The 288,358-nt window shown below is 39.0% G+C and overlaps 4 protein-coding genes across 5 annotated transcripts; 1 reads left to right on the forward strand and 3 right to left on the reverse strand.

The window, feature by feature from the left end:
• Positions 1-13,116: 13,116 nt before the first annotated feature.
• Positions 13,117-223,710, reverse strand: LOC149192623 (exonuclease V, chloroplastic-like). 2 transcript variants are annotated; one of them, XM_089404656.1, is made up of 7 exons: positions 223,378-223,710; positions 191,479-191,583; positions 143,864-143,985; positions 90,373-90,522; positions 44,043-44,196; positions 13,888-13,970; positions 13,117-13,744 (listed from the first exon to the last, which is right to left on the reverse strand). In XM_089404656.1, exons 1-7 carry the CDS (start codon positions 223,645-223,647, stop codon positions 13,531-13,533), a joined length of 1,098 nt encoding a protein of 365 aa, XP_089260782.1. In that variant the 5' UTR covers positions 223,648-223,710; the 3' UTR covers positions 13,117-13,530. The 2 variants fall into 2 exon arrangements, with proteins under 2 accessions (XP_089260782.1, XP_089260783.1); XM_089404657.1 differs by lacking the exon at positions 90,373-90,522.
• On the reverse strand, positions 56,922-58,730 carry LOC149192624 (uncharacterized). The gene is made up of 2 exons (XM_089406172.1): positions 57,231-58,730; positions 56,922-57,107 (listed from the first exon to the last, which is right to left on the reverse strand). The coding sequence occupies exon 1, from the start codon at positions 58,728-58,730 to the stop codon at positions 57,465-57,467; it is 1,266 nt and encodes a 421-aa protein (XP_089262298.1). The 3' UTR covers positions 56,922-57,107; positions 57,231-57,464.
• On the reverse strand, positions 111,377-112,454 carry LOC149192625 (uncharacterized). The gene is made up of 2 exons (XM_089406424.1): positions 112,317-112,454; positions 111,377-112,192 (listed from the first exon to the last, which is right to left on the reverse strand). The coding sequence occupies exons 1-2, from the start codon at positions 112,442-112,444 to the stop codon at positions 111,685-111,687; spliced, it is 636 nt and encodes a 211-aa protein (XP_089262550.1). The 5' UTR covers positions 112,445-112,454; the 3' UTR covers positions 111,377-111,684.
• LOC149192626 (uncharacterized) lies at positions 208,784-209,885 on the forward strand. Its single transcript, XM_089404658.1, has 2 exons — positions 208,784-208,921; positions 209,046-209,885. The coding sequence occupies exons 1-2, from the start codon at positions 208,794-208,796 to the stop codon at positions 209,539-209,541; spliced, it is 624 nt and encodes a 207-aa protein (XP_089260784.1). The 5' UTR covers positions 208,784-208,793; the 3' UTR covers positions 209,542-209,885.
• Positions 223,711-288,358: the final 64,648 nt, after the last annotated feature.

Below are 288,358 nucleotides of genomic sequence, written 5' to 3' on the forward strand. Positions count from 1 at the left end.
GGGACTTTGAGTCCAAAGAAGGGACTGCATTACTTGGGTGGTGGGGTTGATGGGTGATATGAGCATGTTGGTGTTGCTAGGTTTGTTACCTTGACCTGTTTATGTGTGGTACTAGTAGGTACCCAGGTTGGGTCAAGTTGTTGTCTTGTGGAGTTGAAGCCCCAGCTCATGGGGGAGCCGCTACTGAGAAGGAATGAGAAGCATGGTTTATGGTTGGAAGGAACATTTGATGTTTGCACATAGTCAATAAATTTTACTCGATAAGTGTTAATTTTAATATTCATTTCAATTTCACTGTAATTAGAATTGTGTATTTTTTCTTATGTTTTTTATTTACTTTTTCTGATGAATATGCATAGCAAATTAATGATGCAATTATGTGATTATAATTCCTATGTGTGAGCTTATTGCATTGTGGAACACATTTAGTTGTGCATATCATATGTACAATAAATAAAATAAAAAGAAAATTTTCAAAAATTCGATGTACAAGGGTAACAAGAGCATGGTATGCCCCAACAAGTGGTTAGGGGGATGTTACAAATGGTATCAGATTCCAGGCTAAAATACTCAGGCCATATGGATCCAACTTCACTACATAGGAAAATCACCTATTGATGGAAAATTGTTTGGTCAAATTCAATGGGAATGGATATGGAAAGTTTCCCAAATTTGGAATGAAAACCACCAAAATGTCGTAGATATACATGTTAATTTTATTATTAAAGACTCAAAATTTGCAATGTGATGGGTAAGTTTTAGTATCAAAGTTTATAATTTCATGCAATGGAAATTATGGGAAAGTAACTCTTATTGATGGAAAGAGAATAAAAAAAAATTAAAAAATTAAAAATTTCCATATTGTGATGTCAACAATGAGGTGGCATTAACAGGTGTCAATGCCAAGTGGTGGTTGAGTTGCCAGGTGGCAGACAATTGGCATGACTAAACTCCATGGGAAGTTGTTGAGATGTTTAACCCCTTTGCACCTTGAAATCTGATATCAATATGAGTTGTTGATCTTATTGGATGTCGGACATTAGATCCATTTAGGGTGCAACTTCATGTTATCCTCTACGCCTGTTCGAACTTGATATGTGATTTAGACTATTGATGGGAAATGATTGTGGTTGACATATCCATTAGGGGCGAAACTTCATGTTATCATTCCTGCATGTAGGAACCTGATGTGAAATATGGATTTTTGATGGGAAATTATCGTGGCTATCAGATCCATCAAGGGTGCAATTTTGATTTTATCCTCCATGCATGTTGGGAATTGATGTGTTATCTAGACCATTGATGGGAACTTATCGGGGCCATAATATTTATGAGGGGTGTAACTCATAATTTTCCTCTATGCATGTTGGAACGTGATATGGATCTAAGTTGTTGGATTGGGGTAATCTTGGTTGTTGGGTCCATTAGGAGAGCAACTCAACATAAACTATCACAAATGTTATAACCCAATATGGGATGTGAGACATTGATCTACTCTAATATTAATCATAATATCTATGAGTGTGCAAGTCACACACTATGGAAAAAAAGTAGAGAATGGACGCAACCAATAAAGGAATGCCACATGGAAGGGTGGAAAATGAAATGGGACCCTTCCATCTGGGATGGATTTATCAAAGGTGCCATGTGAATTGTGGGGCCTAGTTGGGGACATAAATGAAAAAAGAGTGGTTTCATGTTTGCCAATTTTTTATGGAGAGGCATGCAAATTTAGTTCATGTCCAATGAGAACTAAAGACTATATATACACAAGAAGATGTTTTCCAATGGAGGGAGAGCACACAAAGAATTTCCACACAACCAAAATGGTTGCAAAGCAAAGTTGTAGATAGTTACAATTGGTCCAAGGTTTAAAATAACCAAAAAATTAGTAAATTTTTAGAAAATTTTGTTGATTTTTCGAGTTATCCACTTGCAAGGAACTTTTAGGGCCCTAAACGACATTTTCATGGAGTGAAAAAACACAAGTGCCTATATTATTGGTGCATGGATTGTCTACAACTAAAATAAAAGAGTTTAGAGATAACTTTCTCACAACATAATACAATTGTAAAATGGAGCCAATATGTAGAAGTTATGACTAAAATAGTGTAAGGGAAAAATAAAGTACGAAATCACTTTGAGGAGGTATACCTTTGCAACCAGAGCTCAACTTTGGGTGTCAAAGTAGTCAATAGAAATAACTTAGACAACATAACACAACCATGGAGGTGGATTTCAAAATTTAGGGGCACTAATGTTCAGTAAATTACTAGAAGTTTTTTGTAGTAGAACAAGGGAAACTGGGTAAAATTGACCAAAACTTTCACAGACCATAACTTTTAGCTTAGAACTAGGATTTGGGCAAACTTTTAAGAAATCAGGAGGTTGATGAATTAGGGTAGATTTATCATCTTTGATAATTGCTTGTGAATGTTGTTGGATTCTTATTAATATTAATTATATTCTTCTTCGTCAAACAATTGTCAAATATACAAAACATGAAGATCACAAGAAACAAAGAAAACAAAATATAGGCTCCCAGCCAGGGAAAAACCCCGCCAAGGGGAAAACCTAGAAAAATTCTCTTCTTATAAAATTAGATCAAAGTGATATGTCCAAAATCCATGACGATAGAAAGACTTCAACCCTCTAGATGCAAAGGCAAACCCTCCTTGTGCATAACAAACTCATCAAAATTAAGAGACCAACAACATATACAAAATTAGGAACAAATCTTCAACAAAAGATGTATCAAGGCGGAAATTTCACAAATTAGAGCTCAACAAGAAACCCTTATTTCATACTTTAGCCCTCTTTTCTTTGTTATCCTACTCTGCAATATTTTAGAACATATCATGTGAATTGTATGTGTCCAAATGAGCTCAATTAACCCTATATTTAAACTATTCAGAGGGCTTTGAATAGACATGTTTTCTGGGGTAGGGTCGACTTGATAGGAAAGGCCAACTTAGCATCTAGAGGCAATTTTGTCCAAAATTACATACTTGAAAAACCTTTTTCCAGGCTATAAATAAGTCTTTGACTTTGACCAATACAAATAATAATGAGCATGAAGAACATGCTTCAGTAAAATAATAATTTCTGACTTGAGAATGAAACCCATGCTTGAAAAAATAAAATTCTTTCTTTTTATATAAAATACACAATGATACAATTATGAAGACCAAACCTAGTTACACTTTTCAATACAAACAAATAGTCAATAGAAAGTTATTGAATTTTGGTTTGAATAGGAAATTTCTTACAAATTTAAAAGAAGTTTGTTATTGGCCTACAAGATAGAACTAGCATGAGGACCAGAAGGATGGTTGACTCTCAGCGGTCCTGCAACCATGAAGAAGAAGTTAGAGGTGTGAATATTAGTATGGGTAATGTTGAAATGGAGTAAAATGGGCATGGAATGGATAGGGCAAAGAATAGAGACTTGGAAAAGACCATCAAGGGTATCGAAATGGAGGTGCTTAGCTACAAGGCTAATAATGAAAGACTAATAAGGGAACAACAAAAAATTAACTCTTAGATTTGATAGAGCATGAATAATTTACATATGACAATGGACCAGAGATTCGATTCTAGGTAGCTAGAGGAACATGATTCACAAGTTAGGAGGAAGGATGTTGGAGATTCAAGGCATTTTAGGAGTGATGTTAGAAAACAATATCACTCATCAAAGAATTCAACAAAGAGGGTCTGTGTTTCCTCAAAATCAGGGAGTATTCCAAGCATTTCGCTAGTGAGGCAACAAAGAAGAAACCCTAACTTGGATAATTTGTAAGGAGAGTTCAGGAAGATTAAGCCTTCTACATTTAATGGTGAGCATAAGAAGGGAGAGGAGGTTGAATCTTGGTTGTCAAAGATGAGAAAATACTTTACTCATCCAATTTAGAGGCACAAATTGCAATCTGCTTCTTGAAAGGAAACACAAATATGTGGTGGGAACAACTTAGAGAAGTAAAACATTTGGATGAAAAGAAGATTTCAGGGAGGAAATTTAGAAGGTACTTATAAAAAAAAATATTTGTTAAAATATTACTATGAAAGGAAAATGCCAGTGTTTTTTGAACTCGAGTTAGGAAATATGACAATGGAAGAGTATGGTCAAAAATTCATTGAATTGTTGAGGTATGTTGGCATTATAAAAGATAAAAAAAAAAAAATGCAAAGATTTGTGAGTGAGTTTCCACCATTTTACAGTGATAGAATTAAATTTGATGAACCAAGGAATTTGGATGAAGCTATGAGGAAAGAAGAGCACCTTTATGAGTAGGTAAAAGACAAACCGACCTTCCAAAAAAACTAGGTTGATAAGAAAAGAGCGAAGGTCAAGCAAAGGAACAAGGGATTTAAACCTTAATTTTCTAAGAACAATTATCAAGGAAATCAACAAACTTAGCCAAACCACAATGAATCAAAGGGGGCTCATTCATTAGTTAAGAGATCAATATTTCAATCCATCAGATGTTGGGGTCGTGGAGGAGAACACGTGCACAAGGAATGCCCTCACAAAGGAGACAAAATGAGGACTTTACATCACACTCAAGGAGTTGATACAGTGGAGGACATGGGTAGAAGCAAGCCCAGAATCCATGCAACATTGGTCAATGGTTAGGAAGTTCATCAGACACAAGATTGAAGTTGAAGATAAGATAAATACCTAGTCCATTTCCATTTTAATAGATTCTAGAGCTAGTCATATTTATTTTGATCCTAAACTTCTTGAAAGGTTTAAATTAAAGAAAACCAAGCATGGTAGGACTTGGTTAGTTTAGTTAGCTATAGGAGCTAAAAGAAGAATAATTGAACTTTTAAAATAATATCAAATAAGTATAAATGAATTGTGCACAATTGCAAGTTTAAACATCATATCATTGGGTTCATATGATTGCCTAATTGGTATGGATTGGTTGGAAAAGCATCATGCAATAGTAGAATGTTATAATAAAGCATTTACTTTCCTTGGTGAAGATGGCTATCAAAGATGAGTGCAGGGAACTCCAAAGCCAATTTATGCCAGATAAATATCAACCATGCAATCGAAAAAAAAAAAATAGAAATAGGTCCCAAATGGATATAGCTCCAAAAGTGCCTCCAAAACCAAGATGTCATCACCAAAGTGTTGAAGAAAGTGTAACTAGGTTCAGTATTTACAAATGTAATTTTGATCTTTGTACTTGTCAAGAAAAAGAAATATTATTTTTTTAAATTATAAGAATGAGTTTCTTGCTCATTCCATAGGTCTAGGAAAGTCAAAGAGTTAAAGAGTCAAAGACATGTGTAAAGAGCTCTTCTTGAGCATATAAGTAATGTATAAAAGTCTATAAAATGGTGTCTAACACACTCCAGTAATGAAAAGCACAATCCTCTTCACGTCATCCAGCAAATGAATTAAATAGAAGTCATGTCAGTGTGCAAAAGGAGAAACAGCGGTTCATTTGGTCAAGTCGGCTTAATATGGAGACATAACCACTATATATACCCAGCTAGGGTCACTGCAAAAGAGCAAAAAAAAAAACTTGCATTTCTCTGAGATAATTCGGTTGGGTACAATTCTGCAATCCACATTACAAGAGGGCACAAATTTGGACTTCTCTGCAACTTCGGGTGAGGACAGAGACTTGCATTCTCTGTGACTTTTGAATGGTTACAGGATGGGTACAGGGCTGATATCCTTGCAGTTTGGATGGAAAAAAAGTGAGACAATTTTGGATGAATGCCACAGAGATACAGTCTCAGGTGCAATAAAGAAGGTCTCGGGTCTCTGTCTCAGCATATAGTCATGATCTAGGTATACCTTATGAATAGTCCTCACAGTGACACACAATGTCTCGGCATACATATTGTCTCAACATAATACTCTATCAACATACTTAACATAGTCATGTTCTTGGCATAATAGTCTTGATCATAATCTTATCGAAGACTAGATCATGATGAAGATCTCAGAGCATTACATGAACCAAGGTCATGATGAAGAACGGTATGATGACCTCATTGATATGGTGAAGATCTCTATGAAGATGCAGCAGTGATGTTCTCAGTGATGGCAGCAGTAATGAAGATCTCAGCAGTGCAGTGATGATGATCTTAGCATTGACAAAGAAGAGGAATGGTGTCTTGGTCTTGGAGTGGCTCAATAAGTCAAGGGTCATGATCTTGGTATTCATCAATTAGAATCTCTATAAGAAGAATTTTGTGCGGATTTTCCTCTCCAAGAGGGAGAGGTTTTGGCCCTGGCAGAAGGACAACATTTTGTGTTATTGTCTCTTTGTTATGGTAGCTATTTGATGAATTAAAGAAGACACACTAACTTTAGAGAATATGCTAATAAGCTAAATGTTAAATATCTCACAAATAGTTATCATGCTAAGAAGTATCTCATTAACTCCATGCCCTATATTCTTCAACATGGTATCGGAGCTATGGTTACATTCAAAGGAAGGGTAGAAAAGAGACATTTCAAGGATCAAGTTTCTAGCAGTGCATCAAAGCAAGCTGAAGGACATCAAGATTTGCATTAAAGAAACAAACTCTGATCTTGATCAAACCCTAGCAATCTACAACAGCAGTTTACATCAACAAGGGTTTTTGTCTATGCAATCAAGGAGACAGTGTACAACAACAAGAACTTGTGTCTCCATAGTCATCATCAAAAGGCCACGAAGACCCTCATCAAGATGTCTACAAAACAAGATAGCTCGAAGGATTTCAAAACAAAGATCACATCATCTTGGAGAAAGCTGAAACCCTAACAGCAATCCTGATCTACAAAAGAAGGCAAAGCATATTGAAGAAGAAAAAGCATTGTCATCATCTTCAAGGTTATAAAAGCAAGGATCATTTCCTTGCCCTAGAAGAAAATCATCGAAGGAAAACAGCAGAGCATCCTCATCAAAAGGAGCAACCTTTTCCATTGGAGAAAGGCTTTCCATCAAAGAGAAGATCATCCAAGAGGAAAACTCCAATACATCTTCTCCAACAAGCATCAAAGTGATCAAGTAGAAGAGTTCATCTTCACTTGTCAAGTAAGTATCTTTCATTTTTATAATCAAGTTTGGTTAATTGACTTCATGATTGCAAGGAGATCTATGGGTTGGATAGGTCATCAAAAGTCCTTGCATGAAATTAAGAGGATTTTCATAATCCTGATAGATAAAAGAAGTCAGTGAACATATCAAGAAAAAGGTCTCCTTTGAATTCATGGGAAGGAACTCTTAAGGTCCTCTCATCCCTATGTAGCAAGAAAGAAGACATAAAAGAGATATATGAAATGCAGTGAAGAAGGTCATATCACTTAGACCTAGTTGAAGGTATCAAAGAATGAAGGAATATCTTCATGAGATCTCAATTGAGAGATCTAGGAAAGATGATAAGAAGACAATCATCATTGTTCTAATTGATAAGCAAGGAAACAAATGTTCATAAACAAGAAGGTTACCTCATTCAACAAATTGTGAACTCTATGCTAAATAGAGAAAGACAATTTGAAGGCAAAAATGTTGAAGGTTAAAGGACTCAAACATTTGCAGAAAGGAAAGGAAATTTTGATCCTCAAGCAAGACAAAACAGTGTTATGGAAAGATTGTGAAAAGAAAGCTCATATCGCCAAAAAGATGGAGGAAGCTGAAGAAAAGGGTCAAGGAAAGAGGGAGCAACAAATCTCCATCATGATTAGATGACCTCCCTCACAAAAGGGGCCATATCATAAGCTCCTAAATCTCTAGATATGACCATATATTAAGATGCATTGTGGCATCATGGAAACATTAGAAACATGAGCTCATGACAACACCTTGGGAATCATGAAGGACTAAATCCATGGCAGTTAAACATGAAGGATATAACTCTTGGGAACCTCATTGTACATTGAAGGAAAGGAAGGAGTCATCCAGGACAGGTCTCATCATACATCAAGTCAAAAAGGAAAAATTTACCAGATGGGGATATGCAAGATCCTCAAGATTCTCTAATGGAATCCTTATCAAAGGATTCACTAATCTAGAGAGGAAGCAAGTGTTTCATCAAGAACTCCAACTTATGGAATTCATGGATGATGTTATGACGACATAAGAAAAGAAGCAGATCAAGGGGTTGAAGACACTTCAATCAAGGAAGTTGTTGGAAGAAGCCTAGATGACTTAATGGTAAAATGAGGTATGTATGCTTATGTTTAAATTTTATAATGTCATGTCGTATGGTTGCAGGTAATATGGATCATTACTTCTATCTTAAGAAGCATGATCAAGGGAAAAGGATCTCCTCCTCTGAAAGGATGCAGAAAGGCATAAGTCACACTAGATGAAATCAACATAATATGTCCTCATATGAAGCATGAGGTGGTTGACTACGATTACAGAACTTTGATTAAAAACCCCTAAGAATGTAATGTGTGAGGAAGGAAGAAATCGCAAAATATGCAACCATGATGAAGGCAATCAACATCCAAAGACCAAGAAGACTTGACTAAGAAATCTCTCGAAAAGATATGAAGACTCTAATGAAAGTCTAGAAAAGATAGAGACCCTTGACAATGCATATCTTTGGGAAATGTGTCAACAAGTATGCAAGATGTTGATACCTACTAAAAAGATGTCATGATAAAAAGCCATCTCGAAAGGTACGATTTGATTTAATGCTATGTTTTGATTTCTTGAATAATATATGGGTGAAGTTCATGTAGGGCTACTAGAACAAGATTTGTAAGTACAAGTACAACCAACATTCATGCAATGGATGGAAACTCCTGAAAGAAGCATGAAGAGAAAGAAGTAGCCATATGAAGAAGGTTCCATATATGTACCAAGAAGGCCACTTTCCATGAAGAAAGGAATGACATGACAGAATAAGAAAGAAAGTGATCGATGGTCGTTGCCCTACAAGGAAGAAGCTTAACTGAATTTCATGACATCAAGGAAAGAAGTTGATCAAGTAACTGAAGGACCCACGAAAAAGAAGTTGCTGATGAAAGGAGAATCCCTAATTAAGAGGGAGCTTGGATTGAGTCACCCCTGATTAAAAAGGAGTGATAGATGTGTTTTTCCATTTCATGTGTCATGCACTAGACCAGGACTAACAGCCGTAAGTTTTAGTGAAGGCCATGAATGGAACTGTAGACACAAGAGGGACACAACATTCTTGTCTTCACCTGTGAAGAAAGAATGGAGGATTGGGTAATCATCTGGCACCTGATGCTCTTTGATGATGTGTAGGGCATCCAAGACAAGAGTAGGAAAGAGGATTGATGTTCTTTAAGGGTTGGGAACCCAAGATAAGAATAGTCCTAGAAGGTCATACTTAGTGAACACTTGAGAGGGTATGTACCTTGAGAGACAATGATGAAGGTGTCTATAGTCATTGGTCTCACCAACATTGTGCTCTGATCTAATGAGAGATAGAGTTGTCAATCAAGGCCTTGATGTGGAAACAATGTTGGTTACTACGATGCTATACAAATGGGTTACCAATCTGAATCTTCTTATGAGAAAGTCTTCAGATTGAGAATGACCAAGTACCATTATAAATACCTCCCTAGTTAAGAGGGAGTGTTGAAGAATGTGTAACTAGGTTCGGTATTTACAAATGTATTTTTGATCTTTATACTTATCAAGAAAAATAAATATTATTTTTGTAGATTATAAGAATGAGTTTCTTGCTCATTCCATAGGTCTAGGAAAGTCAAAGAGTCAAATACGTGTAAAGAGCTCTTCTTGAGCATATTTGTAATGTATACAAGTCTATCAAATGGTGTCTAACAACCCTCCAATAATGACAAGCACAATCCACTTCACGTCGGCCAGCAAATGGATTAAATAGAAGTCATGTCAACTTGCAAAAGGAGACACAACGGTTCACTTGGTCAAGTTGGCTTAATATGGAGACATAACCACTATATATACCCAGTTAGGGTCACCGCAAAAGAGCAGTGCAATGATGATGATCTCAGCGATGACAAGGAAGAGAATTGGTGTCTTGGTCTTGGAGTGGCTCAGTAAGTCAAGGGTCATGGTCTTGGTATTCGTCAATTAGAATCTCTATAAGAAGAATTTTGTGTGGGTTTTCCTCTCCAAGTGGAAGAGGTTTTGGCCCTGGCAGAAAGCCAACATTTTGTGTTCTTGCCTCTTTGCTATGGTAGCTATTTGATGAATTAAAGAAGACACACTAACATTAAAGAATATGCTAATAAGCTAAATGTTAAATATCTCACAAATAGTTATCATGCTAAGAAGAATATCATTAACTCCATGCCCTAGATTCTTCAACACAATGTTCCCTATGTCACCTTTCTAAGGTCAATAGGAGTGACAAGGCACCATCATGCTCAAGTGTTAGGGTCTACAAGTGATGTGTAAACCCTCCCATGTCATTTGAAGGATAAGCAATCCTCAACTGAGCTCCAAAACAAGCAATGCCCATTAAACAGAGTCAAGACCAACTTGTGGGCATCTAAGGTCCATTTGAGCACATCATTAATAAATCCAACACCAAACCATCAGTGGCAGAGCATTTCAACATTTGAGGGTACTCATCAGACTCAAGTACCATGTGGAATCATCTCACAGCCCAGCATTCATCTTTAGAAAGGCAATGATGCATCATCAAGGTTAGAATTGCTCTCTAGATAGGGTGCAACTACCTCTTGCAGTGTTGTTAAATGGGATGAAGATCAACTCTTAAGGGGCCTCTACTGATGTAATAACACCACATGACAAAACCCTCTCAAGATCAAGTGAAATCAATAATCTTTAGGGACAATAATCATAAATGCCTCATAGTGGACCATACATAATGTTAGAGGCATAAGAATACTTCACACAAAACTCACTTTCAAATGTCTAACTAGATCAACACATGTATACAAATTACCTCACATATATTAGCGATAGTTGGGTTAACAACACTATTAGGTGTTTCCAACCCCCAAGGGGAGTGACATGTCCTAGGTTAGCCAATTAATCTATAGGTTATGTGATAATAATGGTTGTGAAGTGGGAAAGACTTCAGGGCAAATTCCATAACCATGTGACCGACTAAGGGGGGTCCAACATCTTGAGTGTATAGATGCAAAGGAGGGAGCAATCGTGGAAGCATGAGTTATCCCTTTCCTCATACTACCTTTTCCACCACTCTGGTGTGTGTTTTACTTTTTATGTTAAGTCTTTATTGGGTGCATAGCTTAGGAGCCCAAGTTTGCCTTTGAGATTTTCCATTACCCCTTTAATGATCAAGTAGTTTATCATTCATCAGGGCTAGGACATACAAGAGTTCATTTCTTTAGATAAAGCATTAAATGTTTGAGGAACTAGGCGATGGCTAATGAGGGGTAGGGTTCATGCTAGATTTTTTCCCACCTACTAAATAAGTGTTCTAACCGTCTTTTGCATTTTTCATTTTTCTTTCATTGTGTCTTTCTATGTTTTTATCTTTCTTTTAGTTGCATCAACCTCTAGGGCTAAGTTTTTGGGCTTGGAGTCAAAAATGCAAATGATTCGTGCCAATGCCAATGAAGAATGACCACCTGCCCGAAGAATGGGGATGAAAAACAAGGAGAGATGGAAAATGGTAAGTATGGATTGTTGTGGAGACACTACATCAATGAATACTTCCCAAGCATTTTCCTTCCTAAAACCCTAAGGCCTCAGAAGAGGTCCCACTAAACTACTATCAAAGACTAACCTCCCAGGTGAAGGGAACAAGAATACAATCAAGATTACTCAATTGTCCACTTTTGCCCCCATGACCCATATAAATATGCCCATAACATTAGGTGAAAGCACATGATTGCAAAAATGGTTGAAGTATTTGCCGATGGATGACCAACCTCCTTTCAAGAAGCAATGTAGAATGGGAGAGAAATTTGACTAGAGTAGGAAGTGGAGGATCCTAACATAATGTTATGTGTTGATCATATAAAGTTGTTGGTTGGCTAAGTATCAAAGAGTACAAAACTTTTCTCCTATAGGTTAACAACTTAGAGGTAGGTAACAAGGACATTGAAGTAAACATGTTTTTTGTTAGTACAAAAAATTAACTATTTTTTTAAGGTGAGTTAATGTAAAAATAATTTTTGTTAATATAAAATATACTATTTTCTTTGAATCACACACACATGCAATGGTTCACTGTCATGCTTTGTGAAACCTCTCCACCTTATGGTTGTTATCTATAATAGTAAGCTTTCTTGTGATGTCATATCTATGTAATGGGATTTTGTTGGACACAAATATACTTATCAAAATGTGTTTTATATTTCATTAATGAATTAATTAGAAAATAGAAAACACAAACAAAAAAACATTTTGCAATCATATCATTAAAGTAGAGCTTGGGTGTGCATATTCCCTTCCAAAAAGGAAAAAAAAAAAGGTTTGTATATTAACTTTGAGATATCTAAAGTGGCAGGTAATAGATAGTTATGGGACTATTTCGTTTATATGGTGAATTTTTCATTGGAGTTAGGCTATTTTTTTTCAAGAAATTTGTTATGGAAGGGGGAGCATTTTATTTTTTGATGGTGGAAATAGAATCCATGGGGCACCCAAAATTTTGAAGCTTGACAGATGTAACTTAGATTTCCAAAAATTTCTACCAAATTTCATCAAAATCATGCCAAATTTTTCATTCTTTTCCAAACAAAACACCACCACCTTAAACTACTCTTTACAAAATATTCTACTTAATCTATTTATACATTGATATAGATTTATTATAATAAAAATTACATAAATTTAAACTAAAACACTGAATATAATAATTAATATATATATTTGCATGCAAGTGCATGATGTGATGGTCGGGCGGGTTGGTTTGCACGCCCCCGGCCGGTTTCGATTCCTGCGGAGCTGCGCGTATGCTGCAGCGTATGTTGATCCATGGAGACCCTGGTGATGGCGATTGAGCTTCGATGTGACGGCTGTCAGTGCTCTGACACGCATATGTACCAATATATATGTGTAATAAAAGAGGGCCCATAATGCTTCTAAAGGGAACTAGCCCCTCCCATTTCAAAAATAATATATATATATATATATATATATAAAATCACAAAAGGAAAAACTATAAAAGCATAATAAAAATCCTTAATTTCAGTTTAGGGTATAAGTTCTAGCTTGCCTCCTTGATTTCCACATTTACTCAAAAATATAACGCGGCTGCGATGTAGTTTGCTTGCTGATTCACTAAATTACAATTTGTCATGTCTTTCCAGTGAAATGTAAAGTAAGATTCCCCACTGAGCCTTAACCAAAGGGTTAAATAATACGAAGTCATGAACCCCCGCCTCTTCATAATCTTCGTTATAAAATTCACGGGACAAATATGTGTTAAATGAGAAAAATCATATAACAAAATATAAATTACATCCGTTTCCTCCCACCTGTACTATGATTCCTGTTTTTATCACGAAGCACATAAATAGATAAATAAATTGTATGGTACAAAAGCCCTCAATATGTGACTTCCAGTTACATAACCTTGTGACTTGGCATTTGACAAGTGGTTACTAAACAGCCATTATTTCTCTTCCTGAGAGAGAAGTTTAACCCTTGGACATACAGCTGAAAATGAACAACATTGGCATTTCCAGCTTTCATCCTCGGGTACAAAATCTGCTGCTCTTTTGCCTAGCCAGTATTGCAAGTGCCAACGAAGTCGATTCTCCATCCAACTTTTGTCGAAAGAAAATTCCTCCTCTCCTAGAAGGGACCTGTCCGCTTGCAACTCATACCTACGAGAAGGCAACAACACATGAATAACCTACATAAAACCCAAACCTCAAGCAGAAAATTGATACAAATATGCTTACCAGCAACAATGTTCCCACTTCATGAATGTAAAACTACAGTTACAGAAACTATGGGTTTTGCTTACCTGATCAAAAGTGGCGTATGCGCTAAAGGGAGTGATTTACATGTACTTTTATAGAGTTTGATTAAGTCATTTAGTGATTGTACCTGTTGCAGATAAAAATAAAATTATACTGGCGAATAGTACCATCAATTGTAAAGTGAATAGAAGAGCATATAATAATGAGAAAGGTATGGAGATTGATCAAGTCATTTAGTAATTGCACCTGTTGGAAAATAACAATAAAACTCTACTGATTAATATGGTAGACAGCTTTCTTTATAAAAAAAATCATTGGCATGTCTGATGGCAGATATGGTTTGTAATTTTGTTTTATTATATAAAGAATTATATATATATAAAATAAAAACCATATAAAGAATAAAAAATGAAATATTTTGATGCATTTTAAATTTTAATAATGGCCATACAAATGAAAAGAAACCTTCAGGCAGTTAGTCTAATGTACTCGGTTATAATTAGTATTACATGAGTGAACAAACACTTTTAAGACCTCAATTTTTGAGGAATACACAAGACAAGCATATACTTTATGAAATAGAGACATTTTACCGTTTTAAGTTGTATAGATAAAATAATATCTTTTTATGTAGTTAAATAATAGAAAATTATTTCGATAGGAGTGTATGTATATGTATATATATATAAAGTAATTTTCGATCGGAGTGTGGGTCAGTTGTATGAGTTACATATGATTGTGGATATGATTAATGTGATAGATTAGAAGTGGAGAGTGGTAGTACTCCATCCCTCACATATTGGCAACGCGTATAAATCATATTAATGGTGACGGGGAAGGTGGCAAGGCCATTTGTGTTCTGGAGTTTTCTGAAGGTATCCTCTCATCGTTATTCTACAATCTATAGGATCGGCGAGAGGTGAAGGTATCGTGTGGGTTGGGAGATCGTGGTATGCAAGCGACAGAGTTCCAAGCAGCCCGCCTCCCACAAGCAGAAGGCTTCCTCCCCTCGCCAGTCTTCCTTTGCGGATATGTATCTTTTGCAGGTTTCTCCGTTACACTTCCCCCTTTTTGCTCAGTTTCTATGCTTTTTCACTGGCGAAGTGTGCTCATAGTGATGCCTGGAGCTAGTTGGAAGCTATCCCTGAACGTTGGAAGGAAACAATGGATTTCTATGAGGGATTGTTTGTTCCTCGCTTTGTTGTTTCTATTTATTTCGACATCTTGCTTTCACGCATGGGGCTATATTTGAGGGTTCCTGTTTGGTATTTAATTATTCTTGCATGTTGGGTTGCCTGTGTCTACTATGTTTATAGTATACTGGTTTTGATGATTCATATGTCTTGGGTTTTCCTGGATATGGTTCTCCCATGTCTATCTTATTATCTTAGTTTCTCTCGACCTAGGGAGACTCAGGTGGTAGTCTTATACCTCCTAAGCCATACCCATCACACTTTTCCTGATAATTGGTGGGTAGTCAGCTACAGTATTCACTGCAATCTGTATGTACGCCATGATATCCTTAAAGGTCTATCTGTTTCGAGAGGGTCCTGGGATCCTAAGCCAGTCATCTGTTGTGTGACCGCAAATATAATGTCTTGTCCCAACGTTAGCCATTCTCGTGATTCTATGTTTTTCAATACTATGGCTCGCCCTTCCTTTATCAAAAGCTCTCCAGCTAGTGGGGGTCGTGGGGGTCATGGATGCAGCAGAAAGCAAGGGTCGAGGCGTGGCGATAGCCAGCCCCAACCTCGCCTAGCGAGAAGTCGATGCCACAAAAACACCACCCGCCTCATTCATCAGCCCACGCATTCCAAAGTGGTACTCCATCAAAGGTATGCCAGCTGATTTCAGGTTGGGAAGCTAAGTCGAACCATTGGGCAGCCGAAACAAATGTGGATTTGGGTGATTGGCAGGATTTGGTGCTCGACCTGGGCCACTCTAGAGGCAAGTCCTCCCAATATAAACAAACAATCTAACTCTATTGGTTAATGAAGAACATTGTAGCCAAATCTCTGGCTAATCCTCCAGCTGACTCTTCCAAGACAGATTATGGATTTGTTGATATCCAAAAGGAATTTCAATTGATTCATTTTCAACTCCAACAACTGAATGGACACCTTAGTCTCATTGAGCACCATATTATGTGCATCCCTCAGTAAGATCTTCCTGGATCAAGCATGAAGGATCCAGCCCCAGTGGATTCCTCTGATGATTAGTAGCATGGTTCACTTAATTTTGGCTTTCTTTTTGTCATATGAAGTATCTACAAATTATAGTTTCTGACTTTAGTTATTTGGTATATAGAAGCAATGTCATATGGTTCGGGTTCGACAATGATTATGTTCGTTTGAGTTCGAATTTTATAATGAGGTTCGCCATTAGGTTCGTATATATATATATATATATATATATACGAACCTAATGGCGAACCTCATTATAAAATTCGAACTCAAACCGAACATAATATATATATATAACGAATTATAGGATAAAATAGTAAGAAATCAACATCATTAAACATCAAAAATGTTATCACGGACATGGAAACTATAAAGATAAATTACAAAGTTGTGACATGAGGTTATGAGTTTTGATCTATGCACTTGGTCAATGGCTATGAGGTTCGATGAGGTTCGCCGAACCTCAAAAATTTTTTAAGTTTTGCCAAAATTCGAACCTCAAGGTTAAAGTTCGACAAACCTTGTGACATAGTATAGAAGGTTGCATGATATTCAGACATACGTAGCTCTGCTTGACAGTCTTAAATTTTTTTGTTTTTGGATGGCATATAATGCACTTACGTGGCCAACAAACTTGGTTTCCTTCTGGGTACGTTGAAGCCACCTAACTATTTGAATTATGTTTGTAACCTGCCCTTTTTTGAAGAAAATGAATGAAAGAGGTCCTTCCAAGCTTTAAAAAAAATACTCTTTTGTTTGTTTATATTATTAAAAAATTATCTTAATTTAAATTTATGCAAATTGTAGATTTAAGCATCTGTATAGTCATTTGACTATTAAAATAATGAAGGTGTATATATTTGACTATTAAAATAATGGAGGTGTATATATTTTATCCCTCTAAATTTGAACTTATAATTACTTAAAAAAAATACACATGTTATTAACCATTAAACCCATTCAAACTATACATATTTTTAACTATAATCAATTATAAATTATAATATTATTTTCAAACACATAACTTAAACATTCAACACTGCACATTCCAGTGCAGTTGTCGAGCTCAATTATATGTTTGCTAATAAATGTTGGCCGCCATAGGTTAACACTATGAACTGCCACCTTGAGGTAAAAAGGGGAAACTTCTGGCAATACAAAAATAAATAATCACAATCGTACTAGCCCAAAAAAATTTGTAGTTTTAAATACATCAATGTTAAGATAATGAGATAATGTTGAGTGAAACAAGAGCAACTCCCATTTAAGCAATTGCTATGGTGCGGTTCATAAGATATCTAAAAAGAATTGAGCAAATAAGAGTAGGTAGATGGCCTAATGTTATCTTCAATGAAGGCATGAGTGAAAGAAAGAAAACATGGATGAAACAAAACTACACATGGATGCAAAAATGGAATATCTACCTCAATGTCTGTCCCACAAATAGCAAGGAGCTAAAGGATTTTGTTATGGAGAAGTTTCGTAAAAATTTATGGGGAAAAGAGTTGGATAGAAAGAAGAAATATTACATTGAGAAATACAACTCTACATGTGATCTACAACAAAAAGAATTCATTGGAGCTCGCATTTTGTGGAGGGCAGAGGTTCTTATTGCTCAATTAAGGACCAACTCACATCAACTTCAGTGTGAAACATGACCATGACGGTAGAAAAGACCTAAATAAGCTTGGGAAGAATGGGTGTGTACATTTTGTATATTTGGGGCTGTGGAATTGGAAAAACATTTCATTTTGGAATGTGATGCATTCAAAGACACCAAAGAAAGTTATGAGAACATGTTAGCATCAGTTTCTTGGCATTGTCTTTTTAGCGAGGGGATTGTTGGAAGGTTGAGCCAGCTCATCATCAATTTGAATCGGAAAAGGATTGACTTGCAAAAAGCTAAAAACAGGTAACTAATGGTCTCATAGACTATTTTTAGTCTAGTGGACCTTAAAATATCATTTCATTTTCAATAAAATTATCGGACTAGTTGATTTAAAGGTAATATAAATTGATATTGTCAACCTGCATTCAAGAATAACAGTGAAAAATAGTTGTCTTCACTACTAGTTTGACAACTGAATTATGATAAAAATTTTCACCTCTTAGTAATAATAAAAAAATTAAATAAATAAATAAACTAATATTAATATTTTGAATAACACTTATATCTTTTGAAATAGCATCTTTAAAATTCATAGAGGAAAAGTCATATATTCCATACGAATATTTCGATTAACGTATTTCCTCGACTAATATTTCAGGAAGACCCATCTCCCGTAAAACTAAAAATAATCCTATTGGATTAACTTTCAGTAAATATCTATTTCTAGATCTAAATTATAGATATATAGTTGAAATTTAAGATTCTAATAAATCTTTTGACTTTTTTATTTCAGTTAAAATTAATTAAAAATTTACTCGATAAGGGACGAATATTTATATTTCAATAAATTAATTAATTAATTAAAAATTAAAATAGTTAGATTCTGATTTTATTTTATTTTTTACAAAATTAATAAAAGTAGTTTTCTAAGTTTCTGTTTATATTTCAGTGATTTTCTTTTTTTAAACTAAAACTTTGTATGGTTATATAAATTAGATAGTTGATAAAAATTATAGGCATCAAAACGCTTTTTTTAACAATGAGAAAATTTATCATAACTCAATTATCAAATTAGTAGTGAAGACAGTCATTACTTCCACTCCTACCAGATGCCTCTAAGTCTTGGGAAGTTAACCTGTTTCCTTAATTCCTAGGAAGACAAGCTCTTAGCCAAGCAACAACAGTTTTAGGACATACTCCAGCCTAAATAGACATCAAAACACTTGCCTCATAATATATCTCACATTACATATATATATAACTTTATTATTATTATTATTATTATTATTATTATTATTATTATTATTATTATTATTATTACATATAAAAAATTTAATATATGACTTTAAAATATATACATTTAAAAAGACATATAACAAGATTCTTAATTATGGAAATTCACTCCACTTTATTATTAAAATTTTTAATCTATAAGCAAAGTTTGTTACAATACTATGAACCAATACCATGTTCTATTAATACCACATGCTTAAAAAACCATATCTCATTTATATGACATTTTTTAATTAATCAGTTTAATTAAAAGAAAAAAAAAACATATTTACTTTAGAGAAAAATATCAACCTACTAAAAATATTTTAGAATATTTAATGGAAATTAAACTCTACCATCTCACTAATAATTATTGATCATTAAATTAATTTTGAAAACTATGTTACAAAATAAATATGCTTCTTAAAATTTGAGTTTATTTTAAAATGTGTGTCACTCTGGTTATCAAATTTGATAACGAAATACATCATATTTTTTTAATTATAGGTTTTTTTTTAATTTCGTTGTCAAGGCAAACATGAATCAAGTGAACTAATTTGCAGATGGAAGGTTTCCCACACAGCTGAAGTTTGACTAATAAATGAAAGGTTGATTTACTAAAAGTAACGTTAATGAGACACTCAAAACAGTAATAAATGATAGTTTAGATATGGTCAAGAATAATTATCATTGAAGTAAATGAGAAAAAAAAAAAAAAAAAAAAAAAAAAAACCATAGTAAATGATAGTTGTGATGAGACCACATATGTTCAGAAAAGGCACCATCATGTTTACATGTCTATTGGGCTCAAGGATAGCTCAACCCAACATCGCGGTGGTATTATCTTATAGTTGCAACTGGCATGCGGGCTGGGTGGCACAGCGGAAATAGAATACATGCCATCTTATTTCGCTGGGTTATCGTTTTCTTCACTCTTTGTATTACTTAAATTATGGTGAATCGATCGCGTGTTAAAGTAATTTTGGTGAATTATGGTGAATTGATAATGTGTTAAAGTAATTTGGGCAGAGTTTTAGGCAAAATTTTGTTTGTTAGTATAGAATGCATATTATTTTATTACTTTTAAATCAGATATAAAATGGATATTATTTTTTTTTATAATACTGTTTTATATATATATATATATTTTAATGGGGAATTAGTAATTTGTAGTAATTTGAATTAGATTTAGGATTAAAAAATTATTAGAGTACTTTGCGCAAGGTGTAAGATTAAAATTTGTGTGTCTTTATAACACTGAAAATATATCTAGTTAAATATACCAATAATCAAGTTTTATCACAAAAAGTCAACATTTCTCTTTACGAAAAAAGATCCTAAAGGGACAGGAAAACAAACTTATAACTCAGTAATTATCTAGAAATCTCTCGTCTACTAATCAAGTTTTATCACAAAGAGCCAACATTTTCTTTTACAAAAATAGATCTTGAATGGACAGAAAAACAAACCATTTTCCTAACCATTCAAGTTACAACCTTCTCTTCCCTATTGAATTTTATTTATAATGAAATAATTAAATTGCTATCCTACATTGCAATTAAACCACCCTGACTCTCTTTTTCATTTTATCTATGTGTGTCGTGGAGAAACCATAATTTACTCTGTCTCTGTCCTTATTTATGTTTCAAATCTGTCCTTATTTATGTTTCAAATCTGACAAACAAGTCCTTAATAATGGTATTAGACCTAGGATTGTAGTTTTCCATGCTAAATGAACCTTGTGTTGCCTTTAATTTGTAGTTAGCAAGTTCCAGATGTAAGGGCAAAGAAGGTGGTAAAATGGTGCAAATTGTTTCTGATTGCTGTCAGCACATCTTTATCTAGTGATTCTTTTATTTAAGTGCTTACACGTTCTATTACCATTTCCTTTTGAGATCTTGTTACACTTCTCCAACCACAGTTTTGTTGAACCCTAACTATATGTAAATTTGTCCAAAGCATATGATATAAACAGCGAATGTTGGTGCCCCGATTGATCTATGTATCGGTGATCTTAGCTTTTGGTTCTGGCTCTCTTGTTCCAGGAAAGACCCATTGAAGGTTGAAAACAATGGTCGATCATTGGGGTGCTTTTTTTTTAATATTAAGAAAAAAGCATCAAAATTTTAGTACTAGAAATAGAATAAGAAAACACCCCTCCATTTTAGAAGGCATACGCCTTTGTAACAGTGTGGATTCTCTCCGCATCTTAGCCATAGAGATGTTTTTATTAAAGTGAAACATACATTTGTCTCGTTACTCTTTACATGTGTTAAGTTGACAACACACTCACTCAACTGAACATAACTATTCAAATGGATGTTAGATGTAATTTCAAACATCCTTTCTACAGCCAACCATCCAGTATCTCCACAAATGGGCACATCTCTGCACTCCAAAGACGTCAAGCACCTCACCTCCTCCAACCACCTGAATAGGAGGCATGCCAAGACTTTGAAAACCATTTCTTTAAATATGTTTTGATCCCAACACATCTAGTAGTTATTAAAATAGGTAGATAGCTTCGGCAATAGTGTCATCAACGAAGTACGGTTCTTCATCGGCATTGCTTCAACTCTTTTTAAACAGTTATGCAGTCCCTTTTTACAGTCCCAAGGAATGTGTCCATGTTTGCCACAGTAGCCGTGTTTGCCTTTCCCTACACTAAAACATGATTCACAAAGATTCCCCCACTTGGAATACTTTGAAAGAGGATTATCAGTGTTTCACGGCGACGCGTCCTAGGGTGGGGCAGGCAGTTCACACTTCCCAGGGACAGTAGGAAATGTTTTTCCAAGTCTCCCTTTCTGGGAGATGCCGGGAGAAACAAGGGAAATATTTTCCCAATGTGTGGATGTGTTCTCTAAAAGTAAGCCCCCTCAAAAGGGTTGGGCATCTTCTCTTAATTTTGGTTGAAAACCGTGATTTATGAGTGGAAAAGCTTAATATTCAACCCTAAGGTCTTACTAATGCTATGTAATTAATGGTAACTTTAAATTCTTAAAGTAAAAGGGATAAAGGAATCATTCCAATCTCATTGGATTTCATATGGAGAAAGTAGAATTTTAGATCTCATTCAAAATCCAGCAGACTTAACAGTTAATCATAAATTCCAAGATTGGGGGGATTGCAATGTTTCCATTAGATTTTGTCATGTACGAGTTTATGGAATTATTATTTAATCAAGAGCACCAAGCCCTATGTACCTTGCACTGACTGTTTGACTTGTCACTCTTTACTATTTTTTAATTTTAGTTATATCAATTTACTATTCTAGTCTTCATATTTCAATATCTACTATAGTTTATTTTGCTTAGTACTAATTAGATTCTAGAATGATTAATTTTAATTTTAAATCAATTTAGAATTTAAAATGATAAATGATGAATTTAATTTTTAAATTTCAATTAGTTTTGAAATTTATAATTAAATTTTATAAAATTCATTAAAGTTTTTGAAAAAATTAAATATTAAACTAAATATTTTGAAAATCAAAAATAATTTTTTAATTTTTTAAATTTAAATTTATATTTTTTGATTGGTTCATTTACATGAAATGACTAATTTCATGGTGTTTAAAATTGAATTGTCAGAAAATAAAAACAATAACAATTATTTAATAATAAAAAATTAAAAATTAAAAAATTAAAAAAAAAAGATAATCTTATATACAACCAAACCAAACCAAACCAAGTGTCATAACATTTAATAAGGAGCACACCATTTTTAGTAGTAACATTTATGCTTAGTAATTTATTTTTACATCTCATTTTTTTAAAATTTATTTTTACTATATATCTTACTCCTAAAAATGTGCAAGACAATAAATATAGACATTCATATTAAATTATATTATTTTTAATTTAACAGTTTTTAGTTTTTTAATTAATAATTGGATAATGAATTTAATATCAAATAAATAACCACATATTTTTTAGTTACAATATTCATTTAAATTAATTAATTTGCATAAATTATTTTGATTTCTTTTTAAATATAATTTATTTATTTAGACAATGTTTAATTTATTTATTTTTTATGTTTTTTATATAAAAAATATTGATGTTGCATTTCAAAATTTATATATTTTTAATTTTTAATACAATTTTGTACATAATAATAATTTAATTTTAAGAGAGATAAATATGATATTATATGTAAGTCTATTTTAAATTGTAATTTATGATTACTATGTAGCATACTTTATATATACATAGTTTTGGAGGTTTTTAACTCTATAAATGTTTAAATTAATCTAAATTAGCTATCAATTACTTGGTTTTGAAGTTTTTTAACTCTAACCGTTTAAATTAAATCTAAAAGAAGTAGGTACTAAGTAGCATAATAATAAAGCCCACGGGGCTTTGGATTGACGGTGAATGGGTGCACTGTTAAGGCACTCCTTGTGATAGGTCTGTTAGCTCTGCTATGTTCTTCAGCAGTTGATGGGTAAAATTAGGTGTTGGGCAGTGCTGGTTTGGTTGTACGAGGTTGCCAGCAGTCTTTCATGCTTTCTCCTTCATTTTTCCTTTTCTCCTTATAACTCCCACACCCTCGTTTCCTCCTTCTTAAGTTCCCCTACATCCCTTTAAACACCTCTATCCTTATTCCATTTTTCCCCTTTAAACTCCCAGGCATATTTTGTTTTAATTCTATAAACCCCGAAAACCTTTAAACCTCGCATTAACCTTTGTTTTCACTTTAACCCTAGCTCTAACGTTTTAATCATATAACCTGCACATATATAAAATTATTATAACCCGCGCCCATCACCTATCATATCAACCCTGAGCACGTGCTGTAATTCATGACCGTCCGATCATCCCGCTTCATCATCCGACGATAGACGCTTCCCTCACTCCGTCAACCTGCGCATGCGATAAGTCCCGAGGAAAGCGATTTCGCGCCTGTCAAATCAGACACGCAACACTCGCTGACTCGTATCGCACCCTCCCTGTACGTTTACCGCCATTGCTCATAAGCAATGCGGGGAAACCGCTTCTCGCCACCGTACCCGGTTCCTCGCCCGTTAACAGTTGATCACCTCTGTCGTCCGTCAGCCGTCCGATCGTCCATCCCACGATCGGACGGCCCTTGATCCTCCTTTTCACCTACCCGCCCGATAGTTTCTCAGATGAAATCTCCACTGTTAACTCCCTTGATCCGACAGCCCAAACTCTTTCATTCGCATATGTCTTCCAATGGCCTGCACAGTCCGATCTCGATCGTCCATGTAATCCATCCAACAGCCAGCGTTCTTTCTTGGCTCCTGTTCGTTTCCAATGTATTTTTCAGTGTTTGCGGCCTGTTTTGCCCGCGCGAAGAAGCAAGAGATGATCTGGTTTTCAGTGCATAAATTCCTCAACTACCACAGTTAAAGAACAACACGGTCAAGGACGAGAAAGTACTGCCTCGAGCAGTTGAATTCATTCAGCAGTTATGGACATTTATTCATGAAACATTCCACCTGTTCAAGGAGTACACCAAAGTACCAGTAAATGTCATTTTGTCCATTAAAACATTCATATTGTAGCAGAAGACCCATATCTAACTGTAAATGTGGTTGGTGGTCAATTATGACACCTCCACGCATAGCCTTGCAAAGCAATTTTGTATCCAACCTCCATATATACCCAGAAAAACGATGTAATGAGGTTGATGAGTGTTATTCTGTTGTAAGCTTCAACTTTTGGAGACTGTAACTACTGTGTAACCTGCATCGTCTGGTCCTCATTTCCAGCTAATACAAGCTTCTTTTGTTGTTAATTGCTCACTTTCCACTTCTTCTTCTTTGTTCCAGACTGTGCCTGTTGTGCATTTGTTCATGTGCTGTTAATGTTTAGCATTAGAGGGGCTGTCATCCCACCTCTGTGTTAGGATTTAGCATGTATCATTGAATTTGTATGCAGGTTTATGTTTGTTTAATGCCAGAGAGCTGTCATCCTCTCTGTGTATTAGAAAACAGATTTACAGACCTTTAAACTAGTTGCAGCTGGCCATCACAGGGTTCTGTGCATATGCTGGTGTGATTAGTCTTCTCCATCATCACATTTGCTTTAAAACTGTGAGTAATTGGTGGTCTAAAGCCTTGTAGTCTAGGGGTGTTCACCCATGTCTGGGGCTAAATATAGTAGAAGTGGTTATCTGGCTTGAATATGCAACATTTCTTTCATTCATCCACCATTTATCCAACTTTTTGTTAAGTTTGTAATGTTCCCGAGCATCTCTGATATACAACCTAGGAGAGTTTCTTGGGGTGATAACAAGGTCACTGGTTCAAATTCCCTGTGGGTACCTACCAAAAAAAAATGTAGCATAATAATAATAATAATAATAATTTAATTTTAAAAGATATAAATATGATATTATATGTAAGGCTATTTTAAATTGGGGTTTATGATTACTATGTAGCATACTTTATATATTCATAGTTTTCGAGGTTTTTAACTCTATAAATATTTAAATTAATTAAATTAGCTATCAATTATTTTTTACATAAGACACAGGTATTAAGCAACAACGCATATTACACTTGTTTCTCATAATTTATAATCAAAAACTATATTTTATTAAATTTTAATGCAAAAATTATATTTTATTACCTCTATATTTATTATTTCTCATAAATTTATAATCAAAAACTATATTCTATTATGTGTATATTTACAAGTTTTAGATATTATTTTTTATAATCTAAATTTTATTCAAAATTTTAGATCAAATATGTACTTTAGACGGCATTTAATATTGTTAATTTCAAACTATCATGTTGAGATTTATATTTATCTTTATTACATTTATGACATCAATATAGATTAAATTCAAATTCCAAAAAAAAAAAAAAATCAAGTTTCTTACTATATACTTATTTTTATTACTTAATTCTATATCATATACTAACTCTTTTATATTAAAAAATAAATAAATAAAATTTACACCCAAAAACATTTAATGCTTCCTACTTGATAAATCCAAATTAAAAATAAATTTAAACTAATTTTTTAAAATTATATATATATATATATATATATATATATATATATATTTCTTATTTTCATTACAAACTTATAATTATAAATTGTAATGTCTTTTCCTAAATTATTTTGGAACAGGATTAATCTCTACATTTTGAGGCCAATTTTGGAGGTGATGGAGCCCATTCGATTTTATTAGGAAGCTAGACTTAGTAGAAATTATTTCGGTGTGGTTAAATTATACATGGGGGCCAACGACACTAGGAGAATACGCATTCCCTAGTTCTATTTGCATGGAGGTTGAGTAAGGGACCCACGATGGAGGGAAAAAGGTGGGAAAAGTGCAGCACGAAATCTATATAAGGAAGGCAACCCTCCTCATTTCATTATCTTTTGACATATTGAACTCAATCTTAGTTGCTCGAGTTGCTTAGCCGAATTACTGTGTTGTTTAGCACATGAATGTCTCCAAGCGAAGATCTCAACCCTTGCTTCGGTGGACTTCGAATGCCAGCCCTAGGAAGGAATTCTTCTTCATCTCAGTTCATAGCAGCAACAAAGAGACGAGTTACAGAAGTTGTAGTCGAGTTCCAGCAGCAGGGGAAGTAACAGCAAAGAGGTCGAGTTACAGTCGCAGGGAAAGGAGTAGCAGGAGGGCCAAATTACAGCAACAGGAAATTAGTAGCAAGGAGGCTAAGTTCCAGCAACAGGGAGAGTAGCAGCAGCGCAGAACAGGGAGAGTAACAACAGCGCAGGCACTGTGCAGCAATTGGAGTGAAATTTGTTGGGGCAACATTATCCCGAGAATTTGGAGATGGGGAGCTGGGAGATCATTTGGAGGAGGATTGTTGGAGTTGGGAGTGCATAGATTGACAAGCCCAGTCACATCAACAGAATTCGTATTTGGAGGAGAGCCAATTTTTGAAAGTTGGAACCAAGGGAAACCCTTTTGTTGAAGAATGAAGGGCACTGGTGTTTGTTAGTATTCTTCACTGTTTTGTAACAATTTGTGATGCACTTTTACAATTATCTTAGCATAATCTTATTATTATTATTATTATAGTGTGTATTTCATCAAACTACTATCAAAATCAAAAAGACAAGAACACAAATGTTGGCTCTCTGTCAGGGCCAAAACCTCTCTCTTAGAGAGGAAAACCCTTCGGTAAGTTTCTCTTATTGAAGCTTCTTATTGACTAATGCCAAACCCTAGACCCCTGACTAGAATGTCCTCCAAGCACAAGTTAAGCCCTTCCTGTTTTCTGCACTATGTTCCTCGGCACATGGACTTCCTTCTTTCGGCACTTTGCTCCCTAGCACTTCGTCCTTTTTCTTCGTTGCTTTGTCTAGAGATAGACCTTGGTTATGTTAGCTTCTTGATGAGATATTCTTCTTCCTTTCTTCGAGATGTTATTTCACTTAAGGAGATGAGATTTTTCTTGAGATAGGTATGCAAACTTGATGTGACTGAACAACAGCCCTAGTTTTGCCACGTATGGTAGGAACCCTAGAGAATTAGGGTCCTTGTCCTTCGCTAGAGAGATAGGCTCCTTCGCTAGGCTTGGGAGTCCTTGTAGACTTGATTTCTCACCCAAACAACGATATTTCATGGACTGTTCTCTAGCTATTGTTATGTCACAGACTTATGTTCCTCTTCTTCGCACGTGTGACTGTTTCTAGCCCTAGAAACAGTCCACTTCACTTCGGCCTTCTTCCTCCGTCCTTCACTTGTCTTGGAGACCCTTTAGACTAGGCTTTTCCCTCACTTTCTCTGCTACTTTTCTTTTTCGATTTCAGAGATTGATAGAGGACGTTGAGGGGGAGCGGGCAACCTCTATATATAGAGGATTGTCCCTCCTTTAGGACGACATTAGGCCAACATCATGTCTTTAGGCCGACTTGACTCTTTTTTCATCATTTTCATCGTTTAGCTTCCTTTTGGAGGACGTTGCTACATGGAGAGGACTTGCACTTGTCTTGGAGGTATTCCTTTGATCTTATACAATATTATACATAGTGTAACATGCCCTCTAAGGGTCTTACATAAATACATTGACACTTTGACTTCCTAGAAGCACTTAAACATGTGCTTGACCTACTTCAATGAGCAAGAAACTCATTGACAAATAATATAAAATTATTCTCTTTTCTTGAATAAATACAAATATCAAAATTACATTTTGTGAAAAATTTTGGATCTAACAAACCAGAAATCTTACTGCAAAAAACTAATTTACATTACCTACTTGTATTCTTCATTTAACAAGTTATTTCATAAATGTTCAGAAAATATTAATGTAAATACATTGCAGCCTACACCACTATACAGATCAAGTACTAAAAAATAAATGAAACAACCATGCAAAGGACACACTTATTTTTGGACTAAATGTCTCCGGAAAAACCCAATGCGGGAAAACCTATGCAACAGCGCTAAGGGTTTTCTATTATTAAGCAGAAGTTCTGAATACAAATGTTGGTTGCCCTCCCGGCAAACCAGTGATAGAGAAATACAATGGCGAAGAACCTAAGTGAGTTTTACCTCACTTCACCCGACAGAATCTGGCTAATCCGGCAGCAAAACTGGTTGGCCCCAGCTACAACTTCGCTGCCCCTTCGCAGTAACTATGTGGGCCTACGTGGAGCTCTTTGAGGCTCTGTGTCAGCACTTCTGCCCACTGCATCAATTTTCCCAGCTGTTCCGGGAGTTTCTGACAACTCCCTGGCTTTCTACATGGAAAGTAGCTCTTCCTCTGCGCTAGCCCTCCTGGCTCTGCGTCAAGGCTGCGTGGGCCCAAACTGGCCCAGCGTCAGCTCTCCCGGCTACTGTGCTACCTCCAAAAATTTATCTCCACCTCTCTGTTAGTATTCCCGAACTATCACTGCCCTTTAGTTGTAAGATCTCCCAAATCAATTTCCCTCCTGAGAACTCACCTCAGAAAATCGATTTCCTCATTCTCTCTGTGTGTGTTCTCCAACTAACCCCAAACCTTCCTTTATACTTTTCTTGTTGAGAAATCAACAATCGTGATCTAATCTCTAATCAACAGCGACGATTAAATTAGACTTGATCCTCGTCTCTTAGAAGCTTCTCACCCATATTTTCATTAATACCCATTAATATTTTAATTTTCCTAAGTTTAGAATTAGGAAGCCCATTAAAAATATTAATTATTTTAATCAGTGTTGTTAAAATCGCGATAAAATCGCGATTTTATCGTAAAAGCGCGATTTTTTCATTTAGCCGATTCAAATCGCGATTTTTATACATAAAAATCGCCACTTTTTTTATAACGATTTTTATCGAAAAAATCGCGATTTTTTATGTTAAAATCGCCAGAGGCGCGGGCAGTGGGCGTTTTATATAGAAAATCGATTTTTCTTTTATTTCATTCAGCAGTCCGCGCGGAGGAGGAGGAGAAGAAGTGAGGGAGAGGGTTGCCGTCGGATTTGGGAGCGAATCCAAGCAATTTTAGGAGGAATCCAAGCCAAGATCACCAATTTGTCCATAAACCAGGTATGTAGATTAATTTTTTTTTGTTTTGGTTCTATAAAAACTTTGTTTTTCATTGTTTTTAAAGAATTTTTGGAAATTTTTCATTGATTTGGGATGGGTTATTTGTTATGACTATGAGAACCAATTTTTTATTTTTATTTTCTCATTTTCTTTAAACATTGTTTATTTTTTTTTATTTTTCATTGTTTTTTGGCATTTGATTGGGTAACTTGGGTTTAGAAATTGGGATTTTGGAAATAATTAGCTTGTAATTTTGCAAATGCTAAATTGTAATTTGTATTTACTATTATCATTTATGTAATCCTAAATTCCTATTTCCTAATCCTTATTTTTCCATAGGTTTGCAAATTCAAAATTCAAAAACAAACATGCCAAGGAAATTGGATCCTTTCTGGGAATATGGTGACCCTAAAACTCCGAATGATAGACAAAACTTGTATTGCAAGTTGTGTGGAAAGGAAATATTCGGGGGGGTGTACAGGTTGAAGTTCCACCTTGCACAAATCCCTGGACGTGATGTGGGGCCCTGTCTAAAGACAAATGCTGAAATTATCCAAAAAGCCATGAGAGCATTGGGAGAATTAGAGCACACTAGAGACGCCAAAGAAGAACTCAAAAGGCAACTAAAAAGGTCAGCTGAAGGAAGTGGGCCAAGTGGCACAGGTTCTACTGCAGCGTCAGTCAATCCGGTAGCTGCATCATCATATTTTGTTCCTCGAACCACACCTGGTTCACAACCAAATATTGGTTCAATGCTAAAAAGAACTGAAAAAGAAAAAGCTGACAAGTTGATGACAAAATTTCTCCTCTGGAGTGATATTCCTTTCAGCATTATAAGGAATAATCCATTTTTCCAACCTACTGTTGATGCTATTGCCAGTGTTGGCCCGGGGTACAAACTCCCTTCTCTTCATGATTTCAGAGGCCGGCTTCTTCAAGATGAAAAGCGTGACTGCACCCAAAGATTGGAGGATTTTAGGGCATCATGGGCACAAACAGGATGCACTGTTATGTCAGATGGTTGGACTGACCAAAAGGGGAGAACCCTTATAAACTTCTTGGTTAGTTGTCCCTTGGGGACTATGTTTATCAAATCTGTTGATGCAACTCATCAAATCAAAGATGCAAGAACTTTATGTGATTTGCTGGATGTGTTTATTTTGGAGGTGGGTGCAGAAAATGTTGTCCAAGTCATAACGGACAATGCTGCAAATTATGTTGCTGCTGGTAGAATGCTTATGGACAGGCATCCTGCTTTATTTTGGACACCTTGTGCTGCCCATTGTATTGATTTGATGTTAGAGGACATTGGGAAAATTCCCTTTGTCAAAGAGGTTGTTGACTCATCAAAAAGCATCACAAAATTTATTTACAATCACACATCTGTGCTTAGCTTGATGAGAAAATGCACCAACAACAAAGAGTTGGTGCGCCCCGCCATTACACGGTTTGCGACGAGTTTCATATCTCTTCAATCCCTCTTGAATTCTATGTGGGATTTGAAGAGAATGTTTCTTTCAGAGGAGTGGCGTGCTTCGTCAATGAGCCGCAAACCAGAAGGAGAGGCCGTCTGCAGAGTAGTTTCATACCAGGAGGACTTCTGGGCGGGAGTGCAGGAGGTGTGCGCTGTTACAGAACCTTTGGTAAAGGTTCTTCGGTTGGTTGATGGTGAGAAGCCCGCAATGGGCTATTTGTATGAAGCCATGGATAGGGCCAAAGAAGCCATTCGGTCCTACTATGATGACAAGGGAGATGATGGGTTCCAGAGACAACTCCTTCTATGGAACGTCATTGATGAGCGATGGAACAACACACTCCATCGTCCCATTCATGCTGCTGGGCTTTTCCTGAACCCTGCATTTTCTTATGCATGTGGGTTTAATTTTGATGTTGAGGTCATGGAAGGATTATTAACCTGTGTCCAGAAGATGGTGAGATCTTCAGAAGAACGTATGGAGATCTCTAGACAAATTGAGCAATATAAGTTGTCAGGTGGCTTATTTGGCTTTGAGATGGCTGTCATTGATAGGACGGTTAAAATGCCAGGTATTTTTTAGTTTGTAGTATGTACTTTGTTTCAAATTTCATTGTTTCTTCAAATTCCATTTTTTTCTTATGTTTATTTAAAATTTTATTTGTAATTTTGTTGTAGACGCATGGTGGAAGATGTATGGTGGCAGAGTACCCCTTTTGCAAAATCTTGCCATACGCATCCTTAGCCAAACATGCAGCTCCTCGGGATGTGAGCGCAATTGGAGTGTATTTGAAAAAATACACAACAAGAAGCGCAATAGGTTAACACTTAAACATTTAAAATATTGCAAATTTCCAAATAAATTTTTGAATTCATTAAAGTTTTAAACAATATTTTTTTTATAATATTAATTATTAATTTATTATTTCATGAACTTTGTACAGGTTGGAGTCCCATAGACTTAATGACATGGTCTATGTCTACTACAATCTTCGATTGTGGGTGAAACAACTAGAGAAGACACCTGATACGGAAGCCATCTCATTGGATGGGATTGACACCACTGCTGAATGGAGGGTTGAGACCGAGAGGCCTCTCATGGATCCCACTGAGGATTGGTTAGTGCAGGATGAGGGGGAGGAGGAGGAGCAGGAGCAGGAGCAGGAGCAGGAGGAGGAGGAGTTGGAGGAGCAGGAAGAGGAGGTGACACCGCCTACCAGGGCTACCCGGGCTACCACTACCACCAGTAGAGGACGTGGTCTCCGTCCACCTCAGCCTCCTGTAGCTGCTACTACTAGTTCTTCAGCTTCTAGAGCACGTCAGACTCCACTGCCATTTCCACCACCACAGGCACCAGCTTCTACATCTAGAGGGAAAGAGAAAGTTGTGCCATTTTCTCGCAAGAGGGGCAGAGGAAATCAATAGGATTAGACTTTCATTTTATTGTATATGACATTATGACATGATGAGATACATTATCATATTTTTTGTTGATATTTTGAGGCTGAGTTGGACTTGGGACTCAGGACTTACTATTCAGGACATGATTCAATGTTATGTGTGATTTTAGCGCTAGAAATGATATTAAACATCTTATATATTAGTTTTTTTATCATATTTATGTGTCAATGTATTTATTTTATGTTGTAGATGGTTTAGATATTAAAAAAATTGAAAAAAATTGAAAAAAAATGAATATTTTTGTGCCAAACGATTTTTTCCCGCTTTTTTCCGATTTTTTCCCGATTTTAACGATTTTTTCCGCTTTTTTCCCGGCGCCGATTAAATCCCGATCGCGATGTGTGCAACACTGATTTTAATAAAATACAATCTGGGTGGAATTTCACCAAACGATTTCTGGGTCTTGGAGAATTCATGTGTTCTAGCCCCTCCACAAAATTTCAGAGCTAGAGCACATCCGATACTATGCAAAAATCAACACATTTATGAAGACCGAACCTAGTTTCACTTTAGAGAAAAATTCTTCGGCGAAAATCACATGGAATACCATTTGTCGACGCTTTTCGAACCAACTAGTGTGGTTCATCGTCAGGACAAGTTGGTTCGAAACGCGTCGACAAATGGTATTCCATGTGATTTTCGCCGAAGAATTTTTCTCTAACTTGATATGGATCACAGAAGCCTGAACTCTATTACTAGTTACACTTTCTTCAACACTCCCTCTTAACTGGGAGGTATTCATAAATCATTACAGGGTGTTTGGCTATTTTTCAATCTTGAAGAATTCACATAAGAGAAACCAGATTGGCAATCCATCTGTTATAGCATCATAGTGACCAACATTGTTTTCATAGCAAAGCCTTGACTGACAGCTCTATCTCTCAATAGATCAGAGCACAATGTTGGTGAGACCAATGACTTATAGACACCTTATTCATTGTCTCTCAAGGTACATACCCACACGGGTGTTCACTGAGTATGACCTTCTAAGACTATTCTTATCTTGAGTTCCTAGCCCAAAGAATATCGATCCTCTTGCCTACTCTTGTCTTGGATGCCCTACACATTCTCAAAGAGTATCAAATGCCAAATGATTACCCAATCCTCCCATTCTTTCTTCCCAAGTGAAGACAAGAATGGTGTGTCTATCACTTCCTCTCAATTGAGGAAGACATGCCCAAGTATCTTCTGACAAGGTACTTGTCCAAGTTCCTTTGTAATTGGGAACTTGCTATAACTCCCTCTTAGCTACGGACTTGTCCATTCATCAACAACTTCTTCTTCATGGGTCCTCCAGTTGCTTGATCTCCTTCCTTCCTTTGATGTCATGAAGTCTTTGGTCGAACTTCTTCCTGGTAGGGCACCATCCATCGATCACTTTCCTTCCTGGTTTGTCATGTCATTGCTTCCTTCGTGGAAAGTGGCCTTCTTGTCATATATCAAGTTCTCTTGTCATCTAGTTATTCCTTGTCATTTTGTCTATGCTTCGGACTACTCTTCACATGGATGCTTCTTTATACTTGTTTGTTCCCATGCTTTGATCTAGTAGCCCTTCATGACTTCATCTTGATATTGATTCAACATTAAATGGTGCTTTTGCTAGATGGCTTCTTCATCATGACATCTTCGTAGAGTAGAATCAGTTATTTGCACCTTTCATATCTCCAAGGCCTTCACAGGTGTCAAGGGTCCTTTGATCTTTCTCTTCCTTTGTCAGAGTTGTCATGCCTTCTTCCGGGAGATGTCTTCAAAGTATCTTCTTAGATAGTGATTCTTGATGATCATGGTGTTCTTCACATGCTTGATCCCTTTCTTCACTTGCTTCTTCTTGGATAGATTGGCCAACCACCTTATGCTCCTTGTGAGAGCACTTCTTCATTGCTTGCTTCTAGGACTAGTCAACGTTCCTTCTTTACTTGCTTCTTAGTCAGCGATTTTATACTCCTTATGTGAGTATTTCTTTTGTTGACCTTCATTGCATTGTAGTACAGGCCTTCGAGCATGTCATTGGTGAAAGAGATTCTTTCATACTCGATCATGTCATAGAACTATTCCCATGACTCAATAATATACATATAATAACATGACTAAACTTGATGCATACATACCTCATCTTGATTCTCCTTTGATCATCTTAGCTTCATTTGGTTTTCCTTGATATGACCCTTCTTGCTCCATCTTAGTTTGCCTGCATATCATCCTTTTCTTGAATCCCATGAATGGGGTTCCCAATGAGACATCTGCTTTTGCTTATGAATCTTCTTTTGAAGATTCCATCATAGGATCTTGAAGACCCTTACCCTGCAAATGTTTCTTTCCTTTTGATGATGGAGGTCTTCTAAGATTCTTAATCATGATCAATTTTCTTTCATTGTGGATGAGGTCCTATTCTAGGTATGCTCCTTCTACATGAATATCTTGAGCTATATCTACCATGCTCCTATATTCTAGAAGATATTTCTAACCATGCATTTTGTTCTATTATAAATGCTCCTTCTACATGAATATTTTGAACTCTATGTACATCATGCTTCTAGATTCTAGAAGATGTTTCTAGCCATTCCATTTATTCTATTCCTACATGCTTTTATCCTACTCAAAGCCTTGAAAGAAGACCTCAAGTAAAGAAGTAGACTTAGTCATAGTAGAGATCTGGAGGATCTTCCTTCTTTTGATTCTTGTCTTCTTCTTTCATTTCTTGGATCAAATAAGCTTCTTCCCTTTTTCTTTTGTTGTTGTTTAGGACAATTCCTTTTGTAGTGTCCATATTCTTGGCATCCATAGCATTGGATTTTGGACATATCTTTGTTGTTTGTTCTTCATGGACCAAATTTGCCAAATTTTCCCTTTCTCTTGGCCATGGTAGCAAATGCTTGCTCCTTTGATCCCACATCCTCTTTTGCTTTGAGTCTTGTTTCCTCTATCTTGCATAGAGACCACATTTCACTTAGTGGGGTGGCTTCCTTCTTTGCATATATGCTTGATGTGAAGTTGCCCCAATCCTCAGGTAGAGCATTGAGTACTACAGTTGTCATTTCTTTGTCAGACATGACTTCCCCTAGCTCTTGAAGTTGATCCCTCATCTCAGAGATCTTCATGAAGTAGGGAGCTATTCCTTCCTTTGATATCTTCATTTTGTACAATTCATTTCGTAGAGATATCACTTCTCCAGCTGTGCTTACCGAGAATAGCTCTACTAGTTTATCATAGATTTCTTTTGATGTTTCAAGTTTGGAGACATAAGGAATGAGAGTCTTTGATGGATTCTATTAGAATCCTTTGAGATCTTGTCTTATCCTTATTATACTTGACTAAGGCTTGAGTTTGTTCCTTAGCAAGAATAGTAACATTCCCTTTGATGTGTTCCCGGAGTTCATTCTCCTTGAGAGATAAATCAGTCATCTTCTTCCATGCAAGAAAGTTATTGGTACCTACCAATTTGTTGCATTCCTTGCAAAAAGACATTGATGTATATTCAGAAGGGGACATATACTTGATAGATTTTGAAATGTAGTAGACTTGCTTTCTCCTTGAAGACTTGATGGCTTGCCTTCCTTAGATCTTAATGTTCTCCAAGTTGCTTTCTCCAAGTGAACTTGCTTGATGATGAGATTTGCTTGATGACTTGTAGCTTGATGTAGGTCCTTCTTTGATCTTCTCTTCTTGTAGGTGCCTTTGTGTAAGGCTCTTCTTCTTGCTTTGTAGTCTTTCTTGATGAAAGATAAATGGTAGACCTTCTTGTCCTTGACGTGATAGAGACTTGTTGGCTAGATGCTTCAACTTTTGAGGATGTTCTTCCTTAATGAGTGTTCTTGAGATGCCCTTTCTTTGATGTGTAACCTTAGCTCTGATACCATGTTGAAGAATGAAGGGCACTAGTGTTTGTTAGGATTCTTCACTGCTTGATAACAATTTGTGATGCACTTTTACAATTATCTTAGCATGATCTTCTTCTTATTATTATAGTGTGTGTTTCATCAAACTACTATCAAAATCAAAAAGACAAGAACACAAATGTTGGCTCTCTGCCAAGGCCAAAACCTCTCTCTTAGAGAGGAAAACCCTTCGGTAAGTTTCTCTTATTGAAGCTTCTTATTGACTAATGCCAAACCCTAGACCCCTGACTAGGATGTCCTCCAAGCACAAGTTAAGTCCTTCCTCTTTTCTACACTATGTTTCCCAACACATAGACTTCCTTCTTCACTTTGCTCCCCAGCACTTCGTCCTTTTTCTTCGTTGCTTTGTCTAGAGATAGACCTTGGTTATGTTAGCTTCTTGATGAGATATTCTTCTTCCTTTCTTCGAGATGTTCTTTCACTTAAGGAGACGAGATTCTTCTTGAGATAGGTCTGCAAACTTGATGTGACTGAACAACAGCCCTAGTTTTGCCACATATGGTAGGAACCCTAGAGAATTAGGGTCCTTTTCCTTCGCTAGAGAGATAGGCTCCTTCGCTAGGCTTGGGAGTCCTTGTAGACTTGATTTCTCACCCAAACAATGATATTTCAGGGACTGTTCTCTAGTTGTTGTTATGCCACAGACTTACCCTCCTCTTCTTCACACGTGTGACTGTTTCTAGCCCTAGAAATAATCCTCCTCACTTCGGCCTTCTTCCTCCTTCCTTCGCTTGTCTTAGAGACCCTTTAGTCTAGGTTTTTACCTCACTTTCTCGGCTACTTTTCTTTTATGATTCCAAAGATTGATAAAGGATGTTGCGGGGGAGTGGAAAGCCTCTATATATAGAGGATTGTCCCTCCTTTGGGCCGACATTAGGCCAACATCATGTCTTTAGGCCAACTTGACTGTTTTCTCATCATTTTCATCATTTAGCTTCCTTTTGGAGGACGTTGTTGTATGGAGAGGACTTGCACTTGTCTTGGAGGTATTCCTTTGACCTTATACAACCTTATACATAGTGTAACATGCCCTCTAAGGGTCTTACATAAATACATTGACACTTTGACTTCCTAGAAGCACTTAAACATGTGCATGACCTACTTCAATAAGCAAGAAACTCATTGACAAATAATATAAAATTATTTTCTCTTTTCTTGAATAAATACAAATGTCAAAATTACATTTATGAAGACCAAACCTAGTTAAACTTTCTTCAACACCTTTCTAGATTTTTCTGGGTTTTTGGCAAGGAGTACGCTCCTAGTTTTATAGAATTTTCTGGCAGATCTGAGGGGTCAAACAGGGGTCCCAACTCAGCCAGCAGCTAGAGGAGCTAGGGGGAATTTGGGCCACAATTCTGAGGTCAAAATTTGGCCAATCCCTTCGTGGGTTATTCTGGGTTTCTTGTGTAGAGGCTAGGATTAATTTCCCAGAATTTTTTGAGCAACGGGGAAGGCTCTAACAACAGATCATTTCAAGCAACAACATATTCTAGGCAGTAACCACGTAGCTCTTGGGCCAGATTACCAACAAATTTGAGGAGGGTGTTCCATTGTTCATTTTGGACTTTTTCTAGTTTGCCTAGAGCAAGCGCAGGTGCACACATTCCAGTACCTTGTTGTACACCTCTTCCCATTTAATAAAATGAGTAGACAACGCAGTTTGGTTGCCAATTTTGTGCTCGGATGGTCTGATTTAATTTTATGGTGGTGTTTTTATTGTTCGCTTTGCATAGCACTATTTTTTCTAGTTTGGAACATTACAGTGGTATCAAAGCATGATCTTGGCCCAGCTGTGGGAAATTAGCCAAAAGATCATGGAAGCTTTGGGTATGAGTGCACAATGACGGATGAAACCGGAGACAAACCAATGGCTCAAGGGAAATCCAGTATGCAGAAATTCTGGGGTAGAATTGATTGGGACAATAAGAGGTTGGCCCAGTTGAGGAGGGTGACAGACCAAACCTATCCTCATCCTTCCAACAGAGACGTTAGAGGTGAGCAAGCCATGCGGGTGCAGCGATCTACATCATGTGGGGAAAGCTGATCAGATCAGCACACTAGATCTCCTGAAAAGGAGCAGGCAGGACAGAGACGGTTAGAGGATGAGACCAGGGAGCGCTTTTACTGATGGAGATCTGGCTTTAGATATCAGGAGCCTGAGGAGGAGGTTGAGCATGATGCTGAGAGCCCACAGAATGGTGAGGAGCACATTGATATACCCGGTGTGATGCAAGGGTCACCTTTATTAGAGACCTCTTTGATAGCCCCAATTGACACCTTGGTGGAGACGATAGGGCCTGCACACATAGAGCCATCTATTGAGGGGGTGCCACCCATGGGCGAGATGCCAACAATTGTTGAGGTATCTGGAGTTGTGACCGAGTTTACAGGTGATAGATGCCAATGGCAGTTCCACCAGTGTCAGGCCGACCTTCTAGCATTACAAAGGAAGGTCGCGTTAGTGTGTGATGCTATTCTACAGCAAAACGAAGAGCTAGAGGGCATGAGAGAGATTTTTGTCAAGTCCACGGCCAAATTGACTCACGTTGGGGAGCAGTTGGATTCCCTACTAGTGCAACTAGAGTGCACGTTGGGGCATTAGAGCAACCCTCTTTTAGCATACATAGACGAGGTTGGAAGCACTGTTAGGTTACCTTGGCCCATTGGATAGAGAGAGACAAAGCTACATAGTTAGATTTCATGTATTGACCAGGATAGCGAGATGAGACGACCTGAGTTGCACAGGGTGCAACACCCGCATGTTGGGGTTGTTCTATGTGCAAGAGTTCGTGCATTCGATCCCTCTCTTGGGGTTGGATGGCGAGAGATTCTGAGTTGGTACCCTGTGGAGTGGGCTATGGAGATGGTGGTGGACCTGGGTGTAGCTCAGTAGGAGCTTCCAGGCACTTGGGATACCAGCAACGCAAACTGGCATTGGGTTCTCGGTGGGACTACCTATCATTTCCCATGTATGCCGGTTGACTACAACCTGGATGGTATAGTTGACCTAGCAGTTGAGCATGCACATTCGCTAGGGGAGTCTTGGTCAGCACCAATGGCCAACCAGTTTATGGACAGACTCTTTTGGTTGTCTTGGTATGGCATTTGTACACAGCATCACTAGGTGATCAGCGTACTCTGGCAGGAGTTTGTCGAAGAAGCTGGCATTGGCAGGCCACCAGACGGTGCCTTGTATGGAGCTAGGGATTCTTCGCATTTGTGTGGGACACAGAGGAGTAGAGCAGTGGTGGCATCGTTGCTGACACCTAGGGAGATTCACTTCTTGGGTCCCTTAGAGACGACTTGGAGGGGAGGTCCCCTCATCGGAGAGCATGGTGATGTGACAGTAGAGGTGATGATACGGTTTGGATGCGGACCAACGCATATGGACACAGCTTTAGGCCATCTCATTCAAGGATGGGTAGGAGCATCAAGCGTGGAGCAGTGGTCTGCAGATGGGCATGGAAACGCATGGGGGTGTGTCATAGTATGTTGGACTGCGTTGTGGAGTGGGAGTGCCTCACATTGCATTGAGTACATGCGAGGAGTGACAAGTACAAGGACACAGGCGGGACACAGGATGGTGCAAGATGGCATAGCCGTAGTCGAGGGTATCCAGCGATGTATAGGGGTAGGTCACGGTGTACAGTGGCATGTCCAGAAGTACTAGGATGATCAGTGGTATGCAGGGGTGTATATTGCTACACAACGAGGTCTTAGAGTGTTGCCTCCAGGGAGACCCTCAGATGGAAACACCGAGTATACCTTTGGGCGTAGTTCAGCCAGGATCGACGGGGACATAGATGAGTGATACTTGATGGTATCCGCGGGGACTCACACACCTGACCCTCTTCTACATCCCTCACGGGCACAATCGATTTTGCTGTCAACTTTCTACACTCTGGGCATGAGCAGTGAGGGACGAGGAGCTCACCCGAGATATTTGGGTGACACTTAGCACACTAGGGGGGAGACTTTTCAGCAGTGGCATTGGGTTGGTGCGTCAATTGACAACCACAAGTTGGGGGATGAGCTGATCATTTGTAGGGGTGGCATATCGTTCATCACCGAGCCTACGTCTAGGGAGCTAATCACGAGGGAGACATGTGTCACTCTTTTCTCAGGGCATGTCGAGACCATGCATGAGTAGAGGATATCGGGTACAGCTGAAGTAGTTTTCCAGTATGTGTCCGGGCTACAGACCTTATATTGGCACATTATCGAGAGGGCAGATGGAAAACCTAGGGGAAATGGTTGGCAGGGATAGGAGGGATCCACACACCCTGAGTCGATTACGAGTATCAGATACCCATCTTTTGGTTGCATTCAGGGGGTATCTATTTGGCACACGTGGCTTCCAGCAATCATCGGTACTACACAGTGGCAGGCACAGGGCAAATTAGCATGCATCAAATTAGCCCACGATATATGGAGCCTATATATTGATCACATGCAGGGACTAGAGATGAGGCATGGATGGATTCCTGTAGTTGTCAGAGCTATGTTGCAGCAGGTCCAACTAGGGGATGCAAGGATTTAGTTGATTGATAGATCACTCTATCTCGTGATGGTTGGAGTCATGGCAGAGAGTGGTCTAGTTCACTCTGGGATTGGCACATGGGGGTACACAGTGGCCTTCATCGGATGGCAAGGCAGGCTTTCTTTGTGGTTGCACCGGTTCGGAGTTAGATTTAGATGGGTAGACTTTGGCATCATGGAGATGTCAGGGCAGGATGTGTCTCGCCTCTATCAGTATTCCACCATCGAGTTCTAGGAGAGGAGGATACTGTCTGCGCACAATGGGAAGTATGTCATACTTATAGTAGCGCAGCATCAACATGGTGACATCTCAATAACCTTTAGGGATGCACTAGTTACAACATGGGGATATCATACAGATCTTCCATTGGGCTTTAGCGAGTCACTGATGGAGCAAGGGACTTCTAGTACCTGTACCGAGTAGGATAGTGAGTGGAGCGAGGGGAGCTTCATGTTGCACAGGATAGCCTAGGATCCAGGTATTGAAGGATTCTTTCATATTAGGACAGTGTCGAGGTTAGGGACGATTCAGTGGCACAGCTGGGACCCTGACACATTTTGCAGTGATAGTGAGGAGTAGCAATTAGAGAGGATGCTTGTTCAGGCATTGCTTGAGGAGAAGCGATTTTTGGTGCATTGGAGGAGCTTGCCAGATGAGGATGGTACTTGGGAGGGTGAGCACATACTTGAGCATCCAGCACTGAAGTTGCTTGGGGACAAACAACATTTGGGAGGGGAGCACTATAATGTCCCTTCCTAAATTATTTTGGAACAGGATTAATCTCTACATTTTGAGGCCAATTTTGGAGGTGATGGGGCCCATTCGATTTTATTAGGAAGCTAGACTTAGTAGAAGTTATTTCGGTGTGGTTAAGTTATACGTGGGGGCCACCCACACTAGGATAATACGCATTCCCTAGTTCTATTTGCATGGAGGGGAAATCGATGGTTGAGTGAGGGACCCACGATGAAGGGAAAATGGAGGGAAAAGTGCTCCACAAAATCTATATAAGAAAGGCAGCGCTCCTCATTTCATCATCTTTTGACATATTGAACTCAATCTTAGTTTCTCGAGCTGCTTAGCCGGGTTACTGTGTTGTTTATCACACGAGTGTCTCAGAGCGAAGATCTCAACCCTTGCTTCGTTGGACTTCGAGTGCCAACCGTAGGAAGGATTTCTTCTTCATCTAATTTCGTAGCAGCAGCAGAGAGACGAGTTATAGCAACTGTAGTCCAGTTCCAGCAGCAGGGGAAGTAACAACAAGGATGCTGAGTTATAGCCACAGAGAAAGGAGCAGCAGGAGGGTCGAGTTACAGCAATAGGAAATTAGCAGCAAGGAGGTTGAGTTCTAGCAGCGTAGAGCAGGGAGAGTAACAGCAGCATAGAGCAAGGAGAGTAACAGCAGCGAGGGACTGCGCAGCCATTGGAGTGAGATTTGTTAAGGCAACATTATCCTAGGAATTTGGAGCTAGGGAGCTGGGAGATCATTTGGAGGGCCATTTGAAGAGGATGGCTAAAGCTAGGAGTGCATAGATAGACAGGACCAGTCACAGCGACAAAATTCGTATTTGGAGGGCCAAGCTGTGAAGGGCCAATTTTTTAAGTTTGGAACCAAGGGAAACCCTTTCTGGGTTTTTTTGGGTTTTTGGCAAGGAGTACGCTCCTAATTTTATAGAATTTTCTAGGCAGATCTGTGGGGTCAAACAAGGGTCCCAACTCAGCCAGTAGCTAGAGGAGCTAGGGGGAATTTGGGCCAAAATTCCGAGGTCAACATTTGGTCAATCCCTTCATTGGTTATTCTGTGTTTCTTGCATAGAGGTTGGGATTAATTTCCCAAAATTTTTTGAGCAACAAGGAAGGCTCTAACAGCAGATCATTTCAGGCAGCAACACCTTCCGGGTAGTGACCGTGCATCTCTTGGGCCAGATTACCAGCAGATTTGAGGAGGGTGTTCTATTGTTCATTTTGGGCTTTTTCTAGCTTGCCTAGAGCAAGCCCAGGTGCACACATTCCAGCACCTTGTTGTACACCTCTTCCCATTTAATAAAATTAGTAGACAGCGCAATTTGGTTGCCAATTTGGTGGTTTGATGGTCTGATTTAATTTTATGGTGTTGTTTTTATTGTTCGCTTTGCATAGCACTATTTTTTCTAGTTTGGAACATTACATAAATAAATATTTATTAGTTTTATGTAATAATTAATAATCATTTTTATTACTAATTTAAAAATATATGTATATATAAATTTAAAGTTATTTTTTAATATAATTTATCTTCATAATTTTCTAATATAATACTATATATTACTAACCTCGGAAAAACCTCTCCTAAATTATAAAATACCATACAACCAAGTGTTTTAATTTCTACGTAATATAGTTACGCAGATCATATTCTAGAATTCTGATGGCACGTGCCTTATAATTTCATATAATTTTGAAAAGAATGCTCAAGTTCACGTAACTTCTACAAGTATGGTAACCATATGCGCATGGTTTCAAGATTAGAACTGCTACATTTCCTGCTATTACCTCCATACAATGTTAGAACCAATCACAATAAGCTTTGTGTCATCTCCACACCGACCACTGCGATATATAGTAATGCTAAGAGTATTGTGTCACACAATACCTTCAAGAGATATGAATTGTCTTGATCTTGGGGGTTGTTTAATATTCAGTAATATTCATAGAAAAAACTCATGCTAAGGAGATTTACCTTACATATGAATTGTTTTGATCTTGGAGATGGTTTAATATTCAGTACCCTTCATAGAAAAAAACTCATGCTAAGGATATTTACCTTGCATACAATTTGGGATGCAAGATCTTTCATTTTGGGTACTTACGCTTATCTAAGAGCACTAAAATTAAAATGCATGCATAACACGAATTATCTAACAGCCATCCACATTACTGAAATTCTAAATCATGAAGATGCTTATGCTGGATGCTTCAGAATATCCTGGTAAGAGAAATGGAGCTAATGACTATTTCATGCTTGCATCCAGGCTGCAAGATAATCTTACTTGAGAATCAATCGTGCGAGAAGATTTTGTGTTTTGAATATTCACACGTTATTGCACAATAGATTTCAAGAAGATAAATAATAGTAGCCCTCTTTACTCAACACCTATGCACATAGAGTACATGCTTTGATGGCATTCACAACAGCATACATTAGTATTTTATATAATTTGACCAGTACCTCCCTTTTCTTGCACAGTTCAACAGTACTTAAAATAATTTGTTTGAGTGCAAAATGCATACCTTCTTCCCAATCCCAGAATCAACTATGTGTTTCCTTATATCCTTAGATAAGGACCGTTGTGGACGCAACCCAAAATATTCAAAGAAGGAACTCGATGGAAATTCACTTGTTACAATTTTGTCCCAAAGAGACTTGTAGCACATTAACTGAAGCCTGCACAAATAACAATAACAAACTTTAGAATAATCCAAAGTTAAACCACGCCTTTGTCTGGCTGACAATGAACTCAACTATCCTGAAAGAAGTCAGACCAAGCAATTTTCTACAGAAAATAAACCTGCAGGAAGTGTGATGATCAAAATCAATTGTTTTTCCATGACTATTTTTAAATCATATTCAGATAAGTTTTTGCAACGATATAGAAAATTAAAAACCTGTATTTTGTCCACAGGACGACTGCTTTTGCTAATCACGAGTTTCCAATTGGGTAACATTTCAAAAAAGTTCTATATATTATGTCACAGCTGCTACAAAAGGGTCTGAAGGCAGTGTAGGAAACACAAGCAACTCGAGTTTAAGATGAGTGAACTCCCAAACATAAAAAGGAGACATGAATTAAAAATGGCTAAAAGGGAACACCCACTTCACCCCACCTACACCCACCTCCCATCCTTGCTGCACCAGATCATCTATCAAGAAAGAAAACTCACGCCAAGAGATGTAGAGAGACCATCAGCTATTCCTAAAATGAACTGCTGTGCTTAGCATACATCCTCAATACAGCAGGCACCCTATAAATGTTTCAATGTTAGAATTCATTCTAGATTCGTTGTTCTGCAGCATTTTTCCAATGCCCAGTATGAAAGAAAATGAAGATTAAGATTGTGCTTGTCAGCTATAAATCAGAAATCTCAAGAAACACTTGTCTCTATTTATCATGATAGAGCCACAGGATTATGAACTTCCGCAAGAACCATAGAAAACCTTAATAGTTTGTTTCCATATGCTAGCTTAGCACCTATCATTTCCAACCCAACACAGATGATATGACGAATGCCCAGCATGCAGTGAAGCTAACACCACACTCAAGCTAGTAACTCCCAACATTAATGATCATCCACAAATTGAAAAAAAAAATCTATTGGAGGAGCAAATGAGCTCCAATATCTAGCATTAATGTTAGCATGTTGTCACATGAATGTTAATAATGTTATGCTAGGTTGAGATGTGGCATTGCTGTGTTAATAACCCAGGTTCAAAACTTCAAACCTGATTGGAATAGGACCCTGGATTAGAAGTTGGCTAAGTTTGACGAGACTGTTAGAATTTTGGGTAGCTTGGAAGGTATTTCTGAGAAGGATACCCACCAAAAGTGGTTGGTTGAGCAATTTAACCAAAAGTGGGGTTTTGGACCCAAGGCAGTGGGTTTAGGACCAAAAGAAAATAATTATTTATTCTAATGGGTTGAGAGGCTAAAACCCTAAGTCTAGAGGTTTCCTAAATGACCCAAAGGAAAAGGATAAATAGAGGAGAGCTGAGGAGAGGCTCATTGTGTGCAAGAGAGATGTGACCTCTCTTGTGCAAGTTGTGCCCTAGTGGAGGGCCGAGTTCTGCTCTTGGAAGAAGACTGCAGCAAGGTTATCGTCTATTCTATGAGGCCAAGTCAAATGGTTAGAGCAGCAAGGTAGCCAAGATCTTGGAGGGCTGAAGAGCAAGATCAAATTTTGTTTAGGGCATGATCAAGGCTAATGAAGAAGATCCATCCATGTTGTTACAGCCTTTGAAGGAGGCCGAGTGCCTCAGCCAGTGTGAACAGAAATGCTAAGGAAGGATCGAGGGCAAACTAGAGGGTTTCCATGAATGTGAATAGTACTAAACTATAGCAACTCATCTTGTGATAGCATAAGCCAAGAGGGAAGCCGCAGATATGGAGTGGAAGTGTATCAGAAGGAGGCCGAAATTATTTCTCCAAAGTCTGATCTACTGGAAGGTGCAAAAATGGTTGACATTAGGAGTTCTTGAGGCTGCCGAGTTCTGCCTGAGGTCCTGGGCAAGGAGAAACAACGTTGCTGGTTCAGATCTATGTCGTGTGTGGGGGTCGAAGCCCTAGACTTCTGTGGAGGCAGGCTGAAAGGCCTCAGAATACAAGACAGAGAAGGGTAGCAGCTGTTTGAAGCTAGGCCACAGGTAGGAAAGAGGGATGAGAGCTATGTTGCACGAAACTTCAAAGAACCTAGCGTTTCGGGCCATACCCGTACCCGAAACTCTATAACTTGACCGAAACTCGACCATCATGTAATCATCTATTAGAGTTAATGTAGCCTTTTAAATTGTCATCTATGGGTTTTATTCCCCTTTTCCTTGCAAGATAATGTGTTATTCACCTATTTATTTATATATATATATTTTATATATACATATGTGATGTTTCAGCCGGCGTTTCCATTTTTGGGAGGTGACGTTTCTAAACATACCCGTTTCGGAAACTCCGAAACGTTTCGGTGTTTCGTGCAACTTAGGCTGAGAGGCCTCTAGGATCTATAGAAGAGGGTCGAGGCGCTACAGGCCTAAGAAGAGGCGTATGACTATATGGGCTACTGTTCTGAAGAATTTGAGTTGTTGAGTGTGGTATTTGAAGTCTATTCAAGAAAGGACCCTTGAACAACAAGGGTAAAAGGCTAATGTATAGTGAGTTAAAAGGTTGATTCTCTGTGAGTGCTGAAGTGGATTTGAGGCTAATCATACAGTGAACTTAATGGAGAAAGATCTCTAAGTGATCTTAATTGAGAAAGATATCTATGAGTAGCCGATGTTTTGAGGTTGATTATGAAGTATATTTTAAGGAGCAAATAATTTGTGAGCAACTAGTGGACAAAGGAGTATAAGGAGGTATTTCTCTATGGTCAAAGGAGGCAAAGGACCTGCCAGGTGTCAAGACAAAGTGAGCTAAAAGGGTTGGAGGCTAGCTATAGCAAGTAAATTAAGTTATGTTCTTGTATTTTTGGGCCGAATGCAGATCTGAAGATGCAAATCGCAAGCCCTAGTTTTGTAAACTATGTATACTAGTTGTACTAGTGATTGAGGGCCATGATCCCTGTTACAGGAGCCCCATGATTCTTTTATTGATGAACTAATAAAATAATCAAGCTTTGGGCTCAAATCTTTGTGTACTTAATTGATTTCACTGCTGAATATTTCCGCTATGCAAAGTGCTTGTAAGTTGAGGGTTCCTAGTGTGTTTATGTGCATGATTAGCCTCAGACCAAATATAGGGCCTATGGAAAATTCAGCATGGTATCAGAGCTAATTTGAAGAGCACGCGAATCAGAGTGTGTGCAGGAAGCAGAGTGAGCCACTGGAGGTTCTATAGACTCAGAGGGAGTCTAGCTTCAAAGGGAGACTGTGAAGGATTGTCAATTGCCCTATGGAAGTTTAAATCTTCAGGTTCTAACAAGGTAGAGGAGTTTTCATCCCAAGCAAGGACAGTCATGGACCATGTGAGAACATTCATGGTGGTGCAAGGAAAAGTCATTTTGCATGTGAGGACATTCATGGACCATGCAAGAGAAAGCTAGGCCTAGTACATAGATGACGTGGCACATGCGAGGACAGATATTGCTACGCAAGGAACGTCGTGACTCTATTGAAACTAAGGCAACGTTGGGAAGAATTTCCAAAGGGAAACCGTTTTGCCCCAAAGAAAGTTTTCATGGAATAAAAGAAAAATATTATTAAAGGAAAACTCAATTATGGCCCAAATCAATCATGGTCTTGGAAAATATTTAACAATTATTATTTGAATTATGTTTTACAAGTCGACTATCCATATTAAGTCGGCCTTGTCTATTGGAGGGAAAATCATTTTTTGAAATTCAAATTTTCTTCAAGTCGGCTCTTCAAATGATTGTGACCCTTCACACTTGAAAACTTCTATATATACCCTATTGAATTGATCTTCAATTGGCAATTGGGATGGCTCATATGGTCTAAGATTTTCGGATGATCTTAGGTGGCACAGGTCTTCGCATTCTAGCTATAAGTCTTCTATTTTTCTCTTGGCATGGCACAAGATTCTTGACAAAGTCTTACAGTAATGTTCTCGCTCTCGCTCTATGTAATAGATATGGTTTCGCTCCTATGATTGGATATGGTCTCTGTAATAAATATGGTCTCGCTCTTTGATTGGATGGATATAATCTTGCTCTCTAATTGGATATGGCTTCACACTCCTCAATATGTTCTCACTCTGCCTCAATATGCTCTTGCTTTGCCTCAGTATGCTCTCACTCTTCATATGATCTCGCTCATTGTATTGGCATTCGATTTCACTATTGTCTCATGATCAGATCTTTGCATGATATGACTATAACAACATATGATCTCACTCTGTAATGCTCACACATCTCTGTGAGTATGGATTTCTTTGTAATCTTGTTGGCATCGATACACAGCGTTAAGTATGGCATCATCCTCATAGGAATTATCATCATGTGTATCGCTTTGTGCATCACTCTTTGTGTCATGTTTTGGATCGTATCTTCAGTAGGTTCTACAGTGGCATAAGTATGGTACTCTACAGTAGTGTCAGTATTATTGTAGCTCAACTATGATGATACATTATCTTCTACAGTGACGAGGTATTCATCTCCTTTGGTATTTCACAATAGTTCTTGCTAGTTAATCTATATAGCAGTGTCTTCAATAGCAAGACAAAGTCTTGAATAAAAACCATAATTTATAGGACATTGGGATGACTCCAACTGTGAACCTTGAATTTGACAGTAACCTTGCAGTTTTAGTACGATGTATCATGATGACAGCATGTCGCAGTTATGATAGTACCCTTTTTCTCATCTATGATAATATTTCTTGAGATAGCGATATGGCAACGACTCTCCGGAAGTCAGTTCATATAATCAAAGTTGTGAACTGACTTAAGTAGGGTCCTATGTGTCCCAATGTGTTTTCGATGCTTCTCATTATAGATGTACTTTGTATCTCAGTTGAACAATTGATGAATATCTAATAGAAGAAGAAGAGTTGAATTATGGGTTTTCCCCCTTATGGGGTTTTGCCCTGGTCTCCGACTAAATCATGGTGTCTTTATTTGTGCATGCTTTTATTTCGTTGTTCCTTTACGTTTCGTTGTAATAATGATGTAATTGTTCTTTCTATATAATTGTTAATGTTGTTTAGATGTTATGGAGTGAATGTAATATGCAAATAATGAAATGCAATTATTTAAAGCAAAGAACAATCAAGCCCTAAGAATATTAACAGACTCATGCGAGGAAAAACATGGGCATGCAAGGAAGGTCATGGAGTTGGAAGCATGAAGGAAATACCTTCCTCACTAAGAGGGAGTGTTAGAATTTTGGGTAGCTCAGAAGATCTTTTCGAGAAGGAAACCCACCAAAAGTGGTTGGTTGGGATCAATGTTGCACGAAGCCCCCCCCCCCAAGGTTCCAAGCCCCGAAGCGCGTCCCGTACGAAAGCGCCTAGGAAGCTTGGCCGGAAGCGCGCTTCCGATATTCGGAAGCGCCGCTTCCGAATTTTTTGTCGCTTCCTGGAAATTCGAAAGCATGGTACAGAAGCGCTGAAGCACGCTTCGTATGGCGCTTCGGAGGAGGAAGCGTACGCTTCCCGTACGCTTCCGGAAAAGCGTTTAGAAAATCGTTTTTTTTTCAATTTTTTTTTAACTTTAGGTGAGTTTGCTTGTTGGGGGTGGGTCCACCTTGGGTTAGGGTGACGAATGAAGGCAAAAAAAAATATAAATATAGCAGATGCTCCCTCATGGTAATGTTAAATTCTTAAAGTAAAAGTGACATTCTCCTTTATTTTTCATTTTCATCCTTTTACTTAAATTTTTAACATTACCATGAAATGACTCAGGATGTTTGAGAGTGGTTCCAGCCTCATTGGACTTCATATGGAGAAAATAGAATTTCGTATCCTATTCAAAATTCAGCAGACTTAACAGTTTTTAGGAATTCAGGATCAATGGGATTGTGGCATTTCATTAGATTATATCAAGTATGAAGGTATGCGATTAACATTTAATCAAGAGCACCAAGCCCTATATGTACCCTAGTGTTGGTGGTGTTAATTGTTGAACTCCTTTGTCACGCGGCACGCCCTTAGCAAAAAACCCTTAGCAAAAAATTACCTTTCAATCAAGTCAAAATCATCGATCAATCAAGTCTTGAATTAGATAGTTTGATCAAAATTGGGCAATGCTGACTAATATCCCTAGACAATCGAGGTAGAGGCAAAGGCTAAACAAGAGGAGAAGAATCTAGATTCTAGATGGTTGATGCATCTAAATGGTTGATGCTCGAATAATTAATCATTAATGTACAATGGATGTTATATCTATCTTGATTTATGCAACAATATGCATGTTTTCATGTCTTCTACAATTAATTTGCTATTTGGGATGTTTGTTTTGAGTATAAATGCAAAATATATTAAAAATATATATATATATATAGTAGACGCTTCCGCGGACGCTTCGCTTCCTAGATTTTTGGAAAATGACGCTTCCGCGTCCCCGTTTCCAAAAAACGCTTCCGCTTCGCCCCCGCTTCGTGCAACATTGGTTGGGATATTTACCCAATAGTGGGGTTTTGGACCCAACGCAATGGTTTTAGGACCAAAAGAAAACAATTATTTATTCTAATGGGTTGAGAGGCTAAAACCCCAAGTCTATAGGTTTCCTAAATGACCCAAAGGAAAAAGGATAAATAGAGGAGAGCCAAGGAGAGGTTCATTATGTGCAAGAGATATGTGACCTCTCTTGTGCAAGGTGTGCCCTAGTGGAGGGTTGAGTTATGCTCATGGAGGTCAAGATTTGCTCTTGGAAGAAGACTGCAACAAGGTTACCATATGTTCTATGAGGTCGATTCAAAGGGTTAGAGAAGCAGCAAGGTAACCGATATCTTGGAGGGATGAAGAGCAAGGCTGAGTTTTGTTTAGGGTTTGATCAAGACCAATGAAGAAGATTTGTTCATGCTGTTAGTAGTTACATCCTTTGAAGGAGGTCAAGTGCCTCAACCAGTTTGACCAGAAATGTTGAGGATCGAGGGCAAACTAGAGGGTTTCCATGAATCTGAACAATGCTAAATTATAGCAATTCATCTTGTGAGAGCATAAGCCAAGAGGGAAGTCACAGATTTGAAGTGGAAATGTATCATCCCCAAAGAAGGAGGCCAAAATTATTTCTCCAAACTTTGATCTGCTAGAAGGTGCAAAAATAGTTGACGTTAAGGGTTCTTGACACTGTTGAGTTCTGTTTGAGGTCTTGGTCAAGGAGAAACAACGTTGTTGGTTCAGATCTATGTCTTGTGTGGGGACATAAGCCCTAGACTTCTGACGAGGCAGGTCGAAAGGTCTCAGATGACAAGACAGAGAAGGGTCATAGTTTTTTGAAGCTACGCCACAAGCAGGAAAGAGGGTCAAGAGGCCTCTAGGACCTATAGAAGAGGGTTGAGGCACTATAGGCCTAAGAAGAGGCCAGTCTTACTGTCTGAAGAATTTGAGTTGTTGAGTGTGGTATTTGAAGTTTGTTCAAGGAAGGACACTTGAACAGCAAGGGTAAAAGGTTAATGTACAATGAGTTAAAAGGTTGATTCTCTATGAGTGCTAAAGTGGATTTGAGGCTAATTATGCAGTGTATTTGAAGGAGAAAATACTCTGTGAGCACATGCTCTTTTTGAGAACATGCCCCATTGAATATTAAAATGCTAGCCACCTGCTCTCTTTGAGCATTAGTTGATCATCTAACATTATTGTGAGGGTTTTGAAGGTGATTTTAGCAATCTAAAATTTTCCTTCAGCATTTGCAGCTCAAAGATTGATAAAATCCATCGCCTTGGGATTTGTGAAAGGTTGATTCTAAAACTTCTAATCCCAAGCTGCATTTCTAAAGCATTTTAATTGATTATTACTAATCTTTGGAAGCTTTTTTCAACTATCTTAACAATTTCCACAAACTTCATCTTGATTGAGGCACTTCCACTTTTCAACAGTGTTCCACAGGGACACGTCCCCCAGGGTCGAGTGCACGCACCCGGGATGGGGGGACGTCTGGAGTTGCATTTCCTCATGCACCCCTTTTGGGGAGTCTTAGGGAGACGCAGGGGGTGTGTTTGCCTAATGTGGGGGACATGAATCCCCAAAAGGGGTGCTTCTAGGTGTCCCCCCTCAAAAGGGGTGCTTCTGGGCATCCCCTTTACGGGACACGACTCCCCAAAGGGGGTGCTTCTGGGCGCCCCCCCCTCAAAGGGAGTGCTTCTGGGTGTCCGCTTTTGAGGGTTGATGCATCCCCCCTCAAATTTGTCTAATAACACTTAATGTAGAGGACCAATCATTGAGATTGACTCCTTGATGTTGACTTTTTTCAGTCTTCATTGTCCATTTTTACTTTTAAATTTGTGTGACACTAGATATTGATGACCTCAGACCAATTATTGACTCCTCACCCTTAACTATTTTTGAGTTTGAGACTTTGAGTTATATCAATTTTGAATTCAGTAATTTACTATTTTAGTGTTCAACTTCAATATCTAGTATATAGTAATATACTAGTCTATTTTTCTTTTAAATTTTAATTTAGATTCTAGAATGATGAATTCAATTTTTAAAACAATGTAGATTATAGAATTATGAATGATATGGATCAATGTATTTGAACATTTCATTATTGAATCTCATGGTATGAATGAATGATGACTATATCATATGAATGTTGTATGTATCAAAATGAAGGATGAGGATGGATCAATGTATGTCATTATTTAATTCAATTATGAATTTAAATTTTATGTGTGGATCAATGTATTTACTATTACTATTAGTCTATTTATGCTTTCATTACTGAATATGAACTTGAATTTTATATATATATACCCTGACGCCCCCCCCGCACCCCTGAAATTTCCCTAAAAATTGAGGGTACTCCCATACGTCCCCCTTGTGTGCCTCCCGCACCGGACTCTTGGTGGAACATAGCTTTTCAACCCTTGGGGATTGGACCCTAAATCTGAGTAACAATTTCCAAATTTGAATAACAATCTAAATGCTCAGTCAATTGGAATGCTAGTAGACTCATTTTGTTCCTCTTTCATTGTACTAACTTTTCCAATCAATATCCATAGGTTTCTAGATCATTTTTGGGCTTGTAAAAGCCCCCAAAGTGGGTTTTTTCTTGTTGGTTTCTGCAAATTTCCACAAAATTGCAGATTTACAGTTGTATAACAGCAAGGTATATCATCATTTCTAGCCCCAAACCAAAGGTAATCTTCAAGGATTTCATTTCCAACATTGCTAAGGGTCTTCATACTCAATTTTTGTACTTTTCTCAAGGTTATTCCTTTCCCAACTTGAGTATTGTCTTTGCTGGTCTACGTTTCCTGCAGTAGAATATTTTATCAGATCAAATTTATTATCTCTTTAACTCCTAAGCTTCACCTTTTTAATGTGTATAGGCTCTAGCCATTCTAAGGCCTTCGTGAAACTATGTTGATTAGCGCTACCTGTTGAAATTCCAATGCAAGAGAGAACTAGTTATGATAATTACTTGTGAAGATGTTTAGTGTTCTTTTTAGATTTTCTTCATTATTCATCAAGCAATTGCCATTCAAATACAAGAAAAAATAAGGATCATAGTGGACAAGAGACAGGAGACACCAAAGCTTAGGCTAGAGGCCAGGGAAAAACCCACAAGGGGAAAACCCATCAATCCTTTCCTTATAGATTCTTCATCAACAAGAGAAATTCAAGTCAAATTAACCAGTGATCCAATAGCCAAGTCAACCCTCCAAACTATGACATGTTTTGTCCACAAAATAGTTAATCAATCTGCCATGTCTGTCATTTAGATGCCTCATCCCATGGGGATATGTAGCTCATATTTCACAGAAGTTATACCCTTTTTGTAGCTTGTATTATACAAAGAGTTTAGCCTTCCTGTAGCTCTCATGATAAACAGAGATTGACCTTCCTGTAGCTCGCATAATACTCAAAGGTTGGCCTACCTATAGCTCGCATGACAAATAGAGATAATGTACTACTAGAAACTCGTATCATCACAGAGATAATGTACTGCTAGAAACTGTGAAAATTCCACAACCAGAATCCTATTGCAGCAACTGGAAATTATTCTCCTAATTGTTATTTTAGATTAACAATTTATTTACTGTTTCCTACAGCAAATACTGAATTACTCACACTGCAACCTACACAAATAAAATTGTGGAAGAAGAAACGTTGAAAGAAATGCTAGCACACACACAAAATAACACAATTATTTTTGGACCAATGTCCCCAAAAAAACCCAACTTGGGAAAACCAGTGCAGCGGTGAGGGTTTTATTTTATTATGCAGTAGTGAAATCTGAGTACATCTATGGATCCCCAACTGGAAATCCAAACAATAAGAAAATCTAGGCAAAATACTGAAGGGAATTACCCTTCTCTCACAAGCAATCTTTGGCTTGGCTCTCTCTATCAAAAACTCGGCCTCCTGGAGCTCTGTGTCAGCCTCTGCGTAGCTGACTGGACGGCTTGCTTCGGATTGGGCTCTGATGAAGTCATTCTGCCTTTGGATGCTGAGGAAACTACCTGGACTTCTTCCTGACCTCTGGAACTAAGAATGATTTCTTCTCTCCAAATCGAACTGCTTGGATGAAGCAACTACGCAATCCCTCAGCACTGCCTCTCTAGACTAACTCAACCCTCTTGCTGCTACCTCTTTGGATCTGCAAAATATTTCCTTAGGTTCACTATCCCTACCCCTCACTCACTGCATCGATCTCACTGGCTCTCTCTCCAGCAGTTGACTGCTGCTACTCAAGAAATCGATATGTTCATAAAATCGAACCTCTCAAGTGTCTTCTCCAAGTACCCATCGACTTCTTCTTATAATCCTCTGTTGGGACGCCAACGGCCAAGATTAAATCTTAATCGATGGCTAGGATTAACTTGAAGTCGATCTGTGTGAGTTTCTAGATCATTCACATCTTGACTTAATTAATTCTGATTAATTAACTATATTCCCTAAGTTTGGACTTAGGAAATCTTTAAAAACTGGCTAATAATCTAATTAAGTCATTTCTAGGCGGAATTTCCATAAATGATTTCTGGGTTTTGGAGATCTCCTGTATTCTAGCCTCTCTACCAAATTTCATTGCTAGAACACATCTGATACTACAAAAACTAACACTCCCTCTTAGCGAGGAATGTGTCCTAGTGCTCTACTGCCCAACCTGTAGTAGCACCCTGTCTCTGCATCATCCCCTATCACGCAGTTGATGTCTGGCAGTTGTTGCCCACCAACCACTATGCAACTCTGATATGTGTTGCATCTGTGTTGCTACTGAACTATTGCCAACACTACATCTGCACTACAACTCCCTCTCATTTGTTGTGGCTGCAACTGCAACTGAGAAGCATCCTAAATACGGAATCAATTGTGATCAGTATGATGCATCTGTCACCCGAATCTCTGACTATTTGTTAAAATTGGCAACTAAGGCCAAACTCCATGTGGGTCACCTTATTTATGGCAGCTGATATTTTTCCTAGATTCCTCTTGTCGAGAGGTGTAGGATTGATCTGAAGATCATCCGATTCCGACAAGTATTTATGGAGATATGAATTTATTTGTATTTACTTGACAAATTGTCAAGGTCGGCCAGCAGCTAAATGTGTGGCACACATGCCCAACAAATCATATAAGTACAAATGAGGTTGATTCATTATCAACTCATCTCATCTCAACTCATCTTCTCTCTCATCATCTTATTGGGCTAGCAAGAAGGACGAATTAGGGAAGCTTCTCTCACATGTGCAAGAAGAAGGACGAAATAGGGCAGCGTTGACTGAATTAGGGCAACATTTAGGGCATCGTTGACTTTCTGGGTAGCGTTGACATTGCTAGGGCTGCGTTGACCATATGTTGGGCTGTTTTATGAAGCGTTGACCAAGGGAAGACCTGCGCTGACTTTTTAGGGGCTGCGTTGCCTTGAAGGTTGACCAGTGTTGACTAGTTAGGGCTGACCGCAGATTGTTGAACTTTTGATTGTTGTTTTGACTGATTATTGTGGACTGTTTTGGGTTGTTGAAGATTGTTGTTGAAGACCAAGTTCTTCAAGTTAACTAGAAGTCAATCCAGGGTTGTTTTGACCAAGTTTGACTTTGCTGATTTAGGTTTTGTTGCTGCTGTTATAAAATTACAGAATTTTGAATTGTACTATTTCTCAATGTTGTTAAAAGCGCGATCGGGATTTAATCGGCGCCGGGAAAAAAGCGGAAAAAATTGTTAAAATCGGGAAAAAATCGGAAAAAATCGGGAAAAAATCGTTTGGCACAAAAATATTCATTTTTTTTCATTTTTTTTAATATCTAAACCATCTACAACATAAAATAAATACATTGACACATAAATATGATAAAAAAACTAATATATAAGATGTTTAATATCATTTCTAGCGCTAAAATCACACATAACATTGAATCATGTCCTGAATAGTAAGTCCTGAGTCCCAACTCAGCCTCAAAATATCAACAAAAAATATGATAATGTATCTCATCATGTCATAATGTCATATACAATAAAATGAAAGTCTAAGACTCTAATCCTATTGATTTCCTTTGCCCCTCTTGCGAGAAAATGTCACTGCTTTCCCTTTCCCCCTAGATGAAGATGCTGGTGCCTGTGGTGGTGGAAATGGCAGTGGAGTCTGACGTGCTCTAGAAGCTGAAGAAGTAGCTGTAGAAGTAGCAGCTACTGTAGGTAGACAGAGACCACGTCCTCTAGTGGTAGCCCGGGTAGGCGGTGTCACCTCCTCCTCCTGCTCCTCCAACTCCTCCTCCTCCTGCTCCTGCTCCTGCTCCTGCTCCTCCTCCTCCTCCTCCTCCCCCTCCTCCTCCTCCCCCTCATCCTGCACTAACCAATCCTCAGTGGGATCCATGAGAGGCCTCTCGGTCTCAACCCTCCATTCAGCAGTGGTGTCAATCTCATCCAATGAGATGGCATCCATATCAGGTGTCTTGTCTAGTTGCCTCACCCACAATCGAAGATTGTAGTAGACATAGACCATGTCATTAAGTCTACGGGACTCCAACCTGTACAAAGTTCATGAAATAATAATTAATAATTAATATTATAAAAAAAATATTGTTTAATGAATTCAAAAATTTATTTGGAAATTTGCAATATTTTAAATGTTTAAGTGTTAAGTTGTTAACCTATTGCGCTTCTTGTTGTGTATTTTTTCAAATACACTCCAATTGCGCTCACATCCCGAGGAGCTGCATGTTTGGCTGAGGATACGTATGGCAAGCTTTTGCAAAAGGGGTACTCTGCCACCATACATCTTCCACCATGCGGCTACAACAAAATTACAAATAAACATAAGAAAAAAATGGAATTTGAAGAGACAATGAAATTTGAAACAAAGTTACAAAGTACAAAGTTACAAACTAAAAAATACCTGGCATTTTGACCGTCCTATCAAAGATAGCCATATCAAAGCCAAATGTGCCACCTGACATCTTATACGTCTCAATTTGTTTAGAGATCTCCATACGTTGTTCTGGAGTTCTCACCATCTTCTGGACACAGGTTAATAATCCATCCATGATCTCAGCATCAAAATCAAACCCACATGCATAAGAAAATGTAGGGTTCAGGAAAAGCCCAGCAGCATGAATGGGACGATGGAGTGTGTTGTTCCATCGCTCATCAATGACGTTCCATAGAAGGAGTTGTCTCTGGAACCCATCATCTCCCTTGTCATCATAGTAGGACCGAATGGCTTCTTTGGCCCTGTCCATGGCTTCATACAAATAGCCCATTGCGGGCTTCTCACCATCTACCAACCGAAGAACCTTTACCAAAGGTTCAGTGACAGCGCACACCTCCTGCACTCCCGCCCAGAAGTCTTCTTGGTATGAAACAAGTCTGCAGACGGCCTCTCCTTCTGGTTTGCGGCTCATTGGCGAAGAACGCCACTCCTCTGAAACAAACATTCTCTTCAAATCCCACATAGATTTCAAGAGGGATTGAAGAGATATGAAACTCGTCGCAAACCGTGTAATGGCGGGGCGCACCAACTCTTTGTTGTTGGTGCATTTTCTCATCAAGCTAAGCACAGATGTGTGATTGTAAATAAATTTTGTGATGCTTTTTGATGAGTCAACAGTCTCTTTGACAAAGGGAATTTTCCCTATGTCCTCTAACATCAAATCAATACAATGGGCAGCACAAGGTGTCCAAAATAAAGTAGGATGCCTGTCCATAAGCATTCTACCAGCAGCAACATAATTTGCAGCGTTGTCCGTTATGACTTGGACAACATTTTCTGCACCCACCTCCAAAATAAACACATCCAGCAAATCACATAAATTTTTTGCATCTTTGATTTGATGAGTTGCATCAATAGATTTGATAAACATAGTCCCCCTGGGACAACTAACCAAGAAGTTTATAAGGGTTCTCCCCTTTTGGTCAGTCCAACCATCTGACATAACAGTGCATCCTGTTTGTGCCCAGGATTCCCTAAAATCCTCCAATCTTTGGGTGCAGTCACGCTTTTCATCTTGAAGAAGCCGGCCTCTGAAATCATGAAGAGAAGGGATTTTGTACCCCGAGCCAACACTGGCAATAGCATCAACAGTAGGTTGGAAAAATGGATTATTCCTTACAATGTTGAAAGGAATATCACTCCAGAGGAGAAATTTTGTCATCAACTTGTCAGCTTGTTCTTTTTCAGTTCTTTTCATCATTGAACCAATAGTTGGTTGTGCACCAGATGTGGTTCGAGGAACAAAAAATGATGATGCAGCTACCGGATTGACTGACGCTGCAGTAGAACCAGTGCCACTTGGCCCACTTCCTTCAGCTGACCTTTTTAGTTGCCTTTTGAGTTCTTCTTTGGCCTCTTTAGAGTGCTCTAATTCTCCCAATGCTCTCATGGCTTTTCGGATAATTTCAGCATTTGTATTAGGACAGGGCACCACATCACGTCCAGGGATTTTTGCAAGGTGGAACTTCAACCTGTACACCCCCCCGAATATCTCCTTTCCACACAACTTGCAATACAAGTTTTGTCTATCATTCGGAGTTTTAGGGTCACCATATTCCCAGAAAGGATCCAATTTCCTTGGCATGTTTGTTTTTGAATTTTGAATTTGCAAACCTATGGAAAAATAAGGATTAGGAAATAAGAATTTAGGATTACATAATACAAATTACAATTTAGCATTTACAAAATTACAAGTTAATTATTTCCAAAATCCCAATTTCCAAACCCAAGTTACCCAACCAAATGCCAATGGCAAATGCCAAAAAACAATGAAAATTCAAAAAAAATAAACAATGTTTAAAAAAAATGAGAAAATAAAAATAAAAAATTGGTTCTCATAGTCATAACAAATAACCCATCCCAAATCAATGAAAAATTTCCAAAAATTCTTTAAAAACAATGAAAAACAAAGTTTTTATAGAAGCAAAACAAAAAAAAATTAATCTACATACCTGGTTTATGGACAAATTGGTGATCTTGGTTTGGATTCCTCCTAAAAACGCTTGGATTCGCTCCCAAATCCGACGGCAACCCTTCAGCTCCTCTCCCTCACTTCTTCTCCTCCTCCTCCGCGCGGACTGCTCAATGAAATAAAAAAAAAATCGAATTTCCATATAAAACGCCCGCTGCCCCCGTGCCCTGCGATTTTTTCGCTAAAAATCGCGATTTTTTCGAAAAAATCGCGATTTTTTGAAAAACTCGCGATTAAAAAAAATGGCCGATTTTTATGGATAAAAATCGCGATAAAATCGGTTTTGCGAAAAAATCGCGATTTTCCGATAAAATCGCGATTTTATCGCGATTTTAACAACACTACTATTTCTCTCTGCTGAACTATTGAAGATTAAAGAAGAATTGATCAAAGGGTTTCCCCACATTGGGGTTTGTCCCTGGCTAGCCACCACATCTTGTGTCTCTTGTCTTGGCTTGTTTTTTGTCGATCGTTTAATGTTCTATCTGCACTTTACTTTATGTTTATGTGATTGCTAAACAGTGGCTAATAAAAATATTTGAAGTAAACTGCTTTAAGCATAGAACATACCATAATTTAACATGGTATTAGAGCTGAGGTGAAGATAAAGCCCAAGCAAGAGCAAGAGCTAGAGCAATCACCGAAGGTTGTTGAAGCAATCTTAAAGAAGTCATGGGGTCCTCAGCACACTTCCCCGCTGAAGACAAACTCCGTGAGAAGTCTGACTATCACGGATGGAAGATGTCTCTCAATCTGAAATTAGAAGAACAGTAGTGTTGGACCATGTGAGAGGCAGAATTGTTGAGCCTCCATCAAATGCATCCGTTGTTGCAAAGAACAAGTGGACCAAGGGAGAAGTCAAAGCAAAGAAGATCATCCGGGACTCTATCGACAAGTCCCAGGTGGCCTATGTTTCCAAGTTGACCACCTCCAAGGAAATCTACGATAGACTGGTGAGTTTATTCAAAGTTAATGATGCAAATCAAGTTTTGTTCCTTAGAAATAAGTTGAAGGAAATTAAGAAGGGCAAAGATGAGAGTATGCAAACATATTTCTTAAGGATCACTGAGATCAAGAATGATCTCCTATCTATTGGGGAAGTAGTTCCTGACAGGGAAATGACTATCACAACTCTCAGAGGCTTGCCACCTAAATGGTATTTATTCAGGACTACTCTTCTGAACAATAATGTAATTCCTGGATTTGAGGAATTGATGGCAAGATGCGTTCAAGAAGAAACAAGGATGGAAGAGCAAGAAATACCCGCAATTAAAGGCAATCCCTCTACCTTTTCTTCTCATGCTAAAAGAAGAAACCATTCCGAGGCTAAATCCAAAGGAAAGGCCGGACCGAAAGGTGGAAGAAAAGGATGATGTTACAAGTGCAACAAAATGGGCCACTATGCGAGGGAGTGCCCTAATAAAAGGGGCTCACACCATGACGATGACCAAAATCACTCTCAAGTCAATCAAAGGAATGGTTGGTCCAATGGCAAAGGTAAAAGGAATGTTGGAAATCAAGGAAGAGGTCAACCCTTCAAGAAGGCAAGAAACTCCAGGTATAAATCTAACGTTGTTAACAATAAGCAAGATGAATATTATTTACTAGCGACCCTCTCTACTATTGCTCCCCCGGACTCACTAGGAAATTGGCTTATTGATAGTGGTGCCTCAAGGCACTTCACTGGTTACAAAGAAGCTCTCTCTAATCTGATAGAGAAGGAGACCAACCTGGAAATTGTTCTTGGGGACAACTCAAAATATCCCGTGAAAGGCATAGGGAATGTCACTCTTCAATTGAATCAGGGAAATACAATTCATTTACAAGAAGTCCTATATGTACCTGATCTCAAAAAGAACCTAGTGTCCATTTCGGCAATGGAAGACAAAGGCTACAAGGTGGCCTTCATCGATGGCAAGGTACATGTATGGAAAAAGAACTTTAAAGATGCTTTCACTCTTGGGTTTCGAGTTGATTCATTATATCAGGTTGGAGGAAGTCCGTTGGGTGTCATGTCTTGTGACACATCTCTTCAGTCCGAACCAGGGCGTCGGACGTTTGCTCACCTTCATTATAAAGCTCTACCCGATGTGAGAAAAATGGTGATTGGGATGCCCAAGTTCAAATTAGAGCGAGAAGGTGTATGTCCGGGATGTGCCGAAGGAAAGCTCAAAAGGGGACCATTCCCCTCAAGCCAAAGCAAGACCTCTGATATATTGCAATTGGTTCACTCAAACATATCTATTATCTGGTATGATGCCTGTGAACTCCTTGGGAGGATATTTATATTACCTCACTTTTACAGATGATTATTCTCGCAAGACTTGGATATACTTCTTGAAAAATTAGGATGAAGTGTTCTCCTGGTTTCGTCACTTTAAAGCCTTGATCGACAATCGAACCGAAAAGAAGATCAAGATCTTAAGGACTGATAATGGGACTTAGTATGAATCCAATGAGTTCCATGAATTTTGCAAAGAGGTTGGCATTAAGAGGGAGACTACAACACCATATACTCCTGAGCAAAATGGTGTGGCGGAAAGGAAGAATTGTACGATTGTGGAAGTCGTTTGTGCTATGCTCCATGATCAAAGACTTCCGAAGTTTCTATGGGCAGAAGTTGCGAATATCACCGTATATGTGCAAAACCGATGCCTTCATCAAGCATTAGGTTCCAAGACTCCCGAAGAGATATTCACTGGTAAGAAACATGACGTATCTCATTTTAGAATTTTTGGAAGTCCTGAATATTTTCATGTGCCGAAAGAGAAAAGGAATAAATTGGGTGCCTCTAGAAAGAAAGGAAGCTTCGTGGGCTATAGTGAAAATACCAAGGGCTATAGAATCTATGTGGCTGGTCAAAGGGAAGTCGAGATTAGCCATGATGTCACCTTTGACGAAGATATGGCTCTTAGCAAAGTTGACAATCTTCCTACTCTAAGGGAATCTAAAGAAGTCGACACCAGGAAACAGGAGGAAAAGGAAGATGACGATGCCCGATGTGGAATAACCTATGTAGTATGGATCCTATTGATCCCCCTCCGCAAGAGCCTTCCTCTTCTAGGAAGAAGCCTTCATGGCTTAGGGGGACACTTGATGATGTTGAAGGACACATTGCACCCAAAGGGACTTTCTAGGAAAGTAAGAAGCCAGCCAGGTATCAGGGATACTTGACCATCATGAGCACAATCATCCAAAATGAGCCTTCATCATTTGCAGAAGTTGTCAAGCATCAAGTCTAGAAGGATGCTATGACTGAGGAATATGAATCCATCATGAAAAACGATGTTTGGGATGTGGTCCCCAGACCCCAGGACAAAGTCGTTGTCACTTCAAAATGGCTTTACAAGATAAAGCATGGAGCTGATGGAAGCATTGAAAAGTATAAGACTATGACGAGATATTTGCCCCTGTTGCCGATACACCACCATCCGCTCGATCATAGCCCTTGCTGCTTCGCAAGGATGGAACATACATCAGATGGATGTCAAGACTTCATTCTTGCATGGTTCGATCAAAGAGGAAATCTATGTGGAACAACCCGAAGGATTTGAAATTCACGACCAGGAATCTCACGTGTGCAGGTTGAAAAAAGACCTCTATGGGCTGAAGCAAGCACCCCGAGCATGGTATAAGAGGATTGATAGCTACTTGATGAAGCTGGGATTCACTAGGAGTGAAGCCGACCCTAATCTTTACTTTAAGGTTGAAGATGACAAACCTCTCATACTGGTGTTGTACGTTGAAAACTTCTTTCTGACAGGTGCAGACCCTCTCATTCTCAAATGTAAGAGGGAGTTGGCTTCCGAGTTCGAGATGAAGGACCTAGGACTGATGCACTATTTCCTAGGACTAGAAGTCTAGCAGAAACCAGGGGAGATTTCCCTATCTCAAGGAAACTATGTGGTGAAGATATTGGAGAGATTCGGTATGGTGGACTGCAAGCCCGTGACTACCTCGATGGAGCTTGACTTCAAGAAGTTAAGCAGTAGTGCTGTCGGACCTGTTTTACAAAATGTTACCGAGTATCGTCAACTCATCAGAGCATTGATGTTCTTAGTGAACTCCCCTCCGGATATATGTTTTGCAGTCAACACATTGAGTCAACATATGGTTGAGCCTCACCACACACATTGGATTGGTTGCCAAGAATCTGTTGAGATATCTTCGTGGCACAATCACTGATGGGTTGAGATACACTGCTAGAAATGTGAGACTACATGGATATACCGACGTTGATTAGGCAGGCAATGTGGTGGACAGAAAGAGAACTTTTGGGTGTTGTTTCTCTTTGGGATCTGCCTCGATATCCTGGATGAGCAGGAAGCAGAAGTCGGTAGCTTTGAGCACCGCCGAGGCAGAGCACATTACTACTAGTATGGCCTCTTGTGAGGCGGTCTGGTTGCGGAAGCTCTTCAGTGAGCTGTTTGGATTTACATTGGATACTACCGTGATCCTGTGTGACAACCAGAGCGGGATTCGTTTATCAGAGAATCTCGTATTTCATGATCGCTCCAAGCATATCGATAGCAGGTACCACTATATTCGAGATATGGTGCAGCGGGGAGCGATAAGGCTCCAACATATCGGTATAGATGAACAGGTCACCGACATTTTGACAAAGCCCCTGGGAAAGGTCAAATTCTTGACTTTCCGAGAACGACTTCGTGTCGTTGAGAGACCCTCTTATGAGGGTCGTGTATGATGCATACATTGAGCTCTGGGAGCTCCAAGGGAGCGCGGGGTGCTTCTTGGAGTGACATGTGACCACATAGCGACTCACCCTCCCCTGGTGGTCTGCTAAGTACAGGGTGAAAGGTTCAACCTTCCCCAGTGACACCCCGTGGCGACTGTGGGACAGGGTGATTAGTTCTCCTGTGGGTAGGATGATTAGTTCTCACGTGGCGACTGTTGAACAAGATGATTCGTTCTCTTGTGGACAGGATGATTAGTTCTCTTATCAAGGCATCCTACCCATGCATTCTGGGACTCATGGGAAGTACCTCTCATCTGATCAATGAGTAGGGAAATGGGGTTAGGGACCATTAGTAGTACTATCGATGGACGCATCGTTGTATCTACCATACTCCCTATGCTAGGATGAACTCCATTGATCTGGGCTCAATGATATTGATCTGGGATCATTGAGAGTGGTATGACACACTCTGAGACTGACTTCGGGTTAGTGGAGGAAGGTATGATACATCCTCGATCATTTCTTCTTCTTCATAGTTCAGTAGAGCAGAGCAAAGCCAAGCAGTGCAAGGCAGTGCATTTGATGGCAAGGATAGGACCAACGGTCAGACGGATTAGCAGATGGAGTTCTCCCTAGTTGAGAGGGAGTGTTAAAATTGGAAACTAGGGCCAAACTCCATGTGGGTCACCTTATTTATGGCAGCTGATATTTTTCCTAGATTCCTCTTGTCGAGAGGTGTAGGATTGATCTAAAGATCATCCGATTCCGACAAGTATTTATGGAGATATGAATTTATTTGTATTTACTTGACAAATTGTCAAGGTCGGCCAGCAGCTAAATGTGTGGCACACATGCCCAGCAAATCATATAAGTACAAGTGAGGTTGATTCATTATCAACTCATCTCATCTCAGCTCATCTTCTCTCTCATCATCTTATTGGGCAAGCAAGAAGGACGAATTAGGGCAGCGTTGACTGAATTAGGGCAGCATTTAAGGCATCGTTGACTTTCTGGGCAACGTTGACATTTCTAGCGCTGTGTTGACCAAATGCTAGGCTGTTTTATGGAGCGTTGACCAAGGGAAGACCTGCACTGTCTTTTTAGGGGCTGCGTTGACTGGTTAGGGTTGACCGCAGATTGCTGAACTTTTCACTATTGTTTTGACTGATTATTGTGGATTGTTTTGGGCTGTGGAAGATAGTTGTTGAAGACCGAGTTCTTCAAGTTGACTAGAAGTCAATCTAGGGTTGTTTTGACCAAGTTTGACTTTGTTGATTTAGGGTTTGCCGTTGTTGTTATAAAATTACAGAATTCTAAATTGTACTATTTCTTTCTGCTGAACTATTGAAGATTAAAGAAGAATTGATCAAAGGGTTCCCCACATTGGGGTTTGTCCCTGGCTAGCCGCCACATCTTGTGTCTCTTGTCTTGGCTTGTTTTTTGTCAATCGTTTAATGTTCTATCTGCACTTTATTTTATGTTTATGTGATTGCTAAACAATGGCTAATAAAAAGATTTGAAGTAAACTTCTCTAAGCATAGAACATACCATAATTTAACACTACTGCTAGTATCTGCACTATCACTGAAGAATTTGCGTTGTTGCTTACTCTACATTGTGCCAACTGCACTGCTGCCAACTCTGCACTGCGCTCCCTGCTACTAGTCTCTACAACTGTCACTCGACCTTTGACTGCATCTACTGCCACTGATCCACCCTGCTACTGAATACTGTGGGCCCCCGTAACAAGGTATTGAGCCATGAGGTGGACCTCCTCAAGGATCGTGCCCTTTTGTAGCACTTTGGGTCTACAACACTAAGTCACCCCACCTCACTCCTGGAGGTATATCATCAAACATGGCGAAGTCTTCCTCCAGCATGGAGGAAATCCTATCGATCTCTGTCGAAGTTACTTGTTGGTCCTACCTCTCCTCCTTGTCCTTCTTCCTAAGAGGACATTGGGTACTGTAGTGACCAAGCTCACCACATCTGAAGCACTTGACCTTCGATGGGTCCTTCTTCCTCTACTCCCCGTCCCTGACAGGGACCCTTCGATGCGAGGGCCACATTCTCCTCCTCCTTCACCTGTTTTTGTCCGCTCCTGCTGCCATTGATGGAGCTCTTTAAAAGAGCTCACCTCAACTCTTCCTGCTACAAATCAGCCCACATCCTGTCCCAACTTCGCAAGGTATCTCTGCCCAAAATACTTTGGACGAATATCTGCCACTCCTCAGAGACATTGTTTAGTGCCAACCGCTCTGTGGGTTGAGGCGTTGCACCAACAACTGACAATTGGTCTCGAACCTCCTAAATCCTGGTAAGGAAGGGGACTATGCCTTCCCCGTTCTACATCGTGATGCATCTCAGCTTCTCTTCTAAGTACATCTTCCGTTGCTCGGAAGTGCCCCGGTACAGCGTGGAGAGAGTCTCCCACATCTCTTTGGTAGTGCCTTTGCAAGCTATGTGTGAAACAATGTGATCCCAAACTCCATCTAGGATCAACCTCTTCGCCCACACCATCTCCTTTCTATACTCCTTCAACGGATCTGCATCTTGGGGCATTGCTACCACTGCATCAATATATGGCTTCAAACCATATTCATCCAAAAGGAAGGATATCCTTGCCTTCCAGATGACATAGTTGGAAGCACCATCCAACCTATCGTGATCACGAAGTCCAGCGGTGGCCATCTCAACAAAATTTCGAAAATCTCCTCTTCCCTTCTACTCAGTTTTTGCTAGGCTATTCGCACTCCCTTCTAGAGTGAGAAGCTCTGCTCATAACGACTATTGATCTACAAGGGAAATCGAATTTCTTGAGACTAGAAGTTCCCTGAGGAAAATTTTCCCTCAGTGTGTGTTCTTCTTCCACCCGACGCTAACTCTGCTCTAGCAAACTGCTGCAAAACTTCTGCGTCCAGCTAGAGATCTGCTCTACGAAAATATTGGGTTACTCTCTCTGCCTCTAGAATCCCTCGATCTGGAGAGATCGAATTTCTCTGTCCCTCACTCAGAAAAATCAAATCTCCTCAAGAAACTCGACCTCTCAACAAAGTCACTGTGTTGCCTCTAGGGTTTCGACCTGCTACCCACACTGAACAGCGAAACTGCGCTCTGATACCATGTGAAAATTCCACAATCGGAATCCTATTGCAGCAACTGAAAATTATTCTCGTGATTGTTATTTTAGATTAACAATTTATTTATTGTTTCCTACAAATACTAAATAACTCACACTGCAACCTACACAAATAAAATTGCAGAAGAATAAACCTTGGAAGAAATGCTAGCACACACACATAAAAGAACACAATTATTTTTGGACCAATGTCCTCGGAAAAACCCAACTTGAGAAAAATGGTGCCGCGGTGAGGGTTTTATTTTATTATGCAGCAGTGAAATATGAGTACATTTATGGATGCCCAACTAGCAATCAAAACAGCAAGAAAATTTGGGCAAAATACTGAAGGGAATTACCCTTCTCCGACAAGCAATCTTTGGCTTGGCTTTCTCTATCAAAAACTTGGCCTCCTAGAGCTCCGCGTAGCTGGCTAGACAGCTTGCTTCAGACTAGGCTTTGATGAAGTCGTTCGGCCTTTGGATGTTGAGGAAATTGCCTCTCTGACCCTATGGGACTTCTTCCTGGCCGCTGGAACTGAGAACGATTTTCTTCTCTCCAAATCAAACAGCCTAGCTGAAGCAACTACGCAGTCCCTCAGCACTGCCTCTCTGGGATAACTCAGCCCTCTTGCTACTGCTTCTCCGGATCTAGAAAATCTTTCCTCCATATCACTGTCCCTTCCCCTCACTCACTGCTTCGATCTCACTGGCTCTCTCTCCTACAACTGATTGCTGCTACTCAGGAAATCAATCTGCTCATGAAATCGAACCTCTCAAGTGTCTTCTCCAAGTGCCCATCGACTTCTTCTTATAATCCTCTGTTGGGACTCCAACGGCCAAGATTAAATCTTAATCAATGGCTAGGATTAGCTTGAAGTCGATATGTGTGAGTTTCTAGATCATTCACACCTTGAATTAATTAATTATGATTAATCAACCATATTCCCTAAGTTTAGACTTAGGAAATATTTAAAAACTGGCTAATAATCTAATTAAGTCATTTCTAGGCAGAATTTCCATAAATGACCTCTGGGTTTTGAAGATCTCCTGAATTCCAGCCTCTCTATCAAATTTTGTGGCTAGAACACATCCGATGCTACAAAAACTAACAGAAGCTAGTATCATCATAGAGATATTGTTACTTTTGTAGCTCGCATTTTTTAGGAATCGTGGCCTTCTTGTAGATCGTCCTTTTTACATAAACATAGTGTCTTATCAAGCTCATATACTATAGAAAGGTATGACTTAGATATCTAAAGTTCTTCTTCACATATATGCATTAATTACTTGCCAATTGAAGGAGTACATATGTCAATATATAGTTGTCCCTTCATATGAAAGGACACGTCCTTTGGGCAGGCTGAATTGTCTTCCTAGAAGGCTGACTTGGCAACTCGAAGAGACAAATGACACTTACAAAAATTCGAATTTTCTTCTTTTACAAGGGTTACGAATAACATGCCCTTTAATATTTTCTTTTGACCAAAACAAAGCATGAAGAACATGCTTGACAATAAAAATAATAAAAATAATTTTTCTTCTTTTTGGTTTTACATGAAATACATATTGATACAAGTACAATGACAATTATGAAGATTGAACCTAGTTACAAATTTCAACACAACCTCTTAACTAGGGTGGTATTCATAAAGACTTATCAAGATATTCTCAAGTTGAGAACTTCTATAAGAAAGGATCCGGATTGATAAGCATCAATGATGATAGCATCATCATAACCAGCATTGTCAAACTACCAAGGCCTTGACAAGTACACTCTATCTCTCCACTAGATCAAAGCACAATGTCGGGATGTATTAATTTGGACAGCACTGCCTCTCAAGGCACATAGCCCACCTAGGTGTTCCCAAGGTATGTCCTCACAGGACCATTTCCTAATCCCAATGAAAAGTTACCATTCTTTACCAAGTCCATTTACTTGACTCTTATGGCTGTTAGTCTTGGTCACAGCGAAAGACTCAAGAATGTTAGCCAAGATGCTTATCCAATCCACCATTCTCCCTACCCATGTTCATGCACTAGACTTACAGCGGTTCGCCCTGGTCACAGTACATGACACATGGAGACGATGTCCATCCTCACTCCCTCTCAACCAGGTAAGAGATCCTCACTCCCTCTCATCCAAGGAGGAAATAACTACAAGCCCAAGCTTGTGTCGGAACTACTCATACTTCCCTTACATCAGTTACATGTTCATCCATGGAGATCTTGTTTGTAGCTTCTTGGCTCCTATCTGCACCATACTCTCGAATCATCAAGCGCTTCCATCTTCTATGAAAAGCCAAGTTCTTGACAATCTTTGTAGAGAATCACGATGGAATCCAACACATCGTCAAATAGTCCATCAAACATTTTATAGAGCCAAACAATTTCATAGCTAATTGGACCAACTACCACATCTTATGCCTCTACAATGCAACAGAATTCTACTTCAGGCTCTTCCAGGAAACCATAACAGATCCTAACCATCAGTAGTATCTCTACTCATCATTAGCACTACCAACCCAAACGATGTATCCTCAAGTCTCAAGTTGTAGTGTAAGATCCTACATGTCAACTTTTGCTTCCAACTCGGTCAGAAGTCAATATTTCTTCATGAGTTTTTCCTTATCAAAATTTGAGGTCTTCTTTATTTATGAAGCTTCCTCAAAATCTGGAGTAACTCTTCTAACTGAGGCAATCATCTTAACTTGAACCTCTCCTTCTTACTGAGAGAACCTTCAAACTGCTCTTTCTTTCTGCAATCACATTCTTCCATCTTCGTGCTTTGCTATGTTCTTTCTATTCTTTCATCTGCTTTCAAGTCTTGGGCAGTTCTTACAATCGATCTGCAAACTTTATTAGAAGTCATAAAGAACAAATATAATTGAGCAAGGTACAAATATAATAGCAACAATAGAAAACATGGAAAGGAGATGTAGAGTACTTATCTTTTGAGAAAAGTCAGCTCCCTCTTAATCTTAGTCCTTTTGTTATTTTCACCATCCTTGTCCCCATATCAGCAAGATGTCATATCTGTCATTTCCAAGATATAAATCTTCTTTTTCCAGCAGAAACAATTAGTTAGGGTTTTTGTCCCTAGAGTTTTCTAATTCAAACCTTTGCTAGAGTTTACAACCGCTAGCAGCTTCAATATTCAGAATCTTCAAAACCTTCCAACTTTTAGATTTGCAAGTCTTACAAGTGTATCAATGTGTTAGTTGCAAACCCTAGAAATATTATTGGCAAGCCTTCCATACATGAGATTTCATTCTTGACCACAAAAACCTTGTCTTCATATGTAAGGAAAGAATCCATTTACTAACATAACGATCTCTAATATATCTATACAGACTTCTTTTATAATACGACACTATCTTTCAAGAGAGCATAAGATTGTTAGCTTACTCTACAAGTTATTCCTAGATTCTTCATAACCTAGTAGACTTAGCAATCTAAGCAATATAATTGACATACGTCATTGATTGCAAGACAACTTTTGAAATGAACAAAAATTATATGTACCTCTTCAACCTTACCTATCCATCCTTGCAAAGATCCGGTCCTTTTCCTTCAGTTGACATGTTTTATCTCTCTTCAACAAAGATACCTCAGACCTTCAATCTTTGAACTAGGATGCTAACAATGGATATTTCTTTGGGCTGCTTACAACGTTCTTTGCACATACATCGTTTATAATGGAGGTTTTAGTCTTTCCATAATCTTCAGATCACTTATCACAGTTCTTTCACAGAGTTCACAAAATTATAGAGATAGTCCTCACAGTTTCAGTTCCTTTCACTATATACCACTAACAAGGTGATCTTCCAAAGAGCCAAAACAAAAAAGTCACAGATATGTTCTCCACTGTAACGAGGTCAACTTCAGAGGTCAACTTGTATCCTTAGATCACTGTAACGAAGTCAACCTGTATCCTTAGATTTTTATAACAAACAAACTTCTGTCCTTTGCATATATCATATGGAGTAACGTCCCACAAACCAATGTGTTTCAGAGTTCGCATATAATCACAGACATTGTCACAAAAATGTATAAGAGACGGAAACATATATTGTTGCAGAATTTGCATAATAGAGCCACAGAACTTTTCTCACGCTGCTACAGAATGGGATATTGGATTCTTCCTCAGAGAAATTCATTATATGTATTCTTGGACTTGACTACTCAGAAAATTTTGGATGCCTTGTATAGTTCGGATCTTGGACAAGTGGTTATGTTATTTGGTGTCATCATTGATGCCTTCATAGCGATAACTTCCATGCTCAATCTAGTTATTTTTCCACAAATTTGGATGTCATACATGGTCTTCTTCTGATCTGTCACAATTTGAATGTCACTTGAACAGAGATGAGGCACGATGTGGTACAGAATTCGGATTTCTTTGAATCATAGTCCCTTTTATATGGAGATAAAACATTGTCTCTATGCTTTCGCACTTTTTGTTATGTCTCAGGAATTTCACAGAGATATCGCTTCAGATTTCACTTTTAGACTTAGTACCTTTATGTCTCAAACCTTTACTTCTGATTTTCCTCCCAAATTTCCTTGAGCAAGTAGCCTCAGATGTATGTGCGTTGATAAGCTTCAAATATAGTCTTCTTATAAGCTAATAAATGCTTCTTACAAGGTTCTTACAAGGAGAGGTTGATCCACTCACCATACCACAAGAAACAAGACTGGAATGTACCCTTCCTTGAGCTCGTATTTCAACCAATGAATAGATCTTGGACTGATATAAAGGTTTCGGACCTCCTTGACTGATATGAAATGATCATATGTCAAACTGATGTAGAATTGATTAACGCCATTAGTGCACTGAATGTTAACTGAAAGTGCTTTTATCGTGAGAACTGCTTGGAAAGGAATGAATTGACGACAGAATTAAAACATAAGCAAGATGTAATCATAAGTGAAAACAGCAAAAACACAACGATACCAGACAGCAAGATTGATTACGGAGTTCGTCCCTGATGGAATACATCTCCGGGTCCGCTTTCAAGATGGGCGACCGCTTTATTAAGATTGAATCCGAGGAGGTCGATTACACAACAAATTAACAAGACTGGTTGTGCACGCAGGCACTTCTGGTCATTGTCACAAGAAAGCTCTCTGAAATAGCTTTCTAATGCCTGTCACGGTTCCCAATTCCAAATCTCGATGCTCCTGTTACACTGAAAACAAAAGCAGTATAGACTCTATATCCTCCAGAATCTGCACATAAAACTCAAAAACCACTCATCCCCCTTCAACGAGTCCAACTCCGGTTTTATAAGGTTTTAGATGCATCCTAACTCCTTATGCCCAAGATTGGCATGAACTGTCTGAAATTTGGGTTCATATCCCTCGATCTTGTCATGAAATGACACCTTAGGTATTGGTTACATGGTCATTCAATTAACATAGCACCAAACTTTAATTACAAACCCACTTTAGACTTTGGATAAGTGAAAAACCCGTTAGTCGTTAGCTAACCGGGCGGAGAAGTGGACGGCCAACATGTGATTGCCGCGGTCTAACCGCAAGCTGCCACCTCTGTGGTCATCATCCCGGCGATCTCGGCTTACAGTTTGCGACGTGCCATGTGACAGCACATCTCCCTGGCGGTTTTGGTAACAGTTAACCCTGACCGCAACTGTCAACCCAAACGGCGGCGATGACATCCCTGACTACGGTCTTCTGCCTTGTTCACGTGACTTTCTCCGCACGGTTTCGCTCCAAGGTTAAGTCCTCGCGGTTCCGACATGGCTAACTGGTGCGGGCACTGTTTTATGTAACCTCTGCCGGGTGAACCTTGTTCACATAGCACACGGTTAACTCTGCAGTTAGGGACTAATATATGGGTTTTGTATTGTTTTAATGGTTTGTTATGTATTGTAAAGACCCGAGGGTCAACACTTAGGAGTTGCATTAGGTTCTAGGTTAATGTAACATGGCCCGAATGGTTTGTAGATTAGGTTTTAATGCATTTTTAATGTTTGGATTAGGTTCTAGGTTAAGGTTTAGGGTTTGTATTTGATTTGTACCATAGCTTTTTAGCGCTAGGACTTAGGTTTAGATTTTAGTCTTTACATCAAAAAAACCCATTTACAACCAATTGTCACAAAGTGACATTCAAGCCCACATGACGATAATCATGGACCAAAATTGACAAGCAAACCCTAGCGGAGCTAACGACGAACATGAGTCGACAACCAAATCCTGGCGAAACTGACGACAATCACATGTCGATAACCAAATCCTGGTGGAACTGACGACAATCACATGTCGACGACCAGATAAAAAACCATATCATTTGAACACCATGAAAACCATTGACATCACCGAACAACCTGAACCATACCAACACCAGATACTGAATGTTGATGACGAATATGAACCTGTGTAACAAATCTAACAAGATCCTCCAGGATCAATCCTCTCCACTTGAAAGCTTTTGGACCACAAAAGTTTGATTTAAACAAATAGTCGATGAGGGTAGAGCTCCCTCACTCTCCACCTTGTCTAGAAGATGTACCAATACATTCGATCAATCACCTGAAAGTGATGACCTTGATGATGTTGATCATGGCACATTTTGAATCGGTGACCTGTTCCATCCATCTGCAGTATGTACAACTTGCAAAGATGGTCAATCAACCTATTATGAACATGACAATTGACTTCTTTCCACGAAATACCATGAATTAGTGATTCATAAACATCTTTGAAAATAGTCTCTACAAGATATTGTTCAATACTATTGACATGTATTAACAATCTATATTGCAGAATGACAGAGACAATTAAAGACATTTTTGTCATCAAACCAGCTACTTGATTTGATATACTTCCTGATTCCTGATTATTAAGTGAACTTGCTACAATAAACCCATCAAACTGTAATGTGAAGAATGATGCAACTTAGTTGGATTTTGAAAGTATTGAAATGTCGAATGATTTGTTTGAATCATTGTTTCTTCATTCATTAAATGATGTTTCCATTGATTAGCACTTTCCCCTGATGCATAAGTTTCCCTTAGATGTATTGGATACTTTGACACTGCTTTAGAAAAGGCTTTGATATGAAAACAAATGGGCTTCCTCTCCACTTGAAAAGAGGCTTCCAAACTGTTTGAAACATGAAATGGTGACACAATACAAGAGAAATGTAACACTAACTTTCCCCAATACTGACCTGCATCCCTGTAACTTATAACTTCCAAACTTGGACTGAATTGATTCATTCTAACATTAGGAAGAGGAGCTTTAGGCATCAATTGTAATTCATGTTGTATTCCCTGCTTATGAGTAAGATGTTTGGTTTCTTTAAATAGAACTGGAAAAGTTTCTACCTCTTTGATCAAACTATCTTTAAGCTGAGACTCATAACTTGAACAAACATCATGTCGATTCTTATGTTGTTCCTTTACACACATGATTACAAATCTCTTATTTGAACTTATTAATCGCTTCATCTGATTAGCAACAACTAAATTCAAGTGATTTTTACTTTGATGTGCCCTGACAATAAATTCAACCCCATCTTTCTTAAGGTGATATTTATGCTCTCTTCTATAAAATACTACATCACGATCATAAAGATAAGGACTTCCTAAGACAACTCCACATATGTCTACTGGAACCACATCTAATTCCACTTCATCAATGTAATTAGCTGTAATGGCAAATCTTAATCGACACTGTTTTGTGACTTTTATCTGAGTTGATTTATTTAGCCATCCTAATGGGTAAGGTCTTGGATGATTTCGTGTCTCCAAACCCAAGTTCTTAACTAAATATTCAAATATTAAATTGGCCTGTGATCCACTGTCAAACATTGTATCTATCTTTGTGTGCTTAGAAGTTATCCTTATGTTAAATAATTCAACTCTTTTATCCTCATTTGAAGGATTTATGTTTGATGAAGATGCAATAGTATTCGAACTTGAACCAGTGTCAAAAGTTTTACCTGTCGAAACTATGGTAGTTATCCTCCTTTCATCACCTGAATCGGAACCTAGATCTTGCTGGACTGTTGCAATTGCCTTCTTTTCATCCTTCTCTTTAAGGAACTTTTTGGGCTTAAGTTCGGGATGAAGTTTCCAACACCTAGATTCATCATGATCGATTCTCTGGCAATGAGAACAAGTAGGTCTTTCCTTCTGAGCTATCGCTAATTTCTTTCTCTTCGAATTGTTCTTCCCCTTACTGTCATTGGAATCCTTGATTTCCAACTCTTTGGATGATTGTGGTGAAAACTTGAATGGTCTACCACCTGATTCAATATGTATGGCTTGAACACACACTTCATCAAAATCATCAAGATTAAAAATCAATAATGTATGCTACAAATATGAATGTAAATTGTCGATGTATTTTAATAAAGTTTCACGTGTATCCAATGAAATACCAAGCGTCAATGCTTTCTTTCTGAACTCCTAAGTAAACTCCTGAACACTCTACCCTTTACCTTGCCTCAAACGCTGCCAATCAATAACAGCTTGCTACATGTATCCTAAAGGATAGAATTGTTTCCTAAGAGCTTTTAAAAACTTAGACCATGAAGAGATGACTTTACCTTTCCGCCTTAAATCTATCTCAGTTTTACTTTCCCACCAAATTAAAGTTGTTCCCCCCATTCTAAGTGTAGCTAACTGAATTTTTATTTTATCGTCAGAAATGCTCTGAATACGACAATACACTTCTAACTGCTTAATCCAGTTATCTAGCTTTTCAGGATAAATTTCGCTATCATAAAAACTCAAATTTTACATCAAGTTTCAAAAGAGATGTTTTCTTAGGTTTCTTTTATGTTTCAGATTCTACACTGAAAGAAGAAGACACTGCATCTCTCGCCTTCTTATCTTCGTAAAGTTCTCCCAACATCTACTGCATAGTCAAGAGTGCTTGCTGAAACTGTTCCTCGCTCATCTTAGTTTCAGGATTTTCACCTACATTAGATCCTATCATGGTCAACTTATGAGCGACTCTTCGCTTTCCAATCTCTGGATCAATCTCCTCGAGGATTCCTTCTCCACATTGCGACTTTGACCTGGTTAACATTCACTGACAAATTCTACAAATGCAACCTGCTCTGATACCAAATTATATGATCTGAAATGATCATATGTCAAACTGATGTAGAATTGATTAAAGCCATTAGTGAACTGAAAGTGCTTTTATCGTGAGAATTGCTTGGAAAGGAATGAACTGACGACTAGAATTAAAACATAAGCAAGATGTAATCAGAAGTGAAAACAGCAAAAACACACTGATACCAGACAGCAAGAATGATTACAAAGTTCGTCCCTGATGGACTACGTCTCTGGGTCCGCTTTCAAGATGGGCGACCACTTTATTAGGATTGAATCCGAGGAGGTCAATTACACAACAAATTAACCAGACTGATTGTGCACACAGGCACTTCTGGTCACTAGTCACAAGAAAGCTCTCTGAAATAGCTTTCCAACGCCTGTCATGGTTCCCAATTCCGACTCCTGATGCTCCTGTTACACTGAAAACAAAAACAGTCTATATCCTCCAGAATCTGCACATAAAACTCAAACACCACTCATCCCCCTTCAACGAGTCCAACTCTAGTTTTATAACGTTTTAGATGCATCCTAACTCCTTATGCCCAAGATTGGCATGAACTAGCTAAAATTTGGGTTCATATCCCTCAATCTTGTCATGAAATGACACCTTAGGTATTGGTTACATGGTCATTCAATTAACATAGCACCAAACTTTAATTACAAACCCACTTTAGACTTTGGATAAGTGAAAACCCGTTAGCCATTAACTAACCGGGCGGAGAAGTGGATGGCCAGCATGTGACTACCGCAGTCTAACCGCAGGCTGCCATCTCCGCGGTCATTATCCCGGCGGTCTTGACTTACGATTTGCGACGTGCCATGTTACAGCACATCTCCTCGGCGGTTTTGGCAACAGTTAACCCTAACCGCAACTGCAATGTTCCACCAAGGTTCCGGGACGAGGGGGCGAGGGAGCAAGGATATGCGGGAGCGGCCTATGCAAAAGCTCCCCACCAATTTTTAGGAAACGTGGAGGGACATCAGGGTCTTAAAAACTTATAAATATAAAATATAATTTATAAATTGAGTCCACTATGACAATTGGGTTTGAAATGAAAAGCTGCAAAGCATGATCATTGATATGAATATCATTATTTAATATCATATAAATTTAAAATTCTAATTTATAATCATATATTATGATTAAAGTTTAAACCATATTGATGTTCCACTTCCTACTATGAACATTGAATACTAAACAGTGAATATTGACATAAAATTATAAAAGTCAAATCTGATACATCAAGAGTCAAAATTTTATAGAGTCAAAATAACATAAGAACATCAACATATCGAAAGATAAACGAGAATAATTTTGCTCAAGCCTCAAGGTAATGCCCCGCTAGTCTCTGCATCCAGCTGCTGCATGAATAAATCAGGATCAACCATATTACCATCTGAATCTGAATCACTAGCATTCTCAAACATGCTAAGTGGCACACCAACCAACCCCATCTGTCTCTCATCAAGTCTCCTCCATATCTACCTGTGCGTCATCCTCTGGATCAACATCCCATTGTGTTGTTGGTCCTTTCAAATACTCAGGTGTCTTCCTATGCTCAAGACATAGGGCACTGTGCACAGCAACTAACTTCTCTGCGCTTTTAGAGGTAAGCTTGTTCCTCTTTATAGAGTGGATGAAGCTATATGTGAACCAATTCCTCTCTGCTACAGAGGAACTAGGAATGTCTTGCAAATGGAGTGAGGGGCCATGGTGAATAATGAATTAAATTTATAAAAAAACGAATTGAAACCCTAAAGTATTAAAACTTATGTTAAATTATAATTATAAACAAAAGTTTATTTTAAAAAATCGGGCCCTTGATCCCCCACGTCCACCCTCATCCCCCCACGTCCCCCCTCGACCCCCCCTCGACCCCCCACGACCCCTCACAACCCCCTTTCGGAAACGACCCCTCAACACAAGGAAACGTCCCCCTGGCACGTCCCCCTACGTACCCTGTTTTTTGGGAGCGTGGGGAAACGACCCCTTCTCATCCCCAAGTCCCCGGAGCGCGGGGGAGCTAGGAAACTAGACCCCTAGGGGGGGGGAAGGGAGTCCCCGTGGAAAACTACGCAATTGTCAACCCAAACGGTGGCGATGACACCCCTGACTGTGGTCTTCTGCCTTGTTCACATGACTTTCTCCACTCGGTTTAGCTCCAAGATTAAGTCCTCGCGGTTCCGACGCGGCTAACTGCTACAGGAACTGTTTTATGTAACCTCCGCCCGGTGAACCTTGTTCACATAGGACGCAGTTCCTAACGCGGTTAACTCTGCAATTAGGGACTAATATATGGATTTTGTATTGTTTTAATGGTTTGTTATGTATTGTAAACACCCGAGGGTCAACACTTAAGAGTTGCATTAGTTTATAGGTTAATGTAACATGGCCCGAATGGTTTGTAGATTAGGTTTTAATGCATTTTTAATGTTTGGATTAGGTTCTAGGTTAAGGTTTAGGGTTTTCATTTGATTTGTACCATATCTTTTTTAGGGCTAGGACTTAGGTTTAGATTTTAGTCTTTACATCAAAAAAAACCCATTTACAACCAATTGTCACAAAGTGAAATTCAAGCCCACATGACGATAATCATGGACCAAAATTGACAAGCAAACCCTGGCGGAGCTAACGACGAACATGAGTCGACAACCAAATCCTGGCGGAACTGACAACAATCACATGTCGATAACCAAATCCTGCGAGACGGACGACAAATCCATGTCGACGACCAGGTACAAAACCATATCCTTTGAACACCATGAAAACCATTGACATCACTGGACAACCTGAACCATACCAACACCAGACACTAAATGCTGACGACGAAACTAAACCTATGTAACAGATCTAACAAGATCCTCCTGGATCATTGACATACCTTGGACAAATGCTACAAATCCCGGACCACTGTCTCAATCTCAGATATAGACCACAGACTCGGATCTATGCAACAGACTGTCACCCAGTGTTCCACGGGGACACATCCCCCAAAATCGGGTGCACGCACCCAGGACGGGGGGACATCTGGGGGTGCGTTTCCCCATGCACCCCTTTTGGGGAGTCTTGGGGAGACGTACAGAGGTGTGTTTCCCTAATGTGGGGGACGTGACTCCCCAAAAGGGGTGCTTCTAGGCATCCCCCCTCAAAAGGGGTGCTTCTGGGCGCCCCCCCTCAAAGGGAGTGCTTTTGGGCATCCCCTTTTAAGGGTCGATGCATCCCCCCTCGAATTTTTATAACACATAATGTAGACAACCAATCATTGAGATTGACTCTTTGATGTTGATTTTTTTCAGTCTTCATTGTCCACTTTTACGTTTTAGTTTTAAATTTGTGTGACACTAGATATTGATGACCTCAAACCAATTATTGACTCCTCAATCTTAACTATTTTTGAGTTTGAGACTTTGAGTTATATCAATTTTGAATTTAGTAATTTACTATTTTAGTGTTCAAACTTCAATATCTAGTATATAGTAATATACTAGTCTGTTTTTCTTTTAAATTTCAATTTAGATTCTAAAATGATGAATGATGAATTTAATTTTTAAAACAATGCAGTTTATAGAATGATGAATGATATGGATCAATGTATTTGAATATTTCATTATTGAATTTTATTGTTGAATCTCATGGTATGAAGGAATGATGAGTATGTCATATGAATGATATATGTATCAAAATGAATGATAAGGATGGATCAATGTATGTCATTATTTAATTCAATTATGAATTTAAATTTTATGTGTGGATCAATGTATTTACTATTACTATTAGTCTATTTATGCTTTCATTATTGAATATGAACTTGAATTATATATATATATACCCTGATGCCCCCCTGCACCCCTAAAATTTCCCTAAAAATTGAGGGTACTCCCACACATCCCCCCTGTGTGTCTCCCCACACCAAAGTATTGGTGGAACATAGCTCTCACCATAGAGCTCAGATATGTACCTCAGAATATGGTCAAATCACCACAGAAATTTGGATATGTGCTACAGACTTCGGTCAATGCCACAAAACCTCGTTCAAGTCACCAAAGGATTTGGACTTATCCCTCAGACCTAGATCAAGCCACAAAAAATTTGAATTGATGCCACATATCTTCAGACCAAGTTCTTGGATCACTATTACAGGTGTCAAAAGATGAAGTAGACTTCAGCGAGAGAGAGAGAGAGAAAGCTTTCTTGCTTCTTAGATCTTCCTTAGCTCTAATACCATGTTGATTTTCCAATGCAAGAGAGAAATTCTAGTCGTGATAATTACTTAAGAAGATGTTTAGTGTTCTTTTTAGTTTATCTTCATTATTCATTAAGCAATTACCATTCAAATACAAGAAAAAATAAGGATCATAATGCATAAGAGAAAGGAGACACCAGATATAAGGCCAGAGGCCAGGGCAAAACCCACAAGGGGAAAACCTGTCAATCCTTTCCTTATGGATTCTTTATCAACAAGAGAAATCAAAGTCAAACTAACTGGTGATCTAATTGCCAAGTCATCCCTCCAATCTCTGTCATGTTTTGTCCACAAAATAGTTAATCAATCAGCCATATGTCTGTCATTTAGATGCCTCATCCCATAGGGATATGTAGCTCATATTTCACAAAAGTTATACCTTTTTTGCAGCTCGTATTATACACAGAGTTTAGCCTTCATGTAGCTCGAATTATAAACAGAGATTGACCTTCTTGTAGCTCACATAATACTCAGGGATTGGCTTACCTATAGCTCGCATGACAAACAGAGATAATGTATTGTCATGTCCCTTCCCAAATATAATTGTAACAGGTTTTGGTCTCCCCACAATTTTGCATAAATTTTGGTGAATAAAGGAACCCATGCATTTTTTACTTAGGGACTTAGGAGAAAGAGAGGCTAAATTAGATTGTTAGTGGAAGGTGGGGGCCACCCACGTGGGAAAACGCACTTGGGCACTTGGGCAATTTGAATTTCCTTGGAGGGGAATCAAATGGCTTGGAGAGGGGCCCACATGGGGAAAGGAAGGCCCACGAAGATATAAGGAGGAGGAGCTCCCCAACTCAAGGCATCATTTGCACATCGAACTCATTTGTGTTGCTCAAGCTACTTAGCCGAGTTACCAGGTTGTTTAGCATAGAGTTTTCCAGGCGAGAGACTCAAACTTTCTTTGGGGGACTTCGAGTGCCACCCTAGGAAGGCATTTCATACTACCATGGAGGAGAATTGGAGGAGATTTGTAGCCACATCACTCAGCCTTCGATTTAGCAGTGTGTATTCCTAGAGCACACAGGAGGGGAACACGCAAAGATGATTTTTGGGGGTTCATCTAGGCAGCACTTACCGAGAAATTTTGGGAGTTGGAGTCATAGCAGAGGATCATCCTTTGGGAGGAGTTTTGGACCAAGAGATTGTTGCATTTGGGCATCTCAACTTACAACCATTGAGGACTATGCAGAGAACCATTCCTGGGCTCACGTGGGAGTTGAGAGAAGGAGCTACCGAGTTGGAGTTAGCCGGGAGGAGAGAGGAAAGCCATAGGGGACAGCATCTCAGCATTTGGGGGTGATTTGGAGAGCCTTTTCATCCATTTCTAGTCAAGTCGTGATTCCCAGCGTGAGGAGGAGGATGTGGTACTTGGGGGTCGATTTTCGGGGGTCTGAACGAGGCCAAACCTTTTCTGGGTTTTGGTGGGTTTTTGTTGAGCTGGGAGCTGAAGTTGCAGCACTTTCTGAGCATAGGAAGTGGAGTTTCCAGCATATCCTTTCCAGCAGGCAGCGCAGTTCTGAGCAACACAGATCATCTTTAGAGCAGCAGTTGTGCAGCACTAGGGCCATCATTTGCTCACCTAGGTGTTGTCACACTTGTCTCTTGAGACAAGCCCAGGTGCACCATTCCATCACTATTGTACTTGCTCCATAAAGAATTAATAAAATGGCTCAAATGATCTTTATTTGCAGTGCTTTTATGGGTGTTTGTTGATCATGTCACATTGTTGGATGTTGGTTTGTTTATTTGCTTTGTATATCACTAAATTTCCTAGTTAGGAACATTACATGTACTGCTGGAAACTCGTATCATCACAGAGATATGGTTACTTCTGTAGCTCGTATTCTTTAGGAATCATGGTCTTCTTGTAGCTCGTCCTTCTTACAAGAACATAGTGTCTTGTCAAACTCGTGTACCATAGAAAGGTATGCCTCAAATATGTGAAGTTCTTCTTCACAGATGTGCACCGAATTACTTGCCAATTGAAGGAGTACATATGCCAATATATAGTTGTCCCTTCATATGAAAGGACACATCCTTTGGGCAGGCCGACTTGTCTTCCTAGAGGGTCGACTTGGCAACTTGGAGAGACAAATGACACTTACAAAATTCAAATTTTCTTATTTTACCAGGGTCACAAACAACATACCCTTTTATATTTTCTTTTGACCAAAACAAAGCATGAAGAACATGCTTGACAATAAAAATAATAATAATATTTTTTCTTCTTTTCGTTCTTACATGAAATACATATTGATACAAGTACAATGACAATTACGAAGACCGAACCTATTTACAAATTTCAACAATACCCCCATGGCATTCGAGAAGAAGCAAAAGTGAAAGGAGAGTGCACCGAGGTGACAATGGGTGCATGTTATGAATAAAATATATATAAAATAATACAAATAATGTACATAACAATAATAATGATTAATGATTAATTAACTAAGAATTAGTAGTGAAGAGGCATGTCTCTAAAGATATGACCATTTGTGAAGAGGTACCTATCTAGGGTATATAAGCAGGCCCTCACCCTCATTGCAGTCATCTCATATCAATTCTTTTATATAATATTCAATATACAATTACTTGTCCTACAATGGACGTCTTTGTCTTCGAAGTATTCCGAAGATTATTGATGCATATACGAACCTTGTTCGTTACATTGGTATCAGAGCATTATTCTGAGTATACGAACATTGTTCGTTACATTGGGTATCAGAGCATACCGCTGAAGTATACGAACTTTGTTCGTTACATTGATATCAGAGCATTCCTCTAAGTATATGAACTGTGTTCGTTACATTGGTATCAGAGTTGTTCGGTTCTCTGGCTTCTCAACCGCTGCACAGAGTCATGTTCTTCGATTCAGGGCTTTGACTGTCAAATTCATCAACATTGTTGCCATGGAAGCGTTTCGCTACAAGAATTTGGAGTTTCTCCATTTTGCTATCAAGCCATTGGCCATTCAATTAAAATAAATATATATATATAAAGATAAAAGAAGAAGAGATTCTTGAAAAAATATATATATATATATATATATAGAAAAAAGAAATCCAAAAAAAAAATTATTAAAAAAAATCATTCAAAAAAATAGAGAAATTAAAAAGTAAAAAAAACAAAACAAAACAAAAAATTTTAAAAAAGGAAAAAAGTGAACGAAGGGTTATATATAAAAAAAAATTAAAAATGAATATAATATAAAAAAAGAGACTGAAAAAAATAAAATTAAAAATAAATATTATATAAAAAAAGAGTGAAAGATCAAAAATAACAAAATAAAAGTTCTCTTTAAGGAAAAAAAAATTAAATTAAATTACATGAAAAGAAAAACAAAATCGAAAAAAAAACAATTGTTAGGTCGACAGCCTTTGCCAACGCTAAGTAATCTCGCCAACTCCTTTCCGTTGACCACCAATTAGTCTTCGTTCCCCTGTTCGTTGACCACTGATTCAGCCACCATCTCCTTGTCTGTTGATCACCAATTCATATGCCATTTTGACTATTTTACCACTGTATTCTGCTATTGTTGATGTACGAAGGCACTGCAATTGAATTAAATTTAAAATTTGTTACTGTAACAAGTTTTCACTGTGCTGTTAAAAAAAAATCACTGCAATCCCGTGACTCTACAAATCGGTGTGGTCCATATTTTCTGTAATTCGCTACAATTTTGTGACTCTACAAATTTGTGTAGTCCATATTTTCAATCTTCCATACAAATCGGTGCAATTGGTGACATCCATACAAATCATGTCCTTCAGTACAATTGCAACCCTTGGGAGAAAATTGTAGCTACAAAAATAAATTACGAATATAAGGTAATATATATTAAAACGACCATTGGAAAACATTGTTAAGTGAGGGTCGAATTTAAGGAGTAAACTTAGTTTAAATATATTACAAATAAAGTAAACTATACCCTAATTCCCTCGTTTAAAAAATAATAATAATATTTTATTGATTGAAAAGTAATATTTTAATGTGCCATTAAAAATTATTATTCCCTGGTGGATAGATAATAAAAGGTATATTATTTGGTGTTTAATATATATATATATATATATATATATATACTCAAAAAAGTGATATTAGAAAAAGACCTATAAAGTAAAAATATATGAAATCTTTCCCCGATGGGGGTGACGAACATCGAGACCCGCTAGACACGTGTGCAATGAATGGGTACATACGGCGGATGGGAAGGAGGACAGATAACTTGTCCTCCCATCCCATTACGTATGGTGTAAGATGAGTTTAACACTGCTACATGTGAAGTCTCATTCATTCTCTTCCGGAATGTGTGCTAGTAAGGTAAGCGGGTTTATGGCGATCGTCGAGGTTTTAGAATGCTATATTGCTTTGGTAGTATGGTGTTTGGAAGTTTGTGGTTTGAGAAATGTTAGTCTGTCCAGTTTCTTTGGCCCTCGAGTAGTCTGGGAGTGGTGAGGAAAACGTCGTCGTCGCTTCCTCCACCGTGAACGGTCAGCAAAAGCGTTAAGTCCTTCTCCCATTGCCCAGTTCCTCGCTTTTGTCAGTGGTTTAAGGGAATTTTGCATGGTAATTTGGTCAGCCATAGTGCCCATTCTTGCATTGCGTGCTAGCTTTCTCCCTGTGTGTTCTCTGTGTTTGGGAGGGTGTCTGAGTCTCTTGTCCGTTGGATATTGTTTGGGTCTTCCTCTTTCTGTGGTCTTACCCTGGAATCCTAAGACCCACCACTGGGTGAGCAGCAATTGGGCTCAGTGGTGGAAGGGCGGTCTGGAGGCGATTGTTATGACTAGTAAGTGGCTTGGGTTCCTTTCTCGGGTGTCTGTGCTCTGGTGTGAAGTCCTTTTGTCTGCGTCTTTGTTCCCAGGTGCTTCCTTTGGCAGAGGAGAAGAAGAGGTATCAGTCTAGCTAGCGCGTCTCTTATTTGTGGGTTTGCTTGCAACCCTCTTGGCTTGTGTGTGGTGGTTGTCAATTCTGAGGAATAAGAGTCTGCTAGATAATTCGGGCCTGGCTTTTGGCCCAATGTGGTTCAAGGTTTGTCGGGAGGTGCAGCAGATCGTTGTTGGTCCTGTCTTGGAGGTGTTTCGTTGGGCACTCGCCATGCGACCTATGCCGCATAATTCTCGCTCCCAACCCAAGCGAAGGGGAGCTTCAACCAATCAAGGAGGATGCAGCAACGAGTCGAAGGTAGCACTAGAGGGTCGGGTTATTGAGCATCCAAAGTGGGGTGGTCGTGCTGTTAGAGGTGTGACCAGAGTGGCGTCGGGAGCCCATGGTGGCAGAGGTGGTGCGAGCAAAGTGCGGGGTGGATGTGCCGCTAGTGGTGGTAAGAAAAGTAGTGTGGCGCATAGGGGTGGAGTAGGTTTGCAGGATTAGAATCATTGGCAGGGGCGCGCAAGAGTTGTTGGCCGGCAGATTCGCTCCGATGCCTGTCGTGACTTGCTCCAGACTGTTCTAGATCGCCTGGAAGTTTATGATAGGGCCAAAAAGGAAGAACACGAGATTGTCATTGCCACGCTAAATCAACTGCATTACTTTCAATGCCATGTCAGAGAAAGGATTGTGGTGGTTTGGCATGGACAAAATCTGTTAACTGAAAAGGTTGAGAAGTTGGAAACGTGGATGGCTCACTTTGAGCAACATGCTCAATGTACATATCATCCCCCTCCCCCTCCAGGGACTAGGCCAAACAACCCAGCATCAATTACTTCTGATTATTGAGCATGGTCATAGGTGTTCTTTTGGTTTTGTTTGTCTTTTGGTGTTTTTGGCCTGTCAAGCTTTGGACTGTTCCTTTAGTTTTGCTATTGTTTCTTTGTCATATGGTGATAGCTTTAGTCAACAAACCCGGTCGGGGTGAGACTACTTGCATTTTGATATCTATGTACTTTCCTTTTGATGAATGAATAGAACCTCGATTTACAACAAATATATATATATATATATATATATATAAAATCTTATAAAGGATAAAATATAAATAAAAAAATATGAATAGAGAGAGTATTCGGAGGAGTCTATATATATCCTCCAAAGATATTAAAAATTTACTCATGTAAATAATATAAAAGAGTTTGAAATATAAGTTATTAATAATAATAAAAAATCGACAAGTCAATTTTTGCATAAAAATATGGAATCTAATTTGGAAATAAAGGAAGTAAGTTATCCATAAACTTCATATAACTGTGCTTCAATGCTATTTAAAGTAAAAGGGACTCTTGAAGGAAAAGATGTTACTATCTCTATCTCGCCCGCTGAAAATAAAAATTATATAAAGCCTAAAATCGCAAACCAATTAGTGATTCCTGAGTCAAATATAATCGAAAAATTAGACTTCTTGGACAAAAAACAATACAAAATAACTGATTTACAGTTAAACATTGGGGATTATACATTTATGTCGCAATTCTCTGTTCAATCCCTATGGAATGATGAAGGTGACATTATTCTGGGATCACCCTGGATGGAAACACTAAGATCTTTTATCCTAAATACAAAAAAGAATTTTTTGACATTTTCCTACAAAGAGAAAAAAATAACATTACAAGACATTACATTGAAGCCAGATTCAATGACGCCAAAAGACATACAAGATATCTCAAAAGTAATTCTTAAAGAAAATCAAAAAGCAATACAAAATATGAAAATGGAAGTTGACAAAGTCATCGCTGACAAGAATGAAGAAGTTTTTCGGCTTAAGGACCACAACAAGAAATTATTGATGCAAATTAAGAAGCTTAAAAGTGACAAGAAGTCGCTAAAAGACAAGTTAAAACAACATACTCAAGAAGAAGTACCGAAGTCTCCAATCGTAGCAGTCCAAGTTGAAAATAAGGGAACGAATACCAATCCAGTTAATATCACAAATCAAGAAGAGGATAAACCAACTGAAGTGAAGATGTACTCAGAAGTTGCAGTTCAAACATCAAAGATTTCAAGTGAAGATTCTATAACTACATTAGTGCCTAAAGTAAATCAAGAAATTACCACACACATGTTAAAGGAAGGTCAAACAGGAAGAACTCCTTATCTACATCCAAATCACAAGAATAGACACATCAATCAATCTACAAATCTATATCATTCAGAACATAAACAACAAATTTATGTTCCGAAGAATACTAAAGTTTGCACCATCTAGCGCTATGAAAACAATTCATCACAAGTTTCCATTAATCGCAAGATCCTACAAAAGACTGATTTAGTATGGTCAGATCTCTTCTCAATTTGACAATTTTATTTATCACTCCAAGGATCTTATAGTCTCGTGTCGACGAAAATGACGACTCGAAGAATACCGAAAAATGCAAATAGTTTACAAGACAAAGGAACAAATGACACGCCTTGTCAGCGATAAGCTTTGAGGACAAAGCTTTTTGAAGAGGAAGGCAATGTTATGAATAAAATATATATAAAATAATATAAATAATGTACATAACAATAATAAAGATTAATGATTAATTAACTAATAATTAGTAGTGAAGAGGCATGTCTCTAAGGACACGACCATTTGTGAAGAGGTACCTGCCTAGGGTATATAAGTAGGGCCTCACCCTCATTATAATCATCTTATATCAATTCTTTTATATAATATTCAATATACAATTACTTGTCCTACAATGGATGCCTTTGCCTTCAAAGTATTTTGAAAATTATTGTTGTGTATACGAACCTTGTTCGTTACATTGGTATCAGAGCATTCCTCTGAGTATACGAACTTTGTCCGTTACAGTGCATCTCTTGTGTGCTTACAATTTGGCACCTTGGCCAGACCTTGCCAAGCCTGCTAATTTGAGTGGTAATAGGTACCATCTTGTCTAACAGCTAAATCATTTGTTTGATTCGTTTGCTACTTGTATTTTATGAATCAATTATTATTGGGAATTACTACAAGGTCCAAAAAGCATGGATGAAGGGAGTTAGCAAATTTGTGCTTTATAAGATTATTACAGTGAAAAAAAGAAAAACTTTGGGATTAGCATTCTTTGTAAAAGTTAAAAACATACAAAAATGATAAACTCATAAAATCTCAAAATGGCATCAATTCTTTATCCATTTCTGCTACAATTCCATCTGCACTCCCTTAATTTTCTATATTTTTCCAATTCTATTCTTCCCTTCTTTCTATTTTGTCATGCAATGTCAAATGTTTGTGTGCTTCAAATTTTTTGTTGTTGTATGTGATTTTCCAGCCAAACTGCATAGTTGTACATTTAAAGTGATTTCATACAAGCGAATGGTTGCAACTGTTGATGTGGGGTAGCATCAGATGTGCTCTAGCCATGAAAATGGGTGGAGAGGCTAAAGCACATGAGATCTCCAAGACCCATAAATGGTTTGGGCAGATTCTAACCGGTTTGGGAGATATTAAAATAACTAATATTTTTAGTGGAGTTCCTAAGTCTAAACTGAGGAAAAATAAAATATTAATGGGTATTAATATAAAATTGGCTTAGAAGGTTCCAAAAGTCATGGATCAAGCCAAATCTAATCTTAGTCGTTGATTAGAGATTTAATCTCGGTCGTTGAAGGACCAACAGGAAAAGTATAAGAGGAGGCTTGAGGGTTAGTTGGAGAACAAACCAAAGTGATCAATCATTCACTTTGCTAGAGCGGGGTTGCTAAGCAAAAGTGAATCAGTGATCAGCAGCAAGGGGCGGTGAGTACGGGACAGAGAGGCAAAGACAGTATTGAGAGACCAGTGCAGAAGCAAAGGCAGCGAGAGCAGCAGCCAGTTCAAGCCACGCAGAGCCCAGCAGAGACAGCGCAGAGCCCAGAGGGACTGCGTCATCCACACAAAGGCTGTTGGAGTGACACAAAGGGTCCCAAAGGCTGCGCAGTGCCTCAGAGGGTGACGCAGAGGGTCCTGGGCTAACGCAGGTTAGCAGGAGGCTGATGCAGAGGCCAGAAGGGCCAGCGCTGAGCTTCAGAGTCGCCGGAGAGGGTTTTGTGGGACAAGTTTTCTGAATAACTGTTTCCAGATATAGAGGTATTGTTGCGGTGTATTTTTTCTCTGTCGGGTGAGTCGGTTAGGCACCCAGTTGTACTCAAGGAAATACTACATAATAATAAACCCTCATAATAGCTGCACCAGTTTTCCCGCATTGGGTTTTTTCCAGGGACATTTGCCCAAAAATAACGGTGTCACTTGTGTGTTTGTTGTCTTTCAACTGATGATCTGTAGATGTTGTGACTGTATTGTGTTTATTTCGGTATTTAAATGTTTTAAATAACTTGTTCAGAATTTACAAGTAGAATAAATAAACCAGCAGAATGCAGATTAATTTTCCAACGGATAGACTTAGAAAATTCAACAGCAACCACTTAGTTTTAGGGCGTTCCAACTAAAACACCATGTTTACCTCTCAATAAAATGTGACATTTTCTGGGCATGAGAGTGGTTAAGTCTGCAAAATTACTTTATTGCAATATTCCTGTCCAAAGCAAGCCTTCAGCAAAATAAACATCAAATCAGGTGAATCACACAACTCAATTAAGATAATATGGATGGACTAGTGATTTCCAGACAAACTTCATACAGATGCAAGTATAATATTGCAAGTTGCAGCTGAGAATTAGGTCCCAGCACTTACTATTTTCAGTAGAAATCAAGGATTTCTATCTTAGGAAGCTATCTTGGAGATGAGTGAAAACAAAAAGGAAATGAATATTACCTTGCATTTCTTTTTTGAGGTTCAGAAGGAGGTGCAGCTCGAGCACGAGTTTTTGTGTCTACCAAAAGTGGTTGTTTCATTCCGCTTTGTTCAGACATGCGAACCTCATCAATAATCCCAATCAGCCACACACCTTCAACTAGCCCCACCCTGTCAAGACAATACCTTCAATTTGCTTCAACCATGACATACAATCAACTTCTAAATATGTCCTATTTAAAATCACTTTATCCATTTTCCAAGCATATTTCCCACCAGTTCAATTGTGTTTCCAATGTAGTCAAAATGATCATGCAAGTATTTCAAATCAAGCCCGGTAGTAAGTAAGACACTATTAACTTCACACTGTCACAGCAATCAATATTTTCACCTCACAATGTGAGGCAACAACATTTTGCTCTACAGATATCCTTGGAGATAACATGAAAGCAATGTTGCCATGTCGAGATATAAGGATAACATCAAATGAAGTATTTACAGTTGCAATATGCTAGTACCAAAAAAGGAAGATTGAAAAAGTTAATCAAGCAATGTAATTCGTAACCTTAATAAACAACAAAAAACAATCCATCTAATCATGTTGAAAATGATAATTTCTGGAAAAGATGTGTATTCCTATTACATCACAACGGGACTACTGTCTAGAAGATATATCCAGACTCATCAAATCAAAAGTTCTTCAAATCATCTGATTGAAAACACACCAAACCAATGAGACCTGATAAAAATATACTGATGCTATAAGTAACTAGCATATGTTTGTTTCCCACGTATGGGAGAACAAAGCATGGACCCCACTATAACATGAATGTTTATCACCATAGAGAGTTGAACACTTATAGCCCAATCTAATAAGATTCATCAAGTTATTCGTTTCCATTAGGAAAAAAATGGATTATGTAACCATGATTCAATCTCCTGATTGCTCATTGCAAACTGATTTTTACATATTAATGTCTGCCATACAAAATATTTGCACTCTGGCAAAATTCAGCTGTATCATGCTACCAGGTGAGCTCATGCAGTGGATTGAGATTAGTCCCATGCCTGCCGATGTGCCATTGTGTATTGAGGGTGTCACCTCTTCACTGGATCTAGGGTTTGTCTCTGCAGCTATCAAGTCGGCATTGGTATTTGTGGGTGAGGGCTTGAAGTTGGAAGAAGTAAGACCATCCCTTTGAAGGAGCCAGAGCATCTAGCTGTCGATTCAGCATCAGAAGTTGTGAATGATGTTTTGAAGTTGGAGGGTAGTAAGACTATCCCTTTGGAGAAGCCAGAGCAGCCTCTAGTAGAGCCCCAGCGTGAGGGGAAGGATATCTCCTCCCAACCTTCAATTAATAATGGTCACAAGTCTTCAATAGATGTTAGTTGCACCAAATTCCCTATGGTAAGTGGAATAGATTGTTACTTAATGTACTAAGGCTCATCTCTATTAAATAAGGCCATAGTAGGGCGTGAAATCAATAAATGTGAGTGATCTCATTTAAGGTTCACTACTTAGTGGCTGAGGCCTCATTAATGGAGATCCAATCGATGGTTAGGGTTTTGGTCAATTCAAAACAGTATATTGTAGTAGAAGGCATGTAATTGGTTGGTTGTCACATGAATATTATTGTATTTAGAGCTCTGTTCATGTTTGAGGTTGCCCCTTGGAGAGGAAAGTCAACATTGCATCCAATTTTGAATATCACTAAAGGTTTGCTTATTGCTGTTATTTTCCAATTTTGGTTCTGTTTGTTAGCTTTCGGCAGCTATATTTATATCTGTCTCGCTCTGTTTATTTGCTTTCTGCAACCATATACCATTTATTTTCCACTGAATATTTTGTTTCAGCTAACAACCAACACCACACCAAACCCTCTAAGGATTTTAATTTCTTCCTTGTTGATAACGAGTATTGTGAGGGGCACATGTATTTCGAGACTAGGGGGTGATTCTCTTCTTCTACATCAGATAACTGGCAAGGCTTTAAAACATTGGTAACTGTTGAAATAGGAGGCCAAGGGGCTTTTCCAGAAATTTTAATGGAGATTGAGTTTGAAGTGTGTTTTCCTTTTGATTATCTCAAATGCCACAACTCACTATGTGTTACAGTTTGAAGGCTGGAATATTGCTAGTAGTCTTGCCTACATGCAATCTTGTAGGGCAACTTCAACTCAGATGAATCGTGATCATGGCCAGGCTCATTATCCACTTTGGCTTGAATTCCCAACCCTACCTGCCAATTTGTGCTCTTTTGTTGATTTGTTTTCCTGTAGGTCTGGCAAGATTTTTATTCCTAATGGATGTCAGAATTCATTTCAAGCAGGAGCAAGAGTGTGTGGGGGTCAAACTACAACAAACACTTCCACCCTTTATATATGTTTGTCCTATGGATGGAGTTAGAAAGCAGAAGGTTTGGTATCTTAATTCTTTGAATGCTTGGTTTGCTTATCAAACTCCAAATCACTTGATCAAAGACTGTCCTTACCATAAGCCCAAGCTAGGCAAGATTGAGAGCGAGGTTGGTGCTATTGTTCCTGTTTCTTCTCAAGTAGCAAGGTTTAGTGGTACTTTCATGGCTTCCAGTTATGTGGGATGGAGTTGGTGGCCCTTCAATTGTCGCTAATTCAAACTTTTGTTCAAGGGGTCTATCATTTGTGGGAGAATTGTGGCAGCCTCCATCTATTGGTCCAATTTCAGGTTTGGTAAAAGTCCCTGGCTTAGGTGTATGGGGACCCTTCGATAGTGGGGCAAAAGTGAGAGGTTCTTCTTCTAGTGGTTCAAAAACAGGTTCAATGAATGCTTGTAGCTTCCCAGGAAAGTAGCTACAGATCAATGGTTATTCCTGTTGAAAATTGGCAGCTATGGTCAGAATTTCATCAACAAAAGCATGGAGAAAATTCAGTTATTCTAACTTGACCAAGTCAGCCTCAAAGAGGACAAGTTGGCCCCACAGTGGAAAATGGTCCTCTTAAGACTCATATAAATAGAGCATTCATTGACCCTCATTTGGCATTGAACACATCACACAATCTGATCTGAAAATCGCAGAGCAAGTTCACACATGCGAAAGAGCAAGAAGGAGACTATTTTCTGTCTGCGTTGAATAGCCTTTCTCTCTCTTTTGACTTGCATTGACCTGGGCACTTTGACTCTGATTTGACTGAGCTGCTTGGACTGTTTTGGGAGGCCAAATATTCCAGGAACATTTGACTCTTGACCACAGGTTTGACTGTGGCATTTGACCAACAATTGCAGGATTGTTTTGACCAAGTTTTGACTGTTGAAGGAGGCCAAAATTGCAGATTGCTTTGACTTGGGTTGACAGGAGTTCTGTCTTCAATTCTGGCTTGCTGACCTGCGTTGACCACAGGGTTTGACTGTGACAGCTGACCAAGAGTTGCAGGAAGTTGACCGAACTTCCACAGGCCCCATGACCCTTGGAGGACTCCCCATGTCTTGGGAGACATTCGTTACAAGCATTAGTCGCAAAAAAGAGCTCCCTTCATTTGATGAGCTTTTGGACAATTGCACTCAAGAAGAATCCAGGCTCATTTCTAGAGGAAGAACTTGTTGAGAAACCGAAGGGCTAGCAATTAGGGTTGATTTCTCTTTATTTGATAATTGTTTGTGCATATTTTGTTGGCTTCTTATTCTTTATTATGTTCTTCTTTATCAAACAATTATCAAAACATAAAACATGATCACAAGAGACAAAGAACACAAAGATACAAGCTCCAAGCCAAGGAAAAACCCCACAAGGTGGAAAACCCAACCAACTTCTCTTCTTATAGAATCAGATCAAAGTGAGAAATCCAAGACCCAAGAATTCAAGCTCCAAGATTCCAAGTCAAGCCCTCCAAATTCTTAGTCACAGTGAACTTGCTTTTATCTCAGAACATCTGCTATAGAGAACTCACAATTATCTCAAACATCTGCCACAGAGAACTCTGCATTTTATCTCAAACATCATAGAGAACTTCGCATTTTATCAGGCATCTGTCACAGAGAATTTTGCATCTTATCTAATCCAGAAACTCACATTTCTTCTCATATATATAACCTTCAGGAACTCGCAAGTCTCCATGATGATGTAGCCTCAGAACATCGCAAGTCTTCACTTCAAAACTCATTACAGAAAAGCACCGAATTGCTTTCCATTTGATGGGGGATGTAAGCCAATATACAGTTGTTCTCATGTGCAAAAAGACACATCTTTTGAGTGAGCCGACTTGTCATCTAGAAAGGCCGACTTGGCTTCTTGAGGTGAATTGACCCAAATTACATTTTTGAAAAATTCTCTTTCCTTTTTCTTTACAAGAAGTCCAAATAGGACTTTGACTCTTTGACTCAATAATTCCTGAAGCATGAAGAACATGCTTAATTAATAACAATAAAATCTTCTTTTTCTTCTTTCTTCTTTTTAAATAAAATATATAATGATACAAGTACAATGATAATTATGAAGACTGAACCTAGTTACACAACAGGATACAAGGATACTCTCAAACTGAAATATTCTCATACTAAGAGTTCAGATTGATAAGCGTCATCAAGCATCAACATCATAACCAGCATTATCAATTACAAAATAGCGAGGTCTTGACTGACAAGCTCTAACTCTCCAGTGTTGGAAAATGTAACTATGATCGGTCTTCAGTAATGTAATTGAGTCATCATGTAATGTACTTGTCAAAAGAATAAAGAAAAGAATTATTATTATTATTATTGTGAGTTATTAAAGCATGGGTTTCATGCTTGGGTCACCATGTTTTAGGTCAAAGTCCCCATTGAGGACTTCTAGGATTTATTCTAAGTTTGTAGAGTCATTGTACATTTAAAGAGACCCTTCTTGGGCTTTTGAATCATGTAAAAAGGTTAAGTATTGAGTCAAATATGAATTATGTAACCTCCACACCATGTCGGCCTAGAAGAAGATCAAGTCAACCTAAGGACCCTATTCGACCCCACATGAATCCTATAAAAAGAAGCTCATCGAATTCATTTGGAGCATCATTCTCACACACAAGTTCGATCTCTCTTGTAGCTGGGAAGAAGTGCGAAGTCTATTGTCGGGAAGTCGAACTGAATGCGAGTTTGGGGGAGTCTAAGGAGAAAGGAAAAATCGAAATTTTGGTGCCTCTCTCTCTGTTTCATGGTCTAGATTGGGAGATCGAAGTCTCCTAAGTTTCGTTGTTGCCAAAAGCCATCTGTTGCCGGAAGTTGTTGCCTAATCGAAGTTGCTGGAAGGGGTTGAAGATCTGGGAGGCTGACTTGGTGTGGAGGGAAAGTATGTTGTTGGTCTAGGGTGAAGAGTCTCAAAGAATACTATTGAAAGGAAGAATTATCTTGACTGGGATTTCCCCTCGAGGGGGGTTTTGCCCCGGCATGTGCCTATATCTTGTGTCTCTTGTTTTGTGATCTTCATATACACATAATATGGTAACTGCTGAATGAAAGATAAGATAATAAAGAAGTAAAATAAGCCAATACACTCACAAGTAATTATGAAGAAAGGAGAATCAAACCCTAATATAATTACTTTGATTTTCCAACATCCACTAGATTAGAGCACAATGTTGGGAGGCATACATTTGGACACCATCACCACCGCCTCGCAAGGCACATACCCCATCCTGATGTTCACCAAGTATGTCTTGGATTCCCAACCCTCAAAGAATATTTATCCTCTTCGAGTACTCTTATCTTGGATACCCTGCCCTGTCCTCAAAGAGTATCGGCCCTCAAGACTACTCCTATCTTGGATTCCCAATCCTCAAGGAGTATTGGTCCCAGATGCTTATCTAATCCTCCATTCTCCCTACCAATTCCTTCACTAGACTTACGGCTATTAGTCCTGGCCTAGTGCATGACACATGGAGAATATGGTGTCCTCCATCACTCCCTCTCAACCAGGGAGGAGATCCTTACTCCCTCTCAAACAGGGAAACATAACCACAAGCCTCAGCTTGTCTCATTTATCAGCTACTTATTCTTCTGTGGAGATCTTAGTAGTAGCTTGCAGGGCTTCTCGGCTCCTAACAACATCACATCATATCGAACTTTGACCTTCCTGGATCTTGACAATCTTCATGCAACTTTGTCATCAAATGGTTTATCTATCATCTTCAAGGAGCCAAACTTCCTCACAATTGCTAGCACATGCCTTCTATCCTTCATAACAAAGTTTTTCCTCATATTCTTCAATAAGTCATATCAACTTTCCAAATATCAATTCTGCCCTCACGCTCTTCCAATCCATCATTAGTGTTGTCTGCACAATCCATGTGTTCCTTGATCAAACCAAGCAGTTGTAGGTACACCAAAAAAATATCTCAACCATTATATTTCCATCTTCTGCATATACTTCTGCAATACGTCTTTCCAAGGAGCCAAAACATATCTCAAGCAAAAACATCATTAGAGTTGCCAAATCAAATGTCAAATTATGTTGCTTGCTCTTTTTGAGGTCAACATTCATGTTCTTTCTTCATGTTGCAACAGGGTTCTACTTCATGTTCTTCAGCTTTCTATCATCAATCAATGTGTTCCTGGAACAAACCAATCCGTTGTTGGTATAACAACATCAGAACTCTTCAACTTCTTATACTCTAATCGACTTCTTTGATCCAAGTTTCAAACTGCTCCTTTCTACTTCATCTTCATGTTTTGTCGCATTCTTCTACTTCTTTCTTGTGCTAGCCACGTTTTAGATAAATTTTGTCTTAACCTGCAACCTTTATTAGAAAATCATGAAAGAACAAAAACGACAAAGCATAAGATAATAAATAAGGAGATATAAATTACTTATCTTTTGAGAAGGATTAGCTCCCTCTTAATCTTGGATCCGTTCACCAACCTTGTTTTCACATTAAACATCAAGAGTTAGATCTATTTTTAACAATGGACAAAATTAGTTTTGCTCCTAGGGTTCTTCTTGATCCAAATTATGCTAGGGTTCACTAACCCTAAATGCCAAAAGTCTTCAAGACCTCACAAACTGCAAGGTCTACAAACCTTAGATTCTTAAGGTTTTCAAGGTCTGATACGCAACAGGATCAGCTGGAAATCCCTAGAGACATTATTTCATTTCTTGAACTCAAGACCTAGCCTTCAACTAAATACTTGGAGTACTACCATGTCAACAATCTCTTATATGTCACTGTCTCTAATCTATATCTATGCAGACCCTTCTGCTATCTAACAAATTATCATCATCATGACCCAGCCAATGAAATGCACATAAAAATAGTACATACTTTTACAATCTTACCTTACCTATTCTATTAAAAAGATATGGTCTTTTGTCTTATCTTTAGTTGTCAAGTGTCAACGATCAAAGTTGCTTCAATTCCTTCATCCACAAAATTATCGTTGAGCTGCTTGACTCGTCTTGGTTCCATTAGTTAACATGTGTTGACTTCATTCAAGAGTGTTTCTCATATTTGTAACACAGAGATGAGCTTTATCAAACTTCAGATATAATTCTTCCATAGTTCACAAAGTCTCGGTCTATTTGTGCCTCAGAGATCTACTCCAAGTACTTCAGATTCTAGTGATAATCTGGGTTTCTTTCTCAGAGTTTTGTTTCCTTCTAAATAGCATGGCTTCATGGTGAAATTCATCCTTCTTAAATGTATGAAAATAAGTCTCATGGTTGTTGCACATACTTATCATAATTGTCATAGAGGTGTTGTCATCGTTGAAAATCATGAGAACACTTCACAATCCATCATTGTCATATACTATAGTTGTACATCATAGGTATGAGGACATTCTATCATACATCCATATTACTGTCATCTATAGGGTGTCACTCCCATACATAGTTACTGCCATAACACAGGTCATTATTATCATTTCAATGGTCATAGCCATACAACTTCCATAGATCGTATTCCTCACTACACAAAAATAATGATAATATAAGATCACAAATTAGGGTTGATAACTTTGCATGTCTTCTCATAAGTTCACTCCCATATTAGGTCACAGTCATATGTGGGTTATTGTCATGTCAAGGTTATTGTCAATTACTGTCACAAATGTGTTTTCATATATATATTAGTCATATGAATACCACTGCCAAGTCATTGTTGTCATCATCAATACTGTCATCTAGAGTATTTTCTCAGATATATAAATCATAGTCTCATTGTCATTATCTCATTATCATACAAATATATGTAAACATTACTATTAGGTAACTGGGTCACTGTCAAGTCTCCAAGTCACTGTCATCGTGGCACATAGATATGTGATCCTCTAAGACATGTGAGCCGCGTGAATAAAATGTGAGCCATAGCAGAGAAAGCGTGCAACTGGATTGCGTACCATAGAAAACGCTAGGCATACCAAATGTGAGCCACCATAGAGATGTAATACGAGTTACAAAGAAATAAATACGAGCCCAAAGAGAACTAATATAAGTCACAGTGAAGTAACACAAGCCATAGTAAGGTGTGCGAGCCACTCAACAGAAATACGAGTCGCTCAACAGTGTTGGAAAACGCAATATCGCAACTATTTTATTTAGATTTTCCTTAACCTTTATAATTGCTTGTGAAGTTCTTTATCTTCTTGTGTTTTCTTTATTAGTTATTCTTCATCAAACAATTATCAAGAAAAAAATAGTAAAGAGAGTAGACACAAAAATTAGGCTCCAAGCCAAGGCAAAACCCCTCCAAGGGGAAAACCCAGAAAATATCTTCTCTTCTTATAGAATCTGCTTCAAATGAGATGACAAAGACCCAAACCCTAGACCAAGTCGTCCTCCAAGTACAAAGTCAGCCCTCCAAGAAGCCCTTCCAATAAGATCAGATTAACAAGGCTCAATCCTGCATCAATCAGCTTCCAACTACAACTTTGATCCCCAGCTTCGACCCTACAACTTCGATCTTGATGCCGCTACAGAAACCCTAAGAAAGTTCTTCAAGAGACCCTCCTTTGAGCAAGACAATGTCTTCTAAGGTCAATGAGGTCAAATCATAATATTTGCCCTTCCAGCAACTCAATCCTGCAACTTGATCTCCTGCAATTTCGACATTCCTTAAAGTTGCAAAAACCCTAATTCTTCACATGTGTGAGAGAGATAGAGCCCAAAAACAACTTTCTTGCTTTTTCTTGGATTCTCCTTGCCTTCTAGACCTTCAATCTTCCTTTCTTCTTGCTTCCCAGCTTCAAATTGAACTTATTCTTGAGAGATTGAACTTATGTGTGTGAGTATGTCAAATGAGGTCAAAGTTGCCTATATTTATAGCCTTTCCAAGGGGTAGAATTCCCTCCTTTAGGCCGACTTGTAGCTGCCAGGGCCAACTTGTACTTTAGAGGTTTCCAGGACTTTCTAGACTCAAAATAAATTCTTTTACAAGGTACATCTTGCCCGAAGAGTCTTATAATCACTATGTTGACTCTCTTGACTCATGACAATAGATCTTATGTCTTAACAAACCCTAAAAGCATGAAGAACATGCTTTTACCTAGAAGACCATCAATAAGAAGCATGAAACCCATGCTTTAAAATAATAATTTCCCTTTCTTCTTTTGTTTGTTACATAAGATATAAATATTGAAATCAGCACAACAACAATTACAAAGACCAAAACTAGTTACATTTCCAACACTCCCTCTTAACTAGGGAGGTATTCATAATTGTACAACGAGTACAACATCATTCTCAAACTGAAGCATTCTCATAAGAAGAGTCGGATGGATAAGCCAACTGTAAGCATCAACATTATAATCAGCAATGTCTTTGAGGCCTAACTAGACGATCTCAACTTCATTCGAAAGCATTATGTGTAGGAAAATGTAACTAGGTTCAGTTTTCATTAAATGTATTTGAGTCATCTTGTAATGTACTTGTCAAAAGAATAAAGAAAATAATTTTTATTATTATTATTATGACTTATTAAAGCATGGGTTTCATGCTTGGGTCATCATGTTTTAGGTCAAAGTCCCCATTGAGGACTTTTAGGATTTATTCTGAGTTAATAGAGTCATTGTACTTTTAAAGAGACCCTTCTTGGGCTTTTGAATCATGTAAAAAGGTTAAGTATTGAGTCAAATATGAATTATGTTGCCTCCACACCAAGTCGGCCTTAAGATGATCAAGTCGGCCTCAAAGAGGGCTATTCGACCTCACCAAAGGACTATAAATGAAGCAGTTTGAATTCCATTTGAAGCACTCACTCAACAAGCTAGTTCAATATCTCTTGAAGCTGGAAAAAGTGTGAAATAGAGGAACGAAGAAAAGGAAGTGCGAGTTTGATCTAGGAGAAAGGTGGAAGATCAAATTTTCGGTGCATCTATCTCTCTCTCTCGTGCCCTGGTTTAGAAGATCAAAGTTCTCTTTTTGATGTCGTAGCCAGTTGCCGCATGTTGTTGCTGCCAGATCAAAGTATCGGTCGAAGTTGTTGGTGTTGGGTGTTACTGCCACAGGAAGTTGTATTGGGTCAAGATCGAAGTTTCTATGTGAAGATTGAAGTCTTTCAGTGAAGATCGAAGTCTTCAAAGCAAGGTCGAAGTTGATGGGTTGAAGAAAGTGTTGTCACTGTTGTTGCTGCTGTTGCTACCAAGTGAAGTAGGATCATCTGCAAGAGAATAAGAAAGCTGACTTGGTGTGGAGAAAAGTTTGTGTCAAGGTCTAGATTCTTGGAATATCTCCGGAAAACTATTGAAGGAAGAATTACTGATTGGGTTTTCCCCTAGAGAAGGGTTTTGCCCTAGCTGTGAGCCTATATCTAGTGTCCATTGTGTTATGTGCTATTGCTTTGGTAATTGCTTGATGAACTAAAAGAAGAAGATATAAAGAAACCTAATAAGAAGTCAAGAACATTGTTGTAGCTCATTTTTGCCAGCTAGAAAGAACAAAATCCCTTTTAAATAAAGCCATGAAATGTTTGAAGTAAAAAGACACATAATTGCCCCAAAAGAGAAGTATGAAGCATGTGATTTGAATGTCATTACACTAGGGACAAAATTTATGAATTTATGGCCACATTAGCTATTGCTCTGCAGTATTACATACATCTCAGATTAAGCAATGATCCTGGATGGTGGAATATAAAGGTGATACTTTCAGATTCATATGTTGTTGGGATAGAGAGTTCTATACCCAAAAACCATATCAGTTCCTCACTGTTTGGACTTTGCGAGAATACTTAGACTATGACTTGAGGATACCAAATCCTCCATTTCAGATAGACTTTGAATGGCTTGTTGATGATTTTATCTTTATTTGTTTCTTCGTTAGCAATGATTTCCTACCACACATGTCTACATTGGAAATCCGCGAGGGGGCAATTAACTTGTTGATGGTTGTGTACAAGAAAGAGTTCAAGGCAATGGGTGGTTATTTGACATATTCAGGAGAGGCAATTTGGAAGCAAGTGGAGCATTTTATTCAAGCTATTGGGTCCTATGAGGATAAAATATTTCAAAAGTGGGCTCGCCTACATCAACACCAAATGGAGAGAGTCAAGCACGAGAAGGCTCAAACAAGGAATGGCGATAATATGGATCCCAAAATCAATTATGAATTCTTAGTTCCAATGATGCCTTATCACAAGGCACGTTTAGCTTATGGTCCTCAATTATCACCATATTAGGTGGAGCAATCAAATAGTGGTAAGTTGGCTGCTCGGACTACCCGTCGGGTAAATCACCGGGTTAATGCAACTACGCTAACACAGGTTAGTGAACAGCACAACAGTGTTGCTGCAACCATTGTTAGAGCTTAAAAGAAGGTTGATGCAGAATCAAAAGAGAGTCTACAAAACTTCTAGAAAGTATTTCATTCTGGTTTTGTTGATGACATTCCAAATTTTTCCATGATTAATAATGAGCCAGCATTATCATATTGATAAAAAACTAGCAGGAGTCCTCAAGTGTCGAATTTTAAATGCATTTCCTGAGCAAACAGAGAAAAATTTCAAAAATACGCAATCTAGTTTTTTTGCAGAATATCCCCAATTGACTTCCACGCAGACAATTTCCAAAAATTGGGATTGTTTTAAGAGACTTCACTAATTCTTTAAAGGCCAGTTTTTCCATAACCACCCCGCAAAACTGGGAATGACTCATTTATGTTGAAATTCGATTTGTATAATGACAATAATGGCATTAGGGGCACCTCCTTCTCAAGTGCAGGTAATAGCAGCGAGGTTCTTGGAATAATTCTAGTGGAGGATATCAAAAAAAATGAGGTTTTTAATACATATGGTACCTTAAGTAATGCTACTTTGCTACACAATGCACTCAAATGCATCAATCTCTCATATTGCCACAAAGTAAAAGAGATGCAGTGTTAGATAGTGATCCATGCAGTGAATGTAAGTGAGTGAATGTCAACAACAAATCTTTTTAGCTATTATGGATTTGGGAGATGCACAACAACATAACGTATATGTAAGGTTCATGGCGCTCATGGAAATTGGACCTCTTATGCTTGATGGACTGGTAAAATATCAAGCAATTCAACTGGGTGTTAAAAGCATTACTAAATCGGCGTTGGAGATAATTGAGCAGAGCTTGCAGGAGTAAAGTAGGCCAGAGAAAGAAAATGAATCATAGCATGCAAAGATAAAGGGGTTCGACTTCTCATCAAGAGGCGTTGACGATGGTTGGGGAAGACTCCTCAGAAGGACTAAAAACTTCAAATGCATTCGAATAGGAATTGTTTTTATATACTACTTACAAGTGTAAAACACAATCCACGGTTCATGGCATTCCAGCGTAGATCCAAGGGGATCCCGAGAGGTCAAAGTATGCGAATGATAAGATGAGGAGTGTTCTCGGAAGTGACTTAGTCAAAACCACTCATCAAATAATTGACGATCCAAAATCTTTGCGGCATCACCTCTCATCATTTCCGGAAACCACTAAAGGTGGTCCCGTAGGCGATTTAATCATTTCTAGAAACCATGTGATTTTTAATGGGGCTCCGCACATATTTTGTCTTAATTTAAAAGCCCAATATTTTAATATTTGTATTGTAAATTTTTAAGGGTCAAAGTTTTGTTTTAAAAACAGATTATATTTAATATTATATATATAATAAAATATATATAATATTAAAATGATATTTTTTTCAAAAACCTTTTCTTTTATAGCAAGAAATAGTGCCCGAAACTATTTCAAAAAGACAGTTAGTCAATTAGGCTGGGAGGGGAATAAAAGTTGAAAATCAAGATATTGTAAAGGAATTTTGGACCTCAGAAGCAAACACAATATTGTACTTTCACTTTTCATGTGTTGATGAATAAAGTTTTCACAGTGATTCCAAAATTTGTTGGGTATGATAAGTCTTTCCTGTTTCATCTTATGTTAATTTTTCTTCTTAGAAAAGAGTAATGAAGTTGTTGGGCTTTGATTTTACAGTGTTGTGAGTTTGAGTTTCTATAAATTAAAGTTAAAAACCCTTAATGATGTGCTCCTCTTTTCTAAATTTCATTACATGCTAATCATATTTCTTCTAAAGTTGAAGATAAAATATTTTGTGCAAGGCAGCCTATTATCTAAAACTTTCCACCATCACTTCTTTCTTCTCTTTCTTCATTTGCATTCAACATCAGAAGGCCACTTTGGAAACATTGTTCACATATGGAAAGTTAAAAGGTTTTAATCAAATTTCTAGGGTTTTATGAAATGATGGGACAATCAATTAATCCTTTTACAGTTCAAAATAAATGTCTTGGGCATTGATCTCCTTTCAGCCAGAAATTGTCTCCGAAGGTACAACAAACATCACAAGTAATTATCAAGTATAAGAAAATCCTTCTACCTTTCTGATTTTCGAACATTATGCTGGGAGGCTTTACATGAGATACCGCACTACCTCTAAGGCACATTCCCTATTCAGATGTTCACCAGGTATGTCCTTTTAGGACTATTCTTATCTTGGATTTTCAATCCTCAATTCTCAAAGAATATCGGTCATCTTCGACCACTTTTATCTTGGATACATGTCTTATCCTCAAAGAGTGTCGGTACCTTTCCTTTCTTGGATGATCTATCCTCAAGGAAACCACAGATGCTTATCCAATCCTCCACCATTCTCTCTCCATGGCCTTCACTTAGACTGACACATGAAGAAGAAAATGCACATGTGATGTTTTATCATCACTCCCCCTCAACCACAGAGGATATCCCCATTCCCTCTTGATTAGGGAATAGATCCTTGCTCCTCTTCAAGGAGACTCGTTTACTCCCTCTCAAATCTGGAGGAAATCTCGGGCTTCTTTTCAATTTGAGAAGTCATAGCCACAAGCTCTCTAGCTTGTTTCATAAGAGTATCAACCACCTGTTCTTTATGGAGATAGCTGCATGGCTCCCTCTTTCCTTCGTATCTCATTATGTTGAGCTTTCTTCTTTTCTAGGTATCTTGGAGCCATCTTCTTCCTTCAATCTTGTTACAGGGTTCATGTCATCAATCTTGTACATCACTTTCATCTTTTCATCATCAATGAAGGCATTATATTGAGCCTTACCAAACTTCAAGCTAATCATAGCTTCCTCATGAAAGTGATCTCCTTTGTATGAGCTTGAACTTCAGGTTATCTTCTCGCACTGCTACCTTTTAATCCCAAGATGAAAACATCTTGACTTCATAATTACCAAAATCATATGTTGAGCTTGCCTCAACATTCATCATATATTCCTGCAATATCCTTCCAGGTAGCAAAACAATATGTTAACCAGATAACCAATAACAAAAATATTAGACTTACCTCATCATGATGGCTTTCTCATCAAAACATCAACATCCTCATGGTCCATCTCCACAAGAATCTTCCTTCATGCATCAGAGTGCCCAAGGATCGAACTTGATTACCAAGTTATAATTTTCTTTCAGACACTATACTAGATGTTGATCACTATTCTATATAATCTAGGGAGAAAGTCTTGATCTTTTATTCATTCTAGAGTAAGTCAAATCCTTTTAAGCATCATATAACCATAAGGAAGATTTACTAGGCATATTTCATGACCAAATTCTTTTACAAGATTCTTGTACATATGAATCCTATCCAAGAGAAGAGTTACCTCAAATATGCATTCCTATGCTTTCATACAATGATCTAGTTATTAGACCTTAAATGAGGCTGCATCTTATACTTAAAGAGAAATAGTTCTCTTTGCATAAAAGATTGCAACCTAACCAACTACATTCCTTCATCCTTCAGGAGTATTGTTTCCATACTATATGGAATATATACTAACCTTGTCATAATGCTTCTCCCAAGAACCTTCCAAAATGATGGTTCTTGTTGGATCTTGATGATCTAACTTAGCAAAATGACTACCTCTAACATGATGTTAGATAATGCTTGGATGAACAATATGCAAAATGTTCCCAAACTTCTCACTCTTGAAAGACTACATGATTCCTACTCAAGCAACTTAAAGTAGACACTACTGTCACATGCTTCTATTTATGGTGCCATGCATTTTCAAAAACAAGACTCTTCTAGAGTAAATAACAATGCATGTTATTCTAAATGAAGGAAACACAAACTTCATAAATAACTTGGCAAAGAGGATGCCTTTTTCAATAGTAAAGATCTTTAATATCTTCTCTCTTCGGCATCTTCTCAGGTTCTCCCTTTTCTTCAGCTATGTGAGTTTCATTTCTTTCCTTTCTTTTGTTGTTTGACTTGATTGGACAATCCCTTTTAAAGTGTCCATATTCATTGCATCCAAAGGATTGAACCTTGGACATATCTTGCTTCTTCTTGGACTCTCCAAACTTTCCCTTCTTCAGCTTCTTAGTTCAAGCAATGAAGGCTTGAGATTGTTCATGTCATTCAGTGTCATCCTTTGCCTTGATCTCGGTCTCTTCCAAGATGCATTGAGCCCACAACTCATTAAAAGGAGTTGTATCTTTCTTAGAGTAGATGCTAGTTGCAAAACTGGTCCATTTTGGTGGCAAAGCATTTAGTACACGGATGGTTATTTTCAAGTCATAAATTGTCTCCCCAAGCCCATGCAATTGATCTCTTATTTGCGAAATCTTCATCAGATAGGAGGCCATGTCTTCATCCTTTGATTTCCTTATTCTATATAGTTGGTTTCTCAAGGAAATCTTTTGACCTGATGTACTTATAGAGTACAACTTTACTAGCTTATCATACATATCCTTAGAAGTCATCAAATCAGCAACAAAGGAAACAAGATGAACCTTGATAGATTCGGCAATAATCCTTTGTGGCCTTACTTCTCCCTTCTTGTACTTTGCCAATTGTTGAGTCTTTTCTTTGTTAGGTCCAGCAACTTCCCCAACAACTTATTCCATTACTTCATGTTCTGTAAGTGCCACGTCAATCATTTTCTTCCATGCTAGCCAACGAGCTTATTGCTTTCCTTGCAGAAAGGACCCATATGACCTATAGATTCAGACATAGAGTAACAAAATAATAGTTACTTGTCAACCAAGAGTCTTCTCTTCTTTGATGATGTCTCCAACTATCTTAATGCTTTCAAGATCTTCAAAGAGACTTCAATGATGTCTCAGAAGAATGTCTTCTACGATACCTTTAGCAAAAGCTTCTCGATGCTTCTTCTTCTTCAAGATGATGCACTAGAGAATATTCAAGTGAGAGCTTGAACCTTCTTGAGATGATGAGGTCATCTTCTTCTTTCATTGTGTCCTTTTTGCAAATGATTCACCTTGACAAGCAAACCCTTCTTTGTGTCCTTCCAATTGCCTCCTTGTTAAAATTTGGCAGCTCAGGGATGAATTTCTCGTAGAAGAAATCATATCTAGTTACTTGTCAACCAAGAGTCTTCTCTTCTTTGATGATGTCTCCAACTATCTTAATGCTTTCAAGATCTTCAAAGAGACTTCAATGATGTCCCAAAAGAATGTCTTCTAGGATACCTTTCGCAAAAGCTTCTCGATGCTTCTTCTTCTTCTTCAAGATGATGCACTAGAGAATATTCAAATGAGAGCTTGAACCTTCTTGAGATGATGAGGTCTTCTTCTTTTTCATTGTGTCCTTTTTACAAATGATTCACCTTGACAAGCAAACCCTTCTTTGTGTCCTTCCAGTTGCCTCCTTGTTAAAATTTGGCAGCTCAGGGATGAATTTCTTGTAGAAGAAATCATATCTTTCAGTTTTGTTTGAACCGCCTATATTACAATTTCATTTCTGACAATTCTAATATGATTTTCTAAAAATAGCAAGTCACATCTCAATTTGGAAGTGAATTTCCAAAAATAGAAAATCATGTCTAAATGATCAAGGATGATCTCGACATATGAATCCACTTTAAAATCAAATCAATCATGATTATAAAAGTCAAGAATTAATGTTTTATCCTTATTAGTATTATTATTATTATTATACTATTATCTATAAAATAGTCTGAAGTCATTCACCTTTAATGGATTAATAAAAGCGAACTCTCAATAGTTTCATGGAATAAGTCAATTAAATTGAGAATCTCTTACTTGAAAATCGACCCTCTCTCTTGGAATAAAATAGTAACTCCACAGTTAAGAGAATGTAACTCTCCCTCACTAATTCGATGTATGGCAAAAGTGTAACTCCTCCTCATTAAATGCACTTGTAACTCCCTCACTCAATTCGATTTGTAACTCTCACTAAATATTCTCTCATGTCTAAGTGTAAATCTCTCTCTCCCTAATTCAAATTGTAACTCGTCAAGACAAGCGTACCTATCTCTCTATTCTTGGGATGAGTTACACTTCTCCTCAAGTAACTTCTCCCTCATGGAATTCGATTCTCCTATTGTTGGCTCAAGGCATGAATTCATTTTGTAACTCCTCTCCATTCTCATCCATTTAAGCAAGGCAAGAGAGAGTTGCGAGTAGCATGTTCATTGTGAAGAAGGAGATCAAGTGTTAAGTGTGTGTAAGAGAAGTATGAGAGCAAGTGAAGAGCAAGAGCAAGGGAAGAGCTGGAACAAGTGTGAAGGACAAGATCTGATTAAGAGAAGGAGGAGATCTTCAAGCAAAGAGCAAGAGCACTTTAGCTGCAAGTTGATCAGACATTGGTGACTTTATCATACTCTCTCTCTCTTTGTACCCTACTAAACAATTGAAAAAAGCTAATAGAAGAAGAATCATTTGTGTTTTCCCCCTTGAGAGGTTTTGCTTTGGTCATTGGACGTAAATCTCAGTACCTCATATTTATGCTTGGTTGTCTTCATATGATCCTTAAGTTTATGTTCTATCTACAATTGTTGATCTGAAAAGTTTTGAAGAATAAATTTGCATTCTAAGTAATTGTAACAACACAGTACATTCAGTTTTCTGCAAAGTACATTCACCTTTCTGCAAAGTACATTTAGTTTTTTGCATAGAACTTTCAAGTTTCTACAAAGAATTTTTAAGTGTTTGCATAGAGCTTTCAGATTTTTAACACTTCCCTTGTTCACCTTAGCTCTGATACCATGTTGGAAAATGCAATATGGCAACTATTATATTCAGATTTTCCTTAACCTTAATAATTGTTTGTGAACTTATTTATCTTCTTGTGTTTTCTTTATTAGTTCTTATTCATCAAACAATTATCAAGAACAAAATAATAAAGACAGTGAACAAAGAAATTAGGCTCCAAGCCAGGGAAAAACACCTCCAAAGGGAAAACCCAGAAAATCTCCTCTTCTTATAGAATATGCTTCAAATGAGACAACAAAGAACCAAACCCTAGACCAAGTCCTCCACCAAGTACGAAGTCAACCCTCCAAAAAGCCCTTCCAATAGGATCATATTAACAAGGCTCAATCCTGCATCAGCGAGCGTTCGGCTACAACTTCTATCCCCAACTTCGACCCTGCAACTTTGATCCTAATGTTGCTGCAAAAACCCTAAGACAGTTCTTCAAGAGATCCCCCTTTGAGCAAGACAATGTCTTCCAAGGTCAATGAGGTCAAATCAGAATATCTATTCTTCCAGCAACTCGATCCTGCAACTTGATCTCCTGCAATTCAGACCGCAATTGCGGCCTTCCTTGAAGTTGCAGAAACCTTAATCTTCACACGTGTGAGAGAGATAGAGCTCAAAAACAATTTTCTTTCTTCTTCTTGGATTCTCCTTGCCTTCTAGACCTTCGCTCTTCCTTTCTTCTTGCTTCCCAGCTTCAAATCGAACTTCTTCTTGAGAGATCGAACTTATGTGTGTGAGTGTGTCAAATGAGGTTGAAGTTGCTTGTATTTATAGCCTTTCCAAAGGGTCGAATTCCCTCTTTAGGCTAACTTGTAGCTACCAAGGCCAACTTGTACTTTGGAGGTTTCCAGGACTTTCTAGACTCAAAATAAATTCTTTTACAAGGTACATCTTGCTCGAAAGGGTCTTATAATCACAATGTTGACTCTCTTGATTCATGACAATAGATCATATGTCTTAACGAACCCTAGGAGCATGAAAAACATGCTTTTACCTAGAAGACCATCAATAAGAAGCATGAAACCCATGCTTTAAAGTAATAATTTATCTTTCTTCTTTTGTTTGTTACATAAGATATACATATTGAAATGAGTACAATAACAATTAGGAAGACCGAAACTAGTTACATTTCCAACAAACAGAAATGCGAGCCACTGTACTTAGACGCGAGCTACAGATAAGAGTAATGCAAGCCACTGTAGAAAGGATGCGAGCCTCAAGGAATATACAAGCCACTGTAGAAAGCACACAAGCTACTCGGAAAGGATGTGAGCCTCAGGAATATACGAGCTACTCAAAAATTAGAATGTGAGCCAGAGCAAAAATGCGAGCTAATAGATAATATAAGTTTCAGACCTCGAATCTTAGACATGATAATTGCTACAACGAAGATGAGTCTTCTTCAAAAATGCCAACAAAATGTGATCTTCAAACTGCCATCCATTAACCTTAGCTCTGATACCATGTTGAGAAACCAAAGAGCTGGCAATTAGGATTGATTTCTCTTTATTTGATAATTGCTTGTGAATATTTTGTTGGCTTCTTATTCCTTATTATGTTCTTCATCAAACATTTATCAAAACATAAAACATGAAGATCACAAGAGACAAAGAACACAAAGATATAGGCTCCAAGCCAAGGCAAAACCCCACAAGGGGGGAAACCCAACCAACTTCTCTTCTTATTGAATCAGATCAAAGTGAGAAATCCAATACCCAAGAATTCAACCTCCAAGATGCCAAGTCAAGCCCTCCAAATTCTTAGTCACAATAAACTTGCTTTTATCTCAAAACATTTGTTATCTTAGAACATCTACTATAGATAACTCACAATTATCTGAGACATCTGCCACAGAGAACATCACATCATCACTCAACAAGTTCGATATGATCTGAAAATCACAGCAAGACTTCACATGTGCGAACGAAGAGGGAGAATTATGTTCTAACCAGCATTGACTTTCTATTTTGGACTACGTTGACCAGCATTGAATTTCTTTGACTTGGGTTATTATTCTATTGTTTGACTGAACAGTTTTGGAGGCCGAATATTCTGTGGCATCTTTGACTATGGTTAACCGCAATATCATCTTTGTTTCTGGTCCATTGACTAGGGTTTGGCCACAGGTCAACCCTGTGATTTTCTCTCTCCTTTGATTGTGAATTTCTATTGTTGGTTTGGCTGAATTTTGGTTGAGGAAGGAAGGTCGAATATTCTCTATGTTGACTGAATCTTTGGCACTATTTTCTAGGCGTTGACCACAGGGTTGACTGAGATTTGACTGCAAGTTTGACTAAGGTATTTGACCGAGAGTTGCAGGAGGTTGACCAAACTTCCACAGGTCGAAATTTCGCCCTCTATTGCAGGATGTTATCTTTGACCAAAGTTGACTTTTCTCTCTCTCATTGGATTGGTTTTGACTTCGTTGACTTAGATAGTCAAACCTTTGACTTTGATAGTCAAACCTTTGACTTTGATTGCTTTATGGATGTACTATTGGAGTATGTATCTCGTGTTGGACATTGATTGACTAAGAAGAAGAAATCGCGATCGGGATTTAATCGGCGCCGGGAAAAAAGCGGAAAAAATCGTTAAAATCGGGAAAAAATCGGAAAAAAGCGGGAAAAAATCGTTTGGCACAAAAATATTCATTTTTTTTCAATTTTTTTCAATTTTTTTAATATCTAAACCATCTACAACATAAAATAAATACATTGACACATAAATATGATAAAAAAACTAATATATAAGATGTTTAATATCATTTCTAGCGCTAAAATCACACATAACATTGAATCATGTCCTGAATAGTAAGTCCTGAGTCCCAAGTCCAACTCAGCCTCAAAATATCAACAAAAAATATGATAATGTATCTCATCATGTCATAATGTCATATACAATAAAATGAAAGTCTAATCCTATTGATTTCCTCTGCCCCTCTTGCGAGAAAATGGCACAACTTTCTCTTTCCCTCTAGATGTAGAAGCTGGTGCCTGTGGTGGTGGAAATGGCAGTGGAGTCTGACGTGCTCTAGAAGCTGAAGAACTAGTAGTAGCAGCTACAGGAGGCTGAGGTGGACGGAGACCACGTCCTCTACTGGTGGTAGTGGTAGCCCGGGTAGCCCTGGTAGGCGGTGTCACCTCCTCCTCCTGCTCCTCCAACTCCTCCTCCTCCTGCTCCTGCTCCTGCTCCTGCTCCTCCTCCTCCTCCTCCTCCTCCTCCCCCTCCTCCTCCCCCTCATCCTGCACTAACCAATCCTCAGTGGGATCCATGAGAGGCCTCTCGGTCTCAACCCTCCATTCAGCAGTGGTGTCAATCCCATCCAATGAGATGGCTTCCGTATCAGGTGTCTTCTCTAGTTGTTTCACCCACAATCGAAGATTGTAGTAGACATAGACCATGTCATTAAGTCTATGGGACTCCAACCTGTACAAAGTTCATGAAATAATAAATTAATAATTAATATTATAAAAAAAATATTGTTTAAAACTTTAATGAATTCAAAAATTTATTTGGAAATTTGCAATATTTTAAATGTTTAAGTGTTAACCTATTGCGCTTCTTGTTGTGTATTTTTTCAAATACACTCCAATTGCGCTCACATCCCGAGGAGCTGCATGTTTGGCTGAGGATGCGTATGGCAAGATTTTGCAAAAGGGGTACTCTGCCACCATACATCTTCCACCATGCGTCTACAACAAAATTACAAATAAAATTTTAAATAAACATAAGAAAAAAATGGAATTTGAAGAAACAATGAAATTTGAAACAAAGTACATACTACAAACTAAAAAATACCTGGCATTTTAACCGTCCTATCAATGACAGCCATCTCAAAGCCAAATAAGCCACCTGACAACTTATATTGCTCAATTTGTCTAGAGATCTCCATACGTTCTTCTGAAGATCTCACCATCTTCTGGACACAGGTTAATAATCCTTCCATGACCTCAACATCAAAATTAAACCCACATGCATAAGAAAATGCAGGGTTCAGGAAAAGCCCAGCAGCATGAATGGGACGATGGAGTGTGTTGTTCCATCGCTCATCAATGACGTTCCATAGAAGGAGTTGTCTCTGGAACCCATCATCTCCCTTGTCATCATAGTAGGACCGAATGGCTTCTTTGGCCCTATCCATGGCTTCATACAAATAGCCCATTGCGGGCTTCTCACCATCAACCAACCGAAGAACCTTTACCAAAGGTTCTGTAACAGCGCACACCTCCTGCACTCCCGCCCAGAAGTCCTCCTGGTATGAAACTACTCTGCAGACGGCCTCTCCTTCTGGTTTGCGGCTCATTGACGAAGCACGCCACTCCTCTGAAAGAAACATTCTCTTCAAATCCCACATAGAATTCAAGAGGGATTGAAGAGATATGAAACTCGTCGCAAACCGTGTAATGGCGGGGCGCACCAACTCTTTGTTGTTGGTGCATTTTCTCATCAAGCTAAGCACAGATGTGTGATTGTAAATAAATTTTGTGATGCTTTTTGATGAGTCAACAACCTCTTTGACAAAGGGAATTTTCCCAATGTCCTCTAACATCAAATCAATACAATGGGCAGCACAAGGTGTCCAAAATAAAGCAGGATGCCTGTCCATAAGCATTCTACCAGCAGCAACATAATTTGCAGCATTGTCCGTTATGACTTGGACAACATTTTCTGCACCCACCTCCAAAATAAACACATCCAGCAAATCACATAAAGTTCTTGCATCTTTGATTTGATGAGTTGCATCAACAGATTTGATAAACATAGTCCCCAAGGGACAACTAACCAAGAAGTTTATAAGGGTTCTCCCCTTTTGGTCAGTCCAACCATCTGACATAACAGTGCATCCTGTTTGTGCCCATGATGCCCTAAAATCCTCCAATCTTTGGGTGCAGTCACGCTTTTCATCTTGAAGAAGCCGGCCTCTGAAATCATGAAGAGAAGGGAGTTTGTACCCCGGGCCAACACTGGCAATAGCATCAACAGTAGGTTGGAAAAATGGATTATTCCTTATAATGCTGAAAGGAATATCACTCCAGAGGAGAAATTTTGTCATCAACTTGTCAGCTTTTTCTTTTTCAGTTCTTTTTAGCATTGAACCAATAGTTGGTTGTGAACCAGGTGTGGTTCGAGGAACAAAATATGATGATGCAGCTACCGGATTGACTGACGCTGCAGTAGAACCTGTGCCACTTGGCCCACTTCCTTCAGCTGACCTTTTTAGTTGCCTTTTGAGTTCTTCTTTGGCGTCTCTAGTGTGCTCTAATTCTCCCAATGCTCTCATGGCTTTTTGGATAATTTCAGCATTTGTCTTTAGACAGGGCCCCACATCACGTCCAGGGATTTGTGCAAGGTGGAACTTCAACCTGTACACCCCCCCGAATATTTCCTTTCCACACAACTTGCAATACAAGTTTTGTCTATCATTCGGAGTTTTAGGGTCACCATATTCCCAGAAAGGATCCAATTTCCTTGGCATGTTTGTTTTTGAATTTTGAATTTGCAAACCTATGGAAAAATAAGGATTAGGAAATAGGAATTTAGGATTACATAAATGATAATAGTAAATACAAATTACAATTTAGCATTTGCAAAATTACAAGCTAATTATTTCCAAAATCCCAATTTCTAAACCCAAGTTACCCAACCAAATGCCAAAAAACAATGAAAAATCAAAAAAAATAAACAATGTTTAAAGAAAATGAGAAAATAAAAATAAAAAATTGGTTCTCATAGTCATAACAAATAACCCATCCCAAATCAATGAAAAATTTCCAAAAATTCTTTAAAAACAATGAAAAACAAAGTTTTTATAGAACCAAAACAAAAAAAAATTAATCTACATACCTGGTTTATGGACAAATTGGTGATCTTGGCTTGGATTCCTCCTAAAATCGCTTGGATTCGCTCCCAAATCCGACGGCAACCCTCTCCCTCACTTCTTCTCCTCCTCCTCCGCGCGGACTGCTGAATGAAATAAAAGAAAAATCGATTTTCTATATAAAACGCCCGCTGCCCGCGCCTCTGGCGATTTTAACATAAAAAATCGCGATTTTTTCGATAAAAATCGTTATAAAAAAAGTAGCGATTTTTATGTATAAAAATCGCGATTTGAATCGGCTAAATGAAAAAATCGCGCTTTTACGATAAAATCGCGATTTTATCGCGATTTTAACAACACTGAGAAGAATTGATTATGGGTTTTCCCCCTTGTGGGGTTTGGCCCTAGTCTTTGACCAAAAAATCTTTGTGTCTCATTGTGCTTGGCTATCTTCTATTGTGCATTATTATTTGTTGTTCTATCTATAATTGCTTAGCTGTTGTTGGGGTGAATTAAAATTGCATGAAAGTATTTTTTTAAGTGATTATAACAACATAGAACATTGTGAAAAATTAACATGGTATGAGAGTTGAGGTAAAGATTAGCCTTTGGAGACCAGAGAACACCCCTTTGAGACACTCTTCTTGCTGATTGATGATCAACTCTCTTGGAAAAGATGACTACCTCCTACTTCAAGATTGAAGAGAAATTGAATGATGCCTCCAACTTTGCAGCATGGAGGGCTAGATTGGATCTTACACTTGAAGAGAATGATGTGATTGAGTATGTGCAAGGCCAAGTAGTTGAACCTCCTGAGAATGCCAATGCCAATGTGAAATCCAAGTACAAGAAGGGTGAGATCTGTTGAGAAATCTAGGTGTAGCTAGATTAGGTGATTTCTCTTATTTTGATAACTACTTGTGATAACTTTTTACTTATTTTGATTAGTTTCTTCTTCAACTTGATTATTATTGTGTTATTATCATCAAACAGCTACCAAACAATAAAGAACAATGAGACAAGAGGACACAAGATATAGGCTATCAGCCAGGGCCAAAACCTCTCCTCTGAAGAAAAAACCCGCAAGAACTCTTCTCTTCTTATAGAACTTAAATTGACGAATTCCAAGACCCATGACCCTTGACCAAGACTCCTCCAAGACCAAGTCAACCTTCCTTCTTGATTTGCATAGCTTACAACAACAAACTTTGACCTTCCAACAACTTCTTTAGCAACTTCAACCCCCAGCAACAAATTTTGCAACTTCAACCCAGTGGATTCACAGCTTCGACCTTGATGCAGCATTTACAACTTCGACCTTGCAGCGTCACAGCTTCGACCTAGAAGAAACTTCACAGCTTCGACCTTGCAACTTCACAGCTTCTACCTAGAAGCAGCTTCAACCTTGCAACTTTGATGAAGCTTCACAACTTTGATGCAGCTTCATAGCCTCAATGCAACTTTAGTTAGAAACCCTAACAAGAGAGAGAGAGAGAGGCCCAAAACTTTGATCTTCTTCTTCTTTTTCTTCATCATCCTTTTCCAGCTTCTATCTTGAGGAGATCAAACTTGCTTGAGAGTTTGTCCAAATCAGGTCGAGTTCCTTATATATAGGCTTTTGAGGGGTACGAATTGCTTTGTCTAGGTCGACTTGTCCATTCATGTAGGCCGACTTGATATTTGTTCCATGACGAGGTCTTGGAGGGTCTTTTGACTCTACTAAATTTTCTTTACAATATGTAACATGCCCAAATGGGTCCTTAACACATGACAATGACTCAATTGACTTTATGATAAACCTAGAAGCACTTAATGGGTGCTTGACCTAAAAATAAATTTCCCTTCAACATGAAATCAATGCCTCAAGAATAACAATAATAAATTTATTTTTCCCTTTTCATTAAACACATAAAATCATGATTACATATGTCATTATGAAGACTGAACCTAGTTACATATTTCAACACTCCCTCTTAACTAAGGAGGTATTCATAATCCATACAAGGTACTTGGACATTCTCAATCTGAAGAATTCTCATAAGAAGAGTCAAATTGGTAACCTATCTGTTTAGCATCTTATCGACCAACATTGTCACATAGCAAGGCCTTGACTAACAACTCTATCTCTCCACAAGATCAAAGCACAATGCTGGCGAGACCAATGATTGATAGACACCATCATCATCGTCTCTCAAGGCACATACCCCACCTGGGTGTTCAGAGGGTATATCCTCCCAATACTATTTTTATCTTGGATTACCAGTCTTTAAAGAATATCAGTTCTCTACGACTACTCTTATCTTAGATGCCCTACCTCATCCTCAAAGAGTACCGGATGCCAAATGTTTATCCAATCCTCCATTCTTTCTTCCAAAGTGAACACAAGAACGATGTGTCTATCTCTCCTCATGGCCTTCACTAAGACTTACGGTTGTTAGTCCTGGTCTAGTGCATGACACATGAAGTAGAGAACCATATCTATCACTCTCTCTTAACCAGGGATAACCAACCCATTCCTATAAAAGAAATGTACCCAAGCTCCCTCTTAACCAGGGTCTTGTCTAAGCTCCCTCTTAACTAGGGACTTGTTTTCAGCAGCTCACTTGTTCTTCGGTGGAGATCATGGTACCTTCAGCTACTTGAAGAGCTCCTCCTTTCGATGTCATGAATTTCATCTTTACAATTATGGAGCCTTCATCTTTTGGGACTTCTTCATAGGGCATCGACCATCCATCACTTTCCTTCATGAACTATGTCAGTCATGTCATACTTTTCTTCATCGGAAAGTGGTCTTCTAATCCACATCTGGCTCTTCTTCATACAGCTACCTCTTCCAAGTCATGTTTCCTTTAGGATCTTTCATCCAACCACATGAGTGCTAGTTGTAGGTGACATCTACAACTCCCTTTTTGTAGCTTTGTATCAAACCATCCAGATGTTGTTCAAAAATCAAAAATGAACATCAAATCAAAGTTACCTTTTGTGATGGTCATTCATCATGACATCTGCTTGTAGCAACATCAACATCCTGCATACATACTGACACAACTCCAAGATATTCAATGTCAAGGGTCTCCATTCTTTCCAGACTTTATCAAAGTCTTCATACCTTTTCCATGGAGATGTCATGGTCAATTCTCCTAGTCATCGGATGTTGATTTCCTTTTCTACATGCTCATAGTTGCATCTTTCACGATCTCTTCTTTCTTTCTTCACATGTTGTTCCCCAAGAACATTCATCCATAGTTCCTTCATCTTTGTCAACCACCTCATATTCCATATGAGGACATATTATGTTGGATTCATCTAGTCAATATGTGAACCATGCCCTCATGCATCTTTCCAAAGGAAGAGATCCCTTTTCTTTGATCATGCTTATGAGATAGAACATTTACCCATGCTACCATATGATGACATGACTCAATTAAATACATGCATACATACCTCTTTCCTTCTTTTGGTCATCTAAGCTTCCTTTAGAAACTTCCTTTCCTTGATTGAGAGTACTTCAACCATTTTTACATGTTGCATTTCTTTGTCATCACACCATCATTCTTCCAAACAATGAATCCCATACAAGATGGAATTCTCAGCGAGGCACTTGCTCCTTCGAAGAGGTGAATCTTCAAATGAAGATTCGAACAGAGGATCTTGATTATCCTCATCCTGCAAATGCTTCTTCCTAATGATGTATGATGAGCTCTACACTAGATGACTTTCTTCTAACCATAAGCATAAGTATGCTTTCAATGAGGTTACCAAGAGATACTTCCTTCTATGATGACTGCTACAACCATGTAGACTTCTACTTCAGTTATCTTTCAAGCTTTTATGAGGACGTATCGAGCTCCAGCTTTTATCGTATGCTTCTAATATGATGCCATCTTCTACTAAGATGCATCTCGTCATAATGCTTCTCATCTTAACTGCCATGGTGGAGGTCTTTTCACCTTTTACTTCTTGCTATGTATTGGAGAAACCCTAATAGTGAAGATCTATCCCTTTAGATTTCTTCTCATCAAGTTTTTCCACTTCTTCAGTGATATGAGCCTCATTTCTTTCTTTTCTCTTGTTGTCCTTCTTGAACTTTGGACAATCTATCTTGTAGTGCCCATATTTTTGATAGCCATAGCATTGGATCTTTGCCATATTCTTCTTCCTTTTCTGAGGACCAAACTTCCCAAACTTTCCTTTACTCTTAGCCATGGCAGTGAATTCTTGAACTTGTTCGCTTGATCCCACGTCACTTTTTGCTTTCAACCTGGTTTCTTCAATCTTACATAATGACCAAAGTCCATTGAATGGGCTAGCTTCCTTCTTTCCATACATGCTAGATGTAAAGTTGCCCATTTCTCAGGTAGTGCATTGAGCACTATGGTGGTCATTTCTTTATCGGACATTATTTCTCCCAACTCTTCTAGTTGGTCTCTTATTTCTGATACCCTCATAAAGTATGAGGCTATTCCATCTTCCTTTGATATCTTCATCTTGTAGAATTATTGCCTTAATGATATCACTTCTCCAGCAATACTTACGTAGAACAATTCTACTAGCTTCTCGTATATTTCTTTTGATGTCTCCAACTTTGATACATATGGTATGAGGAGATCTTTGATGGACTCTATAACGATCCCTTAAGCCCTTACTTCCCCTTTCATGTACTTCGCTAGAACTTAAGCTTCTTCCTTTGGAGGTTTAGTGATTGAACCCTTAACATGATCAATGACTTCGTTTTCTATGAGGATCAAATATGTCCTCTTCTTCCATGCAAAAAAGTTTGATGACCCAACCAATTTATTGCTTTCCTTGCAAAATAAAATCATTTTGATAGCAAATTCAGTCATAAATATAAAGGTACTTACTTGCAAAATGAAGATGCTCCTTCATGACAATATCTTCAACTTGATGCCTTCTTGATTTTGATGATGATGTTGATAATAGAAGATGTCTTCTTGATGAAGATGTCTTCCTTCAAAAGTGATCCTTCAAAGAGAGGGAGATCACCTTGATTCCTTTATGACAATGACAACACCTCCTCTTGCTTCCCTTGAATGTAGAGACTTCGAGATGCTTCAAAGTGTATTCCTTCTAAGTAGGCTCCTTAAGATCTTCTTTAATGATGATGTGACTTCCCAACAATGCTTCAAGTGAGAAACCCTTCTTTTAATAAGCTAGGGTTTTGAGGTCTTACTTGCTTGTACTCAGTCCTTGTGAATGTCTTCTTGATGGTACGATGTCAATCTTTTTATCTTTCTTGATACTCCTTTTTATAGTCCTTCTAGTGCTTCAGCCTTTGAGTGTCCTTTTAGCTACTTTTCCTTGTCTTGTCACATTAGCTCTGATACCATGTTGAGAAATCTAGGGGCAGCTAGATTAGGTGATTCTCTTACTTTGATAACTGCTTGTGATATCTTTTTTACTTATCTTGATTAGTTTCTTCTTCAACTTTATTATTATTGTGTTCTTATCATCAAACAACTACCAAACATTAAAGAACAATGAGACAAGAGGACACAAGATATAGGCTATCAACCAGGGCCAAAACCTCTCCTCTTGAGAGGAAAACCCGCAAGAACTCCTCTTCTTATAGAACTTCAATTGATGAATTCCAAGACCTATGACCCTTGACTAAGGCTCCTCCAAGACTAAGTCAACCTTCCTTCTTGATTTGCACAACTTACAGCAATAAACTTCGACTTTCCAGCAACTTCAACCCCCAACAACAAATTCTACAACTTCGACCCATTAGATTCACAGCTTCGACTTTGATGTAGCTTTTACAGCTTCAACCAAGAAGCAGCTTCACAATGTCAACCTTGCAGCTTCAGAGCTTTGACTTAGAAGCAACTTTAGAGCTTCAACCTTGCAACTTCAGTAACTATAGAAACCCTAACAAAAGAGAGACAGAGAGAGGCCCAAAACTTTGATCTTGTTCTTCTTCTTCTTCATCCTTTTCCAGCTTCTATCTTGAGGAGATCGAACTTGCTTGAGAGTGTGTCCAAATGAGGTCGAGTTCCTTCTTATATATAGGCTTTTGAGGGGTACGAATTGCTTTCTTTAGGCCGACTTGTCCCTTCATGTAGGCCGACTTGATCTTTGCGCCATGACGAGGTCTTGGAGGGTCTTTTGACTCTACTTTGACTCAAATAAAATTTCTTTATAATATGTAACATGCCCAAATGGGTCTTTAATACATGACAATGACTCAATTGACTTTATGACAAACCTAGAAGCACTCAATGGGTGTTTGACCTAAAAATAAATTTCCCTTGAGCATGAAACCCGTGCCTCAAGAATAACAATAATAAATTTATTTTTCTCTTTTCATTAAAAACAAAAAATCATGATTACATATGTCATTATGAAGACCGAATCTAGTTACATATTTCAACAAGATCAAGGCCAAGAAGCTCATCATTGACTCTCTTAGAGACCATCTCATCACCTATGTGTCTAAGCTGAAGAAGTCAAAAAAGATGTATGACAAATTGATTGGGATGTATGAGGTCAACAATCTCGGACAAGTGATTTCCTTGAAGAGTCGACTTCGTAACATCAAGGTGTCTAAGTCTAAATCTATAACAACCTATTTCAAGAGAATCTCTCAAATAAGAGATCAACTTCTTTCCATTGGAGAAGTCATACCTGATAGAGATCTTATGCAGATGACCCTTGGAGGACTCCCCATGTCTTGAGAGACATTCATTACAAGCATTAGCTACAGAAAAGAGCTCCCTTCATTTGATGAGCTTTTGGGAAATTGCTCTCAAGAAGAATCCAGGCTCATTTCCAGAGGAAGAATTCAGAGACAAGAAGAGGCAGAACCTATAGCCTTTGCAGCCAATGTCAAGAAAGGAAAAGGGAAAGGAAGACCTTCCAAATGGAAATCAAAGAAGCTAGCTCCAGCATTAAACAACAATAGAAGGGACTTGTCTAAAGTCCAATGCTACAGGTGTGACAGATTTGGCCACATTGCTTAGAGGCCCAACACCAACAACAATAATGGAAACAACAACTTCAACAATAGGAAGAGGAAGAGGTCTTGCTGCCCATGCAAGTGTTGAAGAGACTCAATGTCCTCAAAAGAGATCCAAGAACACAAGGTATGCAGATAATGTTGCTAATACTTAATCTGAATATTATCTTGTTGTTGCTCTTTCTAGCTCATCTTCAAATAGCATTGATAGCTGGTTGGTGGATAGTGGGGCATCTAGACACTTTATTGGGTATTGTGAAGTCCTCTCAAATTTGGTTGAGAGGGAGTCTAATTTGAAAATTATACTTGGGGATAATTCTACTCATCCTGTCAAAGGGTCTAGCTCTGTTTCTTTTCATTTGGATTTTGGTGAAACCATTCATCTACATGATGTGTTGTATGTCCCATGCTTGAAGAAGAACCTTGTCTCCATTTCTACAATGGAAGACAAAGGGTTTAGAGTTGCATTCATTAATGGAAAGGTCCTTGCTTGGCCAAGGAGATCTAACTTGAGGGAAGCCTTCACACTTGGTGTCAAAAATGAAGGCCTATACAGAGTTTGTGGATGACCAATTCAAGCATTGGTCCATGATACCATTAATCAGTGTGAGCTTTGGCACCAGAGGTTTGCTCACCTTCATGACAAGGCTTTGCCTAACATAAGTAGGATGGTTTCTGGGATTCCTAGGATTCAGGTTGATCATGAAGATGTATGTCAAGGATGTGCCAATGGAAAGAATATCAAGGGACCAATCCCTTCTAGTAGCAGCAGATCTAAAGAGATTCTTCAACTCATTCATTATGATCTTTGTGGGCCCATGTCAATGACATCTCTTGTGGGATACTTGTACTATGTGATCCTTGTTGATGACTTCTCCCATAAAACTTGGATCTTCTACTTAAAGAACAAGGATCAGGCTTTCAGCATGTTCAAGGACTTCAAAGCTCTAGTGGAAAATCAAACTGGAAAGAAGATCAAGATCCTAAGGACAGATAATGGAGGAGAATTCACTTCAAATGACTTCAAAGAATTTTGCAAAGATGTCAGGATTATGAGGGAGGTAACTGTTCCATAAAACCTTCAACAAAATGGAGCTGCTAAGAGGAAGAACAAGACCATCTTGGAAGCAGCCAAAGCCATGATTCATGATCAAAATCTTCCCATGTTTCTGTGGGGAGAAGTAACAAATACAGTTGTATATGTCCAAAATAGGAGTTCCCATCAAGCCTTGGGAGACAAGACTCCTGAAGAAGTATTTACAGGTGTGAAACCAAAAGTTCGACATTTGAGATTCTTTGTCTGCCTTGTCTACTTTCATGTACCAAAGGAGAAGAGATCAAAGTTGGAAGCTTCAGAAAAGAAAGGTATATTTGTTGGTTATTGTGAAAATTCTAAAGCTTATAGCATATATGTGATAGGCTAGACGAACATTCTGTTCAGCCATGATGTTACCTTTGATGATGATGTTTTCCTTGCAAAAGAAAGGGACTCTCTAGTCCCTGCTAACACTGAGAGAAGAGATGATACTATGGATATAGATGTAGAACCATCCATGCCCAAGTTTGACCTTCTAGATGAGCCTATGGCACCTTTGGATCGTTTAGATCCTCCTCCTTGTGATTCTCCCGCGAGGAAGAGTACTTTATGATTTCGTGATACATTACAGGATGCAAAGAGACACTTAGCCCCTAGAGGCACCTTTAGAGAGAGCAAGCAGCATCGTAGATATCAGGGATATGTTGCATAGATGAGTGATATCATACAATCTAAACCTTTGTAATGTCCCCATTTTCAGTTTCCTCTATAATGCAGCCAAGATGATTTTTCATGGTACATGATGGCCAAGTCACAGGAACAGGATTACGTCATCAGTAGTCCTGAAGGGGTTTTGAGGAGTTTTTATGGGATACAACGACATTTGCTTCGCATATTCATCATCATGAGCAGTGTCCCACAACTTGTTTTTGGTTCAGTTGCTTTCTTATAATTCCCATAAAACGGGGTTATTATTGAGCATAACTTAATCAATCATGCTTAAAGTGGCATTCCGGGGGGGAATATTTGACAGAACTCCTTAGTGTAATAGCTTGTTGGAACAGGTATGAGAAGATCTACAGGATGGGATGCCAGGAAGTGAGTTCTAGTGGCCAAAGAGAGTATGGTGGGCGATTTACCATTTTCCCAGATTAAAAATGAATTTAATTAGCCACTTAATTAAAAGGGGAAAAGATTAATTAAAGGGAAAAGGCCAAAAGTGACAAAAATAAATTAAAAAGTCACTTAAGATGAAGTCAAAGGGGAGATTCTAGAATAATACTATAATAAAATACTTCTAGAAGATTGGAGATCTATCTATTCGGCCTTTAAAGGGAGGACAAGGAGATCATTTAGGGACACCTTGGTTTGATTGATCAGTGTTGTAGTGAGGATTGGAGAACAGAGTTCCCAGCTTCAATTAAGCCCCAGGACGAAAACCCTCGGGTTTACTATTGTGTGTTGGATGAAACCCAGCACCCTTGAGGAGATTACACCCAGGAATTTCACAAAGTTTTAGCAATATTGGAGTGAGGATCATTCAGATCCTCAATTGGTGCTCCATTTCTTTTTATTCTCTCTTTCAACTATTTATGTTGTAACAACATATATTACATAAATAAAATTGAGTTCCAGTATTTGTTTTGTTACTATCTTGATTGGCATGGTTTCTGATTTTGATTATTCTTGCAATTTGTGAGAAATTTTGTTGTTGAAAATTTGCAAAATTAAAATTAGCAGAACATTTTATAATATCCCAAAATTGTTAGAAATTTATCTGTTTGGGATACTACAATGGTATCAGAGTTGGTTTTCTTGCTAGCCTGAGTATTTGGTTATTATCAGAAAGCAACAGAACCAAAAACAAGTTGTGGGGAACTGCTTATGATGATGAATATGCCAAGCGAACTTTGTCAGATCCCATAAAAGTTCCTCAAAACCCTTCCGGGACTCCTAATGACGTAATCTTGCTCCTGTGACCTGGCTATCACATACCATGAAAATCCATCTTGGATGTATTATAGAGGAAATTGAAAATGGGGTCATTAAAGCCTTGCAACTATAAAGAAGTCGTGAAGGAACAGGTTTGGAGAGATGCCATGGTCGAAGAATATCAATCTATCATACAAAATGATGTATGGGAGGTTGTTTTGAGACCTGGCGGGAAATCTGTTGTGACTTCGAAGTGGATATACAAAATCAAACATGTTGTCGATGGTAGTGTTACCACTCAGACCAGCAAGGGACCTAAAAGGGGTTCCTAAGAGGGCAACTGTTAGGTTAAGGGCAATGGTGGAGGCTTATCCAACTGTCACCATAGCTAAATCTCCCTTTTCTTTACGGACTTTGACCAATAGGAGGAATCCCAGTAGTGTAGGGATCACTTGTAAAGTATATGTCAATGGATAGGTGAAAAGTGACCTTGGAAACCCTTTCCCAAGGATGGAGTGAAGAATGGAACTTGCTTGCTCTTTAAGCAAGGGACTTGGTCCTCCAGGGGTAAGGGGTGAGGATTGGAGGGTTGAGGGAGAAGGAATAGGCTTATAGACAAGGTTCTCAATCCCTATAATCCTTGGGAAACTTGGATTCCCAAATGGTCCTTGACAAATAATCTTTATTGAGAAGTGGGACCACACAGGGCCAAGTGGACCCAGCCCAGGCTCGGGGATGGAATGCAGCAACCAATGATGTTCCTATCCTAGACAAGGTGAAGGGAAAGGACCAAACAAGAATATTTACTTCAAAAGGTTGAATTGATCATGTTGAGGTCTAGCCTTGGGGATGCCTAGGCAAAATTTGATCCTAGAGCTAGGGCTTGGGATTCCCGGAGATTCCACCGTTAGAATTACCTCAAATTTGGAGGAGAGGGAGGGGACCCACCAGCACAGTAGCCTGTAGGAGATTGTATTTTTTCCTTGGGTCAATTCCCAAGAAATTAATGCCCTAGGTGACCTTTGAGGGCTAGACCTGGGAAAAAGTGGTAAGATGTGAAAAAGGTGAAAAGGGTGAACTTGGGGATGTGGATTCAAGGATGATGATGGGTAAGAACTTGGTTTCTTGATCAAGGAGGCCCAGAAAGTCAGCTTCATCCAATGTTGAGAGAAAGAAAAGAAAAGTGACCTTCAAGCATTTATACTGCAAAGCAAAAGCTGCAAACTTATCAAGACAAATAATCTCTAGGACATTCCATTCATATAACAGTGGCCTATACATTAACTTAGATAAAACATGCTTAATTCCACATTTCAATTATGCAGCAACTAGCCCTAGTTTTAGCAGTATGCAGCAACAAGAATAACAACGTTAAAATTTACTTACAACATTATAGAGTATATCCAACCAGCATTTCATTTGCAAGACAAATCTCCAAGACAAGAAAAATAGCCCAAATCCATACATCAAAATTCATCCATCTCCAAAAATATCCTCCAAGGAAAAAATGTGAAGTTCTCTATGATTAGAGAGATCCCCAAATCATGTGATGATCCAAATGAGTGCGTCTAACATCAATATATAGCCTCCTAAGGAGTTTGAATTAGCCTCTGGGCCTACATTAGCCCCTAATGATAAAATAATGTGCAAATAAAACCCCTATTGGTGACAAGCCCACCAAACTAGCTCACAAGCGGAAAAATAAGCCTCACAAGGGCCAAATAATAATATGTACATGTCATGGGGCCCTCCAAAGGCCTAATAATGTCTTGAAGTACCATACTAAGAAATAAATTCCGCGGAATATGATGGACAAGAGGGTGGCCCCTTGTTCTCCAAGTAGTAGACCTGTGGTGCTCGCAATGGGACTGAGGACACATAAATGACCCCATGGGTCTCCATATGAATCGAAGATGCATGCAAATCTTCTACAAGGGTCCAAGTGGTGGAATGAATATTGCCATGGCATCGCACAAGTCCTGGGACACCTACCAAGAGTGTGGGCCTCCTGTAGGAGCCTGCTGGGCATAATGTACCAAGCATATCACCATCATCCCAAAAGTGGATCGCTAGTAGTCTATGAGCATCGATGAAAATCTGTGGAGTGTTGCCTGATGTTGTGGAGGCCAATGGCTCTCTATGCACACCCTATATGTGCCGATGTAGACCTCCGGGGGTTGGGATCCCGTACAGGGAGACCAAGCCCAAATGGAAACCACCTGTAATCCTGCATAGGATCTAATGTGTCCCCTAGGCTTCCAGTACAACTAGTCTTTAAACTAATCTCGTAAAAGAGTTTACAAACCATGGATAACAAAGTGGGCACTTCATAATGGCATGCCCTTCTGTAGTGGGCTTTGGCATGTGCTAGTGTCTCCAAGCTCCAAAGGGGGTTAACCAAGTACCTTATTAGGTGGTTTCAACCCTTAAAGGGGATAGTATGTCCAAGGTACATCCCTCTAATGGGGGTGGTAAGTGATAAATAAGTGGAATGGAGTAGGGAATGAGAGGGGCAATCTTGGGCCACATATTGGGGCATAGGGGTAGCTAGATAAGGGAAAGCCCACACTTGGGTATGTAATGTGTAGGAGGGAGCAATCATGGTACATGAGGTGCCCTGACCTTGATTTTCCACCCTTCTTTATATGCCTTTTTCCTTTATGAATTTTCTTTAATTAACTGCTCGGGGCTCAAAGGACAAGAGCATGATGTGTAAGATATAGTAGTGATTACCCCCTTTTAGGTAGGGCGATTCATTGCCCTCCAAGGGTTGGGACAATCATGGGTTCCTGAATGATAAAGGAGGCTCATCTAGGGCCTATGGAAGTAGGGTGATGACCATGGATTGGGGCAACGTTCATGCAATGGATTTTGCCCACATGCTAATTATTTTGTCCCAACCATCTTTTGCATTTTGTGGTACAATTTCCTGTTAAATGTGGCTAATTATACTTTTTTCTTTTTCTTTTAGCTACTTCAACCTCCGGGGCATCATTCCAGGCTTGACCCAAGGTGGTGGCAAGGGGATAGGGAGGCTGGCCCTATGTGGACCCATAATGGAAATGTGGACCCAGGAGGGAGAAAAGATGAATGGGGTATAATGAGTGGAAAGAGAGTAATATATGCAGATAAAGGAGCGGGACCATGCACCAAAAGTCGGGGTTTCCCAAGTAGTACCACCCTAGAACCAATTGGTCAATAAAGGAGATCCCATGGCACTAAGGTCCAAGGGTAACATCCCAAAGAGATCAAGGGGAAGAGAGCACAAATTAAACCCACCCTTTCCGCCAAATCCCCTCATCAATCCATACCCAGAAGTATCCATGATAAGTAAACCCAATAATCAATTACCAAATGACAAGACATACCTTTAGATTCGAGAGGCCCACCTTCAAACATACGATCCATACAGGTGGGTGAGGGACCACATGGTTGGCTCAGGTGGCACAGAAATGGCACAACGAGCTAGTAGGAGGCTGCAAGGGGCTGCTGGCTGAGGTTCATCGTGGAGAAAAATTTCTTCTGAGGATATCACCCACGAAGTAGTGGGTAACAGGTAGCATTAAGAAGTTCAAAGCGAGAATCATGGCTAGAGGATTCTCTCAAAAAATAGGGAGAAGATTATGATGAGATATTTGCGCTTGTTGCCAGATATACTACCATCCCGTATATTATTGCTCATGTTGTTAATCAAGGTTGGAGTCTTCATCAGATGGATGTGAAGACAGCCTTTCTTTATGGCATCCTCAAGGAAGAAGTGTATTTGGAGCAACGACAAGGCTTTGAGGAACATGACAAGGAAACCCGTATTTGTAGACTGAAGAAAGCCCTCTATGGATTGAAGCAAGCCCACAGAGCTTGGTATGCTCGGATCGATGGGTATCTGAGGAAGCTTGGATACAACAAAAGCAAATTTGAACCTCTACTTCAAGTTTGTCCAAGGTATGCCTCTGATTTTGGTTTTATATGTTGATGATTTGTTCATGACAAGAGAAGAGCCTTTGATCATCTAGTGTAAGAGGGAGGTTGCCTCTGAATTTGAGATGAAAGATCCTGGGTTGATAAACTATTTCCTAGGCTTAGAGTTGTGGCAGAGCCCTAGAGAGATTTTTCCTTATCTAAGGAAAATATGTTGTCAAACTCTTGGAGAGATTTGGGATGGTGGATTGCAAATCCATGGCCACACCGATGGAGGAAAACTTCAAGAAGTTATGTGGTGAAGTTGCGGGACCAGATCTAGCAGATCCTTCTATGTATCGATAGTTGATTGGGGCTCTGATGTTTCTGGTCAACACAAGACCAGATATATGTTTTGCTATTAACACCTTGAGCCAGTTCATGGTGGAACCTTTGCATGCTCACTGGGTGGCTGCAAAACATGTGTTGAGATATCTACATGGGACGATCAATTATGGATTGAGATATGCTCTGGTGATGAGTTGAGACTGCATGGATATACAGATGCAGATTGAGTTGGGAGTGTTACCAATAGGAAGAGCACATCAAGGTGCTGCTTTGGTTTTGGATCTGCCATTATTTCCTCGATGATCAGGAAGCAAAAAATTGTCGCTCTTAGTATAGCCGAGGCAGAGTATATTGCAACTAGTATGGCTAGTTGTGAGGTAGTGTGGTTGTGAAAGATCTTTGCAGAGCTATTTGATCATGTGCCAGATACAACCGTGATATATTGTGACAATCAAAGCGGGATCAAACTTTCATAGAATCCAGTATTCCATGATAGGTCAAAGCACATCAAGATCAAGTACCACTATATCAGAGATATGGTACAGAGAGGAGCAATGAGGATCCAACACATCTCAATAGATGAGAAGGGTGCAGACATTCTCACCAAGCCTTTGTCAAAAGCGAAGTTCTTATTCTTCAGAGAGCGGCTTGGAGTGCAAGAGAATGTATCCCTCCCAGAGAGGGAGCACTGCTAATCGAGAACACTTAGCATATGATCTTTCCCCAATCTTTTGACTATCCATGGACTTAGTGAGGGGGGAATGAGCAGCGAGGCTCCTAGGAGTGAGGGTACTCCTTGAAGCCATGGACTTGCCTGAGTACATGCCCCAGTATGCATCCTACCTGCCAATCACCTTCGTTTCATTATTAACCAAAGGTCGTATTGAAATGGTTAAGCTTGTCGGGATTGCCACCCATCTAGCCAGTGGATGAGGAGACTTAGGTGTGTGTGATCTTTACCAAGGGTGGACGCGTCTGCCATGGACTTGGTTGTGGTAAATTGATCTCCCTAAGTATTGGATGCAGGGGTTCTACCACTTGATCACTAAGGATCAAGTTGGGTGAGGATCAAGTAGTGAACATAGGGTGTGTATGATCTTTACCAAGGTTATTTATAACTTCCATGGGCTTGGTTGTGGTAATTCGAAATCCCCTATTGGCAGTGTGGATCATTCTTCTTCTTTGGATCGAGTCATCATTGTTCAGCTGAGATCAGATGAGATGGGACGAGATGACCTTCTCTTATGATGAGACATGTACATCCAAGATGAGACTTGTGATGCAGCTGGAAATTCAGCTAAGAGGAAGTCTTAAAAATGCGTAGCATCAATCAGAATTTCAATGGGAAAATGATAAGAAAATTCAATTTTTGTGGGTTTGACCAAGTTGGCCCCACAAGAGAAATTCCACCTCCTAAGTCTAATATAAATAGAACTGTCATGCCAGGGTAACTCCAGAATGAGCGGGAGAGAAACTGATATTATTATTCATTAGCTAACTCATATTTATATACATAAATACAACGGATCAGTTCATCTTCCTGATGACTGTCCAATTCACCCATCCGTTTCGGATTAGGTGTCAACATTCCCCCCCTTAATCTGAAGGGATGTTGGTGAGTCCAAGCATCGTTCTGAATCTTTCAAGCTTTTCTCTTCCAAGCGCTTTGGTGAAGATGTCTGCAATTTGCTCGTTTGTGGAACAATGACGGAGTTGGATTGTTTTGGCCTCAACATGATGTCGGATCAGATGATATTTAGTATTGATGTGCTTAGTACGATCATGGAACTTTGGGTTCTTGGCCAACTTTATTGCAGATGTGTTATCAATCATGAGTGGAGTTGATTGTATTTGTTTTACCTGCAAATCTTCAAGAATTTTCCTAAGCCACACAATTTCTTTCGTTGCTTCAGCTGCTGCCACATATTCTACTTCTGTTGTGGAATCTGCTGGTACTGATTGTTTGCGTGATCTCCAGGAGACAGCTCCTGATCCAAGACTCATAGCATATCCTGAAGTAGATACCCCAGTTTCTTTGTCTCCATCGAAGTCTGAATCAGAGTATCCAATCAAGTTGAAGTCGTCCACCTGTGTATACTTGATTCCAAGGTCTTGAGTTCCCTTCAAGTACCTTAGAACTCTTTTTGCAGCAGACCAATGTCCCTCACAAGGCTTTTGCATAAACCTGGAGAGGATTCCAACAGCAAATGAAATGTCTGGTCTGGTAGTAGTGAGGTAGATGAGACTTCCTACAAGCTGTCTATACTTTGTTGCATCCTCAAATTCCTTTCCTTCAATAGATGTGAGCTTCAAGTTTTGTTCCATTGGAGTACAAAGGGGATTGCACTCTGTCATGCCAAATCTGTTTAACAAATCTCCAATGTATTTCTTTTGAGAAAGAAATATGGACTTTGGATGTTGGGTTACTTCAATGCCAAGATAGTAATGAACATAGCCCAAATCAGTCATTTCAAAAAATTTTCCTAATTCTTTCTTTATGGATGCAATATAGCTTTCATTGTTCCCTGTCATTAAAAGATCATCTACATATACCACAAGATATACAACTGTTTTGCCAACTTTCTTGATAAATAAAGTTGCATCATCAAGATCAAAATGATTGAAGTTGAGTTTTAGAAGATGCTCAGTTAGTTTTTCATACCAGGCTCGTGGTGCTTGTTTGAGGCCATACAAGGACTTCACAAGTTTGCATACTTTGTGTTCATGTCCTTTCATAGCAAATCCTTCAGGCTGGGACATAAAAACATTCTCTTTTAGATCTCCATTCAAGAATGCAGTTTTTACATCCATTTGATGGACTTTCCAACCGTTCTGAGCAGCTAGTGCAAAGAGTGTCCGGATGGTGGCCCATTTTGCTGTGGGGCAAAAGTTTCCTCATAATCGACCCCTTCCTTTTGTGCAAAACCTTTTGCCACAAGCCTAGCTTTGTGCTTGTCAAGTGAGCCATCAGCTTTGTACTTGTTCTTGTAGACCCACTTGCAGCCAATTGGTTTGGTTCCAAATGGAGGATCAACCAACTTCCAAGTGCCATTCTTTATGAGGGCATCATACTCCTTCTGCATCGCTTCTTTCCATTCATCATGAGAAGCAGCTTCTTTGAAGGAAGTTGGTTCAAAATCTGTAGACAAGTTCAATTCACAATCATAAGTAACATCCATATCAACAGGTGAATTAGAGTTATCTACATCACCTCCATCTTGTCGGTTTGTATTTCTGGTTCCTGTTTTTCCAATTTCATCAGGATGAACACTTTCAAGTGTCTTTGTCAGCCATTTTGGGGGACCTTTCTGAGATGGTCCAGGCTGCTCTGTTGATTGAGTTGGGTCTGAATCAAGATTGAGTCTCCCAATTCTATCAATTACATCACTTAAAGCATCATCCGTTGTTGGAGTGTCATGTAGGGGAGATTGTTCTTCAGAAGAAGATTCCACATGTTGATCTAGTATAGGAATCCCCCCTTCAAGATGTGGAATCTGATTATCAAACTCTTGAAATGATTTCGGTTTTGTGAATTTATCCAAGCGATCAAGTTGCCGCTCAACAACACTGTCAGATTTGGATGATTCAAGAAAAATGACATCTCTAGATAAAACAAACTTTTTATTTACTTCATCATAGAGGCGGTATGCTTTAGATGTGTTTGAATACCCCAGGAAGATACACTTACAACTTCTAGCACCAAGTTTGTTTCTATGTACCTTTGGTATTAAAGCATAACAGGTGGAACCAAAAATCCTGAGATGTTTTACCGAAGGAACATGTCCATACCATAATTCATAAGGAGTCTTGTTTCTTATAGCACTAGATGGACATCTATTCTTTATATATGCAGCACATAGAACAGCATCAGCCCAAAACATTGTCTTTACATTTTTGAAGAAAAGCATGGATCGTACCATATTCAAAATTGTTTTGTTCATTCTTTCAGCTACACCATTCTGTTGAGGATTATAAGGCACAGTTGTTTGATGTTTAATCCCATGTTGGCGAAGATAGTGTTCAAATTCATTTGATGTATATTCTTTTCCATTATCAGTGCGAATAGACCCAATATGAGATTGTGCATCATTTTCAATCCACTTATGAAAATTCTTGAATGTTTGAAAAGCATCAGATTTGTTCTTCAATAAATAAACCCAACACATTCTGGTGTAATCATCAATAAATGTCATGATATACTTATTTCCATTTGCAGAAGAAACAGGCATTGGACCACATAAATCTGAATGAATGAGTTCAAGTTTCCTATGTGCTCTTGAATGTGAATCATGAAAAGACTGTTTGCTATGCTTTCCTAGAATGCAAGCATCACATTGCTTATGTTTTCTAGGAATTGTAGGCAAACCAGCAACACCATTTTTCTTCAACAAGCGGAGACTATCATAGTTTAAATGTCCAAATCTAGCATGCCATAATAAACTTGATGGAAGTGTACTTTCTTCATGATGAGAAATATATGAGAAATGTTGTGCATGAGCAGAAGTTCCTTGCAGTTTAAGAAGTCTTTCTTCTTCTATACCCCTCATGACAAGTGAGTGGTCAGATGCCTTTCTTACCTCAAGCTTGCCATCAAACATGTGAATGGAGTGACCTTGCTGGCGGATGTGGACCAGGGACAGCAAGTTTCTCTTGAGCTGTGGGAGATATAGAACATGATCCAGAAGAAAGTCTGGAAGACCAGGCAGTTTAAGCCTGATTTTGCCAAGCCCTGATGGCTTGATTTTTGACTGATCTGCAAAGTATACTGCTCCATCAACATTATCAGTGAAATCTTCAAAAAAATCTTTCCTATGAGTCATATGACAGGTTGCTCCTGAATCAAGCAACCAGTCATTTTTCGAAGAAGTAAGTGAAGCATTAAACAGATCTTCATTTACTCCAATGTTACATTGTGCCTCAATATAGTGAGCGGATTCAGGTGCTTTACCTTTGTCTGTGTCATCAGTTTTACCTTTCTGTTGATTTCTTCTCTGCTCAATCTTTTCCCATGGTAGCTTGCATGTAGAAGCATCATGAGATCCATTTCGTTTGCAGCGAATGCAATGTAAGTCTGCCTTTTCTGCTTGAGAATGTCTGCCCCCCCTGCCTCTGAAATATCTTTCTCTTTCTCTTGAATGCATACTGTAACAAAAATTATTTTTGCTGATAGAAAAATAATTTTGCTGATAAAAAGAACTTCTACTGATGTACAGTGAAACTATACTCAAAAGGGCATTCTCAAAAATTTCAAATCTCTTCCAATATGTACCTCAATACTTCAAGCTGCAACATATTTTCTCCAAATTTATTTCTTCAAATCCCTCCAATGTTTGATATAAAAAACATCCAGTATTTCAAATATTAAGTACTAAATATCACTTCAACAACCTTTTAAATGTAATAAATGCCCATAAAATATTACTTCAACCCTTTAAATGTACTGCAGGACAGATTAACAAAATATGTAGGAGCTTGATGTCAATGTTTAGACAACCAATTTTTAGAAATGGGTAAACCACTCTGGAGGAACCGCACCACAGTCGATACCTCAATGATTACCCAAGAGCACGGGCTTTATCAGCAAAAAGAGCACGGTTTATCACGCCAGGAGCACGGTTTATCAGCAAAAAGAGAGCACGGTTTATCACTCAAGCGACGCAATACATTAACAAGGCAATCATTAACAAGGCATATACATACGATTTCATACCAAACTTAGTTTCTGCCCCTTTACAAAGTGGCCCGGAGCCCCGCTGATGAAGTGAAAAGCACCGGAACGTCGAAACTTGATGACAGCATTCCCATCGTTATAACTTATAGCTTACTAAATAGCATTCTCGGTCTCCGCTCCAGTAAGCACAAACCAGCCCACGGGATTCGAAAACGCTTGATCAGCTACCGAAGAGGCGTGGAACGAGAGACATGCTTACTGTGAATATCGACTCAGAACACAACTGATACTCCTCTCGACTCAGAACACAACTGAACACAACTTATACTACTCTCGGGAGAAATGCAAATGCTATAACTTCGACAAACGCAGGAAATTTTCCACCGTGGATATATATCACAAAATACCATACCATTCAAACACATGTAGCAGTTCAAATGCACCAGGTCACGATACCAGAAACGCATCAACGCTTCAGGCTTTAGAGGAACGCATCAACGCTTCAGGCTTCAGAGGTGCGATGGGGAAATATTTGATACCATGTGCATATCTATAACAGAACCGAGGTGAAGATTTGTGAATGCCTGCCTCACAAATTGAATATACTTTCTGTCGTATCGTGCAAGCCACAATGAAAGACAAGCGTGAATTGCATACAACAGTCATCAATGACCGGATCACCCTTTTTCTTAGCGAAGTTTACATTAGACTGAAAAAAATACTCTTTCCAAACATTAGCAGACAGGAATGAGCAAAGGAGGCAGAGGAGCGACGTTCGAATTGCAATTACGAGTTTGCAGTCAATGGCACATCTTGGGGCAGGAGCCGAGGCTCACGTCCGTTTCAAGCAGTATGAATACAGAGCCAATTCCAGTTTAGTTCTAACTACAGACTCTAAACCCAGAAATACGCATGAGCGCACAGGAGAACCGGAGTCTCTTTGGCGTAAAATTGATCCTAGGAACAACGCACATTCAGTATCAATTCAAAATCAGAAACGCATCAATGCTTATGCGCATTCATTATCAATGACTCATGATCTGAGAGGGCGCAGTCTCTAGCAGTCAGAGAGCGCAGGGCATTCAATATCAATTCAAAATCAGAAACGCATCAACGCTTATAGTGCAGTCAGGGAATCGCTCAGGATGTCAGAGCAGAGCAGCGCTCAGGTATGAGCAGCTCTCAGAACAGCAGGAGTTACAACTATTTCTGGGACCTGTGCTCTGATACCATGTCAGGCCAGGGTAACTCCAGAATGAGCGGGAGAGAAACTGATATTATTATTCATTAGCTAACTCATATTTATATACATAAATACAACGGATCAGTTCATCTTCCTGATGACTGTCTAGTTCACCCATCCGTTTCGGATTAGGTGTCAACAAGAACCATTGTTGACTTCATTTGGAGCATCACATCATCACTCAACAAGTTCGATCTAATCTGAAAATATGTGTGGAGGAGGAGAGAGAATTATGTTCTTACTAGTGTTATTTTTCTGTTTTGGACTATGTTGACCAGTGTTGACTTTCTTTGACTTGGGTTATTCTTCTATTGTTTAACCGAACTATTTTGGAGGCCAACTACTTTGTGGCATCTTTGACTGTGGTTGATCACATTATCATCTTTGTTTCTGGTCCGTTGACTAGGGTTTGACAGCAAGTCAAACCTATGATTTTCTCTCCTTTCACTAAGACGTTTTGTTGTTGGTTTGACCGAATTTTGGTTGAGGAAAGAAGGTCGAATATTCTCTATGTTGATTGAATCTTTGGCACTATTTTCTGGGCATTGACCGCAAGGTTGACTGAGATTTGACCACAAGTTTGACTAAGGTATTTGACCGAGAGTTGTAGGAGGTTGACCGAACTTCCACAGGCCAAAATTTGGCCCTCTGTTGCAGGTTGTTATCTTTGACCAGAGTTGACTTTTCTCTCTCATTGGATTGGTTTTGACTTGGTTGACTTGGATATTCAAAGCTTTGACTTTGACTAGTTTATGGATGTACTATTGGACTACATATCTCATGTTGAATATTGATTCACTAAGAAGAATAAGAATCAATTTTGGGTTTTCCCCCTTGTGGGGTTTTGCCCTGGTCTTTGACCAAAAATATGTCTCAATTTCCTAGTTAAGTCTTCTTGGTCTTTTGGATGTTGATCACCTTCATCAAGGTTGCTTATCTCACGATCTCTTCCTTCTCCACACATTCCATTCCCAGGTGCTTTCAATCAGAGTTTCTTAATTGTAGTCATATTATGTTGATTTCATCTTAGTGTGTCTTATGCCTTCCTGCATCCTTTCAGAGGAGGAGATCATGTTTCTCTTGATCATGCTTCTTAAGCTAGAAGTAATGATCCATGTTACCTGCAACCATACGACATGACATTATAAATTTAAACACAAGCATACATACCTTATTTCATCTTTAGGTCATCTAGGCTTCCTTCAGCAGCTTCCTTGATTGAAGTGTCTTCAACCTCTTGATCTGCTTCTCCTCTTATGTCACCATAACATCATTCACGAATTCCACAAGTTGGAGTTTCAGATGAAACACTTGCTTCCTCTCTAGATTAGTGAACCCTCTGATGAGGATTCCATTAGAGAATCTTGAGGATCTTGTATGTCCCCATCTGGTAGATGTTTCCTTTCTGACTTGATGTATGATGAGCCTTGTCCTGGATGACTTCTTTCTTTCCTTCCATGTCCAATGAGGTTCCCAAGAGCTATATCCTTCATGTTTGACTGCCATGGATTTTGTCCTTCATGATTCCCATGGTGATGTCACGAGTTCTTGTTTCTAATGCTTTCATGATGCCATGATGCATCTTATTATCTTGGTCATATCTATAACACAAGATTTAGGAGCTTATGATAGGACCCTTTTGTGAGGGATACCATCTTACTCATAGTAGATATTTGTTACTCCTGCTTTCCTTGGCCCTTTTTCTTCAGCGTCCTCCATCTTTCCGGTGATATGAGCTTCTTTCCATAATCTTTATATAGCATTGAATCTTAGCTATACTATTTTGTCTTGCTTGAGGACCAAACTTGCCTTTCCTTTTTGCACATGTTTGAGTTCTTTTATGCTTCAATACTTTTTCCATCTACTTATCTTTCTCTATTTAGCATAGAGACCATAAGTTATCGAATGAGGTAACTTTATTATCCCATGGATATTTGTTACCTTGATTGTTAGTGCATTATGAATCAATGATGGTTATCTTCCTTCCTAGATCTTGTAGATGGGACCTTATGAAGATATCCTACATCCTTTGATACCCTTTACTTTCATGTAGATCAGATTTCATGTGACCTTCTTCATTGCACCTTCAGAGAATGAGTTTATCATATGCATTTCTTTGATGTCTCCAATATTGCTATATGAGGGGATCTTTCATAAGTATCCCTTTCCATGAATTCAGAGGAGACCTTTTGATATGTTCAATGACTTCAGCTACTTAGAGGACTATGTCTATCCTCCTTCTTTATGCAAGGAATCTTGATGACCCAACCGATTTATAGATCTCCTTGCAAACACGAAGTCATTTAACCAAATTTGATTATAGAATAAAAAGATACTTACTTGACATGTGAAGATGAAATATTCACCTTAATTGCTTTGATGATGGTTGAAGAAAATGTATTAGTACTTCTTCTTGGATGACCTTATTTTAGGGCAAGAAGATGATCCTTGCCTGATTTATAACCTTGAAGATAATAGCAATACCTTCTTGCCTTTAATATGTTTTGCCTTCTTTTGGTAGTCTCAATCAGGACTGTTGTTAGGGTTTCAACCTGTTCCAAGATGATGTGATCTTTGATTGTGAGGTCCTTTGCTTTGTAGACATCTTGATGAGGGTCTTGGTGGCCTTTTGATGATGACTATGGATATAAAAGCTTCTTGATGTTGTAGATTGTCTCCTTGATTATATAGACAAAAACCCTTGCTTTTGTAGACTGCTTGTTGTAGACTAATCCTTCAATCTTGACAAAGCCCTTCAACTTGCTTTGATGCCCTTCTCGAACGTGATCCTTGAGTGTCTCTTTTTGCTGCCCTTCCTTTGACTTCAACACCTTAGCTCTAATACCATGTTGAAGAATCTTGAGCAATTAGAGTTAATGAGATTCTTCTAGCATGATAACTACTTGCGAGGTATTTTAATTTTTCTTCTTAGCACAATCTTCACTTGTTCTTATTAGAGTGTCTTCTTATATTCATCAAATAGTTACCACAAACAAAGAGACAAGAACACAAGATGTTTGGCTTTCTGCCAAGGCCAAAACCTCTCCCTCTTGGAGAGGAAAACCCGCACAAAATTCTTCTTATAGAGATTCCAATTGACGAATACCAAGACCATGACCCTTGACCTATGATGCCATTCCAAGACCAAGACACCAATCCTCTTCTTCGTCACTGCTGAGATCATCATCACTATTGCTTCATCATTGTTCCATCTTCACTTAGATCATTGTTGCATTCTCACTAAGATCATCTCTATTGCACCACCATTACTATTACATCATTGTTGCACCTTGTTGCATCGAGATCTTCATTAGAACACCACCGAGACCATGGTTGCAACTGGGATCATGACTGTGTCTAGAAGGTATGTCGAGACTGTATGATCACAGAGATTCTCTTCATCATGAATACATCAAGACTGTGAGACAGTGATCATTGTGACTGTGTTTATAATATATATGTCGAGACAGAGTGTTACTGAGATCCTTCTTCTAACATGAGACTATGACTGTGTCTTCTCCTGCACTGTGATCTTCACCGAAAATGTGACCATGTTCTCCTTGCACCAAGATCTGCCACAACTATGCCACTGTAATTATCCACGAAGTTTCAGAGACATCTGAAATGTGTCCTCCTGTAATGCGGATTGCAGACTTGTACCCATCCGAAAATCACCCTGTGACAGACCTCCAAAAATCTCAGACAAATCCGAGTTCTTCACTTTTGTTTTGCGGATACCCTAGCTGGGTATTTATAGTAGTTATGTCTCCATAATAAGCCGACTTGAACCAGCAAAGAGATGTGTCATTTATGCAAGCTGACATGATTGTATTTTAATTCATTTGCAGGTCGACGTGATGAAGAGGATTGTGCTTGTCATTTGGAGGGCTTCTTCCAAGTATAACATGACTTTATAAATATTACAATGACTCTTATTCATTATGACAAATCCTAAAGACATCAAGAAGAAGTCTTTGACCTATGAATAACACTTCTTGCTCATGAAACCCATGATGCAAGGAATACAATAAATATATTTTGTTCTCTTTATTACATTATTTACATCAGTCATAATTACATGTCATTATGAAGACCGGACCTAGTTACACTTTCTTCAACACGGTTAGAGTTTTAAAGGAAGTGTTCTGGGTTGGAAATTCATCGGCCATCAATGTTGATAATGTCGAGGAGGCTACTGCGAGGGCTCTGGAAGAAGACGAGGATGTTGTTGTTGTTGCTGCTGCGAGGGTTCAAGAAGAAGAGATTGAAACGGAGGAACTAGACAAGTCTGTGGGCGAGCCTGCAGGTGATGATGCTGAGACTGGCAGTAGCTGATTGTGTTTGTTTTAATCTCCATTTATGCAATATCGTTGTATAGAATATGCAGGAGTTTTTTGGAGAATATATAGCTATAGTTTTCCCAATAGAATATATGTAAATAATAGGGGTAGCAAGAAGGTCCATACTCAATGTAAGGAGAGGGAAGATGCAGATAAAACAAGTCTGAATTTTGTAAGTGTCTTGGCCCATTTCCAATCATTATAATGAAATGTTATCCGTTCCTTTAAAAAAAAAGGAATTGACTTTTCTTTTGAAGTCAAAAACCCATGTAGGATTATAATAATTTTTTGAAACCCTCCATAAGATATGTTAACCATAACCTTTGACAAAAACCCTTCTTCCTTAATTTGAATGATATGTTGACCAATGACAGAGTGACACATCATCTCACCTTTGGGGTTTGTGCCCACAATTTGGGTCCTTTATCTTCAATCAAGCGTAACTTACAAACCATGAAGGCTCACGTGATGAGCCACATACCACCGGAAATAGCTCGATGAGGAGAATCTAATGATAATGATCTTGAGGTCAATTTCACTGCTCTTCATCTTCAAAAACCACAACGAATGTGGGGCTACTAGGGTTTCCAGGCATCCTTCAATTGGAGCTTCCAACTTATGTAATCCAGACAAATATTAAGAGCATTCATTAATGGATGTTGACATCAATAACAACACCATTCAATAGAATGTTGCCCCAGAGGTTGATGCAGTTAAAAAAAAAGAATGCAAGCATATCATGGCCACATACAAAAGGAAATAATACGACAAGATGCAAAAGATGGCTGGGGCAATATATTAACACGTGGGAAAAATCCAAACATGAGTTCTACCCCTTATCATTATGGCCATCACCTTGGTTCCTAGGACCCCCATGAGCACCCTTTGCATCATCAAGGAACCCGTGCATGTCCTGACCCCTGGTGGGCAATGAACTGCCCTGCCTTAAGGGGGAATTCACTGCTTATATCATACACAACATGCTCTCATCCCCTAGAGCCGCAAGCAGTATAATAAAAGAGAAATAAAAATAAATAAATAAAGGCAAAAGGCAAATGATGAAGGGTGGAAAAACAAAGGTCACGGTAACTCATGTACCACAATTGTTCCCTCCTACATCTATACACTCAAATATGTGGACATCCCTCATCATTACATCCCTTGAGCCCATGGAATTTGGCCTTGAGACCCCTATGACCCAATCCACCTCTTCATTATCCGCATGACACTTGCCACCTACCTAGGGAGGTAACACCATTACATGCTCAAAGCCCCGAAGTTGGAAAGGAAACCCATTAAGAAGTCTCATTTGTGCCCTTGACTAACAAGCTTGGTTCACTTAGATGCACTAATGAATTATTGTTCCTGAAGGTGAGGAGACGCATTGGATCTTATGCGTAATTGGCAAGTAGTTTCATCATGGGTTGGGCAACTTAACTGGAGCTCAAGCCCACCAGAGGATCATATTAACGCTTGTAAGGGATGCATTGAGAGCCATGGGACCCTGTCATGTGATAGAGCATTATCTCATCTTGTGGGTACCCTCAAAACCTTCAGCAGCTTGTTCATTGCCCCATATTAGATGCGAGATGATGCACTTGGACCAACAATACCCCCAATCGGCTTAGCAATATATACAGGGTTTGGCAGCTGATCCAAGGCCCAGAGGAGGTTCGTCTCACCCTTGAGACATGGGACAGAAAGCACCACCTTTAATGCCCTCATTTGGAACAGTCTACAGGTTTATCTTTCACCAGGAGACCCATGAGACTAGTACTTGTGCCCCAGAGCCACTTTGGAGCACCACATGACAATTGATCTGGAGATCAAGGGGCCACCCCCTTGTTTACCATTCATGGAGCCCTCTCTTACATCATGGCACCTTGAGAACTCAATGAGGCCCTCCTACAACACGCTTTCATCATTTCGGCTCACTTTGGATGGCTTCTTTATCACTTTATTAGCTACTTGGTGAGCTTGTCACCAAGGACTTGTTATTTGCACATTATTTTATTATTGTTGGGGCCATTAGGCTAAATTGAATTAGGAGAGACTCATAACAATAGAGATGAGTCTCATTTGTGAGAAATCATCATCATCACTTGGATTCTTCTCTTGTAAAAGAACTCACAATTTTTCTTTATAGACTATTAGAGATTCTTAGATCCATTTTTACATTTGGAGCTGAAATTTTTTATCTTCTTTGGAGCTATTTCATGATTTGTGGATGGATATATCATATTTCCATCTTGTAAGTGCTTGTTGTTGAATATTTTCTTGTAGTTATGTCTAATGTATGGAATTGTTGCAACTAGGTTAATGATATTGTGCTCTAATTGTTGAAAATTATTTTTGGAAAGGTTCTTGGTTGGCAATTGCATATGTTACTCGTTGTGTGGCAAATGATAAATGTTCCTAGTGGATGAAATTTTGTCTTTCTTCCATAAAACTCCATAAATCTTGAGTGGGTAAATGTTAAAGTTTGGTTGCTAGGGCATCAATCTTTAGCCTCCTTAAGGACGGTTTTGGCCAATTTTAAATCATCTAAGACTCCATAGCCCAAAGGACTAGGCACTAGTCCAAGAAGTTTGGTGATCAATTCTTCTCTTCTCTATATTTTCTCCTCCTAAAATTCGGTCCCCTAAAAGTAGGGCAAAAATCTAGGGTTTGCAATGAAATTTTAGGGAGGTGATTTTTTCGAGAATCCAAGAGTCCACACATCAAGCTTAGGGTCTAGTCTTAGGGTCTAGGCTCCAAGTTTGGTGAGCATCCATCTGAGTTTCATCCATAAAATCTCTTGCCCTAGGTGCCACTCCAAGAGGGAAAACCTAGGTCTTTCTCTCTCACCTTGGGGACTTTTTTGAGGGTTGTATGAGCTTATTAATCATTGGAATAAATCCTACGAAGCTCTTTCTCCTCCCTTGCCTTGATCTAGCGAGTACCTTGGAAGAATTTCTTCCCAGGCTTATTCATAAAACCCTAGGTCTAGCACAAGCCTTCCTCAGGTCTTTCAAAGAGAGTGAAGAGTCTTTTAGAAGCGTTAAATCATCACATAGAACTCCTTTGATAGGTCCTACTTCATCCCCTAAAGTCTCAAACCCTAGGTCTTGATCTTCTCTCCCCAAGGTCTTTCTTGGAGAGCGTGTTAGCTTCTTTGAAGCATTGAGCCTTTATTGTGTCTCTCCTTGAATAGGCATTGCAAAATCACTTAGTCCCTAGTTATTGACGTATCCATTCCAAGTTATTTCCTACCTACCAGGACTCATCCCATCGATGAAAGTCCGTAAAAAGCAGGGGACACTGACTGAGGTGACAGTGAGTCACTATCCCATTGTTGTCACTTACTCTAGTAGTTGTCCCTTAGGTTTCCCCTGTGTAGCCATACCCAAGAGAAGGATATTTCATACAAGCTAATAGCCACCAACTAAAAATGTTATGGTCATCAAAATAAAGTGGATTTCAGAATATCAACCATCAAAAAATGTACACTGGCTATTATTTTTATTATTTACCATGTGACTGGCTATATATTGCTAGCTTCATTGCATATTGTCCTGTCTTAGCTAACTTGGCAACTTGTGAACCTCCTGTAAAAGTATATAAATTACTTTTTGCATTGCAGGAATAAGAAAGTGGACGAGAAATAAGCATATCCCAAACAATCAGCCAGGTTTTGGCTGTCTTGATGACATGCATCTTCCCAGCTGAACAAACTTCAAAAAATTCTTTTGAACTAAACCTGCAATGGTTTTGCAGGAAAATAAATCATTGATAACAGAAGTGAACTAGAATTTTGAAGGAGCAAGAACAAATAAATTACAGCGAAGCCAACATACACTGGAAGCTCACGTGTCATCCCATCAAATAATAATTGATTCACCCCAACAATGAAATTCACCAGTCGAACAGCCCAGGAATCTTCCTTTGAACGAATATCAAGCTCAACACGTACTAGTACCTGCATTTCAGTGATCCATCTGTTAATACAATTCTCTCTCTTTTTATCCTCTTAGATAATTTTGTTGATGATGAAATTAACATGAAAAATTCAGACAATGAATACTGGGGATTTTATCAGACAATCAGAAACATAGGAGGAAGAAAACCATTGGGATTCATTAGAAGAACCTACCTTAAGTATGTTCTACAGCCAAAATTCCATCACTGGATACAAAAATGTTTAAGATAAGGAAACATGGACTGCCACATTAGTTGTGAAGGTAATCCCAACACCTGAAAAAAAACATGCAGCAACAACAGCCATTCTTTTCATGGGTGTGAACTTATGGCATTCATCGAGTGTACAAGCCATTTCATCTCTTAGAAACAAAAATTTGGAGGCTGCTTCTGGTAAATGTGCAACAAAAGGAACAACATAGTGGTCAAAGCAGCTCCTGGAACAAAACTGACAGAAGAATAACTAAATTCTATAACACACCATTAAATCTTGATGCCATTCAGACACTTGATAGTTTCCATGGCTTGGACCCAGATTACTGGCCAAAGAGCAGTTCACTGATGCTTCTACCAAAGAATGAAACAGTGGCAGGGAAAAGGCCAAATTTAAAAACTGTGAAGTTCGTAATAGAGATAATCCAAAGTCTCATACACTAGTTAAGATTTAAAAAATCATTAGACATGTGAGGTCAAAACAAAAAGAGGAGAGAGGAGCTTCTTAGGCAGCTATTGGAGCAGCATTAAGGAGTTGGTTTGTTGGAGCAACTTTGAGGAGGCAGTTTGTGCCTAGAGGTATTTTTTTCACTTCTAAAAAACTGTTTTTGCTTATTTATATTTTTTTGCAAATCTGGAAATTGAAAAGAGTGTTTTTTGTGAAAAAATAAACATTGAAGCAATGCTATTTTTTTGTTTTCATTTTCAGTTTTTTCCTTTCATTTCCAAGTCAAAAAATGGCACCTAAAGTGAAAGATGCTGCTTGGGCATATGCTGAAATGGTTGATAGTCAAATACATTGCAAATTTTGCCATAGAAAAATTAAGGATGGTCATGGGGGCATTAATAGGCTGAAACAACACTTTGCAAGGATTAGAGGCCAAATTACTCCATGTGAATCACCACAAATTGGGGAGATTAGGAAGGAGTTGATAAATAGCTTTGAGAAGTTTAAAGAAGAAAAGGCTAGGCAAAAAGAAATAAAGGCTGAAATTGGGAGGAAGAGGAGTATACAAAAAATGATGGCTACCAACCCCCATTTTGATTTTGAGGGTTCTTCTTCTATCCCTTGTACTAATGCATCCAACTCCTTCCGATATGTTCCTCCCTCTTTGGAGTCTATTCAAGAAAAGGGCAAGGGTAAAATGAAAAAGAAGGGTGATATGAATATCAAAAGTTATTTCACTGTCACACCCTCCTCTCCATCAGATGCACATGGTCTTGAAGCTAGTAGAACTTTGCAGCCCACTTTAGATGACCATTGGAAGAAAGAAATGAGGGAGACTGCTTGCGATTACATATGTAGATGGTGGGATGATGTTGATATCCCCTTCAATGCTTCCCGTTCACCATATTATGAGCCTATGTTTGATGCCATATTTGCTACTAGAAAAGGCTTCAAAGGCCCTACTATGCATGAGATAAGGGGGTATCGTTTGCAGAAAGAAATTTCCTCCATTGATAAGTATTTGAAAGATTTCAAAGACTCATGGGCAAGAACAGGATGTACCATCATGTCAGATGGCTGGACTGATCAAAGGAAACGTACCATCATAAACTTTCTTATCTTCTGCCCACAGGGAACCATGTTTCTAAAATCAGTTGATGCATCTAAAAGGGTTAAAGATGGAAAATTGTTGTTTCAGCTATTGGATCAGGTTGTTGAGGAGGTGGGGGTGGCTAATGTTGTTCAAGTCATCACAGAGAATGCCTCTAACTATGTTCTTGCTAGTAAATTGTTAGAGGAAAAACACAAAACCATATTTTGGACCCCATGTGTTGCACATTGCATAGACCTCATGCTTGAGGATATTGGCAAATTAAATTGGGTCAAAAACACTATAGATCATGCCAAAAGCATAACAAAATTTATCTACAATCATTCATGGATTTTGAGCCTTATGAGGAGACACACAGGGGGCAGATATATTATTAGGTCTGCCATCACTAGGTTTGCTACTCATTTTTTGACATTGCAATCTATGCTTTCACAACATAAAAACTTGCAAAAGATATTTTCCAGTGATGAATGGAATCAAAGCCAGTGGTCTCTCAAACAGGAAGGCAAAGAATTGAAAAAGAAAGTTAATGAAGAAATATTTTGGAGAAAGGCAGCAGAGATTGTGAAGGTTGCTGAGCCACTGGTTAAGGTGTTGCAGTTGGTGGATGGGGAAATATTGGCTATGGGCTTCATTTATGAGGCTATGGATCAAGCAAAGGAGCAAATAAAGAGGGCATACAAGGATAAAGTGGCTAAGTATGGGCCCATTTGGGCAATCATTGATGAAATATGGAACAATCAACTCCATCGCCCTATACATGCAGCTGGGTATTTTTTGAACCCACGGTATCATTATAAAGCTCAGGCGGTAGGAGCTTTGAGTGGGGAGGTTAGAGATGGATTGATTGACTGCATTGATCACATGATCCCATTGGAGTGTGATCAATACACTGATAGATCACAACCTTCAGCAGAGCCACAGGTGCCTTTGGGAAGAACCTAGCAAAGATTGCAACAGAAGCAGATGAGCCAGGTAAACAAAAATTTCAATTTTCAAATTCTTAATATCTATTTTGTTAAATTGTTTATAATTTGAAAGTTGGATATAATTTGTTGAGCTAACTCATTACACTACTATGTTTTTTGTAGCACAATGGTGGGAGGCTTTTGGTAGCCATTGTCCTCAATAGCAGAAGATTGCAATTCGTATTTTAAGTCAAACTTACAATGCTACTGGGTGTGAGCGCAATTGATCTGTCTTTGAGAGGATTCACACGAAGAAGAGAAATCATTTGGATCAAAAACGGTTAAATGATCTAGTCTATGTCCAATACAACCTCCGGCTCAAACACAACCAATTGTTGAACAAAAGACCTGATTCAGATCCCATTGTGTTGGAAGACATTGATCCAACATCAGATTAGGTAGTGGAGAGTCACCCAGCAGAGTTTGATTCTGATGAGGATCTTGATTTGGATTTACAAGTGGAGGCATCACTCAAACATAATGTTCAGTTGAATGCAGATCCATTTTTCCCAGCCTCAGGACCGGCCCCAAGTTCTCCAGTGGCAGGCGCTTCCTCTGCTCAGCCACGACAGAAGCGCATATCTCGTCTATCTCAGCTTGCAGCTGTTGCACAGCCTGCTAGTGCTACCACTTCCACAGTTGCAGTTGGAGATGATGATGAGGAGGAGCTATGGGTTTCCCTGTCTAACTTTGATTCAGAGGTTGAGCCAGATAATGTTGGCTACTCTAGCAGTAGCCAGTAGTACTAGTCAATGGTGACTAGTGGTATTTCACAATTTAATTTTGTTGTAGAGGCCATTTCTAGCCTCCTTGGTTATGTGTTTTTGTTTTGATCTGTATATCATCATCATGTATTGGACAGTCCACTGGGTGCCATTTTTTATATAATGGATATATTCATGAGCCTACTTTGATCATATGTTGTCTTCTATCTATATTCTAAAGCTTTGTGTTTGGAAACATGAATGAAAATCTTTAAAATTATGTTTGGAACCGAGTCATTGAAATCAAACCAGCCGAATCGATACCGAGTCGGAGTTGGAGTCAAAGTCGACCCTCGGCTGAGTCGATACTGAGTCGGAGTTGGAGTCAAAGTTGACCCTCGGCCGAATCGGAGTCGGAGTCGGAGTTTTAAAACACTGCTCAAGATTCAAGAGATCTCTGTTGTAGTGTGAAACCTCCTTAACAAAACCTATCAAGATCAAGTAAGATCAACTTCATTAGGGGCATGAAACCATTAAAGCATCATAGTGAACCATATCTAATGTTAGGGGCATAGAAATACATCACATAAAACTCACCTCCAAATGTTTAACTAGATCAAGATTTGAAACAGGTTACCTCACTTATGTTAGGGATGATTAGGTCAACAACCGTATTAGGTGCTTCCAACCCCAGCAAGAGTGACATGTCTTAGGTCAACCCATCAATCCATAGGTGTGTGTGATAATGGTGGTCATGGAGTGGGAGAGACTTCAAGGCAAGTGCCACACCCATGCGAACAGGTAATGGGGTCCAACATCTTGAATGTAATGAAGTAAGGAGGGAGCAATCATGGTGGCATGAGTTACCCTTTTGTTTGGAATGCTTTTCCACCCATCTACTACAGCTTTTAATTCGATGATTTGTCTTTATTTGGTACATATCTTAGGAGCCCAACCTTGCTCTATGCTTTTCAAATGCCCCTTTAAGATGTAGTAGTTTCTCGTTCATTGAGGTTGGGACATTCAAGGGTTCCTTTCTTGTTACCCTTTTGTTTGGAATGCTTTTCCACCCATCTACTGCAGCTTTTAATTCGATGATTTGTCTTTATTTGGTACATATCTTAGGAGCCCAACCTTGCTCTATGATTTTCAAATGCCCCTTTAAGATGTAGTAGTTTTTCGTTCATTGAGGTTGGGACATTCAAGGGTTCCTTTCTTTAGATGAAGCATTGAATGCCTAAGGAACTACGTGATGACTAATGAGGGGGGTGGAGCTCATGCTAGGTTTTTGCCCATGCGTTAAATATTTTCCCTGCCATATTTTACATTTTACATTTTCTTTCATTGTCGATTTATATGTTTTTAACTTTCTTTCAGTTGCATCAACCTCTAGGGCCATGTTTCCAAGCCCTAACTCAAGGATGTGGATATGGGGTGCCAATCCCAATGACCAATGACTACAAACGAAAGAATGGAGATGGATAATCGAGAGAAATGGAAAGTGGTAAGTATGGACTACCTTGGACACACTATATCAATCAAAGCCTCCCTGTAGTGCCCTTCTTAAACCCTAGGGCCTCAAAGGAGGTCCCGTCTGAATAGAATCAAAGACTAACCTCCCGAGCAAAGTGTGAGAACAAGAATACAAACGTGGTTGGTCAATCATCCATTTTTCCCTATGATTCATATCAATATGCCCATAACATTAAATGAAAACACATGATTGCCAAAATGGTTAGAGTACCTATAGAGATATGACCCACCTTCCTTCAAGAAGGGTGTCAAATGGAAGACAAATCTGACCGGAGCAATGGGTGGAGAACTCTAGCATAATGTTATGTGTTGATCATCATAGGGTTGTTGGCTAGCTACCGGTCAAATGAGGAGAATTTTATTCTCCTATGTGTTACCCCCTTTTGGTGGGTAACATTGCCTACTACTAGTGGATCCACATCCAAATCAATCCACCCCAATTCATCTGCATCAAATTTTGCCAAGTGAGTCTTCTCTAGCCATTCTAAGGTTGGATCAATATCATCCAGCATAATGGGATCTACATCAAGTCTTTGTTTAATAATTGGTGAGGTTGTCTACACAATGACGAGATCATTTACACATTTTTGTGCCCAACGGTTTATGTTCTTCATGTGAATCCGCTTAAAGACAAACCAATTGCACGCACACCCAAAAGCACTACAAGTCTAATTCATGGCTCAAATTGCAAACTTTTGCAACTGACAACATTGACTACCAAATGACTCCCACCAATTTGCTACAAAGACAAAATTAGCTCAACAAATTACATTTTGAATTTGTCCAAAAGCTTAAGTATAAAAAAATTTAAACTAAACTTAATAAAATTTTGCAATTCCTTACCTCGTTGGTCCACATCTCTCGCAATCTATGCTAGGTTTTTTCCAGAGGTACATGTGGCTCTACAGAATGCATTGATCTATCGATGTATCTCTAGTTGTTCACTCTCATGAGGGACCATGTGCTCTAGGCACTCATATAATCCATTTTTAACCCCCCTCCACCCCCCCCCAGATTGATCTTGTACTAACTAAGCTCTGTAATGATAACTTGGGATCAGGAAATAAACATGTATAGGGTGATGGAGTTGATTGTTCCATCTATTAGTAATGATCTCCCACAAAGGCCCATACATGGCTACTCTATTCTTGTATGTTGCATTTATCTGCTCCTTTGCCTGATCCATAGCCTCATAACTGTAACCCATGGCAAACTTTTCCCATCCACCAACCGCACCTTAACAAGGGGCTTGGTAATTTTCATAGCCTCCGTTGCTTTTTTTCCCAAATTGTATTCTTAAAAACTTCATTTCTTGTGTCTTTTCCATCTTGTTTATGGCCCATTGATATTTATTCCATTCATCATCTTTTGTAAGTTCCACGCATGGAAAAGTAGAGATTGCAACATAATGAAGTGAGTAGCAAATCTCATGACAACAGGTAAAACAAGTCCCCTATTCCCAATGTTTTTCCTCATTAGCTTCAATACCCATGAGTGGTTGTAGATGTATTTTGTAATGCTCTTTTCATGCTCTACAGTTTTCTTGATCCAATCCCATTTGCCTATATTTTCAAGCATGAAGTCTATGCAATGTATAGCATATGGGATCTAGAAATGGTTTTATATTTGCTCTCTAAAATCTTAGTAGCAGGAACATGGTTAAATGCATTATTTGTGATTATCCGAATAACATTTCCCACCCCCACCTCCATAACAATCACATCCAAAATCTTAAATAACATGTTTGAATTTTTCACCTTATCAAATGCATCAACCGATTTCAAAAACTTGATTCCCAATAGGAAAGATGTTAGTTTTTTGTAGCATCGGATGGTGTTCTACTCTCGAGACTTTGTAGAGAAGCTAAAACACGGGAGTTCTCCAAAACACAAAAATCGTTTCTAGATAATTATCACCTTTCTCAATTAATTACTATTAATTAACCATTTTTCCTAAGTTAGACTTGGGAAATTTTTAATTATGGTCAATTCATTTAATTGAGCTATCTCTAGGTGGAATTTCTAGAATTGGATAACTTCTATGTTTTAGCCTCTCTACAAACTCTCAAGACTAGAACATCATTTGATGCTACAAAAAACTAACAGTCCCTCTTAGCGAAGGTGTTCTTTCCAACTAGTGTTGTGCAACTATCACAACACCTTCCAACCACGTTGTTGATGTCTGACAACTGTAGCTGCCTACCATTGTCCACCAACTACTGCGCTAACTTTGATTCATCTGCCAAAGCAGTCCGTGCAAGTTATCCAGAATGCAGATTTGGGCAGCAGATCGACTTCCAGTTGTCAGGGACAGGTGTCGGAGGAAGTATGAGTTATCCAGTGCGAGTTGCAAAGCGAAGATGGGTCCCAACCAGGGACTAGGCTTGAAAGGAGATAGTGGGGCACCAGATCCGGGAGGAGGAGAAGTATGAAAATTCCAGTATGCTAGATGGGTAGGATCCAGTGCAGAAGCAGCAAGGAGATCAGTTAGATCAGTTCCAATTACATCAGGATCATCACCTTTGCTATAGGGGCCCACAATATCATAGTAGCAAGATCAGTGTAAGTTGATGCAGTCGGATTCTAGAGTGACAGTTGCAGACGAGTTGCAGTCAGAAACTGAGGAGCACAGAGCAGTGTTGATAACAAAGCAGGAGGCTCAAAAGCAGAGTCAACAGCAACGCAAATTTCTCAATGGACCGTGCAGAGGCTGTTAATCTAGTTGTCATTGATGTCAATATTTTGAAGAAGACAAGGACATGAATTATGAAGATAATTAACAAAGGAATCATCCATGAAGAAGAAGCCCATCTATGAGAGAATGTTGTTGCCCTATATTTCTGCACTCATAAAGACCAGTCACATTAAAAAAAATATTTTTCACCTCCTTAAAAGAAGAATCTCACCGTGAGACCTTCACCAGCTTGAAGAACATATTTTTACCTTTCTATTGAGCTATTACATGGCCTAAATCTCCTAACAGTTTAGGAGAAATTGAATTTACAAGTTAAAAATTAAACTCTGCTCATTAAGCTGACCTCACTAACTTATACATGTCGGTTTGTCTCAAGAGACACGTCTGTTCAGAACCTTGGGCAGAATAGCCTATTAATATAGGTTCGAACCTCCTCCAGATAGACAGAATTTAAGCGAAGATATATAGAGACAGAACGAAGCAATACAGTGTAATGGTTCACAACTCGTGACCCTGAACACAAAGACGAGGTGGTGACAGTTCAGGCTTTTGGAGCAAGGACGTTTGTTTTCTTGTTTTGGACAATCTTGGATCACAAGAACCATAATATCACAGCAATGCTCTCTACTCGTAATGCAATAATGATCCTAAACATGCAATAATCATTTCGGTGGAACGCGGACTTTCAATCTTTGTGAAACGTAGTCATACTTTCTGAAGGGTTTCATACAACATTTTCGGTGTAACACAAAACTTCGATTTTTGTGAAACGTAGTCATATTCTCTGTGGGTTTCATACAACATTTTCTGTGGAACACAGACTTTCGATCTTTGTGGAATGCAGTCATAATTTTTGGGTTACGTACAATGATTTATATGGAACATACAACACAACCATATCCTTTTGTAGACTACATACAACGATTTCTGTGGAGCAGATACATACAGCACAGCCATATTTCTTTGTGGGTTACGTACAACAATTTTTTTGTGGATACCAACTCAGTCATATTATCACTGTTCAAATATTTGGAGATACGTGGAGTTGAGTTCGAAACAAAGGCAATTGAAGACACCTGTTGAAGCAGCATTGAAACATTGCAAGATGATAAGGAATGTCCACTGAAGATGGTGTAAAACATTCAAACCTAATGACTTGGTGCAGTGTGGTGCTAACTCTTCTTGGGAAGTGTGAAGATAGATCAATGGTATAGTTTAGTGTTTGGAGCAATGCAGAATTGAAGATGGTGCAGAATAGTGCAGATTGGTGAAATGAAGTATTTGATCAAATAAGTCCAGTGAAGCAGCAGAGAAGGATTGGTGTCCTTGGGGTAGGTGCCCCTAAACTCAAGGTTGGAGCCTTGGTGAAGATAGGGTCGAAGCCCTAGAGGTCGAAGCCTCATTAAGTCCAAGTTGGTGCTTGGCAATCATTGTACACCTTCATTTGTAAAAAGATCATTTGTCCTTCTTATTTCAATAATAAAATTATTCATTTCTCTGATTTTAAATTGTGTAGAATCTAACTGGTTAACAATTGAAAAGAAATACTGATTCACCCCCCTCTCAGTATTTCCAACAATTGGTATCAGAGCCAGCTTCTTCATAGTCAACCTAATAGGTGGAAGAAGGATTCTTAGTCACAATGAAAAATCAAGAAGTGTCAGGAAGGCTTCCTTTGTTCGATAGCACAAATTTTGGTTTTTGGAAAAAAAGAATGTCCTGCTACTTAATGTCCCTTGCACCTGAAGTTTGGCATTCAGTTTTGAATGGATACACTGCTCCTTCCACTCTTCCAACTGACCAAGATGAAAGGAAATCTTATGTTGCAAATGCCAAAGCCTTAAATTCCATCACCAGTGGAATCATTGATTCTTAATTCACAAAAGTCATGAATTGTGGCTCGGCCAAAGAAGAATGGGATAAATTGGTTAGCTTATACGATGGGGACTCCAAAGTTAAGAAGGCAAAGCTTCAAACTCATAGAAGGCAATTCGAAAGTCTGAAAATGGATGATGAAGAAGATATTGCATCATACTTCCTCCGAGTAGCTGAAGTAGTCAACTCTCTTAAAGGATTGGAAGAAAAGATTGAAGAAAGCACTGTTGTTCAAAAGGTCTTAAGATCTCTCCTAGACAGATTTGACTCCAAAGTAAGTGTTATAGAAGAAATGAAGGACCTAGATACTCTCAAGATGGATGAACTTCATGGAATCCTCATTGCTTATGAGATGAGAAAAGGAATCCCAAGTTCCAAAGATGCAGCATTCAAGGCCTCAAAATCAAAAAAGGGGAAAGGATGGAATACCAACAGTGATGACTCCGATGTTGAATCCGAATTGGCGCAATTTGTACGAAGACTAAAGAAAGGATCCAAGCTAAAAGGTAAGTACCCTCTTATTTGTTTCAAATGTGGAAGAATAGGTCATTATGTTGCAAAATGTCCTCATAAGTATGATAGTGATGATGAGGAGGATTCTAAAAGGATGGTATACAAAAAGAAAGGGTTTAATAAGAAGAATTTCTTCTTTAAGCAAGATGAGTCTGATGAAGATGAATTTGTAGTCATCAAAAAGAAATCAATTAATCATTTCCCTCATCACAAAGGAGGAAATGATGAATCAGATGAAGAAAATGACTATGCTGGAAGCCAAGAAGTATTATTCATGGCATTCACAAATGATGATGATTCAAGACTAGAAGAAAATGTAGATGAATTGTTAATAAGTGCCATTGAAGAAAATGAGAAATTACGAAATAAAATCATTTCTCTCAAGGTAGAAAAGGAGGAAGAAAAAAGAAGGGAAGACCTCTTGAAAAATAAGCTAAAAGAAAAGGAAAAAATCTGTGAAAATCGTGAAGCTAAAATAGTATCTCTAAGGAAGGAATTGGAGCAAGTCAAAAAGAGTTGGGAAAGCTCTCAAACACTTGACAATATCCTTAATGCTCAAAAACCTCAAAATGACAAATTTGGGATTGGTTTTAAAGGAGAATCATCAAGTACTAAGGATAATGCAAGAAGTTATGCCGACATACTTTCCAGCAATCCAAAAGAAGAAAAATCATCTCATCAAAGGCCCATCTCAAATCCAAAGAATGAAGAAAGAGTAACTCCAAGGAAGAATGTTGATTCAAATCATGGCTATTACAACAGGTACCAAACTATCTTTTTTGGGCATTGTTATTATTGTAAAAATTTTGGTCATCAAGCTAAACATTGCATGGCTCGTAAGAATGAAGCACCAAGATTGAAGGATCAAACAAACAAACCATGTGGTCTCAAAGGGAAAGGACAAATCAAGACCTACAACTCTTTTGATCCTTTGGCCAAATTTGATCCAATTTGCTCATTATGTAATGATAATGGACATAGTGAACAAAATTGCCCCCTCAAAAGAAGAGAAGCAAAAGATGAAAATCCCAATATGGATAAATGTGGCCTAGCTCTATGTGCTCACAGTGATGAAAATCATTGGTTTGTGGATAGTGGGTGCTCCAAACATATGACAGGTGACAAAAGGAAGTTTGTCTCATTGAACAAAAAGGAAGGAAATGTATCCTTTGGAAGTGGATCTGCCAAAATTGTTGGAAAAGGAACCATTACCCTTATTAATGGAAAAGGAAAGGCTCAAAATGCTTTGCTGGTAGACAAGCTCAAACACAATCTCTTGAGTGTTAGCCAAATCTGTGATCAAGGACATAATGTTGTCTTTAGCACTAAAGATTGTGAAATAAGGAACTCTTCCTCAAGAGAACTTGTGACAAAAGGAGTTAGAACATTAGATAACATCTACATTCCGAAGAAAATTCAAGAAGATAAATGTTATCTAAGTCAAACAGATGAAAGTTGGTTGTGGCACAAGTGACTGGGGCATACAAGTTTTGATAACTTGATCAATATTAGCAAAATTAATGCAGTAAGGGACATTCCAAAGATGTTCAAACCAAATCAAGTTGTATGTGGCCCATGTCAACATGGAAAGCAAACTAGAACCAGCGACAAGACTAAGGAGTTCTCAACATCAAAACCTCTGGAGATCATTCATGCAAATTTATGTGGGCCAACTAGAATTCTAGCAATCCAAGGAGAAAGGTACTTTGCTTTATTTGTTGATGACTATACTAGAATGATGTGGGTATATTTCATAAAATATAAATCCGAAGCATTTGAATGTTTTAAGAATCTTAAAGCTCTTGTAGAAAATGAAAAGGATTCTAAGATTAAATGTCTTAGAACGAATAGAGGGGGAGAATTCACATCAAAAGAATTTGATGAATTTTGTAAAGTACATGGAATCAAAAGAGAACTCTCCGCTACTAGAACACCCAAGCAAAATGGGGTAGTTGAAAGAAGAAACCGAACTGTTCAAGAAATGGCAAGAACAATGTTACTAGCAACTGACTTGCAGCGAAAATTTTGGAGGGAAGCAGTTGGGACAGTAGTTTATACCTTGAATCAAACTCAACTAAGACCAAATAATGAGAAGACTCCTTATGAATTATGGAAAGGAAGACATGTTTCAGTAAAATACTTCAAGATTTTTGGAAGCAAATGCTTCATAAATATCAATGATGACTCACCAGGAAAATTTGATTCTCGGGTTGATGAAGGAATATTTCTTGGATATTCTACTAGAAGCAAAGCTTACAAATGTTACAATAATCGACTACGGAAAATAGTGGAAATCATTGATGTGAAGATTGATGAAGCCCTTCCAGAAAAGGAAATTGAAGATCATGAAGTTGACCCCCTCATTGAAGAAAGCGAAGAAGAACCTAAAAAAGAGGAAAAAGATCAAGAAAAACAAAAGGAAAAAGAACCATCTCAAACTCCTTCAAAAGTGAAATTCCTCCAAAAACATCAACCGGAAGAGCAGATTATTGGCAATGTAGATGAGGGGATACAAACCCAAAGAAGGATGACAAGTACACCAAGGAAAAATGATGTTGCTCTCCTATCTATGATAGAACCAGAAACTTTTACTCAAGCAAGTAAGGATCCTCATTGGGTGGAAGCCATGGAAGAAGAAATGTCTCAAATCGAGAAGAATGAGACATGGGAGCTGGTACCTCGTCCAAAGGATAAAAATATAATTGGAACCAAGTGGGTGTTCAAAAACAAAATGAATGAAGATGGACAAATCATCAGAAATAAGGCAAGGCTTGTCTGTAAAGGTTATTCACAAATTGAAGGAATCGACTTTAAAGAAACCTTTACACCGGTAGCTCATATGGAAGCTATATGGATGTTCTTGGCATTTGCTTGCTCAAAAGGATTCAAAGTCTATCAAATGGACGTAAAATCAGCATTTCTTAATGGGGAGCTCAAGGAAGAAGTCTACATGGAGCAACCAGAAGGGTTTGATCTAGCAGAAGGAAAAGACTTTGTATGTAAGTTGAAAAAGGCATTATACGAGTTGAAACAAGCCCCTAGAGCGTGGTACGCAAGATTGGATCATTATCTACAACAACAAAGCTTCAAAAACGGGGTGGCAAGAAGTAATCTCTACATGAAGATGGATGAGGATAAGTTACTAGTCACTCTTGTCTATGTTGATGATCTGATTTTTGCTAGCAATAATGATGACATGAGCAAGGAGTTTGCTAAAAATATGTCAAAAGAGTTCGAAATTTCGATGATTGGCAAGTTATCTTACTTCCTTGGACTACAAGTATCTCAAACCACAGCAAGGATGTTCATATCTCAAGCAAAATATCTTAAAGACATGCTTAAAAGATATGGGATGGAAGACTGTGCACCCATGAGCACACCTATGACCACAGATTGCAAATTAAGCAAAGACGATGACTCTCCTCTGGTGGATGCAACTCATTACAGGTCAATAATTGGTGCCCTTCTATACTTAACCGCTACTAGGCCAGATATTATGCATGCAGTAGGAATGGTGGCAAGATTTCAGTCAGCTCCTAAACAATCCCATCTTGCAGCTGTGAAGAGAATTCTAAGATACTTACAAGGAACCCCTGATTTTGGTCTTTGGTACCCTAAGAGCTCAACTCTTACTATGACTGCATACACCGATGCTGATTGGGCCGGAAGTATCGATGATTGAAAAAGTACTAGTGGAAATGCATTCTTCATGGGAGATTGTCTAGTATCTTGGCTCAGCAAAAAACAATCATCCATATCACTCTCTACAGCTGAAGCCGAGTATATAGCTGCTGCAAATTGTTGTACTCAAATATTATGGATGAAGGAAGCTCTGAAGGATGTCAACATAGATACCGACCAACCAATCACCATCTATTGTGATAACACAAGTGCTATCAGTCTCAGTAAAAATCCAGTGATGCACTCAAAGACCAAACATATACCAATCAAATATCATTTTCTCTGTGAACAAGTGGCTGAACAAAACATCAAGTTGGAGTATATCAATATTAAGGAGAAAATTGCAAATATTTTCACCAAACCTCTTCCTCGAGAAGCATTTGAACATCTTCGCCAAAATATGGGGGTTATTGCTCTAGCATCACACTAAGTTGATTCTTAAGATGCCGCATGACAGGGGGAGCAGTTCGATAGGGGGAGTCCTTGTGCACTCCTTTGCCATTGATGTCAAAGGGGGAGAGAAGAAAAATATTGCCATCCAATGACAAAGGGGGAGATTGTTAATCTAGTTGTCATTGATGTCAATATTTTGAAGAAGACAAGGACATGAATTGTGAAGATAATTAACAAAGGAATCATCCATGAAGAAGAAGCCCATCTATGAGAGAATGTTGTTGTGCTATATTTCTGCACTCATAAAGAACAGTCACATTAAAAAAATATTTTTCACCTCCTTACAAGAAGAATCTCACCATGAGACATTCACCAGCTTGAAGAACATATTTTTACCTTTCTATTGAGCTATTACATGACCTAAATCTCCTAACAATTTAGGAGAAATTGAATTTACAAGTTAAAAATTAAACTCTGCTCATTAAGATGACCTCACTAACTTATACAAGTCGGCTTGTCTCAAGAGACACGTCTGTTCAGAACCTTGGGCAAAATCGCCTATTAATATAGGCTCGGACCTCCTCCAAATAGACAGAATTTAAGCGAAGATATATAGAGACAGAAAGAAGCAATACAGTGTAATGGTTCACAACTTGTGAACCTGAACACAAAGACGAGGTGGTGGCGGTTCAGGCTTTTGGAGCAAGGACGTCTGTTTTTTTGTTTTGGACAATCTTGGATCACAAGAACCATAATATCACAGCAATGCTCTCTACTCGTAATGCAGTAATGATCCTAAACTTGCAATAATTATTTCGGTGGAACGCAGACTTTCAATCTTTGTGAAACGCAGTCATACTTTCTGAAGGGTTTCATACAACGTTTTCGGTGTAACACAAAACTTCGATTTTTGTGAAACGCAGTCATATTATCTGTGGGTTTCATACAACATTTTCCATGGAACACAGACTTTCGATCTTTGTGGAATGCAATCACAATTTTTGGGTTACATACAACGATTTATGTGGAACATACAACACAGCCATATCCTTTTGTAGACTACATACAACGATTTCTGTGGAGCAGATACATACAGCACAGCCATATTTCTCTGTGGGTTATGTACAACGATTTTTTTGTGGATCACAGACATACAAACTCAGTCATATTATCATTGTTCAAAGATTTGGAGATACGCGGAGTTGAGTTCGAAACACAGGCAATTGAAGACACCTGTTGAAGCAGCCTTCAAACATTACAAGCTGATAAGGAATGTCCACTGAAGATGGTGTAAAACATTCAGACCTAATGACTTGGTGCAGTGTGGTCCTAACTCTTCTTGGGAAGTGTGAAGACAGATCAGTGGTATAGTTTAGTGTTTGGAGCAGTGCGGAATTGAAGATGGTGCAGAATAGTGCAGATTGGTGAAATGAAGTATTTGATCAAATAAGTCCAGTGAAGCAGCAGAGAAGGATTGGTGTCCTTGGGGTAGGTGCCCCTAAACTCAAGGTTGGAGCCTTGGTGAAGATAGGGTCGAAGCCCTAGAGGTCGGAGCCTCATTAAGTCCAAGTTGGTGCTTGGCGATCATCGTACACCTTCATTTGTAAAAAGATCATTTGTCATTCTTATTTCAATAATAAAAAATTTCATTTCTCTTATTTTAAATTGTGAAGAATCTAACTAGTTAACAATTGAAAGCAAATATTGATTCACCCCCCTCAGTGTTTCCAACAGAGGCTAGTCGCAGTCAGAGACTCAGGAGACAATTGCAGAGCAGAGACACAGTTGATTCAGTGTTTTGGATGCTTCTCAGTTGCAATAGTTGCAATAGCAGCAGCAATGGTAGAGAGGGAGTATTAGTTGGGTTGCAGTGCAGATGCAAAGTTGGCAACAGTACAGGATGTATAGTGCAGTGTCAGTCGTATCACAAATGCAACACGGTTCAGCTATAGTCAGTGGCAGATGAATCAGAGTTTACGCAGTAGTTGGTGGGCAGTGGCAGGCAGCCACTATTGTCAAACATCAACAGCGTGGTTGAAGGATGTTATAAAGACAAGGTGTTATGACAGTTGCACAACACTAGTTGGAGAGAACACCTTCCTCGCTAAGAGGGAGTGTTAGTTTGTTGCAGCATCGGATGGTGTTCTAGTCTCAAAACTTTGTAGAGAGGCTAAAACACAGGAGTTCTTGAAAACCCAAAAATCATTTCTGGAAATTCCACCTAGAGATAGCTCAATTAAATCAATTGACCTTCATTAAAAAATTCTAAGTCTAACTTTAAAAAAATGGTTATTTAATAGTAATTAATTGAGAAAGGTGAGAATTTTCTAGAAACTCACATGGATTGACTTGGAAATAATCTCAACCATCGATTAAGTTTTAACCGTGGTCGTTGGAGTCCCAACTGGAGATTATAAGAAGAGGTTGATGGGTAGATGGAGAACACACAAGTGCAGATATTCAGTTGCCTAGGCAATTTGATTTTCTGGTGCAGGTGAATTCAGCAGGGAAAATCGTGCCAGTAGGTGAGTAGCAAGTGACATAGGGGCAGCATAGCAGTATTCCGAAGGAGTTTCCAGTTCCAAAGAATCAGAAAGAGGAGGTTGAAATTATTCTCCAAGAGGTTGCGCAAGGGCAGCGCAAAGCCTCAATTGAGTAGTTTGATTTTGCTAAGGAGAAGCTCGTTTTTAGCTGCAGAGGCCGAGAAGATTTTCCAGAGTGTCAAATTCCCAATCAGCTGCAGGCAGGACGGCTTGATTAGCAGTTGTTCCAGGCTGAGCATGAGAAGGTCTGCGCTAAGGTGATAAAGGGCTTGCACAGTGCAGGGTGGATGGCTTGCTTTTCAGAGGCAGTCAGGTGTCGGGATTGTTCAGAGGAATTCCTCAGTATATTTTTGCCAATATTTCTCTTGGGTATAATCGCTAGTTTGGAGACATTTTATTGTACTCAAAATTTTTGTTGCTGCATAATAATAAAAACCCTCACTACTACACTGATTTTTGCACATTGGGTTTTTCCGAAGACAATTGTCCAAAAATAACGGTGTCATAATTTTTGAGTGTGTGCTAGCATTTCTCAGCTTCCAGCGTTTTTATTTCCACAACATTTATTTTTATTTGTGAAGAAATTGCAGTGTGATTAATTAGAAAATTAATAAACTAAAATAGTCATTTAGGAGAATTAATTCCAGTTGCAGTATTTCAAGGAATTTCACAAAAGGTACAAGCAAATTGATTATAATATGGTTCCTGGTACCCATCCATATACATGGGAACCCTAGACGAGAAAATTTTCTATTAGGATGCAGAATTCCAGCTAACCACCTGTTAGATTTTGGTAGCATTGGACAAGTGTTCTAATCTCGATTTGTGTCTAAGAGACTAAGGAACATGAGATCTCCAAAACCCAGAAAATGTTTCACGATATAAGCTTGTAAAACGCCTTAATTAAATTAATTGATCAATAATTAAAAATGCCTAAGTCTAACTTAAGAAAATTGATTAATTAAAGGGAATTAATTAAGGATGATCGAGAATGCTCTAGAGACTCACATGGATCGAGTCTAAGATGATCTTAGCCGTTGATGAGGATTTAATCATGGTCGTTGAAGCTCCAGCGAGAGATTATAAGAGCATGTCGATGGGATGGAGATAGACACAGTTCTAAGAGCAAGAGCAAGGCCGATTGAACTACCCAGTGCGTAGAGATTCAACAAGGAAAGAGTTTGAGCCAGAGGGAGAGCATCAGAGAAAGGGAGCAGCACAGAGAATTATGGAGGAGTTTCCCAACAATTTTCAAATGCTAGAGAGGCAGGAAAAGGGAGGCTGAAATCTTATGCAGAGAAAGTCGTCCAAGTTGCGCGAGTTAGTCAGTCCAATTGAGCGAATAGTTGGGAAGAGTTTGATTCAGTTGCCAAAGGCCAGAAAGATCATCCAAAAGGCAAAGCGAATTTTTCTAGAGGCAGGAAGAGGCTATACGTCCTAGTTTGAGGTTGATTCAAGGGTTATACGATTTGCACAGGCCAGCAATGCGAGCGGGCTAGAGGGAGGCCAAGTTATTTTGCAGAGGCAGAATTTTCTCCTAATTATTTTGGCCAGATTATTTGTCGAAGGACTACCAATTGGGCATCCAAATATTGTACTCATATTTTTACTACTTCATAATAATAAAATAAACCCTCATCTACTGCACTGAATTTCTCTTCGGGGTTTTTCCGAGGACATTAGTCCAAAAATATTGGTGTTTATTTCATCGTGAGTGCAATGTTTTCTCAGCTTCTAGTTTATTTTTCATAGCGCATTTTAGTTTTGGTGACGATTGCAATTGTGAGTTTATCAATATTTGTCGTAATAACAAATAAACTGCAGTTCAATTAGGAGATAAATTTCCAGTAATTGCAATCAAGGAATTTTCACATGGTGTCAAAGCATTGAAGATCATATCAGAGGCTCAGAAGTAAGAGAAGCATAATTGTGCAGTTTCAAAGGGATATCTTGATCCAAAATGGATTCAGTTTTGCCTCCAGATCAAAGTCTTCAAATTCAGTTGAAAGTTGAATCAAATCGAAGTGCTTGTCGATACGATTCCAACGGTGCGAACGGCGCATAAATTTGAGTCCGGATGAAGAAGTTAAAGCCAGTCAAAATTTCAAAGCAAACTAGGGCAAAATGAGGAAAAGTCAAAGTTAAAGATCAACGGTCAACACAGGGTGATGTCAGCAGGCCACATGTCGTCCCAGTAATGCGCCATATGTCCAGGGTGATGTTATCAAGGTTGGCGATGTGTCATGATTTGATTGGTTGATATGGACCAATCCGGTGCTGACACGTGGCAGCCTGGATTTGCCCAATGTTGGCATGAAATCCCAAAATTTGGGGGTCAGGGAGGATCGAACCCCTGACCTCCCGGAAAGGCTAAGATTTCGCCGGATTGTGCTCACCGATTGAGCTATGTTGTCGCTTGTTTATAACGATATTGTATTTATTGGTACAGGATATGGCTACTGGAAAAGGGTCGGACGGTCGGGGTCAAACCCACGACAGCCGGTCACCTTACCAGAATTAGAGCAGTGTCAAACATACGTGTTTACATATAGGCCATATACGATATATATAATATCGTAACATATATACGATATATCAAACTATATCAAATACCAAACTTGCGATATATCAAATCATATCCAAACCATGTAAAACGTCAGAAGTGTCGGGCGAGGGTTTCGCCCACCGACCTCCCACTATATATACCAACGCCTTAACACAAGTTCGGTAGCCAATAGACCAAGCGGTGGAGCTTGGTATTCAAGCCGCCCAAACTGTATTTAATTTTTATGGAGGGGCCGAACCCGCCATACCACAACGCGCATTCCGAAAGCGGTTTTGTATTGCAAAGAGTGGTTTTCTTGCAAGCAGAGGCGGTTTTGCAGGTACAGAGGTGGTTTTGGACCATTCCAGGGAGTCTGGAGGTCACTGTAGCCAAATATGGTCGGTTTATACTCGTTTGACTCGAAACTTCGAGCTGGATGCAATGGTGATGTCCATTTTCTTATTTGAGACTCTGTTTTTGAGCTCATGCCTGTAACATCATTTTGAAGACAAAATAAAGAGGTCAGCACCGGAAGCGAAAGGACCAAGAGACGTAGCCAGAAAGTCTGGTGAACTCCTTTATTGAATTTGGCTGTGTTGATGTGTTTAAATATGTTTTCATATTTTTTATGTGTTTATGTTATTCACAATCTTTTCGATCCGTTGCATTAAGTAACATAAGCGAATTCACACATAGTCTATAAGTATAATACCTTTTTCATTAACAGATCAAGTGGTATCAGAGCAGCAAGGTTTTTAAGGTTTGACAAGTTTGTGTGGAGATTTGAATACTTACTAGGTTGAGGCTCGGACGAGGTGAAGGTGAACTTGTTGAGGCGAATCCAGAGATTGGAAGGGTCTTTTCACCAAGAAGGATGGCCAATGAAACTCCACTTGGGTCAGAATCCCAATTTTTGGATAGTTTCATGATGATACGCGCCATGGTGGAAGAGATGTATCATGAGTTTAAAAAGGGTAAAGGTGAAGGCACTTCATCACCTAAACCAGACAAAGGAGCAGAGGAACCTTTTCTTTTTATTCCTCCAGATAAAGAAGATAAAGGAAAGGGAGAAAAGCCTCCTCCATCTCCTCCATCATCACCATCATCGTCATCATCATCCTCTTCTTCTCATAAATTTAGTCCTTCTAAGAAAAAAAAAAAGAAATCCTCTTTGATCAAATTAGATGTAAAATTTGATTTGTCGATTTATGATGGAGAACTTAACGCTGAAAAGCTTGATAATTGGGTAAGACAAATTGAAGTATATTGCAAGGTGCAGAAAGTTGTTTCAAAAAGGAATAAGATCCAGCTTGCTAGCCTTCGACTTGGAGGAACCGCACTTGTATGGTGGGAAGGCAAGACACAAGCAGATCTCCAAAAGCATGGTAAAATCATTTCAACTTGGAATGAATTTGTTTCTACCATTAAAAAGCAATTTTATCCTTTGGCTTATATGCAACAAGCAATGATGAGTTGGCAAACACTACGTCAATTAAAAGGTCAAAGTGTTCAAAGTTATACTCAGGAATTCCATAAGAGAGCTTTAACATTAGGCATATCATTGGACTCACCAGAGACATTGTTGAAATACATAGGTGGTCTTCATAGTTATTTGAGGCATACCATACTTATGTTTAATCCAACTAGCTTAGATGATGTATCAGTTCAAGCAACTCATCTAGAAGCTAGAGGTAAAAATGTAACCCCAGATGTTGGGAAATCATCCAAACCTATTGAAAGCAAGAATAAAGGCAAGAAGAAAATTAAGTGGAAGGAGAAGAAAACAAACACTGTGAAGAAAGATAAACCTTCGTGTACTCATTGTAAGAAGGAAGGACACGATGAGGCACACTGTTGGTCATTGCATCCAGAATTGAAGCCTAAAAAGTTTGGGGGTAAAGAGCAAAAGAATGTTGTTGCTATTCAAAAGGACTTGGGATCAGATTCAGGTGACGAGACAACAGTTACAGCTACAGGTATAAAAGGTAAAGATTCTAAAGCATCTACAAGTACTTCTTCGCATTCTGTTGATAATGATAATGATGAGAGGAAAAGAAATGAGTTATTTCATATTAGATTCATTTCCAAGCATACTAAAATTGATACTTTATTTGATAGTGGGTCACAAGTTAATTTGATTTCTGAAGCAATTGTAAAGAAGTTGGGTCTAGAAACAAAACCTCATAAAAAGCCATATCCATTAGGTTGGGTGTGTGATAAAACTAAGCTACAAGTTACGAAACAATGTAAACTTTGTTTTGTTATTGGGTCAAAGTTTGTAGATGAGATTGAGTTAGACATAGTCCCATTGGAAATATGTGGAATTGTATTAGGAAGTCCATACTTGTACAATAGAAATGCTATCTTCAATCGAACTGAAAATAAGTATCAACTCACTAAGGATGGAATTGAATATATTGTAAGGGCTCATAAACTCAAAGATAACTTCCCTCTCATCAATTCTGGGACAGATGAAAAGAATAGTAAATGCAAGTAAACAATTTTTACTTATGATTGTAAAAGCAAAGGATATTGATAAATCTGATGCTTTCCAAGGCTGTAATCCTAAACAAAAAGCAGATATAGTTAAATTTGTTTCCGATTATGATATTATGTTTCAAGAGCCTAAAGGGCTTCCACCCAAGCGAGAGATAGAACATGAGATTTATTTACAGCAAGATGCTCCACTACCTAACATTGGAATGTATAGGTTATCAGCTCTAGAGAATGCAGAGATAAGGAAGCAGGTACAGGAGTTGCTCGATCAAGGGTTTATTCGACCAAGCACATCACCATGCGGATCACCTATTGTGTTAGTGCGAAAGAAAGACAGTTCGTGGAGAATGTGCATTGATTTTAGAGCATTAAATAAAATCACAATAAAGAATCGTTATCCTTTTCCTCGCATTGATGATTTGCTATATCAGTTAAAAGATGTAGTTTACTTCTCTAAATTGGACTTGCGAAGTGGCTACCATCAGATCAATGTTGTAGAACAGGATGTATGGAAGACTGCTTTCAAAACAAAGCAAGGACTCTATGAATGGATGGTTATGCCTTTTGGCTTAACTAACGCTCCAGCTACATTCATGCGAGTCATGAATGATGTATTTAGACCATTCATTGATGATTTTGTAATAGTCTATTTAGATGATATTCTTGTTTTCAGTAGAACATGGGATGAACATGTTAAGCATGTAAAGCAGATTTTAGATGTTTTGAAAAGAGAAAATCTCTATGTAAAACTGTCAAAATGTGAATTTGGCAAAACATCTTTAAATTATTTGGGTTATATTGTAGGGGGTGGTGAATTGAAGATAGATCCCTCTAAGGTCGAAGTCATTGTAAATTGGCCTAAGCCCAATACTGCTACAGAAGTTAGAAGTTTCTTAGGGGCAGCACAATATTGGAGAAAGTTTATTGCTAACTTTTCTTTGATTGCAGCTCCTTTACATGCTTTGACAAGTGTGAAACAGGTGTTTCAGTGGGGAGGCAAACAGCAGAAAGCCTTTGACACATTGAAAGAAAGGATCAATACAGCACCAGTACTAGCACTGCCAGATCTTCAGCATCCATTTGAGATCAAGACAGATGCAAGTGAATATGCCATGGGGGCAGTGTTGATGCAGCACGGAAAGCCTATATGCTTTCATTTTGAGACATTCACATCAGCAGTGGTTAACTATCCTACATATGATAAAGAATTATACGCATTAGTTCAGAGTGTTAAAAAATGGAAACGTTACATAATGGGTAAAGAAACAATCTCACACACAGATCATCGACCACTTCAATATTTACACTCACAAACTAAATTACAACAATCACGACATTACAGGTGGATGGGTTTTCTACAGCGATTTCATCTTGTTATCAAATAGAAGAAGGCCATGCATAATAAGGTTGCAACATGTTATCAAGACCAATCATAAATGCATCCACAATACTTGAGCATAATTCAGTAATTCATGAAAGTTACATTGAACAATATGCTCAAGACACAGATTTTAAGGATGTATATGCAACTTTAAGTCATGGCAAGCAGGTAGAAGAATTGGATTATTACATAAAGGACAAACTCTTATATCATTTGGGAAAGTTATGCATTCCACAAACTGAAAGAGTTAATATAATTTGAGAAGCACATACTTCTCTCATATCAAGTCATTTTGGTGTAAGTAAAACAGTTGCGCAATTACAAAGATTCTGCTACTGGCCACAAATGAATGAGACAGTTTCTAGATATATTAAAGGATGTACTATGTGTGCTACAAGCAAGCCAAGTAATAGAAATTTAGACTTGTATACTCCATTACCAATTCCTTCTCGTCCTTGGGAAAGTGTTTCCATGGATTTTGTTGGGGGATTGCCAAAGTCTAGAAAGGGTCATGATTATTTGTATGTAGTTGTGGATAGGTTTAGTAAGAATTGTATTTTGACACCATGTAATAAACAGGTCACAGCTGAACAAACTGCAAAGTTTTTCTTTCAAAATGTATGGGTTCATTTTGGGTTACTCACTTCTATTGTATCTGATCAAGATTCTCGATTTGTCAGGAAATTTTGGTCAAGTCTTTGGGAGTTAATGGACACAAAATTAAAGAAGAGCACAGCATTTCATCCGCAAACAGATGGTCAGACAAAAGTGGTCAACAGAACAGTGATACAGTTGCTTCGAGGATATTGCAACAAGCATCCCAAACTTTGGGATGAGCATTTGTGTTATGTGCAGCATCCTTACAACCATGCAAAACATTCTTCTACACAGAGATCTCCTTTTGAGACTTGCTTTGGTTTTATACCAAAGTCTCCCTTGGATTTTGTCTTTGGTAAAGACATAGCAGTTGATAGACACAGTGATGTGGACAAAGCAACCAAGTTCATTAAACAAATCCAAGAAATTCACCAGGCAGTACAGGAACAACTGGAAAGAAGCCAAGCAAAGTATAAGGCGCAACATGACAAGCATCGAGTTGAGCATAGTTTTCAAGTTGGTGATCAAGTCTGGTTGTACATCAGCAAAGAAAGACTACAAGGGGAAGGTAAAAAGTTGAAACCAATTAGATATGGTCCTTTCAAAATACTTGATAAAATTGGTGAAAATGCTTTCCGCCTAGATCTACCAGCTTATATGCAGATCTATTATGTCGTAAATGTTGAAAACTTGTGATTGTATGAGCCTTCGTTGATTGAAGATCCCGAAGAGCAAGGTCAACTACCTTCCATTGAAGATCTTTTGCCCGAGTATCTCAATGAGCTACAGGAGGACACAGTTCTTGACAGGAGGATAAGGACTTCGCGACGGGGAAATGTTGAGTATCTTTGAGTTGGACTCAAAGGTACAAATCCAAGTAAAGCACGATGGATAGAGATTGGAAAAGTGAAGGAAGTTTATCCTCACTTACTCGACAGCTAAAACCAACTTTTGGTGGTCCAAAAGCTTCCAGTGGGGAGGAGTGATCCAAAATGGATTCAGTTTTGCCTCCGAATCAAAGTCTTCAAATTCAATTGAAAGTTGAATCAAATCGAAGTGCTCGTCGATACGATTCCAACAGTGCAAACTACACGTAAATCCAAGTTCGGATGAAGAAGTTAAAGCCAGTCAAAGTTTCAAGGCAAACTAGGGCAAAATGAGGAAAAGTCAAAGTCAAAGATCAACGGTCAACACAGGGTGATGTCAACAGGACACATGTCGTCCCGGGAATGCGCCATATGTCCAAGGTGATGTCATCAAGGTTGGTGATGTGTCGTGATTTGATTGGTTGATACGGGCCAATCCGGTGCTGACACATGGCAGCCCGGATTTGCCCAATGTTGGCATGAAATCCCAAAATTTGGGGGTCAGGGAGGATCGAACCCCTGACCTCCCGGAAAGGCTAAGATTTCGTTGGATTGTGCTCACCGGTTGAGCTATGTTGTCGCTTGTTTATAACGGTGCGGATATTGTATTTATTGGTACAAGATATGGCTACCGGAAAAGGGCTGGACGGTCGGGGTCAACCCCACGACTGCCGATCACCTTACCAGAATTAGAGCAGAGTCAAACATACGTGTTTACATATGGGCCATATACAATATATATAATATCGTAACATATATACGATATATCAAACTGTATCAAATACCAAACTTGCGATATATCAAATCATATCCAAACCATGTAAGACGCCGGAAGTGTCAGGCGAGGGTTTCGACCCACCGACCTCCCACAATATATACCAATGCCTTAACACAAGTCCGGTAGCCAATAGACTAAGCGGTGGAGCTTGGTATTCAAGCCGCCCAAACTATATTTAATTTTTATGCAGGTGTCGAACCCGCCATACCATAGCGCGCATTCTGAAAGCGGTTTTGTATTGCAGAGAGTGGTTTTCTTGCAGGCAGAGGCGGTTTTGCAAGTACAGAGGTGGTTTTGGACCATTCCAGGGGGTCTGGAGGTCACTGTGGCCAAATATGGTCGAGTTTATACTCGTTTGACTCGAAATTTCGAGCTAGACGCAGTGGTGATGTCCATTTTCTTATTTGAGACTTTGTTTTTGAGCTCATGCTTGTAACATCATTTTGAAGACAAAATAAAGAGGTCAGCACTGGAAGTGAAAGGACCAGAAGACATAGCCAGAAAGTCTGGTGAACTCTTTTATTAAATTTCGTTGTGTTGATGTGTTTAAATGTGTTTTCAAATTGTTTATGTTTTTATGTTATTCGCAATATTTTCGATCTGTTGCACTAAGTAACATAAGCGAATTCACACATAGTCTATAATACCTTTTTCATTAATGGATCAGATCTAAGAAATTTCGCCAGATCTGTGCAGACCAGCCAAGCAGTGTGAATTGCAAGGCAAAAATCGATTTCCAAAGGTAGAGTGCAGGAAAAGTTCGATTTGCCTAGAGCAAAATTCCAACAGGCAATGGATTTGCCGGATAGAGGGTTCCGGTGAGCAGATCAATTAGTTCATTGAGCATATCTGGGCGCGGAAGTTTTGCAATGAGGATTTTAGCTGCAGATTTGTGCAGGGACAAGAAGAGAAAAGCACACAAAAGAGGAATTTCCAGAATTTCTCAGAGGGTTTCTAGTTTCCAGTTTCCAGAGGGAGATACGAGATTTCCAGTGGCAGTAGGTAGTAGCATTTTTGCTAGTCAGCCAGTGCGAGCTTTAGGAGCAGCAGTACGTGTGCCAGCTTCCGGAAAGGTCATCCAAAGGTAGATCGAGTTGCCTAATTGAGGTTGCAGGTAGGGCAAGTGCCAGAAAAGGGCATCCGGAGGCAACCAGTAGCAAATTTGCGCATTACCTAAGGAAGTGTGATCGAGTAGCAGAAGCAGGGTTGCAAGAAAAAGACAAGATTTCATTTTATTTCTAAGTTTTTGAGTTTTCGCAGGGATGGCCACAACAGGGCTCGGAGATCAAGATAGCCTTGATGGAGCCTCAAATTTTTGCATTTGGAAAGCTAGAATGCAGTTCCTTATCGATGAGCATGACTTGAAGGAGTTTGTGACAAATGTCATGGCAGAGCCAACAGATGCGCAGCAGTTGGCTACCTTCAAGAAAGAGATGGCTAAGACAAAGAGGATGGTCTTGGATGGAGTCCAAGATCATATCATCCCACATATTGCAGAGAACGCAAAAACAAAGGACAAGTGGGATGCCATTGTAAAGCTATACTAGGATCCATCTAAGAATCGTAAAATGATTCTCAAAGAGAAGTTGAGGACCATGAAAATGCAGAAGGGTGAAGGCATGACTCCCTACTCACCAGAATTCGAAATGTCCGGATGTGATAGTCATTGTGGGTGAAAAACCAAAAGACAGTGAACTTGTGCGAATAGCTCTAAATGGGTTTACCAAAGAATGGGCAATGTTTGTTCAAGGGATTACTAGACAAGACAAACTGCCTAATTGGGAATGCCTATAGAGTGACTTCACACAAGAGGAGCTTAGGCTTAGTCTTGTCGAGGGTAGCACCAGCAAGGGGACAAAGGTTGAGAAGGAAGAAGAGAATGTAGCCCTTGTGAGTAAAGGGAAAGTGAAGAAGGGTCCCACTCAGGGACAGAGCTCAATGGGAGGTGAGAAGAAGAAGGACCTGTAGAAGGTCAAATGCTTCGGATGTGGTGAGTTTGGTCACTACATCACCCAGTGTCCGAAAAGGAAGAAGGACAAGAAGGGGTAGCAGCAGACAGCAGCTTCAGAAAAGATAGATGAGTTGACCTCCAATTTGGAGGAGTTTGCATTGACAGCAGCTATAATTCCAGATGGAGGAGGAGCGTAAGGCTTCGGAGTTGCAGGATTAGGCAAGGTCCAAGGAGGACAACATCAGAAAGGTGGTTCCTCTTGGATCATTACCTTGGCTATGAGGGCCCACAGTATTCAATAGCAAGAGGATTGGAATGTTAGCAAGCAGAGTCAGATCTTGAGGGACAGTGCAGAGCTAGTTGCAGTCAGATACTAGAGGGGTGCAGAGACAGTTGGGCACAGTCGGATGCTCAATAGACAAAGCAAATCTAGTTGCAGTCAGAGACTCAAGGGACAGTTTCAGAAGCCACTTGCAAGAACAGTAGATCAGTTCTCAGTTGCAGTAGTTGCAGCAACATGAGATCTAATGCAGCGCACACAATGTTGGCAACAGTGGAGGGAGGCATAGTGCAGTATTAGCAGCAACGCAAATGCAGAGTGGTTCAGCTACAGGGTTAGCAAATGAATCAAAGTATGCGCATTAACTTGGTGGGTAGTGATAGGTTGTTGCAGATGTCAGACACCAACAGCGTGGTCCAGCTACAGAAGGGGGATGTTTATGAGAGAAAACATTCCCTACTAAGAGGGAGAGTTAGATTTTGGTAGCATCAAACAGGTGTTCTAGTCTCGATTTGTGTCTAAGAGACTAAGGAACATGAGATCCCCAAAACCCAGAAAAGGTTTCGCAAAATAAGCTTGTGAAACGCCTTAATTAAATTAATTGATCAATAACTAATGGGAATTAATTAAGGGTGATCGAGGATGCTCTAGAGACTCATACAGATAGAGTCTAAGTTGATCTTAACTATTGATGAGGATCCAATCATGGTCTTTGAAGCTCTAGTAAAAGATTATAAGAGCAGGTCGATGAGATGGAGATAGACATAGTTGTGAGAGCATGAGCAAGGCAAATCGAACTACCCAATGCACAGAGATCCAGTGAGGAAGAGTTTGAGCCAGAGGGAGAGCATCAAAGAAAGGGAGCATCAAAGAGAATTTTGAACGAGTTTTCCAGCAGTTTTCCCAGTGTCGAAATCTTTTGCAAAGAAAGCCATCCAGGGTGTGCGAGTTAGCCAGTCCAGTTGAGCGAATTTTCCCAGAGACAGGAGGAGGCTAGACAGCCCAATGTGAGGTTGATTCAAAAGTCGTACGATTTGCAACTGTGCGAGCAGTGTTGGAAATACTAAGAAGGGGGTGAATCAATTTTCCTTAGCAATTAGCACTTTTAAATCTTTTCAGAGCATTAGTTAATCCTCAATTATTATTAATGTTTATGCAGTAATAACAGCAAATAAAAGAACACAGTAGGCACAAAAAAATTAGGTGGAAAACCCCCTCCAGGTCAAAAACCACCGAACGCTTTTCTAATAAATTCTTTAATCTTCAGCCCCAACTGAAATGAAAGCAACAACTTCCTAGAATTCTAAAAAAGCATTCTTCTCCAACTCCCACTAGAAGGACGCCCCAACACCATGGTTTCTTCAGTAGTCAACTGAATGGATGCCCCAACATCCTAGACCAACCTACCACCCTGAAGTGTTCATAGGCTCCAACCTGTAGGTGATTTCATGCACCAGCCTAGCACCTCCCTGCCACCCTACAATGACTGAAATGAGACAAGAGTGTGGATTCTCATACTAGGGACAACGATCCACGATGCAATATGATTTACAATGATTTTGACCGAACACCCAATCACACTATGACCTACAACCCAACCATGACATCATCCCAACAAAGACTCCTATATCTCCCAATAATGCCTTTTCAACTCTAGGCAAATTGACTCTTTTGCAATAATGACTCTTCCAATGATTACACTTTTACAAATGACACTTTTACAACTTTACAATGATGACTCTTGGCCTTGACACTTCTTCACAATATGCAGATAGCCTTCAAAGGATGTCCCATTGACTCTTGGCCTTGATACTTCTTCACAATATGCAAATGGTTGTCATGTCTTCAAAGGATGTCCTGTTGCAATGCAATGTCTCCTTTGATTTGATACTTCAGCTCTTGAATTCTTGCTTGAAGTTGTACTTGAATCTTCTTCTACCGGCATGCAAAATTTGCCCCGCAAAACCAATCCCAAAACAAAACAAAATACCCTTCAACTTACCTCTACCTGCAAAACACATGTAAGTGCGTAATAATGAATAAATACAAATTAAAATTACAATGTGTACCTGAAGTGTGCTTGTCACTTTTGTTGTTGACTTGTTGCAGCAATAGAAAAAGACTCCCACTCTTGATATAGGCCTGGACTCTATGCAAGACTATATCCAAAACTGACCTAAAGATATATACAATAAAAACTAATGACAGACCCTAGACTTGTGATGGACCAAGTTCTAAGTACAACAACAGAGACCATTCCATCAACTATGACAAGACAAGTAACATGAACTTACAACATCATATAGATTTAGCAAACTTGGTGTAGCATCAAGAATATGTAGCATAAAATGTGTAGTATCAAGAATAGGACATCCGAAAAACAATTTGTAACATATAGAGACATAGAGATATAACTGAGACATTGTATATACTTACGTTGTCCTGCAAAAACATATGTCAGAGATGATACTCAAAATTCAAATGTAAAGTGTAAACACTAATCATACATACCTTGGTGTAGGACACTTACCCTTGACTGTTGATGTGTGGTCCTTACTGCAGTGATCCTTCAATGCATGTTTTTTCTTGCCTTCTAGGAGCTCAATGTTGAATCTGTTGTATCTATGTAATTTTGGATCTCCAGGGTCTGAAATTTCGTCCTACGGTAGCCCTCTAAGTCCTCTTTCCAACCCCACAGGTATGATCAAGATTGGATTCTTCAAGAAAGAGTTATGCCCAATCTCCCACGATGACCCGATTATAGATTGGTTCAGTAGAGCGAACTTGTACGAAGTGCCACATGTCACTATTGCGACCTTAGGTCCTGAAAACACTACTCAACAAACTACAGTCTGTTCTCTTTCTGAGACTATTTACGAAATTTGAATCCAATGCTCAAAGAGAAAGTTATGACGATTTTCCCAACGTCCCCTGTTTGACATGGAATTCGGGAATCTGTAAAAAACCTAACTTCCTCATATCATATCTCCGAAAATATAGCAAACCAAGATCTGAAATTCGGTCACGAGGTTCATCAACAATTCGGCTCAAATGGGTTTTAATTTCAGCTTCTGAAGCTTTGCAAAAAAAAAAAGGAGTTATAGCGAAAATGACACAATGGCCTGTTTGAAGCCACAAAATACCTACAAGAGGAGGATATGAGGGTCATTATTTATATGAATGTCTTGAGTTGAGAGGGTCCTCAACAAGTGAATGTTGGAGGGATTTTAGGAGCAAAAAAATATTATTAATTATTGACTATTCAATGACCACAACCAATTATGAGTGCCATGCCACAACCCCATAGGGTTTTAGCCCACTAACTGGGGTTACTAACTTCAAATGCAAATAACTCTCAAACCGTGAAGAATTGGGAGGCGTACCATATATCAACGGAAACATCTCGACGAGTAGAATCCATCAAGAAGATCTTTGACGCAAAATAATATGAGTTGTCAAGTCAAAATTCCCTTGAAAGATCGGGGTAGCCCCTGGTGCTGCTTGGGTTGACATCAATGACAACCACTGATCAACAAGCAGGGCAGAGGGAGGTCGAGTTATTTTGTAGAGGGAAAATTTTTTGTCCTAATTATTTTGGCCAGATTATTTGTCGCAGGATTGCTAGTTGAGCATCCAAATATTGTACTCAGATTTTTGGTACTCCATAATGATAAAATAAACCCTCATCTACTGCACTGGTTTTCCCTTTGGGGTTCTTCCAAGGATGATAGTCCAAAAATATTGGGGTCTATTTTATTATGTGTGTGCATTATTTTCTCAACTTCAAGTTTATTTTTCGCAGCATATTTTATTTTTGGTGAAGATTGCAATTGTGAGTTTATCGATATTCGTCGTAATAACAAATAAATTGCAGTTTAATTAGGAGATAAATTTACAGTAATTGCAATCAAGGAATTTTCACACCGCCTAGGTCTCCCGCCAACCCCCCAGTAGAGGTGACCGACTAATATCCTTCAGACCAGTTCAGAGGTGTCGTATAGCACATTAGTCTACGCATGTCAAGAACACAAGAGGGATCAGTTCTAGGCGGATCCAAAGCAGGGCGCCTCCACCATCCCCCACCCCCACCGACAAATTCGTTCCCAACGACAACAAACCAGCCAGAGACTTATCCAGAGCTTTTTTCTTTCGGCCTCAGATGTTAGGAGTATCCCTCACTCCTTTCTTCCCCCCAGGATTGTGTAGTTAGATTCCCACATAGCTCCAAACGACTCGGACAGTGAACTAGCACCGCCCTTGCCCTCCTCGTCGTCGGTTATCAAACTCGAGCATTCTTAACATCATGGAACTCATGTTCAAGTCTCTCTCTTCATGGGCTCTTCACCGGGCCACTGATATGGTTTTATACATGTTCATGTTTATGAGGATGTCCTATTGTTTGTATTTTCCATTACCTCATCTTGTATATATATATATATATATCAATGTGGAAAAAGTCGAAGTCGGGATTAATTCGGCAAGGGTCCAAAAGTTGAAAAACTCGTCAAAGTCGGGAGTTTTTTGAAAAAGTCGGCAAAATTAAAAAAACACAAAATTATTCATTTTTTTTAATTTTTTTTAACATCTAGAGTATCCACAACACCAAATAAATGCATTTCCACATAAACATGTAAAAAAAGCTAATATATAATATGTATATGAAGTCTAATGCTACATCACATATCAAAATAGTGAATCAACTCCTGAATTTTGAGTCTTGTCCGAGTCTCAACTCTCAAGAGTCAAAATATCAACAAAAAATATAATAAATGTATATCATGAGTCATCTAAAAGTCATCAAGTAATCTGAGATGCCTTCCCCTTTTAATTTTTGTTTCCGCTAATTGTATTAAGAAATAAGTCATGCATTTATTCAGTAGATTGTAATCTGCTTGTGTAATAAGGTGTCAGGTGGTATGTCCAATGAAAATTAACAGTGAGTATCACAGCAGATGTGAAAATTAACGCTTGGTGAATCCAAGCTGCTTATTTTATGAGAAAACAATAGATGTCAGATTATTAACCTAGCCTTGGCATCTATTATTCAAAAACTCTTGGAGGTAAAATCCACTTCTGATACATAAACTTTCCCCACATTTACAAGGAATTCACCACTAAAGAAGATTCCCTTTCAAAACGTACTCTCATTGCAGGAAGGATCTTTGCTGTCACAAGATTTCATAGGTACTTTGTTCCTGTCTGAAAAATGGGTTCTTTTTTGAGGCACTGGTTTTGTTTTTTCTGGACAGGTTGTTGCTATTTGATCTTCATGGCCTCCTCTTTGTTGTTTCTCTTGCAAGCATTCAACAATTGTAACAATGTTTTTGATGGTGTGGGGTTCTTTCTACGGAAGACTGTTGTATGCCTATCCTTTTGGTACTTTTGTAATCTTTTGAAGGGGCAGTGGCTGTTAGAGTCTGAATCACTGAAACCCTGGAGGCTTAGCCAATGTATACTTTGCTTTCTAACTAGAAATATGAAGTATAAAGATTTGTTTTTCCTTGGAAAACAAAAACATATCTTAACCTCAAAACTAACAGATTACGAATGAGACTGCTATGCTCGTAAGAAGTATGACAAACAATACAATGCAATAACTTGAAAATGCATGGATGGAAGCTTCAATTTACAGTTTTTTCACCTTTGCGGCCTCTTTATCCGCAGCCTGGGAAGGGAGGAAGACTTTTTGGGTCGACTCCCGATTAAATCGGGAGTATAAGGAAAAAATCGCGATTTTTTCCTTTGTGAAAAAGTCGCCAAAAAGTCTAGGGATTAAATCGTTTAGTTCAAAAAATCGCGTTTTTAGGATTAAATCGGGATTTTTTGCAGAGTTTTTCCACACTGATATATATTGTATTAGATTTAGCTTTTCTGGAAGTGGCATTTGCAATCCCACATTATACTCTTATTGGATGTATCCTCTAGTCCCATTGACCTAATTTTGTGGTCATTCATTGGGCATAAATAAAATTATTGTATCTTATCTTATCTCAAGTGCTCTAAAGTGTGCTCTCAAGACCATTCAAAGTACAAAACACTCCCGGAATTTGTCTAGGAAGCATTACTCCCCACTCTTGCTCCACTCCCTAGCAAGAATAGATCAAACAAATTCTTGGAACATATAACTATATGATCAATAAAACTAGTTGTACATTTACATTTTCATCACACATTTATAGGCTACAAGTAAACTCTTGAAGGTAAAACTAGATGCACTAAAGCCAACTCTCACCTATGAGACACTTGATTTGTTGAAGAAAGTGTAACTAGGTTCGGTATCTACAAATGTAATTTTGATCTTTGTACTTATCAAGAAAAAGAAATATTATTTTTGTAATGAGTTTCTTACTCATTGCATAGGTCTAGGAGAGTCAAAGAGTCAAAGTCATGTTAAAAAGCTCTTTTTGAGCATGCTTGTAATGAATATAAGTCAACCTAATGTACACTAGAGTCTAAAAGCCCTCCAATGACAAGCACGATCACTCTTGATGAAATCGGCCAGCAAAATGAAGTGAAATCACACAAGTCGGCTTGCATAAACGACACACCTCCTCAATAGGACAAGTCGGCCTATTATGGAGATCTTACCACTGTATATATAAGACTAAAGATCAATGTTGAAAGAGAGAACTCGAACTCCTCTATAAGTCTCGGTGAGTACAACGAAGTACAGCATCTCAGCATTCGATGGATACTCTCTCTTGATGAAAGGAGGAAACACCGTCTCGACATTTCTATGATCACAGTTTCAACGCAAAACCCAGTCACTGTAATCTCAACGCAACTCAGATTTCTCTGATATCTTGTGGACACAGAATTTGGATCTTTGAATACATCTCTGGAGATTCGGATGGTGTAGTAGGTACAGGCATCTCGCATGAAGACAAAGTTACAAGGTTCCGGTTGAAGAAAAAATCAATGATATTCGATGGGTATTACAGCAGCATATACTCTTGACATAAAGATAATCTCACCACGATCTCAAGTACTCTATCTCAGTGAAGGAAATACTATGTCTCGACACCCTTATGCTAATATTGTCTCGGCGTTACCATGACAACACTGTCTGGGCATTTTGTATAACGCAATCACAGTCTCGGTCTGTTCATATAGTATTCAACGCAATCACTGTGAGACATGTTCTTGACATACTCGTGGATGAAAAGATACTGTGAGATATATTCTTGACATACAAAACACAGTCATATATTCTCGGCATACAAATGAAGTCACACAAACACAGATATATTCTCAACATACTTGCAGATGCAGTTAGTCATTATCTATACATAGTGACAATGATGATAATCGTGATTCTAAAGAAGATAAGGTGAAGATCTCAGTAATGAAGTAGATGAAGATTTGATTAAAGGAACAGTAGTGTGACAGCAGTAATGAAGATCTCAGTGGCATAGTAAAGATAGCTTCATTATTACAGCAATGATGATGACCTCAACAGTGTCAAAGAAGAGGATTGTTGTCTTGGTCTTGGAGTGGCATTAGAAGTCAAGGGTCATTGTCTTGGTGTTCGTCAATTGGAATCTCTATAAGAAGAATTTTGAGCGGGTTTTCCTCTCCAAGAGGGAGAGGTTTTGGCCCTAGCAGAATGCCAAACACTTTGTGTTCTTGTCTCTTTGTTTTGGTAGTTCTTTGATGAACTAAAGAAGACACACTAAAGAATATGCTAATAAGCAAAAAGTTAAATACCTCTCAAATAGTTATCATGCAAGAAGAATCTCATTAACTCTAATTGCCCTAGATTCTTCAACATGGAATCAGAGCTATGGTTACAGTCAAAGGAAGGGCAGAAAAGAGACATTCAAGAATCAAGTTTCTAGCAAGGCATCAAATCAAGCTGAAGGAAATCAAGATCTACATTGCAGAATCAAACCCTAATCTTGATCAAACCCTAGATCAAAGAGCAGTCTACAACAGCAAGAGCTCTTGTCTCCATAGTCATCATCAAAAGGCCATCAAGGCACTCATCAAGTTGTCCACAAAGCAAGGTAGCTCGAAGGACCTCAAAATGAAGATCACATCAGCTTGGAGAAAGTCGAAACCCTAGAAGCAGTTCTGATCTACAAGGCAAAGCATATTAAAAGCAAGAAAACATTGTCATCATCTTCAAGAAAGCAAGGATCATTTCCTTACCCTAGAAGAAGATCATTCAAGAAGAAGCCCTCTTCAATCTTCATCAACATGATCAAGGTGAAGATTTTGTCTTCACAAATCAAGTAAGTATTTTTCATTAATCAATTTGGTAAAATGACTTCATGATTGCAAGGAGATCTATAGGTCGATAAGTCATCGAAAGTCCTTGCATAGAATAAGGAGGATTGTTATAATCCTCATAGAAAAGAGAAGTCATTGATGTCTATGGAAAGGTCTTTGAAAGTCAAACATTGTTTGAAATGCAACAAGAGACTCATAGGAAATCACTCAAAGGTCCTCTCATGCCTATGTAGCAGAAGAGGAGACATAAAAAGAGATATATGAAATGCTAGAAGATATACTCTCTGAATTATAGTAAAGAAGGTCACATCACTTAGACCTACACAAAAATAAAGGTATCAAAGAATGAAGAAATATCTTCATGAGATCTCAATTGAGAGATCTGGGAAAGATGATAAGAAGGCAGTCATCATTGATAAGCAAGGTAACAAATGTCAATGAACAAGAAGGTTACCTCATCCTACAATTTGTGATCTCTATAGAGAAAGACAAGTTGCAGACAAAAATATTAGAGATTAAAGAACTCAATCATGTGCAGAAAGAAAGAAAAGTTTGGTCCTCAAACAAAACAAGAAGAAATGTTCCAATAGAATTCTTCAACATGGTCACGGGCACTTACGGTAACATCACCCTTGAACTCGGGTAGCCAGTTATTGTATTTCTCAAGTAAAGGCTTGGGATCATTACTCGAGTTCAGAGGGGCAAAGTCACTAACCAAACGCCTCTCACTTCATGTCATTTTTGGTTGGTCTTGGTTTAGGTCAGTGTTAGAATCTATTGCCATCTTTGGGGTAGGATCACTGACCTTTTCAAATTTAGGGAGAAGGGTAGTTCTAACAGGTGATGGAGTTCATTCTCCCCCACTTGTAGCGGCCCTAGTTAAAGGAGGAATGTTGTCACCTTCAAGCAAACTAGGGGATTAGACAATGAATGGAGTCACCAGAGGAATATTTGAAATGTCGTCTATGAATCAATTCCTCAATGATTCACTAAGGAGGTAGACATGCTTCCTCCCCGGCAACGGCACCAAAATGTTACTACTCAAACTAGCCCATTGTCACCTCAGTTAAGGCTCCCTGCTCTTTATGGACTTTCACCGATGGGACGAGTCCCAATATGAAAGGAATCACAAGGATGAATGGATCAATAGGTCGATGGAGGGTGATTCCCAAGGCCTATTCACAAGAGAGACTCAATTATATGGCTTGTTGGACATTGGATAAACCAACGCTCCACATGTCTTTCACGACATGGACTAACCGCCTCTCATGGATCCTTATCTTTGGCGATGTGATCGTTGACTAATACCTACGGGTTTTGGTTTAACGGAAATCGTGATTCCCAACAAGTGGTATCAAAGCATAGGTCACGAGTTCGATACACACCTGACTCGCATTGGGGGGGAGATTGTTGGACATTGGATAAACCAATGCTACCCATGTGTTTCATGACATGGACTAACCGGCTCTCGTGGATCCTTATCTTAGGCTATGTGATCGTTGACTAATACCTGCGGTTTTTGGTTTAACGCCAATCGTGATTCCCAACATGGCTTACTTGCTTAAGAAGCAAGGTGTTGGGCTCTCCAAGAAGGGAGAAGAGGATACTTGAGTCTAGGTTTAGGGGATATGCCTTGACAAATGGTTTCCTAGACTTAAGGATCCTAATGAAGAAATGGCTTCTAGGTAATCCTTGTGGAATTTGAGTTGTAGATTTGTGGGACCACAGAGAAGCCAAGTGGACCCAAACTAGGTCAAGGGTATGGAGTTGATCAATCAAGGAGGGGCTTGACCTAATTAGGAAAGAGAATAGGATCAAAGGACTAATTCTCTTTGAAATTTTGAATGCAATTATCCCAATGAGGATACTAACCCAAATCAAGCTAGGGCAAGAATTGGTCTTGTGGCTAGGGCTTGCTATATCTCGGGATTCCATCGTTAGATTTGCTTGAAACTTGGAGGACCTCTAGAGATAACCCCAGCGCAGTAGTGGACCACAAATCAAGGTGTTTGGATGGCTAGAAAGGAATTCGATCGATGCCCTAGGTGACCCTCTAGGGTTAGGCCTAGAAATTGGAAAAATGAAGAGAGGTAAGTTTGACCACCAAAGGGATACAAGGATCAGTGCCTTATTGCTTAGACTTAATGGAGTCAAGAAACACAGATTGAGAATTTTTGTGAGTTGAGGAGCCCTAATTGATCTTCGCTAGCCTCTCCACAAGCAACAACTAGGTCAATAGGGATTTATACTTCAAATTTGCACAGGAGACAAAGTTTCAATGTCTTCAACCTAAAAGGTGCCTCTAGGAACATTCACCCAATCCTTCAAAACTCAACGCATGCATTTCATCAATTATTCAAGGTCCCAGATGTTGAAATTTGGTACCAGAGGATAGGTGGTTCCCTTAGGCTTTGATCTTTGGCCTAGGGAAAAGTGTCCAAAAGAATTTAATTTTTCTCCTAAAGTAACTTTATAATTTTTATAAAGTTAAATCTAATTTAAAAGTGACTTTAAGTGATAAAGTTATTAAGTCTAATTTTAAAGTGACTTTTATAAAGTCAATGAAAAATTAGAAAGGAAAAGTGACTTTGGAAATAAATGACTAAGTGGGTCTTTATTAAAGTGGTGTGAATTAAAAAATAAAAAGTGAGATTTAAATGAGCATTTAATCTCAGCCTTAGATCTCAATCTATTTCAGCCATTGGATTTAGGGATCACCCAAAAGTCACTTGGGGTTAGATTAAAGGAGGAAAAGGTCATTCATTCTTTCATGAGCAGATTGGGAGAAGGAGAGCAAGAGAGCAAGAGAGATTTCTAAGCAGGGAGGAGAAGGAGACAGCAGCTCGGCACACATTCCAAGGCAGCAGTTGAGCAGATTTGTACAGCTGGTTCAGCACACAGTGAAAGGCAGATTTTGGCACGATTTTTGAGGAGTGGTTTGCACAAAAATCAAGGAGCAGTTTGCTGATTTTTCTGCACGCAAAACAAGGGCCGTACAACACATTTATTGCAGTCCGTACAGTGCATTTAATGATGGCCGTACAGTAGCTTTTAATGCTGAAAGTGGGCACGAAAATCGAGGAGGCCGTACAGCATTTATCGCTGTCCTGTTTGCTGTAATTTCCAGTTTGCTGTGAGGCATGGGAAAAGAGATAAGTTGTAAATTTGCTTGCTGATTTTTTGCTGAATATTTTTCACTGTGAAAAAGGCATTTTCAGAAATCAAGAAGAGCTCTCGAATTGGTTTTCCCCAAGAGTTGTAGGGGGTTTTTCCAGGGTCAAGTTGACCAAAAATCTCAGTGTTTAAATGTGTTTTAATGGTTGTTTATTACTACTGATTTTTATTTCTGCAATTTCCAGCATTCTGTAAAATTTCCAGAATTTCTGTTTTCAGCAATATTTATTTTTTTCAGCTTGTTAAATGTATGGTTATGGGAAAGGGCATTTAACTACATGGGAGAAATAAGGTGAAACTGAAAACCGGGGTGGGCAATGAGAAATTTCTACATGGTATCAGAGCTTGAGTGCTGAAGGGCAGTTTGGGACAACAAAAGGAAAAATTACAGCAGCTGACTTTTCACTCAGAAAATTCCAGCAAGCTGATTTTTTCATAAACAACAGTTTTATCTTTACTACAGCAGTGCTATTTTTCAGTTTTAGGACAGCAGGATGTCATTGGGATTGAGGGTGGAGGATAGGCTGGATGGGCATACAAATTACAGTGTTTGGAAGGAGAGAATGCAGAGTATCTTTGAGGAAGCAGAAGTCTGGGATATCATGGTGCATACCACACAGAACCCTGTTGTTGTGCCTACTGATGCTACTCAGTTGGCTGAGTATAATAAGAAGAACAATAAGGATAAGAGGCTGATTCTAGACGGAATCAAAAACCATTGCATTCCTCATGTGAGAGGAAAGAGCAATGCCCATGAGATGTGGACAGCATTGTCCAATCTCTACCAGAGTACCAATGAGAACCGGAAGATGGTCCTGAAGGAGAAGCTGAAGAACATTAAGATGGGTAATGATAGTGCCGCTGGATATCTCACAAAGATTACTAATGTGAGAGATGAGTTGGCAGTGATTGGAGAGGCCATTCCACCCACTGAGTTGGTGCGGATTGCAGTGAATGGCCTCCCCCGTTCATGGTTGAACTTTGCTGATGGGGTTTGTGCACGTGAGACCCTTCCCACATGGGAGAGGTTTTGGGATGATTGCATTCAGACAGAGATCAGGAAAGGTCAGCTTGGGGTAACCAAGCCAGTTGAGCAGGATGAGGATGTAGCACTGGTGGCAGGAGGCAAGAAAGGCAAAGGGAAGAAGCAGACTTCCACAAGCAGTGGTGGGGGCAAAGGCAAAGGTAAAGGTAAACAGGGGAACACACAGAAGGACTATTCCAAGGTGAAGTGTTGGAATTGTCAAAATATGGGACACTATGCAATTGTGTGTCCGGAGAAGAAGAAGCAGAACGGGAAGAACCAGGACGTGGAAGCTTCAGCAGAGATTGAGGACTTTGCAGGTCGTTTTGACCGGGAGTTTGCGTTCACTATGTGTGAGTCCTCTAGTGCAGGATCACCTGCCACACAAGTTCAGAGGGAGCATGCTTTTCCCTCGATTAGCGGAGCATCTTCAGGTATCTGGTATGTGGACAGTGGGGCTTCACGTCACATGACAGGAGTCCGTGAGTACTTCTCAGAGCTTTCAGAGAGTGGCACTGATATAGAGGTAGTACTCGGTGATGACAGAGTTGTTAGAGCAGTCGGGGTGGGGACACTGACATTTCAGAGGGAGTCCAAACCTCCCTTGAAAGTGTCAGATGTTCTTTATGTGCCAGGGATGAGGAAGAACCTCATATCCGTCTCAGCTTTGGAGGACAGAGAATATGAGGTACTGTTCAGGGGAGGACAGGTGTTGATGTATCCTAGGGGCACTCCCACTGATTCAGCTAGAGTGATAGGTGTACGCCATGCAAAGGTGTACAAGTTTGCATTTCAGCCCCTTTTGGCATTGAGCAGTAGTACCGACAGCAGAGCTAGCAGTTCTGAGCTGTGTGAGATTTGGCACCGCAGGATGGGACATATGTATCATGGAGCCTTGAGGACATTGCGGGAGATCACTACAGGTGTGCCAGATTTCATACTTGCAGAGGTTGTGCGATGGGCAAGTTTGCCAAATCCCCTTTTCCCAGCAGTGACAGCAGAGTGACTGGGATACTTGATTTGATTCATTCTGATGTGAGCAATCGGATGTCTCATGTTTCCTTGAGTGGATATGAGTACTATGTTTTATTCATTGATGATCACTCCAGGAGGACCTGGATTTATTTTTTGAAGACCAAGAGTGAGGTCTTCAAGCGGTTTCAGGAGTTCAGAGCTCTTGTGGAGACACAGGCAGGTCGAAAGATCAAGTCCCTGAGGTCGGACAATGGAGGAGAGTACACCCTTGGAGAGTTTGTTGACTATTGTGCAGAGGCAGGCATTAGGAGGGAGTTCACTGTTCCTTACAACCCCCAGCAGAACAGGGTTGCGGAGAGGAAGAACAGATCCATCATAGGGGCTGCCAAAGCCATGTTACATGATCAAGGGTTGCCATTGTTCTTGTGGGCAGAGGCCTGCAACACAACTGTTTACTTGCAGAACAGGAGTCCGCATCATGCCTTGGGGCACATGACTCCGGAGGAGGCTTTCTCTGGGAAGAAGCTTGATATTGGTCATCTTCATATCTTTGGATGCATTACATACTCCTATATACCCAAGGAGAAGAGGACCAAACTAGAGCCCACCGCAGAGAAGGGTATCTTTGTGGGCTACAGTGAGACCTCAAAGGCCTTTCGAATTTACATTCCTGCACAGAGGAGAGTTGTTGTCAGACGGGATGTGAAGTTCGAGGAGGACAGGGCCTTTAGGAGGTCACGGGAGTTAGAGTATCTGAATCAGCCAGACCCTCAGCAGCAGTTGAGTCAGTCGCAGGGATCCAATGGGCAGGGATCAGGGGGATCAGGAGGATCCGGAGGTACATCTATGAGGATGTCAGGTCCGTCAGTGAGCAGTGGCTCACCGAGCCAGAGGGGTGGTGCTCCGGGCAGCATGCAGAGCAGTTCACTAGGGAGTCCACTGATGGACAGTTCACACGGTACCTCAGCTTCTACAGGTTCGGGTGCAGGCAGGAGGACAGTAGACAGACAGTCAGGAGTTCAAGCTCTTGATGATGATGAGGAGGAGGAGTTTCATTCTCCGGTGGGAGAAGTGCGCTCAGGGAAGAGGAAGCCCAAGTGGCTTCAGGACACCTTGAGAGATGCCACATCTGTTGCTGAGCCGAAGAGGCCGGTCAGAGAGAGTAGACCACCTGAGAGGTTTTGTAGCTATATGGCGATGGTTACCAGCATCCTTGACTCTGAGCCTTCTAGCTATGAGGAGGCTACTAGCCAGCAGGTCTGGAGAGAGGCCATGCAGGAGGAGTATTCTTCTATCATGAAGAATGACGTTTGGGAGGTGGTGCCGAGGACTGAGGGCAAATCCGTGGTTACTTCCAGATGGCTTTACAAGGTAAAGCATGCTGCAGATGGCAGCATTGAGAAAATCAAAGCAAGGTTTGTGGCTAGAGGGTTCTCCCAGGTAGAGGGAGTTGATTATGAGGAGACCTTCGCTCCCGTGGCTCGATATACTTCGATCCGCTCCATTATATCGATAGCAGCAGAGATGGGTTGGAAGATCCACCAGATGGATGTGAAGACCGCATTTCTCAATGGCTTCATACAGGAGGAGGTGTACATTGAGCAGCCATAGGGCTTTGAGGTGCATGGGAAGGAGTCCCATGTGTGCAGACTGAAGAAGGCCCTTTATGGCCTGAAGCAAGCTCCCAGAGCTTGGTACTCCAGGATAGATACATATTTGCAGGGGATGGGTTTCACAAAGAGTGAGGCAGATCCGAACCTTTACTTTATTGTGATAGGTGAGGAGCCTCTCATTCTGGTGCTGTATGTGGATGACTTGGTCATTACAGGTGCAGAGAGACTCATAGAGCACTGCAAGAGAGATCTTGCGACGGAGTTTGAGATGAATGACATCGGCTTGATGCATTACTTTTTGGGCTTGGAGGTGTGGCAGAAGGAGGGGCATTTCTTCCTGGGGCAGCGGAAGTATATTGTGGACATCCTTAACAGATTCCACATGGAGGATTGTAGACCCATGTCGACACCGATGATCACCAACTGGAAGAAGCTTCATGCTTCGGATTCCGAGTTGGTGGATCCCACATTGTACAGGAAGCTGATTGGTTCCTTGATGTATTTGGTCAACACTAGACCAGATATCTGTTTTGCAGTGAACACGATGAGTCAGTTTATGTGTGAGCCTAGGAAGGTTCACTGGGTGGCTGCAAAACACATTTTGCGGTACTTGCAGGAGGCAGTGGATTATGGTCTGGACTACAGGCAGGGAGATGGAGTGAAATTGGCAGGATACACTGATTCTGATTGGGCATGTTGTGCTTCTGATAGGAAGAGCACTTCAGGGTGTTGTTTTGGGTTGGGTTCAGCAGTAGTGTCATGGTTCAGCCGGAAGCAGCAGTCAGTAGCACCGAGTTCAGCGGAAGCAGAGTATATGGCAGCCAGTCTAGCTAGTTGTGAGGCCATCTGGCTTCGCAAGATGTTGTTTGGCTTATTTGGTCAGCCGTTGAGACCTTCAGTGATTTACTGTGATAATCAGAGTTGCATTAACTCACGGAGAATCCAGTTTTTCATGACAGGTCAAAGCATATCGAGATCAGATATCATTTCATCAGAGACTATGTTCAGAAGGGAGCTGTGAAGCTTGAGTATATTTCCACTGATGAGCAGGTTGCAGATCTTCTTACCAAAGCCTTACCACGGGGCAAGCATGTCTACTTCAGAGACAAGATGGGTGTGATGACGAACACCTTCCTCGGTAAGAGGGAGTGTTGAAATTTGGTACCGGAGGACAGGTGGTTCCCTTAGGCTTTGATCTTTGGCCTAGGGAAAAGTGTCCAAAAGAATTTAATTTTTCTCCTAAAGTAACTTTATAATTTTTATAAAGTTAAATCTAATTTAAAAGTGACTTTAAGTGATAAAATTATTAAGTCTAATTTTAAAGTGACTTTTATAAAGTCAATGAAAAATTAGAAAGGAAAAGTGACTTTGGAAATAAATGACTAAGTGGGTCTTTATTAAAGTGGGGTGAATTAAAAAATAAAAAGTGAGATTTAAATGAGCATTTAATCTCAGCCTTAGATCTCAATCTATTTCAGCCATTGGATTTAGGGATCACCCAAAAGTCACTTGGGGTTAGATTAAAGGAGGAAAATGAGGAAAAGGTCATTCATTCTTTTATGAGCAGATTGGGAGAAGGAGAGCAAGAGAGATTTCTGAGCAAGGAGGAGAAGGAGACAGCAGCTTGGCACACATTCCAAGGCAGCAGTTGAGCAGATTTGTACAGCTGGTTCAGCACACAGTGAAAGGCAGATTTTGGCACGATTTTCGAGGAGTGGTTTGCACAAAAATCGATGAGCAGTTTGCTGATTTTTCTGCACACAAAACGAGGGCCATATAGCGCATTTATTGCAGTCCGTACAGCGCATTTAATGATGGTCGTACAGCAGCTTTTAATGCTGAAAGTGGGCACGAAAATCGAGGAGGCCGTACAGCATTTATTGCTATCATGTTTACTGTAATTTCCAGTTTGCTGTGAGGCATGGGAAAAGAGATAAGTTGTAAATTTGCTTACTGATTTTTTGCTGAATATTTCTCACTGTGAAAGAGGCATTTTCAGAAATAAAGAAGAGCTCTCGAACTGGTTTTCCCCAAGAGTTGTAGGGGGTTTTTCCAGGGTCAAGTTGACCAAAAATCTCAGTGTTTAAATGTGTTTTAATGGCTGTTTATTACTGCTGATTTTTATTTCTGCAATTTCCAGCATTCTGTAAAATTTCCAGAATTTGTGTTTTCAACAATATTTATTTATTCAGCTTGTTAAATGTATGGTTATGGGAAAAGGCATTTAACTACATGGGAGAAATAAGGTGAAACTGAAAACCGGGGTGGGAAATGAGAAATTTCTACACCAGAAGAATTTCACATTACATTAACCCATATAGGAACAATGATAACAAGATACATGATTTGACAAGTAAGATAACAAGAATAGCATCGAAATTCCAACTTACATGAGAGAGAGAGAGTATATCCATTCATCAATCTCGCATTAGAAAGAAGCTCCAAAGACAATAGCGAAAATCCAAACATCATATTGCATCAAGAAAGCTCCAAAAGTTCATCCTAGCAAAAAGTGTGAAAATCACTTAAGAGATACTAGTCCAATCCAAGTGATGATGAGAGTTTAGAATGACCCTCTCTCATATTTATACAACTCTAAAGGGGATTTGCCCCAAATAATAAAATAATACATAATAATGACATGACTTGGTGACGAGCCCACCAAGATAGCTCAATAATACAAAGAATAGCCTCTCAAGAGGGCAAAATAATGAATACAATGAGTCGTTGGGCCATTGAGGAGGCCTAATGGAGTACAAATTTGCCAAGTTGAGTGAAAAGACTCCAAACATAGCGGACAAGGGGTTGGCCCCTTGTTTTCCAAGCAAGTCATAAGTGGTGCTCCCAAGCAGGTGTGGGGGGCAATGACATCCTCATGGGTCCCCAAGTGGATTGGTAATGCCTGTAAACCATCTATAAGGTTTAGGATGATAACATAAGCCCTCCCTTTGTCTCCTACAATGAGAGACATCCTTATCTGGACCCTGGAAGCTCGGCCAAGTGTGTGGTACAAGTGTGGAACTGATTGGGCATGGTGGTCCAGGTACATCATCCTCATCCAAAAGGTGGAAAATCAACGATCTCTTAAAGGTGTTGCGGATCCATGAAGTACTCTCTGTTATGGTGGAGGCCCATGGCTCTCAACGCTCACCCTACAAGTTCTAATGTGGCCCTCTATAGGGTTTGGACCTTGTATAGGGAGATAAAACCCCAAAATGTAGACCCACCTACAATCTTGCATAAAATCCAATGCGTCCCCTCGCCCTCTAATACAACAAATCATTAGAGTAATCAAGTAAAAAAGCTTACAAATCATGGAATCAAGTGGGCAATTCATGGTGGCATGCCCTTCCAAAGTGGCCTTTGGCATGTATAGGTGTCTCCAAGCTCAACAAGGGGGTTAACCAAAGAACCTATTAAGGTGGTTTCAACCTTTAAAGGGGTGACATGTCCATGGTACATCCATCAATGGGTAGGTGGCATGTGATATAGTGATGAGACGGAGTGGGGATCAGGGGAAGGCTCCGAGCCACATGTCATGGTACAAGGGTAGCTATGATGAATGAAGCCCACACTTGGGTATATGAGTGTAGGAGGGAGCAAATCATGGTACATGAGTTACCCCGGCCATTGTTTTTCCACCCTTCTTCAAATGCCTTTTGCCTTTGATTGATTTTTCTTCATAACTACTTGGGACTTCTAGGGGATGAGAGTATGATGTGTAGAATATAGCAATAGGTACCCCCTTTTAAGGTGGGTAGCTCGTTGCCCACCAAGGGTTGGGACAACCATGGGTTCCTTAATGTGGAGGGGGCTCATCTAGGATCCATAGAAACTAGGATGATGGTCATGAATGAGGGGTGGAGCTCATGTTTGGACTTTGCCCACGTGCTAAATTTGTATGTCCCGACCATCTTTTGCATTTTGTAGTACATTTCATGTTGTAAGTGGCCAAATTATGTTTTTTCCTTTCTTTTTAGTTGCATCAACCTCTGGGCATCGTTCCGGGTCTGACCCAAAATGTGGACAAGGAGAGGGGGAGGCTAACCCTATGTGGACCCAGTGGTCACATGTGGACCCGATTGGGAAAAGTGATGAATGGGGTTAAAATGAGGGGAGGGGAGTGATGTATATAGTGTCGGGAAGTAGGACCACGCAACCAAAATCAATATTTCCCATGTAATGCCAGCCTTAAATCTAATGGTCAGTAAAAGAGATCCCACAAGACTAACTACCGAATCAAGCAGAGGAAACAAGAGTACAAACCTAGCCCACTCTTTCCGCCAAATCCCCCCACCAATCCATGCCCAAAAGTGCCCATGATAGGTGAACAAAATTACTCAACTAAACCAATGAAAAGTCATACCTTTGGGGTCAGTAGGCCCACCTTCAAACATGCGATCAAAATAGATGGGTGAGGGACCACAGGGTTGGATCGGGTGACGGAGAAAATGGCCCATCGAGCTATCTGGTGGCTGCTGGCTGCCAGCTGAGGACTATCTTGGAGAAAAATTTTCTCCTAGGAAGATCACCCACAAAGTGGATGGTAAAAGCACCAATTGCGGATCCTAAAGGGCACATTACTAAGGCCTTGTGTCATTTATCAGTCTTCAAACCTGATTGATCCCTCTGTTGTTACACTCTCTGTAGTCCGTTCTTGCAAAACAAATGGATAAGTCAATGGAATTGAAATAGTAGAGAACCTAGATGTGAATTCTCATTGGATGCTCAAGTTGGAGTATCTACTTCGAAAAATAGTATCATTGTTTAAGGTCAAGAAGTTGTTGCTTCAATTTGTGTCTGCTCTTTGCTTGGATGATGATGTGTCTATTTATAATCTTCTTTGTATTGCAAATGTTGACAATCAGAGTAAAAGTTTAAAACATGAAAATATCTTGCTGCTGACCTCAGTTTCAAGCTCAGTGTGGCGAGCACTTCCTACTTTCATAGCTGCTGTCTTTTCTGGTCTTCCACGGATCAGCATGAATTCCATTTGTTTTTCGCACCATTCCTGCATCAAAAAAAAATCTTATCATGAAAATGATTTTGAGCTGCCAGCCAAAAAAACATAAATAGTGCCACAGTTGTTAGGTTTCTGTCACAAACTTCAAGGGTATTTACTATTTATGTCCCAATTGAGTAATATGCAATGTGCTAGTAGATGTACAGAATATATTATAGGTTAAGATTGAATCGAAGGCAAATAAGCTATGCAAATGACCTGGAATGCTAATAATCAAAGGCTTAGCTATACTTTGCTGGGAACTATTGTAACCAATGGAGAGTAAACCCCCTTGTAGATTGTTCTGGAAATATGTCCTTGTAGTTTTCATTTTTTACCTTCTCAGAGATTGTGAAAACAAAATAAAAAGAGAATTGTGCCTCAGGCGACACTGTCTTCTCTCAAAAACACAAAACTTACTAGAAGTGAAGATCTTTGAGACACAACAATGGAAGTTCACCCAAGAGAAACAGTGAAGAAATCCTAAAAGGAAGAGACTTTATCAGATATGTAGGAGAAGATGAACAAACAATTGATGGAATCATGCCGCAAAAATGTTGGAGCAGCAGCTCCATAGAAAACCAAAACTGCTGTACCAAAAGAACATGGAAATAAAAGATATAATACACATACAATATTCAGTGAAACAGTTTCAAGAAGAAAAAAACAGGTCAGCTTATCATATTCATATTGCATATGAGAAGATAAATTTCAACATTACAAAAATATTCCATTTAAGCATCTGCCTCCCTATCTGTTGAAGTTCATATTTTAAATGGTACGTGTCAGACATAGGTGAGCATATGATGCAGACTAAGTAGCAAAGCATCATTCCTTGGCACACATTGCAATAGTTAGGACAGCGGTCCTCCTCTTGGCATCTAATTAGCACCACAAAGAGTAAAACAATTCCCAATAACAAGGATATGAATGAAATTAAAGGAACTATCCACCCCAAAACTATGGCAATTCTCAGTACTAGCTACAATAGAGACTAACTAATACTGTCAATCATATATATTGGCATGAATTTGCCATATCCCATCCTACCTTATGATGCTTTGACTCATAGAACACGGTATATGGATTAAACAAGAAAACTTGAAAAGAAATCCACAACTTTTCATGGTGTTTTGAACTAGTGTAAATGAAAAACCCTGCTCATTCCTTGACAGCTTGACATCTCCACCAATGTTCTTTATCTAATACTTGTGAAACTCAAAGAGTCAAACCTAATTCATATGAGAGAGAAACTTCTGACATGGAGCTTGTATCTATACAAAAAATGTTTCCAACACAAAATCTTTATTGAAAGTCTTGGGAAACCCTCTTGGAAATATTGTTGTCACTGATGTCAAAGACAAGGGGAGATTACATATGTCCAAGATAAAGATTGGAAAATGAAAATTTTTGGAAATATTATTTCTGGACTTTTAATGCCCAATTTGGATACATTATCTTTGAAGGCATTTTTACTCTAATTTCATAGCTCAAATTGGATCATAGGATATATGGTTGGAAAGCTTATTCCGAGACCTTTCCAACGGTATATGGCACTCCTAACTCCACAGAAATGAGAGGATATGGAAGATTTCATTAGGATGACCCAATCAAAGTACCAACTAGTTTTACAAATCAGCACCATAAGTGAGCGTACAAACACTATAATTTGAATACCATCCATCCAAGAGGAGATCTGAGGTCGCAAGAGAAGCTAAGGAATAATTTTTGGGGTGAATGAGTTAGCTTGGCATTTTCGCTATAACTTTTCTTCTAGATTGTTTCAGACAGTGAAACTTGGAGGCGCTAAAGAGAAGATCATCATGTATTTGTGGTTAAAATTTCAGACCTTGGTTTGCTTATAATAATTCCGGAGATAAGCTCTAATGAAGTTAGGCCTCTTAAATGCTCCTGAAATCTTCTCCAAACAGGTCAGCTTGGTATTTTCGCTATAACTTTTCTTCTCGAGTGTTTCGGACCGTGAAACTTGGACAATATAAATAGAAGATCGTGATATGTCTGTGGTTAAAATTTCAGACCCCAATTCACTATAATTTTAGAGATATGGTCCAAGGAAGTTAGGCTTCCTGAATACTCATAAAATCTACTTCAAACATGTCAGGTTGGTATTTTCACTATAACATTTTACCTATGATATTTTAAAAGGTGAAATATGGAAGAGACGGAAAAGAGATCTCAAGGTACCTGTGGTAGAAATTTCAAAGCTTGTTTTGCTATAATTGCTGAGATATGGTATGAGGAAGTCAGGCTTCCTAAATGCTCATAAAATCTACTTCAAACAGGTCAGCTTGATATTTTCGTTATAACTTTCTTTTTGTGATGTTTTACACTGTGAAAATTGGCAGAGACAATGAAGAGATCTAAGTGTACTTGTGATAGAAATTCCAGACCTTGTTTCAATATAATTTCGGAGAAATGATCTAAGTTAGTGTTCCTGAATGCTCCTGAGACATACTTCAAATAGGCCAGCTTGCCATTTTTTCTATAACTTTCTTTCTAAGATTTTTTGGAATGTGAAATTTGGATGACAAAAAGAAAAGATCTTTAGGTACCTGTGGTAGAAATTTCAAAACCAGATTTGCAAAATTGGATATGTGGCATGTTGTGAAAGTTCGTTCTTGGAAACAAGACAAAAGCAACAAGTTTTGGGAGAAGTAGACCTAATGAAGGAAGAAGCAGGAGGTAGACCCAGTGAACGCAGAAGCAACTGACAGACCTAATGAAGGCAAAAGCAACAAGAAGATTTGGTGAAAGCAGAAGCATCTAACAAACATTGTGAAGAAGGTAACAGACTCAGTGAAGTACGTTGGTGCCTACAAATATTTGCAACAAAGGGGATTGTTGTTTCTTGTAGGTGTTGATTTGGGGTAGCATCGGATGTGCTCTAGCCATGAAAATTGGTGGAGAGGCTAAAGCACATGAGATCTCCAAGACCCAGAAATGGTTTGGACAGATTGTACACAGTTTGGGAGATATTAAAATAATTAATATATTTAATGGAGTTCCTAAGTCTAAACTTAGGAAAAATAAAATATTAATGGGTACTAATATAAAATTGTGTTAGAAGGTTCCAAAAGTCATGGATCAAGCCAAATCTAATCTTAGCCATTGATTAGAGATTTAATCTCGGTCGTTGAAAGACCAACGAGAGTGATCAGTCATTCAATTTGCTAAAGCGGGGTTGCTAAGCAAAGTCAAATCAGTGATCAACAGCGAGAGGCAGTGAGTACTAGACAAAGAGGCAGAGACTGTCAAGAGACTAGCGCAAAGGTAGAGAGCGAGAAGCAGTAGCCAGAGCACGCCACGCAGAGCCCAGCAGAGACAACGCAGAGGCCAGAGGGACTGCGTCATCCACGCAGAGAGTAGTTGGAGTGACGCAGAGGGTCCCAGAGGTTGCGCAGTGCCTCAGAGGGCTAATGCAAAGGCCAAAAGGGCCAACGCAAAGTCGTTGGAGAGGGTTTCATGGGACAGGTTTTCTAAATACCTGTTTCTGAATAGAGAGGTATTGTTGCCAGTTATTTTTCTCTATCGGGTGAGCCAATTTGGCACCCAGTTGTACTCAAGGAAATACTGCATAATAATAAACCCTCAGAATAGTTGCACCGGTTTTCCCGCATTGGGTTTTTCCGGGGACATTTGTCCAAAAATAACGGTGTCACTTGTGTGTTTGTTTTCTTTCAGCTGATGATCTATAGATGTTGAGACTGTATTGTGTTTATTTCGTTATTTATATGTTTTAAATAACTTGTTCGAATTTAACAAGTAGAAGAAATAAACCAGAAGAATACAGATTAAATTTCTAACGGATAGACTTAGAAATTTCAACATGGTATCAGAGCGTGATTGCAGATCACAGGAGAGTTGAAGGCATCAACTAAGCAGAGCATTTGCAGCAAAATCAGTTGTCTTGAGTGACAGAAGTTGATCCTTGCAGAAGCAACAGAAGAAGGGTTGACGCAGAGGGACTGTGTCATCAGTCCGGGCCAGAGAGAGGCCAGTGCAGAGGCTGAGGAGGGCAGAAAGAGGCTCACGCAGAGCCACGCAGAGACCAAGAGGGTTGACGCAGTGGCTGAGGGAGTTGTTTTTTCCAATGTCGGGATTGCGCAGAGCCTAGAGGCTCAATCCTTCAGTTGCTGGGGCATAGGAAGTTGTGGGCAGTTTGCGGGAGCGAAGCTAGTGGGGTATTGTGCTCAGAACAGTACCTAATAGGGCAAAACCAAGGTAAAGGGAGTTGCTACCAAGGCGGATTTCTAGCCAAGGAATCTGGATCAATGTTGTAGGTGCATAGAAGATCGGAGAGGTGCAACTTGACGATTGGCAGGAGGATTTCCAGAAGGGAAATCGGGACTCAAAGGGAGTCTAGCAGAGAACTTCCAGGCGGGAAGTAGAGAGACTCAGCAGGAGTCGAAAGGAGAACTTCCAAAGGGAAGTAGAGAGACTCGGAGGAGTCGACAAAAGAGCAGAGAGATGGCCGTGAATGGGCTGAGGGATCAGGACAGGCTAGACGGGGCATCCAACTTTGTGGTTTGGAAGGCCAAGATCCTGTCCATTCTAGATAGACATCGCATCAAGGGCTTCGCCTTGAGAACAATGGCTATCCCAGTTGACCTGGCAGCTAATGAGAAGTACGAGGAGGCAATGGCCAAGGCAAAATGTGTCATCCTTGATGGGGTCAAGGATCATGTGGTCCAACATATTGCCGAGAAGGAGACAGCAAAGGAAATGTGGGACACCTTGAAGACGTTGTACCAGCATACTTCCGTGCAGAGGAAGATGTTACTTGAGAATCAGTTGCGATCATACCAGATGCAGAAGGGGGAGCAGATAGATCACTTCCTTGGTCGGTTGAAGGAGATCTGGGACCAACTGACTTCCATAGGAGCCACGCCGGATGAAGAGATGATGGTAAGGACCGCACTTAATGCAGTCTCTGAGGAGTGGGAGACATTTGTCCAGAGCATACTGGGCAGGGCAGATCTTCTAGATTGGGAAGAATTGTGGGTGGCTCTTCGTCAAGAGGAGATCAGGTGGTTGAGCAAGGCAGGAAGTAGCAGCAAAGGAGTTTGGATCAAGAAGGAAGAGGAAGAGGATGCAGCTCTAGCATCTGCGGGAAAGCAGGAGAAGAGGAAGAAGAAGGACCTCTCCAAGGTCAAGTGTTTCCACTGTGGGGAACTAGGTCATTATGCGAACCAGTGTCCGAGGAAGAAGAACAAGGGAGAGGCGTCTGACTCTAAGGCAGCGCTAGCGAAGGCGGAGAAGGAAGTCAAGGAGGATGATGATTGTGCCATGAGTGCTCATGTACCTCTAGATAAGAGGTGGGGAGACATCGAGTTGTAATCAGGAGGACTACAAACGATGAGGGGCAGGATCCTTGAGGTACCCAACCTCTTGGATTATACCTTGCTAACGGAGCCCCGAAGAGGAGTAGCAGGACTGGCGGATGTCGGTAGAGACGGATGCGGATGAAGCGACAGAGAGTGCTACAATGCAGGAATCCCCGGGCAGCGCGAGGCTAGTAGGCTGCAACAATACGAGAGGCACGGAGAGTGTTGCACCAGTGCAGGATGGCACAAAGAGGTGTGCAACGATGCGAGATGCAGGAAGTTGTTGCAGCAGCGCAGAGGTCAGTAGAGAGAGCACTGGTTACCGGCAAAGGGAGCTTCAGCATCGAGAGTGTTTCTAGCCTGACAGAGATGTCAGAAGTTGGGTGGATCAGTTACTTACTTCTCAGTAACTAAGTTGCAGTGCAGTAGCAGTTGGCAGTAGCACGATGCAACATGATGAGAGGGGGATGCAGTGCAGATGCAATGTTGGGAGGATGGACCAGTAACAGCACGCATGCAGAGGGAGTTGTCGTATGAATGCAACAGTGGCAATGGCAGGGCCATGGGCAGCAGTACAGGATACAGCAGTGTAGAGGATGTTGGGCAAGAAGGCCTAGCATCAACACAGGTACCAGTGCCAGATAATCAGAGTGATGCTCATTGAGGAGTATTACTAGAGCACAGTCCTCGCTAAGAGGGAGTGTTGATTTGGGGTAGCATCAGATGTGCTCTAGCCATGAAAATTGGTGGAGAGGCTAAAGCACATGAAATCTCCAAGACCGAGAAATGGTTTGGACAGATTGTACCCAGTTTGGGAGATATTAAAATAATTAATATTTTTAATGGAGTTCCTAAGTCTAAACTTAGGAAAAATAAAATATTAATGGGTATTAATATAAAACTAGGTTAGAAGGTTCCAAAAGTCATGGATCAAGCCAAATCTAATCTTAGTCGTTGATTAGAGATTTAATCTCGGTCGTTGAAGGACCAACGAGAAAAGTATAAGAGGAGGCTTGAGGGTCAGTTGGAGAACACACCAGAGTGATCAGTCATTCGATTTGCTAGAGCGAGGTTGCTAAGCAAAGTCGAATCAGTGATCAGCAGCGAGGGGCAGTGAGTACTGGACAGAGAGGCAAAGACAGTGCCAAGAGACCAGCGCAGAGGCAGAGAGCGAGAAGCAGCAGCTAGAGTAGGCCACACAGAGCCCAACAGAGACAGCGCAAAGGCCAGAGGGACTGCATCATCCATGCAGAGAGCAACTGGAGTGACGCAGAGGGTCCCAGAGGCTACGCAGTGCCTCAGAGGGCTGACGCAGAGGGGTTTGGGGCTGACGCAGAGGCCAGAAGGGCCAACGCAGAGCTTCAGAGTCGCTGGAGAGGGTTTCATGGGACAGGTTTTCTGAATACCTGTTTCCGAATAAAGAGGTATTGCTGCCAGTTATTTTTCTCTATCAGATGAGCCAATTTGGCACCCAGTTGTACTCAAGGAAATACTACATAATAATAAACCCTTAGAATAGCTACACCCGTTTTCCCGCACTGGGTTTTTCCAGGGACATTTGTCCAAAATTAACGTTGTCACTTGTGTGTTTGTTTTCTTTCAGCTGATGATTTGTAGATGTTGATATTGTATTGTGTTTATTCCATTATTTATATGTTTTAAATAACTTGTTTGAATTTAACAAGTAGAAGAAATAAACTAGAAGAATACAGATTAAATTTCTAATGGATAGACTTAGAAATTTCAACAGTAGGTTGGTGTCTACAAATCTTGCAGTAGTGGGAATTGGTGTCTCCTGTAGGTAGTACCTACAAAGCAGCAAAGGGGATCGGTATCTCCTATAGGTTGGTGCCTATAAAGCAATAGAGGGGATTGGTCTCTCATGTAGGTCGGTGCCTACAAAGTAGCAAAGGGGATTGGTGTCTCCAACAGGTTGGTGCCTACAAAGAAGCAAAGTGGATTGGTGTCAATTGTAGGTTGGCACCTACAAAAAACTAGAGAGGATTGGTTGTTGAGAAATCTAGGGGCAGCAAGATGAGTGATTTCTCTTACTTTGATAATTGCTTGTGATGACTTTTTACTTCTCTTAGTTAGATTCTCCTTCAACTTGATTATTATTGTGTTCCTTTCATCAAACAATTACCAAAACATAAAGAACAATGAGACAAGAGGACACAAGATATAGGCAATCAGCCAAGGCCAAAACCTCTCCCAATGAGAGGAAAACCCACAAGAATTATTCTCTTCTTATAGAACTTCAATTGATGAATTCCAAGACGTATGACCCTTGACTAAAATCTCCTCCAAGGCCAAGTCATAATTCCTCTTGAAAACTTCACTTCCAACAAAGTCAAACCAAGTCTCTTTGCTTCAAATTTGTCTTCTTATCATAAACTTGGACCTGCACCTTGACTGTGATTTTCGGCCCTTCTTACAATAACCCTATCTTGCACATGTGACAAAATCATGATTAAGACAGCTCCTCTTCTACTTCACTTGGGCAGTGATTCCTTCTCCAATGACTTGGCTTGAATATAAGTGCCTCTTCCATCCTTCGTTTGGTTCCTTGATTGACTGTAGTTCTGATTTACTATAGGTGATGAAATGCCCTAGCTACAACGCGCATGTGAGAGAGATTACCCAAGAACAGACCTCAGAAAATACTCCTTTTTCCTTGACTTGTCTTCTCCTTTCTTCGCTATGTTCTACACTTTTGATCGAGCTTCTTGTGATGTGATCAATGCCCTCCAAGGTGGATGACTAACCTAGTATATATAGGCTTCTTCTAGAGTCTCACAAGGGCGACTTGATCTTCTTATGCAGACCGCAGGCCGACTTGAATTCCTTTGAAGGTCGACTTGTTGTGACATTGTGATAAGGTCTTGGAGGATTTTCTTAACATTTTTTACTATAAAAAAATCTTCTTTACAAAATGTAACATACCCATATGAGTCTTTCATACATGACAATGACTCAAAACCTAGAAGCACTCAATGGGTGCTTGACCTAAAAATAATTTTTTCCTTGAGCATGAAACCCATGCCTCAAGAACAATAATAATAAATTTATTTTTCTCTTTTCATTAAATACATAAAATCATGATTACATATCTCATTATGAAGACCGAACCTAGTTACATATTTCAACACTCCCTATTAACTAGGGAGGTATTACTTGGACATTCTCATATCTAAAGAATTCTCATAAGAACAGTCATAATGGTAAGCGGTCTGTTTAGCATCATATCAACCAGCATTGTCACATAGCAAGGCCTTCACTAACAACTCTATCTCTCCACAAGATCATAGCACAATGCTAGCGAGACCAATGACAGACAGACACCATCATCATTGTCTCTCAAGGCACATACCCAACCCGGGTGTTCACAGGGTATGTCCTCCCAATACTATTCTTATCTTGGATTCCCAGTCTTCAAAGAATATTGGTCCTCTACGATGGATGCCCTACCTCATCCTCAAAGAGTATCGGATGTCAGATGTTTACCCAATCCTCCATTCTTTCTTCCAAAGTGAAAACAAGAATGATGTGTCTATCTCTCCTCATGGCCTTCACTGAGACTTACGATTGTCAGTTCTAGTCTAGTGCATGACACATGAAGTAGAGAACCATATTTGTCACCCGCTCTTAACCAGGGATGACCAACCCATTCCTATAAAAGGAATGTACCCGAGCTCCCTCTTAACCAGGGACTTGTCCAAGCTCCCGCTTAACTAGGGACTTGTCCAAGCTCCCACTTAACTAGGGACTTGTTTTCAACAACTCACTTGTTCTTCGGCCGAGATCATGGTACCTTCAGCTGCTTGAAGAGCTCCTCCTTTCGATGTCATGAATTTCATCTTTATCATTATGGAGTCTTCTTCTTTTTGGGACTTCTTCGTAGGGCATCGGCCATCCATCACTTTCCTTCACGAACCATGTTAGTCATGTCATACTCTTCCTTATCGGAAAGTGATCTAACCCATTCCTATAAAAGGAATGTACCCAAGCTCCCTCTTAACCAGGGACTTGTCCAAGCTCCCACTTAACTAGGGACTTGTCCAAGCTCCCGCTTAACTAGGGACTTGTTTTCAACAACTCACTTGTTCTTCGGCAGAGATCATGGTACCTTCAGCTACTTGAAGAGCTCCTCCTTTCGATGTCATGAATTTCATCTTTATCATTATGGAATCTTCCTCTTTTTGGGACTTCTTCATAAGGCATCGACCATCCATCACTTTCCTTCACGAACCATGTTAGTCATGTCATACTCTTCCTTATCAGAAAGTGATCTTCTAATCCACATCTGGCTTTTCTTCATACAGCCTCTTCCAAGTCATGTTTCCTTTAGGATCTTTCATCCAACAACATGAGTGTTAGTTGTAGGTGACATCTACAACTTTCTTTTGGTAGCCCTATACCAACCCATCCAAATGTTGTTCAAAAGTCAAAAATGAGCATCAAACAAAGTTACCTTTTGTGATGGCCCTTCATCATAACATCTGCTTGTAGCGGCATCAACATCCTGCATACATATTGACACATCTCCAAGATATTCAATGTCAAGGATCTCCTTTCTTTCCAGACTTCATCAAAGTCTTCATACGTTTTCCATGGAGATGTCATGGTCAATTCTCCTAGTAATAGGATTGTTAGCTCTGCTATGTTCTTCAGCAGTTGATGGATCTAAATAGGTGTTGAGCAGCGCTGGTTTGGTTGTATAAGGCTGGCAACGGTTTTTCATGCTTTCTCCTTCGTTTTCCCTTTTCTCCTTATAACTCCCACACCTCCATTTACACCTCCTCTTCTGTTCTCCTATTTCTCCCCTAACCCATTATTTTCATGTCTCTCTAGAGTCTATAGTCTTTTGTAAACCCCGCCTAAACCCTTTTTCAGGCTCCCGGGCTTCTTTTTGTTTAAAACCTATTAAACCCCGTTAACCCATTTAAATCCCGTTTAAACCTATTCTTCATTTATTCCCGGGCGCAAAGCTAAACTTAAGCCTTAGTGACATAACCCCGCGCATATAAAAGTTTATAACCCTAAGCTTTAATAAAGCCCGGGCCTGCCCCTCGCCTGTCATATCAACCAAAATGCATGTTAATTCTCCACCATCCGATCAACCTGCGGAGATCCAACGATTGACACTTCCCCCGCTCCGTGAACCTGCTCGGCTGTTAACCCGCGGGGAAGCGGTTTCCCCCCTGCCACATGTCGCATTTTCATTGGATCGCTCGCCCTCATACGGATACCGCCGAGCGCCAAAAGCGGTGCGGGGAAACCGCTTAGCGCCCTTCCGGTACGGTCCCCCGCTTGTTAACTTATGCACAGCTCTCACTCCCGATAGTCGTCCGATCTTTCCCGCTGCGATTTGACGGCCCAGATCTGTCTCCGCTCGTCTTTCCCGATAGCGCCCTTCAATCCAATCTCCACCGTCTATTTGTCAGATCCAACGATCAGTGTTCATTCGCAGGCCATCGTCCATTTTCATGCATTTTTCAATGTTTTCGGCCTGTTTTATGCGCGCAAAGAAGGAAGAAATCATCCTGTACACTGTGCATTGAATTCTCAGCAACCACAGTTAAAGAGACAGCACGGCCGAGAAAGGAAAGTACTGCCTCGAGCAGTTGAATTCATTAATCAGTCATGGAGCCTTGTACACATTACATTCCATATGCTCGGAAAGGACAACCGAGCACCAGAAAAGGTCAATTTATTCATTAAGACCATCAGATTGTAGCAGACAAACTATCAGAAGAATTAATATGTATGGGTGGTCCATTACGACCCCTCCTCGTGGAACTTAGCAAAGTGTTTTTGTAAACAAATTTTATATATACCCAGAAGAAAGATGTAAAGAGGTTGATGAATGTCATTTTGGTGTAAACTTCAACTTCTGGAGACTGTAACTATTGTGTAACCTGCAGCTTCTGGTCTGCATTTCTAGCTAATACAAGCTTCTTTTGTTGTTAATTGCTCACTTTCCACTTCTTCTTCTTTGTTCCAAGCTGTGCCTGTGTTGCATTTATTCATGTGTTGCTGATGTTTAGTATTAGAGGGGCTGTCATCCCACCTCTGTGTTAAAATCTAGTTAGTTTCATTGAATTTGTATGCAGGTTTCTGTTGTTTTAATGTCAGAGAGTTGTCATCCTGTCTGTGCATTAGGAAATAGATTTACAGACTTTTAAACTAGTTGCAGCTGGCCATCACAGGGTCCTGTGCATCTGCTGGTGTGACTAGTATTCTCCATCATCACTTTTTCTTTAAAATTGTGAGTAATTGGTGGTCTAAAGCCTTGTAGTCTGGGGGTGTTCACCCATGTCTGGGGTTAAACATAGTAGAAGTGGTCATCTGGCTTGAATATGCAGCATTTCTTTCATTCATCCACCAATTTTCCAGCATTTTGTTGAGTTTGTAATGTTCCCAAGCATCTCTGATATACAACCTAGGAGATTTTCTTGAGGTGATAACATTAATTGGCACCGTTGCCGGGGAGAAGAGAATTGAAGCTCAGCTTCCCTGGGAGAACGACACAGCTTCAAACTTTGATGATAGACAAGGTTTGAACACAGTTTTTTGTTGTAATTATCTATCTGGCGACTCCATTGGAGGAAGACCATCCTTTGGTGACTCCACATTGAAGTTCTGGCTCAGTTTGTGAGACATACTCGAAGAAATCCTTAGAAATCACCAACTAAACCAGTGCCTAAACCTGAGAGGACTGTTAAATCGAAGAAAGCATCACAGAAAGGGGCATCAGGATCAGGTAAGCCTAAGAAATCTCATGCACCTCTGAAAGATAAAGTGATTGTTGAAGGTATACAGATTGAGGATTTAGAAATCAGCGTTGTTAATAAGGAAATTCCTTCAGAGATTAATTCAGCCCCTTGTGCAGTTAATTCCCCTTTGAATCTCAGTCCAAAGAAAGGTTCTCATTCAGTCCAAAACATCCCTTTGTCTCTACCATCCATCACATTACTCCCTACCATTCAATCTGCTAGTATTCTTCCAAATATTCCAATCATGGCAGGACAGCAAGCACCTACGAGGATTGAGAGAATTGTTGCTGCTAGATATGGACCTTTAGTCTTGCCTGTTCCTTTAAATCCTATGCCTGTGGGAGAATATCAAAAATATATGCCTAAATTCACTGGAACAGAGGGAGTAACAGCAGAAGAACATCTTGAAGCTTTTTACAGTTATGCTGATAATTTAGATATAAGTGAAAATGATGTGTGGATGAGAGTTTTTGTCCAGAGCCTTGATGGAGAGGCTAGGAAGTGGTTTAGAGAATTGCCCCAGAGATCTATAACTGATATTGAAGCATTAGATGATGCGTTTTTGAAGCAATGGGGAGATAAAAAAGACTTGTTGTATTATCATACTGAGTTTGGTAATCTGAAGAGGAAAAATGGTGAATCTTTCCCTGATTTTAATAAAAGATTCAATCAAATGTATAGTAAGATACCAGCTGAGGTAAAGCCTACTCCTACCTCTGCCAAACTCACTTATGCCAATGCTTTTGACTCTGATTTCTGCCTGTTATTGAGAGAAAGGAGATGTGCTACTCTAGAAGATATGCAGGATGCAGCATTAGAAGTGGAATCCAATATCATGGCAGCAGAAAAGTTAAAAAATCAAGCTGACAGAAGGAGGCAGAGAGCTCAGGCTTCTACTTCTTCTACTTCATCTTCAGAGCCTAAATTGGACAAAATGACTAAGATGATAGAGTCATTAGCTGCTGAAATTTCTAAGCTGAAAGTTGAACAGAATTTAGGGAAAACAAGGCACCAGAACACATTTGCTCCAAGAACCCCCAATCCATTCAGAAGAGCAAATGAGCAGTTACAAATAATGCAGAGGGGTGAAGATTCAAAAGAAGATCAAAAAGTTAAAGCTCCTTTCCAAAATGTAGTCATGGAGGAAGAACAATTTGAAGAAGATGAGGATGAAATTCACTGCATGGAAGATAAAGGCAGCGCTGCATTTTTGACTTTGGCCGCTTATGAAGAGTCTTTGTTGCAGGAACAAGATAGTCAAGAATGGGATAGAAAAGTTGTCCTACAAGCTGAACAGCAGCAGAGATATAACCTGAGGTCAAATGCAAAGAATGTCAAAGAAAATTATGCCCAAAGGGCTGCTATCCAAACAGAGTCACAGAATAGCAGGCAGAGAAAACTAGCAGCTGATCTAGTCATCCTCAAAGCTCCAGTTCAAGAGGTAAAAGGTTCGGATAAGTTACCTTCTTCTTTCAGCTTTGAGTCAGAAGTCCAGAAATTGAAAATCTCTGTGCCTCTGGTAGAGTTGGTAAAGAGTGAAGTATTTAGAAAGCCTATCCTTGAAGCCCTTAAGCTAGAAACCACACAAACCTCCACTGACTCTGTCAATTTGCAAGATGACAAGTCTACCATTGTGCTCAGCCCTATGATTGAACCTGCTGATAATAACTCTCCATCTTTTTATGTCTCCTTAACCATTCATGATAAAATCCTCCACAATGTCTGCTAGACACAGGGGCCAGCCACAATTTAATGCCTAAAGCTGTCATGGAAGAGTTAGGCATTGATATCACTAGACCCTATCATGATTTATTTTCTTTTGATTCAAGGAAGGTGAAATGTCTTGGATTGATTAAAGATCTGGCCATTACCTTAACTCAGCTGCCCATGAAGAGTATGATGATGGATATTGTGGTAGCAGATGTCCCTCCTAAGTTTGGCATGTTGTTGTCCAGAGGGTGGATTAAGAGACTAGGTGGGACATTACAGAATGATCTATCTTATGCCACTGTCCCAGTTTTTGGAGGAGAAAGTAGGAGATTGTACAGAGAAGCACAGTTGGCATACATTATCAGTGATGAGAAAAATCCTACAAATCATCCTATATATGCAGTGGACACCGATTTTGGAGCATGTATTCTCGAAATAAAAGAATCTCATAAGGCCATAATGCAGATCAGGAAACCAACAGTTCAGGCCGAGAAAGAGCAAGGAAGTCAGATTTGGGAGTTGTTCTTTGATAGAGCATGTTCCAGGGAGATTGCAGGAGCAGGGGTGGTGCTAGTATCTCCACAACAAGAAAGCATTCAACTGTCTTTTAAGCTAGTTTTTCAAGTCACAAACAACATAGCAGAATATGAAGCTTTGTTGTTGGGCCTTAATGCAGCAAAAGACAAAGGTATCAAGAATCTAAAAGTGTTTGGAGATGCTGATTTAATCATTCAGCAAGTAAATAAAACATTTCAAGCAAAGCACCCAACGCTAAAAGCATATAGAGATGAGGTATGGAGAATCAGAAATTGTTTTGATAATTTCTGTATTTCATATATTCCTAGAGCCCAAAATCAGCTTGCTGATCCCTTGTTGTTTCTGCCAGTTTGTTTATACCAGTGTTGTTAAAATCGCGATTTTATCGTAAAAGCGCGATTTTTTCGTTTAGCCGATTCAAATCGCGATTTTTATACATAAAAATCGCCACTTTTTTTATAACGATTTTTATCGAAAAAATCGCGATTTTTTATGTTAAAATCGCCAGAGGCGCGGGCAGCGGGCGTTTTATATAGAAAATCGATTTTTCTTTTATTTCATTCAGCAGTCCGCGCGGAGGAGGAGGAGAAGAAGTGAGGGAGAGGGTTGCCATCGGATTTGGGAGCGAATCCAAGCGATTTTAGGAGGAATCCAAGCCAAGATCACCAATTTGTCCATAAACCAGGTATGTAGATTAATTTTTTTTTGTTTTGGTTCTATAAAAACTTTGTTTTTCATTGTTTTTAAAGAATTTTTGGAAATTTTTCATTGATTTGGGATGGGTTATTTGTTATGACTATGAGAACCAATTTTTTATTTTTATTTTCTCATTTTCTTTAAACATTGTTTATTTTTTTTTATTTTTCATTGTTTTTTGGCATTTGGTTGGGTAACTTGGGTTTAGAAATTGGGATTTTGGAAATAATTAGCTTGTAATTTTGCAAATGCTAAATTGTAATTTGTATTTACTATTATCATTTATGTAATCCTAAATTCCTATTTCCTAATCCTTATTTTTCCATAGGTTTGCAAATTCAAAATTCAAAAACAAACATGCCAAGGAAATTGGATCCTTTCTGGGAATATGGTGACCCTAAAACTCCGAATGATAGACAAAACTTGTATTGCAAGTTGTGTGGAAAGGAAATATTCGGGGGGGTGTACAGGTTGAAGTTCCACCTTGCACAAATCCCTGGACGTGATGTGGGGCCCTGTCTAAAGACAAATGCTGAAATTATCCAAAAAGCCATGAGAGCATTGGGAGAATTAGAGCACACTAGAGACGCCAAAGAAGAACTCAAAAGGCAACTAAAAAGGTCAGCTGAAGGAAGTGGGCCAAGTGGCACAGGTTCTACTGCAGCGTCAGTCAATCCGGTAGCTGCATCATCATATTTTGTTCCTCGAACCACACCTGGTTCACAACCAACTATTGGTTCAATGCTAAAAAGAACTGAAAAAGAAAAAGCTGACAAGTTGATGACAAAATTTCTCCTCTGGAGTGATATTCCTTTCAGCATTATAAGAAATAATCCATTTTTCCAACCTACTGTTGATGCTATTGCCAGTGTTGGCCCGGGGTACAAACTCCCTTCTCTTCATGATTTCAGAGGCCGGCTTCTTCAAGATGAAAAGCGTGACTACACCCAAAGATTGGAGGATTTTAGGGCATCATGGGCACAAACAGGATGCACTGTTATGTCAGATGGTTGGACTGACCAAAAGGGGAGAACCCTTATAAACTTCTTGGTTAGTTGTCCCTTGGGGACTATGTTTATCAAATCTGTTGATGCAACTCATCAAATCAAAGATGCAAGAACTTTATGTGATTTGCTGGATGTGTTTATTTTGGAGGTGGGTGCAGAAAATGTTGTCCAAGTCATAACGGACAATGCTGCAAATTATGTTGCTGCTGGTAGAATGCTTATGGACAGGCATCCTGCTTTATTTTGGACACCTTGTGCTGCCCATTGTATTGATTTGATGTTAGAGGACATTGGGAAAATTCCCTTTGTCAAAGAGGTTGTTGACTCATCAAAAAGCATCACAAAATTTATTTACAATCACACATCTGTGCTTAGCTTGATGAGAAAATGCACCAACAACAAAGAGTTGGTGCGCCCCGCCATTACACGGTTTGCGACGAGTTTCATATCTCTTCAATCCCTCTTGAATTCTATGTGGGATTTGAAGAGAATGTTTCTTTCAGAGGAGTGGCGTGCTTCGTCAATGAGCCGCAAACCAGAAGGAGAGGCCGTCTGCAGAGTAGTTTCATACCAGGAGGACTTCTGGGCGGGAGTGCAGGAGGTGTGCGCTGTTACAGAACCTTTGGTAAAGGTTCTTCGGTTGGTTGATGGTGAGAAGCCCGCAATGGGCTATTTGTATGAAGCCATGGATAGGGCCAAAGAAGCCATTCGGTCCTACTATGATGACAAGGGAGATGATGGGTTCCAGAGACAACTCCTTCTATGGAACGTCATTGATGAGCGATGGAACAACACACTCCATCGTCCCATTCATGCTGCTGGGCTTTTCCTGAACCCTGCATTTTCTTATGCATGTGGGTTTAATTTTGATGTTGAGGTCATGGAAGGATTATTAACCTGTGTCCAGAAGATGGTGAGATCTTCAGAAGAACGTATGGAGATCTCTAGACAAATTGAGCAATATAAGTTGTCAGGTGGCTTATTTGGCTTTGAGATGGCTGTCATTGATAGGACGGTTAAAATGCCAGGTATTTTTTAGTTTGTAGTATGTACTTTGTTTCAAATTTCATTGTTTCTTCAAATTCCATTTTTTTCTTATGTTTATTTAAAATTTTATTTGTAATTTTGTTGTAGACGCATGGTGGAAGATGTATGGTGGCAGAGTACCCCTTTTGCAAAATCTTGCCATACGCATCCTCAGCCAAACATGCAGCTCCTCGGGATGTGAGCGCAATTGGAGTGTATTTGAAAAAATACACAACAAGAAGCGCAATAGGTTAACACTTAAACATTTAAAATATTGCAAATTTCCAAATAAATTTTTGAATTCATTAAAGTTTTAAACAATATTTTTTTTATAATATTAATTATTAATTTATTATTTCATGAACTTTGTACAGGTTGGAGTCCCATAGACTTAATGACATGGTCTATGTCTACTACAATCTTCGATTGTGGGTGAAACAACTAGAGAAGACACCTGATACGGAAGCCATCTCATTGGATGGGATTGACACCACTGCTGAATGGAGGGTTGAGACCGAGAGGCCTCTCATGGATCCCACTGAGGATTGGTTAGTGCAGGATGAGGGGGAGGAGGAGGGGGAGGAGGAGGAGGAGGAGGAGCAGGAGCAGGAGCAGGAGGAGGAGGAGTTGGAGGAGCAGGAGGAGGAGGTGACACCGCCTACCAGGGCTACCCGGGCTACCACTACCACCAGTAGAGGACGTGGTCTCCGTCCACCTCAGCCTCCTGTAGCTGCTACTACTAGTTCTTCAGCTTCTAGAGCACGTCAGACTCCACTGCCATTTCCACCACCACAGGCACCAGCTTCTACATCTAGAGGGAAAGAGAAAGTTGTGCCATTTTCTCGCAAGAGGGGCAGAGGAAATCAATAGGATTAGACTTTCATTTTATTGTATATGACATTATGACATGATGAGATACATTATCATATTTTTTGTTGATATTTTGAGGCTGAGTTGGACTTGGGACTCAGGACTTACTATTCAGGACATGATTCAATGTTATGTGTGATTTTAGCGCTAGAAATGATATTAAACATCTTATATATTAGTTTTTTTATCATATTTATGTGTCAATGTATTTATTTTATGTTGTAGATGGTTTAGATATTAAAAAAATTGAAAAAAATTGAAAAAAAATGAATATTTTTGTGCCAAACGATTTTTTCCCGCTTTTTTCCGATTTTTTCCCGATTTTAACGATTTTTTCCGCTTTTTTCCCGGCGCCGATTAAATCCCGATCGCGATGTGTGCAACACTGGTTTATACCTCCCATGCCTTCCAGATTAGTTTACGAAGTCCAAATCAAGTACAGACCTTCCTTGCCTAATAATGTCCACCATTGGAAAGTTTTTGAAGATGATGATGAGATAAATAGGTTTCTTCAAGTCATTGATGAGTTTTCCGAAATGCAAATTGACCAAGAAAATGATGCCTTGGAAGAAAAACCCCAGTCCCAGCTTAGAAATAAAATTGGTAAAGACAGCATTGTTCAGCTTCCCAACAACCATATTCCTAAGGGTCTAATTCCTCTTGAAAGACTGTTTGACCAAAATGATGTGCCTTATAAGGCTGCCCAAAAAGAAGACCAATCTGCAGTCTGTAAGCATGATATAGGAAGTCCAGGTCAGCCTAGGTATGTGAATTTGTCCACTCATTTGTCTGCTGATCAAAGTGCTGAATACTGCAATTTAATGAGGCAATTTGCTGATGTGTTTGCCTGGGAATATAGTGACCTGAAAACTTATGATAAGAATATAATTCAGCATAAAATCCCTCTGGAAAAAGACACCAGTCCTTTCAAACAGAAGCTGAGACCAATAAATCCTATGCTTCTTCCTTTGATTGAAAAAGAAATTAAAAAATAGCTGGCTGCCAAGATCATAGTCCCTCTTAGATATTCTAAATGGGTAGCCAATTTGGTGGTTGTAAAGAAGAAAAGTGGAGAAATCAGACTGTGTGTTGATTTCATAAATTTAAACAAATGCTCCAAGAAAGACAACTATCCTCTGCCAAAGACGAAACATTTGCTGCAAAAGGTCTTAGGAGCTAAAGTGATGTCATTCTTGGATGGTTTTTCAGGCTTTAATCAAATTGCTGTGCACCCAGATGATCAAGAAAAGACTGCATTTACCACTCCTTGGGGCACTTTTATGTATGCCAAAATGCCTTTTGGATTGATGAATGCTGGAGCCACCTTTCAGAGAGCTATGGATATAGCATTTGTGGGAGAGAAGGACAAATTTGTGCTTATCTACCTTGATGATATAATAGTTTACTCCAGCAGCCATCAAAATCATTTACAGGATTTGAAAAAAGTATTCTTGAAGTACAGGAGGTTTGGAATCTCAGTCAATCCCAAAAAATCACAATTTGCTTTGGAAGAAGGCAAGTTGTTAGGACATGTTGTGTCTGCTACAGGTGTTCAAATTGACCCAGAAAGAGCAAAGGCAATACAGACTTTGTATGTCCCGAGATCAAAAAAGGATATCAAGTCCTTTTTGGGCAAAATTAATTTTGTCAGGAGGTTTATTCCAAATTTTGCAAAATTGGTTAAACATGTGACCTCCATGTTGAAGAAAGGATCAGAGGTAAGATGGACTGATGCAGCAAGAGAATCATTTGAGTCTATTAAAAAGGCTATAATGGAAGCTCCCACATTAATAAGTCCAAATTACAGCAAGGAGTTCCACATATTTTCTTTTGCCTCTGAAGACACCATTGCATCAGTTTTATTGCAGGCAGATGAAGAAGGTTCAGAACATCCAGTGGCATTTTTCAGCAAGAACTTGAGGGATGCTGAACTGAGGTATGATATTATTGAAAAATAGACCTATGCTCTTATTAAATCCTTGAAAGCTTTTAGAGTTGATATCCTTCATTCCAAAATAGTTGCATATGTACCTTCTGCTGCAATTAAAGATGTCTTGACTCAAACTGATGCTGATGGAAGAAGGGCAAAATGGATTGCAAAAATGATAGAATTTAATATAGAGCTAAAGCCCACCAAGCTGGTCAGAAGTCAGGGACTTGCTAAGTAATTGGCTGAGGAAAATTCCAGGTCTTTAGATATTGATTTCCTGAGCACAATTGCAGAAATCGGTCAAACAGATGAAGAGGAAAAAACAGTTGAAACAGAGAAAAAGCAGTTAGTGGCCGAGAACCTAGCTTCTTGTAACTGGTATGTTGTAATAATAATTTCTTGCTAAAGCTAGAGATCCCTTCAGGATTTACTCAAAGTCAGGCCAAAACTTTAAAACTTAGAGCAGCAAAGTATTGCATTATAGAAAATCTGCTCTACTGGAAGGATGCATCTGGAATATTTTTAAGGTGTCTGGACAAAGAACAGTCAAAAGAAGTTATGCAGCAATTTCATAACAACATGTGTGGAGGGCACCATTATTGGAAGACTACAGCCCATAAAATTCTCAGAGCTGGGTACTATTGGCCCACTTTATTTTCCGATGTATTTTCTTTTGTTAAATCTTGTGACAAGTGCCAAAGATTTGAAGGAAAACAGCAGTTAAAGTCCCTACCCTTAAAACCAATAATTGCAAAAGGACCTTTTCAGCAGTGGGGTTTGGATTTCATTGGAGAAATCAATCCACATTCCAGTGGCCAGCACAGGTGGGTATTAGTAGCCACTGATTATTTCACTAAGTGGATTGAAGCAATCCCTACTAGGAAGGATGATCATAATGTGGTCATGAAGTTTTTAATTGAAAATATCTTCAGCAGATTTGGTTGTCCACATAAACTAATCACAAATAATGCAGTTGCTTTCAGGGCAAAAGAAATGGTGGAAATGTGTGATTCAATGGGTATCAAACTTGTTCATTCCACCTTATATTATCCACAGGGAAATGGTCTAGCAGAATCCTCTAATAGAAGTCTGATCAGGATAACTAAAAAGCTGTTAGAGGACAATAAAAAGAATTGGGATTCAAAGCTCAAGTATGCACTGTGGGCTGACAGAGTGACCATTAAAAAATCCACAGAAAATTCTCCTTTCAAGCTGGTATATGGCACTGAGGCTGTATTTCCAATTCAGCTAACTCTCCTTGTGGCAAAGTTCCTTCAAACAGAGCAGAATGAGGAAGAAGACATGGCAAAAAGGATCACTGATCTAGCAGAAATACATCAGATTAGGGAACAGCTGGTTGAAAAGGTTGCAGCACATCAGAAGAGGGTCAAGAAAACCTTTGACAAGAAGGCAAAATCAAATAATTTTCAAGTTGGTGACTTGGTTTTGAAATGGGATGCACTAAAGGAGAAGAAAGGCAATCATGGGAAGTTTGATGCTTTCTGGACAGGGTCTTTCATCATTTCACAGGTTCAAGGGAACAACACCTTCATACTGAAAATTATGGGAGGAGAGGCAGTTTTTGATGGCCCAGTTAATGGGCGGTTTTTGAAAGTTTATGTTGTTTAAGGTCTTTGGGCCTTAAAAAGTTGTAAATATTATGTTTTATCAGTTTTAGTACAGATGCAGTAGACTCCATGCCCAATGGAACACTAGGAATTTTTGTTAATTTGTTTTCAGCTGGAAAGGCATTGATCTGCAGGTTCTTGAGACCTCACAGGGAGGATCTCATCCCCAGAAGGAGCCAATGTTAGCTCTGCTATGTTCTTCAGCAGTTGATGGATCTAAATAGGTGTTGAGCAGTGTTGGTTTGGTTGTATAAGGCTGACAGCAGTTTTTCATACTTTCTCCTTCGTTTTCCCTTTTCTCCTTATAACTCCCACACCTCCGTTTCCACCTCCTCTTCCGTTCTCCTATTTCTCCCCTAACCCATTATTTTCATGTCTCTCTATAGTCTTTTGTAAACCCCGCCTAAACCCTTTTTCGGGCTCCCGGGCTTCTTTTTGTTTAAAACCTATTAAACCCCGTTTAAACCTATTCTTCATTTATTCCCGGGTGCAAAGCTAAACTTAAGCCTTAGTGACATAACCCCGCGCATATAATAAAGTTTATAACCCTAAGCTTTAATAAAGCCCGGGCCCGCCCCTCGCCTGTCATATCAACCAAAACGCATGTTAATTCTCCGTCGTCCGATCAACCCACGGAGATCCAACGATTGACGCTTCCCCCGATCCGTGAACCTGCTCGTCTGTTAACCCGCGGGGAAGTGGTTTCTCGCCTGCCACATGTCGCATTTTCGTTGGATCGCTCGCCCTCATACGGATACTGTCGAGCACCAAAAGCAGTGCGGGGAAACCACTTACCACCCTTCCGATACGGTCCCCCGCTCGTTAACTTGTGCGCAACTCCCACTCCCGATAGCCGTCTGATCTTTCCCGCTGCGATCTGACGGCCCAGATCTGTCTCCGCCCGTCTTCCCCGATAGTGCCCTCCGATCCAATCTCCACCGTCTATTTGTCAGATCCAACGGTCAGTATTCATTCGCAGGCCATCGTCCACTTTCATGCATTTTTCAGTGTTTTCAGCCTGTTTTATGCGCGCGAAGAAGGAAGAAATCATCCTGTACACTGTGCATTGAATTCTCAGCAACCACAGTTAAAGAGACAGCACGGCCGAGGAAGGAAAGCACTGCCTCGAGCAGTTGAATTCATTATCAGTGATGGAGCCTTGTACACATTACATTCCATATGCTCAGAAAGGACGGCTGAGCACCAGAAAAGGTCGATTTATTCATTAAGACCGTCAGATTGTAACCAACAAACTATCAGAAGAATTAATGTGTGGGTGGTCCATTATGACCCCTCCTCGTGGAACTTAGCTGAGTGTTTTTGTAAACAAATTATATATATACCCAGAAGAAAGATGTAAGGAGGTTGATGAATGTCATTTTGGTGTAAACTTCAACTTCTGGAGACTGTAACTACTGTGTAACCTGCAGCTTCTGGTCTGCATTTCTAGCTAATACAAGCTTCTTTTGTTGTTAATTGTTCACTTTCCACTTCTTCTTCTTTGTTCCAAGCTGTGCCTGTGGTGCATTTATTCATGTGCTGCTGATGTTTAGCATTAGAGGAGCTATCATCCCACCTCTGTGTTAAAATCTAGTTAGTTTCATTGAATTTGTATGCAGGATTCTGTTGTTTTAATGCCAGAGACCTGTCATCCTGTATGTGCATTAAGAAATAGATTTACAGACTTTTAAACTAGTTGCAGCTGGCCATCACAGGGTCCTGTGCATCTGCTGGTGTGACTAGTATTCTCCATCATCACTTTTTCTTTAAAACTGTGAGTAATTGGTGGTCTAAAGCCTTGTAGTCTGGGGGTGTTCACCCATATCTGGGGTTAAACATAGTAGAAGTGGTCATCTAGCTTGAATATGCAGCATTTCTTTCATTCATCCACCAATTTTCCTACATTTTGTTGAGTTTGTAATGTTCCCGAGCATCTCTAATATACAACCTAGGAGAGTTTTTTGGGGTGATAACAAGGATGTTGATTTCCTTGTGCTCATAGTTGCATTTTTCACGATCTCTCCTTTCTTTTCTTCACATACTGCTTCCCAGGAACTTTCGTTCATAGTTCCTACATCTTTGTCAACCACCTCATATTTCATATGAGGACATATTATGTTGATTTCATCAAGTCAATATGTGAACCATGCCCTCATGCATTTTTCCAAAGGAAGAGATCCCTTTGACCATGCCCATGAGGTATAGGACTTACCCATGCTATCAGCAACTATATAATGACATGACTCAATTTATCATACATATGCATACATACCTCTTTTCTTCTTTTGTTCATCTACGCTTCCTTCAACAACTTCATTTCCTTGATTGAGAGTACTTCAACCATGTTGCATTCCTTTGTCATCATACCATCAAAGTTGGGAAACTGCATCGAAGCTGTAAAGTTGCATCGAAGCTATGAAGTTGCATCGAAGTTGTGAAGTTGCATCAAGGTCGAAGCTATGAAGCTGCATCAAGGTCGAAGGTGTGAAGCTGCATCAAGGTCGAAGGTGTGAAGCTGCTAGGCTGGAGCTACTGAAGTTGCTAGATCGAAATTGCAGTCCTAAAGCTGGGTCAAAGTTCTGAAGCTGGGGGTCGAAATTCTGGGTTGAAGCTGCATTTGAGAAGCTGACACTTGGTAACTTTGGAAGAGATCATCTATTAGAAGGAAGAGTTGACTTGGTGGAGGAGGAAGGTCTTTTGGTCTAGGGTCTTGGTCTATCTCATTTGAATTACTGAAGGAAGAGTTCTTGACTGGGTTTTCCCCTATATAGGGGTTTTGCCCTGGCTATGCACCTACATCTGGTGTCCTTGATCTTCGTGTTTTGGTTTTGGTAATTGCTTGATGAACTAAGATAAAAGAAGAACATAAGAAAGATAATAATAACTCAAAGAAATCACAAGTAATTATCAACAAGAGAAAATATTTCTGCCTTTCCGATTTTCCAACATGGTATCAGAGCTAAGGTGAAGAAGAAGGAAAAAGGCAGCCTAAAGATCTATTAAAGAAAAAAAGATTGAAGGAAGGTCATCTAGGAAAAGGATTATAAAAGAAGAATCTATTATCTACAAGAAGAATGTCTAACTCAATGAAGGGAGAAAACAAATTAGAAGGAGCCTCCATCTACAGAGTCTGGAGAAAGAGGATAGATCTCATTCTCAAAAAGAACAAAGTTTTGGATCTTGTTCTAGGAAAAATCAAGAAGCCTACAGATGAAGCAGAGAAAGCAAAGTTCAGAGAAACTGAGATCTTGGCCATGAACCTAATAGTGGATGGAGTAAAGGACAACCTCATTCCATACATATCCAACATAGATTCCACTCAAGAAATGTATGAAGCTCTATCCAAATTATTCACAATCAAGAACATTGGTCAAATAGCAAGCCTCAAGAATGAATTAAGAACTATCAAGATGACGAAAGATGATACTGTGGCATCCTTCTTTATAAGGATATCTAGAATCAGAGATGAACTTCAAGCAATAGATGAAATTGTACCAGAAAAGGAGCTTGTAATTACTGCTCTTCTAGGTCTACCGAATCTTGGAGTGCATTTGCATCAGGAATCAACAGTTGGAAGGATACTCCAACATTTGAACAAATGTGGAATGCATGCAGTCAAGAAGAAGCCAGAATATCGTTAGTAAACAACAAGGAGGATGAAGAAGAGAACATCTCAAATGTTTATTCTGCTCATCACAAGAAGAAGGGAACCTTCAAGAAGTTCAAAGGACCAAAGAAGAAAGTAGACCTATCAAAGATTGAATGCTACAATTGTCATAAGATGGGTCATTATAAAAATCAATGTCCAAAGAATCCAAGGAATAAAAGGAGAGATAGGGATCAAGCAAATATTGTCGATGAAGCACCACCTAAGAAATAGCAAGATTGAAGAATTGGAAGACAAGGACTTATACTACTAAGTCCTCTCTCTCTTATCCCTCTTAGTCTTCTGTTTAAGTTTTGAATTGTTTCTTTTATGTTTTGATTTCTAGAACTTGTAGGTCTAACATGTCTTGTTAGAACACCTTTTATCTTGATAAGTTGTAGGTTTCCCTCAAGTTTGGATTAAGAGGGAGCCTCCACCATTTTACCAAAAGATAAGTATTATGTTCTTTGTTGTTCATAGTTTCATGTTTGGTTTCCTTCTCACATCAAGATTTGTTTGCATTATATTCTAATAACTTTCTATGTTTTCCGTGGTAGGAAAGATTGCAGAATACACAATGGTTATGAAGGAGACTTCAAAGGACAAATTTGAAGCATGGAAGAAGTTTTGTTGCAAAGGAAGTCCCTCAAGAATTGATGTCCTACAAGGTTTGTTAAGGAACAACTCGAGGTATGTCTTAGACTATAAGCTTTGTTATAAAGTTCTCTTCATACAAAAGGTATGGTCATTCTTCTTTTTAAATTTGCTTTACATTACTGACATCGTTATGTCTAGGGTTTTGAATCGTAAAGATTCTTGTTAGGTTGATTAATCATTAGATTGAATCTACCCTCGTTATATTAGCATTCTTGTGGAACCCTAAAAAGGTTCACTGTAAAACCCTAACCTAAGGTGCTAATATTGAAATCCTAGTCTACTTAGGGTTGTTGATGAAATCTAGAATTCCTATTCTTTTGATGTTTTGGTATTGTTATAGAAACCCTAGCCCTTTAGGGTTTGTTGTTAATGTCTAAGTTATGTATTGAAACCCTAGATCTTTAGGGTTTGGTAAATTAGGGTTTATAAGCAAAACCCTTGTACTAGCTAAAATGAGGTCCTAGGAATGAATCTCTAGGTGTATGATCGAAACCCTAGCCTAGAGAAAATTTGTTGTATTTCTAACATTGATGAGAAATGTTAGTACATGAATATGTGAGTATGCTAACCTAATTATTGATGCTCATGTTTGTGAACTCTAGGGTTTGTAACAAAGCCCTAGTAGAGATTGATATTCTAGGATATGATGATATTGTTTTCCGATATGATTTAGTTTTGATAATAAAATCTATGGTTTGCAACAAACCCTAGTAGAGTCTAACATTGTTGAAACCTTAGATGCATGGTAGGATTGTTATTAACTACTGATATCTAAGGCTTTGTGTCTCGAAGATGGAATCTAGGGTTTGCAATAAATCATGGTAGAGTTTGTCATCTATCTTTGAAAATAATATTGAGGCCCTAGATATAATGAGACTGATATCTTGATTGAATTGCTTTAAGTTTTGATGATGTAGTCTAGAAGTTGAGTATGTAACTTTTGCTGATTATAAACCTAACTAAGTTTAGGTATTTGATGTCTAAAGTATTTGATTATTTTGATGCTTCCATTATATTGACATAACTTTGATATAGTTAACTTCATGCCTCTGTATATGTATTTGGTTGTACTTGTTGTTGAAGATTTGCAGGTACATAATCTTCAAGATATTCATAAGTTGAAGATGATAATGATGAGCATGAAGATGATCAAGATAACCTTGATGTTGTAAAAAGGAATGAAGCCATGATAGGTTCTCCGATGTTGATCTCCCCAAGTTAAGAGGAAGCATGGTTAGTAGAAAAGAGTACATCTCCCCAATTAAGAGGGAGGGCATATTACGATAGTCATGATACCTTGAAGAAGAAATTAGAGAATGAATGAAAGTACTACAATGTATTGAGGATGTCTTGATGTTGCTAAAGAAATGAAAGAAGAAAAGCTTCTGATGAATAACTTGATATAAGTGGCATCAGGATGATTGAGGACCCCGAAGGTTTGTGTTTACTTATATATGTATATTTGAAAGTTTACTGTTGATTGGGGTTTGTGTTTGAATAGGTAAATCTCTCCATAAAGAAGGATGAACACTCGAGAAGCATGCTTGGACAAATGGATATATCTAGTTTATTAGGGAGAGATGAAGCATCTAATGGCGGATGCTAGGGAGGACATCAGGTTGGCCTATGTGTTGATGTCTAGATCCTGAAGAGGGGGGGTGGTGTTGGTCTTGGAGCTCTGACTTTGGATACGCACCTAGATCCCTGGGTTGATGGTTAGCTAGTAAACCTGATGGTACCTAGACTGGCTAAAAGTTGTAGTCCATCTTAGTCCCACCCGGATAGATTAGGAATCTAGTCTGTAGCACTGAGTGTACTAGAACTCTTCGTAGTTCATTTTAGAGATCTTCCATGTACCTCTATAGATATAGGTAATTATGAATACCTCCCTAGTTAAGAGGGAGTGTTGAAGAATGTAACTAGTGTCAGTGTTCATAATTGTACATGAGCCATAATGAAATGTATTTATCAAAAGAAAGAAAAAGAGATTTTATTATTAAATAAATTGACTTATTAAAGCATGGATTTCATGCTTGGGTCAATAGTTTTTAGGTTAAAGCCTCCATTAAAGGCTTCTAGGGTTTATGTCAAGTGTAGTTGTCCATGTCATATTGTAAAGAACCCTTCTTGGGATTTATTTGTCAAAGAAGAAATTTATTTTATTGAAAAATAAGTCAATTAGACCTCCTCCACCAAGTCGGCCTCAACAAGGGAATTTGACCTCACAAACTCACTATATATTGGAGCAACTCGACTCATCACACAAGTTCGAATTGCATTAGCTGGGAGCAGAAAAAGTGTGAAGTTCAATAAGGAAGCTAGAATTGAAGTTTTTGGTCTCTCTCTCTCTCATGTGCAACAAAATTCTAAAGCTGCATCGAAGTTGGGAAGTTGCATCGAAGCTATGAAGCTGCATCGAAGCTGTGAAGTTGCATCAAGGTTGAAGTTGTGAAGCTGTTAGGTTGGAGCTACTGAAGTTGCTAAATCGAAACTGCAGTCCTAAAGTTGGGTCGAAGTACGAACCTAGTCTTCATTGGGTTACAAAGTTGCATATCCAACAATGGAGCGATGTACATATGAGGTGTTTGAGGATAAGGACACTTGTAGAGTTGAGTTGTGGTGGTCTAGAGTTTGATTAGGTCAAGTGTTCAACCGCAGCTCGACACTGACCTTAAAAGGACACAAGTTCAATTGCAGCATGTGCACAGGCTTTCATGAGGTTACTTTTTGAGAGGGAAAGCAGAGTGAGCCAAGGGAAGGTTGTGTATGCTTAGAGGGAGTATGGCTTCAAAGGGAGACTGCAAGCTCAGAGAGAATCAGTAGCCCAATGGAAGCCTAACCTTCAGGTTCAAGCGAGAAAGTGGAGTATTCTAGGCCATGCAAGGAAAGTCATGGTCCATGCAAGGAAGTTGTGGCGCGTGCAAGGAATGTCATGGACCATACAAGGAATTCATGGTGCATGCAAGGAAAGTCATGGACCATGCAAGGAAAGTCAGGTCATGCAAGAAAAGTCATGGCACATGCAAGGACGTCATGGCCATGCAAGGAAAAGTCATGGAGTTGGGGATTTCTAGGAACAAGGAAAGTCTTGGAGCTGGAGATTTCTAGGAACAAGGAAAGTCATGGTTTGGATGGCCATGCAAGATACTCTAAAGCAAGAGGCTTCTAGGAGCATGGTGTCTTCGAAGATTCAGGTCTTCCAGAAGGATGTGGTTGCGGATCAGATTCGAAGGCAAGGCCACTACCAAGTAGAGGTGGAAATACCTTCCTCACTAAGAGGGAGTGTTGAAATTCAGTAGCTCGAAAGATATTTCCGATTGGAAAAACCCGGGCTTTCTAGTTTGGTTAATGGGCTTTGAACCCAATGAAAACATTTATAAGTCTAATTTAATTATTGTCGACTTAAGGTGTCAAGTCAGATCAGGTCGGCCAGCAAGGCCAAGAGACGCACCCCTTGGAAAAGTATAAATACAAGAAGACAAAGGATCGTTCTTCTTGTATGATGAGGCTAGATGTGACTTAGCCACATGCAACAAAAGGAGCAGCAGGAGCAAGTTTGAGGACAGCAAGGTGGGCCATGTTTTCTGTGGTTGGAAGGAGGTCAAGTAGAGTTGTTTTGGAGAGCTAAAGGAGGCCACAACCAGGGAGGAAGGCCACAGGTTCTGTGGAGGTCTATGCAGGAGGGTCGAGAGCTGGCCGCAGCTAGAACAAAAGGGCCGCAAGTGTTGGGCATAGGAGAGGTCACAGCTAGCCATAGGCCTGTGTTGGAACAGCAAGTTGGCCGCAGACCTAGGAGCAGGCCATAGTGCTAAACAAGGAGGGCCGAGGGTCAAGAAGCAAGCAGCAGGGGCCTAAGGAAGTAGGCCAAAGGCCTAAGAAGGCATGTAGCAATTGAAGGAACAAGTTGAGGGCTATAGTAAGGCTAGCAAAAGGTGGTTGTGGATAGAAAAGGAGGTTTTTCTGCTACAGCAAGGAGAAAAGCTACTTCCAGGTAAGCAGTTTACTATTTGGATGATTTCAGGTGGACTGGTAAAGCCCTAGTTTGCTACAGTTGTGTATTTAGAGTGTTGTAGGTGTTGATATGTGGGCAAGAAAGGTTTAAAGGACAAAGCCTCAGCACTAGGTGTTTTGGTCAAAGGATTGGAAAGGGCCACTATCCCTGGTACGGGAGCCGTGTGGATTTTCTTATTAATGGACTTATAAGAAATCAGTTGGGCATTAATTCTTGTGTACTATCATTGATCTGATTGCTGATATATTCCGCTATGTTAAAGTTTTTAAAGTTAGTCATTTTCAGTGTGTTTATGTTTTCTAGCTAAACATGGACTAGACCTGGGGTGCAAGGAATTCTAACACCCCAAACTTCACAACTGGTCTTCTAGTTATTAGTCACGCTAGGCCCCCATACCTTGTAACCATATAGAAGATGGGGTGTGACGACTGCTTGAAATAGGTATTCCCAATCACATACTTAAGCTATTCTAAATCTATCTTGTAGTGAGAAGATGCTTTCCAACCCCCTTGGAGCATTCATTATATTCCAGCCCTGAATATTTGTAGTTTTGAGTGACTTATAGTTATTCCCTCCGAATCTTATCTGCATTTTCTTTTGCCTTTGTTTGAAGAAAAAAAATTCAAAATAATAATACGCCTGAGTCTTACTTTTATTCACATTCATCCGCACGCGTATGCAAAAGCTCGCAACTGGTCTTGTCGGTTGCATAGTGTCCTAATGATCCGTGCCATATTCACTCTTCCCCCTTCCATTCTAACTTATCCATTATTCCAGTTTGTCAATGTGGAATCCCAACAACAATGGGTAGAGAAGGCACCCCTGTTTCACACGTCACTGCTAAACATCCCTATGACCATTCACATTCCTTGCTCGTATATGTTGTGGATGGCTTCACTCCACTCATTTGGACTCCATCTCCAATAGAAGTCCCTGTAGCTTCATCCCTGGCACAATATCAAACGCCTTCTTGAAATTTTATGAAGCAGTACCAAAGTTCCGCATCCTTGCTGTCGCATTTTTTCTATATCATGCGGCTCAGAGTGAGGTAGTAGTCTACGGTAGAGTGTTTCGACGAAATTCTCCTTGACACTCGGCTCTCTTCCTCTTCCCATTTGTTGATTTTCCATTCCAATATCTCTCCAAGGGGTTCAACAAATACTGGGCTGACCTGGATGGTCCTGTAGTTCACAGGGTCACTCCTCTCGCACATTACGAGGAAGGAAGAATAATGCATGTTGTCCAACCATCTGGCAATGATTCGAAAGTGATGCTATATGTTGATTGAGGGCGGCATGAATTTTTGTTGACAGGAAACACGTGGGGGCAGAGAGAGGTGTTAAGAAAGGGCAGTGTGAATTTATTTGATGACTGGAAGCAAAAGTGTACAACTTGGAGGAAAGATTGGATGAATGGAGCTGGGAAGAAGTTGGACGTCTTGAAGTACATGTGGCGGTTCAAAATTGGAAGACTCCGAAACACCCAATAAAACCTCGGGAGATGGACTAGAAGGAGGATGACCTCTAGAAAACTACAGCAGCTACGATGAAAGACAGGAAGTAGATGAGATCTAAGCCCAGTAAAGGTTAAGAATTTGTCAAATTTATTTGCCATATAACTGATGCTATTTAGAATCCAGGGAACAGACATTTCGGGTCCTTGAAGTGGAAAAAAGCTAAGTCCCCCTCAAATTTGTAAAATATTAAAACTTCAGGTGATTATGCTAGAAAATTGATAGACATTTGGACTCAGTTTCAAAAGTCGTGAGGAAATTTCCCCTGGAATAAATCAAGAGCAGATGTATTCAAAGGTAAGCAAAAACGCCGTCCAGAAAAATACGGTGCTTGTTTTGTCTTGGGGTCTGGCCTCTGGGCAAATAATCTATTTCCCTTAACCCATTTGCTGTTAACCCATTTGCTGCTCTAATTATGTTTACCGGGAAGAGGAGAAAAAAAAAACATACTGAAGCTGTGATGTCAGTCACGGAGAGTGCCCTTCGTTGACGGTGTCGATGCAAAGGAGAATCCTCTATGTCTATGTCAACGGCCTTCAAACAAGCTCTCTCGCTCTCATTACTATTATTGGTCGCCATCATTTGGATCGGTGGTGACTGAGAAGAAGCAGAGGAAGAGTTGGAGTGGGATGAAGAAATTGAGAGCGCAGCTTCAATCCACGCCATCTCCTCTTCGCTGACAATTTCCAGCGGAATGACGCAGGAATCCGCATTTTCCATCTCTCCCTTTCTCCAACTGGCGCGGGAGAACCTTCTTTCGAATACATCCCTTGGAGGATGTTCATGGTTATCCTCCTTTAAGGCGCGCGCAATGATCAATAGTGAAACGAAACTTCAATCAGAATACGTCTCGACGATGTGAAGTCGGTTAATTTGACTTATGGCATTTAAAGGGCGTACAACCCGGGTGAGCAAAATTTTATTTATTATTTTTATTATATAATTCGAAATTATTATGACAAATGTTATTAGGTTGAATATATATATTTTTCACATTGAAAAAACAACCAATTTTCTATTATAAAAAAGTTGTTTTTAAGATGTGATTTGATATATTTTATATATGTGATTTGTTCATAAAGTTTGATAGAAAAGATAGACAAAGTTAAGATTGGAGAGTATATTTGGGATTTAAAATCAGACAATAACCCAATTTATATAAAGTTATCATAAGGTTGCATAGGAGGAAAACCCAATGCTCTTGGCAATCACTATCAATGGGGCAAAATTCTTTTAATATAAGAAAATTGTACTATCTTCAAAACAATGCTAGAGAGATTAATTCAGAAGGAGAAAATTGGTTTCCAAAGCTTCAACAATGATGAGTTAACAAATATAATTCAAAATGCACTTGAGAAGTGCAAAAGAGCAAAAAATAGGAAATTGAAATCAAATTGTTTTCCTGTAAATGTTTGGTTTGATGAGGAATGCAAAAAGGCAAGGAAAAGATGAATGTAAAGTTATATAAGCAGATACCAAAAGGGAAAATATATGAGTTCATGCAAACAAGGCGAGAAGAGTTAATATATCTAGGCAAGAATAACCCAAAGCTTTTCTTGCAGGAACTTCAACCAAGGAAGAAGCAAATCGGAAATAATATTACAGCCAATCAATGGTTTGAATATGCAAGACAACTTTATGAGAAAGAATCAGAGGTTGAGTCTCTCCCCATGATCAACACAACTACAAAGCTCTTCACATTATAGGAGGTGGAGATTGGAATTATGAAGTTGAAAACAGGAAAGGCAAAGGACTTGGTTGAACTTCAAGCAGAGTATCTAAAATGGGGAATGAACACTCTTACACCTCACATCATGGAAATTTTCAACAAGGATTCCCAAGAGACTGGAGAACTAGCCTAGCAATACCCCTTTTTAAAAGTGGAGACATTAATAATCCTTCCAATTATAGAACCATTATGATCAATCCTTTGTTTGCAAAGCTTTTTGGCAGCATGGTAGAAAATAGAATAAGTAAGTGGGTAGAAGTAAAAGAAAAAAGAGCAAAAGGACAAGCGGGTTTAGGCCGAAGCATTCTACAATGGATCATGGTATCAAATTGAGACACATTATTGAAAATGTTTGGGGGGACAAAGAAGAAGTATTATGTTGCTTTGTTTACTTCAAAAAAGCATTTGACACAGTCCCTAGAGAAACGTTGTGGCGTAGAATGGAAGAACTTGAAATTCCTTTCCATTATAGAGTTGTTGTCCATATACTTTATGAAGAAGTGAAAATCAAAATTAGAACCTCGGCGGGCAAGCAAGGTTGCCCTTTATCCCTTACTCTTTTTGGTTTATATATTGATAAACTAGAAGAGTGGCTAAATCTGCAAGGTGGAGATGGTGTTCGGTTGGGGGAGTTTGTGATAAAGCTTCTTTTATATGTTGATGATCTTGTATTGATTTCTTTTATATGTTGATGATGTTAATGATCTTGTATTGTAGTTGCACCTATATTCCCTTGAGCGTTTTTGTAGAGCAGTGGGGATGCAAGACCAAAATAATGATTTTCTCTAATAAAATGAAATAGAGTCAGCATACGTTCTTCTTTGAAGGCAACATTGTTGAAGAAGTAAATGAGTACAAGTACCTCGGGATTGATTTCAACAACAAACTTAATTGGGAGGACTGCAAAAAGAAGAGAATTTTAGGAGGGTGGAAAGCATTATATGCTCTTCAAAACAGATGTAGAGAGGTAGAGTTATGGGATTGGAAAATGATTAAAGTACTTTTTGGACTCCTAGTTTGTCCAGTGATGCTATATGGGTGTGAATTGTGGGTTGGCAGCACCCCCATCTCAAAATGGAAACAAATTGAGAAAATCCAAAAACTCTTGATCAGGAGCAAGTTCAAAATAAAAAGTTTGGTACCTTATGAGATAATGTTGAGTGAAACATTAGCAACTCCCATTGAAGCATTTGCTATGATGTGACTCATAAGATATCTAAAAAGAATTAAGCAAATGGGAGTAGGTAGATGGCCTAATGTTATCTTTAATGAAGGTGTGAGTGAAAGAAAGAAAACAAGGATGAGACAAAACTACACATGGATGGAAAAATGGAATATCTACCTCAATGCTTGTCCCACAAATAGCAAGGAGCTAAGGAATTTTGTTATGGAGAAGTTTTGTAAACGGGTATGGGGAAAAGGGTTGGGTAGAAAGAAGAAGTACTAATTGAGGAATTCAACCCTTCGTGTGATCTCCAACAAAAAGAGTACATTGGAGCTAGCATTCCATGGAGGGAAAAGGTTCTTATTGCTCAATTAAGAACTAACTCGCATCAACTTCGGTGTGAAACAGGTCATGGAAAATGCCTAAAGAAGCTTGGGAAGAACAGGTGTGCCTTTTTGCATGCCTGGGGCAGTGGAATCGGAAAAACATTTCATTTTGGAATGTGATACGTTCAAAGACATCAAAGAAAGTTATGGGAATATGTTAGCATCGGTTTCTTGGCATTGTCTTTTCAACGAGGAGATTGTTGGAAGGTTGGGCCAGCTCATCATCAATTTGAATATAAAAAGGATTGAATTGCAAAAGGTGAAAAGCAGGGAACTGATGGTCACATAGACTAGTTTTAGTCTCGTGGACGTTGAAATATCATTTCATTTCATTTACTTGAAGTCCCTTATAATTGTTAAATTTTTTGTTTCCATAGAGATTTCCTCTATTTTTTTCATTGATATCCTTGTATACTAAAAAATGTTTCTACATAATCTTGTTTATGAATTGTCAAAGCATTTAGATAAAACCAATCTAGATCCATCTTAACACCGGATCTATCAAGCGCAAAGAGAGATCAAATCTGTCGAGGTGCAAACCTCTTTTTTTAATGCAAAACTCGAGGAAATGTTTGCACCTCGAGAGATTTGATCCCTCTCGACGTTTGATAGATCTGGGGTTAAGATGGATCTAGGTTGGTTTCAGTCATGCACGGTCATACAAAATTTGTTGAACACCTAATTATTCTAATCATTTTAAATATGTTAAATATGTCTAATATTAATTTGGTCAATTTAATTTTAAATTTGTTTAGTTACCTCAATTTGTTGAGATGAGAGAGATTGTCAGTAACTTGAATGACGAAAAATGATGAAATAAAAATTTTGAATGCAAAGTGACAATGTAACAATGTTGAATGATAGAAAATGTGAATAATAAGAATATAGTCAATTACAAACAATTTTCGTTGTGATAAATCTCAAACTATTTTCTTCTACTGTTCTTATTGCCACACCTATTAGTTTTGTGATCTTTTCATATCGATCATATGAAAAGGGTAATTGAAATCATAGATCATTCAAATATTTAACTCGAACTATTATAGTAAACATCATACCTTGTCTCTTTTGCTCTCCAATATTAATAGTAGTTTTCTCCAAAGTCAATCATTGTGACTTATGGAGTGTCAAACCCCAAATAATTTTCAATGATAATTGTTTTCTATTACCTCATTTGAATGTAGAGTGATTAATAATGTTGAATGATGGAAAATGGGAATAATAAGAATGTATCCAATTACAAATAGTTTACAGTTTCAGGAAGCAAATATTTCAGGTAAGTGAACATTTTATTTAGGATGAAAATTCAAGTATTATGTTTATGGTTGAATTACTGTAACACAAAATTCAAAGAACATCATCAATAAATTTTATGTGCTTACACTGAAATCAATGCATCTAATGCAAACAATAAATAAGATTAGAAATCAATATGTATACTAAAATCAATGCATCTAATGCAAACAATAAATAAGATTAGAAATCAATATGTATACTAAAATCAATGCATCTAGTGCAAGCAATCAAATAGGATTAGAAATCAATATCTACACTGAAACCAATGCATCCAGTGCAACCAATCAAGTAGGAGTAGAAATCAACATCTAAATGATATTAATGCATCTAGTGCAAGTTATCAAATAGGATTAGAAATCAACATCTACATAGAAATCAATGCATTTAGTGCAAGTAATAAAATAAGATTATAAATCAGCAACTACGCTGAAATCAATACATCAAGTTTAGTGAAAAACCAAAATATTCATGACTTTCTAGATCTAACTTTTATGTTTGTATTTGTCTTTGTGTCTTTTTCTTCTTCCCTCTCTCTCCACCTTTTTTCTCTGTGTATATCTCCTCCCTCTCTCTCTATCTGTCTCTTCTTCCCTCTCTCCCCTACCATCTATATATATACTTCCCTCCATATCTCCTTATTTGTCTCTCTATCTCACCCCCATAAACACATGTCACGCACTCTCCCTCTCTCCATATCAATCTCTCTTCCTCCCTCCCTCTCTCTATTTCTCTCTTTTTCCCTCTCGCCCCTTCCATCTATATCTCTATCTTCGTCTATCTATTAGATAAATTTTGATGTCTAAAATGGGACTCAAAACAAAAATGTACAACCAAAATCAACTTTGTAAGAACCAATAGGATTCAAGATGATGATGTCAACCATGGGGGATCATTCACCATTATTGGAGTAAAAAATAAAATAAAATAAAAACTATTTTTTCAACTCGTATTTTCAACTTATCTCACTACAATTTTACTCAAGTTCCGAGTGGAAGAACTCGTTGGATGTGGAATTTAGTACCCATGTTGTATACTTTCGGTGGACCTTGCTACATGAAAAATGAGAAATACATTAAAAAAAAAAAAAAAAAAAAAATAAATAAATAAATAAATAAAAATAAATTAATTAATTAATAAATTAAAAAAATTAAAATTAAAATTAAAAAAAAAAAAGAATATTGCAATCACATTTTTCCATGTATTTCTCATTTTTCGTGTAACAGGGTCCATCAAAAGTATACAACATGGGTACTCCTTAGATGAGGAATTAAATTCTGACATCCAACGAGTGCTCCCACTCAAAATTCGAGTAAAATCGTAGGGAGATAAGTTGAAAATACGAGTTGAAAAAGTAGTTTTTTATTTTTTCCTTCTAAAATTTGATGATGTAATCAAATGTTATTTTATTATTTACACTAATATTTTATAATATTCCATAGGAAACCCATTTTAGACCTCAAAATTTCTCTAATGTCTCATTATTTATCTCTCTATATTAGCCCCCAAACATACACTCTCTCTCCATATGTATCTATATATATATCTCCCTCTCTCTCTTCCCCTTCTCTCTCTCTCTCTCTTCCTCTTCTCTTTCCATATCTATCTCTCTTCCTCCCTCCCTCTATTTGTCTCTCTCTCCTTCCCTCTCTGCCCCCTTAATAAATATATCTATCTCTCATTTTCTCTCCTTTGTCTCTCTATATCACCCCCAAAACATACACACCCTCTCTCCATATCTCTCTCTCTCACACACTCCCTCCCTCTTTCTCTCCCTCTCTCTCTCTTCCCCTTCTCTCTCTTCCACTTCTCTCTCCATATCTATCTCTCTTCCTCCCTCCCTCTCTTTGCCTCTCTCTTCTTCCCTCTCTCCCCACTCCATCTATATCTCTATCTCCCCTCCTTTGTCTCTCCTTATCACCCCCAAAACATACACACTCTCTCTCAATATCTATCTATCTCTATTTCCCTCCCTCTTCCTCTTCCTCTCCCTCTCTCTCTCTCTCTTCCTTCATGCTCTCCTCTCTCCCTCACTTTTTCTCCATCTCTACCTTGTTACTCCCTCTCCCTCTCCCTCTCCACCTTTCTCTCTCTATGTCTTTCTTCTTCCCTCCCTCCCTCTCGTTCCTTCTCTCTCTCAACTCCTCTCTCTATTCCTTCCTATATCTCCCTTTATCTCCCACCCCCCTAGGTCTCCCCCCCATCACACTTTCTCTGTCTCCACCCTCCAACTATGTCACTATCTCCCTCTCTATCTCCTTCTCTCTCCCCCCTCCATATTTATGTCTCCTTATATCTCTCTTCCCCTTCGTTCCCTATCTCTATCCTCTCCTTTTCTCTCTCTTCCCTCATCTCCTATCTCCCTCATTCATCTTCATCTATCCCTTGTCACTCCCTCTCTTTATCCACCCTTATCTCTTCCTTCCTCTCTCCCTCTCGCTCCCACCTTTGTCTTTCTCTCCCCCGCTCTATTCCCCCCCCCCCTCTCTCTCTTAAATCTGATCCCATTATATTTTATTTAAGAAAGTGTCTAAATTAAAAAAACATAATTGGTTGTAAAATATTAAACCTATATTTTAAATCAATCATGTCAAAGAAAATAGAATAATAAAAAACTTAAAATAATCATGCACTATCTTTACTCTATCATTGTTACTCCCTCTCCCTCTCCACCTTTCTCTCTCTGTGTATTTCTTCTTCCCTCCCTCTCTCACCCCCTCCAACTCTCTCTCTCTCTCTACCACATCCCTTTGTCTCTCCCCCCCATCACACACACACTCTCTCTCTCTACCCTCCAACTTTGTCACTATCTCCCTCCCCCTCTCTCTCCCCCTTCATTCCCTATCTTTATCCTCTCATTTTCTCTCCCTCATTTTGTCTTCATCTCTCCCTTGTCACTCCCTCTCTTTCTCCACCTCTATCTCTCAATGTCTTTGTTCTTCCCTCCCTCTCTCCCCCCTCCAAATCCATCCCACTCCCTCCCTCTCTCCTTCTCTCTCCCCCGTCCTTTCTCTCTTCCTTCCTCTCTCCCTCTCTCTCCCACCTTTGTCTCTCCCGCCCCCCTCCCGCCCCCTCTTAAATCTGATCCCATTGTATTGTATTTAAGAAAGTATCTAAATTAAAAAGACATAATTGGTTGTAGAAAATTAAACTTATATTTTGGATCAATTGTGTCAAAGAAAATAAAATAATAAAAAACTTAAAAGAATCATGCACTATCTTTCCTCTATCTTTGTTAGTCACTTTGCTTTCTCTCTTCTCATGGATCCTTGGCTAAGATTCATCTATCCTGGTTCTTTATAATATTATTTATAATATATAAATTTCACACATGTTATACAAAAGTATTCCCATTTTTAATTTTACTAAAACCTCGATTTAATCCCTATGGGAATATTTTTAGTAGTTGTGAGGATAGAGGGTTTAGATATATATCAAAAGTAATTATAATTTTTTTACTTTTAGATTTAATTAAACAACATCATAAAATTAAATTAAAATGAATTATTTATAAAATATTTTGATTGTGAAATTAGTTATGGTTTTGGGTGTGTGGTATTGATAAGGCACGGTATTGGCCCATGGTATTGTAACAGAATGATTAAAAGTTTAGATCCACAACATAATAATGAAAAGCCTAAATGGGCCATGGGTATTGATAAACCATGGTATTGGCCCATGGTATTATGATTTTCTTTTATCTAAAAAATTGTTCGTAATTTTATAATCAAAACAAAATTAAAATATAACAATTAAATTTTATTATTTTTACTACTTGGCTCAAACTTGTTTATTACATTAAGGACTAAAGAGAACAAGGAAGATTGTGTTGTTTTTTTTTTTAAAGTTATTATTATCATTATTATTAGTTATAATATAACCAACATTAAAAATGTTGACATACAATCTTTCTTACGTTACATCTAACTCCTACACATCTACCCTATACTAAATGTTGACATACAATCTTTCTTACATTAGATCTAACTCCTACACGTCTACCGTATACTAGGTTGTACAGCGCCTCTGGCACAACAATGTTTTATAGAATTTTGAGATTAGTATCTCCATAAATAAATAAAAAACATTCCAAAAAAGACAGATTTCATCTTAACACTGAGATTTTATGTCATTGGAATATTTCCCGCTCTATGAAGAGAGCCATTGCAGAACACTGTGTAAGAGATCACTCCAAGAGGAATGTTGCAACCTTGTTTTGATAAGGCATCTGCGACAGTATTTTGATCCTTTGTAGATATGTTCAAAAGTCAATCCCTGAAATGCATTAATCAATATGTTAATACATTTCATCCAATTAATAAGCAAGGGTGGCACAAATATTGTTTTCATCAACACCCAGTCAATGACTACCCGACACAAAAAATAACTCCCCTTAGGGTGATAATCTTAGCCTTATTATTAGATATCGACCTAACATTCCAACAGAAATGGAAATATGTACTAGGAGCTTTGATTATAGAAACCCCACATCCACATGATTTATGATCAACAGCCCCATTAAAGAACCCTGCAAGGTATTTCTGCCATATATCCACAAATTTAGACAACCTCAAATTTTCCTTCTCCACAATTGGACCAATTTCGTTGAAATAGGTCGCAATCTTCATGCATGTCATTCTAACGTCTAAGGCAAAACCCTCAAAAATCACTTTGTTCTGGCACCTCCAAATGCCCCAAATTATATAAAAAGGGAGAGTTCAAAAGTTCTTAAAGTTCATGAACCATTCTAAAAAACATGCCTCCACAGAATGATGATTCCAATCGGCATAAATATGAAGAATGTTCAGAACACCATACCAGATTGAAGTCATAAATGGACATTTTCGGAATAGATGAGAGATGTCTTCCTACTCCTCATTACACAAGACACATCTACCAAGTCCAATGAATCCTCTTTTACATAAATTGTCCCAAGTAAGAATTTTGTTATGTCAGGTCAACCACCTAAAAACTTTGAGCTTGAGCTCGAGGGGGAGGGTCCAGTTCCATTTTTCCATAACCAACAATGCTCTCCATTGACATGTTTTGCAAGAGAGATATAATCATATGCCTCCTTAACTGAGATATCTCCATCTATAGATATACCATCCCATTATAATCTATCTTCCACTCTATAAGAGAAATACCTGCCAATGATCAATTTTGAATACATGTACATTTCCCAAATCTTAGCTAGACAACCAAATAACCTCATGTCCCAAGCATGTATCCATGATGAATACACAAAGAAGGGGTCCCAAGATATATAAATCTGATTCAAGAAATAGATGCCTTTATTATGTAAAAACTTTATAAGTGCAACCAACAGAGTGTGATCCACTTTGAAACCTTTCATAGAATCCTAGCTTATCTCCACCTTAGTGCCACTGCCAATTTCTCATGTCGGGTTTCCAATCAGCCAGTGTTGTGTTTTCATCAAATTGTTCCAAATGTAAGAAGCTAAGGAAGCGACATGCGCCCTTGTTTTTATCCACCCTAGGATCAGTTGATTATATTTTTCTTTGATAATTGACTACCATATTCCATTGCCAACTAAATCTTGCCCCAGACTCTTTACCAATAATGGACAAGCAAAATGTTATGTATTTTTTATCCCCCATCCCCTTTCTTCATTACAACTCGATAACACCTCCAGTCGGATAAGATGGAACTTTTTGGCATCTTTGGAACCTATCCAAATAAATCTAGCGATACATGAGTTTATGTGCCTTATGATTTCTTTAGGCAGCAAATATAGGTGCATCCAATATATAGATATACTTTGAAGAACAGATTGGATGATGATCAATATTTTCCCCAAAGACAACCATTTATGAGACCACAAAGATATCCTTTTCTCAAATTTATCAAGCAACCTCTCCCAATCCTTTATACCATATTTGTTTGGCTTCAGAATGAAACCAAGGTACTCGAAACCCTTGTCTATTGTTGTAACCGAGATCACAAAAATCTTAGCAATCTCCATTATTGATTCCACATCTTGGGCCTCTACAATCAAAATAGATTTGGACTTGCTCATATATAGTCTTGAGGCATCACTGAAAGAGGAAATTACCTAGTGGATAATGTTCCATTTATAGACAGAAACCTCCCCTATGAGAAGTACATCATCAACAAATATAATATGTGTATTTGAGATGTTATTGGTGACCCTGCAGACTAAAAGTTAAACCATAATGATGAACCTATGATATCCTTCTATTCATACCATCTATGACCAATAAGAATAATAGTGATCCAGGTGGATATTGGTGGCCACCCGCCTATGCCACTTGGACCCCCACCATTCTTTCTTTAAGTTTTTTAGTTTCCTTATTTGTAGCACAATTTACTATTTTTGGCTGTTTTTCGAGTCTTGAACTTCCGGGGCCGTTTTGAGGCCCTAAACGATGTTTTTTTGGGAAAACTAGGAGCAACATGGGGCATAGTTTGATGTTTCTCACTCAAAAGTTGTAGTCCTCGGATAGATCTTTTGAACAAGGTATTGTGCGTGTCAAACAGAGATCGTATGCCAAAGTTATGACCCCAGGAAGTTGATGTACCAATTTACCCAAACGGGGCCCATAGTTTGGCGCTTCATCTCCTAGGGTTAGGTTTTTGTATGTTTAGGGTTATCCATTGTTTATCAACAATAAATAGGCCTTCGACCCTCATTGTAACACAGTTCAAAGGCATGTAGCCGCCACATCTATTCTTAGAGATAAGCTACCATCGCCCGAGCTAGTCTTATTTCCATTCTGTTTGTAAGCATATTTCAGTATTTGATATTAATGAAATGAAGTGTTATTTCTACTGCATCTTTGTATTTATGGTTATATTTGTAATTTGTTGCGTTCCTGTTTAAATCTGGATCAGTGGTATCAGAGTGGTCTGCTCTTTCTCTGTTTTTCTTTGCATGTCCCCAATGAGGTCGGGATATAAGGAGTTAGGGCTTGAACTGGTCGGACCTTTGCAATACCAGCCTCGCAAATCTCGACGGCCTCCCATGGCGGATGAAAAGAAAGACAAGGGAGTAGGAGATCCTATCAAAATATTGCTCGAAGAAGCCCTCGAGCGACAAAGGAACGCGATGATGGACAACTTTGTCCAAATCCTTTAGCGCTACCCAAGGGCGACGCATCTACTTCCGACAACTACTCTGGAAGCGACACACCATTTAAGGTACAAGTTAACTTTGAAATTTCCATATTTGAGGGCTAGATAGATGCAGACATTGTAGATAAATGGTTAAATCTGATAGAAGGATATTTTTCCGTTCATGATTTTTCCAACTAGGAAAATATCACTTTTGCACTTCTCAAAGCAACCCCCCGCGTCAAGGATTGGTAGGAAATCTACTATGAGTAGAAGGATGAAAGTACGAACTCATTGTTTTTAGTCACACCCACTTGGAACTCGTTCCGAGATGCCATCAAGGAGCAGTACTACCCTGTCAGGAGTTATGAGGATAAATATGTAAAGTGGACAACGCTGCGACAGGGAAGGGACCAAGATGTGTCGGATTTACCAATGTTTTTCATACCCTTCGCACGAAGTTGGGTATCAAGGATTCTGAGAAGCATTTGGTTCTCAAGTACCGTGACTGCCTGCACAGGTACATCTAGGACGAGATGCAATTCTTGGACATCTCCTCACTCAGCATGACATACCGATATGCTGTCAAGATCGAGCAAAAGTTTAAATAGAAGAAGCGAGACTTTGGATCTATGAATTCGAAGCAAGGGAAAGGTGCCCCCAAATCATAGAACAAAGGACAAAGCCAAGGCAAGGTGGCCCAGGACAACCTGCCAAAGTCGTAAGCAAAGAACAACGCCGCGAAGCCGAAGAAGGACATGGGAAAGTGGTGTGAGTTCCATAAGAGCTCCACTCACAACACAAGTTAGTGTTGGGCCAAGTAGTCACTGGTGGCCGAGCTAAAGGCTTCAGAATCAAATGCATGTTTCAACTATGAGTCAGAACTCGACAAGGGGAATAACAAAGGGAAGCAGATTATCGATGCGTAGCCCAACAACACCATTGGCACCACGAAGACCTAAAAGGAGGAACCTGAAGATCCAGAGGAGGAGGATCGCCTCTTCCACTCCCAGATGTGGATAAAGGGTTCCCCGCTATAGTTCATTGTCGACAGCGGGAGCCAAAAGAACCTCATTTCAGTAGAGGTCATGAAGCAGCTGGGCTTACCGACCACAGAACATCCACAACTGTACACCATCGAGTGGCTTCACAAAGGAGGGGACCTTCCTGTGAGCCAACAATGTCGCCTTCCATACAACATCAAGCCCTTCACGGATGAGGTATTATGTGACATTGCTCCCCTTGATGTTTGTGATGTATTATTAGGCCAACCATAATTATGGAAGCGACATGTTGTGTATGAGTCAAGGCCTCGTGTTGTTATTGTTACTTTGGGAAATAAGTTGTATAGGATACCAGAGGTAGCACCACCTACCGCCATCTCTTTGGTTACTGCAAAAAAATGCAGTAAGCTCATTTCCAAAACCGGGAAATTTGTTTTCCTAATGATACACCCTCATAAAAATAAGAAGACGATGGCCACGACCTCCAGACAGGGCCCCTCCACACGGAAACAATAGATGGACAAGGTTGTGGAGGAGTACGAGGACATCTTCACCTCCCCCACAGGGGTGCCCCTGCACTGTCAGGTCAAGCACTCCATCGATCTGACCCCAAGTAAGCCACTGCCCAATGGACCAATCTGTCAGCGCTCTATTCTGGAGAACGACGAAATCACGAGGCAAATTTAGGAGCTGTTGCAGAAAGGTCACATCCATCCGAGTTCATCGCCCTGTGAGAGCCCGATCATGTTGGTACAGAAGAAGGATGGGACTTGGAGACTCTGTATTGACTATCGGGTGTTGAATAAGATCATTGTCTGGAATAGGTACCCCATCCCATGGATTGATGACCTTCTGGACCAACTAAAGGGGGTAAATTATTTCAGTAAGATCAACTTGAATTCCGGCTATCACCAGGTACCAACCGAACCCTCCGATGTGTGGAAGACTGCCTTCAAAGCCAAGGAGGGCCTTTTCAAATGGTTGGTTATGCCTTTTGGGTTGACGAATGCTCCTGTAACCTTCATGAGGCTGATGGATGACATATTGCAACCCTTCACCAACTCATTTGTAGTGGTATACTTGGATGACATCCTAATCTTCAGCCAGAGTTGGGAAGAGCACCTCCACCACATCCGACAGGTTCTCCAAACACTGCGGCAACACAAGTTGTGTGCCAATTTGGAGAAATGCACTTTTGGCATGACCCAGGTTCAATATCTGGGATACATTATTGATGAACGAGGGGTGCATGTGGATCCAACCAAGATCCAAGTCATTCGGGATTGGCTAGCCCCAACCACTCTGACAGAGCTCTGTAGCTTTCTGGGTCTTGCCAATTTCTACCGCAGTTTTATGTTGGGATTCTCTCATATCACTTGGTCCTTGAGTCAAGTCACCAAGGGAGGAGCGAAAGCAAAATTATTTTGGTTTGAATCTCAGTAAAAGGCATTCATAGAGTTGAAACATCGCCTCTACTCTGCACTAGTGCTCACTTTACCAGACTTGCAACAACCATTTGAGATCGAGACAAATGCCTCTGACTATGCTATTAGGGCAGTCCTTACTCAACAAGGGCATCGAGTGGCATATCACAATGAGACACTTTCAGACACAGTCCGGAAGTATCCCACTTATGACAAAGAGATGTATTCCATTGTGCAGTCCTGCCGACAATGGAAGCATTACATTTTGGAGAAGGAAATGATCATCCACACAGACCACCGACCCCTACAGTTCATATAGATGCAAAGGAAGTTGCAGAATGATCGCCATCAAAAGTGGTCCACATACCTGCAGCAGTTCCATTTGAATATCAAGTATAAGAAGGGTAGCACCAATAATGTTGCAGACTGCCTCAGCCGACCACCGATCATGGCGTTAACCACTGTGATCAACTCTTGTGGGCACGAGACTTATGATTGGCCACTTCTATACAAAAGCGACCCAGAATTCGGCCACACATACTAGATGCTCTTGGAGGGTTAGCAAGTTCCAGATTTTCACCTCCAGGATGCCCTGTTATGCTACACGAGACACCTTTGTGTTCCTTCAAGCGAGCGAGCCAAGATGATTTTGGAAGCGCGCTACAGTCGAGCCGCTAGGCATTTCAGGGTCGAGAAAACAGTGGCAGTGTAGAAGTATTTATATTGGCTGAATCTTTGACGAGATTTTGGGAAGTACATCAGATCTTGCACTGCTTGCGCCATTTCCAAACCGACCATCAAGACGCAAGGCCTCTATACTCCGATGCCTACCCCTATTCGACCTTGGGAATCCATCTCCATGGATTACATGTCGGGCCTTCCTTCTACTAAGCATGGCAACGACTATGTTTTTGTGGTCGTCGACAGATTCTCGAAGATGGCCATTATGGTGGCATGCAAGAAGAATATCACAGCAGAAGCCACTACTAAAATCTTCTTTGAACGAGTGTGGGTACACTTTGGGATCTCACATTCTATCATCTCAGATCGGGATAGCAGGTTCCTTAGTACATTTTGGTCCAGTCTCTGGTTGATGCTGGACACCAAGGTCACTAAGTCCACAACTTTCCATCCCCAAACTGATAGTCAAACAGAGGTCGTCAACAGGATGATCACACATTCTACACATGTACAACTCAAAGCATCCACACGCATGGGATGAGAGCCTTCCCTATGTCCAACACACCTATGATCGGGATCTCCATAGCTCGATTGGCCACAACCCTTTTCAGGTGAGCTTGGGATTCCAACCACTATGTCCCATTGATGTGGCCATACCATTTGCAGCTACTTAGGCAGATTCGACTCATGTCCAGTCAGAAGCCGATAAGGCAAACAACTTCATTGAGCACATACAACATATCCGCCAGAAGGTCCATGACATTCTGGAGAAATAAAATGCCGAGTACAAGCAGCGACATGATCAACATCGGGTGCCACACAAGTTTCAGGTGGGCGACAAAGTCTGGTTGTATTTGCAGAAGGAACGACTTACCGAAACATATCGGAAACTCAGGCCACTCCAATGTGATCCTTACACCATTACCAAGGTTGTGGGAGACAATGCATTTGAGCTTAACATTCCCCCATTCCTTGTCCTGCACCCAGTGTTCAACGTGGACCGCCTTTGACCACACTTCCCACCATTGTTGGACACATCAAACATTGGAGAACAACTCACACCTGCAAAGTTAAATTTAGATTGCATGGAGCAAGCCACAACTGATCGAATCATGGACACATAGATCAAGAACACCCGACAACAAAGGATCCAACTATATCGAGTTGTCAAAGCATACCAACTCCTTCACTAGGGTGAGTGGCTCACTAGGGACCAAGTTCAACAGAAGTTTCCTCATCTCATGAAGGAACTCAATGCAATGGGGACCATTGCTTCCTAAGGGGCGAGGAATGATCCAGGTGGATATTGGTGGCCACCCACCTATTCCACTTGGACCCCACCATTCTTTCTTTCAGTTTTTCAGTTTCCTTATTTGTAGCACAATTTACTATTTTTGGTAGTTTTTCGGGTCCTGAACTTCCAGAGCTGTTTTGAGGCCCTAAACAACGTTTTTTAGGAAAATTGGGACCAAAATGAGAGCAAAAGTTGTATTCCTCGGATGGATCTTTCTTAACAAGGTATTGTGTGCATCAAACGAAGATCGCATGCCAAAGTTACGACCCCGAGAAGTTGATGTACCAATTTACCCAAACGGGGCCCATAGTTTGGCGCTTCATCTCCTAGGGTTAGGTTTTTGGATGTTTAGGGTTTTCCATTGTTTCTCAACAATAAATAGGCCTTTGAGCCTCATTGTGACACAATTAAGAGACATGTAGCTGCCACATCTCTTCTCAGATATAAGCTACCATCGCCCGAGCTAGTCTTATTTCCATTCTGTTTGTAAGAATATTTCAGTATTTGATATTAATGAAATGAAGTGTTATTTCTACTGCACCTTTGTATTTATGGTTATATCTGTAATTTGTTGTGTTCTTGTTTAAACCCAGATCAAATAGGGGGGGAGTGAATAACCTTGCTTTAAACCTCTCGAAGCCTGAAAGAAAGCGGAAAGGACCCCATTAATTATTACCATGTAATTTGTTGTTGAGACACAAGCCATAATCTAGTCCACCACATGAACATATAGACTATTCTAGTGTAAAAATTTCCTTAAAAACTCCCAATCCACATATTCATAGACTTTAGCCAAATCATGCTTCAATAAACACCCATGCTTCTTTTTAGTTTTGATGGAGTGTAAATAGTCTTGTACAATGACTACTACATCTTGAATCTATCTTTTAGACAAGAATCTAAACTATTCTAGAGGTGTGAATTTTGACAGATATGATTTCATCTGAGAACCGATGATTTTGGAGATCAACTTATAAGTGGGATTGCATAAAGTAATGGGACAAAAGTCCGAAAAAGAGGATGTAATTGATACTTTAGGGATTAGAGCAATGAATGTAGCATTTAAAGCAGCCAAAATACACATTGAGTCCTTGCTTCCTCAACTGTAGCAAGAAGGTCAAGACCCATGATATCCAAAAAATGGATATATAACTCAAGAGGCCAACCATCTGGTCCTGTACTTTTGTCCCCGGACATAGATTTTAGAACCATTGCCAATTAGAAGAAGTAATCGCCCTTCCAATAAAATCGCTTTCCTCCTCACTAAAGATTTTAAGATAAAGTTGAATATATTCTAATTGATTCTCAATGTCAACCACAAACCTAACACGAAATTGGCTGTCAAAAATATTAATAGTTTCCTTTTGCAAATCTACTAGAGAAGTTATGTGAACACCCTCCTCATCCTTCAAACCCCATATAGTATTCTCTCTCTTCCTTTTAGTGGCATATTTATGAAATAATTTGGATTTTTTTTTATCTCCCATAGAGATCCAAATCGCTCTACTCTTTAGTTGCCAAGTTTCCTCTTGAATGCTCAAAATATTGCGCTTACGAGATTCAAGACCCAAGGCCTCTTTTTTATGTGCATCTGAGAAGTATCCAAGGCCAGCGAGGTCTAGTAATTCCTTCATTCTTTGTTCAATTGCAAATAATTATTGATTATTGGATCTTTTTTTATCCCTCTCCCAATTTCTAACCACCTTCTTCAGCTTCTTGAGCTTCTAACAAAAGCTATCCATATGTGAGGACACCGATTCCAAAGAATAATCCAACCATGTATCCCTCACCAAAGATACAAATTCTGCCTCCTTAAGCCATGCATGATTCGACTTAAAGGGTATACCCTACCAATGACATACTCTCTGTCATTCGAGAATAATTGAATAATGATCCCATAATAATGAGGAGGAAACCCATGAATGCATTGAGCCAAAATGTTCCAATAAACCATCATGTACGAGTAAGCGATTAAGGCACTTTGAAATCCCTTCCATCCTAGAACAATCGTTCCTACATGTTGGCATAATTGGATCAAGGATGATGTCCACAAAAAGATTTTGCCCAAAAAGAACTTTGAATAATTTGCCCAAACGTCCAACGTACCTTTTGAACCCCATATCTCCTCAGCATACATGGTTAAATTTAAGTCCCTTGTTATGATAAGTGAGTTAATTTTCAAAATTCCACAGGAATCCATATGATTCCAAAACTCAAGTCTGGCAGAATATGGGGCATATATATTCAATAAATGTATGTGTTTTCTAGAAGCCCTAATATAACATGTAATAATGATCCCTACAAAACATTGATATGTCTAGAAGTTAATTTATTGAGGATCCCATAATGCGGTTAGTCCCCTGGATAGCCCAGAGGCGCTCGTCGCACAAACTTGCCAAAATAGTCCCATGCCTTTTCCTTTGACACCATAGTCTCCTGAATATGGAAGATCGTTGGGTGAACAACTTTGATTGACATAAGGATAGTCTCTTATAGGCACTACCCAAGCCAATATGTGACAAATTTCTTAGTGCTTGAGCATTAGAAATCATATATTCACAAACTGAATCAAAAGGAGGATTGTCCAAAACCTCTTGATAATTTTCAACTAATGCAGAGCCCAAAGTATTTGAATTAGACACATTCTTAAATTTAGACCCCTTCTTCTTCTAGATGGTCATATTCTTTCTAGAGTTAGGAATAATGATACAACACTTAGAATAAAAAAATGTGGATTTGATAATTAGAGGCTCCATTTCTAAGGATGAATTTCCTTGAAGATGTGGAATATCACTACCTACTGAAATAGAGGTTAGAGGTCCCCCTTATATGAACCAAAACGAATCTTAGGAGAGAGATTACCAGTTTTGGATACTATAGGATTAGCCCCAAGGCCATGATTCAGTACCACTAGGTATCGAATGTTGGGGGTCAGATAACAAGATGGGAAAGGAAGAAAAAATAGATGACCTACCATAGTTCCCCGCATGAATAACAAAATCAACATGCTTATGAACATTATTCTGCATTATATTCATATGACAAAATTTCTTAGCAACCCCCATATTGTCATAATTTCCATTCATAAAAAAATTGAAGAGGAATTAAGAGCAAATTGATCATTACTAGTATCCTTAGAATGTTCATCATCATATTTTGTGGGTTGCTCTATCCCCACAAGGAAATCTTCAGAATTGTTATACGTAGCCAACCTGACCATCTGAGAATGATAGGAACGAGGAGCCCCAAATCTCTACGGATGTTTGTTTCAGTAAGTGGTCATTTGAATGGCATCCCAAACACCTGAATGGGATGCCCTAGAAATCAATGCATTGTCAAAAAGAGTAGTTCCCCCACACCAGGTCTATCTCAACGGGAAGACCACCAGAAAAATCCATCTCAACCAAGTCCCATGCAAAAAGTTTTTCAAGACCCCCAAGGCTACTTTCAACCAAGAATATATGAATTTACCAATGTAGTCCCTAATGATTGTTATCGTTGTTGGGTGTGTAGCTTGATTATCTTTTTGATTGTTCGTATGTTTGTTTGTTTGTTGTTGTTGTTTTTTTTTCTTTTTTTTTTTCTCTTGCAGGCAGGGTTGGATCCCAGTCCTTGACGGGGTATGGGGGAGATCCCCCCCCTCCCCCCCCCCCCCCCCCCCCACCACTATTGTTGTCAAGGGAGTGGTTGCAATTTTTTGGAGCCCCCCACCCGGCGAGGGTTTGGGAGCAGCGCCCCCGAACCAAAAAATAGATGAAAAATTGCCTTGTAAAATATTGTAATTTCATAGTCAATCTGGGCCGTTCATTAGGTGAAATATTTGACAGTAGAAGTTATGTTAATTTAGGGTTTTTTTCTCTAAAAGGCAACCCTTAGTTTATACGAGGGAATTGTATTGCAGTTGTGCATTATTATTCAGTGCGAGAAAGAGAGAGGAGGTTGTGTGAAAGCGAAGAGGAAATTACAACAGCTTCGTTGTAGCTTGTATCTCTTCATTTTGTTGGATAATATAAAAGGTAGTCCTAGTTGTTTCTCTGTAGACATAGCCCAAATTAGGTGAACCACGTATATTCGTGTCTCTCTTGTTTTATGCTTTTCCATGTTTATGTTTCTGCAATATTTTATGTGTTCCATTGCTGTTTTATTTAGTTTCTAACAATCACTCGAATTGTCCACAACTCCAGAGGGAGCCTAAGTAGCTTGACCCAAATTATTTTCCTTCGAGGAACCTCCTTTAAAGGGTTAACCCAATAATACCATTGTTGTAATGCCAAAAAACCACGACCCAGAGCCAAGGCTGAGAAAATATTTTCTTCAGATTATCTGCATGTAAAAAGTGAAATCAGTACCATCCATTAAATAAGGCATTAACCTTAGGCCTGTATTTTAGGATGGGAGACCAAATTTGAGTCCTCCATTCCTACATATGCGGTCTGCTCATACTCGCAAACTCCCACCTACCAATGAGGGCTCGTTGTTTCAACCCAACAAACTTGCCCCAAAAAACGTTGACCCCGAATGTGAGTTTCTAGATATACTCAATTGGCCAAACAGACTTGTTCCTCCTTTTGCACAAAAGAAATCACTGGTTGAGACTTTGTTCACATAGGAGGATGTTTCACATATCCAACAAAAACAATACCCACATCAGATAAGTAACATGAAAAGGGTGGTTTATCAAAGGTCGAATGACCAACTTGGAGACCAGAATATTATTTTGTCTCTTTTATTGCTCAAATGAGCTCATTTACACCCGGTGCATTTCATGTACATGACAGGTGTCCTATGCCCATGTCTATCAGGCAACCCCATATTTAAAAGAAACAATACAAAGAACCCGTGTCCCCGACAATGGAAGGTCATCACATGCATGGCATACAAAAGGTGTTAGAAGAAAGTTGTCGATTGATCAATTAGAAAAGAATGCCAACATGCGATAAAGAAGTAAAAGAGTCAAAATGAATCTCATCTCTAATGATAAGATCTTTGATTTACATGGATATGTCTAGTCCACAGATACAAAAAATTGCAAGGTGAAATTATAAAAAAAACCATTTGTAATAATACAATGCCCTCAATTAATACAAGGACTCCTCACATCCTTTGTGAAAGAGGCTAGTTAATACAATATACCAAGCTCCTTCAGCTCAAATGTCCAAATAGAATGTCGCCTGGGAATGTCATACAAACATCATTCACATTGAGCTTTCCAAAAGGAAGTCACCCAAGTTCAAAGCTAGAAGAGGGATCACATTAGATATAGCATTCAAGACATTCCCATTAACGTGCATCACAACCAATGGATCTCGAATCAACCAAAATACGATATTGTATATTGATCATATGCCACATGTATGCTTTAAATATAAGAACCATGCATGCATGGAAAATGTCGATGAGCTGACATATGAACGTTATCACATTAATGGAAATATACAAATAAGCCGCCAAGGAAGATCTTTTGTAGTCATTAGAATCATAGATATTAAGGATAAAATGACAAGATACCAAATGCCACCAACTTAAGGTCAATAAAATACCTCGTAATAAGACCCGGTGAAAACCAAAAACTGGATCAGCACCAGGAGAAGATAAACGTAAAACTAGATGTGTATTTGTTGTAAGCTTACCAAAGAAACGGAATAGATCATCCTGATAATGAAAACTAAACCCCATCGATCGCAGGGTAACATACCCATACCACCAAAAGCTATCAAGATGGATGCCTTAAAATGACAGATAAAAGGATACTCATAAATATGGAATCACTCACATCCTGTATTGCCAGGAAATAGAAGCATGAACCAGACCATTGAGGAAATCCCACGAAGAAATAACAATAAAAAAATATGAAACTAGCCCTCTATGACAAGTATAAACGCCTTAATAGGAGAAATGCACCCTCAATATTACTACCATGGCGTATTGTCCGCCAACATACGAAACTCTCGGAAAAAAATAAAAATAAAAATAAATAAATAAATAAATAATATATAGATATATATATATATATATAGAATGTGGATGCATGATTATGATAACCTTTCTGGAATAGTAAACTGAAAAAGCCTTATTTAATTGCCCAATATAACAAACGGATAAAATAAAAATTTGGCAAAGTTGATATTACACACCAATTAGATAGACCAACGTAACTAGTTGGTATCACTTGTTCACCATTTCCTATTGCCATCTCCTGCTCACTATTACCTTGCCCATCCCCCACTTTACGTCGACCAATGGACTCTTTTTATAATTGAATTAGGTTGAATATATATGTGAATATTATTTGAAAAGTTTTAAAATAATTTATTTAAAAGTTAAAAATGACATTATTGCACATTTTGGACTTGATGGTCAATAATATATGATTGATTTTGTTTCCAATCTATCATTTTGTTGTTAATGTTACTTTGTTTATAAACAATATTGTCCCTGCTAGTATTAGGTTGACTTTGTATTAATTCAATTAAACATGTTAAATATTTTTCAACTTACCAAAATGTAATTTTAACAAATTATTTTTTTATTTTTTGCGAATTATTTTATTTAAATTTAACTCTAATGTGATTGATTGTGAATTTGCAGATGTTATTGGTCAATACCTCAATTAACAAACCCTCACAAGGGTATGAGGGTTGCAAGAGTACAAGGGTCGCAAGAGTATGAGGTTCACAAGAGTACGAGGGTCGCAAAAGTACAAGGGTCACAAGAGTTCATATCACCACACAATCACCTCCATACACTGAGAAAGGTTGGATATCAAATATAAAATAAAAATTGACAACCTCAGATTATTTGACTCGTACATTTCAGCCATAAATACATATCTCTCGCAAGGAAATCTATGCCTATCCACTTTGATATGCCCCACAAATATGCAGAAGCAATCATAATGAATGAAGACAGACAACGAGCCTTCAAGCGTGTTGGCTCACATAACCGCTGTTGTTGCAGGGGACAATTAATCCTTCTTTTGGGAAACACTACAGTGAAACTGATAAATTCGGCAATATGTGTCATCGCATATAGACAATTTTGCATCCTTGTCGTAATTATTTTTATTACATAGCTTTTGCATCTAATCATTATTTCGAGATTCCATATCGTGCAATTCCGGGTGCCATTCGTGAATGTTATTTGATCCCTATCATGCAATTACAAGTGCCCTTTGTTAAAGTTATTCGAGTCGTTTACCATTTTCATAATTCACATGTTGTCGTGTTAACTTACACCTTTTCCAATCCACAATTCCAAATTGATTAATTTGATATTTAAATTCTTATTTTATTTAAAATAATTTTTTATATAATGCTATGTACACATTACAAAATTTCATTTATTGTAGTTGATATTTATTAAAATTTTATATTTTATATATTTCATAAGCTTGTACATATTAATATCAAAAGATTTTGTATTTTTAATTGACAAATAAAATCGTTTAATGTAAAAGATATTGAGTAACTACGGACGAGAATTAATTGTCAGGCTACACCACGATTATTACTTTATCTACATCTATGGTATAGTCCACTACGCTATAGATATTTTGGAAAAATGGGGCAATTTCCAATATATTTTTATTGTTTTTTACTTTAATTTAACTATATTTAAACTAAGCGGCGAACACTAGCTGATATGTAACACTTGTTTATGCAATAAGTGGTAATGGATAGTTAATAATTTACAATTTATGAGGTGTAGATTAATTATAATTAATTATGAAAAAAATGTCTGATGATGTTATATAATGGAAGTTTATATGTTTGGAAAAAAATGGAGCTATGAGGGATGATTAATGAGGTATTGTGTTTGTTAAGGATTTACAAATGATGTAGCAAGTTAAGTTGATTTGACTATGCAGAAATACTTTATAGTTAAGTATGCTTTTGGGAAATCATGGTTATGAGGTCTAAGTCTTAATGTGGCTATTAATTATATGTCATTCAATTTGCTAATTTAACACCTGTTTATGCACCTTTGTGAACATCATATGATGGAATGAATGGTAAGTAAGGTCTTCAAGCTCATGACATATTGGTTATTAATGAATGACACTAATGGGTATGGGTCATTGTCATTCATTTAAATGCAAAATTAACTCTATGCAATTAATCCCAAAAAAGGGTGGGGTGGTAGGTGAGGGTGGGAGTCTACATGATCTAGGAGGAAACAAATAGTTCATTTTGCCTACAGCAGTGGCAACATTTCAAATAATTTAGCAAAATCTTTAGCTCTTTAGCAAAGGCTCTCCTTGGCGACAAAAGAATGTTTGCAATCTCTTGTTGTGCAAGAAGACTTGATGCTTGTAATCAAATCTCTTATCAAGAGGATTCACTCAACATATATTATACTATATTTCCTTCCTAGAAGAATTAAAACTCTAGCAAATCAATTTAGGCAAATAAGCTTCTACCATATTAAACAAGAGCACAATGTGGAAGTTAATTATTAGGTAAATATTAGCACATCATTTAAGGAAGGTAAATTAATAATTAATGGGTTTATTAGAGTAAGTAGAATCCCGTGACAACCACGCTTGTCATCATTCCTTCCCTCGCACACGTCGAGAGTTACACTATTTAAAGCGTCAAATTGGATTTTTTAGGTTAGGAGGAGTGAATGTGACTTGGTATCCTAGCTCGCTCACTTTAGTCATGCTAATGAGTGGGTAGTTTGGGCAGTGCATCAAGCAACAATTTCATAGCGTAGGAGGAAAACACATTCACTGTGAATCAAATTGGCTTGGAGGAAGGGATTTTCAGGGAATTAATAAGGGTTTTCCCACTTCTACTCTTGAGTGTAGGTTCATCTAGCATAGAAAATCTCCAATTTCCCTAAGATAATGGAGATCAAGGCCATTTCTAGGATTTCTTTAGTGGAATCACTATATAGTCAGGTGCCTTATGCAACTCTTCAATCTTCATATTATCACACATCCTTTGGATTCTTGGTTTTTATTTGCAATCCACGTTGATGGTTGTCTAATCATCTATTTGGTGCTCTTGTGTTCATCTATTGTTACATTCCTCTCAGCACCACACTCCCGTTAAGGGGGACAAGATTTTTCTTTAATCCAGGTCTAGCATGGTTTATTTGTTGCAGTTTCATTTTGTTTAGTTTTTTTTTTTTCTACATCATTCATTTTTTGGCAGGGTTTCTATGGAAAAACTAGAGGTTATGTAACACCCCACCTCACATTAACCAACTTTTACAACTTACCATGGTAAACATGAGTTGACAATTACTATACATGACCCGACTTCCAAGATATAGTTATGGAAACGGGGTCTAACTTGCCAAACTTGACTGTAAACACCCAGGGACACATGATCACAATTCTCAACTTAATTCCACCGGTGACCCTTTTCCCTAAGTTGGAACCACTGTCTAACTTAATTTCCTTCCCAGCCACATGGATGCAAGCCTATCAGAGTGACCAAAGGCCTCCAGCCGCATGTATAACCCAACCTCAGTGTGGCCAAAGTCAATATTTCCCATCTCTGATAGTGCGGCTACAGACTTTGCACTAGAAATTTAAGGCTAACCTTTAAGCCAATTGCTTAGAACTATATAGAACTATATCAACAAGGTTCCTAAGTCCTCATGCTCTTTTTCTAAGATTCGTTCTTGCTCAATCTTGCCCGGCACAAGTTATTCATTTTTACAAACATGTTGTGACAGAAGTGCCTGTTGGATTGGATGCATAGTTTGTTCACTATTCATTAGTTTTATCAAATGTTCATCAACAAGGCTTATTTCCTTCTCATACTAAATACACTAACCATAGGTTAGATCATACATACATATAAAACATCTAAGAGCCTATCAACCATGAGCAAGATCAATAACAAGAGAATTTCATATAATAAGAAATATTATATGCATGTAACAAGCATTTAACTAGAATTAAACCATGACAAACCAACCACATAATCAATGCATTAAACCAAAAGTTATGATCATTAATCTCACTAAAGAATAACACATAATAACATATTCATAGTGCCAACCAAGTCGGGGACTTCCACATACCACCCAACCATAGATGGGGCTGAACAAAATCTTTCTTCCAACCCAATCACCCCCATGCTATATTTCGAGCCTGAACGTAGGATTACATGGGATAAACCAAAACATAACCAAATATGGAATACAGAGGAAACCATCTCCACCCTCAAACCACAATGAATTCACCTAATACCAGGTTCATAAATCACCAAAACCAATACAAGATAGGATGCCTCTGGATTTCTTCACCATACCGAGAGGAATTTTCTTGTCTCCACCCACATGTCAAGGGCTCACCCAAAGAAAACCATCTCCACCCTCAACCTTTGGGTTTTTCCTTAGACCATTTCAACCAGGATCCAAAATCTATTGGTATCTAAAGCTCAACCAAAGATGGAACCCACTACATCATGGTTATCCAAGAAATGGCATAAGGCAAGGTTGTACATGACTGCCAATCCAGGAAAATCTCCATGCCAATGACAAAAAAAATGACCATCAAACCAATGCATGAACCATGCATTCAAATCTCAACAAGATAATCAAACATGCACTATGTTACCTACAAAAATCCTCCTGCTTATTGCTATTTTCTATGTTCTTTTTTTTCCCTTGGTAGTTGTTGTTGACACCTCCTTCTTGGCTGCCACGTGAATTCCTCTCGCGCTCCTTGTTTTCCCTTCTTGTCTCTTGCTTGTGTGTTTCTCATCTTCCTTGTGCTCCAAGTTCTCTAGTGTTCTCTCTCTTTTTTCCTTTCTTTTCCAAAAACAATGCTAGAATGTTGTCTCTCCAACTTTATTTTATTTTCCTTTTCTTTTTTCCTTCATTTTTCCTTGCATGCATATTCTTTTACTATTTTTATCATTTTTTGTCTCTTCCTCTTCCCAGCCTGCTAAAGTGGAATTTATTTCATTCTCCTTTATTCCTTTTTCTTTTTGTCTCATGTCCTTGTTCGCTTGTAATAACTAATTTGCTATTTCTTGCCTTTTTCCTTTTGCCAATTCCAATTTTCATAGCGAATAAATAATTAACCACAAGTGGATCCCAATGTAATGTTTTTTCCCTCAATCAACTTGGAATACGTGTCCCATGACCTTGGTTTTATTTTTTCTTTTATAATGTCCATGCATTATTTATTTACATCGAAATTTAACCTGGGGTTGTTACAAACCCCTTCCCGTTGGGGAAACATCATCCTTGGTGTTCTATGACTCTTGTGACAAGACAAAACTTCTAAAAACATGACAAACATATTGCTTATTGCATCTGATCAACCATCTCCCATGTAGCTTCCTTCGACCCAAAGTGCTTCCATTGCACTTTAACTTGATCTATTGCTCGGTTCCACAACATTAGCTTCTTCCATTGTAGAATGAATTGAGGCTCTAGGTGGAACTCTCCCTCTGGTTCCACCTGCATTACATACCAATCAATCACATGATTAACATCTCAATCACATGATTGGCATCTTGCACATATATTTTAAGTAGAGAAACATGAAAAACATCATGGCTTTTCACTGGTGGAGAAAAAGCATGCCTATATGCCACTGTTCTAAACCTTTCAAGGATTTCAAAGGGTCCACAATAACGAGGTTCCAACTTGGCACATGATCCAATCTTCAAGGATCTCTTCTTGATCTTGATATGCACGTACACATGCTCTCCAACCTGAAACTCCTTAAATACTCTATGTTGGTCCGCATAGCTCTTCTGCCTATCCTGATTTGCCTTCAAATTATTTTTGATAACCTGCATTTCTTGCTCCATCTCTCTCAACATATTAGGTCCAATCAACACCCTACTCATTAGATCACTCCAGCTGATAGGAGTATTACAACTCCTCCCATATAGAGCCTCAAATGGACTCATCTTCAAGGATTCATGATACCCATTATTATAATAAAACTCCACCAGTGGAAGATACTCCTCCCACTTCCTTTGTTGATGCATGACATACATCCTCAACATATCCTCAAGGATCCTGTTGATCCTCTCTGTCTTCCCATCTATATACGGATGATAAGTTATAATAAATGCTAGCTCTATCCCCAAGCCTGCAAATAATTCTTTCCAATACTTGGAAGTGAACTTGGCATCACTATTTGATATAATCCACTTGGGAACTCCATGAAACCTCACTATCTCCTTAATGAAGATTTGAGAGACTTCACTACCTGAATTAGTAGACTTACTGCAATGAAGTGGGCTACCTTGTTCATCCTGTCAACCACAGCCATGATGGAGTCATGTTGTCTTGATGTCCTTGGCAATCCTGTAATGAAATCCATGGAAATGACCTTTTGTGAGGGATACCATCTTAATCATAACAGGGATTTGTTACTCCCTCTTTCCTTGGCCCTTTTCTTCAACTTCCTCCATCTTTGTGGTGACATGAGCTTTCTTTCCATAACATTCAATACTGTGTTGTCTTGTTTGAGGACCAAACTTCCCTTTCCTTTCTAGAAATGTTTTGAGTCCTTTAACCTTCAACCCTTTTGCCCTCAACTTGTATTTTTCTCTCTAACATAGAGACTACAAGTTGTCGAATGAGGTAACTTTAGTGCATTTAAGAAAAATGATGATTATCTTCTTATCATCTCTCCCAGATCTTCCAATTGAGATCTTGTGAAGATATCCCTCCACTTTTTTCAATTTTGTGTAGATAAGGTCTAAGTGATATGACCTTCTTTACTGCATTTTCAAAGAATATATCTTCTAGCATTTCATATATCTCTTTGATGTCTCCTCTTCTACATAGGGATGAGAGGAACTTTGGATGATTTCATAAGAATCCTATGAGTCCCTTGATCCTTTTCCATGCATTCAAACAATTCTTGACCTTCAGATACTTTTTCATAGATATCCTCCTTTCTCATGCAGGGAATTTTGATGACCCAACCAATTTATATAGCTCCTTGCAAACACGAATTCATTTAACCAAACTTGATTTAGAATGAAATATACTTACTTGGAAAGTGAGGATGAAATCTTCACCTTGATCATGTTGAAGATGCATTGATGCTTCCTCTGGGTGATCTTTCTCCAAGGGTAAGGATGAGATCCTTGTCGCAGTGTAGAAATGTTCCAGGATCTTCAAGTTATTGCTTTACTGTAATGGCTATTCAATACCTTAGAAGAAACCCGAGCACTGTGGTTACTTGTAGCACTAATATTGAACCTGCAATGTGATTACTTTGATCACTGTGACCACCGAGACTGTGAAATGTATGTCATTTGAATGTGGGTGGCACTGAAATGTATATCTGAACTGAACTGTTGTATGAGTTCTCCTAACCGAGTCTTCTTCCTATGATCATTTGCATCTTTTATCCGTGCTTCTTGAGGCTGAGAATGTGGGAAGTATCCGAGTATAGGCCATCAAGTTATGGGAGACTGTAATCCAAAATTTTGACCATGGTCTAAGTTGTGAAAGAGATCCGAGTTTATCTTACCGAAAAACATCAAGGGGAATGTTGAGGTTCTGTGATAGCATTGTGTATCACTTTTCAATACTAGACTTATCATTATGTAACATTACTGAAACCTTGCACTGATCATTACCCTTCATTTCATGAGGTATACTATCTGTGCTGCAACACTTGTAGATCTATCTGAAATTGCAGTGTAGATGACCCAAGTGAAAACTACAGTACTATAATATAATCTAGAACTCTTCTGTGATAATACACCGAGCCTTCAGAGGCAAGGTCTGAACTGTAGCTATGTCTTTGAAATGATCTAAGACTATGCCAAAAATGAGATATAATTTGAGTTCATTGGTTCTTATCTTGATTACTCCATCCTTTTAACTGTTAATTCTGAATTGTAATCAATCCTAGAGTGCCACAGTGATTCGATGCCCTTCCTTGATTGTAACCATAGCTCTGATTCCGTGTTGAAGAATCTAGGGCAATTAGGTTAATAAGATTCTTCTCACGATGATAACTATTTGTGAGGTACTTTTTAATTTTTCTCATTAGCATAATCTTCATTGTTATTATTATTAGAGTGTGTTTTCTTACTTCGTAAAATGTGTAGGAATTTACAAGGTAAGTTCCTCAGATAGAACACCAAAGGACGCCGCTCACAAACAGATCACAGATCAATACATCAGTGTTCTTGACATGGTTAAAACCCTCAAAGAGGGAAACAGTCCACGGCCTAAGCCAACGCGACCACTTTAGGCAATTTATTAATGTAAAAGAAAGAAAATCTACATAATCTTCTCTCATGAATGGTTACCTCACAAATGACCCTCCATGCTATTTAAATAGAAATCATGGACCAATTTGGTGTTAAGCCACGGATCAAGTGTCAGTAATACCGAGTAGAGAATGAACCGTCAGATCACTTCATGTCTAGAACATATCGTAACTGTCAGATTGTAAGTTACAAAAGTACATAGTAAAGAAACACACTTTACCTAACTCTACACTAGACCAAGTTATACTTAACTATTTCATATGTGTCAGAATATGCTAACATCCCCCCTTAAGAACAACTTGGGATAGGATTGAAGGATGTACAAATATGACACAATAAGAGAAGGAAGGAGGAATTATAGCCTATCCCCCCTTAGTGACAACTTCTTGAACTCCAACCGTAAATCGAATTTTAGTAAACTTCGCCTCTATGAGAGCCTTTGTAAAGATGTCTGCAACTTGATGATCGATTGAACAATATTGCAATTCAAGAATATGATCATGAATGAGATTTCTGATGAAGTGCATGTGTAGTTCAATGTGTTCGTTGTGCTGATGTTGGAATGGATCTTTGCATAGTTGAATGGCACTTTGATTATCACACCAAAGTGTAGTCGGATGCTACTGCTGAAAGCCAAACTCTGACGGGATCTGACAAAGCCACAGGGCTTCCCTACTAGCTTCTATGGCACCACGATACTCTGCTTCTGCTGAAAAAAGATAAATGGCACTTTGTTTCTTGCAAGCCCATGTAATAGGTCCAGAACCAAGAGTGAAGACATAACTTGCAATAGACTTCCGATCATCAGAGTCACAAGCCCAATCAGAATCAGTGAAACCAACCAATAGAGGAGATGCTTCTGCACTGTAATGAATTCCAAACTAAATTGTACCTCGAACATAACGAAGTATTCTTTTAGTTGCTTTCGAATTACGTTCATGTGGGTTTTGCATAAATCAAGCAATAAGGCCAACAACAAAGGAAAGGTCAGGACGAGTATGGGTCAGATACAAAAGTTTTCCTACAAGCTGACGGTATAAGGTAGCATCAACTTCAGGGAAGTACAAGTGACTGAAAGTTTGGCTCCAGACTGAAAAGGAGAAGGGGTTGGCTTACAGCCTTTCATGTGAAAGTGGCGTAGAAGATCACATGCATACTTGGACTGGGAAAGGGAAATACCTTCCTTGGATTGCAAGACTTGAAGACCAAGAAAGTAATGCAAGTGTCCTAAGTCTGTTATTTCAAACTGCTTTTTAAGGTTGAACTTCACATGGTTTATAAGGTTTGGATCACTACCAGTAAGGATACAATCATCAACATAAAGAACAAGAATGATAAGAGACTTACCCACTTTCTTGGTGTAGATAGTATTGTCAGAATGACACCTAGAAAAGCCAATATCTAAAAGAAAGCTATCCTTTTTGGCATACCAAGCCCGAGGGCCTTGCTTGAGACCATAAAGGGATTTCTTAGGTCAACATACAAGGCTAGAGTCTGTTTGTATAAAGCTAGGAGGTTGTTCCATATAGATTTCTTCATGCAAGTCCCCATGCAAGAAGGCAGATTTAGCATCCATCTGATGGACTTCCCATTTGAAAGAGGTAGCAAGTGAAAGGATAAGGCAGATAGAGTTCATTTTGGCAACAAGGGAGAAAGTTTCAGTATAGTCAATGCCTTCAACTTGTGAAAAACCCTTAACAACAAGACGAGCTTTATGTTTATCAACTTTTCCATCTGGTCCAAACTTGGTTTTGTAAACCCATTTACATCTAACAAGTTTTCGTCCCTTTGGAAGAGGAAAAATATTCCATGTATCATTTTCCAATAATGAATGATATTCTTCATTCATAGCTGCGTCCCAATATGGATGGCTTGAAGCTTCTGCAAGGGTGTCAGGATCATAATTCGTTGAAGCTTGAGCTAATAAAGAAGAGGCTCTATCGAACTGAGAACGTTTACATCGCTGATCTGTAGGATCACCTGCAAGAGCACCTGCTGCATCTCGAGTAGCACGGACCCATTTTGGAAGCTGAGGAGATGAAGGACGATCCTCATAAGGTGGGGGAGGATTGTCATCCTCGTTGTCATCATCTGAAGAAGAAATATTTTCAAAAGTAGAAGGGATAGAGAGAAGTGTCACATCCACCAAACTAGGCTTGTAGTCTGATATATTTTCAACAAACTTTATATCTCTTCTAATGATAGCATTTTTGGATTTAGGTGGAAGAAGTCTATATCCTTTGACATCTTCAGAATATCCAACAGAAATACATTTTTCACTCTTAAGTTCTAAGGCTTTATGTTTCTCATCTGGAATATGGGTCCATGCTTCACTTCCAAAAACATGAAAGTGACTTACATCTGGTTTAACTAAGCTCCATGCTTCTTCTGGAGTGATATTCTTTAAAACCTTAGTAGGAGTGCGATTTACTATGTAATTTGCACTGTTAATTGCTTTTGCCAAAAAATTAAGACTAAGTCCTTTAGATTGAAGCATACAATTAGACATTTCCTTTAAGGTGTGATTCTTCCTTTCAGCTACACCATTTTGCTGTGGAGTATATGGAACAATATGTTGCATTTCAATTCCATGTTCAATGCAAAAGTTGATGAATTTGTTGTTAACATATTCTCCGCCATTATCAGATCTTAGCTTAAGAATTTGATATCTAGATTATTTCTCAACAAAGGCCTTAAAGACCAAGAACATGTTAAATACTTCACTCTTGAGTTTTAAGAAGTATACCCAAGTGCGTTTAGAGAAATCATCAATGAAAGTTAAGAAATACTTGTAGCCATAGAATGAAACAACGGGAAGTGGACTAGATAAATCACTATGTACAAGATGTAAAGGGGCTGAGGTGTTCCAAGAGGCACGTTTTTCAAAACTATCCCAATGATGTTTTCCGAGTACACCTCTGGAACAAACACCATCTTTGCAAGATACCATAGGAAGACTTGTCACCATATTTTCTTTACATAGATTTTAAAGGGAGCAATAGTTGAAGTGACTAAATCGCTCATGCCAAAGTTTGCTCACTTCATCATTATGAGCAACAAATACCGAGGGAAGAGTTGATGACCCAAAGTTGTTAAACTTATACAACCTTGTAGAATCATCAGCAATTCCAGTAGCTAAAATCTATCTAGGATCTCTTAGGTTCTTAATTACAACACCGTGTGATGAAAATTCAACGGTTTTACCTTCACCTGAATGAGTTATCTGATATACAAATAAAAGGTTGCAGGATAAGGTTGAAACACATAATACATCATTAAATTTACCATTGTCTAGATGAATAGTTCCAGTCCCTACAACACCAATAGATATATAATCATCAACATATATATTTTTGGTGTTACAATCATTTAAAAAAGAAAATATGGCTTTGTTTTTGGCCATGTGATAAGAATCTCCAGAATCAATGAGCCACTCATGAGAATGAGAAGAAGAAGATACATTTAGTGCATAACCAGACCGAGATGCTTCACAACCACATGCAAAAAATGCTATTCCTGAAGATGAAGTTGAAGTTGAAGAGTGCTCCAAATGGATGTTATGCTTCTTCATTGTTGCTTTTAAGGCTTCTATCTTCTTAAAGCATTTGGGTTGTAAGTGGCCATCTCGATTACAAAAGTTGCAATGTCTATCAGTCTTCTTCCCTTTGTTTTTATTTGCCTTATCATTTTGTTGAATTGATTTTTCATTTTGAGACTGAAAGTGCTTAGGACCCTTGGTTGATTTAGGACCATTCTTTTTAGGATGCTGCTTCTTAGGATTCTTTGAACTTGGTTGCTGCTAGGCGGCTAAGGCTTTCTTAGAAGAGTTTCCAAGATTAAGAAGACCAAGATGTAAGAGTTTTTCTTGTTCTCTTATTAAAGAATCACAAAAGGAATCAAAAGAGGGGGACTTGTAGTCTTATCCTTGAGAAATAAAGGTTTCTCTAGTAGAATGGAAGGTAGAAACAAACACAAAGTAGGTTGGTCCCAACTTAGTAAGAATGGAATATATAAGACTACCATCTTTTTTCTTAACATTAACACCTTCCAAGAGAAGTCTAAGGGTCTTGAACTTGGACAAAAAATCTTCAATGGAAGAAAAATTATTGGGGTCCAATGTAAGCAACTCATTTTCGAGTTGATGGGCTCTAATTTCATTTTTAATTCCAAAAACTTTATTGAGTTGTTTCATTGCTTCATCAGAGGTATCAAGTTCTGCGACATTGAATCTAAGGTCTGGAGAAATAGACATCCCTATCAACCCACGTGCTTGATATTGCCTATTTTTCCATTTGACTTGCTTATCTTCATCTTTAGGTTTAAACTCTTGGCATGAGACTATTCTATAAAGGCCTTTACTTCTAAGTAAATCCTCCATGTAGGACACCCATTGGAAGTAGTTCGTGCTGTCAAGAATAACTTGGCATGGAATTTTCATTTTAATATAAACTAAAGCTGTAGATGCTGAAACTAAGTGTTTCAATGGAAAGGTCTCGAAAAATTAGGTTGATTAAAAAAAACGGCTCTCAAAACGGCTTCCGGATGAAAAAGTTATGGCTTTTTGAAAAGTTGTTGAAGATGCCGACGAAGTACCTGAATGTGCGGAAGTGAATGATAATGTTATATTTAAAAAAAAATCCTCCCTCTTTCCAAACTTAATTTAATCAGTTCACTTAAAAAAAAAATGTGACCCACTTTTATAAATAAGTGAAAGTCACTTTTATAATGGTACTTTATGAGCTACCCACTAAATTGTAACTTAAAAAAAGATAAAAAGACTTTAGAATTATAAGTGACTCACTTTCTATAAAGGGTGAGAACACTTTTACAAAAAGAAAGACTTGAACCCAAAACCTCTATTCTCATAAAGTAACTTTGGACCAAGTGAGCTAGTTTAAAAGGTTATTAATTTTTAGAAAATATGAAGTTTTTTTTTTTTATCATTAAAGCTTTGGAGTGCGTGCTTACTTGAAAAAACCCTTTTTGCCTACAAAACAAAAAACCACACAACCCAACACAGACATGCAAAAAAAACCAAACCTTATGGCTTGAAGTTAGTTTTCGTGAGAAACTAAATATTTTCCTCAATGTTTTCTAATTTTCTGAGATCACATTAAGGCGCGACGGATAAGAGCATACACATGAGAAAAATCCTTCATTTTGTTTCTGATTTGCCCAGATCACACAGAGCCGCGGGCAAAGAACATACATAGAAATGAAAGGTATAGATCCGATAATAAAAAACAGAGATAAATAAACCGAAATAAACAGAGAGATAAATAACCAAAACTGCAAATAAACATTGTATACCTCCAAATCTTAAAAATTACGTAGCTAGGGTTACCAGAAACCTTTTCGCGTGAAACGAAAGAAGTTACTCACTGGAAAAGATGCTCCTAACACAATAGAGCAGTCCTCTTGGGCCGAAAGTGATCAGAAACAATAGAGCTAGGAAACAACAGTCGGATGCAGTTGTACCGACTTCGAATTTGGATCACCAACGGATGCGGCCCTCAAATAGCTTCGATACCATGTAGAAATTTACAGGGTAAGTTCCTCAGATAGAACACCAAATGACACTGCTCACAAACAGATCACATATCAGTACACCAATATTTTTGACATGGTTAAAACCCTCTAAGAGGGAAACAATACACGGCTTGAGCCAATGCAGCCACTTCAGGCAATTTATTAATTTAAAAGAAAAAAAATTTACATAAGCTTCTCTCATGAACGGTCACCTTACAAGTGACCCTCCTTGCTCTTTAAATAGAGATCATGGACCAATCGGGTGTTAAGCCACGAATCAAGTGTCAGTAATACCAAGGAGAGAATGAACTGTTGGATCACTTCATGTCTAGAACATATCATGACCGTCAGCTTGTAAGTTACAAAAGTACATAGTAAAGAAACACACTTTACCTAACTCTACACTAGACCAAGTTATACTTAACTATTTCCTATGTATCCTACCAAAATGGTTACCAAAACAAAAGAGACAAGAACACAAGATGTTGGCTTTCTTCCAGGGCCAAAACTTCTCATTCTTTGAAAGGAAAACCCACGAAAAATTCTTCTTATATAGATTCCAATTGACGAATACCAAGACCATGACCGTTAACCTATGTTGTCACTCCTAGACCAAGACATAGTCATCCTTCTTCCTTGATTCTTCGATTTCTTCATATTGTTACTAGCATCGAGTTGCACCATGTAACTCCTAGCGGCATCATGTAACACCTAGCATCACTGGTCATCATGTTGCTACTGAGCACAACACCTGGTATCATCGAGATCTAGCACTGAGCATCATTGAGTACAACACGAGACCTTATTGTACCATTGTACATCCACATTACAGTGAATATATGCTTGAGAAATTGAGGACCATATCATTATAATGTCACCCCAAATTAGTCCGCACTATAATTACTGTGATAACCAAATTCCCTATTGTCTTGACCACCGAGAACCTTAGAAAATATGCCGAGAAGTTTGTTGTGGATGATATGCATTTTGTCTCTGTTGTACCCATCCAAAATCTCAGAGATATTGTTAGCCCCTATACTACTAGTGTAGGGGCCTAACAGATATATCGAATCTCTCTCACTGTGGAAATGTGAGGGTACATACTCCTATATATAATTCTTGGTGCCTATATTTAAGCCGACCTGTCCTTTGTGAACCAACATGTCTCATAAGCAAGCCGACATATCACTTATATATATTGAGGCAGATATTTATCCAAATGGTGTGTCTCCATTCGAAGCCAACATGAAGTCTTCATCATATATATATTGAAGTTGACATAGGATGACTTTGCTTGTCTAGATTGGAGGGTTTTTACATATACACTTTGACTTCTTTACAAGCGTAACAAAACTTCATATACATGACTCTAAATTATACATTTATGACAAGATGACAAATCTATAAAGACATCAAGAAGAAGTCTTTGACCTATAATAAAAACTCCTTGCTCAAGAAACCCATGATGCAAGTATTACAAATTTTTGTTCTCTTTATTACATCATTTACATCAGTGATAATTACATGTCATTATGAAGACCGAACCTAGTTACACTTTCTTCAACAATATTTATAACCTTTCAAGGTGGTCCACTTTGTTTTAGGGTCAACCTTATCAAATGTGCACATGTGGGCTTTTCTTCATAAGTATACTTTCCCTTATTCGATTTGAGTGATCTTTAGGTCGATTTTGGTCCTCTCGAAAAGAGGAATTTAATGAAATCATTATCTCCATTAGGTGAGATGTTCAAAGTGGAATTTGACCACATTTTCATATTTTTAACACTCCCTCTCAATTAGGGAGAATTCCACCTGTCAATATCTGTCCATTGATCATATCCAATCTCAAGTATCTCATCATCACATATCATCACTGATCATCCCAATTCCTTTCTTGCTCGTTACTTCTTGTCTCTTGACTGTCCCTGCTTATATGATGAATATTCTCGAATCTAGACAAAGAATTTGTCATCTTAGGGGAACCTAAGCTACCACCCTCTATTTATTGGGCTATTACCCGGAATTTCTATCAGCAGGCTACTACCCAAAATATCTGTCAGCGGGCTACTGCCTGGAATCTCTGTCAGCAGGCTACTACCTAGAAATAATGGTGGGGAGCCAGATCTACGACCCGCATCATCATCAGAGAGCATATCATCAGGGAGTACATCTCAACTTGGAACCACATCAGGGAGCTACTACTCAACCCAGAATCTCATGGGGGAGCAACTACTATGGCTGCATATCAAACAATAGGTGATATAGGGGAGCTACTACTCAACCCATCCTATTGCCTACTGATCTGCCCAACAATGACCCTTAATAGTCATGTGGTAGAATACCTGCATCATAATCCAAGCTTAGACAAGATACCCGACTTACTAAGAGGTAAGGATCACATGCCTCCAAGCCTCCTCAACCCATTGGCTAGATGGGGAGGGACAATCCCAACAAGCCCTGCTTATGGGTATGATGCCAACTAGGGTATACTCTGTAAAGACCAAGATAGGGTGAGCTACTACTCCAACCCTATGGGTAACAGATAGGGGTGATACCCTATTGTCCAAAGTTCCCTCAACCCCAGGAACCCTCTATCTCAATTCCACATCCCAAGAGCTTGGACAGGGGAGAAATAGTTGACTCAGTGTTCTTGATTAGTCCTGCTCTCTGTAGATCAAAAACATATCATTGTGCTCATATATCGTAATCATCATATCTCAATAACAGTGGTCTCCTGTACATATAGGACATCAAATCAAATATCATATTATAACATAAAAAATCATATATATCACAAAAATAATACCATATTCAACTTCCCTCTCAAGGAGGTGCTAATCACAAGTCTAATATTGTCTCATACATCATCATTGTCTCAATATATGAAGGTATCTCATTCCCAGCTATATGTGGGATTCTCTGCCAATCGGTTCCCACTTTTTGTCATCATAGTGCATCCATGTCATATCCAAATGTTGCTCAAACAACTCTCCAAGGAGCTTCTTCATGCTGCCACATGGCTAGTCATGCTAGTAACATCATGTTGATTTTTGTATAATCATATGTGTTCTAGCCAAGAAACTTTGTGGAGAGGCCAGAATACATGTATTCTCCAAAACCCATAAATCGTTTATGGAAATTCCACCTAGAGACAACTGAATTAAAATAATTAATATTTTTTTAATGCTACCTAAGTCTAAACTTACGAAAACTAATTAATTAAAGGGTATTAATTAAGTCATGGTGAGAATCTTCTAGAAAAAGACTTGGATCAATTTCTAGCTAATCTTATCCATTGATTATGATTTAATCTTGGTCGTTAAAGCCTCAATGAGATATTATAAGAATAATTTCGATGGGGGTTAGAGAACACACTTATACAGTTCAATTTTGCTAGGAAATCGATTTCCAGAGTAGCAACTATGTATTGCTGGAAGTGATTAAGTGAAGTCGAAGTAGTGAGAGAGGGGTAGGGATAGTAAGGCCGAAAGGAAGTTTCACCAATCTGGTGAGTGCATAAAAGAGAGGCAGTGAGTGCCACAGAGAGGTAGCTCAGAGCTTCAGAGGGAGATCGAGGTTATGTAACTCCCCTCCCCACATTAACCCACTTTTACAACTTACCAAGGTAAACATGAGTTGAGAGTTACTATACATGACTTGACTTCCAAGATGCAGTTACGAAAATGGGGTCTAGCTTGCCAAACTTGATTGCAAATGCCCAGGGACACATGATCACACAATTCTCAACTTAATTCCACTGGTGACCCTTTTCCCTAAGTTGGAACCACTCTCTAACTTAATTTCCTTCCCATCCACACGAATGCAAGCCTTTCAGAGTGACCAAAGGCCTCCAACTGCATGCATAACCCATCCTCAATGCGGCCAGAGCCAAGATTTCCCATCTCTGACAGTGCGACTACGGACTTTGCCCTATAAATTTAAGGCCAACCTTTAAGCCAACTGCTTAGAACTGTCTAGAAATGTGTCAACAAGGTTCCTAAGTCCTCATGATCCTTTTCTAAGATCCGTTCTTGCTCAATCTTGCCTGGTACAAGTTATTCATTTTTACAAACATGTCGTGACTGAAGTGCCTATTGGATTGGATGCATAGTTTGTTCACTATTTCATTAGTTTTATCAGATGTTCATCAAGAAGGCTTATTGCCTTCTCATACTAACTATACTAACCATAGGTTCGCTCATACATCCATATAAAACATCCAATAACTTGTCAACCATGAGAAATATCAATAACAAGAGAATTTCATATAATAAGAAATATTATATTCATGTAACAAGCATTTAACTAGAATGAAACCATGACAAACCAACCACATAATCAATGCATTAAACCAAAACTTATGCTCATTGATCTCACTAGAGAATAACACATAATAACATATTCATAGTGCCAACCAAGTCAGGGACTTCCACGTACCACCCAACCAAGGATTGGGCTGAACCAAATCTTTCTTCGAACCCAATCACCCCCATGCTATATTCCGGGTGTGAATGTAGGATTACATGGGATAAAACAAAACATAACCAAATAGGGAATCTAGAGGAAACCACCTCCACCCTCAAACCACAATTATTTCACTTAATACCAGGTTCAGAAATCACCAAAACTAATACAAGACAGGATGCCTCTGAATTTCTTCACCATACCGAGATGAATTTTCTTATCTCCACCCACCTATCAAGGGCTCACCCAAAGAAAACCATCTCCACCCTCAACCTTTGGGATTTTCCTTAGACCACTTCAACCAGGATCCAAAATCTATTGGCATCTAAAGCTCAAGCAAAGAGGGAACCCACTACATCATGGTTATCCAGGAAATGGAATAAGGCAAGGTTGTACATGATTTTCAATCCAGGAAAATCTCTATTCCAATGACAAAAAAAATGTCCATCAAACCAATGCATGAACCATGCATTCAAATCCCAATAAGATAATCAAAAATGCACTCTATTACCTACAAAAGTCTTCCCGTTTTCTGCTCTTTTCCATGTTCATTTTTTCCCTTGCTAGTAGTTGTTCACACCTCCTTCTTGGCTGTCACATGAATTTCTCTTGCGCTCCTTGTTTTCCTTTCTTGTCTCTTGCATGTGTGTTGCTCATCTTCCTTGTGCTCTAAGTTCTCTAGTGTTCTCTCTCTTTTTTTCCTTTCTTTTCCCAAAAACAATGCGAGAATGTTGTCTCTCCAATTTTATTTTATTTTCCTTCATTTTTCCTTGCATGCATATTATTTTACTATTTTTATCATTTCTTATCACTTCCTCTTCTCGATCTGCTGAAGTGGAATTTCTTTCATTCTCCTTTATTCCTTTTGGATTTTCTCTCATGTCCTTGTTGGCTTGTAATAATTATTTTGCCATTTATTGTCTTTTTCCTCTTTCCAATTCCATTTTTCATAGCGAATAAATAATTAACCACAAGTGGATCCCAATATAATGTTTTTTCCCTCAATCAACTTGGAATACGTGTCCCATGACCTTGGTTTTATTTTTTCTTTTGTAATGTCCATACATTATTTATTTACATGGAAATTTAACCTGGGGTTGTTACAAACCCCCTCCCCGTTGGGGAAACACCATCCTCGGTGTTCTGTGACTCTTATGACAGGACAAAACTGCTAAAAACATGGAAAACATATTGCTTATTGCATCTGATCAACCATGTCCCATGTAGCTTCCTCGGGCCCAAAGTGCTTCCATTGCACTTTAACTTGCTATATTGCTCAGTTCCACAACATGAGCTTCTTCCATTGTAAAATGAATTGAGGCCCTAAGTGGAACTCTCCCTCTAGTTCCACCTGCAACACAGACCAATCAATCACATGATTGGCATCTTGCACATATATTTTAAGCAGAGAAACATGAAAAACATCATGGATTTTCACTGGTGGAGGAAAATCATGCCTATATGCCACTGGTCCAATCCTTTCAAGGATTTCAAGGGGTCCACAATAATGAGATGCCAACTTGGCACATGATCCAATCTTCAAAGAGCTCTTCTTGAGCTTGATATGAAAGTACACATGCTCTCCAACCTGAAACTCCTTAAATACTCTATGGTGGTCCACATAGCTCGTCTGCCTACCCTGAGCTACCTTCAAATTCTTTTTGAGAACCTGCATTTCTTGCCTCGTCTCTCTCAACATGTTAGGTCCAGTCAACACCCTGCTCACTCGATCACTCCAAATGATAGGAGTATTACAACTCCTCCCATATAAAGCCTCAAATGGATTCATCTTGAAGGATTCCTGATACCCATTATTATAAGCAAACTCCACCATTGGAAGATACTCCTCCCACTTCCTCTGTTGATGCATGACATACATCCTCAACATATCCTCAAGGATCATGTTGATCCTCTTTGTCTTCCTATCTATATACGAATGATAAGTTATACTAAAGGTTAGCTCTATCCCCAAGCCTACAAACAATTCTTTTCAATACTTGGAAGTGAACTTGGCATCAATATTTGATATAATCCTCTTGGGAACTCTATGTAACCTCACCTTGTCCTTAATGAAGATTTGAGACAATTCGCTAGCTTAATTAGTAGACTTAATACAATGAAGTGAGCTACCTTGCTCAACTTGTTGACCACAACCATGATGGAGTCATGTTGCGTTGATTTCCTTGGAAATCCTGTAATGAAATCCATGGAAATGACCTCCCATTTCCATTCTGGAATTAGAATAGGTTGAAACAAACCCACTGTATGCTTGCATTCGAATTTCACCCATTGACAGTCCAAGCACTTAATAACAAACTCAACCACCTCTTTTTTTCAAATTAGGCCAATAATAGAACTTCTTAATAACTGTTAAAGTCTTTTGGTATCCTAGATGGCCTGAATATGGCTTGACATGAAACTCTCTCAAAATAATCTTCTTCAATTCACTATTATCAAGCACATAGATCCTGCTCTTAAATCTAACCAAGCCATCTGTTGTGAGGTGATGCTCCTCATCCTTATCACCCTCACCTTGCTGCTGCAATCTCCACTTCAGCTGTTGGTACCCCTCATCATGTTGCCCTTCATGCAAGATCCGCTCTTTCAAATTTGTACCATAAGAGTTCACAACTGAAATATGATTCACTTGTACTCTCTTACTAAGTGCATCCGCAACTCGATTCTCTTTGCTTTTAGTGTACCTGATTTCAAATTCAAACTCAATGAGAGTAGCCAACAATCTAGCTTGCCTTGCATTCAAATTGGGTTGGTCAAACAAATTCCTTAGTCCATTATGATCACTCATCAAAATGAACTTTCTGCCAAGGAGATAATGTCTCCACATCTTCAATGCATGAATGATAGCTTCCAACCCAAGATTGTGAGTCACATAATTTTGCTCATGTTCATTCAACTTACGTAATTCATAGCAAACCACTTGCCCTTCCTATATCAAGACTCCACTAAGTCCCTCCTTGTAGGCATCTATACAAACCACAAAGTCTTTATCTAGATATGCGATCCTCAAAATTGGAGCATTAGTAAGCAATTGATTCAACTAATCAATGCTAACTGCACACTCTGCATTCCATTCAAACTTCTTTCCTTTCCTATGCAAAGATGTGATAGGGTAAACAACCTTGGAGAAGTTCCTGATGAACCTTATGTAATAACCTACTAGTCCCATGTATGATATGACCTCATTCACATTATTTGGTGTTGACCACTCCATGATAGCCTTAATATTTTCTAGATCCACTGCTATCCCCTCCTTGGAAACAATATGTCCCAAGTAATGAATCTGAGACTGAAAGAAGCTACACTTGTTAAGCTTGGCATACAACTTATGCTCTCTCAACAATCTCAATACTGCTACTAGGTGCTCTGCATGCTCTTCCTCATTCTTTGAATAAATAGATATATCATCAACAAAGACTACTGCAAACTTATCTAGGTAAGGGTGCAACACATTGTTCATCGTACACATGAAGGTGGCTGGAGCATTGGTAAGACCAAAAGGAACCACCACAAACTCATAGTGCCCATTACCTTGTACGAGACACAGTCTTATAAATGTCTTCTTCTTTGAGGCGCACTTGATGATATCCTGATCTTAGATCAATCTTTGAAAATACTGTAGCTCCCATTAGTTGATCAAACAAATCATTAATCTAAGGCAATGGATACTTGTTCTTAATGGTCACCTTGTTCAACTACCTATAATCAATTTACAATTTGAGAGTATCATCCTTCTTCTTTACAAACAACATTGGTTCTCCCCAAGGAGATACACTTGGCCTTATGTATCCCTTGTCAAGCATTTCTTTAAGCTACAACTTTAATTCCACCAACTCAGGAGTGCTCATCTTGTATGGTGCCCTAGATGTTGGTGTTTCTCTAGCATCAACTCAATAGAGAAGTCCACCTCCCTATGGGGAGGAAACTTTGGAATCTTTGTAGGAAATACATACTAAAACTACTGTAAGATAGGATACCTCCATAGGAATTTACCATCCTCATCATCCAACCCTTTTTGTTGGAGACATGAACTGCAAACAATAAACATCCTTTCTTGCTGCTATGCTTAGCTTGCATGGCTATAACCATTGTCAATGATGTAGCATTCTTCTTTCCCTGCTAGACTCACCTTTATCCATCATAATGAAGGCACTCAATGGCCTTCTCATAGTAATCTACCTCGGTCTTGTGAATAAACAACCAATCCATGCACAAATGCATGCTATATGCACATAAAGGAAGCAAATTCAATGTTGTTGATGTAGGCATGCCATTAAGCTCAAATGCACAAGATTTCACCCAATGGTGGACTCTTCGCTTGGTCCCTATAGCTAAATGCACCAACCAAAATTATGCATGCACTTTCTTGTCGAAATGAAACTGATCCACCAATTCATGACTAATATAGTTATAATTTGATCTTGGATTAATCAAAATAGAAACAACTTGATCACAAAACTTACTTTTCATCTCGATGATGGACGTCTAGGGGTCTGCTTTCCTGTTATTAACTGTTGCATAGATCCGAGGAATGCTCTCAGCTACATCCCCAACTATCTATGCCTCTTGAGAATTGTAGATTTGAGGCCTATCACCCTGTTATGATGGACAATCTCTCTTATGATGGTCTCCACCACAAGTCCAGCACTTCAATGGTTCTCTATCACTGCCTTTATTTTGCTACTTGATAGGCTGAGACCCACATCCTTTCTTAGCTGCATTGAACTTCTTAAAAGGAGAGATATTTTCCTTCTCACCTACATCCTAAGATCTTCCTCACTTCTTGGGAAATTTTTCTTTAGTATTCTCACAACCCTTCCAATCACGCATGAACTCAGGCTTGCGATTTGACTGCTCATAACAATGCTTAAAATTTCTGATGGCTTCCACTAATGACTAAGGCTCATCAAACTCAATCTGGTCTTTGAATGATAAATGCAATCTATGGATGAACCTTTGGATCTTTGCTTTCTCATCCTTGAGATATGGCACATATATCAATATCTCTAGAAATATAGTTGTGTATTCTTCATTTGGCATGGAACCCATCCTGAACTCATAGAATCCCTTGGCCTTGTTAATTTTTCATAGGGCTATATTGTTCTTTGCTTTGATAATTTCATTTCTTCATTGACACATTAAGTTCACCCCATAACATCATAAAATTATTCAGGTTTACATCATTATTCATCATCATATGCAACTATGTAGAAAGAAAAATATCATCATCATCAATGCAACAAAACGTAAAGGAACAATAGAAGAAAAGCATTCACACATAGAGATACTAGGATTGGTCATAGACTAGGGAAAAACCCATTGTGGGGAAAACCCTTGCAAATTATTCTTCTTAGACTGTCATCATATAGTTCAACAAAAGAGAGTACAAAGATCCATATCTTCATCAATGCAACTAACGAACAAAACAACTACAACATCCATGAAATGAACCCAACAATGTAAATGCTGAAAACTTTGATTCTAAAGACTATAAAGAACTGCCACTGTCTGCAATCAACTGTCGAACCCTGCGGTCACTAAGCGAAATATTCAGAAGACTGAGATTTCATATTCTAGATCCCCTTCACATGGGGGAGGTGTCGTGCAAGCGACTATAGATGTCCCAATCACTCCCTTAAGCCTAACATGCAAGTGACTAGGGTCAAATATGGACTACAAAAACCCTAAACCCCAATTCCATGGATGGAGAGTTGTTTGTGAAACTAGAAGGCTCCAGTCGCACAGATGAGCTTATGTGCATGCAACTACAATCAAATTCTTCATGTTTTGTGCCTGCAACTGGGGCCCAAAACCCTAAATCAGAGATGTGAGCTTCGAACCCTGTAATTTCACCTCAGAGCGAACCTAATACTTCGCGAATGAGCTTCATACTTGTGAACGCCAAAAACAAGATAGAAGAGTGTCTCATCACTATGTCCAAATGAGGTAGAGGGCACTTGTATTTATAGCCTTTCAAGGCGGTCCAGTTTGTATTAGGGTCAACCTTATCAAATGTGCACGTGTGGGATTTTCTTCATAAGTAAACTTTCCCTTATTTGATTTGAGTGATCTTTAGGTTGATTTTGGTCCTATCGAAAAGAGGAATTTAATGCAATCATTATCTCCATTAGGTGAGCTGTACAAAGTGGAATTTGACCACAATTGCATATTTTTAACACTCCCTCTCAACTAGGGAGAATTCCACCTATCAATATTTGTCCATCGATCATATCCAATCTCAAGTATCTCATCATCACGTATCATCACTGATCATCTCAATTCCTCTCTTACTCATTACTGCTTATCTCTTGATTGTCCCTGCTCATATGTTGAATATTCTCGAATTTAGAAGAAGAATTCGTCATTGTAGGGGAGAAAGCTACCACCCTCTAGTCATCGGGCTACTAACTGGAATCTCTGTCAGTAGGCTGCTACCTAGAATCTTTGTGGAGCGGGCTACTACCCAGAATATCTATCAGCGGGCTACTACATGGAATCTCTGTCAGCGGGCTACTACCTAGAAATATTGGCGGGGAGCTAGATCTATGACCCGCATCATCATCAAAGAGCATACCGTCGGGGAGCATATCTCAACCTAGAACCACATCATGGAGCTACTACTCAACCCAATATAACATGGGGGAGCTACTTCTACGATCCCATATCAAGAAATAGGTGATATAGGGGAGCTACTACTCAACCCATCCTATTGCCTACTGATCTTCCCAACAATGATCCTCAATAGTCATGTAGTAGAATAGTTACATCATAATCCAAGCTTAGACGAGATACTCGACTTACCAAGAGGTAAGGATCACATGCCTTTAAGCCTCCTCAACCAGTTGGCTAGACGCGGAGGGACAATCCCAACAAGCCCTGCTTATGGGTATGATGCTAACTAGGGTATACTCTGCAAAGACCAAGATAGGGTGAGCTACTACTCCAACCCTATGGGTAATAGATATGGGTGATACCCTATTTTCCAGAGTTCCCTCAACCCCAAGAGCACTCTATCTCAATCCCACACCTCGAAAGCTCGGACAGGGGAGGAAGAGTTGACTTAGTGTTCTCGATCAGTCCTGCTCTCTATAGATCAGAAACATATCATCATGCTTATATCTGATAATCATAATATCTCAATATCAGTTGTCTCCTGTACATATAGGACATCAAATCAAATATCATATTATAACATAAATAATAATATATATCACAAAAAGAATACCATATTCAACCTCCCTCTCAAGGAAGGTGCTAATCACAAGCCTGAGATTGTCTCATACAACAACAATGTCTCAATATATGAAGGTGTCTCATTCCCATATATATGTAGTATTCTCTGCAAATCGTTTCCCACTTTTTGTCATCATAATGCATCCATGTCATATCCATATCTTACTCAAACGACTCTCCAAGGAGCTTCTTCATTCTGCCACATGAATAGTCATGCTAGTAACATCATGTTGGTTTTTGTGGCATTAGATGTGTTCTAGCCACGAAACTTTGTGGAAAGGATAGAATACATGTATTATCCAAAACCCAGAAACCGTTTATGGAAATTCCACCTAGTGACAACTTAATTAAAATAATTAATCTTTTTTTATGGTACCTAAGTCTAAACTTAGGAAAACTGATTAATTAAAGGGTATTAATTAAATCATGGTGAAAATCTTCTAGAAGAAGACTTGGATTGATTTCTAGTTAATCTTATCCATTGATTATGATTTAATCTTAGTCGTTGAAGCCTTAACGAGAGATTACAAGAAGAAATTCGATGGGGGTTGGAGAACACACTTGTATAGTTCGATTTTGTTGGGAAATCGATTTCCAGAGTAGCAGCTGTGTGTTTTGAGAAGTAATTAAGTGATGTCGAAGTAGTGAGAGAGGGGCAGGGATAGTAAGGCCGAAAGGAAGTTTCTCCAATCTAGTGAGTGGATAGCAGAGAGGCAGTGAGTGCCATAGAGAGGCAACACAGAGCTTTACAGGGGGATTCATATTTTGTTGAGGAGAAGTTGAAATTTAGTGCCAGAAACTGTAGTGGGAGCCCGGAGGCCAGGAGGATCAATTTTCAAGATAACAACTGATTAATTAGTGAGAGATACGTTGGGCCGAGCTAGGTGACATAGATCTGCGTAGGTTGACGTAGAGGCAACAAGAGGTAGCTCATGTTTAGCCAAGGTCAATGTCGGATCACCGGTGGGAGTGAGATATTTCTCACTAGATCTCCCGTCAATTATTTCTCTGTATGGAAAGCTAGATTTAAGCTTCCATAGATTTGTACTTAGATTTACTACTGCATAATAACTAAAACCCTCAATTGTTGCACCAATTTTCCCAAGTTGGGTTTTTCCGAGGAAATTAGTCCAAAAATAATAGTGTTATTTATGTGTGTGTGATCCTATTCTTCCAGCATTATTTTTCTTCCGCAATATTGTATTTGTGAAGGTTGTAGTGTATTAGTTTCGATATTTACCGTAGAACATAGTACATAATTTGTTCAATTATTTTGAATATATGTAGAGGCAACCATTTGAAACCCTTAGAGGTAGCGTAGTCCTTGGGCCAAGAGGGTCAATTTCTAGGAAAAAAATATTTCTCTGAGAGAGTCGACATATAATAGATTTTCCAGATCAGAGGTTACTAAAGGCAGAGGGAGACGCTGTATTTTTTCTTGCAAAGCAAATCTTTAGCTGGGATGCAACTATTTTGCAGCAGTTTACAAGTGCAAAATAGGATTAGAAGGAAGGAAGAGCACACACAGAGGGAATTCTTTCCTCATGGAACTTATAGCCTAGAAGTTCGAATTTTCCTAGCAGATAACAATAGTTGTGAGCAGATTTTCCTTGCTCCAACAAGGAGTGCAAAAAGCCAGTTAGCAGTTGCATAAAGGAGAAGAGGAGGAATTCAACATTTTTTGCAGAGATGGCATCAACAGGGTTGAGAGATTAGGATCGGTTGGACGGATCCTCCAACTATGTGATATGGAAGGCAAGAATTTACTATCTTCTAGATGAGTACGATCTCAAAGTTTATATGAATATTGTGGTAGTTGTACATGTAGATGCAGATTCATTTAAGGCCTACAAGAAGGAGATGGTGAAGGAAAAGAGGTTGATTCTCGATGGGGTTTGAGATCACATGGTGTCTCACATCGCTGGCAAAGATAATGCGTGAAAAATGTGGGAAGAACTTGCTACGCTATATGAGGGATCTTCCGAGTAGCAGAAGATGTACCTTGAGGAGAAGTTAAGATGCAGGAGGATGCAGAAGGGGGAGCGTATGGACCCATTCCTTACTAGGATTTGAGATATCTGAGATCAGTTATCTGTAGTAGGGTTAGTGCCTCAACTTATTAAGTTGGTGCAGTTTGCTCTGAACAACATTTTCAAAGAGTGACAAGTCTTCGTCCAGAGTATTATGGGCAGAGAAAAGTTGTCAGACTGGGATCGTATGTGGGATGATCTACAATAGGAGGAGATGAAGTGAGATTTGGTGAATACCACCATCACTGGATGCAACAATAGCGTCAGTGCGACAAAGCAAGTAAAGGAAGAGGAGGATGTGGCCCTCGCATCAAAGGGGCAATAAGAGTAGCGCAAGATGAAGAAGGAAATTTCCAAAGTGAAATGCTTCAGATGTGGTGAGATTTGCCACTACAACACTAAATTTCCTCTCAGAAAGAAGGACAAGGAGGAGAAGCAGGATCAATAGGCTGCTTCCATGGAGATTGACAAGTTTTCGTCTAGATTGGAGGAAGAGTTTGCCATGGTCATCAATATACCTTTAGGAGTGAAGTGGGGTGATTTGGTTTTGTAACCCCAGAGAGCTACAAGATGGGCATGATTCTTGAGGAGGTCCACCTCATGAATAAATTCCTTGCTACGGGATCACATAACATGCAGTAGCAGGATGGATTAGTGGCAGTTGGTGTAGTAAGGTTCCAGAGTGACAGATGCAGTAGCTAGTAGCAGGTCAAATATTGGGCATCACAGTGTAAAGTTGGTAGCAGTGTAGTTGGCACAGAGAAGAGTCAGTATCAACGCAGAGGCTTCAGTGGCATCGCATATTCTAGCAGCAATAAGGATTCAAGTGACAGTTGCATCATACTGATCACAATTGATTGAGTATTTTGGATGTTTTTCAATTGAAGTTGCTGGAGTTGCAGTAGTAGCAGATGGAGACAGAGTTGCAGTGTAGATGCAGTGTTGGTAGCAGTTCGGTAGGGCCATCAACAGCACGGATGCAACGTTTATCAGAGTTGCGTAGTAGTTGGTGGGCAACAACAACGAGACATCAACAATGTAACAGGAGGTGGTGCATAGACAAGGTGTTTATTAAGTGGGTTGCAACACTAGAACACATTCCTCGCTAAGAGGGAGTGTTTGTTTTTGTAGCATTAGATGTGTTCTAGCCATGAAACTTTATGGAGAGGCTAGAATACATGTATTCTCCAAAACCCAAAAGTTGTTTTTGGAAATTCCACCTAGAGATGACTTAATTAAAATAATTAATATTTTTTTAATGGTACCTAGGTCTAAACTTAGGAAAGTTGATTAATTAAAGGGTATTAATTAAGTCATGGTGAGAATCTTCTAGAAGAATATTTGGATCGATTTCTTGTTAATCTTAAGCCATCTATTATGATTTAATCTTGGCCATTGAAGCCTCAATGAGAGATTATAAGAAGAAATTCGATGGGGGTTGGAGAACACACTTGTATAGTTCGATTTTGCTAGGAAATCGATTTCCAGAGTAGTAGTTGTGTGTTGCCAGAAGTGATTCAGTGAAGTAGAAGCAGTGGGAGAGGGGCAGGGATAATAAGGTTAGAAGGGAGTTTCTCCAGTCTGGTGAGTGCATAATAGAGAGGTAGTGAGTGCCATAGAGTGGCAGCATAGAGCAGAGAGGCAGCGCAAAGATTCAGAGGGAGATCTGTATTTTGTTGAGGAGAAGCCGAAATTTAGTGCCATAAACCAGAGTGGGAGCTCGAAGGCCAGGAGGATCGATTTTCTAGATATCAGTTGATCAGTTAACGAGAGAGATGCTGGTCTGAGCTGGGTGATGCAGATCTGTGTAGGCTGACGCAGAGGCAACATAGAGGCAACTCATATTGGCCCAAGATCAGTGTCGGATCACCGATGGGAGTGAGATTTTTCTCACTAGATATCATGTGATTTATTTCTCTGTATGGAAAGCTAGATTTGAGCTTCCTTAGATTTTTACTCAGATTTAATACCGCATAATAAATAAAACCCTCAGCTATTGCACCAGTTTCTCATGTTGGGTTTTTACGGGGACATTGGTCCAAAAATAACAATGTTACTTATGTGTGTGTGATTCTATTCTTCCAACATTATTTTTCTTCCGCAATATTGTATTTGTGAAGGCTGTAGTGTATTAGTTTCGATATTTACCGTAGAACATAGTAAACAATTTGTTCAGTTATTTAACAAATAGAAGAAACTAAATCAATTGCTGTAGTAGGATTTGGGGTTTCCAAATTTTCACACATTGTACTCAACCTTGGTCATGCTATGGAATTCTCATCCAAGATATCACTACAGATCTCATACTAAGGCAACATCCAAATGTGCTCATCTCATCAATAACGATCTTAATAATCATCAATACACTCAAGTGGTCACATATCATAGGAGCATCGTCCCATGCAAGTAATTTTAAGGATGTTAGGCAACAACTCAATGTGAATGAAGTGGCTCAATCATGAATCAACTCAGGTTCTATGCACATCATGTATATATATGGATGGATGTTCAAAATGAAACATCAATGCTTCAATCAATATTCGGTTGCCAATTAAAGTCCAACAATATTTATTCACAACTTCTTGAAATTCAATCAGAGTGGCCAAGGATTTGCATTTCCAGTTTCCAATACTTCTTCAATAGCTTCACAATATAGATTTTATTTTCCCAGCTTCAGAAATCGATTCATCATTCCATGAATTCAGTATTTCAAACTTCATAAGCCATCTCCCTCTTACTTAGATCATCAGAGGATCATTTCCTGTCAAGAGTAGGCCATCAGTATACAAAACCAAATTAAAAAATCAAAGTCATACCTTGGAACACTTCTAAAGTAGAGGTTTGGATCAACACATAATCTTGGCTTCACCAGATAACTGTCAATGCGGACATATCTAGATCGAGGAGCTTGCTTCATATAGTGCTCTCTGCAAACATAATACTTTTCCAAACCAATATGCTCAGACTCACAATATTGTACAATCAAATCAACTAAGTCAGCTTATCAAAGTTTAAATGCCAGATCAAAACCAATATCAAGATCATCATAATATTACAGTATCGGATTCTTTAGATCAAGTGACAGGTAGAGCTCTCATCAAGTCATGACTTCATCTATTATCATGCCAACAAGTTGTCATAAAAAATATCAATCCAAATTTCATCAAGTCATCCTCATGATCATAATATAAGTCACTAGATGAAAATGCATACACCAAGGATAAGTCATGCAGGTTCCAACCATTCACGGAGATAGCTTAATGTTGAACCACAACTATCAATACTTCAACCAATGTGCTAAGAATGAGGAGTCCAATACAAAACCGTTGTCAAATACCAATATTAGCAATTGCAAGTTCATATATCATTCTCATCAAGGCAATTCATCAGTGGTCAAATCAAAACATCCAAATATCATAGAGAGATCTATAGTCCAGCATATATCTCAACATCAAGTCAAAGTTCTAAGTAATTATCAAGCATCATGTCAAAGCTCCAAACACTGCTCATCTATATCAATCAACCAAATCATGTCAAACTCTTGTAGTACAAACTTATATGCATATCTTGGTCACCTGAAAACATAGATTTAGTATATATATTCATATTATAGCAAAATTAAAACTTTCTAGCTCATATATCTTTCTGATGTTTGCTCCACATCTGTAAAATTGACATCCTTCAGGTGAGAATATGATCTCATGCACAAAACTTCATTTTTGTGTCCAACAGGCATAGTCACACCCATAGGCCTTCTCTGCGAGCGGTTGGGAGAATATAGTTGCACCCTTGACCTCACTTCCATGCGGTTGAGAGGCTACAGTCACACCTGTGAACCTGCTTTCATGTGATTGAGGCTTAAAGCGAGGGAAAACTCTATCTCCTTAGATCAGAACTTCGCTGCAAATCAACAATGTCAGATGTTTGTCTTATTTATGCCCATAAATCATACTTTATCAATAAAGAGCATATAATGATAATGGGAGAAGGGATATTATGGAGAGGTTATCCCTCTGAATGGGAATCCACTTCAGTCATCTTCATTCATGCCATCAACCTGTCTATAATACTATCATACATCATCAGATTTATTAGATCATAAATTTAGACACATTCATGATGGTTAGCATTAGCTACTTCACCATTACATCATGACATCAATCTTTCATCAAGGGTTAGTGTCAAATAGCTAATAGGAGCATATTTCAAGAGTCATGATCACAACATCACTTCTTTGTCATGCAACTCAATCCATCAAGTCAGGGAATTCAACTTTACCATATGCCATAATTACTAAGCACATCAAAGCATAACCATGGTCAATAAAAAGATCTTTATTATCAATCTCATTTTTATACTTCTATCATCATGGTTGCCATGCATTTCACAAACAAATAATGTCAAATTACCATCTACTAGAATCAAAGTGCTAACCTTCTTTATGGGATCAATGTATCCAAAATGATAGATGTTAGCCAAACATCAAGTATGCCACTATATCAAAGATCAACATTAAGTAGCCTCATAGAATCAAGAGGTTCATTATGTAAGATACTTTTTCAACATCAAGTGCACCATTTCATCATAAAAATCATGAATTCAAATCACTTTCATATGCATGCATGAACCATTTTAGAAGGAGACATTCTCATCATTCATTAGGGCTTACCTTGCCATTACAACTAAAACATAACATTGAAACAATATACCATGCATACCTTGTAGTATTCAAATACTTGTGCATCTTTTCATTTGACATAGGAAACTTGTAGCACTTTGTCATCTTTTCATAAGGTGCATTTTTACCTTCTCCAGTTCTAGCTTTTCTTTCTTGCATCTCAAATGATTCTCAAGAAGGATCCTCTTGTTACTTCTCATCAACAAGGTTAGAAACATCCAAATGCCCAAATATACATGCAGGAAGTATAAGTAATGTTAAAAACAATAATCAGATCTATAAGTCTAGACAAAAGTAAAGACATAAAGGAGCATCATAAATCAAGAGATACTTATCTTCAATGAGATGTGATCCTCTCCCTCTTGAACCAACCTTTAAGAGCCATCACTGTCTATTGTCCACATAACAATGTTGCCTTCAATCAACTTTATCAACAACTATGCCTACTAGAGACTATCCCATTTAGGGCTTCATCAAATCTGACACAAGTGCTTGAGCATCTTCACATTAACCATGCAAGGTTTCATATCTCAAAATTTTTCCTTAAACTAGGGTTTCTCTCAAACCCTAACCTCGTAATATCCATCAAATTTCGATACACAAATTGCCTATGGTTTTATTCAAACCCTAGAATTCTTTTAGGTATCCTCCATCTTCTCTTTCTTCCATCAAAGGTGTCACCATGGGGGTGATCTCCATGACTTTTCTTCAGCCCAACTCTGAAACCATGTTAATTTTTCATAAGGCTGTATTATTCTTTGCTTTGATAATTGCATTTCTTCATTAACACATTAAGTTCACCCCATAACATCATAACATTATTCATATTTACATCATTATTCATCATCATATGCAACTATGTAGAAATAACAATATCATCATCATCAATGTAACGAAACATAAAGGAACAATAGAAGAAAAGCATTCACACATAGAGACACCAGGATTGGTCAGAGACCAGGGAAAAACCCACTATGGGGAAAACCCTTGAAAATTCTTCTTCTTAGATTGTCATCAAATAATTCAGCAAAAGAGAGTACAATGATCCATATATTCATCTATGAAACTAACCAACAAAACAACTACAACATCCATGAAATGAACCCAACAATGTATATACTCAAAACTTTGATTCTGAAGACTGTAAAGAACTGTCACTGTTCGAAGTCAACTACTGAACCCCGCAGTCATTGAGTGAAATATTTGGAAGATTGAGATTTCATATTTTATATCCTGGTCACATGGAGGAGGTGTCATGCGAGTGATTATATCTGTCCCAGTCGCTCCCTTAAGCTTGACATGAGAGCGACTAGGGTAAGATCCGGATTGCAAAAAACCTAAACCCCTTCAGTCGCATGGATGGAAAGTTTCCCATGTGACTAGAAGGCTTCAGTCGCACAGATGAGCTTATGTGCGTGTGACTACAACTGAATTCTTCCTGTTCTATGCCTACGACTGGGGCCCAAAACCATAAATCAGGGATGTGGGCTTCAGACCCTGCAATTTCACCTCAGAGCGAACCTGATCCTCTGTGGATGATCCTCAGACCTGTGCGAGAGAAAAACAAGATAGAAGAGTGTCTCATCATTGTGTCCAAATGACGTAGAGGGAAATTATATGTATAGCCTTTCAAGGTGGCCCACTTTGTTTTAGGGTTGACCTTATAAAATGTGCACATGTGTGATTTTATTCATAATTGTCGAAATTCCCACTGTAGATCAACAAATTATGCAATATACTAAAGCAAATTACAAGATCTACTTCTACAACAAACTTTGCGGAAGCTTAATCGAATTTGAGCAAGATCAATGAGAACACATATAACTGAGAATGAGAAATCAATCACACATAACACAGAAGAAATAACCCGGGGAAAGCCTCAGCCTAAAACCCCAATCTTTGTATTATCATACAAGTGGAAATATGTTCAAGTTACAAAAAGAATTAGCTCTCAAGCTATCTTGCTCTCTCTGCAATCAAACAATACAACTCACAGACTGAATAGACATAGTATATGTCCTCCTCAAGCCCTCCAAGCCTCCTATTTCCTTGCGCAGTTTTTCTTGGGGTCTAGTGATGCCACATGTGTGAATTGGCCTCATCACACTCACAAAAACTGAAGAAGTAACTGCGCAATCCTCAAGTAAAGAATTCCTTCTGAATGTAAGAGATATTCACAATGGAATATTCTAGCATCTAATAGTACACTTCCCCTCCATCTGATCTCAACTGGGTCTCTGTCTAAACTGACATGCATGAGTTATTTATGAGAGATTATTTAGTTATCTGAAGTGCAGCAGTTACATGCATGCATGCATTAACTAACTGAACTCACAATTAATTCAACAAACTGTTTGAATTAATCTAGCTAGACTTGATTCAGTTAACTGAGCCAACTAATTACAACTCAATATTACAACTCATCCTTATCTCTTTAACGAATGGATAAATTCCTCAATTAATGGAGAAACTGTTGCATGTCCCCACATAGACTTCATGTTTGTTTTTCTTCAACTAATTAACTCATGGTGCATTAATTAATTATTTTACAAGCAGTTGCTAATATCAAATTCGAATTTTACTTCTCTATTTTAGTTCAGGGACTAACTAAAATAGGAAGGTATTCCGAAATGCTATTTATAGCAGTACTAAATTTAACACTTCTATGTTTAGCATTTCTTGTTGCTATTTTCAACACTCCCTCTCAACAAGAAATGGATTATCAGTAACCCCAATCCTGTCTCTGTGGAACTTGAACTTGTGTTTTGACAATGCCTTAGTCAAAATATCTGCATCCTGTTCCTCGGTTGAAACATACAGCAACAACATGATCCTCTTGACCACACAGTCTCGAAGATGGTGATCCTGGATATCAATGTGCTTGGACCTATCATGAAAAACTGGATTCTCAGAGAGTTTGATACAACTCTGATTATCACAGTAGATCACGGTTGGATCCATCGTTTGACCAAACAATCCCACTAGAATCTTCCACATCCAAATGGAATCACATGCAACCTGACTAGTAGCCATGTATTCACTCTCTGCTGAGCTAAGTGCAACTAATCTCTGTTTCCTGATGTACCAGGAAACTGCAGCTGAACCAAGGTTGAAGATTCCTCCAGAAGTGCTCTTCCGATCTGATGGACTCTCTGCCCAATCCACATCTGTGAAGCCTTGAAGCTTCACTCCCTCTGTTCGTCTGTACCACAATCTGAATTGAGATGTGCCTCTGAGATATCTCAGCACATGCTTCACTGCCTTCCAAAACAACTTGGTAGGTTGAACCATAGCTTGACTCAGTTGGTTCACCGCAAAGCATAATTCGGGTCGTGCGTTCACCAGATACATAAGTGAACCCACCAATTTCCGATAAACAGTAGCAGCTACTACCTCACCTCAAGTATCATCCTCCTTCCTCTAGTTCCCAGCTAGAGGAGTCTGCATGGGCTTGCACTTCTCCATGTGAAAGTGCCTGAGTATCACATTAGCATACTTGCCTTGAGACACAAATACTTCACCATCTTTCTGCCACACCTCCATGCCTAGAAAGTAGTGCATAAGACCCATGTCTTTCATTTCGAACTCTCTTGCAAGTTCCTCCTTGAAAGATTGTATCAGTTGATCATCACCTGTCAAAATCAGATCATCGACGTAAAGAACAATGATCAATGGTTTACCTTCTACCATGATGTGGTAAAGGTTTGCATCTGCTTCACTCTTGGTGAAGCCCAACCCAGTGAAATAGCTGTCGATCCTGGTGTACCAAGCACGAGGTGCTTGCTTCAGCCCATACAAAGCCCTCTTGAGTTGGCACACATGCGACTCACGATCGAAGGTCTCAAAACCCTCTGGCAGTTCAATGTACACCTCCTCCTCAATCTTCCCATTAAGGAATGCTGTCTTCACATCCATCTGGTGGATCTTCCACCCCATCTGAGTTGATGGTGCCAATATCGACCTGATATATGAGTACCTTGCTACAGGAGCAAAGGTCTCATCGTAGTTAATCCCCTCGACCTATGAGAAACCTTGGGCAACAAACCTTGCCTTATGTTTCTCAACACTGCCATCAACTTCCTTCTTTACTTTGTAAAGCCATCTAGAAATCACCACTGACTTTTCCTGAGGTCTTGGGACAACATCCCACACACTGTTTCGAATGATAGAGTCATACTCCTCTACCATTGCATCAACCTAGACCGGTTGCTGCACTGCCTACTTGAATGAAGAAGGTTCGGTATCTACACACTCCCTAACCAGGGCCATGTACCTAGTGTACCGCTCGGGTGACCTCCTGTGTCTATGCTGAGAAGATGGCTGTCCCACATTCTCCCGCGCATCCAACATCAACCTGTCAGCTTCCCTTGAGCGTTTACACCCATCTCTGGAAGTCTCAGCATGAGTGGATGTCTCCACTCCCGGATCCTCTGCATGCGGCTACTCCGCATCAATCTGAGGCTCCTCCTCCTTAGGAACTCAAAGTTCCTCCTCTGCATGTAACTTGAGCTCCCTCTCAAGTGATAATCGCATGGGATTTTGCTCATCGAACTTCAGATCCCTGCATAACCGTGTACCCCATAAGTATTCCCAACTCAGCTGTTGGATCCAGCTTCTTCCGGGCATCTTTGGTCACATGACAGTAAACTGATGATCCAAAGATTCAGAAGTGACTCACATCTGGTCGCTTCCTAGAAAAGGCCTCCATAGGTGTCTTCATCCCCAGTATATAGTGCGGGCTTCCATTATGCAAGTATACTGCTATATTGCATGCCTCAACCCACAAATGCAGTGGTAGGCTTTGGTCATGCAACATCGCTCGAGCTGCTCCCACAATTGATCTGTTCTTCCTTTCGACCACCCCATTCTGCTGTGGTTTATGGGGTGCCGTCAACTCCCGTTTAATTCCTTCTGCAGTGCAAAAGTCCTTAAAATGTTGGGAGACATACTCTCCACCATTGTCGCTACACAAGGCTTTTATTTTCTTTCCAGATTCTTTCTCTGCCAAGGCTTTAAACTCACAAAACCTCAAGAAGGTCTGATCCTTCTTTTGCATAAAGAAGATCCAGCATCTATGAGAAAAATCATCAACAAAAGTAACATAGTACCTTTGTTTAGCGGTGAAGGCTGTAGAGAAAGGTCCACAAACATATGAGTGAACTCGCTCCAGATTGCTCTAGCTCTACTGTCTCGATCCGGAAAGGAAGATTTCACATACTTACCCAAGGTACAACCTTTGCGTGTATTCGTCTGCTCCAGTTTTCCCTTGGGTAGTCCAGTAGAAATATGTTGCATGATCTTCAAGGCTCCATGATGTAACTGGCCCAATATTCTATGCCATAGCTTGCCAACATCTTGGCTTTGCACCATCTCAACTTTAGAACTCAATGCAGCATAATCGCTTACCTCCAGCTTGTAGAGATTCTTTACTTGAATCCTGATTTGCTTTGTCTGTCCAATATTGATATGCCTCAGGAATACCTTTCCTTTACTAAAGACTACATCATAGCCTTTATCTTCTAGCATAGCGACAGACACAAGATTCTTTTTCAGACCTGGTACATGCTTTACATCAGTCAGGGTGAGGGGAGCTCCATGCTCCCTCTGAAACACAACCGTACCTTCACCTGAAACACGACACTTTCCATCACCACCCATCTCGATCCACATCTGGAGATCCTTCTCCTCCAAGGTACTGAAAAGATTCTTGTCACCTGACATGTGGAATGAAGCTCCATGTCCAGGTACCACACACATCCCACCATGGATGAAACCATGCATGTGATAAGAGAGATATCTAGCTCAAACTGTGAGGCCAGTGCCTCACCATCAGATCTCTTCTTGGATTTCTTCTATGGAGAATTCGTAGCATAATGGCCCACTTCATGACAATGAAAGCATCGCACTTTCGATTTGTCAAACTTCTTCCCACCGTGGGAAGAATTGGATTTGGAATGGGATGCCTTCCCTTTCCCTTCCTCACCTCACTCGCTAAGGCTAGATTTTCCTCATCATCTTGCTTTAATGAGGATCCATCTCTAGTGCTTCTTCTTATCTCCTCCTGCATCAGATCCGACCAAAGTTGCTCCCAATCTGGCAGTTTATCTCTTCCATTAGCCGAGCCTTGGTAGCTATGCCAGCTCTTAGGAAGACCGAGGAGTGCAAGACTCACCATGTCATCATCAGTGGTCGTGATCCCTACACTTCCAAGATCATCCTTGCAGGTGGTGAGCTTGTTCAGATATGTAGAGATTGTGTCACCCTTTTCACACTTGATTTTCCGAAGCTTGTCTTTCAGTGCCAGCTTCCTCTGATCGTTGCTATTCTGATATAGATCTTTCAATGTTTTCCACATCGAAAACGGTGTCTCCTTCCCATGGAGGCTTGAGACAATGTGGTCTCGAACTCCCTCTAGGAGGATTCTCCTTGCTCTAGCCACACATTTCTTCCATTCCACCATTTCAGTATCATCAGTCAGCTTGGGGACTTCTTGATCAATGAAGTCCTTTAGACCGTTATCCTCTAATACTGCTTCCATGCGATCCTTCGAGGCTATATAATTTGAACGACCATCAAGAGCATATTCGAGTCTTAAACCGTTGAATGCCATTGGTGAAATTGAGATGTGATAAGAACTCGTTTTTTATATTCAGGAACCTCAAACTTCAAACTTCTCCCTTCTTGTATACTGTTATTCTCCTTTGGTCACCTTTTCTCCAATACCATGTAGAAATTCCCACTGTAGATCAATAGATTATGCAATATACTAAAGAAAAATACAAGATCCACTTCTACAACAAACTTTGCGGAAGATTAATTGAATCTGAGTAAGATCAATGAGAACACATATAACTGAGAATGAGAAATCAATCACACATAACACAGAAGAAATAACCCGGGAAAGCCTCAACCTAAAACCCCAATCTCTATATTATCATACAAGTGCAAATATGTTCAAGTTACAAAAAGAATCAGCTCTCAAGCTATCCTGCTCTCTCTACAATCAAACAATACAACTCACAGATTGAATAGACACAGTATATGTCCTCCTCAAGCCCTCCAAGCCTCCTATTTCCTTGCGCAGTTTTTCTTGGGGTCTAGTGATGCCACATGTGTGAATTGGCCTCATCACACTCACAAAAACTGAAGAAGTAACTGCGCAATCCTCAAGGAAAGAATTCCTTCTGCATGCAAGAGATATTCACAATGGAATATTCTAGAAACTGATAGTACACTGCCCCTCCATCTGATCTCAACTGGGTCTCTGTCTGAATTGACATGCATGAGTTATTTATGAGAGAATATTTAGTTATTTGAAGTGCAATAGTTACATGCATGCATGCATTAACTAACTGAACTCACAATTAAATGGACTTGACTCAATTAACTGAGCCAACTAATTACAAATCAATATTACAACTCATCCTTATCTCTTTAGCTGATGGATAAATTCCTCAATTAATGGAGAAACTTTTGCATGTCCCCACATAGACTTCATTTTGATTTTCTTTAGCTAATTAACTCATGGTGAATTAATTAATTATTTTACAAACAACTGTTAAGATCAAATTCGAATTTTACATTTCTATTTTAGTTCAGGGACTAACTAAAATAGGAAGGTATCATGAAATGCTATTTATAACAGTACTAAATTTAGCACTTCTATATTTAGCATTTCTTGTTGCTATTTTCAACAATAAGTACACTTTCCCTTATTCGATTTGAGTGATATTTAGGTCGATTTTGGTCCTCTCGAAAAGAGGAATTCAATGAAATCATTATCTCCATCAGGTGAGCTATCCAAAGTGGAATTTTGACTGCAGTTTCATATTTTTAGCAAGCCTTTCCATCATAATACCTCTTAGGGAGGTACTTTTGTTTGAAGATTATTTCAAATTCTTCCCAAGTCAACTTCCCTTCCCTGATTCCAATGACATGCTTGACATCTTCCCACCATATATGTGCTTTTCCTTTTAGACTGAAATTAGTTATCTTGGCCTTCATATTCTCTTAGTAATCATGAAATCTGCAAATTTTTCTCATTACAATCAACCATGCTTCTGTATCTTCTGATTTGGTCATCTCACCATCAAAAGTAGGAGGCTTGTCTTTCTTGAATTCCTCTAGAAAATACTCCTTCTCACTCCTCCTATGATGATGCTGGCGGTGATGGTGATGATGTCTCCTAGAAGTAGAGCTAGAAGAAAATCCACGCGTACTTTTCCTCTACTCAGGTGTACCCAAGTGTTTTCCACTCTTTACTGTATCAACACGGTCCATCCTATACCTTTTCTAAGACCAACTTCCATCTACCCCATTAGTCTTTTCTTCTTGTTTGTCCCCATGACTGGTCCCTAACTCTCCACGCTTCTATAAATCTGAAAGGCTTTGAAGAATAAATGCATTAACTTCGACTTGCTTTTTATTGAGCTTTTGCAAGCCCTTCCCGGGCTTCAGTCAACTGTTCATTATCAAATTTACAACTTTTGATTTCTACCCTCAAAATTCTTAATGTATCTGCTAGATCAGGAGAGTCTCCTTCTCCCTGCTTCTCAACTGATTTCTCCCATCCCACTGATCTCTCTTCTGGCCAGTATAAGGAGTCATATGAATTGTACTCAACCATTTTTCTCTTCATTTCTTGGTCTTCTATTTTACAACAACATACCATTGATAGATAAATAAAATAAAAGGGATAATCAAAAGAATTACCTCAATTTACTTCTGGTGAGGCTATTGCATATGCACAGGTCAATCTAGGTTAGCAGGATACATAATAGTACCAAGAGCATATCATTTCATGGATGAATCAGGATAATAACACCAAACTTTAACAACATCATGTACATGGATATAATAGCAATAACAATAAAATAACTGACACATATGCATGATAAACATATGTATAAACATAACAATTTTCATTTACCTCAAGGTCCAGTGCTGTGAATCTGCTATGATACCACTCTGTAACACCCCACCCAACATTAACCCACTTTTACAACTTACCAGGGTAAACATGACCCGAGAGTTACTATACATGATTCGGCTTCCAATATGCAATTACGGAAATGGGGTCTAACTTGTCAAACTTGAATACAAACACACAGGGATACATGATCACACAATTATCATCATAGTTCCACTAGTGACCCTTTTCCCTAAGTTGGAACCACTTTCTGACCTGATTTCCTTCCCAACCACATGGATGTAGGCCTGTTAGAGCAGCCATAGGCTTTCAGCCACACACATAACCCATCCTCAGTGCAACCACAAAATTTTCCCTACAAATTGAAGGCTAACCTTCAAACCAACTACCTAGAATTGTCCAGAACTCTATCAACATGATTCCTGAGTCCTCATGCTCTGTTACTAAGCTTTGTTCTTGCTCAAGCTTTCTCGATACAAGTTATTCATTTTTACAAAAATGTTTTGATTGAAGTTCCTATTGGATTGGATGTATAGTTTGTTCATTGTTTCATTAGTTTGATCATATGTTCATCAAGAAGACTTATGCCCTCTCATATTAACTGCAATAACCATAGTTTATGTCATACATCCATATAAAACATCCAAGAGCCTGTCATCCATGAGCAAGATCAATAACAAGAGCATTTCATATAAATAGAAATATTCTATGCATGTAACAATGATTTAACCATAATGAAACCATGACAAACCAGTAAGATAATCAACATATTAAACCAAAACTTATGCTCATTGATCTCATTAGAGAATAAAACATAATAACATATGCATAGTGCCAACCAAGTCAAGGACTTCCACGTACCACCCAACCATAGATTGTGATGAACCAAATCTTTGTTTTAGCCCAATCACCCCCATGCCATATTCCAAGGTCGAATGTGGGATTACATGGGATAAACCAAAAACATAACCAAACAGGGAATCCAAAGGAAACCACCTCCACCCTCAAGCTGTAATGATTTCACCTAATAGTAGGTCTAGAAATCACCAAAACTAATACAATATAGGATGTCAAATTTTGCTTCACCATAATCAGGAGAATTTTCCTATCTCCACCCACATGTCAAGGGTTCACCTAGAGAAAACCATCTCCACCCTCAACCTTGGGATTTTCATGAGACCAACTCAACTAGGATCCAAAATCTACTGGCATCCAAAGCTCAACCAAACAGGGAACCCACTACATCATGGCTATCCAGGAAATGGCATAAAGAAAGGTTGTACATTACTGTCTATCCGGGAAAATATCCATGCCAATGATGGAAAAAAATGACCAGCAAACCAATGCATGAACTATGCATTCAAATCCCAACATGATAACCAAACATGCACTTTGTTACCTGTAAAAATCCTCATGCTTGCTACTCTTTTCATTGTTATTTTCTGTCCTTGCTAGTTGATGTTCACACCTCCTTCTTGGTTGCCACACAAATTCCTCTTTCACTCCTTGCTTTCCTTGCTTGTGTGTTTCTTGTCTCTTCCTTGTGATCCAAGCGCTATAGTGTCCTTTTTTTTTTTCCCTTTATTTTGTCAAAAAGAATCCTAGAATGTCTCTCAATTTTCTTTTCCTTTTTCCTTCATTTTTCCTTGCGTGCATATTGTTTTACTATTTTTATCCTTTCTTGTATCTTCCTCTTCCCTCCCTGGAGAAGTGGAATTTGTTTCATTTTCCTTTATTCCTTTTGCATTTTGCCTCATGTCCTTGTTGGCTTGTAATAATTAATTTTCCATTTATTTCCTTTTGCCTCTTACCAATGCCAATTTCCATAACGGATAAATAATTAGCCACAAGTGGATCCTAGTGCAACGTTTTTCCCCTCATTCAACTTGGAATACATGTCCCATGACCTTGGTTTTATTTTTTCTTTTATAATTCCCATACATTATTTATTTACATGAAAATTTAACCCAGGGTTGTTACATGTTAAAGAAGTAAGAAAAGGTTTTGTAGTGACAAGAGGAAGCCATTCATGCAATTTTAACTAAACTAATGGGAATGGAGGAAAGCACTATCACCCATAATTCCAATTTCACAAGTCTTCTACAAATTCAAAGACAACATACTAATAATATTGAAATTGAATGTGGTTGTTTGAGATCCCTTCTTCTAGCCAAGAGGGTGGAACCTTTACCACTTAGCTCCAACAATGCAGAGTGTTAGAGCCTAGATTTACCTCAGGCTGAAAAGGTAAGATTCTAGG

The sequence above is a fragment of the Pinus tabuliformis genome, chromosome 2_2, assembly GCF_031772625.1.
Source record: "Pinus tabuliformis cultivar Carrire ecotype Pingquan chromosome 2_2, CPIR1, whole genome shotgun sequence".
NCBI lineage: Eukaryota > Viridiplantae > Streptophyta > Pinopsida > Pinales > Pinaceae > Pinus > Pinus tabuliformis.

Excerpts from the sequence above, each read along its gene's own strand:
- LOC149192624 (XM_089406172.1), bottom strand. The coding sequence starts at position 58,730 with ATGACAAAATTTCTCCTCTGGAGTGATATTCCTTTCAACATTGTAAGG.
- LOC149192625 (XM_089406424.1), bottom strand. The coding sequence starts at position 112,444 with ATGTATGGTGGCAGAGTACCCCTTTTGCAAAATCTTGCCATACGCATC. Across the intron at positions 112,193-112,316 it reads CACAACAAGAAGCGCAATAG|GTTGGAGTCCCATAGACTTA; the intron begins GTTAACACTTAA and ends AACTTTGTACAG.
- LOC149192626 (XM_089404658.1), top strand. The coding sequence starts at position 208,794 with ATGTATGGTGGCAGAGTACCCCTTTTGCAAAATCTTGCCATACGCATC. Across the intron at positions 208,922-209,045 it reads CACAACAAGAAGCGCAATAG|GTTGGAGTCCCATAGACTTA; the intron begins GTTAACACTTAA and ends AACTTTGTACAG.
- LOC149192623 (XM_089404656.1), bottom strand. The coding sequence starts at position 223,647 with ATGGAAAATGCGGATTCCTGCGTCATTCCGCTGGAAATTGTCAGCGAA. Across the intron at positions 90,523-143,863 it reads ATGACACGTGAGCTTCCAGT|GGTGGGGCTAGTTGAAGGTG; the intron begins GTATGTTGGCTT and ends TTGTCTTGACAG. Across the intron at positions 13,971-44,042 it reads ATTCTGGGATTGGGAAGAAG|GTACAATCACTAAATGACTT; the intron begins GTATGCATTTTG and ends TATCTGCAACAG.